We start from the raw sequence: 244,626 nt of genomic DNA, 5'->3' as shown, positions 1-244,626 counted from the left end.
CATACTGTAGCCTGGTCAGCTCCTTCTTGTTGAGACACGTAAACAGGCTATTGCAGTAGTCTAACCTCACCATAACAAAAGCATGGATAAGAGTTTCTAGCTCCTCCCGGGAGGCCATCTGTCGCAGCTTAGAACTATTCCAGAGTTGGTAAAACCAGTTTTGGATTAACTTCTTTGAGTGGTCGGCTAAGGACATCCCCTTGTCAAAAATAACTCAGAGGTTTCGCACTTTTGTCTTGGGTGGCGAGCTCAAATCGCCCAGGTAATGTTTGATGATGCCTGGGATGGCACTGTCGGGAGCAATAATAAGTGACTCCAATTTGTCCTTATTTAGTTGGAGCCACTGTTTTACCTGTGTCAGGCAGCTAAGTGGAGATTGAACTTTGTGGGCTTCAGAGATTTTAAAAGAACAGTACAAATGAATGTCATCTGCGAATAAGTGATAGGCCACATCTCCAAAACCGTTGAATTATTATGAGTTAGCTCAATGTGCAGTGTACGAGCTAGGTGTGTGTTGGTGTAGCGCTTTCATTAGCATTAGCGCTGGCGTCAAAGCTAGCCATTGTACGGTTATTTGAAATTCCTCACGGAGAAAAAAAAAAAAAGTGAAACCAGCCCAACTTGTGTATTTTTTATGTATTTCAGCTTGGCTTATTTGAACAAAAAACACGGCAGTTTTTGCAAAAATGTATATTATGGTAAAAATCTACACATCTAGGGTTCTTAAACTTGACCCCAAAAGACTCATTTAGTAGCGCCCTGTGGAAAGTTTGAAGAAAAAAAAAAAAAATGTATCCCCGGACAACAGTGTCACCAATCGGCACTATATAGGGATGACTTATCTATCATAACAGGACACATTAAAAAAAATCTCTAGGACCCTGCGTCCGAGTCCGTCATATTGGGTTGAAAGAATTGGTCTAAATGAGCTCTGATCATAGCTAAAACCCTAAAAAGTGTAGCTCCATTCATTTTTCCATAGACAAATCAATTACCAACCAGTTTTATGTGTACTTGAAGAGTTTTTGTAAAAAAAAAAAAATAAAAACCAACACACTTGTTTGTCCCCCACCCTGAAGACCGTGGGGAAATATTCGCAAGACTTAAGATGATAAACGCCGCCTTTTGATCTCGTCATGTGTGCGTGTGCGCGGCAGTCGATGATTAATGCATGATCCCCTTTCATGCACTTCCCCTCTTTCCTCAATGTGAAGCATCGCATTAATATGTGAGTGTTTATATGTTTATGCTCCCTCCGCGTCTCCTCACGGCCTTGAAATATGCTGGTAGAAAGAAAGAAAAAAAAAAGATCAATCCAATATCGGTAACGCTTACTGTGGGCGTACATCATCTGTTAGCAGGACATATAAAACCAAGCATTCCGTTAGTATTGGTCTCAAGGCATAAATATCCTTTTCAATTTTTCATACTTCTATAAAGAGGGAATATTAATTAGACTGAATGCTGACTTGCTAAGTTTGACTTCTAACTCGTGTCATTCTCTTAATCAGATCAAATCTCAAGGACAATTTTGACTGCTGTTGGAAATGTGCCAAGATCATGCTGTTTCAAACCAAAATGGCGACTTCCTGGGTCTGTCCAAGCACAGGTTTTAGAGACTTTTTTTTGTGGGGGTGAATTTTCCAAATGTTCTGCTACTAACCTGGAAATGGTTTGCTTTAAACCAAAAAGGCAGGCTTGCTGTGTCTTTTCAGGCAAACGACTTAATTGTGTGACTACTCGTGATCAACATGCTTTGATTTGATGTTGCTAAGTAACACTGACTTCAGGGGCTGAATTTTCAAACGACAGGTAGGCGCAACTCTCCTGGCAATGGCCAAAATTGCACTAAAATGACCAAAATGGCGGCTGACTTCCCGTGTCTCTCCATTCATGGCTTCGTGAGACTTTTTTTTTTTTTTTTTTTATTGTTTTTATACAGACATAGCTACCAATTTTCATGTCGCTAAGTGAGACTGGCTTCGGGAGCTGAACTTTAAAAGAATAACAGGGAGCTACCAATGTGGAATGGCAAAAAAAAAAAAAAAAAGAAAAGAAAAGAAAATGGCAGACCTCCTATTTGTTATTCAGTATTACTTCCTGGGACTTAACTGTGGATGTTTTCATGATAAGCATATCTATCACATCACATTTTGTGTTTTGTGAAACTGCCTTTGATGGCTGAATTTTCCAAAATTAGAGGGGACGCTGCCGTTCCGGTAATAGCCAAACTTCAAACCAAAATGTCCGACTTCCTGTGTATTTTCGTTCATGGCTTCTTAAGACTTTTTACGTGGGTCAGTAGACCAAATTTCATGTTGTGAAGTGAAACCGTCTTCGGGGCCTGGATTTTTTTTTCTTTTATGATAGGCATCTCTACCGAAGTTATAATGGTCAAGCTTAAAACTAAAATGGCCGACTTCCTGTGGGCATGCCTTTGTGAGAGTTTTTTGTGTCTCTACTAATTATAGACACATCTACTACATTTCATATCTCTTATTAAAACCGTTTCCGGGGGCTCTATTATTATTATTATTTCTTCAATTGCATGTATCACTACTGACGTTATCATCGATAAACTTCAAACCAAAATGGCCGACTCGTTGCGTCTTTTTCGGGCATGGCTTATTGAGACGTTTTTGTGGCTCAACTCATGACAGACCTTGCTATAAAATTTCCTGTTGCTAAATGAAACTGTCCAAATCTGCACCTCATCCATAACCATCACCTGCAGTAAAAACAGCAATGACACAGCTCACTGCTAATACCAGCACACGCTTACTGTAGTGCACTTTCTTTATGGCACCTCTCACACTTGGGAGGGATAAAAATCTATGAAGTGAAATGAGGATGGACGAGGAAGGTGAGAGTCACGGCTGCTCTAATCGACCCTGGCGGCAATCTATCGATCGCCATGGCAACGCCGGGTGACGGAGCGATAAGGAGCCATCACTCTGCCGTCTCTTCACTTCACCTGCCACCTTAGCCGCACTCCTCAGTCAGCAGAGGTGTTCAGTCACAAGCAAGAGATGGCCACCGGTGGCGTCATCAGGACTGAAATCACTCAATACTGTTGAGATGAGCAATGGCGCACCTATAGAATTTCAAAATTTCAACAGTGTTAAGTACGAGAAAACTAGTACTAGAAATGTTGAAGAGCTGACGCTCTTGTGCTGTGCTGATAAGGCAGGGGTAGGTAACCCTGGTCCTCGAGAGCCGCTGTCCCGCCTGTTTTCAATGTCTCCCTCCAACACAGCTGACTCGTTATTACCATTATCATCATCAGAAAGCTCTGTAGACGCCTGATAACGATCCAGTTCATCAAATCAGCTGTATTGGTGGAGGGAAACATGGAAGACAGGCAGGACAGTGGCTGTCAAGGACCAGGGTTCCCTACCCCTGTGATAACGTGTTAATGTCCAATGGCAGGTGTGAAGTTGGAATGGTTTGAATCGGTCAACAAATGTGGACGGAGGAGGTGAATATGTAAAATCTCTTCGTTTGTGAATTTTATTGTGAAAATTTGGAAATGTTAATGTCAAGTTTGGAGCCGAGCTACCTACTGTATCTTCTTACCAGCCTTGATCTACCCGTTCTACGTACCTAAACCAACTTCTACTTACCGACTAATCGGTACTAATCGACCAAAGACCAATTAATTTACTGTACCTACCTACTTTCTTACCAACCACGTCTGACCGATATCACCCTACCAACTGAAATACCAGCTCTGTGGTGAGTGAAATGACAAAATCACATGCCCACAAATTTGCCAATACGTTGGAATTTACAGTATTCGGAACTGGCTCGTGCCCATAAAGTGAACTCAACCCGGGAGAAGGAAAAAAACGACATCGCAAAAGAGCCGCAAGAGGTTCCAACCAACAATAAAGTTTACTGACCTATGGACAGCCAGCTAGCCACTGATGTTTCTCGTACGTCCTTTCTTGAAAGTGAGGGACGAAATTCTTCCCCGTTTTCGTAATAATTCTTAAAGTAGCACCACCATTTGAAATTATATTCTCGTTGGAGCATTCCTGGAGCAAGCCGGAGGACCGCGGAGCACGCTGGAGCCTTCTTGGGCATGAAATCTGGCGTTTTCCGGCCCTCGATCTGCAAGCCAAGAAAGCCAATAATATCAGATATGCTGCTTTTACTGCAAGCCTTCTTGCCATTCAAAAGGCGCACGTACAGAAACACCACCTCTCGGAACTGACGCAACTTGGTTTGAGGAGCTGTCTGCTTTCCGGTTTACAAAGCCGATCTTCCTCTCGCGAGACACCCGTTTATCGCTGTGGTTCATGCGTGCCAACTATCCGCTGTCGGCTTTCCACCTCTCCGCAAGGAAAACAGGACAAATTACACAGGAATTTAAGTAGCAGTAAGCAGTAAGGTATTGTGTAACAGATAATTATTTCAATGATTTTATTGAACGGCTTGGGCATGCACCGCATTAATAGCTTATTATGGCCGCTCGCCACTGCTTCCTACCTACCTACCACCCTACCAACTCACATGCCTAGTCAAGTCAAATCATATGAGTACACTAACCTCAATCTAAGTACCTACATCAACCTGTACCTATTTCCCTGCCTACCAAATGACAAGCTTACCCACTTACCTAACCACAGAAGAGTTCAAACCATGGTTATTTTAGTTGACTAAAACTAATGGAATTTTTTTTTTCTTAATCAGTTAATGAAATAAAATAAAAACGAAAATGCTTTTCAAAAAACGAGAACGAACTGAAACTACGTTTTATGTTTTAAAAAAGGAACTAAAACTAACTATAATTATAGCAAAAAGGTCCTTTGTTTTAGTCTTCGGTAATTAAATTAATGCATGAACCTTTGGGGATGATTTTAAATGTGATTTTAAGTACGGTAGATTTATTTTGATATTAACCGGAATAAGGACGTTTGAAAGTGTGTCACACAGAAGTGATGTCATCTAGCAACAGCCAATAGAAAAGTATCTTCAGATGACGTCGTTCCCATGGTGTTTTTTTAAATATTGCGCACAAGTAATACACATTTTAAAAAAAACAACCCAAACTAATACTGAAACTAACTAAAACTAAACTGAAACTAAGCATTTATTAAATAACTAAGGCAAATAAAAACAGAACCACCCAATTAAAACTAACTAAATTTAAAATACAAAACTCAAAACAAAATAAAAACTAAAATGAAAATTCCAAAACAATAATAACCCTGATTCAAGCACCACCTACCTACAGTACCTACTAACCAACAAACCTACCAAGACCAGCCTTTACCTACCTACCTTTTTACTACCTTATCTAATTAACTACCTTCTTAACCTACGTACCTAGACCATCCTCTCCCGACCATCCTAACTACCTGCCTGTGTTAAACATGGATCGGTAGACCGCGCCACTGTCGGGATCGAACTGGGACACATGTTTTCGAGTCGCTCTCACGCCGAGCTCTTCTTCCGTCAGCCAGATTGGCGTTCGGAGTGCATCTGCGTTGATGGGATCACGCCAGCTTTAATGCGCGGTTGAACACCGGGTAGAGCATCTGTGAGGCTGCGTAATGAAGGTGCGCGCACACGCACGCGCGTATGTAACTGTCCTACCAAAGAACAAGCCTCCAGGGGCGGGCTCGTGGGTAGTGAGATGAAATGGCGAGCAGATGTCGAAGACTGTAAACGTCGCCCGAGACCCCCAATCTAGGTCAGCAATGTAATCCAATGATACGTTCATTATCATTTTATGAGAATATTTCGGACAAAAACATCCATGGGTCATTATTAGACTGCGAGTAAGTTAGTGAGTGTGTGTCCCCGTGGCAAGGGCGCGCAATGTTAGGTGGCGCGGGATTGGCTGAACTACAGGAAATGGGCACGACCTCGATAATGACGACCTCGCCATCATAAAGACTTTAACGCCGATATTCTGTTTGCCATAAAAGTGTGTGTGTGTGTGTGTGGGTGTGTGTGTGTGTGTGTGTGTGTGTGTGTGTGTGTTTTTTAATAGGATGTGGTAACAGTTATCAAAAGGCAGCTTGATTTTTTTTTCTCAATGTCAAAATTTTTGTTAGTTCTTTATTCTCGTAACATTACCAACTTCATTCTTGTCAATTTTAAATATTTTGTAATTATGGCTTTTTATCAGAGTATTACAACTTTGTAAGGTCATAACTTTTCTACATTTTCCTCATTAAAACTTTTTTCCATAGGGATTTTTTTCCCCAATACAATTTGAATAATTTTTGTTGATACCACTTCTCATCGCATTACACATTTTTTTTCTTGGAGCTTTTTGTTTGTAACTTTTGTTGTTGTTGTTTTGGCCTTTTTCTCGCAACATTACAATTTTTTTGTAAGATTGCATTTTCTTTTCCTTGTAACATTACAATTTTTTCCATAAAGTTAACATTTTTACATGTTATGACTTCTCACATTCTGACTTTTTTCTTGTTACATTGCAACTGTTTTCTTTGTATCTTTTTTCGCGCAGCATTACATTGTTCTCGTAACAATACAGCTTTTCTAGTTACATTACAACTATTTTCTTGGAAGGTTATGCAAATTTTTGCGTATTACGAGTTTAATCTTGTCACATTTCTTTTTCCTCGTAATGCGAAACATTTTTTGTTATTACATTTTCTTGTCACATTTCGGCTTTTTCTCTTTTTTTTCTCACATAACTGTGAGTATCTCATTTTTTTTTCTCATGGCATTAACATTTTCTCATTTTTCCCCCCTCACATTTGTTCTCACAATGTTGCAATTTCTTCTCATGACGACTTTTTCTCACGGCATCGCAACTTGTTCTTGTTCTTTCATTTTTCTCACATTATGACTTTTTTTCCCCATAAGGTTAAAAAAAATGCAATATTGTTTCAATTTTTTTTCCTTAGGAAATTAGAAATGTACTCTCCTAACTTGATCACGACAGCGTAGTCAAACGCCGATCCTTGTGAGCCCTTTCCATTGAGACAAGTTATTTATTTGTGATTCATGGCACTAATCTGTTCCTGATGAGGATGGCTCACGCTCTGTCGCTGCGACCTGCCGTCTACCAGGCTGAGTTGTGACAATTCAATCTGTTCCGCGTCTTCCGGCATGAATTATAGATGAACCCCCCCCCCCCCCCCCCCCCCCCCCCCCCGAAGAGCTGAGAATGAGGTGCGGGATTTACGTTGATCGAGCAGCCCTTCACTTTATAACTCGTGTCAACGGGTTTGAGGCGTGGAATCGTAAAAAAAAACAAGGGGGAGAGTCGCCTGGTGGGCCCGCTCGTGATTGACGGGTTAGCGCGGGAAGCCATTAGCTGCAGTATGTAATCAACAGCCAATTAATGGTGCAACTGGTTCAACTAAACAATAGGGCACCAATAGAGGGCAGAATTTTCGCATGAATTAGTATTAATGCTAATGGCAAATTCACATTCAACCTTTGGCTTGCCCACATAAAATGACAGGCAAAAGCAATTCAATAATATTGTAGTGCAACAAAAACATTGTATTCGGCCTACCACATTTTATATTTTTGTTTTTCTTCCATAGAGAGAGATTGGTGTAGAATCCAAGCTGAATTGCCAAGAGCTTTGACTCGCCCAGTGTGCCTGCTCGTGATTGGCAGCTAAGTGCAGGGAATCCATTAGCCGCATCCATGACCCCACTGTGATCAACAATTAGGAAGCACCAGTCCACCAACACACAATGTCAGGTAAGTAAAGCTTATCGATTGGTGGAAAGGTATCTTCATGTATAATCTGCCCCAGTGCATCGAGGAAACATCTGCAGAGCTGCTGATTAATGGGAATCGAAATAACAACACAATTACTTTGAACACAAAGTGCCGTATTATGAACTACATGGTGGATAGTGGCAGATGAAAACTACAAAGAGATAAAAGTTACAAAGAGAATTTTTACTCGGGGCATGATTACACAGAAAATATTAGTTACTGTTTCGGACGGAAAGAAAAACTCAACTAGTGTGCGTTACCGCCACCTACGGGATTGGAGTAGAACAGTCTCCTCTTCATAGATCCAAGATCCCACTTGGAAAATATTTATTCACCTGTTAGTTTGTTATGGAACTTTCATCCATCCATCCATTTTCTTGACCGCTTATTCCTCACAAGGGTCGCGGGGGGTGCTGGCGCCTATCTCAGCTGGCTCTGGGCAGTAGGCGGGGGACACCCTGGACTGGTTGCCAGCCAATCGCAGGGCACACAGAGACGAACAACCATCCACGCGCACAATCACACCTAGGGACAATTCGGAGCACCCAATTAACCTGCCATGCATGTCTTTGGAATGTGGGGTTATGAATGTGGGGGAAAAAAGAAAAAAAAGGAATGTGCGGTTATGGAACTTTATTTAATAAATTCAGAAATAACATTAAATAACAACATCTTGTTTGAGTTATCAAACACTACAACATTAAAGTTGGTATTATAATTCATATTGCTATCATCTCGTGTTTTGCATCATTATCATCATCAAAACACCACCACCCTAAAGTGTTCAATTGCTAATTTAAAAGCTAATTAAGTGATAAATTTAGCATTTGTTACACTATTGTGGAATAAAGGCCGCCCACATCAGAGTCTGTGCACACGCTGACCCACCAACCACACAGCAGTCGACATTTTCAGACGGATGTGGACGTTTCTCCTCTTAGACCTCAAAGACTTTGCACGGGAACATTGTAATCTCTCCTCCTTGTTCAGCACTTTACAACTCATTTCATGCTCGGACGGCAAACCGGGGAAACAAGAGACGGGGGAGAAAAATGACAACGGCGGGCAAAGCAGAATGAAAACTATAAGAGTGCAGACACGCACAGGGAGAATACGAATGAAGCAGATCCCAGTTGCTCGGTTGTCGGAGACGCAGCTCCAAAGTGCTTGCCATTGATTTGCCGTTCCTTCCATTTCAAACACGGCAGTGTATTCGTCTATGCTCGCTGGCACAATCTATTGCCAACCAACCGTGCTGTAATTCGTCACACTTTTACCTTTCCACATTCTGTTTGCAATGCGACTTGCATTGATTTTTGTGTTTTTTTGCTGTTCAATGTTTTTTTCTTCCCCACTTGCCTACTAGCAACCACTTGTTGCATTTGTTAACTAAACTAAAATGACAGTGGCTTACACTTGGATTCATTTAAAACATTTTTATGACATTTTATGATTTTATGAAATCACAATATTTTTGTATTTGATTATCAACCCTTAATTTTGAATATACAGTACTTGTATATTTAAAGTTTAATTTTCTAATCTAAATATTGTTTTTACTTCATTATTTCATTATAAACACTTTAAACTTGTATTCACTCTAACCCTAGTCAATTATCAGAATGCATTGAAAGAGAACTTTACACTTGGATTACATTTTAAAAATATATATAGAACTATTCAAATTTTATTGAATTATTATCCCATAATATTTTACAATATTACTAAAGCTTTTGAAAAATGTAAATTAATTGTAGTCTGTGATCTGGGTGCCATTTAACAGCATTGTCCACTTGGATTAATATATATATATATATATATATATATATATATATATGATATTCAACATCAGAATTATTGTTCATTATTATATCATACATTTAAGAATATTGATTTATTCCATCATAAACCATTCGTTTGCTTGGTTATGTATTATTTACATTTTAAGGCTCACGGTCCGTAGGCTGCCCAAGCCCTGCCCTGAAACCTTTATGTCCAAAGTGCATTTGAACGCAACAGATGATGGGATTTTTTATTTTTTTTTCTCCAATTAATCTTTTAGTAGGCGTTATTTTATTATTTGTATTTTTTATACTAATGTTTTGACACCCCAAGTTTGATTTAAAATAAATAAATAAAAGTAAAAAAATAAAAAAAAGTTAATTAAAAAATAAATCCCCCTTCCCGCGTCTCCCCCTTCTTCACAGTCTTGGCTTCTTCCCGCCCTCTAGCGGCAGACAGCCGGCTCCCATTCGGCGTCACAGCTCCGGGCTGACGGGCTCCTTCCGCCCCGCTGTCAGAGAGTGGAACTTCCCTCCAGCCGGATAACGCCTAAACGAGCGTGGACTCCCGGGGGAGGCTCTCCTTGGTTCCCCCACCGCCGCTTCCTCCTACGCTTCCTTTTCCCCTCTCGGAGAGATGAGGCGGAGGGAGAAAAGGCTGTTGCAGTTCGCCGGGCTTCTCGTAGCGGCTTTCGTCTTCCTCCCCAACGTCGGCTTGTGGTCGTTATACCGGGACCGGGTGTTGGACAACCCGCCAGACGTGGCGTTGGCGGCGGCGGACGTACCGGGCGTCGGACCGCAGCTTCAGGTGAGGCGGAAGCAGCGCGGCCATGGCGTCGTCGTAACGCGGATGTATGTCGGTAAATAAACCAGCGCGAGAGTCTCCGGAGGACTTCCAGTGTTAGTTTTGCTTTCTGAAGTCGTGATTTTCGCTAACATTTAACACCCTCTTAGTGCGTGCGTGAGCGGAGAAGTCGTAGCGACGTTGGCCTTATGTTTATAGCCGTGTCAGCGTGGTCGGCGAGCGGCCCAAGCGACCAGGATGTGTCCTGGGGCCACGTAGCCACCGCGGAGCAAGTGAAGTTGATACAACGCGGACTTCAAGGAAGTTGCTGGTGGTGCGTTCACAGGTTGACAGTTCAACGTAGCATTGCCTTTGGTGTTAGCTTAGCATGGCATGACACTTTTGTGACCACTACCCCAACATTTCATCCCTTATAGGTCGCTTGCACATGTCGTCACTTCCGCCTCGGATTTCTCGTAGTCGCCATGCTGGGTGGCCTCCATTTACGTAGCGATTCGGTCTAACACGTATCTATCACGTTTGTTTTCTGCGTTTAAAATGGTACATTGTTGCTGCATCGTTGGCTGTTCGAACAAAGCCAAGGGGGAAAATGGTCGGTCTTTTTTCCGAATTCCGAAAATAATTAGGAACCAGGGCCTGGAGACAGAGGAGTGCGACTCCGGAGGGAAGTCGTTACTTTGGGCTCGTGTGTGCAGCCATCACTTTGTGAGCGGTAAGCTTGTTTACCTTTATTTAATGCATGAGGATTAATAACGTTTCGACCGCCCATATATGGGCAAGTTGCTTATGTTTTGGATTCATGAGCAAGCAAGTTCGGTAGTACAAGCTGGCTAGCGGACGTTAGCCGAAAGCTAACATCGAACATTTTCACCCAATTAGTTAAGTGTTTACTGCTGAAATTGGATTGATTAGTCTTGGGCTTTTAATGCCGATAACATGTTTTTTGGTGGCAAAATGTAAACTTAGAAAAAAAAGAGACAGAAGGGGCTGATGCAAGAAAACAGACCCCCGGGGGTGATGCAAGAAAACAGACCCCCGGTAGCCTACACATCATGCTAAAGAACTTATTCACGGCCACCCTACTGCGGCAAAATAACCAGTCTTTCCATATTTTATTTGTTTATATATTTGTTTATTTTAACAGGTCGCCCTGCGCCCGTTTTTCTGTCCAATCATCCCGACTGTGCTCCAACATTAAAGTTGGGTCCCAAGTTACAACATCCATGTCTCAGCCCAGTCGGTGCCAAGATATGAACGTGCACAGGAGAGACAAGCAAAGAAAAGACGACTCGAAGTGGCAGAGATTGTTGCAGTTATGCAGCCAGATGGCTCCAGTAACCTGTACCCTCAAGTACTGCTGACATCATTGACTCTGGTATGCCACTCAGAATTCATTACATGATATATTGTATGCATGAGTGAATGTATGTGTTTGTTTGTGTGTGTACACGCACCTTATATTTTAGAGACATTTGGAAGTGTTTATAGAAATAAGTATTTGCCTGTAGCAATGTTCATACATTAAAAAATGCAACCAAATGTGTAAATTTCTTTTACACTGACAAAAAAACTATACTACTTTACTATATTAAACCTATTACTGGTACCGTATTTTTGTGTGATTTTTTATTTATTTTTTTCTTTAGGGATCTCATGCCACACCGACTTGATTGCCAATGACATGATGGAAACGAAGGCGAGCATCAAAGCATTGGAGGAGGACAACATGCGACTGTTTGTTTGGCGCTAATAAAGGCAGCGATTATACAAATTCTATTGTTGGGTTTGTTTACAAAGCTATACATAATACAAATGACAGGATTTGACTCAATGTGCAATATGGTCCCTCTTAAAGTAATGGCATAAATCTCTATTATTTCTAAAAGCACAAAAAATGAAGTGAATAATGATTAGATGTAGTAATTTCAGGGTTAAAAATTGAACTGTTAATTAATGTAGTTTATTTTAGCACAGGTGCCTACCATCCTGAGATGACGGTATGATGTAATGTTGATGGGGTACGCAATGACTTTCATTATACTATGTACAGAGGAAAAAGTTGCTCTCTTTTAAATTTGTTTAATGTAAGACAAGTACCAGTACTGTGTTTCAGTTTTCCCAATAATCCTTGTTTCACACTTGTCACAAAACCACTGTCCTTTTGGCAGTCTAGATTGGCACACTTCAAGTGATATCATTTGATTTTACAATCTGCTGCAGCACAAAAAATTACTTTATTACGCATCTTTGAAGTACATGAGCAAGTGGTAGGTGACAGCGGCTGAGCAGGAACACTGGAAGTCCACTGCTGATCTAGAAAATGCTCTCCCGAGCAGTTCAGGTAAGGAGGGGATTTTGGGGGAAAAAAAACTCTGGCTTTTCCAGCTGGCCAAAACGAGCGATCTGGGTGGACTCGCTCAATCACACTTTGTCCACACCACAAAGTCGCAGAAGTCCCGTCCAGTTAAACTCATCTGTGCCTGAATCTGAAAATATTACAAACATTGTAATGAAAATATGAAACATAGAATTAAATAAGAAACTACAAAAAGTAAAGCCATACATACCTGGTAATACTATTGGTGTTGTCGTGACAAGTGATGGGAATTGTTGCCATCTGGCACCAGACAGAAATTGGGTGTTGTGACAGCCTCCTTAACCGTGAGATCATAAGAAAAGCTGTCAGTATGCTCAGTAGTTACCATGAACACGTTTTATTGTACTGGAAACTGAAACTAAAAATACGTCCTCTGAGAGTGGTTAACCTTAACCATTTAGAATAAGTTGATTAAGTAACATGTAACTAGTGAAAGGGTAGCATTAAATTTAATTAAGCCACGGGGAGGCTGTGTAGTTACTTTTTATTCTTATACGCTCTGCCATATTTGCCTGTTATAAAATTATTAGAAAAACCACATCAGGTAAAGCCAGCTGTGCATGTAAACACAATGATAACAGGAAGCCTGAGAACAAATCAACATTTTTGTGTGCAGAATTACCAACACCATGTGGTTTACTTACGTGCAACAGCAACCGTTTCTTCTGATGCGATGTTAAAGTTTACACTCTGTATCCACCCGCTTACAAAATAATTGTAAGCCTCCGGGGATTTGTTGGCGTGTTATGGAGCATGTTGTCAACACGAGGTAGGGAAAGATGTCCAGAGATGTCACATTTGGCCAGCAAGCTTTCTCCGTCAAAAAAAAAAATCACCCTTGGTCAGGACGTAATTAGGATCAATCCCGCCACACAGAGACACCTTCTGCCTGTATCGTTGTTTTTGATCTTCCGGTAAATCGTGAAAATACTGCGAAAATTACAACAGGTTGATAAGCTCTACCGTGTAACTCGCGAGTGTACCTTGTGAACCGGCGGACACCCAATATGGCGCCCGAAGGAAAAACTCCCATGATGCATTACGATGTGCAAGCGACCTATTGGGGGTTGTTGTCAGGATACCCCGTAGGGGCCCCAAGGGAATGACCCCCCCCCCCCCCCCCCCCCCCAACCCTCAAGCAAAACATAAAATAAAACCCAGGACAATGGATAAGGCATGATATTTTTCATTTAATTTTGTCATCCCTGACCACAACCCCAACATTTTCCTCTCGCTCACATGAGGACCCTCACATAGTGGGGGTGCTCGTTGTCATGGTGACCCCGCTTGGCCAAACTCTGGCGTCACTACAAATGCTGTTCAACAATGGCGGGATTCGTCCCACAAGCCTTGAAGTATCTTTATGCAAACGTAAAAACAAGGCTGGTATTACCCTGCAGGACCCAGTGCCCTATTCCGATTTAATGCTTATGCTGTATTTCACTACTTATTTTATACTACCAGGTAAGTCTCTTCAGACGTTTTTCTGTGCAGTTAGATTTATGGTGGGTGGGTCTGGGGTATATCCAGGTAAAACAAATGTTTAAGTAGAGAAACGTGACAGTTAAGTTAAAATTAATCCTCCCATGCATCCCTCTAAAACGAACCCTGGCGAGCCGACGCCGACAATAGTTGACAAAAGAAGTTCCTCTTATTCAAATGCGCCAAAACCTTCTGAATAGAGGCTTTCATGGAATGTGTGTGTGTGTGTGTGGGGGGGGGGGGGGGTAAGAGTGAGTTTTGTGGAGCGGCAGTGTTGCAGAGGCCTGACTGAGATGATTGTTGTCTTTTTGAGGGAATTCTTCATAAGAAAATGTCGATTAGCTGTTATTCCAGTGTGAAATATCTTCCCTTTGAACGGGAAGTTGAAGCTAATTTGCTGAGTTTGTGAGTCGCCGCGTTCTCTCATTCGTTGTGCGTCGCCTCCGGAGTTGACTTGTCTGGATTTTGATATCTCGCCTGACAAGCGACGTAATGAATGGGATTAACGGCGCAGAGAGCCTGTTACGTATTAGCAAACAGCGCGATAACAGCTGTCGAGCTCCAGAGTCATTTAATAAGTCAGTGATTGGGAAGATACAGTGCGTACACAAACGCGTCTATATAAGCGCTGACTCGCTATTCATCTGTCCGATCGAGTCGTTCAATCAATGACTTAACTCTTTGACTGCCACACATTATCCATAAAAACAACCCAGACAGTGCCAGCCGATTTCAAGCATTTTAACTTATCTTTCAAGGCAAACGGAATATTGTGTGCTTTTACTACAGAAACATGGTGGGTCCCAAATGAAAGATTGTGTTCCATTCTGTCATGAAAGGAAAAAAGTATGTTTCTACCTTATTTCGTTCTTTAGTAATCACCATTTGACAGTAGGTCATTTGAGTGACATTGAGCGAAAATTGAAAAGATAAGGAGAAAACAACCTTTTTGTGAAACAATGCATTTTCTCCACAACAGTAACTTTGACACGAATATATATATATTTTTTGTTTAGCGACGCTCTGTGAATTAGATTGAACATTACAAAGGCTTTGATCATTCACGTCATCCTTGAAAACTTTATATTTCATCAGATTCTGTCATGTTTAAAAGAGATACAATGCTGCCATCTGCTGGCCATAGTTATTGGGTGTTTTTCATTCCACAACACATTGACCAGGCAGCGCTGCACTTATATGTTGCACTGCCCATTGATTTAAAAAATAAAAACAAAAAAAGTAGTTGACGTTATTAGGCGTTATTGGCGGTCAAAGAGTTAAAGGAACTACTGTAATGATGTTTCCGTATGCAACGATGATTTGATTGGAATTGCCTTGCCTCTTGCGAGAATTCAAACAGGATGATGTCAAGTCTAGTCAAGTCATCTTTATTTATATAGCAGAAGGTAGTTACTGTTTGTCAGCAGGTTGCAACAAAAAATGCAGAACGACTAGAAGAGTCACAGAAAGGCTAAGAAGTGCATGGTCAGGTTTAGGTTTGAACTATTCTGGAAATGTTCAAAGTTGGAAAGTTTACATGGGAATTAGGGGGATCTTACTGGTAACCATGGCCCAGTCCGTGTCTTGGTTTTTGGGCCATGGCTCAACACGTGTTTGGTTTTGTGCATAAAGAAACTTTTTACTTTCTGAAAATTATTTCTTGTGTTTATGGTACGGTTGGTGTGCTTGGAAGCGCTCTCAATTGCAAAACTGAAAAAACCACAGTCCATAAGGGCATATTTCAGAAATCTATGAGAATTAACAAAGCAAAATAAAGGTTGGCTCTTATGGAGAACTTAATTGGGCAAATATGTTTCAGCATTATCTGGACTAAACCAACCAAATTTCATTTTTGCTTGAGTGTTAAACCTTTACATTAAATTACTTGCAAATTAATTCTTGGTTAATTTCCATAAACGCACTTGGAAAGGTTCCAATTTGGAGATTTTCCAAAGTGGAAATTCACTTCCCGGAAATTTATTGAAAATGCTCCCGCCGTTTGCAACCCTTGCAACTCTGATTCTATTTTTTGGGGCATGGCGGTTGCGAGGCCGCCGGCGGGTTGTCCAGAGCCGCATCATGCGATCGGGTCATCGCCCAGTCAGTGGAAGATAAAGTGCGCTCTTGAAAGGGAAGTTGGCAAAGATTCACGGCCCCGTCACAGCTAAATGAGAATCATGCGGTTTGCCTGTACACTGGAGGCTACTTTTACGAGCCGCACGTTGTTGGCAGAATTGCTGCACATTCATCACTGCGGGGACCTTGTGCGTTTCTGCCACACTTGGAGATAGATGTCCCCCTGGACAAGCGTGGTGGTCAGTTTTCCTGCTGCCCTCAGTCTCCTCTTGGATAAAATGAATCTCCTCCTTGTAGTGTCTTGTTCCAAAAGATGTCTTCAATGTCATCATGTAACATCGTCTCCTTTTGTACAGCAATATCCTTTTAGTTTTATTTGACTTGACTTCTATCCGAGGTTTGTCACACAAAATAAATCATATTGCGCCCACGTTTTGCCCTTCTCGTGATTTATAGCGGGGAATATTTTCGGGTCCCCGACATTGTAAGTGGGCGATCTCTACAGAAAACAAGCCTGAACCCAATGTGTCAGACTCTGATGCCCTTTGTGCGTTCGTCTGTCAGGGCCCGAGCGCTCCAGATTTTCTTTCCTTGGCTCTCCAACTGCAGTCGGAAGGTTTGACCTGCGAGATGCCTTGTTGTTTCCTCTCTCTCGGAATTCTGATATGCCACCACAAAGGTGAATTTTTAAAGTAACTCTGTTGTCTGTATTCTGCACTGTTGCGGAGAGGGGATATTTTTCCGGATCAAATTGTGGCCAACACCCCAAATTGAAACCTTTATTGTGGAGTTTGCCTTTGAGATGAGTCATCTCATATTAGAGGAGGTCAAACAATACAAAATCATGACCATAACACAGCACATAAAACATATCTCTCCCCACAGTCCACACACAGTTTCTGCCCTTCTAACCACTTGTTACACTAAATAAATGTAACTTCTTTTTTTTTTTAAATGCAAATTATTCCAACGCTGTAAATCCTTGTACTTCCGGCAAAAGTTCTTCATCTTCTATTTTAGAGAAGAAGAAGAATGCTAGTCATGACAACTGGCTTTGTGTTTACACAACAAGGAATTACTGTGCATTAACCCACCAGGAATGTTTTAAAATAAAAAGGAAAAACTACTATTAAGCAGACATACGAAGAAAACCGGTGAAATAGTGAAGTTATGATCACAAATAAAAACCCTGCGAAAGAGTGAAGCTGCAATAATCGAACCGAGAAGTAGCGAGGGACCACTGTACTGTAAAACACCCCCCCAAAAACTTTTCCTTAGATCTGTGCAGGGGTGCGAAAGATGAACTGCGATACAGTCAGCAAGATTCACTGTCTTCACAAGAAGCGACAACAAAACCTGAGTGAATTTTCTCCACCGGGCGGGGCGGACTTCGGCAATTAAATGAATCACATCAGCTCCCGGTTTTTAATCCTTTGAGGTGAAGAGCAATTAGAGAAAAGTCTCAGAGAAGGATTTAAACTATTAAGCACGGATTATGATAGTGGATGTGAGAGTTGGTTTTTCACATCACAGGGTTTACGCGTGAATGTCGCAAGTGAATGAGGTTGGAAATGGAGCAGAAACGACAGATTATCAATTTAAAACAAATAATTTAATCTGTGACAACTGGCGAACCAATTTAAGAAGGAAAAAAAAAAGAAAAAGACATCCTTTTTGGGTCCCAACCGCATATTTTGCCCTTTTCAAAATGCATGTTAGTATATCTGCCTCACACTTTTTTTGAGGTTCAGGGTTTGAAGCTGGTGCTGCCTTGTGCAAATGAGCCACTGCTCACCCCGCTCCTTCTTCTGATGGGCCAATGCCAAGTACAGATGTTATTGCGACTTGTTCTCAAGATTATTTTTTTTAAAAAACAACAACAAAAAACAAAAACAAAAAAACTCCATAAAGACAGTCCGAGTGCATTTTCCCTGGTTGTGGCAGCACTTCGTCACCAAGCCTCCTTGAGTTACACTTGTCAAACAGACTACTTAGACTCGTAGCTTTTGTCTTGTATGCTATTTTTGAAAATCTGAAGTTGGAAATGACATAAATCTACAATCCACACCCCCTTAGGAAGTTTCATTACATTTATATTAAATCCAAATGCTTCAGGAGGAAAAAAAGCAAGTGAAGTGGACACAAATAGGCAGCATAGAGCCCTGCGGGTTAAGTTTGCGAACCCCTTGCTCTTTTGTAGTAATTCCAAACCACACGACTAAACTCCTGGGGTTTTAATGCCAGTGCTTGCTTCATGTGCACACCGTCTGCAGTGCTCCTGTTTGAGATAAAGAAACCTAATTAAATTCCTGCTGGTAATCAAAACAACACTCATGGACTATAAATACTCTGCGGCATGTGTTTTCAGATTTCCACCTCTCTTTGTGAATAACACAAACGAAAATAAATCGTTGTCGCTCTGTGACCTTTTCCGCTAAGTTTTTTTTGTTTTTTGTTTTTTTGTTATCAGTCTCACAAGCTGACGGCATCAGCCGATGCTAATTAAAACGCAGAATTAATTGAAGTGACAGAAGTAATCGAATGCGCTAGTGGAGCTTTAAAGCCTGTTTCACACTGGCCATCTAAGCCGGCTTTTTCTCGGCTGTCTGTGTGTGTGTGTGTGTGTGGGTGTGTGTGTGTGTGTGTGTGTGTGTATAAGGTACCAATGCAGGACGGTGGTATTAAAATAGTGCTTATGGTGCTCCCAATGTAGACTGTGAAATTTAATACCTGTAACTTACATTCCTATTTTGTAATCATCATGCAAAAAAGTTTTAAAATGTATACAAATGTTTAAAGAAATCTATGGTCACTACTTTGTGGATTTACAGTGTGTTTCTAATAAACAAGGGACTTATAAGTTATTCTTTCCTTTTGTCATTTAAATAAAATAGTAAATGCTGGTGTAGTAGACGACACAGTTGTCGTACTATGAATTGGAGCATCCGTAATTCAAGGTACAACTGTATTTGTACTTCATTACGTCCAACCACTGGGAATGGGGCATCTGTGCTCTGCCTTGGCTGGAAGCCCAGGTGCATAGATTGCATCTTGAATTTGTTAAGCCTCGAGAAACCGGTGAGACGGAGAGCTTGAAAGTCATTTGCAAAGACAACTGGAGCTGCTTGCTGCAGACGTGTATCAGCATGAGAGTGTCAGGTTGCTGCTGGTGTTGGTGGTGGTGGTCCTGATAAAACACCTCAGGAGGGAAAGGCGAGCGCGAGCAGGTAAAAGAGGTGTTTGTTCACAGGCTGACCTTGTTGGAGAGCGTTTCCTTCCCCCGGGACCTGGCGCGCACAAGGCGGACGTTGACTCGCCGCCGGCGGATTGAGTGTGTGCAGAACCTGCTCAGTATGCTGGTCAGGCTTGTTGCGTTTGCGCTTTGGCCCACACCAGCCAAACGAAGGACAGGTGCAGCAAAGCAGGGCAGCCTGCGAGAAGTCAGGCTTTTAATTACAGCAGAACATGCTGCTTGTTTATTTGTTTCTCAACTTTTAATGTTCAGATGATTAAGATAATCCCCGATTGCTAGTTTAAGGCCTGCTCGCCGTGCTTAGCCTCTGGAAGAAATAGCTGGCTCCTGTAAGGATTCAGACAAATAAATTTTTGATTTTATAGCGATTCTATGTATGATTCACTATCCCTGAATGATCAGCTTTTTCTCACTGTGCACCTCTTGCGCCATGAACTGAAGAACATTGAAAATTCTAGCATGTGAACTGAGTAATCATCTGCTAGCACGCGTCAAAAGATGATCATGAATAGTGCAATATAGTAAAGTTTTTGTCTTCAAAATGAGCCTTTGATGAAACTGATCTCATTTGTTTAAAAGCATAAGCCCTAAAGTTTGTCATTTTGATTTTTTGTGTTATGTTTGATTTTTATTCATGTACATCATTTTGTTTCAGCTGCTTTTGTATTTGAAGTGCTCGACGAATAAAACTGAATTGTGTTGAGTCCTTGACAGCCCATAACTGATATAACCGACTCGTTGTCCAACTGTTTTGAGTCTTTGACAGCACACAATCTAAAAGTAATTCAGTAATCCATTAGGAATGTGCGTGGATTTGACTGGCCTGGTTGCATTTATCAGACAGGTGTGGCAACAGGAGCTGAAAAGCTTCTTTCTTTGTAAGCCGCAGTGCTGAACATTGGACTCATTATTATCTTACCCTGGATGTTTTCTGATAAAAGCGCCATTGGATGATTCATGAAACGTTCCCTGGGCGACCCCATCGAAAACCCATTTAACACTGAGGCAAAATATTTGCGATTTATCATTTGCCACCATTTGATCCCATATTTAGTTTCTTTCAAATGGTAAAATCGACTGTTAGTTTCTGTTTTTTGTTGTTGTTTTTTTCTGTTTTTTCTTTTGTTTTTTGTTTTTTTAGAAAATCTGCTCGACAAATCCCTAGCTAACGTATTACTTGTTTGGCAGCAGTAAAGGTCACAAGGTATAGCTGCCTTTGTGGATGTCTAATCAGCCGAAAATGATGGTAATGGAAAATGATCATGTGTGGCTTTCTAGAAAAGTTTGGACTTTTATCGTGATTGATTGTAGTGTACTGTAAGTTGGATCAGATTTTTAGCCTTTAAATATACTAATGTACGCTTTCAGTCTAATTTATAGACTCCAGTGTAACTGATGATGCCTTTTTAGAGGCTATTTTAGGCGTGCTAAAAGTCTACCATATACCGTATAAAAACAGTTTCTCTGAGGCATCACCCCCATAACAAATGATTGTACCTCAAAAATACAATAATAGATGAGTCGTGACCAAAGGTTGAAATTATCAACGCTGTTTTCCACTATACTATTTTCCTTGTAAAAACACACAAAAATGTCGTGTGTTTTTGGGGCGGGTTATTGGTGGGGTGTGGTGAGGAGGATGGAGGCATAGATGGATAATGGATGGCATTTCCATTCATTTCAATGTGGAAAGACGATTTGAGATATGTGTTTTAATTATGACCGTGGTCAGATCAAATTAAACGTACATCACTGTCGTTTGTCGGAATAAAATCCCTGGCATGTTTCCACGCCTCCTACGCTATATCACCGTTGGTCATTATGGTGGTAGTGTTTTTGAGATGGTACTTGGTATCAAAATTGTAAGCACCATCGCTTTCAGAGCAATAGTTTGAACCGAGGCCGTCGGTCTGGTATTTTTGGTCAAGGCAGTTTTGAAGATTGACGTGGCAGAAATTGCCGCATTTCTTGCTCTGCTAGACTGTGGCCTTCTCTTGCCGAGCTGCTCACAAGAGCAGCAGTGGATGCCATCATGGGTACTTACCAGGCTTTGATCATTACACGTCAACGCGCACACAAACGCATCTTCTCCTTCCCGCCGCCACACTTTCACTGGCATTCATTGGAGATGTAAAATAATGCAGGAAAACACAAGCTGTGTGGGTGAAGGTGAATGACACCAAGCTCAGAATGAATGCTAGCACAGCTGCAGGAATGGTGGGAACAATGTGTGAGGCATGCGGTTCAATATTGGCTCAGCGCAAGTGAGATTCTCGTCGCCTGTTGTTAGTATGCGTTTCATACCGTTCTATGAGCCAGAAGTGTTGATGCTCAAGAGAGATGCTGAAGGATTAGGAGAAATTGAAGTAATTGCATTCATACAAACCGTTCGGCGCCTACTGCCTAGCCATCAATCAATTGTGAAATTAAGCAACCAAGTAAATCTTCTGGTCTATGCCCATATCTGAAAATGTTTCTATGAGCGAGCCATTTTATATTTTGCCAAATTGTTCACGATTTAGAGCCTGTCTGTAGAACTATATTGGTACCTTGATTTAAGAGTTTTATTCATTCTGTGACCAAGCTTGTAACTTAAGCTTAACACTCCCACCCGACGTCAATGAAAACATTGAGAGCGAGTATACAGCTACACTTTTGTCTATTGGTCATAGTTTGAATTTAGTTTAACATGGGTAAGATATTCGAAGGCTGCAGAACAGTGGTCTGTGGCTCCTCATTTTTATCTTTAACCTGATTAGCCATGTTGGTTGCTTTGTTCTTCACAGGTGAACGGGTCTTTGCGATTCGTCACATGGCCCCTAGCTAATGTGTAAATTTGCAACAAGAGACTAAGCCAGGGAACAGATTTTCCCGTTTGTAACCATTATTTCAGGACCTCCTTTTGTTTCTCTCTTTTGTACATTATCCGGTCCCGTGGCCCAATTGTTGTTAACAAGCATTCAATTTAGCTGTTAAACCTCTTCCTGCTGCCGACTCTATTGATTTCTCTCTGCATTTGGAAGAATCACAATACCCCAGGATCGGTGTACTGGCTTAAGAAGCGCCACGAAACGATACTAGCAGGATTAGGACCATGGAGACAACTCATTTGCGGATCATTATGTAAGCCACATCTGTCCTCTGCTCTGCTCCATCCCCCCCGACCATCACCGCTCCCAGTTGGCCCATGCAAAGCCGGCAGCAATGCGAAGAGATAATGTCCTGCTTACAGGCAAGAAAGTCCGGGGACACTGAGAGGATGATGTTGGCTTTGTCGGAAACAGTAGAGCAGGTGACCAGTTATAGTTTCGACTCTGGATTGTTGGTGTCTACTAAAAGGGTTTGTTAGGTTTTCAACAAACCGTGGAATCACACATACCCCTCCAAATACTTTAAAACATTTTAACTAAGCATAGGCCAGTATTAGATCCTGACGATATAAGTCAGCAAAACTATTGCAGTGTCTGTTTTGCAAAGACATCTCCAATATGTATGAAATGTTTGAGAAACAAATTTTTCCGATTTAACTTGCTCCGCTAATTTACAATTATATTTTGCACAAAATCATTATGAAGTAATTGAGTAAATTTACTTACTTTCTCAGACGGTATCTACTGAAGCTTTGAGGCAGACATTTTGCAGCACCCTTTTGCCGTAATTAAATTATTTGCGTTATTCAATTAATCATTGAAGCCGTACTTGCAACCACTTCTATATTTCAATAAAGAACCTTTTATTCCACTGGGTCAATTGGAAATGCTTTGTTTTTGGCATTGACAGCTGCTAAGGTAAACACTGACTCACTGTTATTTGGCAGGATAGACACGCTACAAGGGGAGCAACATAAAAGTCTCCAAACTGCCTCTTTTGCTAGTACCGAGTACAATTCTCTGCAGGCTGAAAGCAGGGAGGCGGCCATCTGTCATGGCCTTTGTCCAGTATCCGTAGTAGCAGTAGAGTTGTGGATAATGACTTGTGTCGGGAGATGAGAGGCTGCGAGACGGCCCTGCAGGGATGCGCTTCCAGGGAGGTCCCGACGTCTCAATCTCTGCTTGGCCAACCTCGACGTGTAGAGCAAAGAGACCGTGGAAGTGGATCCCAGGGGGGGGGGGGCGGATGGTTCAAGCTTTTGGATTAGATCCACTGACAAAACTCCCGGCTGGCTTTTCTCAAATTGTCTCTCATAAAGAAGAAGCAAAGAAAGCACTCAACACCAGTAGATGTTTTCACAACTCTTTCCCAATGTTTTATTCATGACGTTTTCTCCCTTTGGCCTTCACCTCGGATTGTATACGACTCTTTTTGTTTTCTTTCTGCTCCTACTTGTCCCAGAGATCACAAATTCTCAGTATTTATCTTTTTGTAGTGGTGGTGGTTATTATTGTAACCTTCAATGGCACCAAAGTTATTGCGATGGAATCAAAATAGTGGGAGGCAGGTATTTGACCCGAGTTAAAGATGAATTTCCTTCCCCCTTTCACATTGCTCAACGGATTCAAACAATTCCAACTTGAAACTGTTGAGCTCACTGAGGAGCGTACTGATTTGGCAATATCCGTCTTTGAGTTCTGAACAAATGCCAGATCTGCTTTTACGAATCTGCGTAAAATACGGTAACAGCCTCTGACATCCAACCTAGTTGGAACTTGAGTTTATTATATGACAGATCCACTTCCAATTCTGCAGGATTTCTGTGTCAAAAGAGGCTTCTGATATGCAGGGGGAAGGTTTACGCCTATGCAACCTACCTGGCTGAAAGTCTTTAAAGAACATCAATGTCTTAAATTGTAATTACGGAGTTGCTTCTAGTTGGAACTCAAGCTTAGAAGGCACTGGAAAAAAATGTTTGTACAAGGCGGTTTGTTTACTTAGACACCAACCCAGCGGAAGCTCATGAAACTCTGGTAAACGATCGATGTCCTCGATTGGATTTGATGAAAGTCTGTCGTCTTTGCTTCGAGTTAGAGCTCCAGCTCAAAGGCACAGGTGAATTAAGCACCGGGTCTACAGGAAGCTTATACCACTTGTCAACCTACCTGGCTGAAGTTCTTGAAAATTAGTGGTCAAAGAACTTCCTTGCTTCTACTCAGGACTTGGGCTTTTGGAGGTGAACACTGACTCCCGCGGCCTATTTTTAGACCAAGCAGGTTGGCGGCTTTTGTTTCTGTGTGATGAGCCAGGACAAGAAGAGCAAATGGACATGTCTGTGGAGCGTTTGAAAGGTGGAGGACGAGGAACAGGCCGAACTGGAACGTGAAAGGCGGATAATTGCGTCTCTGCGGGTTTAGGCAGAACCGGAGGTCTCTCTCTTCTCACCTCCAGCGTCTGTCTGCGCTTGGCAGGAGGTCAAGGAAAGCGAGAGGTGAGGTAACGACCTCAGCGAAGATGGGTCGCGGAATGGCACCGTCCTCCATCAAATTACTTTTTTTACTACAAGTGGAAGTTTTCCTATGTCGCTAATTTTGACAAATTCCAGAGTATTACACATTTTCCTATTTAAGTGCTGTCTCACCACCCCAAATGTGATTGTTTAATTTGAGTAATTTACGAGGCTGTAGGCCCGGGGCAAACATTTCTCATAATGAATGTATGAGGGTGTCAGGCCGCTGGCAATAAAATGAATTTTTAGTGCGGGAAGAAACAAATGTATTGTATTTCTCCTCTCGCCGGCGCATTAGGTGATCATTCATGGATGACAGCGGTATTACCAGAGTATCCAACCTTGAAATATGAAGGACCACTCTGGAAACTTTTTGCGAGTCTAATCATGTCTAGTGGGGAAAAAAAAAAAAAAAAAAGTAGGGATTTGAACACAGAATTTAAAATGGGTGGATATATATCGCAGACGTATTTATACACGCACTACTACATTACCCTGAAGGTAGTCGTGAAGAAAGATGAAAAAGCCGGCATGTATCTTTGGCATGTATCGCTGTATAATGTCCCGCAACATCTGCTGACGGTCTGAACCTCCGGCGGTGGCACCAATCCCGTCCTGCGCGACTGAATTGCAAACATAATCTGCTGTCGGGCGGATTACCAGACGACCACAGCAGCATGGAAATGAGGTTAGGCAGCCATCGTTTCGGAGAGGCTTGTCCTAATCTGAAAATCCCTCCGCAGAGGTCAAACTGAGGAAATTCGACGACTTCTCACTGGATGATTGCAGTTTTTTTTTTTTTTTTTTTTTTTAAATACTGCCCCCTTTCCATCTGAATTGAATGTACATTTTTCAGCATATATCACGCCGTGACAAAATGCAGTTAGAAAAAGTTAGCAAAAGACCATGAATGTCCAAAGTTTGTCATATCCCAAATGATATAATTTCACACTTCATGAAGAAGAAATGGCTGGCATCTTGGTGCCAAAGGAAACAATATAAAGTGAGTTGAGGAGCTTCATTTATCGCAAACCATTTTGGACAAGCGGCAATGAATGACTTCAATTTTTTATTTTTTTTTATTCGTGTCAGGGTTCGGTCCACTTTATTCTGTAATTGCCAATGTCTTATTTTCTCCTAATTTCATTTTGAAGGAGATTCTGTACTAAATCGTGTGAGAACACACTTCTCTAACATAAATTAAAGATGCTCTCTGTTCCATATCAGCCAGCTCACAAGATTGCATTACCAAACCAAATCGTTATTACTGAGCGTTAAATCACACTTCCTTGACTCTTCTAATCGTCGTCATCGGGAAAATCTCCGCAGTGCTGTCAAGTCACTATGTTTTGAGGCAGACATTAGCACCCTATTAATATTCAAGGAGTGGCTCAGTAGGACGCGACGCACTGGGCTGTGTGACCGAACAGACCGCGACATGCGAAACCAGTGCCGCAAATTCCAAGCCGTGACACTTTTCTTCCAGGAGGAAGAAGCTAGCAGAGCACCTGGTGAAGCATCCCCCACTCCCTACACCCCCTTCTCCTCCGCCCCCGATGCCCAACATCGCCTCAACCCTGCCTCATTAAATTTAATGCTGCCTTTTAGCGAGCCATTTAACCGATGACAAAAGGCCATGTGTCAATCAGTGTTTGCGCAGGGATTCCATACCACGGCAGCTGCATCCGAATGGGATGAAAAGAACCAAGAAACTTTATAAATCAACCACCAAAATGTTAGCTTCTCTGTTTGTATTGTATAAATTGAATTTCAGTCAACCCAACTTCCCATTTTCACATCGATCCTTCACGCCAAGATTTTATAAGATGTTGCCAAAGTACTACTTTTATTGTTTTAGCCTGACCACAAAGATTGCCAATGTTTTGCTTTGTGCCTTTTGTTTTAGCAAAGATGAGTTAAGTTTTGAGCATGGTCAAAAATTTAACTCTTCCAAATGGTTATAATGGCATCTAGTAGGGATGCACGATAATCCTATTTTCAACTGATACCAATAAACCAACAATTTAGACGTGCCGATATCGATAACCGAAAAGTAAGTCGATAATTGTTTGCAAAATTAACTTGAATACAAATATGCTTTTGAGTCATACTATCAGTCTAACAAATACATTGAAACATTGTATAAACTTTGCACAATGTTTCAGTGTATGTAAACCACCATGAAGCTGAATTTTATTGATATGAGCCACAACCACAACAGATGGACCAACATGGCATGTCTATAATTATTGCTGGATTTCTTTATTATCTGGTTTATCTGTATGAAATCAAATTGCCGATAATTATCAGCAGATTTCTCTATGATCTGTTTTATCTTTGATGTCAAATTGGTCGATAATTGCCGATAATTATCGGCCACTGATAATATCGTGCATCCCTAGCATCTACCTCTTTACTGATTGCTCAAGCCGGTAGTTATAAGGTTAAACCAGCAGGTAACAGTTTCTTTCAAAGTGTACCAAGTCTAAAATAGACAACTTCCTCCCACTTGTGATGAAAGGAGCGCATGCTGTGATTCTGAGGCTTTTTTTTTTTTTTTTTTCCGCTTCTCACAATCATACCCTCCATCTGCTCTTCCAGATGATTCCGACTTTTTCCCACTTTGGTCCTCGCTTACTGTCCGTCTCGATTACCTTCCGCCGCCCACGTTCTCCAACAAAAACGTGTGCGCATTAGCTAAGAACTTTTTTTCTCCTTCCTTTCTCCTTGCCTTGTTTTCTCAAGGTTCTTACCGAGCGAGCTACAAAAGCCCCCAGAGGAACACGACGGGGTCGACGTGTGCTGAAATTTTAATCAGGAGTAAAAAAAAATGCAGCCAGCGCAAAAAATCCCGTCTTTTTTTTTATTTTTTTTTTATTTATTTTTTTTAATTCTTCAGTATACATTTGCACAGATGGACTCTCTTTGCTTGTCTCGTCCTTGTGTGTGACTCACCCAATGTGTCCACCTCTGACAAGAGTGGAAGCAAAGCCAAACTGAAATGAACTGAATGCTTTTCCTTGATTTCTATTTATTATATTTTTTTCCCTCTGCTTCTTGGTTTCATTGAGAGTAAGCAAGACGGCGCCGAATAATGGCTGACACGCTCTGCCCTCATGCTACCAACATTAACAAACAATTCATGCCTCTGTGTGTGCGTGTCATGGTGACCCAGACAGAGTTGTCACAGCGTGAAAGGGGTTGCAGAAAAAAAGTCCATCATTGAAAGACATTTTGGGGCTATTTGTTGGTCCGCGGAATGGGTTTGAATTTCACAATTCACAATACCATTCCTGAAGAAATAATACTTCAGCTTTCCTATACAGCATGGTAGTTGAGTGGTTGGAACATCTGCCTCGCATTTCTGAGGTTCCAGGTTGGAATTTCCACTATGACCTGTGTGGGTTTTCTCCAGGTTCTCCATCTTCCTCCCACATTTCCAAAACATGTTTCGTAAGTTAATTGGTGACTGTCTAGATTGTCCACAGTTATTAATGTGAAGGGAAATGTCTGTTAGTTCATAATATGGGGTCTGCGATTGGTGTGCAGCGAGTCGCCTATATTCAGTGGGATGGATGGGTATCGAGTCCTGAGGCACCCCTGCCCCCCAATATGGTTTATATTGTAATTGCCTATTGATGACAAAAGATGGCAGCAAGGGTTAAATTAAATCAACTCGCGTAAAATTGTTTCCTTGGCACCAAAGTAATACTGTTATTACTGGTTTCCTTTTAATATTAAGATTTTGTTCTTGTAAGATTACATCCTTCTTGTCGTAACTATTATTATTATTATTATTATTATTGTTATTATTATTATTATTATTATTAGTTTTATTTTTTTTTAGTTTTTGTCCCCTGGCTTGAAGTTGCATTTGTTTGCTCGGAATTTTGCAACTGTATTTTTAAAAATGGAATATTGTGACTTTATTCCTAGACAGTAGTGCTACTTTCCCATTTAGACGGATTTTTGCAGCATTTTGTGGTATCTTAGAGCACAAAAAAGAGGTTAGGTTTTCAGCAAATGGCATGAGAGGTTTCACAGTTTAAAAAAAAAATACAATAGATTAGTTACATTTATAAAAAGCAAACCATGGTTATGCAAGGAAATCACTGTACATTACGGATATACAGACATTAAATTGAAATTGGATGGCTTGGACCTGCGGCGTAAACCAAACTTAATGTACCAGCTGGAATAATTCTGCTCAATCATTTATGTTAAGACCGTTTAACAAAATGCTATCCAATGAAAAATGTGCCAATAAAAATGTAACTGTGTGTAATCCACCTCAAGATGTATGACAGTGACCTATTCCAACACGCAATAACACCCTCCAAATATTAGAGCATATGTGACACTCTAGTTTGTTATTCTGTGCCAGTTGGGTTAATAATTCATGCTAATTCATGCCTGCTGGTCGCGCCATTTGTATTTAAAGCGTGGGGATAATTGACACTTCCTGTCAACTAATTATTCCCGCACTGATGCTGTGTGATCCCGTACGTCACATTGCAGTACGGCGTATGCGTGTGCGAGTCGTTTAGCACGTCGAGGTGACGGCGCGGGCGCCCTTTTTGCATGTCGAGCGGCTTGGGTGCTATGTACACAGAAGGCCCCGCGTCGTCGCCGCATTGGTATTCACCTCGCGAGCTTCGCCGAGCGTGAAATAGGAGAGTACACTTTTCTGCGGGTAAACTCTCAGTGGAGCAGCGAGCAGGCTGCTGCTGCCGGGGAAAAAAAATAATAAATCCTGCCACGGATACCGTCAGGCAAGAAAAGCTTGTTGTATAACTGAAAGTTTTCCTTGCTGTGGCCAGAAAGAAAGTAATTTATCGTAGGCTTGTCTGTGTTTACAATAAGAATGTTAGTCTTGAGAGTTGTGCCGTGGATGTAGCTCAACTTCCCTTAGACTCAGAGCTTAGACTGAATCAATAGCGCTCCTGCTGGTTGTGTCCGAGTAGTGTTTCACATAGCCTCCAGTGCTTCTCAACATGATTTTAATCAAACAGATCTGTTTTACAATCAACTATTCCAACACTCGATGGTTTCAACTGATTCCTAATCACCATGCGTTTGGGTTACCTGGCAAATTTTAGCACTCTCACAAAATAAATCTGCATTTACGAACAATCCACACTCTCAGAATGAGTCCTTTGCACTTTTGGATGTATTCTGTTTGTTGCCATTAGCATATAAAGCTCACTGTTATTTTTATGTTCTTATAATTACCCAGTTTTGCTGATGTTACTTTTTCTACAAAATAATACATTTTTTTATTTATTTATTTTTTTTATTTTTTATTTTTTAACCTTTTCCAGGGTGTTAGACTGCGGAAGGACAATCAAGTGGGAAGAAGTGGTCTTCAGAGGAAAGACTGGCACGACTACGAAGCAATCAAAAGGGATGCATCCAGATCTGGTGGGTCGGCTGACACAAAACGTCTAGCCACTGTTTGCTCCCGTAATGTAATTTATACATTGACTGGGAAATCCCACTTTTCTTATCAGCCGACTGTGTTTGATTGTTCCAGGTAACGGTGAGCAGGGGAAGCCGTTCCCCCTGTCGGACGCTGACCGTGTGGACCAGGCCTACAGGGAGAACGGCTTCAACATTTACGTCAGTGACCGGATCTCCCTCAATCGCTCCATCCCCGACATCCGACATCCCAAGTGAGTCGTAGTTTACTCTTCAGCCAAACGTTAAACCCACTACTAGCTCTAAATACATTATCTAGCTTTGTAGGTCTAAGGTTCACCGGCTAGCTTTCTAGGTACAGTATCATTGTCACGAGCTACATTATATAGCTAACTCATTTAATAACATGGTAATGAGCTAAATTTAGTAACTAACTTGCTAGCTATATATAGCTGTAACTATTAACTATTTAACAGCTATAACTATAAACTATTTAACCATTTAACTAATAAGCTTTAAGTGATTTACATTATTCGTTAATTACATTTCTACCAGAATTGTCAACTAAAGTTATGAATACTCTTTCATTCTTGAAGCTGTTAGTTGGTTTTATAGGGTGTGAAATGTCCACTGGCCAAAAAACAAACAGTTTTCAGTGTTTTTAGTTGTGTAGGACATAACAGTCAGAATAAATTGACATTTTTTACAGGAAAAATAATAAATTCTCTGGCTTTATGTTTTGTTGAATGGACGTGTGTGAATGTGTATATATATTTGAGTGTATATTTTTATGAGTGTGGGGGCCACAGAGGAGCGACAGGACTGCAGGTTTTTCAATGGCAGCCAAGACTGCAGCAGCAGGTTATCTCAAAGATTGGCACTCCATCAACCGCAGCGGTTGGGGAGGTGGGGTGGGGTGAGGCGGGGGTAGGGGGGGTGATCTCCAGGTGTCTTGAGTGGGATTGAAAATATTGCCGCAGAGTCTCTTTTCAGAAACGTGTGTGCGCTTGTGTGGCCAGTGGTGAGTCCACAAAGATCTAACTATGTAACTGACTATTTTTCTATTTATCTATTGGTTGAACTACCCCACTAACTAACTAGTTAGTAGACTTGTCTCTATGTCCAACTAGTTAGTGAACTATCTCACTGGCTAACTTGTCAATTAACTAATCTGTCTATCTGGCTCACTCGCTAACTACTGTAATATAACTATCACCAACTGTCTGTCTTTCTATCTAGTGTTGCCAGATGACTGTGACTCGATTGGTCGAACTGTAGTGGGCTGATCTGTATGTATATCTAACTACAAATCAGCTCACTAACTAATGAGCTTATGTCTGTCTCGCTAATTAGTTATTGATTGTCACCAACTACTTATCATAATAGCTTTGCAATCGACTTTCATTATCACCTGTCTATATCGCTGCCTGTCTCTCTCCCTCTCACTATCTAAATTTGAGAATAAATCTCTCTTCATATAAATCTTTGCTGCTGTGTTTTCTGAGTATGACAGCAGAGTGAAAGGTGTCTAATGGGAAGGCGTCACAGACCTCCCACAGGCATTCCTTCCTTCCTTCCTCTTGTCCTCCCTCGTTGAGTGAAACGATGCGGGGGGACATTGACGTGGAAGTAGACAGACGAGGAACCCCCCCCCCCCCCGAGATAATTATCGTCTGGGCAGACTCGTCAGTGGCAGCGAGGGCCATTAGATGTCCTTATTATAACGCCGTTAAGCTTCCCAGGCGGGCGTGTCAAGATGTGACATTAAAATATATATTACTGGCAAGGAGCGCAGAATGATCGCTTAAAGATTTTTTTCCTTCAGTTACAAGTAAGGTGATGTTACACAAGTGAGTTACGAGGAATGAAAATTGCTGTCGCATGACTGACATGTGGATCTGGAACTACTATATTTTGCTGTCATTTTGTAGTAGTTACAAGTCTGGACCTGTCTAATTTCAATGTGGTATTTTTTGGACTAAGTCACTCCGGAGTTTACGATCCTCTCTAAAAGTTTTGGAACGACAAGGTCAGTTCCTTTTGTTTTTGTTGTATACTGAAGACAGTTGGGTTTTTTGTTTGAGCCCACCCACTTTTCAAGTGAGCAAAACTATTGGAACAGACATGATTAAATTGACTTAAAATCATGGTGAATAAACTTGCAAGACCTGCATCAAACCTACAAATGTTTTTCCAGGCCTTTGCTGGAGCCTCTTTCAGTTCTTATTTGTTTCTGGGGGTTTCTCCCTTCAGTCTGCTTTTAAGGGGGTAAAATACATGGTCTATTGGGTTAAGGGCTGGTGATTGTGTAATTGTCTTGTTGCATGATGAAGCTTCTCCCATTTTGTTTGGATGCATTTTTCTTTAAGTTGCCGGATAAAATGGTTTTGTCGACTTCAGGATTTATTCTGCTGCTACCGTCATGAGTTCCATCATCAATAAAGACTAGTTAGTGAGCGTGTTCCTGAAGTGGTCATGCAAGTCCAATCCATGACATCACCTCAACCATGTTTCACATATGAGCTTGTATGTTTTGGAGTGTTTCTTTCTCCATACTTTGATTTTTCCATGACTTTAATCTTGGTCTCAGGGGAGATGGAAAGGCTATAGCTTCTAACGCATTTATCCAACCAACCAATCAACCCATTTCTATTTAATGACTAGCTATCATACATGCAGTACAATTAACTCATTCACTCGCAGCCATTTTCACTGAAGCAACCCCCTTTGGCCCGGCTGTTTCACTGGAGTTTGACTGATTCCTTTAAGGCCCACAGAATATTTTATTTTTTTTAATTTTTTAATTTTTATTATTATTATTATTATTATTATTATTATTATTATTATTATTATTTTATTTTTTAATTTTTTTTTCTATCGTGTTTAACTGTTTTCTTTTAGTGTTTAAATGTTTTTATTTGGTAGTTATTAAATTTTAAGCTCCAGTGTTTTCTCATGGGGGAGCCTCCACAGTGAGAGGGATGCTTGGTCTTCATCCATCTCACTGTGGATGAACTCCTCCTGGGTGCCTTTCCTTACAGGGTACTTCTGTGCCCCGCCATGTTGTGGTTTTCATGTGTTTGTTGGGTTTTGGGTGTGTCTGTGGGTACGATCATGGGGATGGGGGGGCTTTTTCTTTCTTTTATTTTATTGTATTATGGATGTCCAGCACTTTGAGTTGCATTTTAAATGTATGAAAGGTGCTATATAAATAAAGTTGATTGATTGATTGATTGTGTTCTATTGCTATAAAAACATGGAACCTACCAAAAGAAAGATTAGAGTCTCTTCTTTCATCAGGGAAAAAAAAAATACGTATATCTGTTTCCGTTTTGCAGCAATTAGCATTAGAATATAACTTGTTTCCTCATTATTCACAAATCTTTTTAAAACTGTGGGGAAAAAACAGATTTGTTGTAATAACAGCCCTGGTTGATCTCTTGTACTCTGCTGCCACCTGCTGGCCGTTTTTCTAATAACTACCATTGCTTCACCCGTTCTCTGCAGTTCAGAGGCTGCATCAAAGCCTTCGGTGTGGTCTAGCATTAAAAAAAAAAAAACTTAAATGTATAAATGCGTCTTTGGGAGCATGGTCATATTAAAAATAGAAGAACATTTTGGGAGCAAATGTGTTAAAAACCGATTCCACAGGGCCTTACTTTAATTATGTTTCTCATGAGAACAGAGTGTAAATGTCTGTTTGTGTTTAGCTGTAAACGAAAGCTGTACAGCGAGAAGTTGCCCAGCACCAGCATCATCATCCCATTCCACAACGAGGGATGGTCGTCACTGCTGAGGACCGTCCACAGCGTCCTCAACCGCTCGCCTCCGCAGCTCATCGCCGAGATCATTCTGGTGGACGACTTCAGCGACAAAGGTAAATTCAGCAAATAAGAAAAGCAAACGCAGACAATGTGCTGTGACATTCTGAAACACTATCACGACAAGTGACCTACATTTACAACCTAAATTCTAACATTTGGTCAACTGGTGGTAGTAAGAAGTGGATTAAGTCGGCACTGAATGCCCAGGTACGAAATGCACGGCTTGCAACTGCGATGCGCTAAGGGAAGCGATTGCAATTAAATGTGCTCGTGCAGTGACATATGTTTCCGCCCACGTCAGCGAGGAATCACATCTTGCGATGTTTCTACCCGAATATGAAGGTTTTCAGTAGCGATTCTCTCGCTCGCCTTCTTCACTCGCCTGCCCTCCCTCCCGCTAGCTTCCTCGCCTACGCTCGCCTGTGACTCAGCGCAACGCACGCAAACACTGGACGTCTCCTGTCACCTGGAAGCATTTCAGACAAACTCACTCAGCTTTGTCGCTGATCATTTTGTCATGTTAGCAGCTAATGAGGAATCTCATTTCTGTTAGTAATCAGCCAGAAGTCATCAGTATGTCAGTAATAACAGACCTCAAGCTTAGAACAACATAAAACCCTAATAGTCATAACAGCCTTTTAAGCGGTGTGGCCGAGTCCACTTAGAATTTTTTAATTTTTTTTAAACCATGTTATATAAGGTATTTTTGAAAGTCTTACAAAAATGTTTTTATCCTGTCTCACAGGCAAACACTAGTTTTGAGATTTTCTAAAGGCAAATTCACCTGTTGGCAGATTTATTTATTTTTAACCTCTGTTATTTTTCCTTTTTAGTCCTCTATCATTTGCTGTTTTTTTATGCTTAAGCTAAAACACTGTGTAATAAGTAATGCTTTGATAGCTTCATCTGGTCAGGCCATAGGAATGTCTAATCAAAAAGTAGAGGTTTACTTTATCTTTTTGCTTTTTTCTGCAAGGCAAAATAATTTATTTTCATTCACTTTTACTAAGTACAGTATGCATATATTTTTTCATATTTAGATTTGACAATATAGTACTTTTTATATTAAAAATATGGTAATGAGAAAAAATGTTTTAGGTGGCTGGAATGGATTAATGGTAGGGGTGTTAAAAAAAAAATCGATTCGGCAATATATCGCGATACTACAGCACGCAATTCTCGAATCGATTCAATAGGCAGCCAAATCGATTTTTTAACATCCATTTTTGATGGAAAAATATTCAACAAAACGTCTTAACTTTCACACCTTAAGCATGGAAGAATGTTATATTAATGGAACATTAAGCCTTAATATTTTATTTCAATGCTGTTCAAACATGAAAAATGTTACAACCTGTTTGTTAAATACAGTGGCTCACAGTTATAAAACTGTTTCAGATCAATAAATAATGCATTTTCATATAAATCTTACAGTGTACATGTATAAGTTTACTGAATGGTATTTTCTAAATTTGAGTAAAAAAAAAAATCGCAACAATCGACTTGTAAATTCATATCGGGATTAATCGGTATTGAATCGTGACCTATGAATTGTGATACGGATCGAATCGTCAGGTACTAGGCAATTCACACCCCTAATTAATGGCATTCTTTTTTTTCCCATGTAAGTGTGTCCCTATTTTTTCAAGGCCCCCCCCCCCCCCCCCTCCGTCTTAAAAAACAAAAAACAATGCATTCATAATGGCCTTCAATTACACAGGACTGCTCAGTCCCTATTCCCTGGGGTTCTAACTGTGTTATATAATCCTATGTGTACTGTACACCGGCTTCAAGAAAACAACAACAACAACAAAAAACTGTGCCAATTGATTCCAAATTGCAGAATTTTCTCAGAATCTATGGTGGTGTGCAATTTGGCAGCTCCCCAAATTGTAGATGGTGTGTGAATTGACCTCAAGGCAGGAATGGCGAGTGAAGGCCATGTGGAGGGGGGGAAACAAGTTGGATACGGCTAGAAATAGAGCAGCAGGAGCGGAATTGGGCGTTGAGAACAGCGCGAACCGCTAATCCGCCTTTCGACGAGATGCAGCCCGGAGACGACGAGTTCGGCTCGCTCTTCATTATCGGCTAATTGAATTTTGTGGGCCCGTGCAGGGAGCCTGTTCAAGATTCGTTCAACCTGCAGGAGGTTGGGGGCGGACGTTGGCCTACCCCAGCATCCTTTCAAGGTGAGCTGAGCTAATGGGCTCGTCTCTCCGCGGATTCCTCTGCTCGCCATCTGTCCTGCGCAGAGATGGAGACCGGTCCAGGGCTGGAGTTGATGAATTCTGACCCCGGTGGCAGTTAGAAAGCCAAACTGTGAAAACAAACACATGGACCGTTAAAACGCTCACCTGCTGTTAAGTTAAGCTCGTATTTTAGGTGAATAAAGCAACCATTTTATGAGAATTGAGACATCGCTTTACAGGGATAACGGTGTGGTCTTGCCAACATTTTGTAAGAATAAAGGCTTGGATTATAAGAGAATAAAATCTTACTTAGATTTTCTGATTTAAAGAAAAAAAGCTATACAATTAGAAGAATAGTTATTTAATCAAGTCGTAAATTTATGAGAATAAAGCTACAACTTAATGTGAATAAAGTTAAAATTTTATGAGATTCATTTTTAAAGCTACAATTTCACATGAACAAATTGAGAATTTAATAAGTCAAACACCAATTTAATAAATCAAAAAACACCAGTTTAACAAGACCAATCTCTCACTGAGTTTCCCCGCCCATGACTTGGCAACCCAACATAACATCAAAACCAGAAGCTAAGCAGAGCTGCAATGTTGTTGGATTCACCAGCTTCTGATAACGGCACAAACCTATTATATAACATACCGTGAGCTAGTTTCTTTTTCCGATTTAAAAGATACTTTTCAATGCCAAGCTGCTGTTGCTGTATCTTGTTTTAGCAACTGGTTTTTTTTCTCTCTCTCTCCCCTCATTTTGCTTATAATTGATGTGTATTTTGGAAACGAGAGCTGCTCTCCGGGGACACTTCATTAGCACCTGTTAAGTGTCCAAGCTTGTTAGAGGAAAGATGAGGATGGGATGCTGGATTTGGGTAGATGGCAGCATTGGGTCTCTTTTGAATGAGCTCACCGTGTATCAAAACAATGCGAAAACTTGTGAATATGGCAGAACTTTGGAAATTCAACCCTTACTTGTGATTGAGTTAAAAAAAAAAAAAAAAAAAAAAAAAAAAAAAAAGAATCTTTCATTTGGTAGTTTTTGTGTTTGCATAACCATAAAAGACAAAATTATGTGAACCTCAAAAGATTAGTCACAATGCTCTAAATTGGCTGGCACCAAAGGTTCTCTTATTTTTTTATTTTTTTATTTTTTTATTTTTTTTATTTTTTATTTTTTTTGAAATGTCTGGCATTGAAAACACTTGTTTGTCACAGAAAAATTAAGTTTTAGCGTAGGTGGTGGTAAGGTCTTCTTGGAAATGTTGTTTCATGTTTTTTTTGTTTTTTTTAGCACTGCTAATTGTGGATGTAACTGGCAGTCATCCAGCATAATGCACGCCATCCTAATAACAAAAAAACAATTACAAACGCACGCTTTAACTATGACACAACGGGGGATGGGGAAAAAAACAGACAGCAATGAGCAACGAGATGACAAAACGTCCGACTAGGGGGTATTTTATTAGGATTTAATGGCGTTCCCTGTTGAGCGAAAAAGGGCGCTTTTGTCAAGCATGCCCACCGAATCAATCGGGGAAATATGAGGAAAGAAGATGGATGCCGATTACGAGTTGTTTTAATACTAAGCACATGCGTCTTGCTCATTTATATCTGCTTAAGTGCTAACTACCACCATAAGTTACATTAATGAAAGCAGACATTCCTATACCCACAGAACTTCCTTTTTGCACATTATTAAGCAATGTAAGGTGTTGAAAATAACTTGAACTAATCTATTAACTTGGTTAGAACTGTCTGAGGAGTGTTGTAAAACTTTGCTTCGCCCTCACTCTGCATCAGTCCGAATGTTTTTTTGTTTTTTTTAGGCAATAACAACAGGTGAAAATAGTTCGGTTAGATATTGAGTAAGCCAGTCCATTACTTGGCTGTTTTGTGCAATATTATGTATTATTTGATGATTTTTTTTTTCTTTTCTTTTTTTTCTTTTTTTTTTTTTTGGTCGGATTTTCAACATGTTTTGTTTGTTTTTTAAATCACAAAAAATTTATCAAAGGCTGTCCAAATAAATCAATTTCGCCTTTTAGCATAATTAAAATCAGCTTTTTCTTAATTTCAAGCTGCTGGCCCCCCCAACCTCCTCCTTTTCACTCACACATTGCAAACACGCTGGCCCTCTCGGCAATGACTCCCTCAAGGACTAATGCACCCTATGGGGCGGGGCTGTTAGTATAATTTTGCAGTGTTTGTCAGCCACACGACACGGAGGGAGGCAGGGGATGGGCGTGCTGTGATGTAGCGACAACGGCAACGTCAGCAGTGCCGTGTAAACAGTGACTAACAGTGACTCTGCTCTTGCCACAGTGAAGCCACTTGATTTTCTCCTTTTTCCTAATGCTGCACTTCAGTTTGCCTCTCAGTAGCCATAACGCACGCTCCTCCGGCCGGCTATATTGCATATTTTAAGTTTGAATTTTTTGTGGGGTTTTATAGCATACAGGCAAGGCCAAATTTATGGTTTATTAAATTTTTATAATTTAGTAATTACTATTCTAAGTCATTTCCTTTCTCTCGTCTATGGTTTAACATTTCTTGTTAGCTTAGAAGTTTGTTCCAATAAGTTTAAATGTGTATAAATCATGTAAAAGTGAAGATTTTTATTATGGTCTCTGCTGCGGATTTTCACCCTACATTTTTTACCTCGGCGTGGATGGCCGAAAAGATGCATCTGTTGATTTTTGATTGAATCAGATGACGTGTGGATGGCCAAATAGCTTTAGCCAGAGCCATGGGTAATATACCCTGAAATTGTCCTCTCCTTTCATCAGACTGCTGCTTTCATCATGTTACGTGGTGACTGCAGAGCACGTGTGCAGCATCTTTTCTCGTAGGCTCTTAAAGCTGTGTGTATTCCATGTGAAAGGGGGAAAGTATCAGGAGGAGGAGGAGGGGGAGAGATCTTAAAATTCCCTCCAGACTGGCTTATATCATCACAGACTCTCCCTCGGCATTTTTTTTCCTTTTTTTTTTAAATGATACTTGCAGAAAAGCAGCTTCAAAATGTTCCCCGCTTGGCAGCCTGCGATAAATAAATAAAGTGCAGTATGTGCGGCATATTTTGGAGGAATAAATTAGCAGCTTGGCTCTTTGGTGATGCGCCAGTAGGCCTTTGCGGGAAGTAATCCAGCAGGTTGACAAGGAAAAGTGCACCGCTGCTTTAATGGATTCCGCTGGAAATGGAGGCTAATTGAATCGCCCACTGAAAGGAATCGGCACCTCTGTTGTTAGTCCAACGAAAAGACGGTTTGGGGATCAATGTAGATTATGCAATAGCAAAAGATGCAACAGATTGAATATTTGAGGCCTATTGCTCAGCCATCCTCACTTAGTTTTTACTGGCCTTAGATTAACAATAATTTGACATGAAATTGGAGCATCATAACAGGATGCACAAAAAAAAAGCCTCAAAGAGGACCCATACCCCAAATTGAACACGAAGACGGCCATTTTGAGGAAAATTTTTGACAAACTCCTACATTGGAATTGGCCCAAATGAGTTCCAATCAACTTGAAAGTTGGAAAAAAATAACCCCTTAACACCATTTTACAGAAGCCTATTATAACAGGATGCAAGAGAAAATTTCAAGTCAAGTCCACCTGCACTACACAGACGGTGACGCTAAATTCCTCAGAGGTACTGCTGCTTTTGGTCCGTATCCATACGTTCCAGGAGACAACCAGAAAAACATGCAAAATAACACAGCATTTCATCTACAGTGGTGTCAAGCTGAATTCCTCGAGGGCCGCAGCCCTACAGGTTTTCGAGGCCTCCCATTTTCAACACAGCTGATTCATATTTAAGCTCATCAGAAAGCTCTGCAGGAGCCTGATAATTATCCTGATCCTTGAATCAGGTGCGTTGGAGTAGAGAAGCCTAGAAAACATGCAGTGCTCTGGCCCTCGAGGACCGGATCTCAACACGTGATCTAATACATAAATGAGCGTTTAAAATAGTCTACATACCTGACCCAAGTGGCTACGGTGTCCGAGACCTGGTCATGTCCCAAACACTACACTCTTAATAAAGACTAATGCGTTTCCTGACGTGGGCCCGCTCTCAATTAGCATGATTTACAGCTTTGCCGATTGTCTGGAAACCAGTGAAGCCATATCGCAATTTATTCCGGGCAAATTAACCATAAATAATTAGACGCTGTCACCTTTCCGTCGTGTTGTCCCCCGATGTTGTGAACCTGTAATGAAGCGCTTGCCGCTTCCTCCAACCTCGCTTGTCAGGGAGAAGGTTACACGAGATTCAGCCCGTGGATGCCTAATGTTGAGCCCAAATCGATTTCCTAATGGTTTGCCGCTAATGGGCTGACCTATGGCCGTGTTATGAAGGTGACGGCTGGCTTTTTTTCCACCTCGGGGTGGCATCAGCTCTCAGGAGTCATTGCATTTTTCCGGCAGACTCATTTGTTTGGAACATAGCATAACAAATGACACCATTATACCATGATATTGAGGGCATAACTTTCAGGCGTTGGGGGCTTATGTCAGGTAGAGAATCCCAAATAGGACCTTTTAGGATTAAGTAGCCAAGGCTTGTTTGTTCTTGCTTGGTGGTGCGCCTCTTTTGAGGTTTACATTTTCTTGTGAACCCAGAAAAGTCACAGGCCCAGAACTCTTCCTGTAAGATTATGGCCGTGGTTCTCAAGCTCGGTCTTCGAGTACCCCTATCCAGCCTGTTTTCCATGTCTTCCTCAGACAAACCAGGTGTTTCAAACGATCAGCTAATGAGCAAGCTCGGCATGAAGCCTGATAACGATCTTCAGCTGTGTTGGCTGAAGGAGACATGGAAAACAGGCTGGATAGGGGTACTCGAGGACCAGGGTTGAGAACCACTGGCGTACAGTAATAGTAGTAATCATCCCAAGTTTTTGGAAACGTCAGCCCCCGAAGCCAGTTTCACTTAGTATCATGAAATTTGGTAGGCATCTCAATCTTGAGCAGACACACAAATAAGTCTTGAAAACTACTGCCCAACCTCACAGGTCGTTCATGTTGTCTGGAGATCCTTCTGAGACGAACCAGTCCTAGAGATTTTGTCCGATAATGCATGGAAATGTTCCAATTTTGAACATTCTCAGACTTTTGCAATCTTAGCAATGACATCAAATTGTCGGCCTGCGGGATGTTATGTTGGCTATGTGGACACGCACGGTTTGGCACTCTCCTGTCTTTGCTGGATTCTGTGCAAAAGGCAAATAATAGTTGTGTTACTACTTTTTTACAATTTCTCTGAATCTCTGAAAAGCGGGATGTTTGGGGTCAGATTTTATGTGCTTTTTACAATGGATAAAGTGCGCTGCCATTGACGTCATCTAATTATCTGATTGGGTGATGCCTTTGTCTGATGGCCATTTCATTTTTTCAGATTTTATCGACCCCTATAAAATGTGCCACATTAAACTGATACGTATGGCTTTAGGGAAAAGATATAAGGTATTAAAAAGCTACTGAAGCGAAACTAAAAGATGGGTCAAGTGAGAGAAGGCTTGGAAGACGTCGCTGGAGGTTTTGTTAGTATTGGCTGGTCCCGCTGTCCGTGGGGATCAGCAACGCCTTCCCGAGAGACCCGCACTGCCAAGTGACATCAAAACAGACCAGCAGACGCAAAGAGGCAAGAGAGGCAAGGCAGCACAGAGCCAGTGCCCAGATAAAACAAGCCTGTGTGTCATTCTAGCAATGGTAGTTTATCCTTTAATGGTTTGAAAGCACCACTGCCTGTCCTCTACCCTGTCCTCTGATATTCAGAATCCAATTAGTAGATGTGTTGTGAGGGTGGGGGACGGGAGCCTGAGGAAGGGTGCCTTAAGTGACAGCGGGCCATTTGTAAGAACTGCTATCAAGGAGGAACACTGACTGGGGTAATATTTTATTAATGAGGGCTCGGAATCTGCAAATAACAACCGTCATTTTTAGGCCTCGCCTCGGAGAAAACAAAAATTGAGAAGTTTTGGGGAGTTTTGTAATAAAATCATGAACTCAGTTTGGCCTCGAGGTTTAAACAACAGTCAATTTTTGAAGTCTAATACACACAATAACGGCGTCACAGTAAATGACAACAATAGCATCACCGGTGGGTTTAGATTTTTAACTCTATGTGTACTGGGGAGGCAGTTGGTACAACCTGTGAGGGATGAATGTGGCGGGTAGAAAACAGGACAGGTGTAGTGTGTCTGGCAGTTGTAGAGCCTGTGAGGAAGGGTCACAGTGGGTTGCAAGTAGGACACGGTAGGACAGTACAGGACAGTTATAGTGCCAGGTCGTACTACAACCTTTGAGAAAGGAAAGCAACGGATTTCTCATAAGAGAGGATGGAACAGAACAAGGGTAGTGATCATGGCAGATCTCGGCCCTGTAAGAAAGGGAAGTGATCGTGGCCAGGACAGGACAGGGTTAATGAGGGTATAACAAGCCAGGCAGTTCTAGACTGTCTGAGTAAGTGACGCAACGGTTAACACATAGAACGGGACAACAGCATCAGTGACCCAGGCAGTTCTAGACTGTAAGTGACATGACAGTTAGCACATAGGACGGGACAGGACAGGATTAGTGACCAGGCAGTGCTATAACCTGCGAGGAAGGGACGTGACGAATAGCAAATAGGATGGGATAGGACAAGATTGGAATAGCAGAGCAGGAAGTTCTACACTCTGCAAAGAAAAGACACGGTTGCAAATAGAACAGGATATGTGGTAGGACGGGACAGGGGGTAGTGAGTCAGGCTACGCAGCGCCAAACACCCTTGTACAGTAATTCAGTGCAAATGAGAGGGCAGTCTTGATAGGTAGGTAACAATAATTAGAAAGTGGCCCCCTACCCAGCGACTAAATCCCACCGGCATGTGTCTGCGGAGACATGCTCATGAATCAATAGTTCGTAATGATCAATGAAGTGACTATTAAGAGATGCAAGGGAAGCCAACAGCAGACCTCGCAACCCCTCCTCCGCTGTACAGTGACTCTCTTTCGCCTCTCAAAATGCTTTTACGAGACGAGACGGACCCCAGCGAGCTTGTTCAGGGCCCTTGTAAATGCTCCCTTTATTAAATTAGCACTAAAAAAGACAGAGCGAGCGGGCAGTTTGTTTGTTTCGCCTCGCCAAAATGACAGTTACGGCGTGGAATGAATCACGACCTCCAGACGTGAAGATTTACAGTCCGCGGGGGAGGGGAGGGATTGATTTGCGTCAAGGCGACACGAGGGAGAAAAGTCTGGCGTTTAGAGGCCATTTGTTTCCTTGATTGATTCTTTTTGAGGGCCACAAAAAAAGATGTTCAAGGAAAATCTAGAATTCCCAGATGAGAGGTAAGACTTTGAACACTAGATACTTGGTTGCAAAGGGCTGGAAAATGTCTGAAATTTTTCCAGTAAATTTGGGCAATGTGAGCAAGGGAAAAAATATTTCTAGCCGTTTCCGTCCTGTAGTAATCAACAATAGAACTTACCTTGGTTGGACCAAAAACATTAGTTTCCCATCAAAAAACTTTTTTCTCGAATTTTGCATTTCTGAAAAGAAACGTATCAAACAGATTGTCGCTAATATTTTTGTGTTTTGTGACACCTCAAACTATAAAGCAACGAAAACAAGACTGAGCAAGGGCTTTTGATTGCAAAATGTATTGCTTAGTTTTAGTTTTCTGAAGCTGCTTGAAAAGGGACTCAAAAAGTCAATGTGATGACTGCCGAAGCGTTGACTTCCTGCAATACTCCCCTGTTAACCACGTAGCAGATACATTTCCGATAAAATGGACTCCTGCTGAATACTGAGCATTCCGAGCCTTGCTTCTGTGCCAGCGATGTTTATGCATGCATCCATTTTTTATTTTATTTTTTTTTATGTCTTACACTTGGATGCTTTTCAGTCTCCCTGTAGTCCAACGACAGCAGTAAAAAGTAAAAAATCAGCAGATTGCAGAAAAGTTTGCAAAAAGAAGTTTGTGGGTGAGTTATGATGTGGAAGGCCAAAAGCGGGATATTTTAAGTTTGGAGCAGGTGGTGCTGCCAGATGTCTTATTTAATGATGATAGTTAACTTTTTTATCTTTTGTAACAGAATAGTAAGGCGCTATTAAAGGTTTAATTCACCCGACTGATGCTGCTTTGAATACTTGGTGCTAAAATAATTTGCTTTTTTAGGGCTTTGGCAAACTGTTTTTATTAGGTAGGCATGTTCATTCTGGTGATATTTTTGTTTCATACTTTAGCAGTAATAGGCATAATAATGCCCCAAAAAAATGGCCGTGTTTTGACAGTTTGACACCTGGAGTTATGGACAAATTCAGCCCCAAAACCATTTTCACTTAGCAACCTGAAATTTAGTAAGCAATTGATGTCTATCTATTTGAAACTTTAACCCGACTTTGAAATCTGAGGTTGTTACATATTCTGACGGTTGAAAAATTTTAACCAAATTTTATCACTGATAAATTGTGACCCTACCTATAGCCCTTCTTTGTAAACCAAATCCTACTTTGAAAAACCAATTTTGAAACCCTAAACCTACTTTGAAACCTGAGGACACACAATCTGACTGATGACATTTTAAAATTAATTTTATATATACTATTTATAAATTGTGACCCTACTTTGAAATTCTAACTCTACTTTGAAACCCTACCTTCAAACCCAAGTTTGGAAGAAGCAATTCCCTAAAAGACACAGGCAACCCACCATTTTGGTTTGAAGTGGCAATTTTAAGGTTATTTGGCAATGCCAGGTTGGTAGTAGCCTGCCCACTGAGAGAAAGAAAAAATAAATAAATCAGCCCCTGAAGCCAGTTTTGCTTAGCAACATAACATTTGTTCGACAGGTCTATAATACGTTGACTGACAAAAAAAGGCTCAAGAGCCTATGCCCTAAAAACAACATGATGCCAGCCATTTTAGTTTATAAGTGGATGATTTATGCTCATTTTACAGGTTGGTAAGTGCCCCTCACATAAAAAAAAATAAAAAATAAATACATTTCGCTCCCCGAAACCAGTTTCACTGAGCAGTATAAAATTTATTTGGCAAACCCATCATGAATAGACTCCAAGAAAAGTCTCAATAACCCATGCTCTCAAAAGACTCAGGAGTCAGCCCCTTTTGACTTGAAGCAGCCGTTCTTCACTAACAGTCAATATTTCCCCCCCCCCCCCCCCCCCCCCACACACACACACACACAGAGCACCTCAAGGCACCTCTGGATGAGTACATGGTCCGCCTGCCCAAAGTCCGCATCCTGAGGAGCAAGAAGAGGGAGGGTCTGATCCGGACCCGGCTGCTGGGCGCCGCCGCCGCCAAGGGCGAGGTCATCACCTTTCTGGACTCGCACTGCGAGACCAACGTCAACTGGCTGCCTCCACTACTTGGTGAGGAGCTCTGAAAAATGCTCTGTCTTCCACTTAAGACAAATTGTAATAATGATGTGCTGAAAATCACAGTTTTGCGGTGAAACAAACCAAATCATGTGCACTGCTCCAAAGTAGAATACCACTGAAAAGTGTTTCGGTTTCAATTCAACTCGTAATTGTAACCGCGCTACCTGTGCTTTATAAGATCGCATCGCCCAGAACCGGAAGACCATCGTGTGCCCGATGATCGACGTGATCGACCACGACAACTTTGGCTACGAGACGCAAGCGGGCGACGCCATGCGCGGGGCCTTCGACTGGGAAATGTACTACAAGCGCATCCCCATCCCCGCCCGGCTGCAGAAGGACGACCCCAGCGAGCCCTTTGAGTGAGATGCGCTTACTTCCACATTCCGTTACCGTTGTAACAGTACGAGCATTCATTTGCCACTGCATTTCAAACCTTGTACCTTGAAACCTAGTTTCATCTTTGATACGACAACTATAAAACTTGTCAACTTCAAGCTGCCACCATCCTGCATCGGTATCTTACATGCAGCACAGAAAGCTTGCGGAAAAAGCAGTTTTAATTGGCTAGTGTGAAGGCTGCTGTTGAGGGATATTCGGCAGAAAATACACTAGGGCTGGGTATCGATTCTTATGTCCTCAATCAATTCGATTTCGATTCGCAGAAGTTCAGTTCGATTTGATTTTGATTTCTCCCCTCCCCCCCAATTTGATTCATTTCACTTTAGTTCAGTCCGATATTGGTTAATTATGGCACATCAATTATTTTTAAATGTCAAGGACATGATTAAAAGCTCCACAAATATTAAATTCCAAAGTAATTTTTGCGGAGGCAGTAATTGGTCAAATGATTTAGTTTATTAATGAAAGCAACACGTCTAATCACTAATCACTTAAACATTGACATCAGCAAGAATGCGATGAAAATATTTTCCTAATCTAATTTAATAATTGTAAGTATAAATTAAAGATTCTGAACAGTCTAAAAGTGCAACAAATCAGGTATTTCAAAAATGTAAGAAAATACTTATTAATTCTTGTAAACATTAAATTTCAAGAAAACAGTATGATATATATAAAAAAAAATGGCCCTTAAATTCTATTTTCTTAAGAATTTATGGAAAAAAATGAGATATATAAAATAATCGATTCATGGTTTTATGAATCGATATCAGGCTTGAAAAGGAAAATAGTTCCAGTATTAATTATTCAAGTTTTTTATTTTTAAATCCAGCTCTAAAATACACTATGGGCTACAGGAAAATATGAAGAAGGAAAAAAAAAAGTAGCTGCATAACGGTTAGAATAAATCCTAATTTCTTGGAATTAGTTGTCTCTTCTTGCCCGACGAGATGACCTTCATCAATGCAAATCCAATCGCAAAGATTTTCATTTTCATTGTGATTGACATTGACACAGCGGCGGTCCGAAAAAAAGAATCCATCAGGCTCCCACCTCAATGTCAAACGAGCAGAAATAGAAAGCATCAAGTCGGCCGTTCCTAATTAAATCTACACCCCGGGTTGGAATATTCACAGGCCATTGAGTTTTAAATCCCTTTCCCCCGCAAGTGTGATGACACTTGATACCAAGGAAGCATCCCGCTGAGAGAACTGACAATCGGTTCTTGGATATGTCAGATGCCATTGTCTTCCAGACGGGTCCGTCAAAATAACAGGCGGCAGCTAGCGCAAGACGCCAACGTAGCAGTCTGTCTTAAATCAATGAAAGCGATGTGACCGATCCATGTCAAACCCGAATGGTGTTTTTTTATTTTATTTTTTTTAAAATATGGTTTAGTTCTCCGGTGATGGCAGGAGGACTGTTCGCCATGGACAGGAAGTGGTTCTGGGAGCTGGGAGGCTATGACACGGGTCTGGAGATCTGGGGAGGAGAGCAGTACGAGATCTCATTTAAGGTAAAGAAAAAGTTTCCTGTTTCCATTTCTGAAGCAGACAGTTTGGCCGGAGCTACTTTTTTAAATAATTATTTTATTAATTAATCCTGTTTGTAAATATTGACGATGTAGCTGATTTTGCAACATTACGTGAGCAGCACCTTTAGGCAGCAGACTAGTTGGGGTCTAGGGCTGGACTGGCCATCTGGCATACAGGGCAGGTGCCCGGTGGGCCGGCCTCTTGGTGCTGATGCAGTGCTTTTTATTTTCCTACATTTTACCACAAGAGACTGGCCCACAATTTAGAAGGACAAGTCCATCTATTTTGAATATAGATAGCAAACTGAAACATTATCAATAAACAACAGTGACAGAATTACATGTTAGGCTGGGCCGGTGGGCCTTATAGTCAAAATGCCAGGACCGTTTTTTTGTTTTTGTTTTTTTTTCGTGCTAGTCTAGCCCTGGTTGGGCCTGAACTTCTGAAAAATCTATTGTACACGTATAGGGGTGGGTTGAAACGCTTCGGTTCTGATTCCTGAGAATCGATATCGTTACATACCGGTACAAATTTTGGATATTTTTGTCTGTGTGTGTGTGGGGGGGGGGGGGGGGGTGTATGGTACTAATAATAAAATAGGAATTTATTTAATACTAAAATCTCACATTTATGTTGAAGTATTTGTATAAATTTCAATAGACGCTTGGTGGTACTGACCCAAATCGGTCCATATCTTAAAAAAAAAAAAAAAAAAAAAAAAAAAAAAAAAAAGATACCGACTTTGGTATTTTGGGGACAACATATACAACAAAAATTACATTTATTTAGGAAATGAATTCAGGCCCAACTAGTTTTCTGCCTAAACACCTGCGCTATGAATGGAAACAGGAAGTAAAGTGGCGCAATATCCCTTTGAACGAACAACAAAGTTTAAAGTTTATCAAATCATCCAGCAATTAAATTTCTACTAGTTGGGCCTGAAATAATCGTGTCAACGCCACGTTACAACACCAGTTATGCATCTAAATATTGCACATTGAAAATCATCCCGCAACAAATTCAACCTCCGTTGTGACGTGTTTTCCAGTCAAAACTAAAGCAAGGCAGCCCGTCGAGGCGGGAAACAAGTCGGCCGCGGATGCTTGTAATGTGTAATAATGTCAAACATATTAAAGCTGATGGGGGGGAAAAAGGTTCCCCGCGAGTGTTCTCCATTCCGGTTTCACCTCTTGTTAGAGTCAAATCCAAGCGGCTTCGCATCAATCACGCTCACGGCGCCTTATTATTAGATGGAGCTTTTTGTTTGCCGTTTCAACGTGAATTATTCCCGTTTAAGCGGCGGCGACTCGGTCAGCATGCTAAGAAGCCGTCCCGCCCGCTCTTCCAGTCGTAATCGAATTGCGCTTTGAACGAGTGCCTTGCTTTTGTCGTCTCACTTAATCACACTCCCCCACCCCCCACGTCTAGCCCTCTCTCATCCACCCTTGAGGGAGGTTGATGCGACGGGACGGATGCTGCGGTGCAAGAGCAAATGTTGTTTGTCTGCACCGTACCGGTTTTGTTGCGATTATGAATTGAACTGTCAAATCGACTCTCATTTTGTACTGTCGCTTTATATGAAGCGGTTTGCGATGATAGGGACGGAGACCTGCCGTGAATAAACGGCTATTTGCCTGTACTGGAACCTTGACTTGGGTGCTATATGATTCAGACCTTCATGATACACGAAGAAGACAGTTGCAATTAAGTGACTCAGTGGAATAATATATTATTTTTCCGCTCAGGTATGGATGTGCGGCGGTCGCATGGAGGACATCCCGTGCTCCAGAGTGGGACACATCTACAGGAAGTATGTCCCCTACAAGGTGCCGGGAGGTGTCAGCCTGGCCAGGGTGAGTCTCCTCACTTTTATCCATATTAGGGATAGACCAATTATCAGCTTGGCTGATTATCGGCGCCGATATTCAGCATCTTGACGAATATCAGCATCGGCCATTTTGAAGAATCATACAGCCGATAATAGATCAATTTGATAAAGTAGTAATTTTTTCAATTTTCAGAGATGCTGCTGACTCTGAGCAGTCTCTGTTTGAAATGAAAACTAAGATAAGTATATTTTAATTGTTCAGAGAGAAATTTTGGAAAACTTTATTTACTGTAGAAAACAATAGGGGGAGCTATTTACTTAAGTTTCTATTTAACTTTTGAAGACATGCTACTGCCCCTGAGAGATTGAGGAACTTTTTTTTTTTAAAACAAAGTTTTCGATTGACTTTTTTTTTTTTCTTCTTTTTTTTTTTAACTCCAACATTTTACAAAACCTTGAAGTTGATTAACAAACATATGCTTAAAAATTCAAAAACATTTAAGAGGGGTTTGTATTTTTTCAAATTTCGATGCCAATATTTTCCCTTTTAGTGAAAATGAATATTGGCTCCAACTATCAGCTATCGGCGTCCTTGACTACGAATAATCGGTATCGGCCTTGAGAAAACCACATTGGTCTATCTCTAATCCTTATAACAAACTTTCAGTAGACACCAGATGGAAAATGGACTCAACAACAAAAACATTTAGCTTGCCCTTCCCTTTCTCTCTTTAATGTGTGCACACTCACAGTCAACATGGCACTCTTAACAGGCCACGCCAGTGCTAAGCCCTTGTCCATACCCGTTTACATCATGCTTAAAGGAAAAATACTTAAGTCTTCTTTCGCTGCGTGACGCGCGCACACTCATGACCAACTATGAGGGCGCTCTAAAGTGGCCATGCGAGCAGACCGGAGGGACGATGCACACACTTCTGATCTCAGATAATCCTGCATTTGTGAGGGTCAGGAGATCCACCTTGCCACATCCTGGAATCTAATCACCATGCCGGCCGATGGAAAGCATCGACAAGGGGTTGCTTCACCTCAAGTTGAGCTGCAGCCAATGAAGCATGCTATAGAGCCGCGTGCGTGCGTGAACCTTCCAAGGCTGTGGGATTTGTAATCATTCTCTCTTTATACCGCCAAGGCTGCCAGGGCATGCGTATGTCTGCTCATGCAACCTAGGCTGATTTTTCTTGTTTTTTGTATCCGAGAATCCTGTAGAGGAGGCCTCGGCTGGATGGTTTGATTTTCATTGCTGTGGAGTCAAGTCTTTGAGGCTGGCAATTGTCAGAGCTCAAAAAGACGTCTGTCAAAAGAGGATGGTGCTGCTTTTATCCCCCCGGCTTGTCTTGAGAAGTTGAGATGGTAGCCACGTTGTCAATTAGCACATCCCTTTGTGTGATATGATTTTATTGCATTTACACTTAGAATTTTATTTATTTATTTATTTGTGGTGTTAATTGTTTTTTTTTCATGAGTTTTAAATTTCTTTTGAAATTTTCTGATGTGATTTAAAAATTAACAGTTACAGTACTAATTTAATTTATTTAGATTTACATGTTTTTCTTAATTACTGTATTTTTTTTTATTGTGTGAATTAATTCCTGTTACGCAAATTAAATTTTTTTTACATTTTTTTTTTTAAGAATTATGGTGTATTTATTTATTTATTTATTGTGGTCTATTTTCATCCAAATTATACACTATTTAATAGTTTTTTTTTTTAATGAGTTTTAATTTTTATTTAATTTCTGATGTGATTTAATAATATGGTAACGATTTAATTTATTTAGATTTACATGTTTTTTTTCCCTTAATTACTGTTTTTTGTGCGATTTAATTCCTGTTACACTCAATTGAATGTTTTTTTTTTGTTTTTTTGTTTTTTAAATTACGTTTTATTTATTATAATTTTTAGATTTCCTGTGGTGTTGTTTTATCACCTTTACAGATTTTAAGCAAATTTAAAAGTTTTAGAATGAGACTTTATAAAAGCAGAATTCCATTTTAACAATTGTAATTTTAGAATTAGATTGTTAAAATAATTTTGAATGTATTTGTGGTGTAACTTTATCTCTTTTTTTTTTTTTTTTTTTTCTTTTTTTTTTTTTTTTTTACGCTTGAAATTTTAGTTTTGGAAGAATTGCAATATTTTATTTTTGGAATGTTTATTAGTATTTTTAGATTTTAAATAATAATAATTGGTGAACCCTGCTGTATTGTGTAATATGCATAACCATTTTGATCATTTAAAAACTGACTTCAAGTCTGACTAGTCTAGTGCCTCGACAGACTGCTGCCGATTAAGCTAATCAGGTAACAACAGCATTCCTCTCTTTCCAGAACCTGAAGCGCGTGGCCGAGGTGTGGATGGACGAGTACGCCGAGTACATCTACCAGCGGCGGCCCGAGTACCGCCACATGTCTGCGGGCGACGTGACGTCGCAGAAGGAGTTGCGGAGCCGCCTGGGATGCAAAAACTTCAAGTGGTTCATGAGCGAGGTGGCCTGGGATCTGCCCGAGCACTACCCGCCTGTGGAGCCCCCCGCCGCTGCCTGGGGCGAGGTAGGGTGGTCTTAACTCCACTCCGCTATACAGTGAAGGGTTTGGTGGTTTGATGTCGCCAGCAAACCGCCTTGTTAGCACCGTTTGATATGATGTGATGATGTCTTGTAACTATTGCGCCCCTTTGTCGTGTGTGTCATAGATACGAAACGAGGCAAGTGGCATGTGTATGGAGACAAAGCACTTTGTGTCAGGAAGTCCCATCCGCCTGGAAAACTGTGGAAAGGCGCGGGGTGAGGCCAGCTGGAGCCATGGGCAGGTGAGTGCAAATAAAAGCGTAAATCAATTACCAAATTTGAAAAGTTAAATGATTCATTGTTCCAAAATGGCAAAGCAGTGTCAGATACATGAAATAAAAGTTCATTAAAAAAAGTCATTTTACTTTTTTTTTTTTTTTAATAGTTGCCAAATACAAAGATGAGAAAAAAAGTTGAGTAAATTGTTCTTCCAAAATGAGTTTTCACTCTGAAAAATTATACAAAATATTAACTCATTTGCTCCCAAAAACTTATAAATATGTTCTATTTTAAATGTATTAAGTGTCCCAAAGACGTATTTATACCTTTTTTGTTGTTTTTTTTTTTTTGTTTTTTTTATGTTACAGCATACACAAGGTTTTCATGCAGCCTCTCAACTGCAGAGAACAGTTGAAAAAAATGGTAGTAATTGCAAAAACGGCAAGCAGGTGGCAGCAGAGTATAAGAGATCAACCAGGGCCATGATGAGTTCCCCACAATTCTAAGCAGATTTGTGAATAATGATGAAACGTAGCTAGCTATATTCTAATGCTAATTGCTGCAAAATGAAAACAAATAGAAATGTACTTTTTTTTTTTTTCCTGGTGAAAGAAGAGACTTTAATCTTTCTTTTAGTAGGTCCCGTCGTTTTATAGTAATAGAACACAATATTCCGTGGGCCGTGCAAAATCAGTCAAAATCCAGTAAAACAGCTGGGAGCGAAGGGGGTTGTTTCTGTGAAAAGAGCTGGGAGTGAATGAGTTAAGCTAGTATCTCCAACTTTACAATACATTGTCAAAAAAAAAGAAGTCAAAATTGAGTGATAGGTCAACAATTTGTTGCTCCAAAATCCCAACTTGTTAAGTAAACTTTGCAAAATGGTAATACGTCAAATAAGAAATGCATAAGTTCTGTGATGGACATGCTCAAATTACCCACTAACGCAAGTTTAATTACTTGGACAACTTGCATATTGCTTTGAGATAGGCACACTTGAATTGTTGATACGCTGTCCTGTTGTAGATGCAGTAAATTGTCCCCCAGGTAATTGTGTTTCTACTTCTAAACACACGCACACACTTTCAGCGTTATTAACTTGACACCCTCCCAGAGGAGTGTGTTTGTTTTGAGATGTGTAATCCCAGTTTATAGAAGGACCCTAATGGATTGCGCGTCTGCTTTTGTTTCCGCTGCCGAAACGCAGAACGCCTGAGCTTCTCTGACACTTTAATTGCTTCAAACCAGCGACGCATTGTTGTTTAATCGATGTCACAGCTCCCCGTCTCTGTTCAGCCAGGAATGCCGTTCGACGCAAATCACAGGAGGGACCTTTGGAAAGCTGTCTTTGTTGGGCTTTGTCCAAAAACTGTGGTCAACATCTTTGTAGGACAGGGATAGCCAACTTCAATGGTGGTGGAGGGTGGGTGTGCAGTTTTGCTATTTTAAATATATGGACAAAATACATTTTCTTCACTCATTGACTGGCAGCCATTTTCACTGAAGCAACCCCCTTCACTCCCAGCTGTTTTACTGGATTTTGACTGATTTTGCAATTCCCGCAGAGTATTGTTCTCTTGCTATAAAAACATGGAACCTTCCGAAAGAAAGATTAGTCTCTACTTTCATCAGGAAAAAAAAAAGTACATTTCTATTAGGGGTGTTCAAAAAAATCGATTCGGCAATATATCACGATACTACAGCACGCAATTCTCGAATCGAGTCAATAGGCAGCTGAATCGATTTTTTTTAATATCCATTTGTAATGGAAAAATATTCAACAAAACATCTAACTTTCACACCTTAAGCAGGAAAGAATGTTATATTAATGGAACATTTAGCCTTAATATTTGATTTCAATGCTGTTCAAACATGAAAAATGTTGTTAAACCTGTTTGTTAAATGCAGTGGCTCACAGTTATAAGACTGAAGTTTCAGATCAATAAATAATACATTTTCATACAAATCTTACAGTGTACATGTATAAGTTAACTGAATAGTATTTTCTAAATTTGAGTAAAAATATCGCAACAATCAACTTGTAAATTCGTATCGGGATTAATCGGTATCGAATCGTGACCTATGAATCGTTATATATATATATATATATATATATATATATATATATATATATATATATATATATATATATATATATATATATGGTGTATATGTATAGCTATAGCTTTTCATGGCAAATGTATAGATAATCATGTTTATCAGCGTATTTTTTATTTTTTTGGCCGCAAGTTACCCATCCGTCATGTAGTAGGTTGGCCAAAGTTAATGTAAAGTCGGAAAAAGTAGTCAACAGTAGTTTTGCTGATCGAAAATCAAAATCGAGTGGACGTGTCATAACAGGATGCCTGAAAAAGTCTCAAAGACTGACAACGGAAATTGAAGAAAGTCGTCCATTTCAGTTTGAAGCTGTCGTTTTTGGCAAATTCCACTGCTCGTGTCACCACCCTTACTTGCGGATTGTCAAGTCTATAAATCAACATCCCGCCGTATGATGACCATTGTTCATCCCTCACTGTTATCCTGCCCTCGCAGGTGTTCACGTTCGGTTGGCGCCAGGACATCCGCGTGGGCGACCCCATGCACACCAAGAAGGTGTGCTTTGATGCCGTCTCGCACAGCAGCCCCGTCACGCTGTACGACTGCCATGGCATGAAGGGAAACCAGCTCTGGCGCTACCGCCGGGTACGTACTGCTCTCCTTTCCTCACGAGGAATTGTTTACCAGCATGAAATCAGCGTTTGGTCGACGACGTTCTCTAAATCCTCCCTTGGTTGTGTGTGCATGTGAGCAGGATAAGAGCTTGTACCACCCGGTGAGCAACAGCTGCGTGGACGGCAACGCGACCGAGCGCCGTCTCTTTATGAACACATGCGACCCGTCGTCGCCCAGCCAGCGTTGGCTTTTCGAGAAGACCAACGCCACCGTGCTGGAGCGCTTCAACCGCCGTGCCGCCGATTGAAAGGCCACCCAGTACTGCCTGCTGCTGCTGTTTACTATCCGTCCTGGGGGTGGGCGCCGCTCTCGTGGGCCTCCCGTTTCCACGCCATGTTGGACGGATGCATTCCGACTCTATTTTTCCTCCTCCTCCTCCGCCTTATTTTTCCTGCCTTTTCGTCACCGCCGAGTTCCTTATCTCGTCCCGTGCTCATCCTTTCGCAACTCGCCACTTCTGACGATCCCCCCTCGGGGCAACGAGGAGTGGGCATCGCCAGGCAGAATGAACGCACTCCACCTTCACCCTTAACCCCTGTGCCGTCGCTTTCCTGCTTTTTTTTTCCCCCTTCAATTTCTTGACGCTCTCGATGTCACCGCTCGCTGGAAGGTCCCCCCGTCACAGGCGAATGAGCGTGGGGTCGCCCCGTCCCGCCCCGCTGGGCTTGTGAGTGGCAGGTGGGACGGGGTGACATGGGAGGGGGAGGGCTCCAGGGGGCGACTTTAATGCACTTGTGATAAACTTGAATGAAATCTCAGTGCCTTGTTGAACGTTTTAGGTTTGTGTGTGTGTGTGTGTGTGTGTGTGCGAGTGTGTGGTCAGAGTGCAACAGCAAAGCTGATTTGGCCGTGGGACAGTGAACGCACTGCTTCCCAAACTGAACCGAGTGAGTAAGAATGTTCCTTTCCAATCATGACGTGATGCCCTGCTTGATTTATGTCTCCTGGTGCAAAGTCTTTTTTTTTTTTTTTTTTTTTTTTTTTTTTTTTTTTTTTTTTTTTTTTTTTTTTTTTTTTTTTTTTTTTTTTTTAAGAGAAAAGTGAATTATTTCTTCTTCTTCTTCTTCTAGTCTTCTTCTTCTACTAGTCTTCTTCTTCTGGTCTTCTTCTTCTGGTCTTCTTCTTCTAGTCTTCTTCTTCTTCTTCTTCTTCTTCTAGTCTTCTTCTTCTTCTTCTAGTCTTATTCGTCTTCTTCTTTTTCTTCTTCTTTTTCTTCTTCTTCTTTTTCTGCTTCTTCTTCTTCTTCTTCTTCTTCTTCTTCTTCTTCCCCCTGTGTTTTTTGTCAAGATCTTTAAACATAAGTTTGAGAAACTTAATATGTCTTTTCTGGCCCAGTTTTCTCACTGACACATACATTGGTACAAAAAGTGTATTTCTAGGTTGGTTTTTGCATTTTGCACAATTTTGACCTTCCATGACCTACAAAATATTTTGTTCTGCAACCATAAAGCACTCAACATAGCAAAAAACGACAAAAGAGTAGGCTCTTCTATTTCACCTGAAACAAGAAATGTGTTTTTTCCTTTTCCCTTCTTTAGTAATCAGCTGTGAAACGTGCCGGTTTCACCAAAAGCACTGGCTTCTGACCATAAAACAAACGACAAACAAGCTAATACCAAAACAAACATTAATTCAACATTCAGTTTTGGGTGTGATAGACACAGTTTTGTGTCAGATGGTGAAACTTATATCTGTAGCTGATTTTTCCTAACTCAGATTTTGGGAGGTCATTTTGCGGACATCAAAATAAAATTTCACCAGAATATACACGCTTGCTAAAACTTTATATTTAGGCCACCCAAAAGGGCTTTTTTTTTTTTCTTCTCATAACTAATTTTGCCTGTTTTTATTTTTATCCGGGAAATTGCACCCTTAAAAAAATTATACAATGGCATCACCTAAAACACTTGGTAAAGTTAAGATGCAAATGTTTGGCCGCCTCAGTCATTAATTTCTTTGTTTTGGGTCCGTTAGTATGAAACCTCCCTTGTTAACGTGCAATCAAAATAATTCAGCAAAGGAATGAATGTCATTTGGTGTGTGTTTGTGTCATGTGACCAATCTGTGTGTAGCCAACTGTACATTTTGTACGGTGTGAATGACATCTTGATGATTTTCTACTGGTGTTGCAAAAAGTGATTTAAAAAAAAAAAAAAAAAAAGTTTATTTAGATATTTAACAAAGTGTACAATCAAGCTGGAATTGTATGATATTTTTGCTGAAATTGTAAAAAATAAAAGGTTTCTATCTTTGAATGAAAAACATCAATGTGTGTGTTGTTTTAAATGGGACTTTACGTCACATTTTATGTATTTTCACTGTTTCTGAAGCATTTGATCACGTGTCATTATTTATATAGACACACTATATAATATAGAAGCAAATATAATTGTTGTCAGATTTCTGAAAACCGCATTAATACTCAACGTTAGCACATTAGTGTTGCTAGCTGACGGCACCCAATATGTCAGCCTGATTTGAACGACATCGACCACCACCATCATCAATCTCATTAATTTGCTGTTTTTTGCCGGATTGCTTGCAGGCGGCGATGACGGAGCGCCATCTGGGCCGCGTTGTCGTCTCGCTAACTTGCCTTTCTAATTTCCTCCCCTTGTCACTTGTTATTAGCGCTTTGCTGTGACTTTAATCCCCTCGCGCCTCCCCGGTGGCGCTCAAACGCACTTTCCTCACCGAAAGGCACTAAATCCCGTAATCCCGTTCTCGGCGAATAGAAGTCGTCAGCGAGAAAGCTTTGGGGCGTCGGCAGGTTTTGAAGAACCGTCCAAATGTCACCAAGTTCTTTTCCACCTGGGCTACAAAAAGTGGGATGAAGTTATTTTTGTCAAATTATAATTATTTTCTCACATGATTAGCATTTTTTTTTTCTGGTATTTTTTTTCCCCCTCATTTTCTTGTAAAAAATCTATACATTTTTCTAATAGCAATTTATTCTGAAATTAGTTATCCTTTTTTATATTCAGGCTTTAATCTTCGAATAGATTATTTTTTTGGGTGGGGGGGGTAGTTCTGGTAATATTTTTCGTCTTGGAAAATGTGTTTTTTTCCTCAAGGTAGTACTCTATAGGTCAACATCAACAACAACCATTTCCAAGATGAATGCAGGCTTCTTCATCTGCAAAACCATCACAGAAAGTGAGCTTGTGAGATTGATAGAAGACTCGGACAGTAAGTAGAGCTTTGGTGAATGTTATTTAACATCGTTCGTGAAATCTGATAGATTGGTTTTCCAAACTCCGGTTTGTTTTATTTCAGGCAACCTAGATGAAACTGACCAGGATGCAACCTATCCAGAATAAGTCATCACTGCCATGTATATTAATTTTTGTTTGAACTTTTTTAGTTCTCTGATTGAACCAATAAAGTTCCCGTGGTCTTCACTCATTGCAGGACATGATGAGAAATGCACAGCCTGGACTTTAAAGTCCCTTATTGGCATGCAAACGTCCACACCCCCGTCGCCTCCCCTGCTCCGCCCGTTGACAGCTCAAACTTCATCTCCAAGCGGCAATGATGAATGCTCTTGTCATCGGACGAGAAGGATCCATGCCAAATGGCTGGAGACTTATCTCCGTCTCATTGAGACGGGCCCTCCATCACCAAAAATCTATTTTCCGTCAATGTTTCACAGAAGGGGGTACGCTTACAGAAAAGGAAATATTTTTCCGTTATCCAGAAGGAAGACGTTTTGTGAAGGCGCAGCAGATGTCAGCCCAGGGATTTGTCAATGTCAGCTTGTCGTCATGGGAACCATTTGAACTGCTTTGTGGATGCGTTGAGATGTCTGGTTCGTCGCCATTTTCAATTGTTTGTTTTGCTTAATTTGTTTGTTCTTTCTTCTGTCCGTTCGCTAGGTAGCTAGCTAGCTAATCAGAGAATTTGTTCCCTTCGTCACATGATGTAAAGGTTATCGTAACGTATGTTACATGTTTTTCTCACAGGGTGAAGCATTTTCTACACTTGTTGCTTCCCCTCTACACAAGAGGTCTCATTGCCTGGCGCAGTTCCTGTCCTGTGAAATTGTTCTGGTGCCCCCTGCTGGTGTGGAGTCAATATAACGTGCTTTGGCATTTGAAAATGCATCTTTTTGGACGATTTCTTTGGAACAGAGATAAACTGCTTATTAAGGTATTTTATTTGTTTTTCATACCTCATCCTCTGATAAACTAAACAAATGGTGAGTCTAGTTCTAGCGTTGGCTGAGCCTCGCTGAGGTGACGGAACTTTAATCCTGGCAGCTGAGCCATCGCCCTCGTTTAAAGTGATGGCATGTTTGGCTGGCTTGGCTACAGTACGAAAAGTCATTGGAGCATGTTTTTATTATTTTTTTATTTTTTCAATACATATCCATCTTCATGTACTAGTGTGCTCGTTGTCCACACTAGTAACACAATTAATTCAGTGCACTAGTGCAACGACTACAGCGAACTAGAAAAATGACTGTTTTACTGTAAAAAAAAAACAAAAAACATATATATATATATATATATATATATATATATATTAATCCACTTTGGTGTGAGGTTTCTGAGGCAAAACTACTAGTGGACACTTTGGAGCTACTAGTAAGGGACAGCTGGCTACTAGTTGGGCCCATGTTACTTGTGCAGAACAGCAGGTTTAATTGAGTACTTGTAAGCCAAAATAATGGTAACTGATAATACACAGTGGCATGAATTCTCTTACTGTACTAGTGTACTAGAAAGCTACTAAGATAACAAAGAAATGCTCTTCTATGCACACTCTTGTTTGGCTTCACTAGTAGGCACATGTTACTACTGAGGCAAAATTGCCATAATTGACAACCCTCTGCTGCTAGTACTGCTAGCTGACATGATAAAATTCTACTAACAAGTAGTACATAACTAGTAGTACTAGTAGTACACATGTCAACGAGCGCACAGGTTTGTCTCACTAGTAACATATAGTTTGTCCTACTAGTGTGCCAACATTGCTATTAGGGGTGTGAATTGCCGAGTACCTGACGATTCGATTCGTATCACGATTCACAGGTCACGATTCGATTCGATACCGATTAATCCCGATACGAATTTATAAGTCGATTGTTGCGATTTTTTTTCATTCAAATTTAGAAAATACTAATCAGTAAGCTTGTAGAGTGTAAGATTTATATGAAAATGTATTTATTTATCTGAAATTTCAGTCTTATAGAGGTTGTAATCTGTTTCATGTTTGAACAGCATTAAAATAAAATATTAAGGCTTAATGTTCCGTTCATATAACATTCTTCCATGCTCAAGGTGAAAAAAAAAAAAAAAAAAAAAAAAAGGCAATGATGATAAGACGTTGAATCGGTAAGACTACCGAATGAACAATTCTGAGCTCTTTTTAAAAAAATAAATTAAAAAAAATCGATTCAGCCGCCATTGAATCAATTCGAGAATTGCGCGATGTAGTATGGCGATATATTGCCGAATCGATTTTTTTTAACACCCCTAGTTGCTATACTGTGCAGAAATGGCATCCATTAGTGTAAATAAGCGTAAATAATTTAACTGGTACGACAGTGGTTCGAGTTGTGCACTGAATTGTCTTACTAGTAAGGACAATGTGTGTACTAGTGCATTCATGTGTGTATCAGGGATATTGAATAAGTGCTCCAAAGGCTTTGCATACTCCAGCTGCCTTCCTAAAGTGAAGTGAAACGATACAAATGATCTCCACGATTGTGCTTCACTTTCTTTGTCCACTACAAGCAAGCAAACAAGCAATCTCCCCTTCGTTCCTCATGAATTATGGGCTAGCACGTGGCGTTAGCGCGACGCTAATGTGGCCGTAAATCTATACAGCGGGAGGACGGCGGCGATAAAGAGATGAAGAGTAACGCCGTAACTTTTTAATTCCCCAGGATAATTCAGCCTGAGGCAACATTAAGATGCTGTTTTGATGGTGTTTTTCTTCTCCACGCAAAAAAAATCAAAATAATGAGCCACAGCTGGATTGTCTTGCAGCAAAACAGCATTTTTAGGGGAAACAAAGCAGGCGAGGATTTTTTGGGGTGGCGGGGGATGTTTTTTTAGGGGTGAGTTTTGGGTAACAGGAGTGCTTTATCATTGTTATTGCTTAAGGCAACATTTTTACTGAGAACAACAGCGAAGGAAGCCATCGTGATGCTACTGGGGATCGTTATTTGGAGGAAAAGTTCTCGCAAGCAAAGTCACTTAAAACTGCAAACGATGATGAAACGCATCCCATTTTCTTTAATGGTGAATCTTCCAAAACAATCAAATTTGGAGACCACCACCATTAGGCAGAATCGGAATGTAGTAGCATCCATCTGTCTAGTTCGTATACCTTCTTAAATTGCTGCTCATTTGGCCTTATATGGTAGGAGTTTGCACCTGAAATGGCTGCTTCCAATCAAAATGGCTGACTTCCTGTACAATTTCAACGTGTCCTGTTAGGATCGACATGTACGCCCAATTTTGTGTTAATCAGTGAAACTGATGTCGAAGGCTAACTTTCAAGCCTGTGAATTTGCCGCAAAATGCCGTGACATTGCTTTAATTAAGCATATTGACCTGTTTAATCAATTTTTTAAAAGAACACTTTTCCGTAACAACATATTCATTAGTGTGCAATTAAAAACAGATTTTTTTTTCTCAATTTAAAAAAAACAACAAAAAAACGACAAACATTTATGTATTTATTCATTTATTTATTTATTTTATCAATCACTTACATGACATTTTTTCCCCTGAATATATTGCCCTTGGAAAACTACAAAAAATATTCTTGTTATGGATTTTTACAAGTAGTTGCGTAGAAATGAATACCCACCATTGCATCTAACAGCACTAATAGAACTTTTTTTTTCCGCGCAATCTTTGCTTCTAACCAATAAAAACACTTACTTACATCATAGAATTTTTTGTGCATGTGTCATCCCTAGGGATTGCTGTGACATACCATAATGCATTAACAATGTCATAGTACATTTATTTCTTTTGACTTGACTTTCCCCCCCCCCCCCCCCCCCAAACTTTCCAGCATGCCTTAAAGCTCTTAGGCTACTTTCACGCCAACCTTGTTTAGCTCTGGCTGGGTTCAGCGACTGCATTATAAATTAAACACCTGCTGTGTGTCGCCGAATGTTGTGTGGCATGCAGGGGATGGCGCAAGCACACTGAGAGCTCTTTAAATACGTGACCCAGTTGTTGAAAGCACCTGGAGGGCCAGCGCTCCTTAAACGTAGCCCAACATGTGTCAGGCTGCTTGTACACAGTCCACGGGATACAGACCGTCAACTGAAGATGTGGCAATGTGTGAAAATTCTATCCCCCGACCTCCCGCCCAAGCTGGTTTGACTTAGTGCCATGAAATTTGGTTGACATAACTAAATCTCAAGAAGCCCTGCTGGAAAACACAGGAAGTATACAGTTTTAATTTAAACAAAAGCAGCCATTTTAAGATTGACCATTTTGAGGTTTGTAGCACCCCAGATTTGTTTTTAGAAGTTCAGCCCCAGAAGCCTTTTTCATTCAGTAACATGCAATTTGGTAGACATGTCTATCATGAGTGGACCCACAAAAAACTCGAAGGATTCTTGGCAAAAAACAAGGAAGTCTGTAACATTGGGGTCATTTTGGCCATTTCCAGGTTGGTCGCACCCCAGGATTTTTTGAAAATGTATCCCAAGAAGCCAGTTTCAATTAGTGACTTGAAATTTGGTCGGCATGTCCCCCTTTGTACACCGACAAGAACGTCTCAAGAAGTCATGTCTGAAAAGACACATGAAGTCTGCCATTTTAGGACCGTTTTGGAGCGAATGGATGAGGGGAGACGGACCCAAAGGCGGAGAAACAAGGCAGGGAGACATACAGGAAAGGGCAGTGTGAGGTACTTTATTAACAACAAAGAACCTTTTTAAGGGTCATTTTGGTTTTCTTTTTTTTTTTTTTTTTTTTTTCTTTTTTTTTTTTTTTTTTTTTTTTTTTTAAATAGTCTATCAAAGACAAACTTGTCCCAGGGATTTTGTCCAATAGTTCCTAAATTTGCTGCATGTAAACTACACAGTTGGAAAATTCTACACTGCTAAACATTTGAGTTTTTTTGTAATTGCACGTGGGCGACGCAAGCTTGATGACTTCCCCATAAAATGGAATCCAACTGATAATTACTATTTCCTTGCTACGATATGGGATGAGGCTTTTGGACTGCCTCTGGATTTCCCACAGTGCGTTTCTCTCTTTCCCATTTTCTCTGGCTTTCTGCAAGCACCTTTGCAGCTGCCGTTCTGATCGTTACGATCACAGAGGACGACACAATCACTGTTATTATCTTCAACACATTTGCCTCCTCACACTGCTGGATCGCTAACAAGAGCCGGTGATTGGCAGCTAGATGAATCCGGCGCAATAACAAGTAGGAAACCATTTCCCCCCCCTTTCCCTCCATCTGAAATAACTCAAGAGTTTATTTTCGACTCTTCTTTAAATGAGATCCCGAGGAAGCACCTGGCACTCGCGGGGGTTGGAGGGAGGGTTGGTTTTGCAGTGATGCTAATTGGGCCTTTTCTTCGGTGCTCCGTCATCCAGTGTGAGATGATCAAGGTGTCAATTAGAGCAGATGCGAGGAAACGCGGCTTAATGACAACAGCGCTTTTCAAGCGAGAACAGACGTGCCAAAGCATCGAGCTTCTGACGACTAAGAACAGCGGGGGGGTTAGCATCACAGTTAAGAAAGTTTATCAAAGCTATTGTTGCATATGTTAGCCAAGTCTCGGTACGACTTAGCGATGGTAGGTTAGGTTTAACAAAGTACAAATACTTTTACTGCACTTCAGTAAAAAAAATAAAAATAAAATAGGTATCTGTGTTTTACTTTAGTATTTAAATGTCTGAGATTTTTTTTACTTTACAATTGAAAACAGATGTGCTTGACAAAAAACAAACTATAGTCTACTAAGGAGAATAGCTAATTTTGCTTTTTGTGTGTGTGTGTGTGTGTTACACCGTTAGCTAAGCTATGGGAACACATTGTTTTGATAGCAGATAAATTTGGCAAGTATACCAAGGCAAAACACAGTCAAATTTAGTCATATTTGTAGGTAGAACTAGCCATGTAGAATTTGGTAGACGTGCATTTCTTCCACCAGTAAATGTCTTACTTTTTACAATCCTACATAGAACCAATAACTACAACTACGTCAGGTATTTGTAGATATTGGTATGTTGGTAGGAGTGGTAGGAGGAGGGTATCTATAGATTGAAGTTAGTGTTGGTATCAGTAAAATATGATTATGGTGATGAGAAAATAGTGTAGGTACTTGCTAGAGTAGTTGCAGGTAGGTAGCTTCAGAAGTTGTACGTCGGGTAATTGAATGTCATGGCTTCAAGTAGTCGGGACGTTGGAGGTTTGGGATGGCTAGAGGTTTTAGCTAAGGCAGTCAAAGGTATAAGAAGAAGTTGCAGGTTGGTTAGGTAAGTAAAGGAAGAAATTGTTGGTTGGTTGGTATAGGCAAAAGTCTACAGTATAGGGTAGTTGTAGGTATGTAGGGGATGGTGGAGACAGTCGTGGTCAGGTCTTGTACACATTTTAAGGCACACAAAGGTAGATAAAGCAATTGTGTTAATATAGTGATCCAAGACATTGTTGAGTGTCATTTTGCCACTTGTTGTCTTTTCTTTCTTCTCTTCAAGCCTGTAAACAGTCAAATAATCTGCATGTGTGGCGCATTCACCCGACTTCCCTTCTGCCGCATCTTCCCATCCAAAGAAATCCTATTAATATCCATTAAAGTTGCCAAAGTCACCTTGCTTTGAGGCAGAGACAGATCGAAGGAGATGAATCAAATGCAGAGACGATCGCTGCAAAAGGGAAGGTAGAGCGAGAGTAGCTCGGGGCGGCTCTCGGCACAACAATGATGAACTACAGTAGCTGTTTGAACCCCAGACCCGCAATAATCTCTTTAGCCGCGTGACTGGGTAGCGCTCCCTTCATCATCATCTTCTTTTTCTTCTTCAGTTCCTTCTTCTTCTTTGCACTGATCTCCTATCAGCGTGCATATCACTAGATGGTGTTATCGTCAAATCTCCACCGGTTGCTTTTATTATCTGGCTGACCTTTCACTGACGTTTCAATCTCCGCAAGAGAGTTTTCTTCCTCTCTCCTAATAATAATCAGCTGTCAGTTTCACTGTGGTGCGCCGTTGCCATGGAGACTTCATCACTTGATGTGTCTTGTTTTACGGCAGACACACACACATTGATCCATACATATGTTATTGCATCGCACCTCCAAAGCCAGTTTGATCAAACGGACAGTATGTGTGTGTAGTTTGTTGTACAATCAAAGGTGTACGCAAGTGTAATTTAATGGTGGAGAGTCAAAGCGAGTTGGTCGTTTAATGGAGTCAGACGTTCAAGTCACTCGCTGTCGCCATTGGCGATCTGTGATAGGTGGAGGATGATGTAGTTGTTGGAGGCGTAGGTGGGTTAGTGGGTAAAGAAGGGTTAGGCAGGTCGGTGGGTTGATGTAATGGTTGGTACAGGACAGGTTGATAAGGTAGTTTGCGAGGTAGGCATTTTGGTAAATTGATTGAGAGACTGGTGTAGGTAGATAGCTAGGCAAGTAGGTAGTTGGGGTTGGTAGGTTGGTAGGCAGGTTTCGTTAAGTTTGTGCTTAACTAGATAGTTGGTAGATCTGCAGATTGGTAAATTGGTAGAGGTTGAGGTTAATGAAGGTAGGTCGTTTGTATTTAGGAAGGTTGGTGGATGGTTGCAATTAAATTAGGTATGAAGGTAGGTAGGCAAGTTTATCTCAAGGTAGGTTGGTGGATAAATATTGGCATTGGTATTTAGGTAAGTGTATGTAGTGGTGAATGTCGGTAGGTAACTATTTTGGTCAGCAAGTAGATATGTGGATAGTTAGGCAGCGGTCGATGTGGTAGTTTGGTTGGTAGACTCATTGGTAGTGAAGTAGAGCGGTACAGTATGTATTTAGTTATGCAAATGTATTCGGTCGAGCTTGCTATGTTGTTTATTGAAGCTTTATTAATGACAAATAGTCACAATTATGTTGTGTTAAAAAGTACAACTGAAGTCCAACTTTTGTTTGTGGACCTTCAGCCCCTCACCTCAGTTCATTTTCAAATTATTGCTGTGCAAACCATCCATACGGCTTTACTGGAGTGTGGTGATCGGTAGCACGCGGCCACCCACGGTGCCAGAGTTGCGGCCAAAACAAACAAGCCGAGAGAGCCAGCCAGCGCGTTCAACACTCATCACACACTTTCTTTACAAACTCGATTCAACTTCTCAGCGACTCAAGAGGTCAGCTGAGGTTATTGTGCTGCTTTCGAGAGAATGCGGCAGCGAGCTAATCATTTGATCAGTGAGAGCCTCCGGCCGCACTTTAACATCACAGCTTTCCATAAACGCAAACAAAAACAAGATTTAATAGAGTGGCCAACACAGCGCTTCTCGTTTGTTATCCAATTAGATCAGCACTTCACTATATTACAGTTACACACATCAGAAGAGAAGTAAGTTTTACGACCTTGGTCTAGGTAAGTACTACGGCATTGCTATTATTAAATAGGTAGTAAATGGGTAGGTGCTGGCATAGGTACATAGGTAGGTCGATATACTAACGTTTAATCAAAGTCAAATCTTTTCAGGCCAATCATCAAGTCACAAATGTCTTACAGGCAAGAGCCTATTTAGCAAGAATTAGCATCCAAAGCTAGCCGCTAACGTCACTCTTCTTCCACGGGTGTTCATCTACAAGCCCAATTAGCCAGAAGGCTACGGATTCCCTCCTGAGGTGTGACATATTTCCTCTGAGCTTACTGCGGCTAATTTGTCCTGTTCACATTTTTGCCAATCCTGTTCAGTCGCGCTCGGCCGAGCCCGCGCCAGGAAATGCTATAGCGATCCATGGAGGCTAATAGGCGGCACCAGGGAGGAGCAGGAGGATCCATAAAATCAATAATAGATGAAAGAAGGTAAGAAGGTGTGCTGTCCAGCTAACGTCAATGAGCTAATGGAACATGACTGCTTTTATTGCGCAGGCCTAGTGCAGTCACTTAACGTGGACTGTTCGCCAGTAATTCACAGGTCATTCACAGCTATGAACCGATTACATTTTTAATAAATGAGAGCAAATTTGCCCATATGTGCCTAAAGATTGACAGATGACCAGTCCAGGGTGCCCTCTCACCAAAGCTCAGTCAAGGTAAGCGCTAGCTCGCCTGCGACCCTGAAAATGACATTTTATTTTTTTTTGCTTAAAAACAAGATGCTGGCTGCCAGACGGCCATCGCAGGAGGGCGAGCCGGCGTCCTAATGAGGCGGAAAAAGCAGCAGAGGTCTCTTGGAGTGACCCTCACGGAAGGACGCTTGGAGCTGGGGCCCATCTGGTCGCCATCAGTCAGACTTACAGACCCTCACCTGGGATGATCCTTCCACCTGCGCACGCTCACAAGTAGGCTTCCACCTGCCCTCAATTCTCAGTTAATTCCCATTATGGAAACTTTTCAGTTTTAAATATTTTCAAAATGTCCCGTGATAACTTCCTTTGGAAATGTACGGTAAATTTCCCGCAAGATTTACGGGTATCCTTGCACACACTTGAAGTCCAACTCACAAGAACATGTAAAAAAAAGCAAAATGCTTGTTGACGAGCTTCCGTAAGGATGCTTGGCACTTTTTTGGGGGGGGGGGATTTAGATGTCACGGCAGCTCAGAGCTGTCGTCCAACCAGGAGGATTATTATGGAATCGACGACAAGCAAAATGTCCGCCGGCAGTCTGATTCACGCGTCCGCACGCTCCGGCTTAAAGGATGTTGTCGACTTTTAATGTGGAGATTAGACATATCACAGTAAGTGTGAAAACAACAAAAGTTCCTCACGTGTTAAATCCTAGATGAACTGAGGGCTTATTGTTTTCCTTTTCATGAATATACCGCGTAAGATTTTCAACTCATCGATTGTCCTACAGCAAAGGTAGAACCCTACTGTAACGGTTTAGGTAACTAGGTAGTGGTGAATGTCGGGAGGTAACTTTATCTTGGTCAGCAAGTAGATGGGTAAGTCAGTAGCTAGCTAGAGGTTGAAGTACAGGGATTGTGTTAGGTAGGTAAGGTATGTGAATAGTTAGGCAGAGGTAGATGTGGTAGTTGAGTTGGTAGACCCTTGGTAGTGAAGTAGAGCGGTACAGTATGTACTTAGTTATGCAAATGTATTCGGTCGAGCTTGCAATGTTGTTAACTGAAGCTTTACTAATGACAAATAATCACAAATATGTTGTGTTAAAAAGTCCAAATGAAGTACATCTGTAGATTGCATGTTCCTTTTCATTAATATACCATGTAAGATTTTCAACTAATCTTCCCTTGTGCTTTTTGATCAAATCAAAAACCAGACAGAGTTTATAATGACATCTGTTACAAGATGGGAAGATGGCCTCAAAGCTTGCGTGTTAGTTTTCACTTGCACAAATATTCCTCAAACTTTCAGGCTTTTTGTCTGCTTTAACAAACAGTGGATGAATTTAATAAAAATATTTATTTAAAAAATAGTAATCATTTTTATAATAATTGTTTTGACAAGCAGTGACTAAAAACTTAATCAGTTATGATGAAACACTAATGAAATACATAATTATGACGAAACAATTAATTCAATACGTTAATTAGAATTGTTTTTGACAAGCATCTCAACTAAATAAATTATAACTCCAATTTACCAAACTTAAATTTATTTCAACAACCAGAATTGAATAATATTGAAGAAAAGTGTGGTATCGAACATCCCTAAATCTGTTAAATGAAGTTCTGACAGTAAAGAAAACAAAAAAAAATCTGTTACATTAACTAATGCAGTAAATTAAATGGGGGGCACGGGGGGGCACATTAGAAAAAAAAATCAAATTTATATCATATTGAAAAATAGTCACTAACTAACCTATAAATGCCAAATTGGTACAAAATCGACTACAGTGTAAAACCAATCAAATTGACTTGTGTTGTACTTGGGCTATTTTTTCATACGCAGGCCATTATACCATTGCTAAAGCAAATAAGTAAAAATTATGACTTTTTGTATAATGCTGTACTAAACCTCAGCCTTTGAGCCAGCAAAGGCCGACTTCCTGGAGTGGCCTCTCCTCCCGACTTTGAAAAACAGTCATTAAACGCCTCCATAATGAGCCGGGCCAGTGTTAATGGGCGGAATCAACATTCCCACTCGTTTTGTCTGCCTCAGCGGCCTCCAGGGCCCGAGGCTGCCACTGGCCGTGGCTTTCCATTAGCGCGCGTCGCACTGGTCGTTTCCATGCAAAATACTCGTTTTATCCTCCAGGGTTCAGTCTGGACAGAATGTTGCTTTCAAACTGCAAACAGTCAATTGAGTGTTTTTCGTTAATATGCCTCGTGAGAGTTTGAACTAATCATTTGTCCGACATTGACGCAAAACTCCTGCTGTTTGTGGCTGACTTCTGGCACATAGTGGCTGAGGAAACTTGGATCGAATCAATCATGTTACTTTGCAATAACATACCACGTGAGAGTTTTAACTATTTGTTTGCAAACATTACAGTGGAAACTCTCCGATTATGGATCTGCTATAAGGTGGTTGAGGAAGTTAGGATCACATTTGTGAATTGTGTTTGTCTACATTCATATACCATGTTAGATTTCCAGCTAATATTCCACAAAATGTTCACCATGATTGCCTGGTCAAAGCAAGAATTTTACAGATTTTTATTTTATTTATTTGTTTTGGTAACAGTCGGCACAAGGTGACTTAATTAGTAAACTGGGATCAAATCTGTCAATTATGTGTGATCTGTTTTGTTAATTTTATCAAAGAAAATGGGGGCACTGTTTGGCGACCTGTCAGGCTTCTCCGTTCTGTCTCCCTCTGTTGGTCATTGTTTTTTTGTTTTGTTTTTTTATGCCTCCATATTAATATACAAAATTTTAAATCAACCTATTATGCATTCCTTTTCATTAATATACCACGTGAGATTTTCAAGTAATAGATTATCCACCATCAATACAAGAAAGGTGAGAATAAAAATACATCTTTTCTCCTCCAGGATTGAGCAAGTGCTGAATGTCTAACCAACAACGAGCCGTTAGCATCGTAGCGTTGGGTGCTTCAGTGCTGTCGCCGTGCAGTGGTCTTAGACACGATAGTGCCCTGAAGTGCAGCTACTGTAAAGACGGTCTGTCAAGCAGGGGGACCTCCGTGTCATGGCAAATGTGTCTGTGGCCCCTAAAGGCCTGCAGACTGCTATTGTTGTCAGCCAGATGTTTACATCCAGTTTGGGTACTAGTGGCTACAGTGGGAATGTTGTGTAAGCATTAAAAAAAAATTCTCTTCAAGAAGTGGGCGAAATTAAATTAACCCTTAGAAAATGTCCTCATAAGGGAGGACAGAGGAAGCGTCCTTATATGGAAATAATGTCATAAGGAAATGTCCTTATAAGGAAATTTGGCCATACAGTAAGTGGACGCTTGGGTTTTTACCAAAATGTCATCATCAGGAAACTACATTTAAAAATTAAATGGCAACAAGGAATTTGAAGTATCCTTAAATAGACATTTTGGTCACGAGAACGTGGACTTGTCCCTATAAGGAATTTTTGGTTAATTAGGAAGTGTCCTTATAAGGACAGTTTGACAGCAGGAAAGTGGATGTGTCCTTATAAGAAAATTTTGGTAAAAAAAAGGAAGTGTCCTTCTAAGGACAGCTTGACAACAGGAAAGTGGGAGTGTCCTTATAAGGACATCTATCTAACTGCAAACTACTGTTTTTCAGAAATCTGCCTCAATACAGAAGCATGAATACTTCAGATGAAGTAAATTGTCTTCTGCTAATAGGTGATATCAGATATTAGTGACACATTTCTAGGCCCTTTGGCTAAAATGGACACAAAGCGCTACCACTTAGCCGTGACTGACATCGTCACGACAATACGGTGTCGATATATTTCCGGCGGGACGTGACAGCTGTTTAAAAAAGGAAACGTTCTGTTGTCACTCTCCGCCGGCTGTCAGCAATAACGGCACTGACGCAGACGTCTTCCTTAAGCGCAGACAATTTCACACACGAGAGATTTACATGTCGACAATTTATCGCAGGTCTCTGAGGTGTAAAGGAATACAAAAAAAGAGAATGGCTGTCAGCATAAAGAGGGGCGGAATCGTGTGTGTGTTGGGGGGGGGGAGGGGGGGGGGGGGGGGGGGGATATTAGCCAGAAATAGAAATTCTGTCTCCCGATTCGGTGAAACAGGCGAGGTAATTCCTCCGCCCCAAATTTAGCTCGGCGGAAAAGTCGCTTGATATGCAAATGGGGCGATGAATGTTTCATGGCGACTTGGCGAGGTAGCGAGTGCGTGCGAAGCAAAGCCCAACACAGCATCAAATATACATCACAACTTGTGTTTTTTTTGTTTGTTTTTTATGTTACACATCGTCTGCGACTTAATGAGGAATTGCGCGTCTTCTCTGTGCTCTAACGAGTGCGACCTCTACATTGAGGTCGTCGTCGTCGGTGGTGTTTCACTGCGTTGTACAGACTAGACAGTAGTAGTCGTGCATGAATAATTCACCGCTTCTTCTGACAAATGAAGCACTTTTGTGTGTGCCACAAAAGTCATTCAGAGGAGTAACAGTGCGCAGTGGCATTGGGAGAAAAATATGTATTGTAACACTATATAAAACAAATTGAGTTTTGTAATGTTATTTCGTGTAAAGTATGGCATTAGCATGAAGTTATGTAGAACAACGTAATGTAGTAAATTATGTATAGCAACATTATAATATAGCGTAACATTGTGTTGCACACAGTTGTGTAGCCCAACGCTATGGAACAAAATTTTACATAGCGTAATCTTATGTAGAACAACATGTCATGTATTATTATATACAGCAATGTATTATAGCTCAATTCAGAGAGTAACATTACAGCAACATTATGTAGCTCAATCTATGTAGCATAATGATATGTAGCATAACGCTGTGTAGGTAACGTTATGTAGCATAACCTAATGTAGCGTAATGTTATGTAGAGCAATATGATGTCATGTATTACAGAAATGTATTATGGCTTAACTTATAGAGTAACATGTAGAGCAACAATATGTAGCTAAAACTATGTAGCATAACGCTGTATAGTGTAACGTAGCATAATGTTACGTAGCATAATGGTATGTAGCAAAACAATGCAGCATAATGATAAGTAATGTCATGTTATGTAGTGTAGCTAGCATAATGTAGCATAGCATGATGTTATGCAACGAACCGTAGCATTGTGTAGTCTAATACAGTATATGGGGGTTAGTGTGAGGGTTTCAATTCCAGGCCAAGTTAGGGTTTTTAAATGCGGTTTTCAATTCAGCTTTTTGCAGACTGTCTAGCCAAGTCTCAGGTTTCAAGTTTTAAAAAATAAATTTGCCGAGGTAAAAAGAAGTAAACCATAAAATACAACGAAACGGTTGTATGGACATCATGCATGATGGAACATTTTTGCTTTCTCTGAGTTTCTTCACTCAGCTACATCAAGTTGCATGTGTTTATTTGAGAGAAGGCCTTCACATGTCGTGATGGAAGCATCAGTTTTGGGTGAGGCATTTATTTAAGTGTAAGATTTATTTATGCACTTAAAACCCAACTCCAAGTACATTTGTGATACTTGAGCATTCCGTCTGCACTGGTGAAATAAATGAGATTTTTATTTTGAAATCAAACTTGTCACTATCGATCGGCTTGAAGCTGGCTAACCGGAATGTTCCTCCCCCCTCAGCGACGGCGTGGCGAGCATCCCGCCTCATGTTCCGCTCGTTTGGACTAAACGCCATCCATCATACTTCGAAGAACATATTAGCTTATGGTTTTTGTGCTGGCGGATGAATTATTCAACGAGCTCTTGGTTATCTGGCCTGGACGCCGGCGAAGACGACGGCTTCTTTTTCTCTCACAATCACTCAAAGCGCTCGCTTTAATCCAATTGTGGTTTCTCGGAGAGTTCCATCTGGTGGCATTAAGCGCAAAGACAACTGTACTTGTCCGCCGTGATTGTTTTCCAAGGGCCTTCAAAGTCTGCAGTGTCATAACAACGCAACGTTTGCATTAGAGAGTCAACTTGGTTTTGTGTCATCTTAAGTAGTGTTGGATAACAAAGCATAGTGGAAGATGTCACTAACTTAAGGTATGACTGCAAATACAAGACTTGAGTGTGGAATTACACAACAAATTTAAAGGCATGGTCTTCCGTTTTCACTCAGGACAATGCACTATATAAATACAGGATGTCTACCCATGAACTCCTTCTCAGTCTACACCTCTGGGCTTCTGTTAATATGTGGTGATGATTTTTTTTTTCTTTAACCCCACCCCCCTACAGAGTCTGTATTTTGCCATTTTGTGTTTGTTTTGTCAACAGCGGGACGTTTCTGTGGACAGACAGTTGTTTCCCCCTCCAGCCAATCGGTGGTGGCGGGGGGCGTGTCACTCGCTGTCGCCAGACGGGGCCAGGCAAATTTTTCGGCTGCATGACGTCACTCCCGCGGCAACTTCACAGCACGCACTGATTTTTTAAATTTATTTTCCACTTACTCACTCACATAAGCATGAGTGAGTGACTAGCGCTACACGGTAAAGTAATGGCTGTGAACCTTGTTGGAGGTGAACCTTGCATCAGTTGGACACCAAAAAAAAAAAAAAATAACAGTTCAAAGAGTAAAAACATTAAAACATGAATTTCACACAAAAAACAAAAATATATGTCAGTGAATATTTATTGCCAGTGTGCCTTTTACGCAAAAATAAGGTATTTAATGAAGGTAGCTCAACAAAACTTTGCAAAACATAACATAGCGCTACGTAACTGAGCAAAGCGTAACATACCGCGACGTAACAATGTAGCATCGCACAACGTAACAGTACAACGATTGGATTGGATTGGATTAGTTTGGTAACAGTACAATGTAATGTAACAAACCATAACGGTGCAACATAACGCAGAAAAACACAAAAAAAAGTCACATAACTTAGTGTAACATCGTAATGTCGGAACTTTCTGTACCGCAACATATCGTAATGCAATGTAACGTAAGACAGTGCAACTCAACTCACTGAAATGTAACCCAATGTCGTACAATAAAAATGAAATGTAATGTCAACAAGCTTAGCGTTCTATTTCATGTGAGGATAGAGGCGTAAGGTGCACAGCAGTGAAACAAAGAAAGAAACACGGCGCAGGAGCTTCCCGCGAGGCCCATTTGCAATCCTCTCAGTCTCCTGCCGGTCGCTGCGATGTTAAATCAGCGTGCTGTGAAATGTCATTAAAAATGGCCGTAATGGGCTTGACGACAAACGGATTTCCAGAGAAGGTCCTATTCTCCTCTCCGTGCCGGTCGCTTTCACCCTTTGGGGATTTATTTTTTCCAGCTGGTACTGAATACACACACACACACACACACACACACACACAACGGGGGAAAAAAAAAAAAAAGAGAGAGAGAGAAGAGCTCACAGGGTAAATAGTTACCGAGGCAGCAATAAAATAAATTAGGGATCTTCTCAGGGCTTTTGCAGCCTCACTGCAGCACCGCAGATAGCAAAGCAGCTTGAGATGAACCCGAGGAAGGAAGAACATGAATGCATTACTAAAGGTGTTACTTTTTCTTTGGCTTTTTGTATGCGTTTTTGTCACAGAAAGCTTCCGGTGGTGACAAAATGTGTAAAATAATGGGGCCCAACTTAACGTACCATAGTGTTGCGCAGCGGAACATTATGTGTAACATACTTTGCCGTAATAATATAGCACAGTGTTACATAATGTGATGTAATATATGACGTTGTGTAGCATAAGATTATGTATCGTAATGTTATGTAGAATTACAATATGTAGCATTAGTTTATGTACATTATGTCCCATAACGTTGTAGCATAAGGTTATATAGCTAGCATGATGTTATGTAGCATTGTTATGTAGCTTAAGGTACTGTAAGGTTATGTAGCATTACATTACGTTATGTATCGTAACACTATGGAGTGTGGCGTTATATAGCTACCGTAAGGTTAGGTAGCATTATATTATGTAGTATTACGTTATGTAGCTTGTAGCGTAACAATGTAGCATACTGTGATGTAGCATAGCAAAAAAATTGTGCTGCATTATGTAGCATAACAATGTTTTTGGTATTATATCTGTTGAACGGCAATAATTCAAATGGCCATATGTCTTGGCATTACCTCAAAAAAACAACTTCTAAGCATCCAATCGAATTATTCTGATCCCATTCTTGATAGGAATGTTAAAATGTTGCTACCAACATAGTCTTAATAAAGATTTTATGAGTATGCCGCCAGTTTCGGATCAATTCAAATTACATCCAATGAGGCAAAAATGTTGACTGGCAATTATTCAAGGGGGAAAAAACAACAACAAATAGGTACGCTTTTGCGATGCGCAGACAGACAGCAGATGTAAACGATTTGGACAACGTCACAAGCAATTATGCCCCTCTGCTCTGTCGTCCCTGCAGGCAGGTGCTTCCGTCCGTGACATGCTTCCACGTTTGCTGTCCCCTGCTCTGATAATTCAATCCCTCCTTTTTGATTCATTTTTCTAATACAATTTGCATGAAATCATAATGTAACTTCACTATCAGCACCGCTACTGCTGACATGATTACGATTGCTTCTAGGAAATTTCCCTCTGAAATAAAATCACAGGCTATCTGAGCACTAGCGAGTGGCTACTTCCATGAGCAGAAGCTATATTTTGTAACAAATGTCTTCTACCGTAATATGTTATACTTTAAATTTGTTTCTCTTGAGTAATGCTGTGTAACATAGAGAAAATGAACATGACGGCTATAGCTTTGTGTAACAAAGCTAAACATGACCTAGCATAACATAAGAAGTGAAGCAATCTACTATCATCCTTTTCAAATAAAATAGGATTAATGTAATTTAACAGAATGTAATGTTCCATAACACATTGTAATGTAACTACATGTAGCGTAGCGGAATGTAGCATAACATCAAAACTCAGTGTCCCTCTGTCAAATGTTTAAAATGCTAGCTATCAAAATTGTTTGTAGTATAGCATTATGTAGCATAGCATTACGTAGAATAACGTTATGGGAAGTAACAAAATGTAGCGTAATGTCATGTAGCATATGTTAGCAGTAGGGGTGTCACGATTCGCCAACTCCACGATTCGATTTAAATTTCGATTTTTGGGGTCACGATTCGATTTTTTTTTCGATTTTTTTTTTTTTTTTTTTTTTTCCGCTCCCCCACTTTATAACACAGAGGCATATGCTTCTGTAGGCTAAGGCTAGTCTATGATCATTGGTTCTATTCATTGTACAGTAAATCTTATTTCAAAAGATCGGCTACATATAGGTGATGCAATTTCCATATTATTTTTGTGTAAATTTATGTAATATATGATAATTGACATTAGGCAGGAATGATCAAATTCAAAGAATTTATTTACAATATAAAGTTAACCGTCTTGTTCTTACTGAAGTGTAAAATAAAAAATAAAAAAACAAAAACAAAAAGTCACAGTGGGTGCCTGCCATCTATTGACTGTTTTTGGTTACAACAGTGTGCTGTGCGTTCCTCTTAAAATAATGTGCAATGTGCAACAACAACAAAAAATATATTGTATCCAAAGTCATGGAACAAATACAGCCTGAACAAACTATATCCCAACATTTACAGTTGCTGGGCATACTGTAGCGTGGTTCAAGTACACTAATTAAATGTTTGAATCCAGCGTTTTCCAAGGCTGCAGGTCTGCTGCTATAAATAGACCTATGGATCTGGCGTTTCGCGCGAGCTGAAGTGTGTGGAAGTTTCACTGTAAATGAGGATGTAATAGTTGGTTGGACCGTTGTTTTCCCACTTCTAGTTGAATTTGATAAAGCTAAATCTTTGTGATGCCTGCGTAAATGTCCCGTCATGTTTGTCGTGTTTCCCGTTGTTACGGCTGGCGGCTCGGGCCCGCCGCCGGCTCCGCTCCCCTAGTATGTATGTGTGTGTTTGTGTCGGCTGGTGCCCGTATAATGGTACTTCAGTTTGAATGCGCCAGCGCGACACTCTGATTGGAGGACTGTGCCAGCGCGACACTCCGATTGGACGACTGTGCCAGCGCGACACTCCGATTGGACGACTGTGCCAGCGCGACGCTATTGTGTATCCGTGTATTATACCCCTATTGGTTATTGTTGTTTCTCCTCCGTTCTGTCAGTTCTGTCAAATGCGGTTATTATTTGTTCACCTTCCACTTTCACTCCCTTGTCAAACCCCTGCCTGAAATTTCAATTAAAACTACTCAGATGTTAAAGTCGACCCGTGTTTATCTACTCTATATTTTCTGTTATTGTGTTACTTCCCTTCCCCTTGACGAGCCGGGCGTAACACCGTGGCCGAGTACAGTACGCGCACATAGCATATCTTGCAACTGTGGTCTTTTTATCGACAACGTGAACGTTGTCGACATAACTCACCGGGAACGCAAAATGTTTCCAAACTGGTGACGAGAGAAGCGGGAGCGGCTTGAAGCACCATTGCTGTGTCTGTCCGCGCTTGCCATCATGACTGCAGGAGAAGTCAGCTAACAAGTGCCGTTAGCTAGTAGCTGAATGGCTGCGTCTCATTTGCTTTCCTGGGAGGTGGCGGTGGCGGCGGTGGCGGCGGGCGCGGGGGGGGGGGGGGGCATCGAATCGTGTGTCCTCTCTTCTATTTCGATGCTCGAAATCGTGACGTAATTTCGATCGATTTCGATAAAAAATCGAAATCGTGACACCCTTAGTTAGCAGTGTAATGTGATATAGCATAGTTTATTTTAGCATAGCGGAATGTATCATAACATAACTAAACATTTTATAGCGTAGCGCAGCATAACATCAAAACTCAGTGCTCCACTGTCAAATGTTGAAAATGCTAGCTATCAAAATTGTATGTAGTATAACATTATGTAGCGGAGCATTATGTAGAGTAACGTTATGGAAAGTAACAAAATGTAGCGTAATGTCATGTAACATATGTTAGCAGTGTAATGTGATATAGCATAGTGTATTTTAGCATATCGTGATGTAGCATAACATGATGTAGCATAACGCTATGTAGCAACTCCAATTAGTTACTACGTAACGTGACACATTTTACACGTAGGTGTCAAATCAAGTCTTGACAAATTGCGGCTATTCACCCGCTGTCATCCCATGATGAGCTACTGTAAGTGTGTGAGTCTGTGTGTGTGCGTGAGTGTACGTCTGTGAGAGAGACAGACAGACAAGGCCTGAAAGATAATTGCCCTCCGCGGATGCCCTCCGAGCAAGCGACAAAGACAAAGGGACGGGAATAAATGGAAACAGATTACAGAATTCAAAATGAAGGCAGCGCGGAGGAATGGCGCTACGTTTCATTAACCGCTATTAGGAAAAAAAAAAAAAAAAAACGTCAAATATTCTCCAGGTCAGGGCCACCGGAGACCCGCTCAGACATTCCTTTCGGGCCCTTGGGTCCTTTTTAAATTCAAACGCGGGCGCTCGCAGGTGTCACGGCAGGCGCCAAAGGCGAGGCAGGGGGAAGGCTTACGGGGATTCCGGGTGATAATGTCGGGAAACGAGGGAGGAGAAACCACAGCCGAGGTCGGGAGAGCGCTTGACTGGCAGCTCAGGTGTCCTCTGAGACTCGGATATGCTAATTTACATAGCAGCGGTAGCAAGTTTTGAGCTTTTTTGATCCATAATGGCCACCGAATTTCTCACTTGTAGGTAACAACACTAGTTGATGGACAATATCAGCCTGAGTGCTCTGTAGTTTGTCACCTTCATGATCAAGCTAGCGCTACCGTTACATCTGACCAATGTTTTCGGGTCTCGGCTCAGAAGGACGACCTTGCGGCGGCGAAGGAGGAAAATCGATCAGGGCCGGGAAAAAGAGAAAGTGGCCAGAAGGCAATATGTGACACCGCCAACCTCCAGATGTTTCTTCCCGGAGGTTACGGCAGCAGATTTATGAGCCCCGTCGCTGGCCTCCGTACATACTTCACACGGATGAATGCGCTAACGAGGACTGACGCTTTTACGATTGCCTTCCTTATTCTGCAGGTTTTGTGGCAGGATAAGAAGGTGAGGAGAACATGGAGATGCGTTCGAGAAAAATGGGAAATCGGACGCATCCTCTTTGGAGGAGTGCGAGGTACACAAAAACTAACTAGCGTCAACCGAGTGTTACATTTCCGCACCAAAAAAACAATAATAATAATAGTGACATCCAATTGCAAACTGTTCTAGTCAATGGCCAATCTAACAAAAAGTACGTGACCATTGTGAAATATGCTCTAGTCATTGGCCACTTTTTTTTTTTTTTTTTAAGTAGGGATTAATTGGATACAATCAACATGGGAAAGATTCTAGTCATTGACCAATCTGAACAACAGAACAGTCATTGGCTACTCTAAAACAGTACTGATAGCTTTAATATGACCAATGTGGAAACATTATAGTCATTGGCCTCTCTTAAAAAAGGTAGAAATGTATTATATAAGCTCGATGTGTGGAATGTTCTTCAGTCATTCTAAAGAAAAATAGTGGTTAATTGGATATGACCAATGAACATTAGACAGTCTTTTGCTACTCTAAAATTTTAAAAATGAGTAATGTAATATGACCAATGTGGCAGCATTGATGCAAAGGCCACTCATTTAAAAAAAAGAAAAAGAAAAAAAAAGTAAGAAACGGGATGGAAAAGTAGTGATTGATTGGATATGTCCATTGCAGGAAACATTCTCGTCATTGACCACTTTAAAAACCAATACAAAAAAAATGAGACAGTCATTGGCTAATCTAAAATAGTAGTGACAAATTTAATATGACCATGTGGCGATATTTGGCATTGGCAACTTTAAAACTAAAAAAAGTAGTGATGAATTGGATATGCCCATTGCGGGAAACATTCTAGTCTTTGACTACTTTAAAAACCAATACAAAAACATGAGATGGTCATTGGCGACTCTAAAACAATAGTGACAAATTGAATATGACCATGTGGCAATATTCTACACATTGGCCACTTTAAAAATGAAAAAAAGTAGTGATGAATTGGATATAACCAACACAGGAAAATTGTAGTCATTGACTCATTTGCCACTCTGTAGACCACTACCAAAAAAATGTCATTGGCCACTCTAAAATAATAGTCATTTATTTTATTTGACCATTGCCGAATTTGTTCTAATCACTGGTCACTCTAAAATAGCTGTGCTTAATTGTATGTGACCATTTTGGAAAACGACTGGCTAATTTGTGTTGATCGTCATTGCAATTATCGATTTCCCAGCTTTTTGAAGGCAACTCTGAGACAATGTGTGCTCTTCATGTCCGTTTGACGGGGCTTGTGGTTGGTAATCTAGGTCAGTAAGTACTGAAGGACGAAGCACTCCAAGCCAACTCTGGACTTGCTTCTGGCCCAGTGGACGTTCATTACTCTCCATTGTCCAGAATGGACAGGAAAAGCCTTGCAAGTGCATTTCCGTTCCATTTGACGCGGTGAAAAATGATGATGGAGGTTCGGCGGACTTGAAAAGACGTAACGTGTCCAAGCTCGTGTTGGGTCATTGATCACCAATGACTAACTGCTATCACAGAGCGGCCAAAATCAATCGCTCATTTCGCCTTTCGACCGGACACATTGACCGATGGAGACCCCCCCATCACCCAACCCACTCAAATGAAGACAATAAAGACACCTTTCATCTGATGAACGATTTCAACCTTCGACGTAGCAAACCCGTCGGCCCCTTTACACCGCACGTGACGCTTTTCGTTTCCACGCTACACAAGTAAATATTGCAATTCATCTTTATATCCATCACTTTATGCTTCCATTGTCTTTTTTTATTTTTTTTTATGGCCGTCATTTATTGCACAGGAGGCTTCATGCGCTCGACTTTAAATACATTGTCACGCCTGTCCAACTAGTAGCGACACAGATAAATCCCCATAAACACCCGACAATATTACACGACTATAAAGCTGATTGATTCTTGATTCACATCGCAGTGCTCACATTTGACCAGCAGATGGTAATAAAACGCACACTTGGGCCTCAGGGGGCTCCCGTGCTTGATTTTTGTTGGATGGAGCTTGGAACGTGACATCATATTGATCACGAGATGGGATTAAAGATTTAATGGAATAATACAGAAGGAAATTTTATTGTCACTATCACAGGAAAAAAAAATAATCAGTGTAGTAAGTAAATATGTAAATGTTTTACTTAATCAATAGGAATTGAATACTGTTTTTCATTGCTTCTCCATTTTGGACTTGGTGAAGATATTTTATTTAATCTCTCTGTCTATTAACCTATCTGGCCAATTAATAAAAATATTCAACAGTCGTTGGTCCCTCTACAAAAATGGCTAGTTTGTTGTATATGACCAATGCAGAAAACGTCTTAGTTATTGGTAACTGTTAAAGTAGGGATTAAATATGTCTGACCAATTGATGAAAATGTTCTATTCAGTCATTGGCCACTCTAAAGTATAGTTGTTAATTGTTGCAAGAAACACATTTCCACATTTGCCTTCTATGTGTGGAGATGAAATGATTTTTTTCTTCTTCCTGGTCTACAAATGACTAACGGGTATTTTATTGCAATTGACTTTCACACTTTCATCATTTAACCTCCAGAAAAATCTCATTTTGCATTCCGCCGCGTTTCTTTTGACTGTTTGTAGTGCACAAAGCAGCAGCTCCATTTGCGCTTAGTGCGTTTCGAGGGCCACGTTGTCACCCGGACAATGAAGGCAAAAACAAAAAAAAAGCTGCATTTTGAAAACATCCTGCAGAAAGAGGATCCAATCCAGAGGCAGGAAGTCCGGCTTGTTATGTCACTGATTTAACGGCATCATAAATTCGCACTTCCCTAAATATTTATTCCCTCGGGGGGCTTTGACGGCAGTTATATTCCCGGCGCTTTCACATTAACGTCAGCCTGAGATTTAAGGTCGCCCTTAAGATGAACCCACATTCAACCCTTTCTGTTTATATGAATACCAACGAAGAAGAGAAAATGATTCATGACTCTTTTTCTCCCCCCCAAGACTTTCTGGTGACTTTTAGGATCCATATCTTGGAGCATTATGTGTTTTTAATATTGGGGTGTAAACTGGGTCAAGTGGCACATCACCACATAAAAACACCACTGCCATCTAGTGTTGTGGTGGTTAAATGACATTAAGTTACTCAACCAGAGCAGTAAGTTTGTGTTAATCAGTGGAACTGACGGGCTGATTTTTTTTTTTTTTTTATCCAACACGACATGTTTACAAACGCTCTAATTTTTGTAAGCCCCATGGAGAGTTACAAAAAACTATCCTCAAAACCGGTTAATTACCAACCAAATAATACGAAATTTGGGGGACATGTCTCTCATGACAGGACACTTGAAAAACTCTCAAGCAAGACATGTCAACAGGGAGGATGACAAAGTCTGCCCGAAATGGAGCAGGAAGTCAGCCATTTTGGTTTACAAACCTCCATTTCTGGTAAATTCCAGCACATGTACTTTGACAAACTACAATTTGGAAATTCACCTAAACTGGAAGCAAGTATACTAGACAGATGGGCGACTACCAAGGTTCGATGACGATCAACAATGTTACTTCTAACGTTTCCTGTTCAAAATCCATCCACTAAACCCTCTTCAAGCCTTGAAGCACCATCATGATGTAAACTCTTAGGAGGTATGTCCACAATCATAAAAAGCACCTAGAAAATTCGACCAAAAAGTTACTTCACATCTACTGTCAATCCATCCTAACAGCATTTCTTTTTGACAGTCTCATCACATCTTTAAGCTCCATTACAACTTTTATTGGCCTCATCAAGACAATAATCCAATTTGCTTTGCTGCTGTGTTACTTTTGTTTTAATGGTGTCCTCTGCTTGAACCTTCCACATCCTCTGAGCGTGAATTGGTACCAAGCACCAGACAAATTATAACAAGCAAAAGAGAATCATTAAGTGTTGTAATAAAGATGGCTTTGCATAATAAGCAGGGGTTTAAAACTGGCTATATTTTACTTCTATCTAGTACTTGGTTTTTAGTTTTTTGTTTGTTTGTTAGTTTGTTTTTTTAAATATATCAAGTGCTTGGTTTTTAGTTGTTTTTTTAATTGTCAAAATGAAGTCAAGTGAATGTAACAAAGCAATCACTTGAAAATGCTTAAAACTTTTTTTTCTTTTTTCTTTTTTTACGTTGAGCGTCCCTATTTTATTTAGTAGACTCTGGCGCCCCCTGTGTGGTTAATGATGGACTCACAACATGGTGATGTCAACAGACAGAAAGCATGCGTCTAACGCAATGTATATCTTTATTAAATGATATTAATAAATGCACGCAATTGTTTAAGAACAATCGAGGGGGTCGAATAGTAAATGGACTTTAATCAGAGTGATCGGCGTAGCTGAGTTAATCTCACTTAACATATATTGTTTAATAGTTTCTCTATAAATTTTCATGACGCGTTCAGGCACCATAAGCGATTAACCTTGCATGTTTATGCATCTAACGGGTCGAAAACTGGCTCGAAATTGGTCAAATGTGGAGTTGAATGTCACTCGCGCTTCCCACAACGAAACCTTTACGAGCCGTGTGGAAAACACCGGAGTAATGCACGGGGAGGTGCCGAGCTGAGACCGACGGTCCTCATAGCCAATCACATTGCGGCATTTCCTCGCTAAGTCCGCCTTCATCTAAAAACTGACCAATCGTGGCGAGGGATGGAAACTTCCGTTACTGACACTCAAGCGCGTCCATTGTAAAAACGCGATTGTTGCGATTTAAAGATCATATTTATTTTAAACCACGAAAAAAGTCGTTGCTACCGTCGAGTTTTATCTTTCGCCAGCCCGCAGTCGGTCGCGATTGCTGTCATACGCGAAACGTGGACTCTCTTCGGAATATCCAGTCCCAACCTTGCGCCTCTGCTAACTAGCCGGAGCTAGCACACGATCGGCCGGCCACGGTTGGCTTGGAATGGCGACAGACTGGAACATGTTTTCCACATGCTTCGGAAAAATTCGGCTTTGAAACGCCACATTTTTTGGAAACACCATCCTAAACCCGACTAGCTCATCGGACGAGCACATTCGAAAGGGATTTAGCGGTGTCTGTTGAATTGTTTTGATCGCGAACCTCCCCACAAGGAGTGGTTCCCTGCAGGATGAATGGCTTCAGTACCGAGGAGGACAGCCACGACGGGCCGCCCGCGCCGCCCCTCTACGGCCAGAGCTGCTGCCTGATCGAGGACGGCGAGCGTTGCGGCCGCTCCGCCGGCAACGCCTCCTTCAGCAAGCGGATCCAGAAGAGCATTTCGCAGAAGAAGCTCAAGCTGGACATCGACAAGAGCGTGAGTGACATTGAACAAGAGAGAGTGGGGGGCAAGAAACAACACGGGTGCGTTCTGTGGCTTCTCCACGAGACGACAACTGGATGTTAGCCGGTTGATTCACAGCGTATGCTAAGCTACTTCGGAAATTCTTAGGATACTTAGCTTTATGGTTGGAGTTATGTTTGTGTACTTTTTTTTTTAATTTAAGCGAGCTTAGTTGGTCTTTGTTTGTATCGAAAAGTTGTTTTTTTTTGTGTGCTTTGTCGCTGTCTGGCGTCGTAACGAGCCTGTGTAGACAGCTGTGCTAACGTTAGCCGCTTTAGCTTTTCCAAGTCTACTTTGTCCAACTATCTGGCGAGGATATTTTGTGGGAATATACCACTGAAACTGTAATTGAGCGATCACCAACCACTGGGATACTTTGGAAAGGGCCGCGGTGGGCTGTACAGTTGAAAGAATAAAAAAAAAAAAAACTTACTGTAGTTCCGGTTTAATAATTAGTCCGATAAAAATATATATTTTATTTTGAAAAATGACCGGATTATCTCTGTTACAACGGTCTGACGGACTCTTGACTAATATCTATATGGTAATTATCTCGGTCACGTGTGGCTGATACTACATACTACACGCAACAAAATTAGTTTTTTTTTTTTTTTTTTTTTTTTTTTAAAGCTCTTCTCACTAATTTATGTTCCATCTAGTTTTATTGTTCATTGTCTATATGACCAACTTTACTACTCGTAGAATGTTGTAGTCTTTTTAGAGCCTGAATACACAAACAAAACATAGAAGTCTGTTTACACAAGTTTGTTTTTCACTTTAAATGACTACAAACTGAGTCATTTTTGGTTTGTTTTTAAAATGGCAGCAGTGTTTTGCCATCCAAATATGGATAGATTTCAGGAGCCTTTGCACAAAATCTGTTTTTGTAACACACAACAATGTTGTGACAAGACTGTTTGAAACTCATAAACACAAACTTGTAGACAAGTTGTTTTTAAGTTAGTCTCAGAAACGTGTAATGAAATATTCCGTTCAATGCTTTCAAGACCTGCCAACTTTTCAAAAACATGTCCTCCATCACGAGCCTTGTTGACAAAATGGCGCGCATGCACACCATGAAGGTCACGAGAGGACCGGTTGAAAGGAACATTCCAGTGGGCACCAGCGACCTCATGGAAAGTTCACATGCATCTGTCATGTGGATTTCCTTCTTGGTGAGCTTGTTAGTTAAATCCTCAACAAGACACGTGTAGATGTTTTTTTTGTTTTTTGTTTTTTTTTTAAAGCGCTGATACACTCCAGATACCCACTGGGATTAATGTGCGGATTAGTCAGCAGAGAAAGTTTCTGTTACACAGCTGCTCGGCAATGTTTCACCACTGTAAACTTGACCTCTTTTTTTTTCTTTTTTTTTTTGTAGGTACGCCACTTGTACATTTGTGACTTCCACAAGAACTTCATCCAGAGCGTGCGCAACAAGAGGAAGAGGAAGACGAGCGACGACGGCGGCGAGTCCCCGGATCATGACGTGGAGGTGCCAGAGGTAAAATCTTCACCTTGCGAGGCTCGTTACTTGAGTCAAATCAATTCACGCCGTACTGTGAGGGTGTGAATACTTTGGACGTCTTCCCAGGTGGACCTGTTCCAGCTGCAGGTGAACACGTTGCGGCGCTACAAGCGACACTACAAGCTGCAGACCAGGCCCGGCCTCAACAAGGCCCAGCTGGCCGAGGTGAGCGCAGAAAATTCACCAGCGCAAATTTCGCCGGCATGCTACTGGGCAAGCGCAAATATGTGTGACAAAGAGTGTATTTTTCCGTGTCGTCATTGACTTTGCCGTACGCGGTGTCGATGCTCCCGCTCGGCCGTAATTGCTCACCGAGCGATTGTTGGACTAATTTGCCGCATTGGCAGGTGCAAACGTCCTGTATAGCAGCCAAGCGGCAGGAGATGAATGGCAGCGGCCAACAAGTTGAACGTTTCCCCAGACTCGGCAGGGTCTGGGGATGTGGTTTTAACGAGCCACGCACGTCATTAATAACGCGCCGGCCGACAACAGCCCACAGCTGTGCCAGTGTCCCCCATAGCGCTTAGCCACACTGAGCTTTGTTTACGTTTTGTTTTTTAAAGCGAAGCTTTGTCCGCTAAGCTTGGGGCGGTTCCTCTTACGTTCGCAAGCAAATGTCAGAAATGTTTCTCAAGCAGCATCTTTAACTCATTCACTGGCAGCCATTTTCACAGAAGCAACCCCTTTTCACTCCTGGCTGTTTTACTGGAATTTCTATTGCTATAAAAAAAAAAAAAAAAAAAAAACATGAAACCTACCAAAAGAAAGATTATAGTCTTTTCTTTCATCAGGAAAAAAAAAGTATATTCTATCTGTTTCTGTTTTGCAGCAATTAGTATTGGATTAAAGCAAAGTTTCATCATTATTCACATGTTTAAAACAGTGTGGAAAAGAGCTTTTTGCCACATGGCCCTGGTTGATCTCTTATATTCTGCTGCCACCTGCTGGCCGTTTTTGTAATCATTACCATTGCTTCAAGCATTCTCTTCAGTACAGAGGCTGCATCAAAGCCTTCTGTACGCTCTAGCATAAAAAAATGTATAAATCCGTCTTTGGTAGCGTGGTAATATTTGAAAGAACGTATTTATACGGTTTTGGGAGCAAATGATTTTTTTTAAAAAAAATTTGTCCACTGGCCTACAACCGATAAAGATTAGTCACTGATGAGCAGCAATTGGACCCCTTTCACACTGCTGCTGTAGACAAAGTGGACCGGGGAGTTTTCCGGACAAGTGGCAGTAAAACAGGCCAAAATCCAGGGCCCGGTTGTTCAAAACTCTAACTTTAACCAGCTGTTAACTTTCTGTTAAAGTGAACACACCTAAGGACCGCCTCTAGCTTTTTAACCGTGTGGTTAACTCTGTGTTTGTGGCTAATGCTGCCTTCATGATGCCCACTGAGTGCAAGAAAAAGAGAGTCTATCGAGGGCTTGACTTTGACATTAGTGATTATTCTGATGACAAGTTAAGAACACGTTACCTCTTAGCAGTAATAAAATTCCAAGTCTCATGCTGAGTCAAAAGAAAGAATAAAAATGTGTTGTTTTTTTTAAACAAGTTCTAAAAATGGACAGAGAGAAAACAAAAATAAATTTTGATGAATTAAAAATAAATAAATAATGTCACAAAACTCCTAAATCACTTCAACCTTTTGGTTGTGTAACATTTTCTTTGTCAGCAGAAAACTTCCGGCTTCTTTTTTTTTTTCCGGCGAGTGCCAGGGGTCATTTGGATAGTATCCATTGCTTTCGCGGACCCGGAAGTAAAAAGAGGAATTGTGGGATATATTGGTGCTCACCGGTGACGTAAACCACACGGTTAACTTTGACGGTGCCGTTAACAAACGGCGTGACTAACTATGTTTTGAACAATGCATATTTAGCGGCCGGTTAGTTAACGGCGGGTTAAGAATTTAACCGGCGGTTAGGGGTTAAACAGTAGTTAAAATAACCGAGAATTGAACAACCGGGCCCAGATTAGTTGCATACTCTGTGTAGTTTAATCAAATGTGAAAAATTAGAAAATGTGAGTTTTATCACCTGAGGAAAAATTTTGAATTTTTGTGACTTTTCCCTGTTGGAACACCTAAACAAAAGCCGGCATTTTTCCGTCTTTCTGCTGTGCCGACGTACCGTACTAAATTTGAGTTGGGGAGGTCATTAGAGGGTCAACGTCAACCCATCAAGTTTTTGGCATTTGAAGGGTGTGACGTTTCCCTGCCACCACGACTGGAAGTGATTAATTAGGTAACTGAACGTGAGTAATCAATTATTTTCCAGGCTGTCTGTGTGAAAGGGGCAATATTTTTGTCGACAAGGGAGCGTGCTTGTGACTGTCGAATGCTTGTCGTGTGCGTCCGCAGACGGTGAGCCGTCACTTCAGGAACATTCCGGTGAACGAGAAGGAAACGCTGACCTACTTTATTTACATGGTGAAGAGCAGCAAGAGCCGCTTGGACCAGAAGGGCGACGGTGGCAGCAAACCGCTCGACTAAAAACAAAACATGTAAGCAACAAACGTGACGAGACATCACGGAACAACCAAAAACTGGATCTTCCCACAACCGCTTCGTTGAGGATTTATTTTTTATTTTTTCCAAACACAGTCGCAACCGTCCATGAACGATCGAGTTGTTCCCTGTCCCAAACGTTTGCGACTTGTCGACTGTTACTGCGTCTGACGGGACGAATGAGGGAAAACCTGATGGGAAAAGACTCACTCTCCCGCCAACAGAAATGAAATTTGACCTTGTCAGGAAAGCCAACATCATGTACTTAAAAAACAAAAAAGACTGGTTTGGACCTTCAGGACCTGGACTGGACTGCTGACATTTTGCATGTGGTCTTTTTTTTTTTTTTTTTTTTTTTTTTTTTCCCCCCACCAAGATGCAGGCAGAAATTTAAAGTGCTAATTGTCAGCACTGACACGCTAAAAGCTCTTGGCCCGGTGTTTAACCCTCTTCTCATTTTGCAGGTCAAATTGACCCGTTTTAAAATAAAAGTATTAAGTGCGCTGGCTTAATGTGTGTGAACAACTACAGTATGATTGGAAAATTTGAGCAATACAACTAATTATTAGCTATAAGCCATCCTTATTGGGATTTTTTTTTTTATTCATTTCTGACAGTTTTTTGTGGTAACGGGTCAAATTGACCCTTGAACCTTCAAAACAAACAGGAAGGTTACATAAAAGCCTGTATAGAATTTCTTAGTGTTAATTGTTGTTACTAACAGGCTAAAAAGTCTTGGCCCAGTCTTTAACTGTATGTTGCGGGTCGATTTGATCCATTTTAAAATGTCAGGATTTTGTTTTGCTTTTATCTAGTAAGTGTAGTGGATCCATTCCATGATTTGTTTTTATTTTCCCATTGCTGACCGATTTTGTCTAATGGGTCGAATTAACCCAGCAACATCTTGTTCCTGAGAAATGTTGATAGCAGAGGGTTTTAAAAGCACTGTACAGAAAGGGTTCATCCATTTGTGAGCACTAACTTGCTAAACTTGTCTTTGCCCAATGTGTAACCTATATGTTGCGGGTCAAATTGACCCATTTTAAAATGTCTGGGTTGTTTTGTTTTTGATTTTTTTTTTAAATCTAGTAAGTGGAATGTATTCAATACATATTGTGCCACTCCCCCACCCCTGCTGACACATCTTGGCTAACGGCTCAAATTGACGCAGGAACATAGCAGGAAGGTTTTAAAAGCCTTGTACAGAAAGGGTTAACCCTCCTGTTATGGGTCAAATTGACCCATTGTACATGTCTTTGTTTTGTTTTGTTTTATTTTTAACTTGTACGTTTATTGGGTTAAGTACATGTTTTGGGGAAATTGTTTCCCTGTTTCTGATACATTTTGGATAATGGGTCAGATTGACCCGGGATCACTTTTAATGTTTTTTTTTTGTTTGTTTGTTTTGTTTTGTTTTTTAATTAAAAACGGAACAAATTGTTGACAATGAAACGTGAAAAGCTCCAGCCAGTGTTTGAATACTTTCTGCCCTCTAAATCCCAATGACCATTTCTGTCAGCAGAGGGCGCTACTAGCCTATGAGATGTATTTTTCCTTTATTTTGTGTATGCATTCAATTCCAACAATGGATGGATGGGTGAAATTGACCCAGGGAACAGGATTGCTCGTCCTGAGAAACCAACGTTAACAGGAGGTTAAATACACCCGTTTGTCAGCAGAGGGCGCCACGAATGTCATCAAATGAAATTGGTAGCTAGCTGAAGCTAGCTCTTTCTTTCTTTGTTTTTTTTTTCTGCAACGGCAAAACTTCAGCGGCCAGTCCTTTGTTACGCTAAATCCAACACTTGGGTGTTTTTCATCGCATTGATCCTTGTACACGCTTGATGGCTTTTATTTGGGATTGGGTTTTTTTTTTTTTCGTTTTTTTTTTCTTGCCCACGTTTTCAGTTTTGCTGGTAGCTTTTGTTCGCATCGCGTAGAAGGTCAGGGGTTAACCAGCTGGTCCTCGAGAGCCACTAATCCTTGCTTTTGCGATATCTACCTCCCTCCACCAACACACGTGATTCGATTAACAGGTTCGTTATTGGGCTTCTAGAGAGCTTGCTGAATTTGAGTCAGCTGTGCTGGAGGAGGGAGACCTACAGGCCAGTTACTCTCAAGGACCACATCAGTCTTTATTCACACGTAGGCGACAACGGCCGCATTAACCTATTATCTTCGTATTAGGAATGACACTTGTATTTAAATATGGCTGATTATTGCTCCTCCTAATGAAATGAAATAAATGTACAGGTCTATGTGTGAGTGAGTACGTTTACTTGATGTACCTTTTTATTGTTCAGAAATGAACTTGTGAACTCCAGCAGTTCCTAAAGCACGCCACTAGGTGACAGTATTGATCGGCAAACAATTCTTGTCACGTCATTTGTCGGATTCTCAGGAGACGGTAAGTTGTTTTACTTCAATTCAGTTTTACAGCAAACACACTTCACTAGCAGTAACCACTGGATGGCAGCCATCAGTATTGTTCTGCAAACACGGTGGTGAATGTTTACAGATTTAAAAAAATATACATCAACAATAAGCACCATTAAGAGCACTTTAAAAAAAAAAAAAAAAAACGAAGCCAACCGAAAAATTAACTTAAATCCAACAATCGGCAAGGTTATTTTCTAAAGTAATGTCATAATGTAACGATTTGTTGAGCCAAAAATGGATGGATGGGTCAAATGAAATACGTCACAAAATGGCGGGGCGTCATAAAATTTCAATTTATTATATAGCTTCACGTCTAATGTACATTTCCATCCACATTTTGCACAAATAAACACTTGAAATCGTTGCTTTTCTTGTCGTTTGCGAGTGTGTCAAGCTGCGTTGAAAGTGAACAACATTCGAGTGTGTCGATTCAAGCGGACAGTGAGCACGTTGAGGTAGATTCTTATTACATAAAAACAATACCAAAAAAAAAAAAAAGTCAACATATTTACGTCTTTTGCCTGAGTATGGCGTCACACTTCGTGGAAATTACCACAAATGTCACGTATCTTCCTTTAGATTTTTTGTTTACCAATATGAAATGACTTCCATTCGCTCTCACAATGACCAACAGTAGACCAAAAAATAAAATGTGCCAATGCAAACACCAAACACAAAAGTAAATTAAAAGATAATCAACTATATCCTCAAATAAAATTGAAAAAGAAAAAGACAGTACACGTGTTGCAATTTCAAAACTTGCCATCAAATGAAAGAATAATTTAAATGTCTTTCTTTCTTTCTTTTCCCCCCAAAACATAATTTAAAAGTTTTTTTCGTGTGATGTTTGCACAACAAGACGGAGGGATAAATACAATATTCCACATTTCTTCAACAAACGGCAGGAGATAATATGAGCATGTCCTTCTCCTTTATTAGACGGATGATGCGTTCACGTACAGCCTTACAAGTGGTTTGGGGGGGGTGCTCGTCGAGGGGATTCTTTTGGGGAGGGGGTGTCATTGGTTGAGCTCCAGAGCCCAAACCTGCTGCGGCCATCCGGTCCGACCCTTCACCTTCTTCTCGGTACCGAACGAGTCCTGCTGTGGCGGACCTTCATGCTGTACCAACCACACAAAAAAAAAAAAAGAAAAAAAAAAAGAAATTGAAAAATGTATTCTGCGTATATGGTTTTGTTTCCACATTGGAAATATGCAATAAGACTTCAAATGTTACTTAAAAAAAAAATCATACAGTATAGCTTTAGAAATACTCATTTTGACTATATGCTATTTTCACACGTGACTTTTAATATGAACTAAAATATCGAACTTTAAGTATTCTATGTGTCGTTTTAAAATAAACATGCCGTAGAAATGGAAAGATTTATACGCACTGATTACATCGCGTTATCTACATTCGTTCTTGACCAAAACCTTTTGAAATATTACCATTTCAAATATTTAGAATTTCCAGAACGTCAACAAAATACATTAGAAGAATCGCTGTATTTTGCACGTGCATTATTAACGATACGATTACAAAGGTAAAACTCATTTAAAGCTAACATCAATTAAAAAACTGCAGAATATGCATTAAATGTAATTATTTTCCCCAGAATGGAGCATGTGAACCAGTTTGTCCAAGTCTATTTTTTTTTTTTTTTTTTTAAATGAAAGTATCATTTCCAAATCTGCTGAGTTTAAAGAAAGCCCTCTCTCAAAAAGCTGAAAATAATCGTAATTAAATAAAATAAAGTTTCTCACAACTGTTTTCCTCACTGCAGGCGCATGTAGACGTCCAGCTGGCAAATTTCTCATTTTCAGATCCCGGATTTAAAAAAAAAATTTTTTTCCTTTGGAATATCCAATGTTGAACTACATTTTTTATTTTTTTTTAAAGACCAGACTCCCAAGAATAAAGCATCGCCAATATAAACCAACACTCACAATATAAAGAAAAGCTGACATCAATTTGATTAAAGTCCAAATTTAGGTTCTCTTTTTTCCACATACCAGATTTTTAATTACCAGACTGCATTAGATATTTGTTGACAACTTACGTTTAAAGGCTGCTAATGACAGAATATCAAAATGGATTTACTTGCCATAAACTTGATTTAAACCTTACACTTTGATCTCACGTTTATCTTTTCATATTACAATTAGTTCCTTTAAAATTCACGGTTTTCAAATAAATGTTTTAGACTCCCATTTAAAAATGAGCCAATTTAACGTAAATCACAATAAAATAAAGTCTAAATATTCGCTAATTTTTTTCCGAATGGGCCATGTAACATTGACATTTTCTTTATCAGACTATATTGTCGAGTATAATTTTTAAATACCTGACTCCCATTTATAATCAGCTAATTTAAACGCAAACTTCTATTCAAAACATCTCCGTTTATAGAATATCAATTGCTACAAGTTACATTTTATATTTGTAACGACCATTTCTTTTTCTTTTTTGGGGTTTAAAGATACTAAATAAAAACAATAATAAAATAAAAGTCCTGTAGTCGAAGTTAGCAGATTTAAAGCCAACCTACCTTAAAAACTTTCTAATTTCTAATATACATTCTGTGGCGCGCATGCAAAAGGTCCGAACTTAACACTTCACTTTTGGTATGTGAAGTGATTTTTTTTTTTTTTTTTAGTTCCCTTTAAAAACTCGTCAATTTAATGCAAACCTCTGTAAAAAAAATAATAATAATACGGACTCTGGAATGCAATATACGTGCTGCTGTTTCCATTAGAATGTAAACTTCCAAACTTGTTTTCCTTTTTAGATCCCAAATTAAAAACGTGTTTTGACTCCTGTTCAAAATTGTCGGATGAAAAGCAAAGTGAAAGCAGCTAATTTACCGAAATTGTAATGTTACGTGCTTGCAATTATCGTCCACATGCACTCACCATCTCCCTTTTCCTTTTCAGATCCCGATTGTCGAATGTCTTAATTTCGGCCTTGAAGCCTTCCGTCTCTCCGGCGTCCTTGGCCAGCACGTCCATCAGGTAGGCGATGTAACTCGTGGCCAGTCGCAGCGTCTTGATTTTGGACAGTTTGGTGTCGGCGGGCACGTTGGGGATGCACTCGCGCAGCTCGGCGAACGCCGTGTTGATGCTCTCCGTCCGCCGGCGCTCCTTCTTGGGCCCCGACGCCCGCCGTTTGGCCATGCCGCCCTGCAGGCCCTCCAGGCGGGCGTGCTCGTGCTGCTGCGAGGCGGCGGCGGCGGCCGGCGTCAGCTCCGCGCCGGCCGCGTAGGGCGCCTGGATCTGGAAGTCCGGAGGCACCTCGCCGTGGTTGAGCACCCAACTCTGGAAGTAGGGCGGCGCGTCCTGGTGGCAGCGCTGCACGAACGGGAAGGCTTCGTGCATGAGGTGGTGGTGGTGGTGGTGGTGATGGTGCTGATAGCCGCCGATCAGGTTCATCCTGGCCCGGCTGCCGCTGCTGCTCCTCTCGGTTGGCGTCTCGCTTCTTCTCGCCCTCTTCCGCCAGTCATTCACCGCTCGGGGATTTTCCCAACATGGCGCATTTTAAATCAAATTTAAAAAATACTCAAAACAACAGATATAATTCCACAAAAGTTCCACTTTTGACATTGGTGAGGCTCCACCGGTTGACGGAAGAAATTTGACCCGGGCGAAGGTGCGAGGCCTGCCAGGTGTTTATAAGGAGAGCGCGTGTCGGAGGCGGCCAATGGGGTGGAGAGTTGAGGAGGGAGTGGGAGGAGTTAGTTTGTCCTTCCGTGCCGCTTCGGTGAAGACGTCATCGTCGTCTGGTTTTGATGATGAAAATGTATTTCGGACCTTCGATGATTGATTTGCCCACAACACTTTTTTTTTTTTTCCACCAAAGGTCAGCAACCTTTTTGAAAGTTAAAGAGCTACTTCTCGGGAACTTGGCTACCAGTTTGATAAACACGTCGGAAATCTTACATTTGATCACATATACCCAATATTATTTTATTATTACAAATCAATTATATCCACTTATATGTGAACAAGCTAATTTAGTGTTTGTCACAATATCTAAATTTTTATAAATCTATGCACTGTTTACATTTTCAAAATTACAACTAATATTGAGAAAATCACAATGTCCAATCACTGGTAAGCTATTTTTAGAACAGGGCTGCACCTGGCACCACGTCGGTGACCCAATGAGCAATACACAAAAAAATAAAATAAAATACCCTCACCAAGTACCAGCTTCATGACCAAAACCAAGGACGTCATCTTAAGATGCTATAATATTGTACGCGTTGAACATTAAAACTTCACTTAAATATGTATTATAAAATAAATGTATTACAAATAACCGTCAATAAAAAAAGTGACAACAAACAGTTGTTAAATGATTACATGCAGCAACTGTACATAACAATTGTACTGTAAAAAAGGAAACGCTAAATAACTTTTCGGATGTTTAATTCAGTGATTCTTTTGTGTACCACTAGAGGGAGCCAATTTACCACGAGTGGTAAAACTACACTTTGAGAATTGTTCAACTGCACCCAAAATGTACATTCATCAAATGTTTGTGATTGTCCTCGATTTTGTTTCCTGTTACACATTTTTATTTCATAACCTTAAATGTTTAGTATTTATTACATTACTTTGCATTGTTTTTACTAATTTTGATCACACTATCACGAGCGATAAGTGATCTATTTATTATTTTTAGACACCATTTCTAGGCTAAATGCTGAATTTATATAATGTTTTTCCCATTATCATCTTAACGAGTTAATATGGATTCAGGTGATTTGGGAGGTTGAGTTTGCGCATGCGCATTGTCTGCTGCTGCTTATCGTCTTTTCTGTCCGTCGCGGAGAAAAGCAAAAAGCAACACGATCGCATTACATGGCGTGACCTTGACGATTTTCAAACCATTTAGGGCCGCGTCTTATCTAAATACAATCATAAATCACACGGGTGGAGGTGGGGTGTTCTTTTCTCTGTCTTTTTTTGTTTTCGTGCATATTCCATAAAAGCTGCACGCTCGCGCTTCCTTACTGTGTTTACACAGCGCCACTTTTAAATAATCATCTGTCACCACTTGATGGCCAGCTTCTCAGCAACTCTTCTTCTTCTTTTTTTTCTTCTTCAGCTATCATCATCATCACCTGCAGCCAGATGAGGCATTTCAAGAACAATTTAACAACTTCATGTTGCTCAGGAAAGTAGTAAAACATGCCTTTCAAATCGGTGCATACAAATATGTTATTTATTTATTATTATTATTATTATTATTTATTTGTCTGGCAACCAGTTCAGGGTGTACCCCCGCCTACTGCCTGAAGCCAGCTGGGGTAGGCTCCAGCACCCCCCACGACCCTTGTGAAGAATAAGCGGTTAAGAAAATGAAAGCATGGATGGATTATTAATTTTACAATAGAATATTTATTGGGTCCATATTTAATTTGTCACTTATTCGTGTTATTCTATTTTTAAATAACAAATTATTAATACATTTAAAACATTTAATATATATATATATATATATATATATATATATATATATATATATATATATATATATATATAAATGCAATCATAATTATATGTAAATCTTTCAAAAAAATCAATGGAGCCTACATATAAAATAATGCATGAGATGTATTATGAATTAATAAAATAAAGTAACATACAAAAACAAATTATAGCTAATAACTAATATTAATCAAATGTATAAAAAAAACAGTAAGGTAACATATGACTATGATAATCCAAATGGTTCAAGAATAGCTTCGTTTTTGGGTTTTTTTAGGCTTTTTCAGCAAAATTGCTTTAATGAAAAGGGTTTACAAATAATAAAAAAAACATGCATTACAAAAAATATATTAATAAAAGTAAAATAAGGTCAAAAGTTTAAAGTTAAAAAAAAAAGTTTAAAATACCATAACATTTTCATTCCACTTAACAATTGTGTCCCACTTGGTGTTGATGCTTCATAAAAACAAATAAAATAAAATAACAACAGTTTTATATCTTTGTTTAAAGCCTGAAATGTGGCAAAAGGTCAAAAAGTTCAAGGGGGGATAATACTTATGCAAGTAACTGTAGTATATAAGACACCCACATTTGTATGATTTATTTCATTTGATGAAAGTGTGATTTCAAAACATTTCATGCTGGTGATATCACAAAAACATTTCAGCATCATATTTTTTTCGGCTCAGAAAAAAAAGGCGAATATTTGGTTAATGGTGTGAGTAAAGTGTGTGCGCATGCATGTGTGTGCTGCTGTGAGCTGAACACTTTGATCTCCTCCAGTGTTGCTTTCACTTTAACGCACCGTTAACGTAACAACTCACTCCAGTACCACCACCTCAATAAATACGCTCAAGATGGTTTTCTTTCTTTTCTTTTTTTAATTTCCCGATTAGTGTAAGTTCACAAAAGGAACAAAAAAAAACCGAAGCCTTTCTTCAATCCAAGGCCGCAAAGCTCCACAGGTTATTTTTGTCATTGGTTTTTCTTTTTTATGTCAATAATTTGTCCATAATCGCTTGCTAATGAAGTTAGCGCAACCTTTCTAGTGCCGCGTCTGCTTGCTATTTTGGCTAAATTTGATGATGTTGTGCTTTTTATGACTGGTAAAATGTCTGCAAAATCAGTCACTCGTAAGTGTTAGTGCTCATGCTAGCGTACTTGCTAGCCTTGCGTTCGCTGTGTGAAAACATCTGCATTTAGCACAGTTTAGTCTTTGAAAAATTAGGATCAATTTTGTATGAAAATAAATGCATTTTTTGAACGTCCTCACTGTGACATACAAACATGTATTTGCAGGCCACCGAGCCCTGCTGGGAAAAGTGAAAAGCAAGTAATTGAAAAAGGGTTACAATTGCCAATAGATACCACGAGATGGCGTCAAAGCACTCCTTTTCTTTAAACGAAGCGCCACAGCGTACCTCAACGTAGTTCCAGAAAAATCAAGATACCACAAGATGGCATCAAAGCACTTCTTTTATCTAAATGAAGCTCACTAATACTGCCCAACAAAAATGTTGCAAGTTTGAGATATTGTATCTGGAACAGAAATAAAATTTATTTCTATTCCTAATCTATTTTTCTGATTCTTTTTTTTTTTAACATATCCAAAAATGAGGAGAAATGCTCTTGAAAAAAATATTACATACAGAAATACATATATATAGATTTTTTTTTACATAAAAAATAACAAAGAGCACATTTGTCACTGCATGCCTTTTGTTTGACATGCAAAGATAAACATGCATTTCAAAATTTTCAGATTTGGAATCTGAAACAGATTAAAAATATTTTACTTGTTTTTTTTCTCCAAATCACACAATTTTGAGATGAATTTTTATTTAAATGTAATTACATAAAAAATATTTTGCTCAGAAAAACAAATTTGTCACGTAAATGTTTATTTTGACACTACGCGTATTTAAACATCTTGCGAATTTTATGATTTTTTATCTAAAACAGAAAATTTAAAAAAATATATTTTTCTGACTGCATTTTTCTTAATTGGAATATTTTGACAACTAAGATTTTGCCTTGGAAGCCAATTTTTTATTTTATTTTTTTCATATTTTTGGCAATGGGTCGGGCTCGCTGTTTCTCCGCCGCTGTCAGTCTGAAGAAATCCATGCGGCCTCCAGAAAGCAAACCTGACACTGTTGATTAAGACGTCCACTACGCAGACATGAAATCCAAACCTCCACCGCCAAAAGCATCTCGCCATTTTCCCCGAACGGCTTCTCGCAATCTTTTATTCTCCATCCCATTACGTCACGACATTTCCCGGAAGAAAAAAAAAAAACGCTTCTCTTGATCTTCTTTTGGATTTGATATCAGACAGCTGAGGTTCTGAAAGAGGTGAGTGGAGCACCACCCTCCGCCACCCCCCCCCTTTTTTTTTTTTCGCTGCATCGCCATTCGCCACGGGAAAACGACCTAAATAAGCCGCTAGCAGCCATCTTGGCCGTGTTATAAATTCTCTGCATAATTGTTTGTGTCGTCGCGTCGACTTTTCAAAAGACGCCGCTTCGGTGTGCTTACACTCAACTTTACATCTCCAAACAAACAAACAAAAAAATCGCCCCTTGATTCAAAGTGTGCTACAGTACGGCACGCTAGGCTAATTCAATCCAACGGCTTTAAATTAGACATGGCGGCGGCTAGCTCACCGTTCTGGGGATAAAACGACGGTCACGTCATGGCGGCGGTCTCCCTCAGAGGTTAGAACGTTGCCATCATATTAGTTAAGGCGGGCGAGTGGGTTTGGTGGAGACGAGCGGTGGCGCCGTTTTGACAGTCTCGGCGGGCGAGTCACCCACCCTGCAGGGGGAAAAAAAACGGGCTATGCTAGCTTCAAACGTTTGCAGACTCACAAATGTTTGTAGTGGGCTGTTTTCTACTTCGTGTGTAATAATGTGATTCTAAAAAAATGTATGAGTATGAATGATACTAGTCACGTTAAATCAAAATGTTGTAGAATGCTTCACTGCTTAACGCGACCAAAAATTGACAGTTTTGTTAGTTAGCAGGCAACTTCCTGCCGGTTTGTAGACAATCGTGTTAAAAATCTGTGGGCAGGTTGCATTTTGTTTTTGGGGTGAACTGCTCCATTTTGTGTCATTGGCAAAAACCTGAAATGTAAAACTTTGAATAACTCCAAAGTATGTAGATTCTATTTGGAAATTAGTCTTGTTTTTTTGTTGTTGTTTTTTTGTGTGTAGTGAAGAAAGACGCAGTCACATGCTTTTTATTGGACATAGAACATGTTTGTTTAGCTTTTTCTTTAATCACAAAGAAAATGTATTTTCATTGTTTGCAAATTTAAAAAAAAAAAAAAAGTACAAAAAAATGCAGGTTATACATGCTTTTTTTTGCCATTACCATGTCTTGAATTTCAGTCGTTGGCTTGCTAGCATATCAGGACAGTCAGTTTTGAAATTAAGAGAAAAAAAAAAGGAAAAGTCAAGTTGCCTCAAATCCATCTTTTTTGCTTGCACTGAAAAGAAAGAAACATCACCTTTTTTTTTAAATTCAGCATTTTTACCATTATTGTGATAGAAATTTCAAAATGACAAAAAATCCAAAATATATTTATTCATTTATTTTTTTGTATTTTGAACAGAAAAGAAAGCACAGAATTTGTCGACCCAAGCCTCTTATTGACCATGGACATGATTGACGGCTTCTCAAGGCGTCCTCAAGAGAAACTTGGCGCTTTGTGAACTGCTGCTCATCTGGCAGCTTTAGCGGGCCGTTTACTTTTACTGCAGCCACTCCACTCCACTCCTGGCTAGCTCGCACCCTCCCTCCCCAGCCAACCCAACTGATGCTGCATGTCTAACACTGGCGCGAATCATCTCTTCTTACGCGTGCGTATATTTGTACATATCTATATTTCATCCCGCAGGCCGTTGATAAGGACTTTTCTCTGATCCTGCAGGACCCGACCGCTGTAATTCTGCCCGTCCGCAGCCAATAAAGATAAGAGGCGGACGTCTGGAATGCCGCAGGAAGGTGACACTGAAGAAATGGAGAAAAGACGCATCGTGACACCTGGCCTGTAAGTAAGGTTTTTTTTTTTAAGCTTTATTTGTGGTCATTAGCTGGAATGTCAAACTTGACGTTACTGCTATTTTTCTCACTGTTCGATTTTAACTCCAAAATGACTTGCAAATGAATTACTCGAGTAATTCAATTTCTGTATTATTTGTTTTTTTTCCCCATTTTACTTGTTCAATTTTCTTCTTTAGGTGGCAAATTAGTGCAGGGTGACTCAACAGCGCCTCTGCAGGTTGCAGTCAAGTAGTGCGCTGCATTTGGCCTCAAAAAATGGTTCCAATATAAAATAAAAAGGAAGTAGATAATTGCCAGTTTGTAACAATGTATTGAATATTTTCATCTAAAAAGCAAAACAAAAAAAGTTTGATTCCATAAACAACAAAATACAATTTCTTTGTTTTGTTTTGATTTATAAAAACTCAAAAATTGGATGTATATAAAAGTTACATACCATTGCGGAAAAAAGAAAATCATATGGAATATTTAATTTATATTGTGTACTGTAAACATTCGCCTAAATTTAAAACTGCCAAAATTTTGCTTGCCTCCATAAAAGTTCATGAATTAAAAAAAAAAAGTACACAATCAATCTAAAAATTACCCAAATGTTTTTCCATTAAAAAAAAATCTAATTTCTTTGTTCACTTGAAATTTAAGAACTAAGTTTTGACATATAGCGAAGCCATTTCAAATACTATGATAAAAAATGGAAATCATTTAAGGTTAAACAAAAGTTTGACTTGAAAAAAAATCAATAAACTCTCAAAAATCCGAGACTTGCAAGTAGTTTTGCACTTCATTGTAACATCCACGTGTTCAATATTTACATTTGAATACCTTACTCATGCACATCTTTAATTCGATACAGTCCGCTATTGTTTATATTTTCTACTACTAAGAAGTATTATTATTATTATTATTATTATTATTATTGTGACTACACAACTGAATGATTTTTAGAAAATCATCTTGAAGAACAGAAAAAAGAACACATGGAATTTTTGATGCGTTGCTTGTGGGTCCTCGCGTAGAACATCTTGCGTGCCCGCGGTACGGCGGGCGGACCACCGGGCGGGCCAGGGCTCTAATGATTTCACAGCAGCGGCTTTAACAGGGGGTGGCTGCTCTGTGTCAGACGAGCCCGCGAGGATTGCAGCCAGGCTGACAGTCAAAACAGCAACGTTAAGGCTTGACCCCGAGCAAGCCTCCAGGTGGAGACGCGTCAGGGACCCCGCCACATCCCTAAAAGCATTTTTGCCTTTCTGCACGTGTGCTCACAAATGTTGCTATTAGGGCACGGCGGGGGAAAGGCCCTCTTGAAATTGCTTTGTCGCCTTTTTGAGGGCTTTCCCATATTCAAAACTCAATTTTTTTTGTCTTTTTGGCCATTTTTACGTCGGCCTGACCCTAATCTTAACCCTAACCATAACCCACAGCATCTTTTGTGTAAATTCAGCCCCCAGACACAGTTTCACTGAGCACCATGAAATTTGGTAGACTTGTCAATCATTAGTAGACCCACAAAAAAGTCTCTCAAGAAGCGGATTTTCCATAAATGTACAGGAAGGTGGGACATTTTGGCCATTTCAAGGTCAGTACTGTATTGGAATTTAGATTATTATTATTTTTTTTTTAATTTATTTTAAAATCAGCCACCAAAGCCAGTTACAATTACCAAAATGGAATTTGGCGTCTTGCTTGAGCAGACCCACAAAAAATTCTCAAGAAGTCATACCTGGAAAAGACACAAGAATCCTGCAATTGTTGGGCCTTTTTTGGGTGACTTCCAGGTTGGCAGCACCATGGAATCTTGACTTGTCTATCATTAGTAGAATCCCAAAAATGTCCCAGGAACTCTTGCACAAAACGATACAAGAAGCCTCCCAAAAAAAAAGAAAAGTCACACGAAGCCTGCAATTTTTGGGCCTTTTTGGTCATTTCCAAATTGGCAGTGCCATGAAATCTTCTTTGAAATGTCAGTCCCCTAAGCCAGTTTCACTGAGCCACATGAAATTTGGTGGTTTTGTCTCCAAATTTGTCTCCAAAGAACCCATGCACAAAAAGATACAGGACGCCTACCATTTGTGGGTCACCCTGGCCACTTCCAGGTCAGTAATGCCCCAGAATTTTTAGGGGGAACAAAATCAACCCCCTAAAGTGGGTTTGACTTTGTACAACAAGTACTTTTAGTTGAAGTGTGTATCTTCGGGTAAGACCCACAAAAAGTCTCAAAAAGCCATGGCTAAAGCACATTAATTTTTGTGTTGAAGCGGACCTATTCGGGTCATTATGGCCGTTTTCAAGTCAGAAGGATGGTCAAAAAGCTCTGTTCAAGGTTTAAAAAAACATTTTTTGGATGAAATCCAGAAATGTAAATGTAAAAAAACAAAAAACAAAATGAAGCTAAGAATTCCTTGACGTTCTTCATGCACAGAAGAACTCCTCCAAAGGTTCCATCGGGGTTTTGAGGTTCAGGTTACGTTCAGGATGCATTTCACTTGAAATGGTTTCAGGTGCAGGGATTTACTTTTATAGTTGTCTTGGGTTATCTTATGTTACGCTTTGCTTTTGTCTCCACTCAAACCTAAGTAACAAAGTGAAAGTATTCTTGGAATTTAGCATGATGTAATTTAATGTACTAGCTGCCAGACTTGCCATAAAGATTTGCTATTGTCGGGGGAAAAAATGTGATATTACTTTTTGGGCATGCAATAAGCTCTAAACTGTGGATAAAATGGGATCTTTAGTGTACTTTGCCTCATTATTCTTCCGTTCACCGCAACAGCAAAATAAACCAAAGAGGTCGTTGGCCGTGTACAAGTCGGATGCCGCCCTTCCTAAAGACTATTTATCCAATCAGGAAGAAATGCAGCAACACTCTGGAGGTCATTGTGCTTTGGCCCAACATAATGGCCCCTAATGGTGGCGGCGGCTAGTTAAAGTGGTCCCGCTTGTTCATTCATTCTCTCCACACGTCGCCAGCCAGCCTCATTAAAGCCACCAATGGGTCACAGATGTGCCATCAGGCCATTAGTTTTACCTGCAAGGTGATTTTTATTTTTTTTTGGTTGTGGAACATTAGTTTGAGGTCTTTTGTTTGGCCACACAAGCTAACAATTATTGCTTGGTTAGCTTACTCTTGATAATGATATGTTGCAAATAGGGTGGCCAGGCGTCCTGAATTCGACAGGACAGTCCTAATTTTCAGTTATGTGTTCTGCGCAACCCTAAGTAGGACGCTGGTTTATCCTTTTTAAAGAAAATGAGCTGAGGTTGAGTTTGTGACCCAACATTTCCTCGCCGTCTTATTTGACGGCAGCGAAAAGGCAGCACTAGCCAAAAAAAAAAAAAAAAATGCCAAAACGCCGGGCATCTTTTAATATGGAATGGACGAAAGAGCACAATTTCCTGGCCAAAAGCAGTCGAGACTCGTTTCACGGATTCTGCACGCTTTTCCGGTGTGATATGGACGTGAGCAGTCAGGGCAAAGCAGTCATAGAAGGTCACACGGGGACGGAAAAGCATAAAAGCAAGAGGCGAGCAGCAGGTGCGTCATTATTGAAGACTAAACCGTGCAAAACTTTATTGTTGATGAAAATAAACTACGAGTCTGATGTACAGTGTTCCCTTGTTTTCCGCTGGGGTTAGGTTCCGAAAGATACCTGCAATAAATGAAATCCGCGTAATAGTTAGTGTTATGTTTTACATTTATTTAGGCTCTAAAACCCTTCACCACACAGTTTATACATTTTTAGAATTGAGGCATTTACATTTTCTCACATTTCTCTCATTTAAACATTCTCAATGTTCAAACCTTCATAAATTAATAGGTCCATTACTGTAAAAAAAAAAAAAAAAAATGCATGCAAAATTGCACTACAAAAAAATCCGCGAAACAGCAAGACTGTGAAAACTGTTACAATGAGGGAACATTAATTTTTCAAAATATGTCTTTTTTTTTTTTTCTTTTTTTTTTTTTCTTTTTTGGACCTTATGGAAGTGGCCACCCTACTTGCAAATGTCAAGTTTTTGGTGCTACCTACTACCTAGTTTCAAAAATAATACCATGATCCAAAACGCAGCTCACTAGTCTTCATCTCAAGGCTCGAAATAAGCGTTTTGCGAGCCAAAAGTAGCATTTTGTGCCTCATCAAAACACATTGAATAGCAAAACTGAATATAACAAAATTTTTATGTTCTTCCAATACTGTAATTGAATCGCCGAGACAGTCCCAGAAAGCTTTGCTGGGTTGGTCAAGGCAACCTTAGTGCTATTTACACCGTACCAGCTACAGTAGCTAGCTTCGGTTGGCTACTTTTTTAAGCTAGCTTCACTTGGCTACTTTTTTCTCTTGAATCACTTGTAATGATATGTTGCAAATGTCTGTTTTTTGGTGCTACCTACTCGAATAAGCTGAAGGTTTGTTAGTTTAAAAAATACCATGGTTTAAAACGCAGCGCACTAGTCCTCATCTCAAGGCTCGAAATAAGCGTTTTGCGAGCCAAGACCTAGCATTTTGCACCTCATCAAAACACATTGAATACCAAAAGTGAAAATAGCAAACTTAAAGTTCTTCCGATAATTGAACCGCCCAAAAAGCTTCGCAGGGTTGGTCGAGGCGACCTCAGTGCTATTTACGCCGTACCAGCTACAGTGGCTAACAAGTAGCTGGCTTTAGTTAGCTACATTATTAAGTAACTAGCTTCGATTGGCTACTCGTCCAACTAAACACGCTGCAGACTCGCTCCTGAATCAGTAATCATTACCTGCATGGTGGTGAATCTGACGAGAGACTACAGGGAGAGACGAGGAAGTCATGCTAAATGCTAAGCTAACCTAAGATTGACACATAGCCGTTTATTGCTGTAATTAACTGCTTGGCTGCTGAAGTACACTTTTCACAGAAGTCTGCCTGGAACTGTGTTAAAATGAAGAACATCCAACATTGAACAGCAAAATAAAATGAAAAAATCCTGCCCTGTTAACGTCTCCTGACTGATTCCCCGCTTTGTGTCCCAGCTTGAGTTGGAACTCGGCCCTCCCTATCTATCAGCGTCTAAAAATAGCCTGGCAGCGACGGTGATAGCGTCCGATCGGCCCCCGCGGAATGCCGATTGGATGCTTATCACGGCCAGCGCCGCCTCTGATTGGATACTTATCGCGGCCATGGTTGGCGCAATGACCTTTGTGGTATCAGCCCAAAGATGCCGTCGCTGGCGTGTGAAGCAGCCGCCCAGCCCGCATGTTGTTTTCGCACCTTCTGCTGTTTTTAACTTTGGCTCACACATGAGCGGAAACATGCAGAAAGGAAGATTTAGCTTAGCGGTAGCAGTCGCTGTGCAGACTGTGCAGTACTATGAAAATCACAAATCTCACAATTGACTGAGTTTATTTGGTTTGTTTCAAGTCATAGCATCTTATCTTGCTCAACTACTTTGTTTATTCATTAAAAAAAAAAAAAAAGCCTTTGCCAAGTAGCAAAGCTGTCGCGCGTTTTCCGAGCAGATGTAATCGTAGAGCGTGGGAAGAAACGTAGCACTGATAAGCTTGTATATAAATTAGCATGGATTTCTAGGTTAAAATACTTGTAAAGATAAGAGCGACTCCTTTAAATTACACCTGAGATCGGACGCGGCGGAGTTTTGCCATTCCGCCGCCGTCCACATAAATCTGAGGCGAGTGCTTTGTGGCTGCGCAGGTCACTCATTCATGTGAGAAAGCAGAGATGAGAGGCTGGGGGTCAATCTGGGCTAAGCCCCGCTGGTGCCAGCGGACTCACTGGAAAAAAAAAAAATGAAAAAAACTCCACCCCCCATCTCCATAGCAATGACATCATCAAACGTCGTCCACGAGGATGACTTGGTGTCGGGGTATGTTGTCGTGTCTGGCTCGGAAACAAATGGACTGTTGTGGAGTGTTTGCGAAATGCAGCTAAAAGAAAGCAGGTGGAAGAACGCTACAGAAGCAGCAATGAATGTGGAAATTACACTTCAGGAGTAAACACTCCAATAAGTAGATGGAAATGGCAGCTTTACAGTACATAAGTATAAGCCGATATGAATCAGCATATGTTAACACTATATGCTGCACATACGAAAAATGCTAGCTTGTTTTTCTAACCCTCTCGCTCGGCAAATGTGGATTTTGAGCATATTGGGTTACTTTTCACCCAGATTATTGTGACTCAGCATTTTGGGTTGAAGATTAGGTTCGGCCGGGTTGAAGGGCAGACGCCAGTCGCCATTTTTGACGGGGTTTTTTATTTTTTATTTTTTATTTTATTTTAACAACATCATCCTGTTAACCTTTAATTCATCGTAAGTCCTATGCGTATAGTTTTTATAAATTTCACACAACATGCTGGGTCAAATCAACTCAATACATTGGGTATAAATAACCCAGCTCAGTCCCTTTTGGACACAGCGCTGGGTTACTTTTGACCCAACAGTTTTAAAACACTTGGGTAAAAAAAAACAATAACAATTTGGGTCGAAAAGGGGACTCTCCAAACTTAACACGAAATGAATAATGAACAACCCAAAAAATTTGGGATGTTTTGTACAAAACCTTAAAAGATTGGCTTGTTTATTAACACCCCCAAACATTGGGTTGTTCTGTACTCAACACCCCCCACAAAATTGGGTTGTTTTCTGCGTTATTCATTTGACCCAACTTTTTGAGTCAAATATTATAACCCAAAAAGTTGGTTAAATTGATAACGTTGTTAGTCCCATTACCCTTTCCAGAACTGCTGATTGATGACTAATATTGCTGCCTTTTAATCACATTCATATCTGCTGTTATGGTATTGATTACTTTTGTAAGGTGGCCATTCACACCTGCATATAGTGCATACTTGTACGCACACTTTTAAAATCGTTGGGTCAAAAAGGGACTGACTTAAATTTTTGGTTTATTTATTTATCCCAAAAAGTTGGGTTTGTACAAAGCAATAAAAAAAAAATGTTGCTTGGTACAAAACAACCCAAAAAGTAGCTAGTCGGTCCCTTTTTGACCTCAATTGTGTTATATTTGACCCAATTGTGTTATATTTGACCCAATGCGGCTGTTCTCTCGGAATAGAGTTGACGAAAAACGTGCGTGTGTGCGCGAAGGCTTCTGGGAGCGGGTCGGAGGCGCGATGCGGCTACCCCGCGCACCATTTTCTCATTCCGCCGGCTTTTGCGTGTCTACTTCGCTGGGCCGTTTGTCCGCTGAGGAAAAACAGACGCCTCCTGTTGTTGCCGCCCTTCCTCCTCCTCCTCCTCCTCCTCTTTTCTTTCTACCACCCCCCCTCCACTTTTTGCCCCTTGGGATTTATTTTTATGGCAGGCCTTCTTATAACACATGACCTCAGTTGTGCATTAGATGCCATGTCAAGAAAGAAAAGCCACTTTTTCGCATCACATTTTCACACAAGGTGCAAATCTGAGCATATGAATTATGAATCCACCCCCACCCCCCCTCCCCTCCCCCTCGTGGAGCCATGCGGACACACAAGGCTGCGGAGTGTCGGTGCGATGCAGCATGACAAGCGGTAATTTTGGCATTTTGGCACGCGAGGGAGTCGCGCTGGTGCTTCCTGTCGCCAAGTCCAATGAATGAAAGCCCGACTCCCAATAACCGGAAAAGGCGCATTCCTTCCGTCCGTGACACGCACCTGAATGACGTCAGTTGGGAGGAGGCAAAAAAAAAATGTAGTAAATCATCCGCAAGCTTCACACAAAATGACGTTCTCACGGAAGATATGCGGGACATGTTAAACAGTGAAAACATACAATTAAAATCAAAATTACGATAGTTGAGTTGAACTAATAGTTGTTTTATTTTGAATAAAATATATTTTTTTAATTCATTAAAAAAACAACACAGCTTTTTTTGGTGTGATTTTTGTCTTCCATATAAATTTTAATCACAGACATATTTGAAATGGTAATCATGTTCTCAACCCATAAACACACTAAAACCGTCTAGATGACGAGAAAAAAAAAATTCATAACTCAGCAGAAATGACATAGAGCACTGTTGACAGTTGAGCTGGACCAATCAAATTTTATGATGTTTGATGAACTGTTTTCTTGAAAACGGAACAAAAAGCTCCCAAAGAAATGCTTGGTTCTTCAAAAGTTCCTAAATTGTCGTCCAATTCCGGCAAGATCCATCAAACATTAAAGCAAACAGTTTTAGGAGCCTTTAAATGATTAAAAGGAGATTATGGGCTTAGGCGGAACATTGTACGTCTTGATCTGATTATCGGCGCGATTATTACAAGAAGCATCCGTGTGACATCATCACGAGGGCTTTGTTTGATATGTCAACGTTTAGCGCACGTCCTTTATCAACATCAAAAATCCATCGGCTAAATTTGAGCGGCGACATCGAACTTGTGCTTCAAGTGTCCGCTTTCATCCACAATCTTTTTTTTTTTTTTTTTTGGTTGACATTTGAGCGATGGTCTGGTTTCAAGCGAGCCGCAAAGCAAGATAAATGGACGTTCACGCACAAACCACATCCCTTACTCGTCCACACTAATGTTGCCTTTCAAGTCACATTTGCCAACACGTCAAAAACAAACTTATTTCAACATCAATATAAAAGGGAGGGGAAAAAAAATAGCACAAAATATTACATTTGCGTACCAGACCTCATTCTCTTACTGGGGAGAAAGTACAAACTTTAAATAAATTATATTATATATTTATAAGAAAGTTATATTCATAAGAAAAAAAATAAGACATAAAATCAACATACAATACAGTATATACACACAAATTGGTATAAAAACTACAAATAAAGCTATGTTTTCCATTGATTATTTAATAAATGAAAAAATGATATAATCCCATGAAATTCATTATAATGAATACATAAAAAAAATAAATCATATATGGCGTGAGGTAACGTGAAGGCGAGCCAGCTGACGTTCCTCAGCTCCCTCGCGAGGGTCGTACATTATCCAACTTGTAATCCATTTTGGGCTTTTTTTAAAATACACAATTACCACGCCCATACCCCCTCTAGTCCTCCACACCATGTGGGAAGGTAACCCCCCCCCTCCCCACGAACTCCCCCAAAACAACCCAGGCCCGTAGAGCACCTTGTTTTTGTTTTACGGCATAATCCGTCTTGTCCGTCTCGCTGGCGAATCCCATTTTTACGGCTTGCTTATACATTCCTGCAGCACATGGTTTACATACCGGGGCGGCGATGGCGGGGGGGTGGTTAGTCCTAAATCAGCTGGCAGCTCGGAGCAGCTGGGTTAAGGTAGGAAACTTGTCATCGGGCAGACTCCCCCCTGCCCTACCTGCGATAAACGACGCCCCGCATTTGTAGATCACAACATTCGGGGTTGACCCCGGCGGACGGATTACATCACGGCCGCGGAAATTCAATTTTGACTCCTGTCGCTATCAGGCGCGGTGATGGCTGCGTTACCCCCCATCCACCACCATTTCCCACAGGTACCTATTCATAATACCCACCCATGGGTACACCGTACACGTCCATCCTCATTGCCCATTTAATGTTCCCATCCTTGGGTATTGGTCCGAGGCAAAGCCTGTAAATGTAGTACTTTTTGGATTTGTCGCTTAACTGCTGACCTCCACCCTTGTACCCATTCATTTAATGTTCCCATCTTTTGAGGGGTCCCGAAAGTGGTGGGACTGGGTCTAATGAGCAGGGGCAGTTGTCGGTGACCCCCCCCATCGACCGGCCGCCGCCCTTCAGGGTGGGTCCGGCGTCAATTTAAAAGCGGTCTGTGTTCCAGGTGAGGGCCTGCCACACAAATCCTCTGTTACCTCCTGTGCCTTTAAAAGCGTCTTTCAGTCATGTTAACAGCTCATAAATGGCCGCCCACGGCATCAGCCCCCCCGAAATAAGAGCAGGCCGTCAGCTTTTAGACCAATCAGACCTGTAGATTTCTTGTCGGAATAGTGACGGCTTCAAAAGCGATAAGGCGAGCTGCTGGATAAAGCGGACACTCATTAAATCCAAAGAGTTCCAAAAGTCAGTGAAATGAAATGAAAACATGCCAGAGGACGAATACAATGCTAAGCTTCGTAGCCAAAAATCCCCCAGAATCGTGTAAAAGTGAATCCAAGCTAGGAAGTTGATAAGCTGATAAATGATAGGACAAGCACTATTTTATTTTCAATCAATCTTGTTAAGTGAAGTTTTTGATTTTTGAGTTATGACAGAATCCCCCATCACAAAATAAAAATTGGTACAGTTCCCCATTTTCCCAAATCAGGAAGTAGCTTTTGGCTAGTAAATGCTGCAACATTTTTTTTTTTCTGCAACTTTTATTGAAAGAGTTTTTTCACAATGTTACGAGGAAATCATTTATGTCCCTGCCAGGATAAAAAAAAAAAGTGCCATCATCTTGCACCATTCTGTTAACCAGGTTGTAGCCAGCTAGATAACAAACTGAAATGCAGCATTTAGCAATATTTTTTTCTTCTGGCAATCATATAGCATAATCTTTCATCTTTTTTTTTGCTTTTGTGTTACAGGTATGTTTAAAAATGAAGTCTTTAACTTTTGTTAGTGGAATTTAAGTGTATGAGCAAACCAAAATTTATTAAAAAACATTTCTGTTTAAAATGCCTCAGAATCACAAACAGTATAGTCCTGTCTTGCGTCATTCTTGGTGATAGTAGGACGTTGCTTTAAGCTAACAACTAGCTAGCGTGCTTTCTTTATGTAAAAAAAAATGGTACAGTCCTGTCTAGGGGTGTGAATTGCCTCGTACCTGACGATTCGATTCGTATCACGATTCACAGGTCACGATTCGATTCGATACCGATTAATCCCGATACGAATTTATAAGTCGATTGTTGCGATTTTTTTTCATTCAAATTTAGAAAATACTAATCAGTAAGCTTGTAGAGTGTAAGATTTATATGAAAATGTATTATTTATTTATCTGAAATTTCAGTCTTATAGAGGTTGTAATCTGTTTCATGTTTAAACAGCATTAAAATAAAATATTAAGGCTTAATGTTCCGTTCATATAACATTCTTCCATGCTTAAGGTGTGAATCCTAAAAAAATAAAATAAAATAAAATAAAAAAATTAAAAAAAAATCGATTTTGCCTATTATTGAATCGATTCGAGAATCGCGCGATGTAGTATCGCGATATATCGCCGAATCGATTTTTTTTTTAACACCCCTAGTCCTGTCATAGTACATCATCCTGCGCTAATCAGGAACTCAGCTAAATGGATACTAGCATGGACATAAGAATGAAACAAATGTTTAAGAAATAGCCACGTTGTTAGCATTTTTCCCAAACAACATCACACTTTTGTGAGAGGATGTTATTTTTTGTTTTCCTTGGCATCATGATGGAACCATTTCATTTCCGCCGTCCCCTCAATAAGAATTGTTACTCTCCCTTCTTACGTCGTCATCCTCTCACAACCAGGAAGTAGCCTTTAGCCAATTACTACAAATACTGTCATTTTCTATCATTGAAAAAAAAAAAAAAATGATAGGCCAACAGATAGCTAGCCGGACGCTACTGACCGGTTGTGCAACTGACACAAACATTTCAAAAATTTCACCTTGGTGTGTGTAGTGCCTTTTGCGTTCAAGCTAGCCTGTTAGCATTTTCGCCAGCTCTTTCTCAGCAAAAGCGCTTTCCTCAGCATTTTTCAAGAGCTACCTCTTGTATATCACTTGGCTGTGTTTATGTTGCCATTCAAGTATTCTGCACTCCTTTTTTTTTTCTAGCAGCTGTTGCTCGGTTGACGTCAGGAAGGAGAAAAATGGTCAAAATCCGACATCCTCCCTGGGGGAGTGCCGGCCCGGCAGAAGAAGATTTTTTTGAGCATGCGGAAGAAGCGGCGGCAAGGTGAGTTTGTCCTTCTTGAAACGTCTCACGAGCAAAAAGGATGTTAGCTCATTAAAAAAGGGGGAGCCCATAAATCTGTCCCCCGCATTCACTAGCGCCGCTTCACATCTGGACGCGAGCTTCTCTTCTTCTTCTGCGAGGGATTTATGGGCCACGTCACTATTCGCCGCTGGTACCGCCGCCTCTCGCGTTCGGGACCTCCGCCAAGGCCTTAATACCCTCTCCCCACCACCGCCACCTTAATCCAGATTCTCGTGTGAACATGTGCTCCGCCTGGTTACCGAGTTGTGATGTCACAATACATTTGCAGGCTGAACATGGAGTACCCACAACATGTTTTGAGATTTGGGTTATTAAATGTCGTGTTTCACATGCTAATTTATTTCCATTACTTCCTGCGGGAGCTTTTCTTTCTTACTGTAAATCCAAACAAATGGACACCAAATGTTGGACCATACAATGTAGCAGCATCTTCAGTCTTTGATTTCCCAGTCAGACGTGACATCAGCAGCGTTAAAACCCGTCCCGAAATCCTCCTTGACAAGCGGCAGTTTGTCTTGCGTCCGCGTTTTCAGCGTGTTGTCGCCCCTCGCCTCTCCCACAGTCCGAGGAGGCCGATAGACAAGCGCAAGGCCGGCGTCGTGATGGTTGGGACATACTCGGAATCAACGCTTTACAATGCGTGTAGGCACGAGCAATACACGGTAGCAGACGCTTCCAATTAGAATCGCACCCATATCAGGCAGCTTTTTGCCCTTTTGCCAAAACAAACAGTGGAGACATCGCCACACCCTTAAATGCGTCCTATTATTGCTAAGTTTGAACATTTTAAACATAAAGAATTGGTAAAAAGTAAAGGACGGGAGCTCAAAGGGACATCTTTCGGGATGAATGATCAATTCCCAAGAGAGATAAACGAGCGGCGAAAAGTACTGTTTCCTATCATGAAACAAAATAGACAGGAGGGTAAACGGACTTCGATGGTCGTTGATAAATTATATATCGACGGCCAGCTATTCCGAAACCCAACCTCGACCCCTTGGCTGTTCTAACTGACAATTGGTAGAGCCGAGCATTGTGTGATTATTTGACATAGGTATATGTATATGTATGTGTATGTATATGTGTATATATGTATATATATGTATATGTATATGTATGTATATGTATGGATAATGGGTTACGAAATAGAATATGAATTTATATTATGCATAGGCTATATAGTAATAATAATAATAATAATAATAATAATAATATAGAAATATATTCTTAAAAAAAATAAATTAATAATAATAATAATAATCTCGCTTAGGTCACCATTTACTGGTGTATTGTTATGTTGAATCCCCCACAGATTTCCTTCACACTCACTTCCCCCCACGTTTCTTCACTATTATACTTATCTACTTGCTATCTCTCTCTTTATATAAATTATATAAATTGCCTAATTACTCTTTTGCTATCCTACAATATGTTAATATTAATAAGCAGCTTATATAGATGTATACATAAGACTGAGTCTATATTGCTTGTATGCAGAAATTAGTTCTGGTCTCCTGGAATGTGTGTGGCGCTCGCTCCCAGGCAAAAAGAATAAAAATTTTAGACCATCTCTCAAAATTTAAGGCAGATATTTGTCTCCTACAAGAAACCCACTTACAAAAATCAGAAGAAAAATTATTTATAGATAAAAATTTTAGTCAAGTTTACTCTGCCTCCTATAATAGTAGACAAAGAGGTGTCTCTATACTTATACATAAGAATTTATTCTTTACTCTAAATAATATAGTAACAGATTTAGAGGGCCGATATATTATTATCCAGGTAACTATATTTAATAAAGTATATACAATTGGTAATTTATATGCCCCAAATAATGATGACCCTGATTTTTTCCATGAATTTTTCTCTCGGTTACTCGATTTAGCAACAAATTCTACTATTATTATTGGAGGTGATTTTAACACGGTCTTGAACCCGTTAATAGATCGTTCTAATAATACGATATATACAAGGCGATTACGATCCGCTAAAGTAATAGATGAATATATGGAGGATTTTGGCCTCAGCGATGGCTGGAGACTTCAAAACCCAACTAAGAAGGAATTTACTTTCTTCTCTGCTGTGCACCGATCATTCTCAAGAATTGATTTTTTCCTTACAAATAATTCTATTGTTGATAAAACTGCTATAAAAATACATTCTATAATTATAAGTGATCATGCACCAGTCTCCCTCACTCTACAAATTGACTCTACCTTTAAACCTCCCCCGATATGGCGTTTTAACATCTCATTACTGAAAGACGTAGAGTTTGATAAAATTATTAGAAGGGAGTGGGCAGATTTTTTGGAAATAAATGACTCTCCAAATATATCTCCATCTCTTCTCTGGGAAGCAGGGAAAGCGGTAATTAGAGGGAAAATTATATCATATTCAACTTATAAAAAGAAAAAATTCAAAATAGAAAAAAATTAGAAAAATACCTGGAAGATAAAATTAAACAACTAACGGATGAATATGTATTCAACCCAAATAATCAAATATGGATAGAACTACAGAATATAAAAATACAGTTAGATAACATGTTATCTAAAAAGACAGAGTTTATAATACAACAGTTGAGATATAATAATTTTGAACATAATAATAAATCAGGTAAATTCCTGGCAAATCAACTTCAACGGAATCGGGAAAAATCTCTTATAACGGCTATTAAAGATATAAATGGTGAATGCACACAATCACCAGAAGAAATTAACCATATTTTTTATAACTATTATCGAAATCTATACACAGAAATTAATAGACCTAACCCTGAATATATTGAGGAATTCCTAAACAGCTTAAATATACCTCAGTTATCTATTGAACATAAAGATATTCTCGATACCCCGCTTACTATAGATGAGTTGTATCGTGCTTTAGACAGTATGCCTAATGGCAGAGCACCTGGTCCAGACGGCTTTCCGGCTATATTTTTTAAACATTTCTGGTTAATGTTTGCTCCATTATTTCTAAGAGTAGTAACTGAAATTAAAAGTAAAGGTGATATACGTCAAGATATGAATATAGCAGCAATTAAACTTTTATTAAAGCCAGAAAAAGACCCTACCCTCCCGTCAAGTTACCGACCGATATCACTAATTAATACCGATATTAAAATTATCGCTAAGGCCTTGGCATCTCGATTAGAGACGGTAATCTCGACAATTATTCATAGTGATCAAACAGGTTTTATTAAAGGTCGTCATTCTACTAATAATATTAGGAGACTCTTTAACTTGATTAGTATGTCACAGCGGTATGATAAAAAGGCAGTTGTTATTTCGCTGGATGCAGAAAAAGCATTCGATAAAGTTAACTGGTCCTTCCTCTTTGCTGTCTTAAATAAATTCGGCTTCGGGGAGTCATTCATTCAATGGGTCTCAATATTATATGATTCTCCTAAAGCTACAGTTACTACTAATGGGATTACATCACAGAGTTTTACTTTACAAAGGGGAACAAGACAAGGGTGCCCAATTTCTCCTTTATTATTTGCTATATTTATTGAGCCGCTTGCATTAGCTATACGTCAGGATAGACGGATCCAAGGAATCCACTCCGGGACAATAGAACATAAAATTAATCTATATGCCGATGATATATTACTCTATTTAGAAGAACCTGCTATCTCGCTAGGGGAAGCATTTAAATTAATAACTAAATTCTCTCACTTATCAGATTACTCTATTAACTGGACAAAATCAACATTATTACCTATTACAGAAAATTCATGGAATCCTACAAGTCAGGATCCACACTACTCCTTTCCTACAGGTAATTTAAAATACTTAGGTGTTAAAATTTCACCTAAGTTAACTGAATTAACTTCTTTAAATTTTTCACCATTATTGGATAGTATCCGTAGTGACCTGGAGCGCTGGAATAATCTTCCGATCTCTTTAATAGGACGGATAGCTACTATAAAAATGAAAGTTTTACCAAAGATTAATTATTTATTTTCAATGATTCCATTTAAACCTACGTCTAACTGGTTCCAATCGCTGGACTCTGCTATCATAAAATTCTATTGGAATAAAAAAAAAGCCAAAATTAGTCTATCTACTCTTCAGGAAAGTAAATCTAAAGGAGGTTTAGAGGCACCAAACTTTATGTACTATTATCTAGCTAATCAACTACAATATCTTGTGCTATGGACACAACCCAACAGAGATACTAACTGTTGGTTGGAATTGGAGCAGAAGGATTGTAATAATCTTAGACTGTCAGATTTACTCTTTATTACAAAATCAATAAGACGACATAATTGTTTTAAAAACCCAATGATAGCCGCCACCCTGACTGCCTGGTGGAAGGCATTAGAAATTACAAACTCCCAATTGGCGCCCTGTGGGCTCTCTCCCATTTGGCATAACCCCGACTTTCAACTTAATAATCAGTCGTTCCATTTAAGCCTATGGGAGCAGAAAGGAATTACACACCTTCATCATCTTTTCTCAGATAATAAGTTTATATCGTATACAAACTTGGTCCAGAAATATGAAATAAAAAAGGGAAATTTCTTACATTATCTGCAAGTTAAAAATATGGTTAAGAAACAAATCCCAACACTTCAGGATACGCTCCAACTGCCTGTCTTAGCTAAAGATATTATAAAGCTTTCTCCAACAACAATAAAGAAAATATCAAAAATATATAAGTTATTTTTATACACAAATAAAACGTATTTACCGACTTTAAAATGGGAAAAAGACTTGTCTATAGTTCCGGAACCAGACTTTTGGACCCAAATCTGTGAAAATGTATTTAAAATGACCAAACAGACAAATTTGCAACTTATCCAATATAAGATACTTCATAGAACATATATTACACAATATATGATGAAAAAAATGGGACTCTCTGACTCCGACATTTGTCTCCAGTGCTCACAAAACACTGCCGATACTTATCTTCATGCTTTATGGTCATGTACTCCAGTGCTGCATTTCTGGACTAAAATCTTGGGAAAGCTCGCTGATATATTAAACTGTAGGCTTCCTTTATCTCCAAGACTGTGTTTACTAGGTGACTTAACAATAACTGAGCTACCATGTAAACAATCTCAATCTATATTTATAGCCCTTACTATTGCTAAAAAAATAATCCTTGTCAATTGGAAAAATAAACAATCTCTAAATATCGACCACTGGTTAAACTTACTAATAAATTATATCTCAATGGAAAAAATCTCTGCCTTAAATAAAAATCAAGTATCAAGATTTAAACAAATATGGTCTATGTACATAGAATATTTTAATCTCAATTTGGCAACTTAATCCTGCCAAGATTCTGCCTGTTAACGAGAGCCACCACATCGTTACAACTTCTGTTTTCGCTGCTCCTGTATTTGGTATTTTCTATCTGATTGTTTTTATTTTTATATAGTCAGGAACCTAGTTGCTGCTAGTGGGCTCGAGCATACCACACTATACGACACTATACTCAATAACTCCTTAAGATCTATTTCTAGTGGGCACTAAGCATCAACACTTGGTGTTACTGCATGCTAATTAGTCAATTTTCTTGACGCCGTCCCCTGTGGTCGGGCGGGGGTGGTTCTACCCCCCCCCCCCCCCCGGTAGCCCTGCTGCGCTGGCTGTCCGCCCATTGTGGTGCCGGGTGGATGAGGTGGGGGGCGGCAGGGGGTGGGGGTGCTGGGGGGCGGGCGTGCCGCCTACACCCGCCGGGTTGGGTGAGGCCCCGCTGGTCGCTCCTCTTACTCACTTCACTAGCTTGCACTATACACTTTGTAAATATACACATAGGGCACACAACACATTTCTTGGTGGGGTGGGGAAGGGTGGAAACACCGTCTTCACCCTTCGACTCCCCTCCAATTTTAATGCACCTCACGTCCAAGGGGAGGGGTGAGTTGGGGCGGGGAGCCATCAGAGGGGATGGACTGCAGTGCCTGGCAGCGCTGTGGTCCCCCCCATTTGTGTCCCTGCCCCACCACTTTGTCCCTCCATTCCCTTTTTTAATGCACCACACATATACATATTCATTTTTTGGGGGGGGATACGGGTGTGTCGGAGTAGGGGAAATTTTTTCCCTCTGCTCCGACTCACCTGCTCCCAATTTTAATGCACCACACGCACACACTTGTATATACACTGGGTGGGGCCACATTCACGGTGTAAGGGTAGAGCTCGCCAGTCGGCGAGCTGGCGGACTCAGTAACAGGGTTAGGTGTCACTTGTACTCTGGCGTGACGACCGGGGCCTCTCCCCACCGGGCTCGGTGTTCTGGTGTTCCGCCTTCTCCCCTGGTGCTTCCTCCTCTGCTTCCCCCCTCCCGCCGCTGTGCAAATCTCGCGCGGCTGGAGGTGGGGTGTGCACATCCTCCCTCTCTGCGCTGCTGCCCGGTGCCGGTTTCCGGGGGGGGGTGGGGGGTTCTCGCGGGGGGCCGGGTTCGCGGGGGGGGGTGGCGGCCGTCGGGGGGGGGCGGCTTGTTTGGGGGGGGGGGTGGAGGTATGGGTGGGTGGGGGGTTGGGTGCTGGGGGTCGGGGTGTGTTCGGGGGTTTGGGGGTCGGGGGTGGTGGGGCCTGGGTCGTGGTGGATGGCGGGTTTGGGTGGGGTGCGGGGGGGTCGTGGGGGGATGGGGGCTGGGGACCGGTGGGGCGCTGTGGGGGCCCGCTGGGCCTCGTTCTGCGGCCTTGGGCTCGGGGGTGTGGGCCGGGGCTGGGGCGGGGGTGTTCCGGGTGTCTGGGTCGGCTCGCCGACCGGTGTCCGCTCGGGTGGCTTGGGGGTGGCCTTGGTGCTGCCGCGGCCTGGGGATTCCTGGGGGGGGGGTGCTCGCTTTGCTGGACCGCGGTTGACGGCTTCTTTCTTTGGTGGTGGTCCTTATGCATGCCAGATCCGTCGCACCAGCATCTACTGAAACTCAACAGTAGTACCCTCTCCCTCCCACAGCCCCTTGAATCAGTTGGTGCTGGTGTCTGTGGTTCTCACTTTGCTTTATCTATCCTTCCCTCCTTCCTCTCTTTAGTTTTTCCTCTGGTCACTTGAGATCTTAATTTATTAGAAGTATGAGGTTTCTGGGGTTGGCATAAGACTCCGGTTTTGTAACCACGCAGGAGGGGTCTTGTTGGTGCTGGACTTCACTTTGATGGATTGGATGTACTGGCTTCTATTGATCTCACTCTGCCTTATCGATCCTTCCCTCCTTCCTCTCTTTAGTTTTTCCTCTGGGCTCTTGAGATCTCGCTAAATTTGCTGGAATTTAGAGGCTTCCGGGGTTGGCGTAAGACTTTGATTTTGTAATCATGGGGAAGGCAGGAAGTGTTTGGTCGGTGCTGGATGTCACTTTGATTTACCTTTCTTTTCTCTTTATTTCTTTTTTTTTCTGACCTTTTCTCTGGTCTCCTGACCATTTAAATCTCACGACTCTGGCAAGATTCTGAAGTACCTGGTTAAGGCGAAGGGTAATGGGATATTTATAAGGTTTTAGGTGAATGAATGAGTATAAATTTATACGTATTTGCACGCACGCACACGCACGCACGCAAACGCACGCAAACGCACACACGCAAACGCACGCACGCACGCAAACGCACGCACGCAAACGCACGCAAACGCACGCACACATACACACACAAAAAAAAAAAAAAAAAAAAAAAGAGCAATGATGACAAGACGTTGAATCGGTAAGACTACCGAATGAACAATTCTGAGCTCTTCAAAGAAAAAAGAAAAAAAAAAAAAAAAAAAAAAAAAATGCGTTGCAGATACTTGGATTTGCAAAGCAAATCTTGGTGTTCGCAATTTACAACAGTCAGCCCATGGTAACAAGGTTAAAATTAAGTCAGCACTAATCCTTTTCCGCTTTGTTTTTGTCGATATTGATACTCGTACCTAATGGAAGCTGCACAGGCAAGTGTAGATGAGTCCAATCGTAATCAGCGCTCCTTACTACAGTCTTTCTACAGCTAATCAGTGGAATTCTACTTATCTGAAGGTGCCTGAACAACGCACAGATCAGAATAAAAATTTTGAAAATTATTTCAAGATTTGGAAATATGTGTTTGTTTTGTTTTTTGGTGGCTTTTATAGATGGTTTTATTTGTGCAAAAAAAAAAATAATTTATATAAAAAAAATGTAATGTCGGGCATACAAATACATATATAAGCCTTGGAGGTCTCTTATTTGCTATTTTTCTAAAATGTGATTTTTGCGTGCAGCTGTCTCTCCCGCCAGGAGTAGTTAGTGTGGCGTAGAGCAGACGCGCGCTTCACAAAGGAAGCTTTTGCTTTAATGTTATCACGATGCTGGCGGCTAATGAAGATAATGCGACTCGGCCGCATCACAGGGACACTTTTATTACGTTTCAGGGGCCGTCCATCCTCATCTTGACGGATCGCTCTGTTTTTTTATTTTATTTTATTTATTTTTTTATGGTGGTCGACGTGGAGTCTGGCGACAATGACGCGGCCGCATCTGTTTTGCCCCGGGCAGGCAGTCAGAGGCTCGTTAGCGACATTAGCCTCGTCTAAGTGTGTGCTTATTGTACGTATCTATTATTGCTATGGTAACACTGAATCAGCCATTTTATACTCTTTGTGGGGTGTGTGAAAGGGGAAGTCAGCCTTAAACATTTCTTGACAATATGTTATGTGACCTCACTAGTCTAAACATGACATGCTGAGGAATATTACGTGAGTTAAGAAGCAAAAATGACCAATCACAGCTCATCTGTTTTCTGAAGCTGAGCTGTGATTGGTTGTTACCTGAGACCTGAGCAACTGTGATGTCATCTTCAGTCGACAGCAAGTGGCGAAATGGCCGCCCCCTGAGATGGATAAAAACGACTGGATTTTGCTACTTAACTCAAATTCCACGAATGCAGTATTAATCAAAATACCAAATATAGACCAGTGGGGCTGCATAGAAGATATGTAAAAAATAATAATAATAATCATTGGGGTTTACTTCCACTTTTTTTGCTTCAATGCTAACAGATAACAATGTTAGTTTGACTCCCCAAATAATACAAATCTCCGCTGATCCAACAGGAATATAGACTTCTAAAATGGATATTTAGGTGTTACCATGGTAACAGTAAAATACATGACAGTTTTTTTTGTTTAATAAAATTGCACATGCAAATGTGAACGGTGGCGATAGAGAGTATGCGGCGCTTGTAAAAACATTGTCGCACACGAAGATAATAAATGTTTATTCCTCAACATCATGTTTTAAAACAAACTCATTTTACTACTGCTAGCGTTGAGTTAGCATTAGCATCACTTCAGATGCTTGTAAAACTGTCACCCTCACGCTAAAATTGTCAGTGTTTATTTGAAGATGTGAAGTTATAACAAGAGTGAGTTTTACTGCAAGACAGATGGAGCAATCGCTGGTGTTAGCTTTAGCAAGTCTTCAGACTTGTCAGGTTGATTTCCAACGCATTGAATGTTACTTACTCATTCACTGCCAGTCATTATAGAAAATTTTTACATTTCCAATAATCACGTGATATTACATTCAATAATTATATATAAACCGAATCTACCAAATAACAGAATAGACTCCCTACTTTTTGTCCCGTCCCGTTCTTTTATAATTGACAGCAGAAAAATGTAGGTTTGCCAAAATACAGCCATTTCTCCCATGGACTCTGAAACTGTGTTTATTTCCTATAAAATGGGGCAATGATGTCATCTACCGGTGGTTGGGCATCAGTAAAGTTGTTTCCAAGTTTGATATTTACAGTGGAGCATGCTCAGATTCGCCCCCATTTAGCACCGCTCTAAAAAATACAATTGACAAGTATACTTGTCAAAGGCAGTGAATGAGTTAAGTTGGATTTTATGAAACAAAGTTGCAAATATTTTTTTGAATTCTTCTACACATTGTTAATAGTATTGGATTATTTAAATATTTGTTATAGACTTTTTTTTTTTTTTTATTTCTTTTCTCATAGATTTATAGTTTAGTTGTAGTATTTATTTTATTCCTTTTAAAAATTGTATTTATTTTTTAAATGGAATTTGACTTGGTTTTGATCAAATTTGGGTCGGGTAACTTTTTTATTTTTAATGACATTTTTTGGGCATTCACAATATTTGTGTTGAAATTATTTCTATGTATTTTATATGATAGAAATAAGGGAGTTCCATTTTTTGTTGAATAGAGGGATTTACATTACATTCTTACTGTTGTATACATAATTTTATGATACTTGCATTGTATTCTTAAGTATTTGAATTTATTTTATTGTGCTTTTCAAACAAATTTTATGGAGTTTTTGTTTGTTTTGTTTTTAATACCCTCATTTAAAGGCCGTATAAGTAACAGCGCCACGCCTGACGGCGTGAAAGTGTGTCGTGTGTTTAACGCTCGCTGGAGCGTGTTAGGCAGCTTCCAAACATCGGACCATAAACTTTTTTTTTTCTTCTTCTTGTTTTTATCTGAAACATTCCGACTCTTTGGCTTGTTTATTTGAAAGTGTTGTAAAAGAAAAAGCTCCAACCTGATCTGGCGTCCTAACCCCTCGCAAGCCCAAATCTAAATGGGGGGCTTTGATGTGTCACTTGTTATTGTTTGTATCAGTGCTTATCACTCCCCCGAGCCCCAAAAAACCCTTAAATGCACCTCAATCTCATCCCTGCGTCATTATGCTATGACTAGATTGTCTTGCTCTTGATTTGGCAATTGTACCCCAAACTTTCCCCCACATCCTCTCCTCTATCCATCCATTCGTCTGTCCGTCCGTCCATTCATCCAGAGTGCCCCCTCCCTCCATGCCTGCGTCCCCCCCACATGATAAGGATGATGGATGGGGCAGAACTGTGGCTCCAGCCAAGAAGCCCGGCAGCTTCCTCGCAGCTGAGAGATACACTGAAGGGAGGTGGGGTGGGGGTCGCTATTTATTTGGTGGTGGTGGTGGTGGGGGGGGGGGGGGGGGGGGGGGTTAATGTATCGCCAAGTGTGGGACAAATGTATGATTGAAAACTATATATATATATATATATATATATATATATATATATATATATATATATATATATATAATTTTTTTTTCCCCATCAATATACCATATAGTGTTTTAACTAATTGGACTGTTCTGGATTTGAAAAAAAGTTGAGCATTCAAAATTGAGGGATTCTTTCACAAACCACTAGAGGGCCCCCTGGTAGTACACTTTGATGATGGCTTGCCTTATCTGGTTCCTTCTCTTTCGACTTCCTGTCTTGATTTTGATTTTGTCTCATCGGCCGCTGGTTAGCGTCAACTTTCAGCGGTCGGCATGTAACCTCGCGGTCACGCAAGTCCGTTAATGATTTGTTTGTGTTCTGTGGAGGAACATTTTTGATGACCTAATTTTCTGAAGTTTGGACGTTTTGTTTTGATTATGAAAGGGACAAGATAGCATTTCCCATGCACCCACTTTTGCTATTTTGGGATTCAAGATGGTCAACAGACTAATGAGAATTTTCATAAGATATTCAAGTGCCGTTTTGTTTGTTTTGCTGCACTTTTTATTGGTTAGCAGAATAACAAAAAAACATGAATGAACCCATTTTTTTGTCAAAAGAAATCCATGTTGGCTTTACTTCTATAATAATTCAGACAGTATAAAGCCTTTTCCGCTTCTTTGTTGCTGTTGGCGTAATTCACACTCAAAAGTTCTACACAACTGACCCTCTTGTAAAACCTACTAGAACAACTGAACTGTATTTGTGGTTAATCAGAGGCACTGCAAATTGTGGCAGTTGTGTGCTGACTCCCATTTAACACAAGTTTGAATGTGATTGATTCATTCGGAACATAACCACATCCCCATATATAGGGTGTGCACACTTGTGCAAAACAATATTTCAGTTGTTTAGTTTTATTTCCCAACTCAAAACGATTTTCAACTGAGTTGTACAGTAGAGCTATCACATTGCTTTAAGTTATGTTTATTTTTTTACAACTCAAAAACCTGGCATTTAAACAGGGGTGTGTAGACTTTGTATATGTGCTTGGGTGATGCAGGTGTACTTAATGAAACGTCCAATAGGGAGATGTGTTTTGAAAGGCGCGTGTGTGTGTGTGTCTGCAGGCTTTTATTTGCCAGAAGGTGCGTGTCGGCGTGATGATTGAAGCGTGTTTACGGCGGGCGGCTTAAACATTTACGTTTGCGCGCCCAAGGTGAAAAACGCGCCAACCTCTGGACGGCTTCACCACGTTTACGAGGAACCGTCGGCACGTGACCACCATTCCCGCTCACACACACAAAAAAAAAAAAAAACGCAACAGCCCGGACATTTCTGCCTTCACTCTAATTAATGTACTTTCAGCATTTATTTTGGGTTCAAGCTTTACAAAAAGACAATGTTTCACATATTACACTTTTATTTTTCATTGAAAAAACTAATTAAATAAATATTTTTTTCTCTGTAAATTACCTTTTTGTGAAGATGACTTTCTTTTTTGTCAGGAAAAAACTGTCCCCCTAAAAAATAAGGATAAAAGTAACTTTTTTTTTTCTCTAAAAGTATCACACTTTACTTTTCTCAGATAACTTGACTTAAAAAAAATAAAAAAAAAAATAAAAAATGTGGGCGGAGCTTCTCTAAAAATGACACATTTGTCTTTTTCCTAAAAAAAAATACTTTTTTTCTTAAAAAAATAATTATTTTTAAAATGTGTTTTTCTATCAAAAATATACTTTTCAAAATTTGACATTTTCTCTGAAAAAAAAAAATCAATAAAAATATGAAATTTCTCTCCAAGGAAAAAATAGTCTCAAATGTTTGACATTTTCCAAGCAAAATATCTCCAAAAGTGAGGATAAATGGTATGGATAATGGATGGATAAATGCAACCTATTTATACATAAGCTAAATTTTTGAATGGATATAGTTGTGTGTCATTTGCTTAACAACAAATTTTCTAATCTTAATTCTGAATGTTGAAATTGTCTGAAATGGGAGCACGTAAATGGAGAAGAGTGGCGGACCTAGAGCGGCGCCCTGCGGGACGCCATCCCCAACAAAAACACTATTGTCCATCTTTTTTTTATTTTTTTTTATTTTTTTTTTTTATTTTATTTTATTTATTTATTTATTTATTTTTTTGTCCATGTACCTCGACCACTTTTGCTCCTCACTTGTCTTGGTGCCTTCCTCATCCTCACTTTCATCATTATTGGCAAACAAGGAGGAACAAAAGAATTTGTGGAGATGACGTCATCATGTCACTTCCTTTAAACTTTGTCATCTTTGACTTGCACCAAATGCAGTCATGTGACATGATTGAGCCAATCTGATTTCAACCTTTTGTTCAGGCGCCAGTTGTGTCATTTGCAGCCTTTACTGCGGCAAGTGATGCGATTACCCTCCAAAAACGTGTGTGCGCATGTGTGTGTGCGTGCTTGAAGAGTGACAGACATGACAGCCTGGCTCGGGCTTATCTCATTGCAGGGGTGACGTTAGCAATCAAGAAGGGGGTGGGTGTGCGCGCATTGCATTCGTCCTCTCTCAAAATCCTCTCTTTACAGTTAATGTTTATGAATACTAATAACGTACTTTGTGTATCAGTGTATTTAAAAAAAAAAGTCAAATGTAAAACTAGAAATAAAAGCCTTATCTAAATTGTGTATCTGCTTGCATAAACTTTAATATAATTAAATAATGGAAATAATGTTTGACTTGTGATGACAAACGTTAACCTTGAAATACAAACATTTAATTTCCTCGACGGAGGTTAACGTGATCCCTCTTCCCACTTCAGGCCGACAACGTGAGTCCGAGTGGATGTGGGAAAAGGCGAAGAAGACGTTGAGGAGGTGACTCGCGATGAGCACATGACAAGACGAGCAGACCAGACAAGAAAAGTCCAAAAACGAAAAGTCGTGGGGGAAAAAAAAAGATGAGGCGACGAGAGTGATGAGGTGAGCGTGAACACACATGAAACTTCAACATTATTAACGTCACAAACACTGGGCCGACATTTTTACATTCTAGTTGGAATCTTACAAGGAAAAGGATGGATTTTTTTTTTTTTTAAGAACTGAATCCTAGCAAAATTACATTAAAGAAAAGTGTTTTAAGAACTGAATCAAAAAAAAATAAATCATTTTTAAGTCAGAATGCCTAAAGATTTTGGGGTTTTTTCCCCATACAAAAAATCAAAATGAAAAAAAAAATGCGAAAAATTAATTCCAGGGAAAAAAATTGACTTAAATTAAAAAAACAAACAAACATTTATTTCTAATGAAAATTGTAATTTTAGAAAATTGAGTTTTCAGAGGATTTTTTTTTTCCCAGGGGAAAAAATATCCAAATTCTTACAGGAAAGTTTATGGAAAGACATTAAACTTACAGCTTTTTGTAAAAGAAATAGTCTGAATCTAACTTGTCAGAATGCTACAAGATACAAAAAAAAAAAAAAAAAATGAAAAAAATGCAAAAAATAAATTCCTGGGAAACAAAATTGACTTAAAAAAAATATATATATATATATTTCTAATAAAAATCGTAAATTTTGAAAATTTTGTTTTCTGGGTAAAATTCTTATTTTTTTTCCCCCCAAGGGAAGTATGTAAAGACATTAAATTTACAACTGTTTGTAGAAGAAAATTAGATCGGTATGGTTTGAAAGAAGAAAAAAAAAAAGAGAAAATTCTGAATCAGAAGACAAAAAATAAATTCAAATTTGAACATTCACAGCCGTATATTTTTTATCCTCTGCGAAAAACGACATTTTACAGCAGCTTTGTTGCTATGATACTCTTCTTCTGTTTCAACATCAAATCTGTGTAGTATGACTGTATATATGACACTTCCCCCTGCTGGTCAAGGTGTGCACTCCAGAAGGAGCACATTCACAACGCACATTCGGTTTTATTTTCTTCCTGTTGTTTTTTTTTAAGATAAAATCCGAGTCAGAGATGAAAAACACGATACAACATTTGTTTGAAGTAAATAGTTAATTTCAGCAACATTGGTTGGATAAAAATGAAATGTTTGGATTGAACTTCTAAAAAGTTGGAGTCAACTTCATGAAGATGACGACAACTTTAAATGTGTGTCAGAGGAAAAAATAGAAAAGTAGAAGATGAGCCTGAGCCACTTCTTGTTGTTTATTTCATTTTCTCTTCACGTCCCAGATGAATGAAGTTGTAATCATACTGTACATGTAAGTCATCTTACTTTTTAAGAAAACAAAACACAAAAAAATACACAATCTTCCAAGGAAAAAGTCCAAATATTAAAAATGAAAAAGTCATCTGAGTAAGTGCTCTTTTTCAAGCTGTATTTATGTGGAACAAACTAATTGGTTAGTAATAACCTAATAAATGATCAAATGGAGACATACTGAAAGCATATGTGTGTTATTATTGGACGTCATCCAAATGTATTGCTGGCATGTCATTTTGTGACTCGACGTCCATTTTGTACGGCAGTGCTGGTATGTGGTTGAGCCCCCTCCGCCCCCCCTTAACGGCCATTAGGGTCCCCCCGCTGAGCGAGTGAGATAAGGAGGGAATTGAAAAAGTGGCAGAAAGAAGAGAGAGAGGCAGACCTCGTCTTCTCCTCCGCTATCTATCTTCTTCTTCTCTCTTTTTTTTTTTTTTTTCCTGGTCTCTTTGAGCTTGATTAGCCTGCGTGCTTAAGAGGCTCGTTATCAAGCTCCCAGGCCAGGAAACTTCTTCTTCGTCTTCTTCTGACTGATCACACACACACAGTGCATGTGTGCGTGCGTCTTCTTGACTGATGTGGAGTCATGATGCCAGAATGCGGTCAACCGATCGCTCGTGTTGGCCGACCTGAGGGACTCCAACATGTCTGCCGGCCGCTTGGCGGACGTTCTAATGACGATGTGTTTTTTTTTTTTTTCCTCACTCACATCAAATATAACAACATTTTTAGGAACCCAAAAACGATTGTTGAAGTGGGAACTTGGAATAGTTGGAGGGAGATAAAGCAGTGAGCAAAAAAATGCCATTAGCGCTAATGCTAAACAAAGATGAGAATTTGGGAATTTCCAAGAAACGTAACAATTCACAAAAGTGTTGCTAGTCAGTAGATGTCGTTATTTGGAGGCAAAATTTCATTTCATTATCTCTAATAACTTTGCTTTGGAATTTAACCATGCAAACTTTTTTTGAGCCCACCCCCAAAAAGAATCGGAAATGAGAATTGTTTGGAACCAGAATTGGAACTGGAATTGTTCAAACCGAAACAATGCCTAACCCCAGACCTAGCCGAGTTAGCATGTAGTTGGTTAGCCTCGCCTATTTTATGGCTAATCCCAAAATGTCTTTATAAAAAAAATAAAAAATAAAAAAAAAAAGCCACAGAAATAGTTATTGGAGGCTGGATCTTCATCTGGATGTGAGAAGGTCGTGGACATTTGTCAGGTGGGTTGGGGGCCATGAGGTTTGGGGGTGTAAACATTCCCAGCCGTCCCGCTGATGCATCTGTCCGCCTCGCTTTTTGTTTACGGCCTCAAGAATGTTAAGGGTACACGTTAGCCTTCGCTGCTGCTTCATGTGTGCAAATGTGCAACCCAAAAGTGGCCTGCTAGCTAGAAAGAGTTTTTTTTTTTGGGGGGGGGGGGGGGGGGGGGGGTCCAATGGGATGCAGATCTGGTGAATTTTGCTGGCTGTTTAGTCTAGCAATCACCATGGTGACAAGGAGTCTAGCTTTAAGGGTTCGGGGGCCAATGGGGGTGTGGGTCAGGGTGGTTAGAGGCGCTACGGGTCAGCCAGGATTAAACGCCATCTTTCAAACCAAATGGAGGCACGCACACTCAGAAGATTTTCCGGAAAAAAAAGTCGTTATCATTTCAGACAAAAACAACAACAACAAAAAAAGTCCAAAAAAACACTTTGAAAAGTCGAGTTAAGAATGTATTTTTGAAAGAGAGCATTTTTGGATTTCGGGAGATTTTTTATTTTTTTTATTTTTTTTTTCTTTATTTTTTTTTCCTTAACTTTACTGTTTTTTTTGTTTTGTTTTGTTTTCTCGAAATAAGTTGGAAAAACATCTTAATTTTCAAGAAAGTGATTTGTATTTGAGACAAAAATATCTTGTATGTCAAGAAAAACATTTTAAAAGTGCAGGGAATAAAGTTTTTATTTTTATTTTATTAAGTGATATTGGCTTGATCATTGATCATATTGGCTTTTAATTGTAAACTTTTTAAGTAAAAAAAAAAAAAAAAAAGTGAATTTCTTTCCTAATAGAAGTGGGAATTTTCAGATTAAAAAAAAACTTCAAAACAGCTTTTAATATTTCATGAAAGAAACCATTTTAGAAGAGTTCATAATTTTTGCAAAAAATATGATTTTATTTTGTTTTGTTTTAATTTTTTTAGGGATTTTTTTCTTTTCTTTTCCTGAAAGTTGTAGTTTTTGGAGAAATAATAAAAAATTAAAATTCTATTATTTGAGAAAAAAGTGATTTGTACTGAAGAAAAAAAAAATACAATTACAACAATAAAGTACAATTTGCTAACAATAACATTATTACATTAAAACATTCATAAAAATCTATTTTATTTTATTTTAATTTTTTATTTATTTTTATTTTTTTGGTGTGTCAGTGATGAGTCATGAAAAGCATTTACCACTGCAGTACTAGCGAACCAACACACATACTCGCCCACGTGCACAATGTAAGTGCATGTAATGGGGTGAAGGTTGCGCGGAGCAGCCCAAATGTCCCTGCAATAAAAGTGTGATGTCAGAGTTTGTGTCGCACAGGGATAGAAAGACAAGCGTACTCACACACATACACGTACACATCACGTGCGCACGCACACTGGGCCTGGGCCGGTCTGGACAGTTTAAGTCGTTGCTGACAGTGAAAGGTAATTCCTGCTGCTTCATCCTGGGCAAAACACACATCCATCGTGAGCTGTCTGCACGCACCCTCACTTTCACGCCACTGCCTTCCTTTTTTTTGTTTTTTTTACAGAGACATACTATATATATTAGTGTTTTGTATTCATGTCACACACAATGAGAGGTCAAAAGGTCAGAATAAAGATCAAAACTAACAGCGATTAAAAGCACTCAGTATTGTTGCGTTAATCTTTGTTTTTGTTTTTTCCCCATGAAAAGTGGTCGCGATTGCGAAGGAGTCGAATGCGCGCCGGCTGAAGAAGTCGCACAACAAGAGTTATAGATCGTCGTCAGCCTTTCAATGAACCTCGAGATGCACTTAAGAGCTTGTTTGCGGCGCTCATATATCACCACGTTAACAACGCCAACGGAGAACATGTCCCCCCCCCCCCCTCGTCGCACGCTGACCCCCTGTGGTCGACAACGGCATCATCATAAGGCTCCACTCAAATCACTCAATTGGACAAAAACAAAAAAGTGACATGGGATTCAAGAATGGATTTTCAAAATGATGCAAATTCACATATTAGGATAACTTAAAGCAAGAATTTTAAAAATACAAATAGTATAAATATAACAAGAAAAAAAAGTGCTTGGAGAAAGTCAAGATTATTTTTCACACAATGAGGCATATTTTTCAAGGAAATTTTAAAAAAAATAAATAAATCTTCATGCAGAAAGTGACAGTTCCTCAAGAGCAATGTTTTGTATTCCAACAAATAAAACAATATTGGGGTGATTAAAAATCACAATTTTAAAAGTTTTTTTTTTTTTTTTTTTTTTCTCTGACATTTTTGCAGTAATATTTTTGGTCCTTCATTTACAAATGTACTAAACTGACTAAACTCCAATTGTACATACTTTTCCAATGATAGTTTAAAAAAAAAATCTTTTGTAAATTACAACTGATCTTGTACAAGTAAAACTTTTTTCAAATTGATTTTTTGGTCTTACATTTTCACTTAAGTCTCATAAAATTTTCCTTGTAAAATTTACAACTCAATTCTTAAAACAGCTTTGTGTCATAGCATCATTTTAGTCTGTAATATCACACGTAATAGATAATTTTTTCTTTTATCTTGTAAAATAAGAAAAAAAATGTATTGGTAAAAACAGTTTTATGCAATTAACTATTTTTCTTGTAATATTAAACTTTAGTCTTGCAAAATTTTACTTTTTTTGGGATGGCTTAAACGTACAAACCTCACAATTACGTTTTTCTCTCATAACATGACTTTGTAACTTTACTTTTTACTCCGTTTCTACTTATTTCTCAAGACGTTGCGTTACTCATAAAAATTCAAATATTTCTTGTAAAATGAAATAAAAACATTTCTTAAAATTTCACTTCAAGCCGTGTAAAATTAAAATCCCAACTTTTGATCCACATTCTATTTCTTTTCCCGCTTTTGCTAACGAAATAGCATTTTCTCGAATTTCATTTATTTGCGACTGTTGCCTGTCAAATTCGTCAAGGGGGCGGAGCTTGTACCGTGATTGGCAATCTCGTTCTGATTGAAACGGACGGTGAGATCAGCGGGGGTCCGATAATTCTTGGCCCGCGTGCCCCTTTGCCCTCGACCCTCGCACTCCCCTACACGCACACACATGCACGCGCGCGCGCAGCTATCAGATGCTCCCTGCTGCCGTTGTTTTCAGAGGTCAGAGTTGTTTGTTTGCCCGGAGACCCGCGGTGTGATAGTCGGACTACGCCTGAGCGCCCCACGCATATCCCCCCCAACACACACACACACCATCACCTCATCTTAATCTGAGTGTTATCAGCCCTCTCCCACCCCCCAAACTCAGAACTTGTCTTTTTAAAAAGGAACACTTCCCCCAGGAAATGACAGAGACTCCATCGCAGATAGACAGCGTCTCTATCTGTCATGGCGGAAGACTGGGGTCACACTATCAGGGGGGGGCTTGTCACTCAGGTGGGCTTCATAGGCCTCAGGTTCAAATCCATCCACTGACCCTGATTCTCACAAGTGTGCCACACAAGCTCCCCCTAGTGGTACGGGAAAGAATCACTGCTTAAGTACACTTCAGTTGTATTTAACTTTTAGGTTTGAGCAGTCCAGCAGATGGCGCCTTGCTGCTGAGTTTTGCTGTCAGGTGAATTCTGCAGGGTGACAAGTAACCAATCAGAGATAAGAGATTCAGTTCTGAGTTAGAACTAGTAATTCTCAAATGTGGTTATGTGAAAGTATAACTTTGCTCTCAAAGATAAAAAATAAAAAAAATCTAAACTTTGTTTTTCCAACCCACTTAGAAATAGTTTTTCCAAGTCAAAGTGCAACTTTAAACTCACAATTATTACTTTTTTTCTCTTCCTATTACAGCATTAGTAGTGTAAAAATATTTGTCCCCATAAAATCACAAACTAAATTTTTTTCCTTTTCTTGCTGTAGTACAACTTTATTTGTGAAATTTTATTATTTTCATATTAGGTTTCTTACAAAAATGTTTCAAGTAAAATTATTTACTTACACAATTACATTAATATCACAAAAACACGTAACTTTTTTAAGTATGTCAAAATTAACTAACATTATAGCTTTACATGCAAAATTCTAATCAAGATTATTTTGTTCAGCATTCTAATCACGTTACTTCACTCATCAAGTTAGTGGAAAGAGTGAAACGATACACAAAATGCAGTTAAATGCAAGACGAAACTTTAAAACAAATGTATTTGCATTTTAAAATAAATGATAAATCTTTTCAAATTAAATTTACCAGCTGCAAACAGAATAAATATGCTATTATTTTGTCTCCATCTCTGGCGTAGCTCAGTGAACCACTTAACCATGTGTCGCCCCCTGGTGGTTGGCTGACTACAGTTTAAGTAAGAAAGTGTGCAATTAATTACACATTTGGAATGTAAAAATCGCCAACAGTTCCGTTAATTTAATCGCGGCTACCGAAGTGGTGATCACGATTCAATTTTGCTGAATTGCGTAGCTTGAGTTGTAAGTTCAGTAACTTTTCCAAACAGGATCATAGCCAGAGTTGAGTGGTGGGGTATCCAGGTTAGGGGGCACAACCACCTGATTAAGTAACATGGAGGAAATGAGACAAGCACAGGGTCTATTTTCTCCAAGAATGGGAGTGGATGAAATGGGGGGGGGGATTGTAGGTGTGTGTGTGGAAGTCACAGATATTAAATCAGTTCTTGTGGGCCTTTCAAGGAGGCCCAACAGAAGCCGTGTCCCCCCCACCAACACAACAAAGAGGGCAGCCAGCAATGAACATTCCTGCCATGCTTTACGAGCTCGCCCGGACACGCCCCCTTCACTCGCACCCCATTAACGTGGGCCCGCATTCGTCCCGGCAAACCGTAACTGTCGTTGTAATCCCATTAAAACAACAACCACACATGTGGGCTAATGCGATTGATTAGAAGCGGCTTTAAAATGACGTCGAGCTTGTTAGCGTTTGGCTAACGACTGTCACTTGCTCGCTTTTACAAATCGGATCCAGGAGAAGGTGGCAAAGAATACAAAAAATTAACCAGTTAATGGTTTGTTCATAATGCATGGTTTCATTTTTTTGCCACATGAAATTGATTTTTTGGAAACAGGAACATTATTGCATTATTGTGTAATCGTTCAAACTATTCAAACCATTACTTTATAACTAGTTAACTAAATTATTTTATCATTGGATGTTTTGTTGGTTTTATATTTTCCTCCTGATCACCTTGATTGTGAAGTGAGACTGCAAGTGGACAAGTCAAATTGATTTTAATGTGATACATGAAGCATTTTTTTTTTTACATATGGGGGAAAAAAATGTTTGAATCAAAACAACAAAAAATCAGCAAAAGCGAGCATGCTTGCTTTTTATATATTATTTATATTGTGCAATTATACAATGGTCAAGATAAATATTGAGAAGAAACATAAACATGAAAGTATCCATCAATCATTTTGGTCATATAATTGAATGAAAAAAAAAAAATACATAATCAAATAATTTCCAGAGATTAATTCATGAAAATCTATTTTCAAAAATAACTCATGCCATCAGTCATTACAGTACTTGCATGAAGATGTTAGTAGTCGGGTGTGATGTCATTCATTCATTCATTTATGCATTCATTCAGGGAACAATTTGCTCAACGAAACTAGAATGGATTTTGTCCTGTAGTACCGTTACGACCCACAGGGGGGTGACGGTGAGTGACAGTGTAAGCAGACCTGAAATAGAAATCAGTGAATGGTAATGGCTCAATCTGCAACCTTTCGCTGTGTTGGGAATGAATTAGTGAGCTGGTCACTAGAAAAGCAATATACCCCATAATGCATTGCACCCATACAGAAAAAAAGATTTTAATCTCTAATAGTCTTTGTTGTTGTAAAATGTAGATTTGGTATGTTGTAATTACACCACAGTAACGACGTGATTAATGATAGGAAAACTATTTTTCATTTGACTGACGAATCAACTATATGAAAAATGCAGACATTGTGGTACCTTGATTTATGAGCGTAATTCTTTCCGTGGACAAGCTTGTAACAAAATCATATAGTGGACCCCTGAGAAAAAGGAAATATTTGAAATCTAAAAAATGTTTGCTTTCCAAATCAATATTCCCCATTGAAATGAATTGAAACGCCATTCATCTGTTTCAAAGGAAGAAAAATACAAATATATGGTGACATGCATCAGCAGGAAAGTCAGGAACATGCGCCGGATTGTGCGCACAAACGTGTAAAAAAAACGTAGCGGGCGTTGTCAGGCCATGGTCTTGGTGTGTTTGTTCACCAGCACGATTTCGATGGCACGCTCCTTCATCTCGCGCGCCATCTGACACCAAACGCACGCCGTGCAGAAGGTGGCGCACACGCAGTCGTTGAACATGGAGCCCTGCGTGGGAAAAAGTAACATTTGAGATTTAAAAAAAAAAAATGTTTGAAGCTGTCATTTTCTTACCCGTATGCCGTAGAGCTGCCGCATGGACACCCTGGTGGACATGGTGACGGGAGGGACGAAGGGGCTGAGCAGGACGTCCACCAGGGGAAGGCAGAGGCACTCGCCGTACTTCTTGGCCGTCATGCAGGCGAAGCAAGGTAAGCACCAGAAGGCGCAGCAGCCTTTCAACCGGCAACATACACACGCACGACATTTCAGAAAGAGACGCACGTGGCAGCAAGCAAAACAAGCGTCTCCTTTTTCACGACTTGTTTAGCCGGCGGCTACAGCAAGTATGGTGTGTTTGGATGTAAATAAACGCGAGCTCCTTTTCATCGAATCGGGCTCGCTTCACTTTGAATTTGGAACGTGTTGTGTTCTTGTATTCCATTAAGCAAGTTTTGCTTTCGTTTGGCAAGATAGCTAGTTGGGCTGGATTACAATCCACCTATCAGTCAACTCAAATCTATATTTAGAGAGCGCTGTTTTCTTAAGATGGAACTCGAGGGCAAGCACATACAATGGAAACCGCAAAAGTCCCGAAATTCAACCCTGTGGAATCGCTGATCTGAATATATATGACTGGATAGCCGATATGCCAAGACCGTGAGGCCGCCATATTGCTACTCCCAAGAAAGGTTTCTCGGCATACGATCTTATACATTTACAGTTTGGAAATTGGAGAACATTTGAGACAGTACTTAGTAGAAACAGCATGATTTATATTTTAAATTTACAACTTGCCTTAAATACATGCATAAAGATGCTTAATGATGTTTATCGGAGGAAACTTGTATATTCTTAGAGAATTATAACTAATTCAACAAAAGATGCCTCTGCCAAATCTAACATTGGGGCCTAAGGAACTAAGCAATACAAGAAAAAGTGGGTCTTTATTTTTTTTTTCTTTATTTGTAAAAAAAAAAAAAAAAAAAAGTTACCACCCCGGCAAAAAAAAAACGACCCTGCCTCCGACCTTAACTGCCTACGAGCTCTATATGTCAAATCTGTACATGTACCGTATAGTTTATACAGAAGTCTGCTCGCGAGGTGGGAGGAGCAAGATGGCCGCCCTGTGACTTCAATGGCTTGCACGGGCGTGTATGGGCTATCCAGTCATATATTCCACTATGTGGAACACCATACATTCTGTTAAACATGTGACATATCGAGAAGAGAAAAAAAAAAAGAAGACATTTGGGGTTTAGCAGGGGTGCAAATGTCGCCAAGCGTGCATCTTACACATGGGGATGTCGTCGCAGCAGTCGCAGATGCCGCTGCCCCACTCGTTGGAATCTTGGTGAACCATGACGGGCTGCGGCTGCTTGAAGACCATCTTGGACGACATCTTGGCTCCTGGACGGACGACACCGAACACAAATGGCTTGCGTCATTTTGATATTTTGCTTTGGATTATTTGCAGCCCTGTGAATGGATAATTGCATCCACTTTTTGGGTGTGTGCGGCTTGAAATGAAAGCAGCTTTTGAATCACAGAATCAAGGGCACTATTTTTTTTTTTAGCAGATACCGTATTTCCTGTAAGAAGGAGATAATATATCTATATGTCGGATTGGAAGCTATTTTTATTTTTTTTTTAAAGATGAAAAATTGACAATCAAAAGGTCATATTTTAACATGAAGTTGGAAATTTGTGATGAAAAATTGTCATTTTTCAATAAAAACTTCACTAAAATGAAAGTTATTCCAGGAAAATAAAAAATCTAATTTTAATTTTACACATTTGGCAATCAGAAGGTCACATAACATTAAGCTGGAAATTTACAGGTGAAAGTAATCTTTAAAAAAAATAAAAAGAAAATAAAATAAAAATGAGAAAAGGTTATTCAAGGGAGGAAAAAAAAAAATTTAAGCTAAAAAATTTTATTTAAAATTTTCATGTCATGAGCAAGTTTGTAAACTGCCAAATGAAAGTCTTATTTTTCAAAAAATATATATGTCAAGAACAGTCATATTTTTTTAGGAAAAAAACATTTTTCATTTAAAAAAAAAAAAAATAAAAATACAAGAATTTTACAAGGAAGCAATCCTTTGTCCAATTTTTCAGTGACCTTTTAAAGATAATACAAAGCTCCCTCACAAACAAGATGGATGTTACCTTTTTAAAACAGTGCTCTATTACCATACACAAAATACAAAAAAAGAGACAGTATGAAATCGTGCATAATAATCAAAAAAGAGTTTTACCGTGTGTGATACCTGAATGTGTGACGCCCTGGGGAAGGAAAACGTACGTCTTGTCAGAACACGGGAGGCTCCAGAAATAAAAACCTGAGAGGAGCGACCGGACCGACCTGCTGGGCCTGTTGTGGTCCAGCTTGACAACACACACATGTATTTTCACAAGGAAGGTCTGATATCATCGCCATCAGGGGAAGGCAGGTAGGGTGGGGAAGCGGGTGTGGTGGGTTACGCGAGGGCATGCATGGGGGGGGTCCCACCTGGATGGAAAAGTATTGTCCCCAGTGGCATAGCAACATTCCCCAGGGGCCCCAAGCAAGAAGGGATTGGTAGCCCCTGCGGCTATATATAAATATAGAAAAGTGTTTGGGCTCCAATCCTGCTGTGTGCTATGTCCGGGTGTCCACACAAGGCAAACCTCACCCGAACGTCAGAAAAGGTTCCTTCAATTGTCCTTCTGCAATAAAACTCAACTCTATTGCTTCACGGGTACTAGAGGATGGAAGATTGGCAGGATTTGAATGGATTTTTAATTGTAAATTCAATAAAATTGTATTCAATCCTAATGCACGAATGAGTCATTTTTGACAAACAGAATCCTTTTTATTGTTTTAAGCCTATCCAGTTTGAAACTGGATGGCTCTTTCGTAGTCTGAACAGTTATAAAGCACAAGAAAAGTGATTTTTGTGAGATAGATTAAAACCACATTCTGGAGGTAATTTCTTTCATATTGCATTTGGACAGGATGTCTCAGACTGAAGAGTTTCAAACAGATTACTTTTTGACTGTCCATGAAATCCCTCTACAGCATGGTCACTGGATTAGTCCGCACTTTAGCAATTATATAAAAGGTCTGCATGTAAAAAAAAAAAAATGTCAGCACTAAAATTCACCTCCCTGAAAAACTCAGTGATTTAGTGCGTTTTATGACAATGGAATTGGGATTTTTAATTGTTTACTATTTTGCTTCTGTATGCCATTTTCTGGCTGTAGTCTAGATTCCAATTTGTCAAAATTGTTGGAGGAAGATACCCGGGGGAAAAAACGGTGGTGACCTAGTTTGTGCAAACGCTTAATTTAAAATGTTTAAAGTTTAAACTGTAAATTCTGGATGTACCGTTCGACACACAATGACACAAACTTGCCCTCTAGTTCGTTATTCGCTACAGCGTTTATTATTATTTTTAGCTAGTTGGCTCTCGACTCAGCTGTGACCCGGAAGTTAAACGCCGGCCGGAAAGGAAATTAGGGAATTGTTTGGCTTGGCCATTGCTTGGCGTTTTGTTTGCTTCGACCACACATGGTCAAAGTTACGTGATGAGCTATTTATTTATATAATTTACGTGCACACAGACTCCTCAATAAAGGAATATGGTCTCCACGTCGGCTGCTCTCCATCCGCCTGCACGTCAGTTGAAGAAAAGTGGCGACGTGTTGCGAAAAGGTAACTCGTGCTCAACTTTTCCACGTTTTCACTGCATGGTCCTCTAAAAGTGTGTGTGTGTGTGTGTATATATATATATATATATATATATATATATATATATATATATATATAGTTTAAAAATAACAATCGTCTTTACCATTCATGGTCTCTGTTTCCAAACGGGTCACCGTTGTAGAGTGACGTCACATTGTAGTCCGTCGGTAACGCCGTACACACTTCCTGGTTTGAAGTCGGTAAAGTCCGACTTCCGACTATCCTCGTGCTGCATTCGAAGATGGTCGGAAGTCGGACACTTCCGACTTCAAACCAGGAAGTGTGTACGGCAACGCCTCCTTGAACGAGGAAATTCCACTTGCTAAATCGAGAAAAAAAAAGGACCCCGACATCACTGACGGATTACAATGTGACGTCACTCAAAATGGCAGAACACAATTTACTCGAGTATAAAACTAGATAGCTTTCTCCATTCACAAATATTCGACATAACTCCACGTAATACAACGCACGTGACAGTATGCCGCTATCTCCCTGCTTGAAATTATACCGAACTGTATGGAATGCTCATGAAATAAGATAAAAACAATAAATCAAGTAAAATTGCGAGCAGAGAAGTTTGCTGGGGGTCAAAAAGAGTTTTGAGGACCAAAATAAAAAACTTTACCGCCATCCACCATTTTGGTTGTTTACTTTCGCCTCGAACGCTTTCAGGTCGGAACTGGGGGATGGAGAAAAAAAAAAAAAACTCTGATAAATACTTCAAGTTCCGACCATCCTCGAATGCAGCATCAGTTCCAGAGGGCGGGGCATCAGCGGTTGGCGAAGGCGGGTCTTGTGCGGGTGATGGGTGTGAGAAAGGTGGAGTCAGCAGAGTGGAGTGAGGGGGTGGGGGCGTGGCTTAATTTGGAGCACACTGACCTGCTTGCTGACTGCATGTATCACTTGCATTCTTTGAAAAATCATCAACGGACAGAATGTCATCAAAACATCAATAATATGATATTTATCAAGTAGTGACTCGAATATTTAAGTTTATTTCACTTGTTTGAAAAACCAAGTGTTTTATGCAAATTGACACCTACAATATGCAAATGAGCATGACTGACTGCTTCCGTTTGTGTTTTCTTGACATGATGGAGGCCGTTTTAGGACATGGATGGGTCTGCGCTACACAATGTAACTGGAAATCTGCTTTTAAGACAGGTACGTGTACTTTTTTTAATCCAAGGTTGTCGTGCTGTGCTTGAGGAGGCGTGTCCGATGTCACTTAGCCATTTGTCAGTGCACTTTGGCTTCTGCTGGATGGACTGAGATACACACCAGAACAACATTCAATGGTTCTCAACATGTGCTTTTTTTTTTTAAATCACATAGGTGTGGCCCAAATTATTGAAAAATAAATTATTGAAAAAATATAAACAGCTTACAAACCAAACAATTTTTTTCAAATGTCTTTTTTAAAAATCTATTAGTTTGATGTTACGTTGCCTACGTATTAAAATAAATACTATTTGTACAAAAACAAATCTTAAATAAAAGCACATGTGGAGAAGCATTAAATGATGTACTTGTTTGGTTCCACGTGTGGCATTGTTGATGATTTGGCTTTGGCCTATAGCAATGATGTCCAAACTACGGCCCGCCGTCCATTTTTTAGTGGCCCGCAGCATATGCTAAAAATGGCATTTGACTCAGTTCAAATAAATTAACAAAAACAAAAATGTTTAGAGATGGTCGAAGAAAGAAGGGAGGGTGTCGAAAAACAGGTGCCATTAAAGGTTATTTTAGTTAACTAAAACTAACGAAATAACTAAAACTAAAATTCAAAAAACAATTTCATTAACAAAATAAAATAAAAATGAAAATGCTTTTTAAAAAACAAAAATTAACTGAAACTACATTTTATTTTTACAAAACTAACTAAAACTAACTATAATTATAGCAAACGTCCTTCGTTTTAGTCTTTGGTAATTAATTTAATGCATAACTAATTAAATAATAAATATATTAAATAATAAAAAATAAATAAAAACTAACTAAAATAAAAAATTCCAAAACTATAATAACCCTACTGCCATATTACATCTAAATTGGTTTATATACTGTAGCATTTTTTTTAAATATGCAAAAGCAAAAATAAATTATTTGTACAATTTTTAGGACTAAACACAATTTCTCTTCATAACATTGTGTGGCCCTTGCGTCCTTCTGATTTTCTGTATGTGGCGCTCAAATGAAAAAGTTTGGACACCCCTGGCCTATAGCGAGATGGGTCAGGCAGTTGGTTTTTGGTTGCACAGCTTGTGCTCATGTAGCGAATGACTTTGCAATATGGCCAAATTGTTCGGGTGTTGTCTTGACTCATGTATCCAGGTTATGATAGTAGATGTCAGTAGATAGCCCTCAAGTGTCTAAATGTTAGGTACACTCTGTCTGATTTCTTGACTATGTGGACATCGTCTATTGACAGATGTCACGAGTTGGCAGTCGAACCTCTTCATGTTGTTCCATGTGCTCTGTTAAATTCAACATGCTATGAAGGGATTTGTGATACTTCAAATGCATGTAGAAAGTTTTTTTTTTTTAATTGCTAAAAAAAAAAAAAAAAATGTGCTTTTACTGATGATTCCACATGCTAACCTTTTTTAACTGAGGCATTTTAATGACAATTTGGCATCATTACTTTTCTGTCGTTTTTGTTGTTGAGCTAGGTAGCATTGGACTTAGCTGCAAGCCTGAAGTGTTGAGTAATTTGATGTGAATGAATTTTGTTTTTCCCCGCCAGGATGGAGGAGGCGAGGCATTGGACGAAGATTCAGCCGACAGACTCGACTTGAGGACATGTGGACGGGTCTGTGCTCCATTGACAGCGATCTGCTCAAGGACAGGTAAGTGCGCTATTTGAAGGCAAATGTTGTGCATTTCAGCTATGTGATGTCACTAGTAACTAAGCCATTTCTCATTTCCTTAAAACACATCTTGGGCACTTGTCCAGAAGCATTGAATGATGTTCTCTGTTGATGTTTGTCTTTTTGTCCAACGGAGAGATGGCTTGCTTGTGCTCATGTGACATCACACACACGTTGTCGTGCTGCTGCTTCCATGTCAACCCGTGTTTGGAACGCGATTCCAATGATTGCTTTGTCCAAAAAAAAAAAAAAAAAAAGTGCTTGTCTGAAGTCAAATATATTTTCCAACTGGAACGAGTGTCTCAGTGTTTTATTTCAATGTGAGTTTTCCAATTGTGACAATTTGTCGGTGTCATGCGTTAAGGTACTTTTTATTCTCCGGGCCTCGAATGGATTGCAAGCGGATTGTTCAGGTTATCCTTGAAGACTTTCTCGGTTCATTCTTGTGGCCAGATGGCAGAATTTTGAGCATGAATAGAGGACCAGAGGCCAAAACATCTTCAAGAACAACCTGAACATTCTACTTGCAATCTATTCAAGGCCAGAAAACTATTTTCTTGATACAATTAAGCTTCAACATGCAAATTAATTGACAAAGCTCCACCCACTACAGGAAAAAAATAATAATTGGACTTAATTTGCATAACTGACCACTCCCCCTAAGAATTGACCTATCAGCTGTCTGTATGCAAAATAATTTGCATAACCACACCCACTTTCCCACACCAGACAGGGCATATTGCCTAATTTGCATAGCCACACCCACTTATGCAAATCAATAAGCAGAGTAATTTGCATAAATCCCACCCACCCACCGAGCCAACCAATCAGATTCTGGCACTTAATACAGTACCCACCAATCAGATTGCTTCTTTCTCAGAAATTTGCATAACTCCACCTACCCTCCAACTTGGCCACACCCCTTCATTCACAAGCTACATTTTATGAAACATTTCAAGAGATTTGTTAGAAATTCAGGAAAGATGCAATTTGTCAACTTTTTTTTTTTTTTTTTTTTTTGCAAAGTACATGTTAAAATAGCAAAAAAAAAAATTGAAGTTGGCTGACTTGGTTGCTTTCTGCTTGTCACCAGGTGGAGTGGAGATCATGCAGACCGACAAAAGATAAAATCTGTCAATTTTATTTTGCAGAGTACAAGTTGGAATGGCGCACTTTTTTTTTTAATTAAAGGGATACTTGAGTCATTTTCAGCAGTAAAATGTCTAATTAATGTGGCATCTTTATTATTTTTCATGTACAATTAATACCTTTTAAAGAGTAATATTTCTACTCTGTCTGCATCACCTGTGCTGAGGAAGTAGGCAACGACCAATCATGGCTGTTTACTGACCAAACTCAGAAAACAGGTGAGCCATGATTGGCAGTTAGCTACTTCCTCAGCTCAGGTAATGTCATCAGTCGACAGCAAGTAGAAAGAAACACTTTAAAAGTATTAATTGTACGTGAAAAATAATGAAGTTACCACATTAATTATAGACAAAATAGTAACTTTTTCTGCTGAAAATGGCTCAATGAGTCAAGTACCACTTTAAAGGGGGGGGGGGGGGGGGACCAAGACAACCTTGAAGTTGAATGACTTGATTGCCATCTGCTTGTCGTCACCAGGTGAAGTGAGCCAGCGGGAGCATCGGACAGACCTAAAGACAAAACATCAGTGAGTCAAGTCAACTTGTTGAGGAGCAAATGTTTGAAATGTGACGGAAGCCAACAACCAGCACAGAAGGGGATCCGACAACTTGTGGGATTTGGTCCAAAAAAAAAAACAAAAAAAAAAAACACATGGCTGCATTGCCATGAAGCCTGCCATGTTGCTGTGGCACAACAGCAACATCGACAACATTCAAACCTTACCATCAATTGTGGCGACTTCAAGCTGATGGCCTCAATGCGGCACCAAGAAGTGTGGACTCTAAAACGATAAAGAAAAGCAAATTTTTGACACGAGATGAAACTTACCATTGCAGAAGAGGACCTGCAAGACATTTGTGGGATTGTCAGTGACAACACGGCTGCATTCACAGGAAGCTGACCATCAAGAAAACATTCACGTGACATTGAAAGAAGCATACGAGAACCAGGCCAGCTTCTACTTCACTTTATTTAACGTGTCAACAAGCCAAAAAATAAAAAAAAATCCAACAGCAATGAAGACTATGTACACGTTTGTCTTTTTTCCTCCCCACAGGTGCAGGATCTTGCTGGCAGGGCAATTTCTCCATGACGACCAATTCAAGACTTATGCCCTTCACTGGAAGTTTATCTTCGGGCCCAGTGATGCTTTGGCACCACCTAGTGGACAAAAGCAGAAGAAAAAAACGTGTCAGTACAAAAAAACAAAAAAAAAACAACAAAAAAAACCATTTTGAGAGGGTCCCGAGTAAAGTGCAGTTCAAACAGATTTGGGGGGGGGGGGGGGTTACAAAAAGAGGTGTACAAATATGTTTATGAAATGTTCACGTCAGCCATTTTGTTTTTCAGCATGCTCAAACCCAGTGACGGCCAATCTTACTCAATTCTTGTTCCTCAGGCAGCTCTGGTTGCCGTTTTTACCTGCACACATACATACAAAAGCCGGATGTCAAGAATGGTCAGTTTAAGTCACCTGGCATGTCCTTACCCTTCTTCAGTCATCTTCACCATGTGCTGAAACATTAAAACATATCACATTTTAACGTGTATGAGTGTTTGTGTCTCACCAGTGACGATCAGGGCTCATCTGGACACCACGCGTGTCAATAGCCTGCGGCAAGCAGCTGGGCTGGAAAAACACGGTGACATAATTACAAAGCTAGAGTCGAAACATGAAAGCATTTAGTCAGTGTAGATCCCAAAAAAAATTAAGAGTTGATTCTCATTGAAGTTGTTAACGTGCAAACGCTGGCAACCTACCTTCTGCCAAATGGTGCTCTTATTCAAAATCTTCCGTTTCCAAGTACCGTTTTAGGAGTTTAATAACTACAAGCATGAACAAATAAGTAATTTACTTACCGCGAGCGTTTATTGCTAGACATGTCAAATAAATGAGTGTAATTTTTTAGTATGCGGTTGACATAAGTTGACCGCCATCGAGCAACTATTTTAGCTAGCATGCTAGCACAAGGCATTTGCCATTTGCACGCTGAAAAGGTGAACGTGAAAACTTTGCACATGTTCACTCGTAGTTGTAACTTTTCACTGAAAAGTTACAACTACGAGTGTAAAAAGAATGTTTAAACAAACCTCTTGTCGAGATGAGTGGAGAACAGCAGGTGGGGGATGTCGACGTGATGCTGTCAGCCTGGTAAAGAAAAGAAAGATCGCTCGCTCAATTAGTCACAGCTTAAATAGGTTTTCGGTAACAACGTAATCACGATTTTTTTTCAAAAGCTTTATTTAACCAAGACAACAATAAAAATAAAAAATAAAAGTCAACTGCATTTTGACATAAAATACTGATCAATTCAGCACGCCGGTTGACGCGGGGCTCGAACGCAGCTCGTCTGCACCGGAGACCGTGTTGTTAACCATTGTCCCAAACTCGCTTGTGACGTTTGGTCCATGTGGGCGTAATTATGCAATAGAGTGGAAAATGGCGGCCAATACAACTAACTACTCATTCGATTAATAGAACCGAAAATCCATACGTCTTCAAATCTGAGATAGTCGAATGGTATACGACATTGCCTTCGGTTTACTTGTTCTTGGGTTCCAGCCTCGTTTTCTGCAACCTTTACATTTCGTCCTTAAGTATGTTAGTTGGAGGCTGCGAGGCTCGAACCCAGATCACTTGAACTGGAGGCAAAGTTTTATACCATTCATCCATCATGGATAAAGGTGTTCGAAGTTTTATCTTCTGTATTTGTAAGGTTTCCACGTGACTATACGAATCCAATAAATGTCACTAGATCCAGTTTTGCTTTCGGATAGACTGGCCGAGTGGTTTGTTACAGCAAAGATTTCGGTTTCAACAGACTGGCCAAACCCGGGTTCGATTACAGGTCGTTCTTTTTATGGGATTATTTCTCAAATAATTGAAAAAGGGGGCGAGGATCGCACCCGATACCACCACTGCGGGAGGCGTTAATTTATTCCATCGGCCATCTGTTCACTGTTGCTTTTGACAAAAATTAATGAAGGTGATGTGTAGGCTTCAGGTAATACCGCCGCATCCCAAACTTGGGAGTCACAACTATGTAATCTACTGAAGTACGACTCCAACGAGTGTTTTATAACCAGCTCACAATAAAAGTCCATCCTATTCCCACCCTGAATGTAGTTACTCCACTCATCCACAGGAGGGCAGTATTGCATCGTATTTCAGTTGCTTCTCCGTTTTCCTCTCAAGTTAAACGTTCACCACGAGTTTGATTGACCACTCACACGGATTCTCAACGGAGGACAATTTTCCCCACAACTTTTGAACCCAATGGCCTCGAGCAGTGTTTTTCAACCCTGGTCCTCGGGCACAGCCCGTCTTCCATGTTGCCATATTACAAAGCAGGTGAGGATCGTTATCACAGGCTTCTCCAGAGCTTGCTGATGAGCTGTCAGTGGAATGACATGCGTTGGAAAAAAATGTTGGTCGACACAAACCACAGCACAACTGGATAGATTAAATATGTTTTATTTGCATACAAGCGAGATCAGAACAAGTGCATGAAGTGAACACAGAACACTTGAAAAGAAAAAAAAAAGTTAAGGAGACATTTTGTCTGCTTTCAAAGAACAAATCAGTCTTGCTCATCAGCAATTGAAACTGGCTCTCAAACTAGGGTCCACAAACTGTCACTTTTTATTTTTCTTAGGCTTTTTTTTTTTTTTATTTTTTTTTTACGACCATGTATAGTAAGGCGTTTTTTTTAACGACCATTTATAGTAATGCGTTTTTTTGTTTTTTTTTAAACGACCATGTATAGGAAGGCGATTTTTTTTCCTTTTAAAAAGACCATTTATAGTAAGCCGTTTTCTTTTTAAGACCATTTATAGTAATGCGTTTTTAAGGCGTCTTTTTTTTTCCTTTTAAAAAGACCATTTATAGAAAGGTGTTTTTTTTTTTTTTTTTTTTTAACGACCATGTATAGTAAGGCATTTTTTTTTTTAAACGACCATGTATAGTAAGCCGTTTTTTTTGTTTGTTTTTTAAACGACCATGTATAGTAAGCCGTTTTTTTTTGTTTTTTTTTAATGACCATGTATAGTAAGGATTTTTTTTTTTAAACGACCGTGTATAGTAAGCCGTTTTTTGTTTGTTTTTTTAACGACCATGTATAGTAAGCCGTTTTTTTTTTTTTTTAATGACCATGTATAGTAAGGATTTTTTTTTTAAACGACCGTGTATAGTAAGCCGTTTTTTGTTTGTTTTTTTAACGACCATGTATAGTAAGCCGTTTTTTTTTTTTTTAACGACCATGTATAGTAAGACGTTTTATTTATTTTTTTAAACGACCATGTATAGTAAGGCGTTTTTGTTTTTTTTAACGACCATGTATAGTAAGCCGTTTTTTGTTTTTTTTTAATGACCATGTATAGTAAGGATTTTTTTTTTAAACGACCATGTATAGTAAGGCGTTTTTTTTTGTTTTTTTTTAAACGACCATGTATAGTAAGCCGTTTCTTTTTTGTTTTTTTAATGACCATGTATAGTAAGGATTTTTTCTTTAAACGACCATGTATAGTAAGGCGTTTTTTTGTTTTTTGTTTTTTAACGACCATGTATAGTAAGGCGTTTTTTTTTTAACGACCATGTATAGTAAGGCGTTTTTTTTTTCCTTTTAAAAAGACCATTTATAGTAAGGCGTTTTTTTGTTTTTTTTTAAAAGACCATTAATAATAATGTTGTTGTTTTTTTGATGACCATGTATAGTCAGGCGTTTTTTTTTTTATGACCATATATAGTAAGGTGTTTTGTTTTTTTTAAAGACCATTAATAATAATGTTTTTTTTTTTTTGATGACCATGTATAGTCAGGCGTTTTTTTTTTTAAACGACCACGTAAAGCATTTTTGTTTTTTTTTAACGACCAGCGTTTTTTTTTTTTTAACGACCATGTATAGTAAGGCGTTTTATTTTTTTTTTAAACGACCATTTTATAGTAAGGCGATTTTTTTTCCTTTTAAAAAGACCATTTATAGTAATGCGTTTTTTTTTTAATGACCATGTATAGTAAGGTGTTTGTTTTTTTTAAACAACCATGTGTAGTAAGGCGTGTTTTTTTTTTCCTTCTAAAAAAAAAAATCCTTACTATACATGGTCGTTAAAAAAAAACAAAAAAAAAAACGCATGACTATACATGGTCGTTAAAAAAAAACAAAAAAAAAACGCCTTACTATACATGGTCGTTGAAAAAAAAACAAAAAAAAACGCCTTACTATACATGGTCGTTAAAAAAACAAAAAACAAAACGCATTACTATAGATGGTCTTTTTAATAGGAAAAAAAAAAAGAAACACCTTACTATACATGGTCGTTAAAAAAAAAAAAAACGCCTTACTATACATAGTCGTTTAAAAAAAAAAAAAAAACGGCTTACTATACATAGTCGTTTAAAAAAAAAAAATCCTTACTATACATGGTCATTAAAAAAAACCCAAAAAAAACCGCCTTACTATAAATGGTCTTTTTAAAAGGAAAAAAAAACACCTTAATATACATGGTCGTTTAAAAAAAAGAAAAAAGGCTTATGGTCGTTAAAAAAACAAAAAAACAAAAACGCCTTACTATAAATGGTCTTTTTAATAGGAAAAAAACAAAAGAAACACCTTACTATACATGGTAATTAAAAAACACACATTACTATAAATGGTCTTTTTAAAAAAACGCCTTACTATACATGGTCGTAAAAAAAAAAAAAACGGCTTACTATACATGGTCGTTGAAAAAACAAAAAAAATAAACGCCTTACTATACATGGTCGTTTAAAAAAAAAAAATCCTTACTATACATGGTCATTAAAAAAAAACAAAAAAAACCCGCCTTACTATAAATGGTCTTTTTAAAAGGAAAAAAAAACACCTTAATATACATGGTCGTTTAAAAAAAAGAAAAAAGGCTTATGGTCGTTAAAAAAAAAACAAAAACAAAAACGCCTTACTATAAATGGTCTTTTTAAAAGGAAAAAAAAAAACGCCTTACTATACATGGTCGTTTAAAAAAAAAAACGGCTTACTATACATGGTCGTTAAAAAAAAAAAAAAAAACGGCTTACTATACATGGTCGTTTAAAAAAAAAAAAATGCCTTACTATACATGGTCGTTAAAAAAAACAAAAAACGCCTTCCTATACATGGTCCTTTAAAAAAAAAAAACGGCTTACTATACATGGTCGTTTAAAAAAAAAATCCTTACTATACATGGTCATTAAAAAAAAACAAAAAACGGCTTACTATACATGGTCGTTTAAAAAAAAAAAAGAAAAAAGAAAAAAAACGCCTTACTATACATGGTAATTAAAAAAAAAACACATTACTATAAATGGTCTTTAAAAAAAACGCCTTACTATACATAGTCGTTAAAAAAAAAAAACGGCTTACTATACATGGTCGTTAAAAAAAAACAAAAAAAACCCGCCTTACTATAAATGGTCTTTTTAAAAGGAAAAAAAAACAAAACACCTTACTATACATGGTCGTTTAAAAAAACAAACAAACGCATGACTATACATGGTCGTTAAAAAAAAACAAAAAAAAAACGCCTTACTATAAATGGTCTTTTAAAAGGAAAAAAAAAAACGCCTTACTATACATGGTCCTTTTTAAAAAAAAAACCCGGCTTACTATACATGGTAATTAAAAAAAAAAAAAAAACGGCTTACTATACATGGTCGTTAAAAAAAACAAATCCTTACTATACATGGTCATTAAAAAAAAAAAAGAAAAAGGAAAAAAACACCTTACTATACATGGTCGTTTAAAAAAACAAACAAACGCATGGCTATACATGGTCGTTAAAAAAAAACAAAAAAAAAACGCCTTACTATAAATGGTCTTTTAAAAGGAAAAAAAAAAACGCCTTACTATACATGGTCCTTTTTAAAAAAAAAACCCGGCTTACTATACATGGTAATTAAAAAAAAAAAAAAAACGGCTTACTATACATGGTCGTTAAAAAAAACAAATCCTTACTATACATGGTCATTAAAAAAAAAAAAGAAAAAGGAAAAAAACGCCTTACTATACATGGTAATTAAAAAAAAACACATTACTATAAATGGTCTTTAAAAAAAACGCCTTACTATACATAGTCGTTAAAAAAAACAAAAACGGCTTACTATACATGGTCGTTTAAAAAAAAAAAATCCTTACTATACATGGTCGTTTAAAAAAAAAAAAACGGCTTACTATACATGGTCGTTAAAAAAAAGAAAGAAAAAAAAACGCCTTACTATACATGGTCGTTAAAAAAAAACAAAAAAAAACCGCCTTACTATAAATGGTCTTTTTAAAAGGAAAAAAAAACAAAACACCTTACTATACATGGTCGTTTAAAAAAACAAACAAACGCATGACTATACATGGTCGTTAAAAAAAAACAAAAAAAAAACGCCTTACTATAAATGGTCTTTTTAAAAGGAAAAAAAAAAACGCCTTACTATACATGGTCCTTTTTAAAAAAAAAAAACGGCTTACTATACATGGTAATTGTCACGCCGCCACCAGAGTGGCGGTTCATGCTTTTGTTTTACAGTCATGTTCCTGTTTTATTTTGATAGTCCTGACTCTACTCTCACCCCAGGTCACTTACCCTTCCTGCAGCTCAATGATTACCGGTCCGCGCCCATGATCAGCACCACCTGTTTCCAATCAACCCGGACAATAAAAGCCACCTTCATTCACCAGTTAGTGGCCGAAGTGTCACATCTCAGTGCATGGAAGAGTCCTCACAGCCATCGTACCACAGTCCTTGTTTCTTGCCTTGCCTTGCCTTGCCTTGCCTTGCCTTGCCTTGCCTTGCCTTGCCTTGCCTTGCCTTGCCTTGCCTTGCCTTGCCTTGCCTTGCCTTGCCTTGCCTTGCCTTGCCTTGCCTTGCGCCCTTAGTTTGCCCCTTGTTTTCCTCCCTAGTGGAGCGCTTTCTGTTGTCCCTGTTTTTGAGTGCCCTTTTGGTATCTCCAGTTTGGAGCTCTTTTTGTTCAGCCTTTTTTCCCCTCTTTAAGAGGCGATTTGAGTTTCCAGTCATTAAAGCTGGAGCCTTGTTGGCCAACTTTATACCTGCGTCTGAGTCCTACCTCCTCTTGGAGTGTCAGTAATAAAAAAAAAACACACATTACTATAAATGGTCTTTTAAAAAAAAACGCCTTACTATACATGGTCGTTAAAAAAACAAAAAAAAAAACGTCTTACTATACATGGTCATCAAAAAAAAAAAAACATTATAAATGGTCTTTAAAAAAAACCGCCTTACTATACATGGTCGTTAAAAATACATGGTAAAAAAAAAAACCACATTACTATAAATGGTCTTTAAAAAAAACGCCTTACTATACATGGTCGTTTAAAAAAAAAAAAAAAACGGCTTACTATACATGGTCGTTTAAAAAAAAAAATCCTTACTATACATGGTCATTAAAAAAAAAAAAAAAACGGCTTACTATACATGGTCGTTAAAAAAAAACCCGCATTACTATACATGGTCATTAAAAAAAAAAAAAAACGGCTTACTATACATGGTCGTTTAAAAAAAAAAAAACCGCCTTACTATACATGGTCGTTAAAAATACATGGTAATTGAAAAAAAAACCACATTACTATAAATGGCCTTTAAAAAAAATGCCTTACTATACATGGTCGTTAAAAAAAACAAAAAACGCCTTCCTATACATGGTCGTTTAAAAAAAAAAAAAAACGGCTTACTATACATGGTCGTTTAAAAAAAAAAATCCTTACTATACATGGTCATTAAAAAAAACAAAAAAACGGCTTACTATACATGGTCGTTAAAAAAAAAAAAGAAAAAAGAAAAAAAAAACGCCTTACTATACATGGTCGTTTAAAAAAAAAATCCTTACTATACATGGGCATTAAAAAAAAAAAAAAACGGCTTACTATACATGGCCGTATAAAAAAAAAAAGAAAAAAGAAAAAAAAACGCCTTACTCTACATGGTCGTTTAAAAAAAACAAAAAAAAACCCGCCTTACTATAAATCGTCTTTTTAAAAGGAAAAAAAAAAAACGCCTTACTATACATGGTCGTTTAAAAAAAAAAATCCTTACTATACATGGTCATTAAAAAAAAAAAAAAAACGGCTTACTATACATGGTCGTTTAAAAAAAAAACGGCTTACTATACATGGTCGTTAAAAAAAAAAAATCCTTACTATATATGGTCATTAAAAAAAAAAAAAAACGGCTTACTATACATGGTTGTCGAAAAAACAAAAAAAAATTAAACGCCTTACTATACATAGTCGTTAAAAAAAAAAAAAACGGCTTACTATACATGGTCGTTTAAAAAAAAAAAACGCCTTACTATACATGGTCGTTAAAAATACATGGTAATTGAAAAAAAAAAACATTACTATAAATGGTCTTTAAAAAAAACGCCTTACTATACATGGTCGTTAAAAAAAAAAAAAAAAAAACGTCTTACTATACATGGTCGTTGAAAAAACAAAAAAAATAAACACCTTACTATACATGGTCGTTTAAAAAAAAAAAAAAACGGCTTACTATACATGGTCGTTAAAAAAAAAAAAAAAACGGCTTACTATACATGGTCGTTTAAAAAAAAAAGCCTTACTATACATGGTCGTTAAAAAAAAAACAAAAAAAACCCGCCTTACTATAAATGGTCTTTTTAAAAGGGAAAAAACCCCCGCCTTACTATACATGGTCGTTTAAAAAAAAACACGGCTTACTATACATGGTCGTTAAAAAAAAAAAAAAAAAAGGCTTACTATACATGGTCGTTTAAAAAAAAAATGCCTTACTATACATGGTCGTTAAAAAAAAATGCCTTACTATACATGGTCGCTAAAAAAAACAAAAAAAACCCGCCTTACTATAAATGGTCTTTTTAAAAGAAAAAAAAAAAAGCCTTACTATACATGGTCCTTTAAAAAAAAAAAAAAACGGCTTACTATACATGGTAATTAAAAAACCCCACATATTACTATAAATGGTCTTTTAAAAAAAACGCCTTATGGTAATTAAAAAAAAACACATATTACTATAAATGGTCTTTTAAAAAAAACGCCTTACTATACATGGTCGTTAAAAAAACAAAAAAAAAACGTCTTACAATACATGGTTGTTTAAAAAAAAAAAAAACGCCTTACTATACATGGTCATCAAAAAAAAACAACATTATTATAAATGGTCTTTTAAAAAAAAACGCCTTACTATACATGGTCGTTAAAAAAAAAAAAAAAAAAAAAAAACGCCTTACTATAAATGGTCTTTTTAAAAGGAAAAAAACCCTACCTTACTATAATGGTCGTTTAAAAAAAAAAAACGGCTTACTATACATGGTCGTTTAAAAAAAAAAATCCTTACTATACATGGTCATTAAAAAAAAAAAAAAAACGGCTTACTATACATGGTTGTCGAAAAAACAAAAAAAAATTAAACGCCTTACTATACATGGTCGTTTAAAAAAAATAATACGGCTTACTATACATGGTCGTTTAAAAAAAAAATCCTTACTATACATGGTCGTTTAAAAAAAAAAAAAGAAAAATGAAAAAAAACGCCTTACTATACATGGTAATTTAAAAAAAACACATTACTATAAATGGTCTTTAAAAAAAACGCCTTACTATACATGGTCGTTTAAAAAAAAAAAAAGAAAAAGGAAAAAAAACGCCTTACTATACATGGTAATTTAAAAAAAACACATTACTATAAATGGTCTTTAAAAAAAACGCCTTACTATACATGGTCGTTTAAAAAAAAAAAACGGCTTACTATACATGGTCGTTTAAAAAAAAAAACGGCTTACTATACATGGTCGTTAAAAAAAAAAAAACGGCTTACTATACATAGTCGTTTAAAAAAAAAAATATCCTTACTATACATGGTCATTACAAAAAAAAAAAAAAAACGGCCTACTATACATGGTCGTTAAAAAAAAAAAAAAAACGGCTTACTATACATGGTCGTTTAAAAAAAAAAAAAGCCTTACTATACATGGTCGTTAAAAAAAAAACAAACAAAAAAACGCCTTACTATAAATGGTCTTTTTAAAAGGAAAAAAAACCCCGCCTTACTATACATGGTCGTTTAAAAAAAAAATGCCTTACTATACATGGTCGTTAAAAAAAAAATGCCTTACTATACATGGTCGTTAAAAAAAAACAAAAAAAACCCGCCTTACTATAAATGGTCTTTTTAAAAGGAAAAAAAAACACCTTAATATACATGGTCGTTTAAAAAAAAGAAAAAAGGCTTGTGGTCGTTAAAAAAAAACAAAAACAAAAACGCCTTACTATAAATGGTCTTTTTAAAAGAAAAGAAAAAACGCCTTACTATACATGGTCCTTTTTAAAAAAAACGGCTTACTATACATGGTCATCAAAAAAAAAAAAACATTATCATAAATGGTCTTTAAAAAAAAAAAACGCCTTACTATACATGGTCGTTAAAAAAACAAAAACAAAAAAAAACGCCTTACTATAAATGGTCGTTTAAAAAAAAAAAAAACGCCTTACTATACATGGTCGTTAAAAATACATGGTAATTGAAAAAAAAACACATTACTATAAATGGCCTTTAAAAAAAATGGCTTACTATACATGGTCGTTAAAAAAAACAAAAAACGCCTTCCTATACATGGTCGTTTAAAAAAAAAAAAAACGGCTTACTATACATGGTCGTTTAAAATAAAAAATCCTTACTATACATGGTCATTAAAAAAAACAAAAAAACGGCTTACTATACATGGTCGTTAAAAAAAAAAAAGAAAAAAGAAAAAAAAACGCCTTACTATACATGGTCGTTTAAAAAAAAAATCCTTACTATACATGGGCATTAAAAAAAAAAAAAAAACGGCTTACTATACATGGCCGTTTAAAAAAAAAAAGAAAAAAGAAAAAAAACCGCCTTACTCTACATGGTCGTTTAAAAAAAAACAAAAAAAACCCGCCTTACTATAAATCGTCTTTTTAAAAGGAAAAAAAAAAAAACGCCTTACTATACATGGTCGTTTAAAAAAAAAAATCCTTACTATATATGGTCATTAAAAAAAAAAAAAAAACGGCTTACTATACATGGTTGTCGAAAAAACAAAAAAAAATTAAACGCCTTACTATACATGGTCGTTTAAAAAAAATAATACGGCTTACGATACATGGTCGTTTAAAAAAAAAAACGGCTTACTATACATGGTCGTTTAAAAAAAAAAATCCTTACTATACATGGTCATTAAAAAAAAAAAAAAAACGGCTTACTATGCATGGTCGTTTAAAAAAAAAAAAAGAAAAATGAAAAAAAACGCCTTACTATACATGGTAATTAAAAAAAAACACATTACTATAAATGGTCTTTAAAAAAAACGCCTTACTATACATGGTCGTTTAAAAAAAAAAAACGGCTTACTATACATGGTCGTTAAAAAAAAAAAAAAAAACGTCTTACTATACATGGTCGTTGAAAAAACAAAAAAAATAAACACCTTACTATACATGGTCGTTTAAAAAAAAAAAAAAACGGCTTACTATACATGGTCATTTAAAAAAAAAAGCCTTACTATACATGGTCGTTAAAAAAAAAACAAAAAAAACCCGCCTTACTATAAATGGTCTTTTTAAAAGGGAAAAAACCCCCGCCTTACTATACATGGTCGTTTAAAAAAAAAACACGGCTTACTATACATGGTCGTTAAAAAAAAAAAAAAAAAAGGCTTACTATACATGGTCGTTTAAAAAAAAAATGCCTTACTATACATGGTCGTTAAAAAAAAATGCCTTACTATACATGGTCGCTAAAAAAAACAAAAAAAACCCGCCTTACTATAAATGGTCTTTTTAAAAGAAAAAAAAAAAAGCCTTACTATACATGGTCCTTTAAAAAAAAAAAAAAACGGCTTACTATACATGGTAATTAAAAAACCCCACATATTACTATAAATGGTCTTTTAAAAAAAACGCCTTATGGTAATTAAAAAAAAACACATATTACTATAAATGGTCTTTTAAAAAAAACGCCTTACTATACATGGTCGTTAAAAAAACAAAAAAAAAACGTCTTACAATACATGGTTGTTTAAAAAAAAAAAAAACGCCTTACTATACATGGTCATCAAAAAAAAACAACATTATTATAAATGGTCTTTTAAAAAAAAACGCCTTACTATACATGGTCGTTAAAAAAAAAAAAAAAAAAAAAAACGCCTTACTATAAATGGTCTTTTTAAAAGGAAAAAAAACCCTACCTTACTATAATGGTCGTTTAAAAAAAAAAAACGGCTTACTATACATGGTCGTTTAAAAAAAAAAATCCTTACTATACATGGTCATTAAAAAAAAAAAAAAAACGGCTTACTATACATGGTTGTCGAAAAAACAAAAAAAAATTAAACGCCTTACTATACATGGTCGTTTAAAAAAAATAATACGGCTTACGATACATGGTCGTTTAAAAAAAAACAAAAAAAAACCGCCTTACTATAAATGGTCTTTTTAAAAGGAAAAAAAACCCCGCCTTACTATACATGGTCGTTTAAAAAAAAACACGGCTTACTATACATGGTCGTTAAAAAAAAAAATGCCTTACTATACATGGTCGTTTAAAAAAAAAACACGGCTTACTATACATGGTCGTTAAAAAAAAAAAAAAAAAGGCTTACTATACATGGTCGTTTAAAAAAAAACACGGCTTACTATACATGGTCGTTAAAAAAAAAAAAAAAAAGGCTTACTATACATGGTCGTTTAAAAAAAAACACGGCTTACTATACATGGTCGTTAAAAAAAAAAAAAAAAAGGCTTACTATACATGGTCGTTTAAAAAAAAACACGGCTTACTATACATGGTCGTTAAAAAAAAAAAAAAAAAAAGGCTTACTATACATGGTCGTTTAAAAAAAAAATGCCTTACTATACATGGTCGCTAAAAAAAACAAAAAAAACCCGCCTTACTATAAATGGTCTTTTTAAAAGGAAAAAAAAAACGCCTTACTATACATGGTCCTTTTAAAAAAAAAAAAACGGCTTACTATACATGGTAATTAAAAAAAAACACATATTACTATAAATGGTCTTTTAAAAAAAACGCCTTACTATACATGGTCGTTAAAAAAACAAAAAAAAAACGTCTTACTATACATGGTTGTTTAAAAAAAAAAAAACGCCTTACTATACATGGTCATCAAAAAAAAAAAACATTATTATAAATGGTCTTTTAAAAAAAAACGCCTTACTATACATGGTCGTTAAAAAAAAAAAAAAAAAAAAAACGCCTTACTATAAATGGTCTTTTTAAAAGGAAAAAAAAACCCACCTTACTATAATGGTCGTTTAAAAAAAAAAACGGCTTACTATACATTAGTGATGTGCTTCTCGGGTCGAATCCCTGAAGCGTGTGCCGAGTAATGCAGATGAGTGGTTCATGAACGGCGTGTCAATGCGTGTGTTGATGACGTACGTGGTGACGTTTGAAGCCCCACGAAGCAGGTGTACCACGTGACTGATTCAAGAAATGATTCGCTAGGTTTGAGTGTAGTTCGAAATAAAAGCGGCAAAGAAACGCTATGGATTCCCCTTCACTTTTTGTGTTTTCGGGTCCCTTATTGCGCTACTTTTTTTGCTTTTGGCATTCGATTTGACGAGCCTCTTTTTGCGATGGAACCAGCAAGAAAGAGATTTTCCCTTGTTTAGGAGCACTTTGAGCAGATCTCACCTCAGAAGGTAATGCACTGCAATTACGGTACTATTTTAACAGATTCCAATAATAAAATAAAATAAAATGTGACAACACATAAAATTCACATTTTTCTGTTCACAGTTGAAAGTCCCCTTCAGTACTGGGAATCACAGAAATATACGCGTCCAATTCTATACAAACTTGCTATCTCATATCGATGCACCCCTGCTTCATCAGTACCATGTGAAAGAGTTTTTTCCCAAAGCAGCTGAAATTCTCTGCAAAAAAAAGAAACCGCCTGAGTCCAAAAACTTCGGAAAAAATAGTTTTTAAATAAAAATGAATAAGCACTTTATTTTACCTCCTTATTTCACATTTTCACTTGTTGCATAAGCACAAACATAGACAAAGTAACACAGAACAATTCATGTTAAAACACTCTTCAAATATATATTCTTTTGTATTTAGAGCATGATTTACACCCCACCATTTTATTGCATGCACCAAGCATGTTATACATTTTTCTGTCCACATGATGGCGTAGTCGAGGAAATGAATCTTGGTCTTGAAGCCCCTACGTGTGTGTGAAGCATTTCACTGCAGGGCTTCACTGCTTTACGGGGCTTCATTTTGCCATCACTACTATACATGGTCGTTTAAAAAAAAAAATCCTTACTATACATGATCATTAAAAAAAAAAAAAAAAACGGCTTACTATACATGGTTGTCGAAAAAACAAAAAAAAATTAAACGCCTTACTATACATGGTCGTTTAAAAAAAATAATACGGCTTACGATACATGGTCGTTTAAAAAAAAAAACGGCTTACTATACATGGTCGTTTAAAAAAAAAAATCCTTACTATACATGGTCATTAAAAAAAAAAAAAAAACGGCTTACTATACATGGTCGTTTAAAAAAAAAAAAAGAAAAATGAAAAAAAACGCCTTACTATACATGGTAATTTAAAAAAAACACATTACTATAAATGGTCTTTAAAAAAAACGCCTTACTATACATGGTCGTTTAAAAAAAAAAAAAGAAAAAGGAAAAAAAACGCCTTACTATACATGGTAATTTAAAAAAAACACATTACTATAAATGGTCTTTAAAAAAAACGCCTTACTATACATGGTCGTTTAAAAAAAAAAAACGGCTTACTATACATGGTCGTTTAAAAAAAAAAACGGCTTACTATACATGGTCGTTAAAAAAAAAAAAACGGCTTACTATACATAGTCGTTTAAAAAAAAAAATATCCTTACTATACATGGTCATTACAAAAAAAAAAAAAAAACGGCCTACTATACATGGTCGTTAAAAAAAAAAAAAAAACGGCTTACTATACATGGTCGTTTAAAAAAAAAAAAGCCTTACTATACATGGTCGTTAAAAAAAAAACAAAAAAAACCCCGCCTTACTATAAATGGTCTTTTTAAAAGGAAAAAAAAACCCGCCTTACTATACATGGTCGTTTAAAAAAAAACACGGCTTACTATACATGGTCGTTTAAAAAAAAAAAAAAAACGGCTTACTATACATGGTCGTTTAAAAAAAAAAAAAGCCTTACTATACATGGTCGTTAAAAAAAAAACAAAAAAAAAACCGCCTTACTATAAATGGTCTTTTTAAAAGGAAAAAAAAACCCGCCTTACTATACATGGTCGTTTAAAAAAAAAATGCCTTACTATACATGGTCGTTAAAAAAAACAAAAAAAACCCGCCTTACTATAAATGGTCTTTTTAAAAGGAAAAAAAAACACCTTAATATACATGGTCGTTTAAAAAAAAGAAAAAAGGCTTGTGGTCGTTAAAAAAAAACAAAAACAAAAACGCCTTACTATAAATGGTCTTTTTAAAAGAAAAGAAAAAACGCCTTACTATACATGGTCCTTTTTAAAAAAAACGGCTTACTATACATGGTCATCAAAAAAAAAAAAACATTATCATAAATGGTCTTTAAAAAAAAAAAACGCCTTACTATACATGGTCGTTAAAAAAACAAAAACAAAAAAAAACGCCTTACTATAAATGGTCGTTTAAAAAAAAAAAAAACGCCTTACTATACATGGTCGTTAAAAATACATGGTAATTGAAAAAAAAACACATTACTATAAATGGCCTTTAAAAAAAATGGCTTACTATACATGGTCGTTAAAAAAAAAAAAAAACGCCTTCCTATACATGGTCGTTTAAAAAAAAAAAAAACGGCTTACTATACATGGTCGTTTAAAAAAAAAAATCCTTACTATACATGGTCATTAAAAAAAACAAAAAAACGGCTTACTATACATGGTCGTTAAAAAAAAAAAAGAAAAAAGAAAAAAAAAACGCCTTACTATACATGGTCGTTTAAAAAAAAAATCCTTACTATACATGGGCATTAAAAAAAAAAAAAAAACGGCTTACTATACATGGCCGTTTAAAAAAAAAAAGAAAAAAGAAAAAAAACCGCCTTACTCTACATGGTCGTTTAAAAAAAAACAAAAAAAACCCGCCTTACTATAAATCGTCTTTTTAAAAGGAAAAAAAAAAAAACGCCTTACTATACATGGTCGTTTAAAAAAAAAAATCCTTACTATATATGGTCATTAAAAAAAAAAAAAAAACGGCTTACTATACATGGTTGTCGAAAAAACAAAAAAAAATTAAACGCCTTACTATACATGGTCGTTTAAAAAAAATAATACGGCTTACGATACATGGTCGTTTAAAAAAAAAAACGGCTTACTATACATGGTCGTTTAAAAAAAAAAATCCTTACTATACATGGTCATTAAAAAAAAAAAAAAACGGCTTACTATGCATGGTCGTTTAAAAAAAAAAAAAGAAAAATGAAAAAAAACGCCTTACTATACATGGTAATTAAAAAAAAACACATTACTATAAATGGTCTTTAAAAAAAACGCCTTACTATACATGGTCGTTTAAAAAAAAAAAACGGCTTACTATACATGGTCGTTAAAAAAAACAAAAAAAAAACGGCTTACTATACATGGTCGTTTAAAAAAAAAAACGGCTTACTATACATGGTCGTTTAAAAAAAAAAATCCTTACTATACATGGTCATTAAAAAAAAAAAAAAACGGCTTACTATGCATGGTCGTTTAAAAAAAAAAAAAGAAAAATGAAAAAAAACGCCTTACTATACATGGTAATTAAAAAAAAACACATTACTATAAATGGTCTTTAAAAAAAACGCCTTACTATACATGGTCGTTAAAAAAAATGCCTTACTATACATGGTCGTTAAAAAAAACAAAAAACGCCTTCCTATACATGGTCGTTTAAAAAAAAAAAAAAACGGCTTACTATACATGGTCGTTTAAAAAAAAAAATCCTTACTATACATGGTCATTAAAAAAAACAAAAAAACGGCTTACTATACATGGTCGTTAAAAAAAAAAAAGAAAAAAGAAAAAAAACCGCCTTACTCTACATGGTCGTTTAAAAAAAAACAAAAAAAACCCGCCTTACTATAAATCGTCTTTTTAAAAGGAAAAAAAAAAACGGCTTACTATACATGGTCGTTTAAAAAAAAAAACGGCTTACTATACATGGTCGTTTAAAAAAAAAAAAATCCTTACTATATATGGTCATTAAAAAAAAAAAAAAACGGCTTACTATACATGGTTGTCGAAAAAACAAAAAAAAATTAAACGCCTTACTATACATGGTCGTTTAAAAAAAATAATACGGCTTACGATACATGGTCGTTTAAAAAAAAAAACGGCTTACTATACATGGTCGTTTAAAAAAAAAAATCCTTACTATACATGGTCATTAAAAAAAAAAAAAAACGGCTTACTATGCATGGTCGTTTAAAAAAAAAAAAAGAAAAATGAAAAAAAACGCCTTACTATACATGGTAATTAAAAAAAAACACATTACTATAAATGGTCTTTAAAAAAAACGCCTTACTATACATAGTCGTTGAAAAAACAAAAAAAATAAACACCTTACTATACATGGTCGTTTAAAAAAAAAAACGGCTTACTATACATGGTCGTTTAAAAAAAAAAACGGCTTACTATACATGGTCGTTTAAAAAAAAAAACGGCTTACTATACATGGTCGTTTAAAAAAAAAAAATCCTTACTATACATGGTCATTACAAAAAAACAAAAAACGGCCTACTATACATGGTCGTTTAAAAAAAACAACGGCTTACTATACATGGTCGTTTAAAAAAAAAAATCCTTACTATACATGGTCCTTTTTAAAAAAAACAAAAAACAAAAACGCCTTACTATAAATGGTCTTTTTAAAAGAAAAAAAAAACGCCTTACTATACATGGTCCTTTTTAAAAAAAACGGCTTACTATACATGGTCATCAAAAAAAAAAAACATTATCATAAATGGTCTTTAAAAAAAAAAAACGCCTTACTATACATGGTCGTTAAAAAAACAAAAACAAAAAAAAACGCCTTACTATAAATGGTCTTTTTAAAAGGAAAAAAAACCCCGCCTTACTATACATGGTCGTTTAAAAAAAAACCCGGCTTACTATACATGGTCGTTAAAAAAAACACAAAAAAACGGCTTACTATACATGGTCGTTTAAAAAAAAAAAAAACGCCTTACTATACATGGTCGTTAAAAAAAATGCCTTACTATACATGGTCGTTAAAAAAAACAAAAAACGCCTTCCTATACATGGTCGTTTAAAAAAAAAAAAAACGGCTTACTATACATGGTCGTTTAAAAAAAAACAAAAAAAACCCGCCTTACTATAAATCGTCTTTTTAAAAGGAAAAAAAAAAAACGCCTTACTATACATGGTCGTTTAAAAAAAAAAAATCCTTACTATACATGGTCATTAAAAAAAAAAAAAAAACGGCTTACTATACATGGTCGTTTAAAAAAAAAAACGGCTTACTATACATGGTCGTTAAAAAAAAAAAATCCTTACTATATATGGTCATAAAAAAAAAAAAAAAAAACGGCTTACTATACATGGTTGTCGAAAAAACAAAAAAAAATTAAACGCCTTACTATACATGGTCGTTTAAAAAAAATAATACGGCTTACGATACATGGTCGTTTAAAAAAAAAAACGGCTTACTATACATGGTCGTTTAAAAAAAAAAATCCTTACTATACATGGTCATTTAAAAAAAAAAAAAACGGCTTACTATACATGGTCGTTTAAAAAAAAAAAAAGAAAAATGAAAAAAAACGCCTTACTATACATGGTAATTAAAAAAAAACACATTACTATAAATGGTCTTTAAAAAAAACGCCTTACTATACATAGTCGTTGAAAAAACAAAAAAAATAAACACCTTACTATACATGGTCGTTAAAAAAAAAAAACGGCTTACTATACATGGTCGTTTAAAAAAAAAAAACGGCTTACTATACATGGTCGTAAAAAAAAAAAAAAACGGCTTACGATACATGGTCGTTAAAAAAAAAAAACCCGCCTTACTATAAATGGTCTTTTTAAAAGGAAAAAAACCCCCGCCTTACTATACATGGTCGTTTAAAAAAAAAAGCCTTACTATACATGGTCGTTAAAAAAAAAAAAAAAAAAAACCCGCCTTACTATAAATGGTCTTTTTAAAAGGAAAAAAACCCCCGCCTTACTATACATGGTCGTTTAAAAAAAAACACGGCTTACTATACATGGTCGTTAAAAAAAAAAATGCCTTACTATACATGGTCGTTAAAAAAAAATGCCTTACTATACATGGTCGCTAAAAAAACCAAAAAAAAACCCGCCTTACTATAAATGGTCTTTTTAAAAGGAAAAAAAAAACGCCTTACTATACATGGTCCTTTTAAAAAAAAAAAAAACGCCTTACTATACATGGTCCTTTTAAAAAAAAAAAAACGGCTTACTATACATGGTAATTAAAAAAAAACACATATTACTATAAATGGTCTTTTAAAAAAAACGCCTTACTATACATGGTAATTAAAAAAAAACACATATTACTATAAATGGTCTTTTAAAAAAAACGCCTTACTATACATGGTCGTTAAAAAAACAAAAAAAAAACGTCTTACTATACATGGTTGTTTAAAAAAAAAAAAACGCCTTACTATACATGGTCATCAAAAAAAAAATCCTTACTATACATGCACATTAAAAAAAAACAAAAAACGGCTTACTATACATGGCCGTTTTAAAAAAAAAAAGAAAAAAGAAAAAAAACCGCCTTACTCTACATGGTCGTTTAAAAAAAAACAAAAAAAACCCGCCTTACTATAAATCGTCTTTTTAAAAGGAAAAAAAAAAAACGCCTTACTATACATGGTCGTTTAAAAAAAAAAATCCTTACTATACATGGTCATTAAAAAAAACAAAAAAACGGCTTACTATACATGGTCGTTTAAAAAAAAAAACGGCTTACTATACATGGTCGTTTAAAAAAAAAAAAATCCTTACTATATATGGTCATTAAAAAAAAAAAAAAAACGGCTTACTATACATGGTTGTCGAAAAAACAAAAAAAAATTAAACGCCTTACTATACATGGTCGTTTAAAAAAAATAATACGGCTTACGATACATGGTCGTTTAAAAAAAAACCGGCTTACTATACATGGTCGTTTAAAAAAAAAAATCCTTACTATACATGGTCATTTAAAAAAAAAAAAAAAACGGCTTACTATACATGGTCGTTTAAAAAAAAAAAAGCCTTTCTATACATGGTCGTTAAAAAAAAACCAAAAAAAAACCGCCTTACTATAAATGGTCTTTTTAAAAGGAAAAAAAAAAAACGCCTTACTATACATGGTCGTTAAAAAAAAATGCCTTACTATACATGGTCGTTAAAAAAAACAAAAAAAATCCGCCTTACTATAAATGGTCTTTTTAAAAGGAAAAAAAAAACGCCTTACTATACATAGTCGTTAAAAAAAAAAAAAAACGGCTTACTATACATGGTCGTTTAAAAAAAATAAAAAATAAACGCCTTACTATACATGGTCGTTTAAAAAAAAAAGCCTTACTATACATGGTCGTTTAAAAAAAAAAAAAACGGCTTACTATACATGGTCGTTTAAAAAAATAAATAAATAAACGCCTTACTATACATGGTCATTGAAAAAACAAAAAAAATAAACGCCTTACTATACATGGTCGTTTAAAAAAAAAATGACTTACTATATATGGTCGTTAAAAAAAAAAACAAAAAAAAACGCCTTACTATAAATGGTCTTTTTAAAAGGAAAAAAAACCCACCTTACTATAATGGTCGTTTAAAAAAAAAAACGGCTTACTATACATGGTCGTTTAAAAAAACAAAAAACGGCTTACTATACATGGTCGTAAAAAAAAAAAAAAATGCCTTACTATACATGGTCGTTTAAAAAAAAAAATCCTTACTATACATGGTCGTTAAAAAAAACAAAAAAACCCCGCCTTACTATAAATGGTCTTTTTAAAAGGAAAAAAAAAACGCCTTACTATACATGGTCCTTTAAAAAAAAAAAAACGGCTTACTATACATGGTAATTAAAAAAAAACACATATTACTATAAATGGTCTTTTAAAAAAAACGCCTTACTATACATGGTAATTAAAAAAACACACATATTACTATAAATGGTCTTTTAAAAAAAACGCCTTACTATACATGGTCGTTAAAAAAACAAAAAAAAAAACGTCTTACTATACATGGTTGTTTAAAAAAAAAAAAAAAAACGCCTTACTATACATGGTCATCAAAAAAAAAAACATTATTATAAATGGTCTTTAAAAAAAAAACGCCTTACTATACATGGTCGTTAAAAAAAAAAAAAAAAAAAAAAAAACGCCTTACTATAAATGGTCTTTTTAAAAGGAAAAAAAAAACGCCTTACTATACATGGTAATTTAAAAAAAACACACATTACTATAAATGGTCTTTTTAAAAAAACGCCTTACTATACATGGTCGTTAAAAAAACAAAAAAAAAAACGTCTTACTATACATGGTTGTTTAAAAAAAAAAAAAAAACGCCTTACTATACATGGTCATCAAAAAAAAAAACATTATTATAAATGGTCTTTAAAAAAAAAACGCCTTACTATACATGGTCGTTAAAAAAAAAAAAAAAAAAAAAAAAAACGCCTTACTATAAATGGTCTTTTTAAAAGGAAAAAAAAACCCACCTTACTATATGGTCGTTAAAAAAAAAAACAAACGCCTTACTATAAATGGTCGTTAAAAATACATGGTAATTAAAAAAAACACACATTACTATAAATGGTCTTTAAAAAAAACGCCTTACTATACATGGTCGTTTAAAAAAAAAAACAGCTTACTATACATGGTCGTTGAAAAAACAAAAAAAATAAACGCCTTACTATACATGGTCATTAAAAAAAAAAAAAAAAACGGCTTACTATACATGGTCGTTTAAAAAGAAAAAAGAAAAAGGAAAAAAAACGCCTTACTATACATGGTAATTAAAAAAAACACATTACTATAAATGGTCTTTAAAAAAAACGCCTTACTATACATAGTCGTTAAAAAAAACAAAAAACGGCTTACTATACATGGTCGTTTAAAAAACAAAAAAAATAAACGCCTTACTATACATGGTCGTTTAAAAAAAAAATGGCTTACTATACATGTCGTTTAAAAAAAAAAATCCTTACTATACATGGTCGTTTAAAAAAAAAAAAGAAAAACGAAAAAAAACGCCTTACTATACATGGTAATTACAAAAAAACACATTACTATAAATGGTCTTTAAAAAAAAACGGCTTACTATACATGGTCGTTTAAAAAAAAAAGAAAAATGAAAAAAAAACGCCTTACTCTAGATGGTCGTTTAAAAAAAAAAAAGCCTTACTATACATGGTCGTTAAAAAAAAACCCAAAAAAACCCCGCCTTACTATAAATGGTCTTTTTAAAAGGAAAAAAAAAAAACGCCTTACTATACATGGTCGTTTAAAAAAAAAATAAAACGCCTGACTATACATGGTAATTTAAAAAAAACACACATTACTATAAATGGTCTTTTATAAAAAAAAACGCCTTACTATACATCGTCGTTAAAAAAACCAAAAAAAACCGTCTTACTATACATGGTCGTTTAAAAAAAAAAAAAAAACGCCTTACTATACATGGTCATCAAAAAAAAAAAACCATTATTATAAATGGTCTTTAAAAAAAAACCGCCTTACTATACATGGTCGTAAAAAAAAAAAAAAAAAAAAAAAAAAAAGTATGTATAGTAAGGTTTTTTTTTTTTTTTAACGACCATGTATAGTCAGGCGTTTTTTTTTAAAGACCATTTATAGTAATGTGTTTTGTTTTTTTAATTACCATGTATAGTAAGGCATTTTTTTTTAAACGACCATTTATAGTAAGGCGTTTTTTTTTTCCTATTAAAAAGACCATTTATAGTAATGTGTTTTTTTGTTTTTTTTTTAACGACCATGTATAGTAAGGCGTTTTTTTGTTTTTTTAAAGGACCATTTATAGTAAGGCGTTTTTTTTTCCTGTTAAAAAGACCATTTATAGTAATGCGTTTTTTTTTTTTTTTTACGACCATGTATAGTAAGGCGTTTTTTTTTTCCTTTTAAAAAGACCATTTATAGTAAGGCGTTTTTTTGTTTGTTTTGTTTTTAACGACCATGTATAGTAAGGCGTTTTTTTTTTTCCTTTTAAAAAGACCATTTATAGTAAGGCGTTTTTTTTTTTTTTTTTTTTTTAACGACCATGTATAGTAAGCCGGTTTTTTTTTTTTTAAAGACCATTTATAGTAATGTGTGTGTGTTTTTTTTAATTACCATGTATAGTAAGGCGTTGTTTTTTTTTAAACGACCATTTATAGTAAGGCGTTTTTTTTTTCCTGTTAAAAAGACCATTTATAGTAATGAGTTGTTGTTTTTTTTAACGAACATGTATAGTAAGGCGTTTTATATTTTTTCCTTTTAAAAAGACCATTTATAGTAAGGCGTTTTTTTGGGGGGGGGTTTTTAACGACCATAAGGCGGGTTTTTTTTTAAAGACCATTTATAATAATGCGTTTGTTTGTTTTTAAATGACCGTGTATAGGTTTCTTTTTAAGACCAGTTATAGTCATGCGTTTGTTTGTTTTTTAAACGACCATTTATATTAAGGCGTTTTTGTTTTTTGTTTTCTTTAAATGACCATATATAGTAAGGCGTTTTGTTTTTTTAAACAACCATGTATAGTAAGGTGGTGTTGTTTTTTGTTGTTGTTTTTTTTAAGACCATTTATAGTAATGCGTTTATTTTTTTAAACTACCATGTATAGTAAGCCTTACTATGCAAGGTCGTTTTTTGTTTTTTTTGTTTTTTTTTAACATCTTACTATACATGGTCGTTTTTTTTTTTTTTTTTTTTTTTTTTTAAATAAAAAAAAAAAGCCTTACTATACAAGGTCGTTTTTTTTAATTAAAAAAAACCTATACATGGTCGTAAAAAAAAAAAAAAAAAAAATACACCTTACTATTCAAGGACGCTTTTTTTTTTAAACGCATTATTTACATGGTCGTTTAAAAAACACAAAACGCCTTACTAACAACTGTTTTTTGTTTGTTTGTTTTTTAAATAAACACTTACTATATATACATGGTTGTTTAAAAAAAAAAACTGAAATTATTCACTGTAAGTGCCTAACCTGAAAAATGACGTCTGCGTCCATCCCATAAGCGAATGGACTGTAACCTCTCGGTCCATGTCGCTCATTTGTTTGCTTTCTGGCCACCGCGGGTCAGTGGGTTCATCCGCCAGGTGACTTTTGGCCGGTTCACACCGGACCGCGTGGATCCTCATGTGGGTTGAAGGTCACTGGAACAGGTTCCGACATGTACAGTTTTCCATCTGAAACACAAGAACCAATAACGACACCTCTACGGTGGATTCCGTACCAATGATGACAAATTACATCAGGAGAAATTGCGTAATAGCAATCATTCATTTGAGCAATCATATTCCGATTATGTATTATGTTAATACATAATTAAAACTGCTTCCTCATAAATAACCCAATTGGGGTCAAGGATGGACCGACTCCCTACTAATACAACTTGCTGGAGTTTTTGTACAAAAGAGAAAAACATGCTTTAGATTAAAAATGAATCAAACGGCAAAAGGAACTCTTATTGTTAAAAAAAAAAAATGCACAAAATGGTTAATCTATAAATGTGTCGAGTGTGTGTCTGGAGAGAGAGGAAGAGGGCTGGTGGGAGGAGTCAAAAGATGAGTGAAGTAGCAAACCTTTCCAGTACAGAAGAAGAGACGTGCATCTCCCACTCATCCATTAGGTCCAAAATTTGTTACTCTCAATATTCTCTCTCTCTCTCTCTCTTTTTAAATGTACGTTGCTTCCAACTTGCCTTTTGTTTACAGGCGAAGGCACAAAATGGAGGCCAGCGCTGACACAGAGAGCAGCCGAACCTCCACCATGAGGGTGGGATTCCCCCGTGTACCCCCCGAGGACGACGAGGGGGCGACCGACCCTTTCCTGATGGCGGCCCGGCTTCTGCGCGGAATGTACCACGAGGACCTGCGCGGGGGGGTGGACAGACAAGTCAAAGAGGACAAACTGCATCACCACAGAGGCACGTGCGCATCTGTGAGAACGGCACGAAGGCAGTCCAAAACGTTCCAGACGCCCCGACTGGCGCCCATCGCCGAGATGTACACGTGTTAGGTTTTGCTCATTAAAAATTGTGTCATGCTTAAGTTGTGCGTTGTGAAGGATTTTATTCCAATTTTCTGTCATGTTAAAAATAATGTTGTTACCTATCATTTACAACCAGGCTGCATATGTTTCAAATATTTTTTTCATTATTACCTTATTACTTTCAATTCCCACATCCAAATTCTGGTCGTCAGCTATGTAATCTACTCAAATCCGAAACCAACGATTGTTTTCCTGCTCACGAACAAGTCAATCCTATTCTCACCCTGAATGTAGTTACTCCAGTCATCCACAGGAGGGCAGTATTTCATCGTATCTCAGTTGCTTCACCTTAAAACTTCACCACATTGAATGACCACCCACACGGACTCTCGACGATTCTTCTTGTTTTTGTTCAACTATATTTCATTGGCCTCTTTAATGATACGCGTCTTATAACGTAACGCTTATTCTTTTATCACATTATTGAACATTTGCAAACGAGGCGCAACCCAGACATACTAACCTGAAACGTCACCCTTCGAGTGCGCCATCTGCTGGGGACATGTGGTACTGCACCCAAGCCACTAATTTCTATGTGGAGAACTTCTTTTTTCCCCATAACTTTTGAACCCAATGGCCAAGAGCAGTGTTTCTCAACCCTGGTCCTCGGGGCACACGATCCAGCCTGTTTCCATATTCCAAAGCAGGTGAGGATCGTTATCAGGCTTCTCCAGAGCTTGCTCATGAGCTGTCACTGGAATGACATGCGTTGGGAAAAGTGTTGGTCAACACAAACCACAGCACATCTGGATAGATTCAATATTTTTTTATTTGCACAAAACCGAGATCAGAAAAAGTCCATGAGGTGAACACAGACCATTTGAAGAAGGAAAAAAAACAAAAAAACCTTAAGACGCCATTTTGTCTGCCTTCAAAGGACAAATCTGTCTTGTGATTCATCAGTGCTCATCAGCAAGTGAGTTTTCAAAGTTAGGAAAGGTGTTTTTTTTTCACCCTGTCAACATAAAACTGGTTCTCAAACAAGGGTCCACAAACTCAGTTTTTATTTTTTCTGAGAACAAAAAGTGTATTGTTATTATAGAAAACGTCCCGATCATTCACCCCATTTGAAACTCTAACGTGGGTTTACAACAACAAATAAAAAAAAATAAAATAAAAAAAAGCAGCAAAAGTGTGAAGAAAATGAACAAATCAGTCTATCACCATCCTGATTTTTTTCATATGCACAATTACATAATACTGTACAACATAAGACTAAGACATTCAAACAAACTTTATTTTAATCTGCAGAAATCATCACAAAGAAACACAATGAAAACATTTCATATCATATCAGTTCATTTTTGTTTGCCAATTTCGTCCATTTTTTTTTTTAAAGTAGGGATGTTCGATACCACTTTCTTCAGACCAAGACCAGTACGACGGTCTATTGAAGAGTTGAATACTTGCACTTAGTGATCACTAAGTACGAGTATTACTAGTAGTCACCGATACCCATACCAAGTACGAGTACTTGTGATACATAAAATACCATTTAAAAAAAACAAAAAAAAACAATGACAATGACAGTTTTTCTTAATAAAATAATGGCAATTTAATTTAGTTTCTGGTATCAGGTGCTGTCGTGAGTACTTTGAAATCATGCCATGTATCAACCCGATACCAATAACACAAAGATAACAACGGCGGCAGCGGAATCACGTCGGCATACCTGCAGTCTCCACCACCTGCCACCGGATGTCGCTAAGAAGCTGGTAGTCCAGCTTGCGGTAGTCGTCGGGGCGAAGCCGGCGTTGCCGCCACACCTCCTCGTAGAGGCTGCGAACGACCGGAGGCGGCGGGGAGAATCCGGCGTCGGCGGCCAGCGTGGCGAGGTACTCCCACTGGTCCTTGTCCATCACCAGCAGGTGGCGCCGCGCCACACCACCGTCCGCCTTCTTCTGCAGCACGCGCCGCGCCTCCGCCGCCATCTCGGCTCGGGACGGCAGCGCCAGTGAGCCGGACAGCGCGGCCAGCGCGAACTGGATCTGCCGGGGAGGACGCAACGTTACGCGTTATTCTTACACAACAACTAGTGATGACTATTCCGCCGTTGGCCCCGCCCCCTGGTCACCTGGCAATGAAAGTACGGGAAGGGGCAGATGAGCTTGCAGAGCCCGACGAAGACGAGCGAGGGGAATGCGGGCGGCATCATGAAGCGGTACAACGGCGCCACCAGCTGCTCGTCCAGCTCCAAGCCCAGCCGCCCGCCGTCCAGGAAAGGGAAGCTGAACTTGTAGCCCGTGCAAAAGAGCAAGACGTCGGCAGCGCGCGTCGAACCGTCCTGTGAACGGCACACGCTGCGTTTAAAGAGTGGACCTAGACCGAGATAGTGCCAAAAAATGGCAGCTAAAAATCCCTGTGTAGCGATTGAACAGCATGAACAGTCGTGTGTTTTTGAAACTAGTATACTGCTGGCTCATATTACTGATGAGCCTGATATGGTTTGTTTGTGTTTCATAATTCAATTAGCAAAAATCACTTGCATATATAATATGGGTTCAGGATTGTGGACATGCTACTCCATCTCATTCCATCATTTACAAACATATTTACAACTATTTTAAATAGGCAATTAACATTTTTTGATTCGAAGAAATAGTTTAGTAAATTACAATTCCAGAAAGTCCCCAAGATACGAGCACAAAACATTCCGAGGCTGTCGAGACAAGTGAAATTTCTTTTTAAAATTACACTTTAATACAGTAAATTAAAATAAATAAATTAAAAATAAATTAAAATAAAAAAACTGCTAAAAAATACCATGAATAAAATTTTTATTCTATACACATATATAGTATGAATAAATTAAATTGGAAAAAAAATTGCTTCAAAAAGTTATTACCTTCATAAGTTGAGACATGATAAAATTCATTTTAAAATTACACCTTACTAAATTAAAAACAAACAAACATCAAATTCCAATATATACACACACACACAATTATATATATATATATATATATATATATATATATATATATATATATATATATATATATATAATTCTTTATAGTATACATAAATTTAATTTGAAATTTTATTGAAAATGAAATGTCATTTCATGAACATTTGTGACATTCATAGACACAGCAGTTGTTCATATTTACAAACGTTTGTAACACATGTTCATAACTTGAGGACCATCCATACGTTCATTAAAAAATGTCATTTAAAATGAGCATGAATTATTTTATAAGCGACATCATTTTTTCAAAATTATTAAGTTATTGACATTATCTCTTGATAATTTCTTTGTTTATTTTAAGGTATTGTGCATTGCACTGGCATTCTTTTTAATCTTATTTAATATTTGTTTTTAATAAACTCAAATTGCATTAGTTAAAAATAATAGAACCAATTAATGGACATTAATTATTTAATTCAATTGAATTATTTGTTGCATCACTGTAGCTGTTTTTTGCTACAGTTGGTTAGTCAAATATTGTTAGTAATTTCTCATTTTTTCATTTATTTTCATTTCATTAAATTTCATGAAACATTTTCAAATGAGCATGAATTATTTTATTTGTTTCAAATAAATCATTTGACATGTTTTAATTCCAGAGCCTTTTTTCCTTTGTTTTTCTTCTTTTTTTTTTTTTTTTTTTTTTTTTTTTTTAAACTTCATCTCCAAATGATTGGGTGCGTGTATCAGTTAAACATCAACCGTGGCTCTTCAGCAAAGAACTTTGAACTCCCCCCACCACCTGTGCTAGATGTTGTTGCTGCTTCATTTAACAAACTTTTTTTCTCACCTCAAAGCAAATTCTGCCATCATCCTGGACGGCCACTAGCGGGCTCGACTGGCGGATCTCAGTCGGAAAACAAGCCAAAGGGGGACCGCGGTGACTCAGCGTCACCTGCAGAGGGAGACAAACGGCAATAGAAATTATTGCACAACCAAGCTTATATGCCAAATCAATGTTGACCATTGAAAGGAACTGATATGCCATCAATCTGTTCCAGCGAATCCACATTTTATTTTCTAAATCGTCACGTTTTTACCTCGGCGCCCACTTTGACCAACTCCAAGGAGATGTCTATGCCGGACGCTTTGGCTCCCAGGACCACCACCGAGCGAGATGAGAAAGGTTCTGCGCTCCTGTACGAGTGACTGTGGAGAACTTCTCCTATGTGAAGCCAGTCAAATGAAGTCTTTTGACGTTAGCGGCGTCGACTAACACATGCAAGTTAGCGACTTTACCTTTGAAGTTCTCCATCCCGGGCACGTTGGGGATGTTGGGTTCCGAGTAATGCCTGCCAAGCAAACGGCAACGTGAGCGACAATTGCAGACGGCGGACAGCTAACGTCTCTTGTTAGCATCTCCGATTAGCGTTATTTATCAGCATCTCTTGTTAGCTTTTAGCATCTCAGCTAGCATTTCATCTCACCCCGAACACACGAAGACCGCGTCGAAAATGTCGGTGGTCCGGCATCCCGAGGTGTCGCACGCCGTCACCTCCCAGGTGATTTGGGTCCGCTTGTCGTCATCCTCCGTTGTCACGACGACAGGCCTCACCTCCTCCACTGTGCTGCGGAACTGACACACAGTCAATGATACCAGATGTAAAACTACTGCAACTAGAACAGCATCAGATCCAGACAAGAACCACATCAAATATCAAAAACTGAGACCAAGACTAGATGTAGATTTCGCAATCATCAAATGTCTGCGCTGCTGGTGACCTTACCCTGATGTGGGAGCGGATGTTGTAGTGGCGACAGTAGTCCTCCAGGTAGCGCTGCACATCCTGATGCGACAGGAAGCTGCTGAGCCGCTGGTCAAACGGGAAGTCCGGGAACATCATCACCTCTTTGGGAAGGTTGGTCCTGTGCGCCGAAGAACAGGATTGCAGTCACGGGATCAACGTTTTCATCCTATAGTCTTACGTCTACCTACTGTAATCACAGTCATTAATATGACTTATAACTGCAATCCCCTCACCTGAGGTTTTTGTACATGCTGCATCTGACGTCTGGTCCAACCTGCTCCTGGTAGTACCAAGTTCCGCCCACGTTGGCGCCGAGCTCAAAGACGACTGGCGGGGCAAACCGGTCCGGTCTGGACAACACGTGTCGGGCCGCGCAGAGTCCCGCCGCCCCCGCGCCGACCACCGCCACACGCAGCAATGTTGCCGCCATGGCAACCACACCTGTAATTACTCAACAAGATTGATTGCTAAACAAACACCCCTCATAGCTAAGGTTCTCGAGAAAAGCGATATTTGTCCAAAAAATGACTGTCTGTAATCCAATTGTGATTCCACTGTAATTCCTCAATTTTCCCCCATTTCACTGGAGCCGGATGGAGAGCCTGCAGCTCACTTGTAATGTCCATAACTGTGTCAAACCATAACGAGCGCAGTCCCTGTTCTTGTACCATAACTACTAGACCACAACCAGATTTTGCACCAAAAATTGAACCAGTTATAGATCTAAAACCAGAACTAAAAAGAACAATATGAAAACCAGAACAATGTCTGAATTACAACAGTATCTGATCTAAAACAATAACTACAATTGGACTTATAAAAGCACTATATCAAGTCAAGACAAAAAATACAATAAAAATACGTAAAAGAGCAAACAAATAAATAAATAAAACTAAAAAAAATCGGCCGAGTGACTGACGAATCGTATCTCGGAAAACTCGTAAATTGGCGCACTCGTCGTAAACCTAGTCTGCTGTTGTAACGGAATTGTTGACATTAAAAACTTCTCATGGGTATAAAAAAAACAAAAACAAACAAACAAACAAACAAACAAAATCCGATCATGTAAACATTGCCTCGTGACTTTATTGCAGCTAAAAAAACCACAAAAAAAAACCAATTGCAGCTGTTCGAATGATCAGAAAGCAGCGACACGAGCACAAATAGAGGTTCCGAATCCAATTTTACACTAACATTCAAGTAATTATTTTGTTTTACGAGTAAACTCAAGTACTGTACCTGTGTCCTCCCACAACAGACGTCAAAGAAAACGCTAACGTTGGCCTTTTTTCTTCCACATTTGCGACTTTTGCACAGGAAGTCCAACAAGTAAAAACATACCTTACCAGACTTCCGGTCATGTGGCTTCAAACTAAAAGTATCCCGTTCCGGTTTTTATGGCGTACACGTTTTTGAAAATGGAAAACGCAGCAATAAAATGCGCATTACGATAGACACAGAACGCAACTGTCATGAATAATCTTACTTCTTAACATTATCAGAATTGAATGCTGGAAACACTGACTGTTGGCAAATATATGCTAACGCTACAGCATGCACTCTGATTACCTTTTGGCTTTTCCGCGCAAAAACAAATAAATAAATAAATAAATATATAAATAAATAAAACTACTCGGTGTGTAATTATTTTGTTAATTAGCCTCAATGTTTGGCTAACATGCAGTAAGGATCGCTCCAAACTTTTCAGAAATAAATATAATACTGGTGCCTTTGGTTGTTTATTGACCAGAGACTCTGAAATATTAGATCAAATCCAAATTAGTTTCCAAAATTTTCAGATCTGACAAGGAACTCCATAAAAGGACAACAAATGTGCATTATGTACTATGTTGATGTTTCTTGAACACACTTTACATCAAATCAATTTTCACCATTGAAATGAATTAAAATGTTGTGAATCAAGAAAAACACAGTATTATATAAAAACAGTATAGTAGTAGTATTTCGTGTACTGGATGTGTGCCTTTCAGGAGTGTGGCTTGGTCGTAATTCGTAAATAACAAAGAGCTGGCAGGCAATTTAGTCTGTGTTTGAGAGTGTCTGCATGAGCTGTGGTCTATAGCAGCTCCTGTTGTCAATTTAATTTGGATTTGGGTAATTGCTCCATTTACTCCATCCAAACCAAATTATTACTTGCAACACAGAGACAAAATAAAAAAGTGACTGTTTGCGCCCTGTCAAATAAATCAAGGACAAAAAGAATTGACAAAAACGTTGCAACCATTTATTTTTTCTACATTATTTTTAACGGCAAGAAAAAAATAAATAAATCAGGTTGGCAGCGGTCATTTAGAGGCTGCGTTGACATGTTGCGTCGGCGGCTGTTGCTGGGGCGGCGGCTGCTCGGCGAGCGCTTGCTGCAGCCGCGTTCGCTTCCTGGAGTAGTGCTGCCAGTGCAGCAGCTGCTGCTCGTCGATGAACTTGGCGCACTGCGCGTTCACCAGCTCCTTGCGGAAGTGCTCGTACTGCAGCAGCTCCAGCATGTGCAGGCAGTGCGGGTACCTGGCGCAAGTTAGACATCGTGACATCATATAATGATTAAATCTCAACTTTGATTACCATGGCGATGTAATTTTTTTTAAATGAAATATTAGGTGTATGTCAAATGTCTCTTATGCAGCTTGAATAAACGAATCCAGTGAATAAATCAATATTCCATCAATGTGACAAGACTTTCTCAGCACTTTGGTGGTCTTACTTGAGAAACTTGGCGTAGTCGGGCTCTTTCCAGTACAGTAAATACTTCAGGTAGTTGATGAAAGGTCTCTCCCTCAAGAAGCCCCTCTGAGCCAGGACTGCCCACACATACACACATGCAATCATATGCTGTGTGTAGTCAGTTGTGAGTGTTGCTGTGAGGTGTAATAATATAAAGGCACAAACTCACAGTTGAGATAGTTCGGGTTGGCCAAACATTGGATGAACTCCAACTCGGACTGGAAACGGTTCCGAGCTTGCTCCTCTGCACGCATGGACACACAAAGAAAAGCATTCAAATTTCATCTTTAGTTCTAATTCACTTTTAAGATTGATACATAAGGTTGTTTTGAAACATTTAATTAGGTATAATTTTATTTACTGTTTATGCGCAATGCATTTGGATTGAATCATTACTTGGGTAGGGGGCATGCAGTATAACACCATTTATGATGTTAAATACATTTATTTATTTATTTTCCCCTCTAGTCACAATTCTTTTATATTTTGTTTGCAGTCATACAACTTTTTAGTCTCGATAATTTTTGTATTATTTCACTTTTTTTCCCCTCGTAATAGTATGACTTTATTTACGTACCTTAAAGCTTTTCACATATTTTTTTTCTTACAATCTCTACTTCGTTTTTGTTAGATTTGGGACCACGACAAATCAAACAAAATTGACTTGTAATGACGTTTAATGATAACAACGCCAAGAATGTACATACGAAGGGAGAAGAACGAAATTGTATTTTTCTTATTTGTCGTGTAAACGTCTGGCCTACTGATTGTAGGCACGATCGAAGCTCGGAGAAACATCCAAGCTGGCAAACCTGTTTCCATGACTGCTTCAAGTTGTAAAGTGAAGAGAACACAGTCGATCCTTTCGTCTGCCAAGCAAAGTAAACGAGAAAAAGACAAAACGCGTCGAAAAGCGTGCTGCTTTATGTTGTTCAGCCGCAAGAAAACCCAGCCATGTTGTTTGCCGGAAATGAACGAAAGTGACGTGGATTTTACGACGGTACGTCAATTTACGGCGATGGAATCGTTTCTGAAAAAGTCACGCTAGATATTTTATAACACAACTTTGATGCCGTGATATTTTACTCTCTTTTGAGATTTGCTTCCCCAGATATGACTACACATTTATTTATAATTTAGTTTTCTTTTCACATGATTATCTAAATTATCGATTTAATTGTATTTTGTCATTACTACACAATATTAGGCCTATTTTGTTCATTTTCATTGTATTTAACTACATTTCTCCCCACATACGACATTTTGCACATTATGTTCTCCATACATTTTATTTTATATTTTCATTTCATTTATTTAATATTGCCCGTGACCCCCGTGAGCATAAGCGGTTCAGATAATAGATGGATTGATGAATTATATATTATATTTGCCCACATTTTCATCTTGCCACTTTCAAATCTATTCATAAGGTTTAAAATCTTGAACGTGGACGTCAAAGGATGATGGATTAAAAGCAGCCACTGTTTTGTGTGAAATGTTTATTTAAAGGTCATAAAAGTGTTAGGATGTTAAATATGTACAAATAATGTACACCAGTGACAAAAGTTGCATTTACAGTTACATTATCAGATAAACAACATTAACAAAAAACTATAACTTCAAAAGTTGAGTTTAAAGGAAAAAACATTAACATTAATATGTTAAATACAACCCTAATATTACATGAAATATGTTCTTTATATTCTCTTGTAAATAAATGAAAATGATAGATTCTTAGCAATCATTTGTATCAAAACAAACATTTCCAACATGTCAGTTGAGTAAAAACTTTGCTGACATATTCAGCAGCGTTCTGAGTCAACAATCAGTCAAATGTACGACAGGAAGCAATTTTTCAAAAATAAAATAATACCATAAAAAACAGCAGACAAGGAGCTAAAGGGGTGGAGCTAAATGGGCGTGGTGGCGTTGGCCCACTCAGGGAAGGAGTCCAGAGAGAACAAGACGCGGCCCCAGGTGTTGATGGCCATGCTGATGCACGCGATGCCGATGATGTTCATCACCACGCCAGTTTTTGCCTGCAGGGAGCACACAGTAGCAGCATTGCTTACTAACATATGCTAACAATTAGCATGTGGCTAATGAAATTTGTTTACAGTATGTTAGCCACAGTGCTTACAATTTTGCATGTGACTTAAGTTTCTAACTTTACTAGCTCTGGCTAAAGGTCTGTAACTAACATTTAGCATATAGCTAAAGTTATAGGTTTTGTGGCCTTTTTAAAAATGAGGCTAACAATTAGCATGTGGCTAAATGTATTATCGGTTTAATATGAGCCTGTAAGTAGTAACTAGTTATTAATATGACTACAACATAATATGTTATGATGCATTTGGTTGCCCTGCATGTTTATCTTAGCGTGGTGTAGCATTAGCGCCGCAGACTCGCCATGTCGGCTACTTTGAGGTAGCCTGAGGAGAAGACGATGGCGTTGGGGGGTGTGGCCACGGGCAGCATGAATGCGAATGAGGCGCTCAGGGTGCACGGGATCATCACGTACAAAGGATTCACGCTGATGGACTGAGACTGCGCGCACATGTCACACAACAACAAAGGAAGAAGAAAGAACTATGAATAACGGTTACCATATATGTTTTTCATCAAAACAAAAAGCAGCGACAGAAAGTTCCCCCAAGGAAGTTCTAGTCCCAAAAGAATGGCCTAGTCCCAAGTAAAGGTTCTAGTACCCAAAGAAGATTCAAGTGGTTACCATGGAGGCCAAGATTGGCAAGAGGAGCGTTGCCGTAGCGACGTTGCTGGCACACTCTGTGAAGGTGGCAGTGAGGAGGCACAGGACTACGGTGATGGCCCACGGCGGGATGGAATGAAGCGGCGTCATCTGGGAGCCCAACCAGCGTGACAGACCCGATTCCTAACCGATGCACACAAATATAATCAATATCTATTTTCAAATCACAGTATACTGATTTTATATATACTTCACTAAAAATCCTTAGGTAGAGATTAGGTAAGTGCTTTCAAAATCATTAACTCATTTGCAATCACTATAAATGGATAAGCTATATTTGCTAGCCACCATCACCACTTCCTGTCCAAGTCACTTGGCGCTCACCTCACTGCCTTTGGCCAATGCGAAGCCTCCGCCCAGCAGCAGCACGATGTTCCAGGGAATTTTGGCTTGCGCCACCTTCCACGTCAACAGTGGAGGGGAGGGGCCTCGGGACACCTGTGCATCTGATTGGACCAAAACAAAACCTTTTCACTTGATAATAATAATAATAGAATAAATAAGCTGTTTTTTTTGTTTTTTTACGAGAATAGTCATAAGAAAAACTGATATTTTTGACACTTTTTTTAAAACACATTTTTTAGAAGCTTTCAGAATTCAGAAGACAAATTTTCATGAAAAAAAGATATTTTTGACATAATCATGATCCTATGATAAAAAAAAGTGTACTTGATTGAGAAAAATATACTTTTTTTTATTATTTTTTTTTTTAGAAAAGATTTACTTGTGCAAGTCATAATCTTTACGAAGAGTGTTTGGGGGGGGGGGGAAGTGGTGTGGTTTTTTTTTTAAGAATAAATGTATTTTCTTATTAAAAGTTGCATATTTTTGAGAAGAAATCTGGAACCTTTTGAGAAAAGACTTTTTTTTTTTTTAGTAAATTTGTAATATTTTTCTGAAAAGAGTTGGATGTTTATGAGGTAATATTTTAGGATATAAATGTAAGCTTACTAGAGAAATGTTTTTGATAGGAAATAATCTGGATATTTTTGAGGGGGGAAAAAAAAAAGTCTTTTTTTTTTTTTTTTTACGAAAAAAAATATATATTTTGAAGGGGGGAAAACAAATTTCATGTGCATATTGGTGCATTTTTTTGTAGAAAAGCTGTATAGTTCTGAGGAAAAAGTTCAATTTTTTTCAAAAGTATTTTTTTTAAGATTAAAGGGTCTAACACCAACATGATAACATTTGGCATTTTTCCTTATTAAATTTCAACTACATCCTCATAAAATCGCAACTTTTTCTCCCCTAAAAATAAAAAAAGGACATAAAGCAAATATTAATGTGCGTGCGTGTCACTGACCCGGGTCCGAGTCGTGTCTCCAGCAGCGTAGATATTTGGGTGGCTGGGACGGTAGGACGAACAATAAGAGCGCCACCATGAGGGAGACGGTGGCGTCCGTGACGAACCTGCACAGATGTCATGAATTTGCCATAGAAGTGGAGGTGCGCCTTTAAAACGAATGGAGATGATATTAATCTGTTCCAGCGTCCTAACAACAACAAAACATTTTTGTAATGTGTTTTTAGCAAGAAAAAAAACCCCATACAGTAATATTTTCATGAAAGAGAATGTAAAGGCTTGCCTTGTCTCCCGACAAGCTAACCAAATAAACAGACTTATAAACCCTTTCACTTGTAAATAGTCTATTAGATGTATGAGGTTTAAAAAAAAAAAAGGTGGTACTGATCATATTATCAAATTTTGCTTTTAAAGTTTTTGTCCATTGTGTAAACAAACTGGAATTGGAATGTTTCCGAAAATAAAAATTGTCCCCGTCCGCGGTGTTCTCGTGACACGAACGCTGTTGTTGTTTTTGGCCATGCGACACGGAGGTCATGTTCACTTCCTGTCGCAGCACAGCGCAAATATTGAAACGAAACGCACGAAAACACACACGCGCTCTTTGGTGTTTACGGCAAAGTGCAGGTAAAAGGTCACCTGACGGCGTTATTATGTAACTTGGCAGCGACTTCATGAATGAACATGAATGGCGTCCACGTATGTCCCCTTTCAAGGTTTGATTGACAGATAGGACTGCGCCCATATGAGGCTGAGGTAATCAGATACCTGGAAGGAGATACAGCGGTCCCATGTGATATGAGAGTCCTTACTTTAAGACTTTTGCAAGTTACAAGCCGTCATTATGCAGATCTTAATTACTTATTTATTTTTGCTTTGACTTGGGAGCAAAAGACAGAATTAATGAATCATTCAATCAATAACTATTGTGGACATCAAAAAGTCAGATTATATATATATATATATAGATAGATAGATAGATAGATAGATAGATATAACACTTCTAGCGATTATTTTAACTCAAACTGTGAAAGTCTTCTTCGTTTGTGTCTGTATAACGGTCGCATACTGCCCCCTGTGGCCAAGTTAAGACGCGCACACACGCACACACCACAAGGAGCAGCAGTGAATTAATTATCATTCACAAACAGTTGAATACATTCTATTTAAATATATTATTACCATAAGTTTTTACAAACCATACTATAGTGTAGAGTATTCTTTAGTTTTTATTTATTTATTTATTTTTTATGGGGGAGCAGGAAAATATCACTGGCATTGCCATTCTTATCGATATACAACTAACCAAATGAGCCAAGGTCACATTAATGAACGATGAAGAGGAGGAATTGCGGGCCGACTCACTCTGCGTCGGCGTTGAAGGTCCGCGAGGCCCAGCCGTCCACGAAGCGCGGCTCCCGCGTGAACCACAGTGCCACCATGAGGAGGAAGAGCGCCAGCACGCTGGTCTCGCCGTAGGTCATGTGACCCAGGCGCCGGTGCTCCTCTGCGATGGCGTCGCGCGCCGCTCGCTCCTTCGCCGCCTGCCCCGCCCCGCATGGCCACGCCCCCCGCAGGCTGACAAATGGTACAAAAGCACAGATGGAGTATACATACAGATCGGTAGGGAGTACGTAGTACGAATGTAGTACTTAGTTGTTGTGTTTTTTGTTTTATTTTATACCACAGAGGAGGCATGCATTAAAATAGTTTATAAATAGGGTGAGTGAACTTTTTACGTATCTTGAGGTCGGCCTTCTAAGCAGACATAGTTAGAATGTAGTGCATTCAGGTCTGACCTGGGACCTATGAAGACTTGCTGCAGTAGAATCCAGGCCATCGTGAGCATCATCATCATGGTGGGGAAGGCGAAGGCGAACCAGGACGCCGAGTTGATGACGCCGCCGCTCTGTGGGAACAGCCTGCGGGACGTGGCACTTTCACAATAAGAGCACTGCCAGCGCACCTTAGCTCGTGTCGCCGGGCCTCGCACTCACTGGCTCATCTGGCCCAGCAGAACCAGGTTGGGTCCGGTTCCGGTGAGCGTGGCGATGCCGCCGATGCTGGCCGCGTAGCACACGCTCAGCAGCAGGCCTTTGCTCAAACGCTTCCTCTCCTCGTCCAAGCCGTCGGCCTCCTCCACCTCCAATGCGCAAACCACGCTCGATGAGTTCGCTGAGGGCACAGGTGGTAAAAGTATTCACAGCCTGTAGTACTAGTGGCTAGTTTCTAGTAGCCACACGCGGGCCTGGTGTGTCCGCCCACTACTCCACAGCCTCGCTACATGCTCCAGACGTAGAGCCACTACTTTAGAGATATACTTTAGAGAAAGTGAATCATTTAAATTATGTTCTAGCACGCGAGATAACGGACAAGTGAGCTAATGGCTGGATCAGTACATACTTCACATAACAGAGCCACTTAAGGGAAAATTAACTGTTTATTACATTCACCATGCTGCAAGCTCACGAGCTACCAAGCTAATGAGCTAACAAGTTAGCAAGACCGCAGCGGGGTTGTCCAGACCAGTACCACAGCTCCTCTCTCAGTGTTATTGTGTGTGTTGGCTATGCTTGAGCTATAAAGCTAACGAGCTAGCTAAACGCGACAGGGTTGTCCAATACATCAGCACCTCACTCTCACTGAGATCACTATATTCATATGTCTGTTATCTCTCTGTGTTGTTATATGTGTGTGTCACCACATAAGAGAGACACTTGGGGGGAAAGTTAACCACTTATGTTCAGGAGGCCGCCAGCTAGTGAGTTAGCAAGCTAACAAGCTAATGTCAGGGGCATTTTCTTCTGTGCTTTGTTCAATATTGTTGTGTGTGGGTCCCCATAAAACAGAGACACTCCAAGTTAACTGTTTATTATGTTTGCTAGCATTAACCATTTATTACGTTCAGGAGGCCGCCAGCTAGTGAGCTAGCAAGCTAACAAGCTACTATCAGGGCCATTTACAACCGCGCTTTGTTCATTTTTGTTGTGTGTGGGTCCCCATATAACAAAGACACTTAATTGTTTTATGTTCTCTAGCCTGCAAGCTAATGAGCTTTTTTTTTTGTCACTTTACAGGTTTTTTAAAACAAAGTTAAGACATGACTAAATGAAGCGCCTCCCTCCAGCAAAATGCCACCAGATGGCGCAAAAGCAAATTTGCAAATGACAAACTGTGAATATTCGGAGATTCACAAAATCACAAATCAGCCTGAATTTGCTCTCTGACCTTTAGGCGGAGACGGAGGTTTGTCCTGTGGTGGTGGTTTGAGTGTTGACATCGTCACATCCTCGCAGGTTGTTTTCGGAACTCCGTCGTCTCCCGTCCTTTCTCCACACTCTCCTGCAGGAGAGAACTTCTATCAAAGAACAAATTCCTGTTTCATAGTTCATGTTCTTGCCTGGCACTCCTGACAGCTGTAGCGATGCCCAACGTGCCCGTGAACCCCCAATCAACGAGTGGATGTCTCACCTGTCCTTGCGGGAACATCCGCTTCAGGCAACTGGACGACAAAAGCACTCTGCTTTTCGGAGGCATCGTCGCGCGTCTTCAGGCGTCCTTCCTCGGCGTCGTCATGGCGATGCAGCTGTTCCAGCACGGCGTGCACGATAGGGACCATCATGGCGGCCGTGGCTGTGTTGCTGATCCACATGGACAGGAAGGCCGTCACGCCCATGAAGCCCAGCATCAGCCTGTCACGGGACACATCTGTGGATCTATTTGTCTGGGAAGTGTCCTTACACCTCTTGGCTCACTCTGCAGGTGTCATGCTGCATTACGTCGCCTCAAGACTGAAAGCTTGGAAAAAGGTTTTTTTTTTTTTTTTTTTTTTTTTTTTTTCCTTTGCCACTCCCAGTTGAAGTTTTTTGTCAACATAGAACAAAGAGAATGAAACCTTGTCCAGAAAGTAGCTAGCTATGGAGGACCAAAGCTGCCAATATTCAAAATAAATAAATGACTAAATAAATAAATAAATGACTAAAACTGAAAATAAAAATGAATATAAAAAATATATTTAGAAAATTATATCCAAAAAATAAATATAAATGGAAATAAATCCATTTTTATTTTCACTTTTCGTCATTTATTTATTAATTTAGTCATTTATTAATTTTGTCATTTATTTATGTATTTATTTAGTAATTTATGTATTTATTTAGTCATTTATTTATCTATTTATTATATATAGTCATTTATTTATTTAGTCATTTATTTAATTTGAATTTTGGCAGTTTTGGGCCGTACTGCCAAGTCGAAATGTTATTCAAAAGAGGGGGCGGTCCTAAGCGTGTCTTGGGTTGGACTCCGCCATTGCAAACCATCGTCTGCTCTCACTTCTTGTCTAGCAACTCAAGTCGCAAGTTGAGGTGAGAGTGGACACGATAGTCGTCCATTGCTGGAGCTCTCCATTGCAAGCCGGCGAGACTTCCTTGTTCGCCGAGATGCTCACTCGACCAATGACAGGCAGTTTGCAACGGCAGAGTCCAACCCAAGACACGCTTAGGACCGCCCCCCTCATTTGAATAACATTTCGACTAGGCAGAACGGGCCAAAACTGCCCAAATTAAAAATAAATAAATGACTAAATAAATGACTATTCTCCCTGTGCCCGCGTGGGTCTTCTCCGGGTACTCCGGTCTCCTCCCACATTCCAAAGACATGCACGGCAGGTTAATTGGGCGCTCCGAAAATTGTCCCTAGGTGTTCTTGTGCGTGTGGGTGGTTGTTCGTCTCTGTGTGCCCTGCGATTGGCTGGCAACCAGTCCAGGGTGTCCCCTGCCTACTGCCCAGAGCCAGCTGAGATAGGCGCCAGCACCCCCCGCGACCCTTGTGAGGAATAAGCGGTCAAGAAAATGGATGGATGGATGGATAAATGACTAAATAAATAAATGACTAAATAAATAAATAAAAGTGAAAATAAAAACAGATTTATTTCCATTTATATTTAGTTTTTTATATCATTTTCGAATTATATTTTTTATATTCATTTTTATTTATTTAGTCATTTATTTTGAATTTGGCAGTTTTGGTCCTCTATGCTAACAAGCTCCCTAACGAGTAAACGAGCACACGGGGAGCTAGCTAGGGAGCTCGCTAGCTAGCACCTGGGGCTAAAGCCAAACTGTGGCAGGGTTTTTACTTTCTGGACCTGGATTTGCCATCTGTTTAAAACCTAACTCCACACAACTTTACCTTTGTAATATCTGTTAGCTTAATGCTAACACGCGCCATAGACATGCCAAGGAATAAGCATCCCTTTAAGCATCAAATATTTGAACTTAAGATACTGTGAAGAATGTACTCACAGCGCGGGCCTGACGCCAACCACGAGTAGAACTTTGAGTGCGATGCGTTTGTGGAGGTTCCAGTGCTCCACGGCCACCGCCACCATCAACCCGCCCATGAACAACATGTTGCTGTCTCGCAGGTACTGCATGCACACCTGCATGGAGAGACGCTTCAGTAGTTGTTCCACACATTTATCCAGTGGTCCATATTTCGCGCTCTGCTAATGTTTTTGTGTGCGCGCGTTTACATCTTTAGACTGCATGATGCCGAGCACAGGAAACAAGATGGTCGGCAGCAGCGCCGTGACGGCCAGCGGGAGAACCTCCGTACACCAGTAGAGCGCCATCAGCAGGATAACGTACGCGCACGCCGCCTCCTACATTCACACACAGATTAGACAGGTAAAGTTTCATCATATAATATACAATAGAAGGAGTACATCATGTAGCTAGATGTCACAAGATCGGAAATCGTCCAGATGTAGTGCGTTGAGATGGACGGGAGGGTATCAGGTGTTTGGTGCTGTGTCAACATATGAAGAAGGAAAAAAAATTGTTTGGATGGAAAGCGTGACACTTGTTGTTTTAAACGCCAACAGAGATGGTTCTCCCTCTTTTTTGGTCTTTTGTTTTTATTCTGTGATCACGTTTGAAAAACGACTCAAACAGAACAAGTCGTACGGTGCAGTAAAGAGTCCAAATCAAATATGATGTAAATTGGACAAAGTTACTTGCATGCCACTTATTTATCCATGACTTCTAATTTCAAATTCAATTTTCTTGAACAAAATATAAACGATTGGTCTGTTTGGGATTAGATAGTCCTTTTTTTTTTCTGCTCTCCCCACCTCCTCTCATGCAGAAAAGATCAAGTTAATCAGAAATGTAGTCAAGATGAACAATTCTTATAGTGTTGAAAGGAAAGAATCAAATTCAGCTGTATGTAACTTTTTAGTAGAGTGCTGCCTTGAGATATGGGTTGTTACATATAATGTAAAAAAACAAAACAAAGTGACAGTAATTAGCCGTACTTCAAAGAGGTTATAAGAATATATGACTGTGTGACTGTCCTGTTATCTGTCTATGTGTGTTACTGCACCACTTGTGTTCCAGTAACGCTTCCCAGAAATGACATTTGTGATGAAGATGAGGATAAGATTCAGGTGAGAATGAACATGAGGATGAAGATGAAAATCAAGACGAAGAGAAAGATGAGGGTGAAGATGAGGACTAGGATGAAGACCATGAGGATAAAGATGAGGTGAGGATGAAGATGGAAAGAGGATGAAGATGGGGATGAAGATGAGGATGAATATAAAGATGAGGATGAAGTTGGGAACGAGGATGAAGACAAAGATATAGAAGAGGATGGAGATAAAGATGATGAGGAGGATGAAGGTGAGGATGAAGATGAGGAGGAGCGTGAGAAAGCAGAAGACTGCCGGCAGGCCGCCAGTACCCGCTGAGCGCAAACACACCACTTTGGTTTCCTTTGTACCTACACGTGCGTGCACGCACGCGCGCACACGTGCGCCCACACACGTGCACAAGGCGGGGCTGCCATGTTGTCGTGCATGTGGGGAGGGGAAGGCCAACATTGAGGAATGGGAAGGTCGCTGAACTTGGACCCGATGTGCTTGCTCGTCAATCAGTGACAGCCGCAACGTGGCCAGAAAAAGTTCCCAAAAATGAAAGATTTCAGTGAATAATCACATTGAGAAAGCAAGAATGCATGATTACGTCGAGTTTGGAAAAATAAAAATAAGTATGAACATAACTTGTTTAACGTACAGGACTTGTAAGTGTCATGGCGAGTTTTCATACAACTCAAAGATAAAATCATAGAAAAAAGATGAAATAAAAATAACGCATTTACAAATGAAAACAACAAACACATTTGAATGAAAACGTTAAATTAGTACAACATATTTTGAAACGAAACAAAAGTATGAAAAACTTGTAAAAATTAAAATCAAAACCGTTTCAGACACATTGATATGAAAATTTTAATTATTATAAGGTGTGAAATAAACGCAACACATTCAGAAATTAACATTTAAAGTTGATAAACATCTTTAAAAATGAAAATTATCCATAATTAAAATAAGAAAAAATAAAACAAGATACAACACTAAATACTGTAAATGAAACATTTAGTTAATATGTGTTAGGAATCGAAAATAACATTAAGCAATTGTAAATAAATGTTAAACAGCAGCAGGGAAATCAAGACACAATATTAAATGAAAATGATTAAAACATGTTTAAAATGAAACAAAAAATAATAAACGTCATAAATGAAAATATCAAATTATTAAAATGTTTAAAAAAAAGGACTAATAAAACGGTGCTAAATAAAAAAAAAATATTCATAGAACACATTTTAAGACGTAATGGAGCTAAAAAGAAATAATAGCCTCAAGTATGTTTTGAACTAAACGGAAGTCGGAGAGGTCGCCGGTGGGCAGCCGGGTCTCACCTTGGTACTGAGGGCGAGCGGCAGCAGGACCAGTGGACCGAAGGCCAGGATCAAGACGCTCCTCAGACGCCACACGGCGCGAAACATTCGGACCCGCAGGGGAAGGACCGCCATCGATGATGATGATGATGACGATGATGATGATGATGATAATGATGAAGATGATGGCCACAGCGAAGGACCGGACGACAGAGTCCGGCTTCAAACTCCTCTCTGTCTTCGACACGCTCGCCATTCACTCTAAATAAGAACCGCACTCACACACACGCGCACGCGCACACACATTCGCGCACACGCAAAGTAAAGAGAAAGGAGAGTTGAGCTAGTGGGGATTAGAAGTGATGATGATTGACAGGATTGACACGAAACGACTGATGAGCGGATGAATTGACGAATGAAGGATCATTGAGTGATCGACAATTTGAGGAATGGTGAATGAATGGAAGGATGGGTGAGAATGGTGACTGAATAAATGATGAATGAATGATCCGTTAATGTGTGAAGGAATATATATAATATATAGGTGAATGAATGAACAATAGTAACTAAATAAACTATGATCAGTGATTGAATGAGTGAACAAATGTGATAAATGATTGGGTGATGATTAAATGAGTGCATAAACGATTAATGACAGAATGAATGATGCCATATCAATATTGAGCACCTGAATAAATAATGACAGCTGAATGAAGTGTGACAGAATGAATGATGGCTGAATGAAGAAATTTGAATAAATGATGATGAATGAATGGACGAAGGAATGATAAATGAAGAAATGAATGACCTGCTTTGAACACGGCTCACATTGAGTAGGGATAGCGAAGTTGATATTAGTCTGCTGACATCTAGCGGCCACTCTTGGTACTGTCTAGACAGTCCAGCGGTTCCTTGAGATTTGAATATCTTCCTCGACGCGAAGACACGTTTGCATCATGTATGTTGTAACGTGTATATGACTGCACGGTACAATTATGTTAACATACGCCCATATGTGAACACATGCATCATGTCACGTGAATTTACGTCCACGTTTCCCATGACGTGTGCGAATGCACATTACAGCTGTTTCCATGATGTGTGTAAAAAAAGTGAATGGACTGTATAATGTTAGTGGAACGTTTGAACAAATGAGCCTGAGCAGAAGCAAGAGCGGCCAATTCCAAGTTGCGGGTTGGTGTCGGCTGCGCGTCCCCCGCTCGATCGGGAGCGAGCCGGTAACGTGCGCGCGCCCGCTTTCACGCGCGGCGACGTGGAGCGAGAGAGCAACGCTGCTGTGAGGTGAGTGCGTGTCAATCACTTCTTCCTTTTTACTTCCAAGTCTTAGCACTTTTTTTTTTTTTTTTTGTGCTCAACGCGCTACCTGACCAACTTGGGCACAACCCACACCCGAAAATTGCCAAACACTCGAACTAAGTGTACACTTTTTGATCGTTTCTCGCGTTGACGCACTTGGGGGACTTATTTTGGGGGGGCGGTAGCGTGACGTCACCAGCGGATGGACCATTTGACCGTCGCGTAGAGGTGGCAAATGTACTCACAATCTGTAGGCTAGTGATGCCAAAAAAGAAAAGAAAAGAAAAAAAGACTCTGGAAACATGTAGAAGTTTTGATTTAACTCCTGCACTTGATTAAAATGAAAAAGGGGACAAAAAGTACTAAGTTGTTGCCTTCTGCACAAAAAGCAGCAACATGCACCATACGCTACCACCAGTATTGGAAATGTATAAGTACAACATATACAGTAAAAATTGATGTTTACTGTGCAAAGAAGTAGAAAGTACAGGTCAAATGTAATGGAGTGAGAGTATACCGAGAGTGATAACGGTACCAGAGAAATCAGTCACAGAGTGTACTTGGCTACCTCTCACCACTGTGCGTGTGCTAGCAACCTGCACTTTGACCCTTTTGGCAACATTCTGGTGATCACGTCATATGGCGCGAGGGGCACACAAACATGTTTTTAATTTGAGCTTTTACTTTGAAATATCCCACTTTTGTTCCCAGCCGTGTGTGCGTCAAGGTTGTTGTCGATAACAGAAAAACAGAACTGAAGAAAAAAAATAACTAGAAAATAAATTTAAATCAGAGTGATGTAAAATGAATGTAAAGAAAAAAAAACCTCATATCCTGCTCTAAAACTTGAATCAAAACAAGATAAAAACTCATAGAAAGCACCAATATATTGTAACCTTGCTGTGTGTGTTTCAGGATGAAGCAGACAACCCCCCTCCTGCTTTTGGGCCTGGTGGTCTTGGTTGTCGTTCAGGTATCGTCTACATGGTGAATTGATGTGATGATAAAATCATTTCATGATACATATTAGATGACACCCCCCCAAAAAATATCAGAGCTATGTTGGGAATCTTTTGCATAATTACAACATACCAGATCAATGTCAGCTAGTGATGTCCTCATGACATCTTCAGGTGTCTTCCAGGGTGCCTTTAGGATGGTTCTTGGCGTGTCTCCACGTTGTCTTTAGGATGGGTCTTGTTGGCTCTTAGGATCGTCGTTAGGAAATCTCTGGGGTGTCTCCAGGGTGCATTCATGGTGGATATTCGGTTGTCTCAAGGGTATTTTTAGGCTTAGGGTCTTGTTGTGTCTTTAGGATGGGGTTTCTAGATGTTGGGTCTTGGGGTGTCTCAAGGATATCTTAAGAGTGGTTCTTATGGTGTCTCTGGTGTGCCTGTAGAATGGTTTTAACAGTTTCTTTAGGGTGGATCTTTGGGTTTCTCCAAGGTGGGTCTTACGTTGTATTAAAATCTTTAGGTGGTCTAAACGGTGATGATTGGTGTTTCTCCAGGTTGTCAGAGTGTTTCTTCTGTTCGGGTCTGAGGGTGGTTCTCAGGGAACATCTGGGGCATCTGTGGGGTGGTCCGTATTGGGTGAGTCTTAGGGTGATTTCATTACGTCTTCAAGGTAGGTATCAGGGTTAGTACAGTTTGGTTTGAGCGTATCTCCAATGTGTCTACACGGTATCTTTGAAGTGGGTCTTGGAAAGTCTCAAGGGTATCTCTAGAGTAGGAGTGGGCAAACTAGTTCCTCAAGGGCCAGAGTCCTGCAAGTTTTGGCTCTTTCCCTTCTCCAACACAGCAGATATAAGATCAGCTCGTCCAATCCTGTTGATTGGAATCAGCTGCATTGGAGCATGGAAACATCCAAAACCTGCAGGACTCCAGCCCTTGAGGACTTAGTTTGCCCCCCACTGTTCTACAGTCTGCCTATTTGAACTCATTACTTTCAAGATGAATTATGGGATACATAGAAGATACTTTATAGGGGATAGCCTATACTTGGTAGTGGTACACATTAAGAGAAGTTTCAGGTTTTCAGGAATCCAGGTCCAGAAAGTAAAAACGCTGAAACAGTTTAGCTTTAGCCACAAGTGCTTCAACTCAACAGTTGAAGATGAGGTTGTTTATCTGCGAGTTGAGTCGAAGCACCAATTTGAGGCAGGATTTTTATTTCCTGGATCTGGATTCCCCAACCCTAAACAACACTACAAGATTGACAACTCACTAGTGCATGCGTGTCAAGATCCGGTCCTCGAAGGCCTGACTCCTGCATGTTTTTGACGTTTCTCCACCTGATTCAATGATCAGGATCATTATCAGGCTCCTGCAAAGCTTGCTGATGAGCTTAAATATGAATCAGCGTGTTGAACGTGGGAAACCTCAAAAACATGCAGGACTCAGGTCCTCGAAGACCGGACTTTGACACTACTACACTAGTGTATAGGGCACTATAGGGAAAACACAACTTATATTATGTAAGTGGTCGCCTGTGTGCGTTGATGAGGGTGTGTCCCTTTATGATGCAGGCACAGACGGTGGACGAGCCGGCGGGCAGCGAAGACGAACAAGAGGAACATGTGGAGCTCTTCACTACGCCTGCCACCAAGATGGCCGCTGCCACCTCAGACTTTGGCTACAACCTTTTCCGCGCGCTGGCAACCCAACAGGACAACACCAATGTCTTTCTCGCTCCAATCAGCGTCTCTGCAGTCCTCTCCCAGCTGGCCATGGGTGAGCACATAGGACTCGAAAAATATCAAACCAATACAGTGTTTCTAGACTACCTTTATGGCATGTTTTGCCACGTTGGCTCTGAGGGTGTCATTAAGGTGGGTCTTAGGTCTTTCCAGGGTCTCTATAAATTGTTTTTAGGTTGGGCCTGCCCTTATGTGGTCTCCAGGATGTTGTTAGGGTGTTTTGTGGGTGTCTTTATGCTGTATTTGGGGTGGCTTTTGGGTTGTATCCACGGTATCTTTAGAGTGGGTCTTATGGTGTCTCTTGGGTATCCTTACATTAGGTCTTAAGGTGTCTCCAGGTTGGTCTTTGGGTGTTTTTTTTTTTTTTTTAAATTAAGAGTAGGTCTTAAATGTCTTCAGGTTGTTTCAAGTGTAGGCATCTTCAGGCTACAATGAGGGTGGGTGTCTCCAGGTTATCTTTGGACATCTTCATGGTGCCTCCTAGGTGTCCTTATGTTGGGTATTAAGGTGTCTCCAGCTTGCCCTTAGGGTGTTTTTATAGTGGGTCTTAGATTGTGTTCATGGTGTTGTAAGAATATATTCAGGCTGCATTGAGGGTGGGTGTCTCCAGGATATCGTTGGACATCTTCAGGGTGTCCCTTGGCTGTATTTAGGATGGGTATTAAGTGGCTCCAGAATGTCTGTAGGATATCTTCAGTGTGTTTCTAGGCTTCATTTTGGGTGACCACCCAGCAAACTGGGCTAATGCTGTTGGTTCTACAGGCGCTTCTGAGCGTGCCCAGGAGCAACTGTTCCGGGCCTTGAGGTACCACACCCTGCAGGACCCTCAGCTCCACAACACTCTGAGGGACCTCTTGGCCTCCATCAAGTCAGGCAACAAAGGACTGAGCACCGCAGCCCGCATCTATCTGGCCAGACGTCAGTCCTCTCAACCTGATCCAAATGTGCTTGTCTTGACACCACATTTCCCATGATGCAACATGACCTTTTCTCTCAGGTCTGCGCCTCAAGCAAGAATTCTTCACATCTGTAGAGCAGCAATATGGCATTCGACCCAAAGCCCTGCAGGGCGTAAGCAAAGACACCAAGGACATCAACGAGTGGGTTGCCACTGAGACCGGCAACAAGGTGCAGCGCCTCCTTGCCAAACCCCTGCCCAGAAACCCTGGCGTCAATGCTGTGGCCGGTGCCTACTTTAAAGGTAAGGTTAGCGATAACAACAAGAATTACAACAAAGCTAATTACAACAGGGCTAAAAACAACTATTTCACCAAACAGGGAAGTGGGTGACAGCGTTCCAACCACAGTCATTGCAGAACTTCCAGCAGGAGGGAAAAGCACCCGTCCGGGTTCCCATGATGCAACAGGAGAACTACCCCATCAAGATAGGCGTGGACTCTGACCTGAGCTGCACGGTAAGTGGGTAGGGCATTCCCCATCTAACTGAGTGATGACACGGAGGCCACGCCCACCAACCTCAGTGTGTTGTCTTCCTGTTCTAGATCGCGCAGATCCTCCTGCAGAACCAGGTGAGCATGTTCGTGTTCCTGCCTCAGGAGGTCACATCCAACCTGACCGCGCTGGAGGAAACGCTAACCGCAGAGTTTGTGCATGACCTGGGCAGCACGTTACATGCCACACACGTCACCCTCACCATGCCTGTTCTCAAGTTCAGCTACGCCACAGATCTCATGACGCTGCTCCCTGACCTGGGTGAGTCTTTGGCTACATTCTGGGTGGAACTTGGGATATCTTCAGGGGTTCTTTCGGGTCTTTTTCAAGGGTGCTCTTAGTGTGGGTCTCAGGCTATCTTTTGGCTGCATTTAAGGTGGGTCTTAGGGTGTCTCAAGGCAGCATTTACAGTTGATCGTAGTGTGTCTTTAGGATGCATCTATACTCAATTTTGGGTGTAAGGGTGTCTTTAATGTGGAGCTTACTGTAGGTTTTCTCCAGTTTCTTGGAGTGTCTCTTTGCTGCATTGAGAAAGGTCTTGGGGTGGGTGTCGGGGTTTCATTAGGCTGCGTTTAGTGTTGGTCTTAGGATGACCCCAAAAGGGACAGGGTGTATGTTAACTAAGTCTCAAGAGGCTGCAATTAGGGGTAAGTTTTTGGGTGTCTCGAGGCTGCATTGAGTGTGTCTCAGGGGAGTTAGGTGGGATCTCACAGTGTCACACGGATTTATGTAGGGTTTGTCTTAAGGTTGTCTTCAGTGTGCATCATAGGGAATTTTTCAAATATTACTAAGAATTTAGAATTGGTCCAAGGGTGTCCCCAGGGGGTATTTGGGGTCGGTCTTCCAAGTGGATCTTTGGACGCCTCTATGGGGAGCCTCCAAGGTGTATTTAGGATGGGTCTAAAGGGTGAGCTTTTTTTCCCCAACCTCTTTGGTTCTTGAAATGTTTGGGTAAATGAGACGCTCGTGTATCGATGATCAAAAACAAAATATTAACTATGACATTTTACATCTCACCCTAAATTGTCTTCACTATTGGCCCCTCCCCCTCATCCCCATAGGGCTCACTGATTGGCTAGCCGACCAGGACTTGGAGAAGATCGCGGCACAGCCCGCCAAGCTGGTCACCATCAATCACAAGGTCGTCATGGAGACGGCAGCTGAGGGCGACCAGTCGGCGCCCGCCTCCTCCACCACCGGTCATCTGGCCTACCGCATGGACCGACCCTTCCTCTTCCTCATTCGTGATGAAGCTTCGGGGGCCCTGCTCTTCATTGGCAGAGTGATTAATCCCAAGGGCCTGACCATCTAAGACTCACACGCATACACACACTCTTAGCAGGTCCTAGGAGGGCAATGAGGATGAAAAGTGATTTTTTTTTTTTGCCAAAAGATTTATTTTTTTTTTTAATCACTAACGTCGTCACTTGTGGTACATTTGTGTGACGTTACAAAATAAACATGACAATGAAGAAAAAAAAACAAGTGTATTCCTGTCAGAGGACTTTTATACTCAACTTATTCAAACATTTGAATGCAACAAGAAAAACAACTTGAAAACACATTCACAGTACACACACACACACACACACACACACAAAATGAACTCTCCACATGTGGATCATATCACACATTTCATGTTTGCCTCCTGAATGAATTTGCATTTGTGTGTGGGTGCGTGTGTGTGTGTGTGTGTGTGCTTGCGTGCGTGCGCCATGTGGTTTTGATTTGAGCGTCACATTCCTGTGGTTAGACCAGTGTTGGGAGGAAAAAATGAAGAAAAGAAAATGCTTCCTCTCTTTTTGATTCAACAAAAAACTAAACAAAATCACATATAAAGAATGAAAAAAACAAAAAACAAAAAACATTTTCCTTCACAGACACACGCACCCAAATATATACAAAAACACACACCCAGAAACATACTCACATTCATAAAGACACATACACATGGACAGAAAATTCCACACACCTGCCAGCCATGTGCCCATATGCACGCTGCTTGCAAGAGGTTCGCAAGATGGCGTCATGGAGGCTGCATTGCGTTAGCGCGTAGCTTTCAGCGTGACAGGAAGTAGGCCAGTCCACATGTTGAGTGAGTTTCCCCCGGTGGACGTCAGCGGAACTGCGCCTGCTCGCATGTTACAAAAACCGTCTGGCCTATGTTTCGCCTTTGAAGCATTTGAAGCATTTATTTAATGTAGTTAATCTCAGTTTTAAGGTCCATGTACTAGTACACACTTTGTCTGCACTAGTATTCAATTCAACGCACTAGTAGTGCCTCTTTGCCTTACTGGTACTATTAGTACATGCACCTTAAAGTGGACATGAAGAATATTGAATAAATGCTCCAAGGCTTTTCATAGGGCCTTGCGCAGCCACCTCAGGTGTGCCCTGAGTTGACTTCCTCTTCCTTATTGCGCTCGTTCACCAGCTCGTAGACGCTCTGGTTGGCCGCATCGGGGCCCACAGGCCCCGCCTTCCTCCTGTGCAGGACCAGCGCCGTCAAGAAGAAGCAGAGCAGACCCCCGCACATGAACACCCCCTGGACGCCCAAAAACCTGCACAGACATACAAAGTCCGTTTTCCAAGCATACATAAACCACGGACTATGAAAAGCGGCTGAAGCCACAGGGCAGCCATCTTACGTTGCCAAGGTTACTGACAATTTCTGTTATATTTTGACTGAAAACACCGTTGCTTTATGCTCGGATCCCTGTATGGGGTCATGAGAATGGAAACACTCGATGTTCTATACAGCCCCACTAGTCTAAACACGGCATTCTGATTATGATTGCAATTGAGGAATACGAGTTAAGCAGCAAAATCCACCTGTTTATATCCATTTTAGGGATGGCCATTTTGTCACACTTGCTGTTGACTGAAAATTACATCACCGTTGCTCAGGTAACAATCAACCACGGTTCAGCCTCAGAAAAAAAGGTGAACTGGTCGTTACCCGAGCAACAGTGATTTTTAGTCAACAGCAAGTAACAGCACAAGGCAAAATGGCCGCCCCCTGAGAAGGATAACAGGTGGGTTTTGCTTCTTTATTCATATTCCACACACCAAAGATTCACCAGAATGCTGTGTTTGGACTAGTGGGGGCACATACAACAAATTGTCAAGAATATTTTGGGATTGACTTAAATTGAAATAGATTCGGCTGTTTTTTTGTTTTTTTGTTTTTGTTTTTTACAATATTTTAAAAAGGTAATTCCGAAGCTGTAATTTTAATACCGTGATACCATAGTTTTGCTCCTGGTTATTATACTGTCAGAATCAAACATCAAACTATGCCTAGCAATACACAACAGGATTTTCGCCAGAGACAGAAAATATCGCGAAAACAGAGAAATCTATACATTCAAAGTCGACGGGCCAAGTGAGTGGCAACATAAGATGGCCGGCCGCCAATGGCTGCACTTGATGATGGTGAGGAAAAGGCAATGTTATTCCTTTCAAATTAAAATCCGTGACATAAACACACAATAACATGAAAAAAAATGAAAAAATGTAGATGGAATTTTTTTTTTTTTTTTTTTTAAGGACTGTTGGGTCAAAAGTAACCGAATTAAGGATAAAAAACAAATGAATCGATCCACTTTATGGGTCAATTTGACACAACTTTCTGGGTTGTTTTATACAAAATGACCCAAATCCAAGTAAAGATTCAGAAAAATATTTATGAGTTGTTTTACACAGACTCATTTCTTGATCGGCCCATTTTTGACCCTTAGTTGGCTTATTTTTGACCGAACGGTTTTTAGAGTGTACATTAACTAAGCAAACATTTACCAAAAACAAGAAGCTGAAAGACAACATTGACAACATGTGCTACATGCTATGCCTTTCTCAAAAAGAGACTGGCCTGTGCCTGAAGCGGTCCAAGTCGTAATAGAGACAGGAGGTCTGCTTGCCGCACTTCCTGTCCCACAGGACGCACGTGGAGTCGATGACGGAGCCGTACACGACTGGGCAGGGCATGAAGGCTGCGCACGCCGAAACAAAAGCATGGACGCATCACAATGCGAATCGCTTCCTGCCTGCTCACGTGACCGCCGTAACGTCATCCAACTCACCCAGAACCCTGAAAAGCATGTATTGGATTCCCACTGCCAGTGACTTGTCCCGCGCGGTTACTGTCCTGTACACACACACACACATACACGTAAGTGGCCATATTGGCGGTAAAACTTTGCCGGAGGTTGTGGACCCTTCTTGCCTGAGGATGAGGACGAAAGACGGCGTCTGGCATAAGGACGCGGTGAGACAGGTGGCGGCCATCAGGACCACGAAGGGCAACAGGAGGTGGCCGCACCCGCTGCCGCATGTTCTGGGCGCGGCCCAGCCGCCGGCCCCACCCACACAACGACACTCTGTAAAGTTCTGCGCCGAAAGACATTTGAGAGCTCCTTCATGACGTCGATAATGAGGCGCCGGCGAAAATATTCCTTACCACGACTTTATTGGCGATGTCCGTTTCCATGGCGACGCAGCCAGCGCGACACGGGGACGTGAACTCGATGCCGTCCGAGCCGCACACCGGATGGAAAGATTCCTGGACGCACAGGCATGTCGAGCTGCATTGCGCCGCTGCGCGTCTGACGCACGCACGCACACAAAAAATTAAAACACATTGTTGGATTTTAGTGTTGGTTTTCTGGTTTGGTTCTTTTATTGTTGTTGCACTGTTGGTTCTGTTGTTTATTTTCATTTGAGTTGCATTCGTTATTGTACCAATTTCATAATTGGTCCTCGTTTTGGTTGTGGTGCTGGTTTTTGTTTTGGATCTTGGTTCTTGTTTTGGTGTTGGTTCTGTTTCTGGTTGTAGGGTTACTTGTTTTGGTATTGGTTAGGGCTGGACAGATTATCAGCCAGGCCAATTATCAGCGTCAATATTCACCATTTTGAGAAATATTGGCAATGGCCTTCTAAAATAATAAAATTAAATTTGAGGACTGATTAGGGTTCGGAAAACTTTGCTGCAAAGTTGTAAATTAAGTGGTGGTTTGGCATTACCGAATTTTCAATTCTATTATTGGGCGGCTCATTTACACAAACTTGGCTTTTGGTTAAATGCCCCTGACTTCGCATGGTGTAAACTGGAACTTTCAGCATGTAAGGGTTCTTCTCTATATGCTCTAATACAGGGGTGTCAAACTCATGTTAGCTCAGGGGCCGCATGGAGGAAAATATATTACCAAGTGGGCCACATCGGTAAAATAACGGTATATAACTTAAAAACAATTGCTGTCAATTATACGCAGATTTTCGCTATTTGTGAGCCAGCCCTAAATCACGGCGCTCAGCTGTAATCATATTGTTCCAAAAAAAATAATACAAATGCAAATGGTACGGAGTCCTGGATGTGTTAAATCTACCTGTTTTGCATATATATTGTTCCCAGAATGCATTGCGTGGCGCAGTTAATGGCATTATAAGGACGCTAATCCTTGTCATATCTATTTGCGTTACCAGTAATTTAATATGTGTCATATTTAACACGTTTGTCGGTCTATGATAATAATAATAATAATAATAATAATAATAATTAAACAAACCGTAACTTTAAGTTGTGTGTAAAGGACTACTTGTGAAGTTACAAATTTTAGAGATTTTGTAGTGCTGTCAAACGATTAAAATTTTCAATCTGATTAATCACACTTTTTAATTTTGATTAATCACGATTAATCAGCTAAATTACTTGCGTAATATTAAATACAAAATACCGTAATATTTTGACATTAATGCATTTTATTATCTGAATGTCATTTGCAAACATTGATTAAATGCATGCGTGTATTGCTCAAAACATAGCATCATATCAATTGGGTGCAATTCATCAGTTATATTGCAAAGAACATGCTAAATACTGACGAAAACTTGGTAACAGCATCACATCAACTGGGTTCAATTCAGGAATTATTAATTAAGTAAATGCGAATTACTTTTGTTTTTTCTAAAGTCCCATTGAAGTGTTTTTTTTTTTTTTTAAAGTGAAATTTACCACCGAGCACACCGACTGGAGTCATCTCGCGGGCCAGATGAAACCCCTTCGTGGGCCTGATCCGGCCCGCGGGCCTTATGTTTGACACCCCTGCTCTAATATATTCCTCTTTAACTATAGGGCCTTCATTGTATACAGACAACGAAGTGGTTCTTAATACTCTAATATTTGGTATCAGTTTAGGCGGCGCTTTGAATTTATAGAAGCTTCTTCATCTGGTCCACTATACAAGTGAAAGTGAAATTAGTGAAAGTGACTGTTGGTTCCAAATATCAGCTATCCATCCATCTCTTTGACTAATACTACTACTAATAATAACAACAACAATAATATTAATAATAACAACAACAACAACAACAACAACAAATAAATAAATAAATATTATTATCGGTATCAGGCCTGAAAAAAACATATTGGTATATTTCGAGTATCGGTTCTTCTTTTGGTTCTGTTTTTGGTTGTATGATTGATTTTGATGTTTATGTTTGGTTTGAGGTGCGGATATTGTTACCGAGGCGGGAAGATCCCATCAATCTTTTGCGTGGGGCAGCCCATGAAGATCAGAGGAAAAGCGAAGCAAAGACTGAGCAAGATGGCGGCCGTGCAGAGCCTGCTGGCGCCAGCGACGCCGAGAGTCCAGCGCCGCATCAGGACTCCGCCCAACACGGTTCCCAACACGGCCAGAGGGATGCTCACGCCACCTTGGAGGAAGAGCCAGAAGGAATTGAAACACATTAGTAGATGTGCATAGATGTATAATTCATCAAAATTTGTTGTAAGTTGGTCTAAATGTCATATTTGTGTTGTGAAATTCAGATTCACAGACATACACGTCGCTAAGAGGGCACATGCAAACAGACAGACAGTGACGCACGCGTACACGCTCGCATATAGACCCTTTCATGGCCTACGTCACGATGACGTCACAGTGTTTACTGGAGGCAAAAACAATTTGCCGCTGGAGGCAACGGAAGTGCAGCTAGAAGTAAACAACGCTGGTTGTCTGTAGAAAATGTCTTGTTGTGTTTTTGGTTGCCAGAACCGTAAAAGCACCAACAAAAACTTCAAATTCTATCGCATCCCAGCCTCTGCCAGTCAAGTAATCGCAGACGGTTGTGGTTAAACGCGATTAGGCGGAAGGACTGGACTGAGGCTATCATCAACAATGCTCGTGTTTGCAGCGCACACTTCATATCATGTAAGATTTAACAATCAGATTCAGCCTGGGCAATGATATGGACTAGACTTAGTTGTGATTGAAATTACTTAAGTTAGTCATTATTTGTGGGATTCTTTTTACATGCACGGACTTACAAAAAGTCTGTGTTTACTGCTACATGCGCGAATGCTAACCGCTAGCTAACCAAACGCCCCACAATGGTTCCGATTTCCTGTAAAATTTTTGTAGAAGAGGCCCATGCCACGTATACCCTCGTTTTCTGTCCCTATCGTTGACTTGGCAGCACTTGCGACCGCATGACACAAAAGTCCTCGCTGAAGTTATATTCTAAATTCTGAACATGTCCATTCAAGACGTAGTTGTAGACATCTAATGATTTATAGGCCTTCATATTATCTTTAGTATAAACTAGGGGTGTGAATTGCCTAGTACCTGACGATTCGATTCGTATCACGATTCACAGGTCACGATTCGATTCGATACCGATTAATCCCGATACGAATTTATAAGTCGATTGTTGCGATTTTTTTTCATTCAAATTTAAAAAATACTAATCAGTAAACTTGTAGAGTGTAAGATTTATATGAAAATGTATTATTTATTTATCTGAAATTTCAGTCTTATAGAGGTTGTAATCTGTTTCATGTTTGAACAGCATTAAAATAAAAATATTAAGGCTTAATGTTCCGTTCATATAACATTCTTCCATGCTCAAGGTGTGAATCCTAACCCGAAGTCAGACGTTTTGTTGAATATTCTTCCATTAAAAATGGAAGTTTAAAAATCGATGCACACACACAAAAAAAAAGAAAAAAAAAAAGGCAATGATGATAAGACGTTGAATCGGTAAGACTACCGAATGAACAATTCTGAGCTCTTGTAGATGTAGTATCGCGATATATTGCCGAATCGATTTTTTTTTAACACCCCTAGTATAAACGCTCAGTTTTTCTATAAGATAGATTTAAATGTCCGGCCATTGCACGGTGGGTAGTCCTGTTAAATCATCTATCCAGTGCGTGAGTGCGTAGTGGTCAGTAAATATCGGCCCATCAGTCAGAGTTAACTTTTTAAAGTAACATTCACAGTCGTGGGGAGTCAGTTTACTCTCATATTAACTCAAATGGTCATTTTCCGCGTCCATTCCGACGTGAACTTTCTGTGAAAATATGCTGATTGCTGTTAGAACCACACGCCACTGAGGTGTTTTTGCCTCCAGCTAAGCCCCGCCCTTTAAACTGCATCACATTGTTTACAAACTCTGAAGGGGTCTATTAACACATACATCAACGCACACAAACAGAAACATTGTCAGCACCGATCATCACGTTGGAGAAGTCTGCGGTCTGGCTGAACTGCTTCTCGATGAACTTGGCCATGAAGGTGGCGAGGCCGGCTACCATGGCGGCCAGGTTGATCTGCGCCAGGACCACCAACAGGTAGACGGGACTGCGCAGGGTCCGACACAACATGCTGGGAAAGCCTAAAGGAGACGCACAAAACACACACACGTGCGCCGGGGGGCCACGTCTAGACCAGACGAAACTGACACCGATGGGAAGCGGGACAGGAAGCAGACACTGACTTTTAAGGAAGTGAAGAATGCCAACTTCCTGGAAAACATCCAGCTGGCGTTTTTCATCCACTTCCGACTCATCCTGCGCAAACACAAAAACATGACTTCGCGAAGGTCGCGCAAATCTAAGTTGCAGGACCACATCATGAAGGTCACGTGACACGATATAAGGTGCCACGCGAGCCGTGTCCACCTGACCTCCGGCGGCATGCTCCTGGGGAAGAAGAAGTACGGCAGTGCGGCCACGAAGAGAAGGCAAGACGCCACCAGGAAGCCCAGCCACCAGGCACCCACCCAGCGCAGGTCACCGCGATCCAGCTGCACTTCATCTGATACATTGACAAATAGTAGACTTAGACTTGACTTTATAGTATAGTAGAGTACTAGAGTATTAGTACAGTGTAGTATAGAAAGGCAAATAAAAAAACTAGAATGGATGTACAAGTATTTAGAGAGATGCATATTAAATTGTTGAGTTGTATTGTATATGTATATACACTCAGATTGGTCAAATCTACCAAAAAAATTGTTATATTCGACCAATCTAGCTGGTAGTTATGTGTCCGACAGATCCTTTGGTTAAAACAACCACTCTAGCCTCCTGACTACCAGCAATTCAAATTTGTCCTCTGTAGTGGACCTTTTTAAACCTGAATATCTCCCACCCAGTGCATACGATTGAATTAACTCCTTTTGTGCTCTATAGAGGACATTCAGCTTTCCAATGATACCAAATTGTAGGGGTGGGGCTTTGCTACCTTTTGTTGCATCATCAAAGAAAATGGCTTCCCTCGGTGCAAGCACTTTTTAGGGAAGAGGAAAAGTAAGTATATAACACTTTTTGTTGAACAAATTTAGGCTTTAAATGTTGGTAGCATGTTTTCTATAAGACTCTTAAGAACACAAGGTATTGTTTGAATTATTTTAACTGTATTTGAGCCTAGCATTTAAGTAAGAAAAAAAAATGTCTTCTGTAGTGGACACATCATAGCTTAAAAATAAAAACTTTTTTTTTTTTTTCTCCTCAAAAACTTCTTTTGCAGTATTCCAGTTACTTCACGAAGATTGGGAATATCAAAATAAACATGATTGGACAATATTTTTTTCCTGGTAGTCAGGAGGTTAAAGTGGTATGTGTTTTCAACTAATAAATATTAGTGATTGGGCCAACCGATACAATTGAGATTTGTTAATCTGTGTTTGAGGCCAAAAAGTAGTACCACTGATTGCCCTACCCACCTAAGCGGGGCGAAATTCGTTCACATCTGACCCATCCACTGAGGGGGCAATGAGCAACCCCCCATTTCCAACCCTTAATGCTGAGTGTCAAGCAGGGAGGCAAATGGGTCCCATTTTCATAGTCTTTGGTTTCCCGGTATTGGTATTTTTTTTATAATGTCTGTATTGATGTATGCACAGCTTTACTGGTAGATGTACAGTATGCATTAGTGAATGTGTAGATGTATAGATACTGTACATACTGTAGGTTAACAGACAGATAGATGTACTTTATGTATAGGTGTATTCAATTTGTCAACTGCTTTATTCTCATGACTATTTACATTGTAGATTCTTTCTGAAGGCATCAAGATTAAGAATGAACACACGTGGACTTATGTACTTAAAAAAAAAAGATGAAATAACTGAAAACATGTTTTAGATTCTACATTCTTGCTTCAAATTAGCCACACTTTGCTCTGATGACTGCTTTGCACACTCTTGGCATTCTCACCTCTGGGAACTCCGGCAATACTGTTGAAAACCGTTTCCGGTGACTAATCTTGAAGCTCATTGAGGGATTGCCAAAAAAAATCTTCAGAGCAATGCGTGGCTATTTTGAAAAAACTAGAATATAAAATATGTTCAATTATTTCACTATTTTAAGGACATAACTCCACGTGTTCATTCATAGTTTAGATGCCTTCAGTGAGAAGTTAGTCATGAAAATAAAGAAAATGCATTATATGTGAAGGTGCGTCCAAACTTTTGGCCTGTCCTGGATATAAAAAAGTGCAGACCTGCAGACATCTTGTCAAAGTCGACGTAGAATCGCAGAAGGAAGGCACCGCTAAGGAAGCCAAAGGCGGGACCAATGGCGGTGACGGCCAATAGGATGCCTGACACAAACATGTCATCATGAATGTCACATGAACACAAGGCGATTAAGGCGAGATGACGGCGGCGAACCAAGGTAGAGTGGCGAGTTCCTATTGCTAGCGTGGTCGTCGATGTAGGAGATGCCGAAAGGCTGCATGGGCACGGAGGCCACGCCCAGCAGCAACTGAGCAAAAAGTAGCAGAGGGTAGATGCCCTCGTGGGCGGAGCTTCCCTGCTCACCGCAGCTCCGATTGGACAACGGCGCGGTGGCGTTGGCGACGAGAAAGCTTGCCGCACGGCACAGGCTGGAGCTGTTCCAGGTGGCTGCCGGGAACCATAAGTATCTGTACTCGAGTACTTAAGTCCGGAACGCTAGCGGTGGAGAGCAGGTTTTGGACTCACCATCGTTGCGGCCACCGTTCGGCAACTGCCGGTCACTGTTGCGATACGGCCCGCTCAAGAAGTGCGGCAACGCCATGAGCAGCGAGGCTAAACACGCCAACAGAGCGCCAAAGCCGATGATGCGAGGGCGGTGAACACGACTCCCCAGGAAGCTGACGAACACAATCAGCAGCGTGTTGCCCACCTGGAAGACACGTAAGGACATACATACTGGCATATGGTATAATTGTATATTTGTCCATATGTTTGTGAGAAGAAAACCAAAATGGTGGCGCTGACCTCATTAAAGGCGGCCAGCAGCCCCGACTTCTGACTGGAGAGACCGTAGCGCCGCTCGATGGTGGAGATGGAGCTCTTCATGTAGCCCGACACCAGGAGCTGCGAGAGCTGTAGCATGCTTTGGCATGCCACGAAAAACTGCGCACCAAAAAAACACCAGCGCACGTTTAGTTCACACGCCAAAAAGGTACGAGGGTCCGATCAACTAGTGGTGCGCAAAGATCAACACCTAATTGGCTGAATGTCTCTCTGATGATAAGACACAAAAATGTCGTCACGAGTTTCAGGTGGACTTTTCTATCGCAATTTCATGCATGAAAAAGTCTCAAGTCTTGTGAGCAAAATTGAACAGGAAGTCGGCCATTTTGGATTGAATCAACCTTTTTGGTGTTTGCAACTTAAAAAGAATTAGCGCCGGTTTTCAATTTCACTTAACATGAAAAAGAGATGCTTGTCCTTTGTTTTGTTTTATTCATTTTTCCCTTTCTGACACATTATTACAGGTTACATCGATCACATCATTTGACATGCGAAAGAAAGGCTGACAGGTAGAAGCCACATGAAAAAGTCTCAAGGATGGCACCCATTTTGATTTGAAGTGATCTTTTTTTTTTTCCTTTAAAAATTAAAGGGATTAAACATTGGGGGTGGTAGCTGGAGGGTTTGGACACCACTTTCCCAGATGAACACAAGTTTGGTCTGCATTAGGAGTGGGAATCTTTGACTCTCTCACGATTCGATCAAATTCGATTCTGATTTTTGGGTCCGCGATTTGATTCAATCGATTTTCGATTCAAAATGATTTTATTGACAATGATTTCTGATTCGATTAATAGATGAGCAAAGAATTGTCATGATCTACTCCAGTCTGACACCGCTAATGCTAATTAGCGCACTTCTTGCAGCAATTTTATCACTCAAAAGAACGGCTATTCATACAAAACGCTTCAGGAATGTACACAGAGAAGCGTCTTAACATTACTCACCGGCATAGGCTCTTCCTACGCTGCAAAAAAACAACTTTTATTGGCATAGCTTGATCGTGACGTTTTACGTCTACTCTCTAATGTGGTTTCTTTTTAATTGTGTATCAGAATGCACGGAACCACACTGCCCCTAAGTGGCCAAATCGGGTATAACATGAACAGCGTTCCCAGTAAAGGCACACACAAACAAGGACAGGACAGTATGAAATAATTAAAATAAAATAGATTCTGAATCGTACTAAATGAGAATCGCTATTCTTATGAGAATCTATTTTTTCTATCATAACAGGATGCACAAAAAGAAAAAAAAAATCTCATGGAACTACGCATGTAATTGAACAGGAGGTCAGCCATTTTGTTTAGAAAATGATTTTGAGGATTTTCACAAAAAATAAATAAATAAATAAGGTTTTCATAAAAGGATGTGTTTATTTGATAAATGTTACTCTTATGGTTATTGTTACCTTGACGCTGCAGAAGATGCTCCTGCTCCTCACTTTCGCCTCCATGACGAATGGGACAGGACGACGAGGCTGAGGAGCACAAAAAGGAGGAGTGATGTCAAACCATGTCTACGCATCACATGACCTTCATACTTTACAAGCATGCTTGCTGGAACACCAAGAAGACATATTAGAGAGGCGGGAAGGAAGCAGCCTATCACTGGTGGAATGTTAACATGCACACTGTTGCTCCACCTTGTCTAAAAGTAAGAGTAAGTAATTGCTGTTGTTTGCTTTGCAGTATAGGGAGTGTTGGGCTCTTTAATAGCACTGTGGCGCACACCAAAGTGAAAGTGGCACAAACATTTGCAGCACCTTCATCATTATCACAGTCACGTGACTGCAAGAGTGAACGAGGTGGAGAAAGTTGCAGAAAAGATTCGATAAAATCAGAGACTCACTGAAGGCGAGGATGATGGTAGTGGTGATGAAGAGGAGCAGCTTGTTCCCGTAAAGACGAAGGGGAAGACGAGGACGTCTGAGTGGGAGGAGTCCAATGGAATATGAACCTTGGAGCCAGAGAGGGAGGGAGGTCGGGAGAGACAGGAAGTGGACGAGTGAGCACATGTCAAATGTTAACAAAGACAAGTCAGCAAGCAACAAGCAGAAGCTCATCAGCTGGAATGTGTCCCTGGAGAGGAACCAGCAGGCTCATGACTATTGGTCACCAGCAGGAAGCGCTAGCGCTCCTTTCGGTTTTATGACAGGCCATTAATGAAACACGTAATGTGATGGTCACAGGTCACATATGAAATAATAAAGACAGGCTTGTCAACTTTTCACTAAAACTTGGAGGCAGACTTTGTTGGCAGAGGTCGCCATTTTGCAAGATTTGTCCGGTCCGTTATTTGTGAATGTCACGCCCCTGGCCTGGGCACCCCTCCGTCATCGTCAGTTCGTCTTTTTTTTTTTCCAAGCCAAACCAAACTAATTGACGGACAGTCAGTCACTCCCAACGGAATTCCCATCTCTACTATTCAATAATCTAGCAAATGCAGCATTAGACCGTCACTGTATTCAGTATAGTTGAACTAAACAGAACTCACATGAAACACATCATTAAACTACTTATACTAGCCAAAACAAGTAGCTAGCATAAACTAACATCCCACAACATACATACTACATAGTGCACACACACACAAAAAAAAAACACCTGACACGGACATTCTAAGTTATTAAACTCACCTTTTGGCATCAACACACAATGAGAAACGTGTGGTAATACAGGGCAGCCAAATCTGTAACTGGGAGTTTGCATGCACGTTTTCTACTGCACAACACAATTGCTACAACGTGTGACTAAAAATAGAAACAATTAGCACTGTAAGCTCAAAGTGGAAAACCAAATAGGCAACTATGCGTCAAAATACAGCAGTAACTGAGAATTACATGACTAGTGTGTAATTGAATATGTTCCCAAGAGAACAGGTACTCACTTCAGGTACATGTACGCACAACGCTTTGGGAAAAATTAGCCTCTCGCACACAACCGGTGTCCTGTCTTGTAGCGTGAAGGAAAAAACAAACAGCAAGCAGCGCGCGTGCACGAGGGAAGCGGGGTGGAGCGCGCGAGTAACAGGAGCCTGAACTGACAGTTGCAACGTCCAATCAGAGCGCAGAAACAAACGCGCCTTTTTAATATTGACAACCTTTTTTTTTTTTTTAATGGATAATTTCGAACATCCGGGCATTTCTGATATTCCCGTAATGCAACGCAACGCAATACAAATGCAATTCCTTTATGGGGTGAGGACTCCTAATTGTATTGCTTTTGCCTGTGACTATAGCATACAAACCGTGCAGATTATAATAGGCAAACGTCATTGAATCACATTTTGAAATCAGAAAAATCCTTGTAAATCAAATCACAACGATCCAAAGGCCAATGCTTTTCAATAAGCGCAGAGCATCATTTCGCCAGGTAAGACCGCCATATTGACTTATGTAAAAGCTTAGAATTGTCCATTCATTGGTACTTTTTCTTTGCATTAAAAAATGACGAGGGGAAAGAAATATGCGAATTCACGCTCAAATAGGTGAGTGTTGACAGCGCTGATAAAGGTCACATGACCATGATGCACATAAACCTAACATCATGAAGCCACATGGGTTTCCCAGGCAGAGGAGCGAACCCGCACCAACCGGCACCAAGGGCAAGTGACGGTTCCGCTCCTCCACCTGGAGCCCACAACTGTGATATGATAAAGGTCACAAACACACAAATGTGACATCATCAAGGTGCCAACTGAAACATGCCATGGTCACATTAACACATAAACATGAAGCTCACATCCACACAAATGTGACATGTAGGTCACATGACTACACAAACATGATCATGTTAACATTAGATGATGAAATACAAGTGATCCCACATAACTCGATGGAGATCCGCTCACCTGTGAGGCCACGTTTTTTTTTTTCTGGTAGAAGAAGCCTGGCTGGGCGTTGATGAGTTCTTGGTAGACCAACTTGAAGCTTGTAATCTTGCAGGGACAGCCAGGACACTTATGGTGTTGCATTAGCATTAGCATTGGTGCTAGCGCAACAGTTTCATTGTGTTATTTTACTGTTTATTTTGGAAGTGTGATAAGAAGAAAAATTCAAAAGTCCAAATGTAAACATTAGTAAGTGTAGCGGTAACCATGGAGGTTTACAACTGAGAACGACTGCATGACACCTAACACTTTGATTCTTCTGTCAATCTTTCTTTGATTGATCGGTAAGAGAATAATAAGAAGCAATCAGGAAGTTGGGCGACATGTTTTTTAATGTCATGTGACTTGTTGATACATTTGACAGTGATCAACAAAACACCACACACACGGTGCGCGCATCAGACGGCCTTGCCCAGAATAAGGACGCTCATGATGAAGACCATGATGAAGAAGAGCCACATGAAAAAGCGGTCCATGACCTTGGCCAGCTTCCTCCATTCTCCCACGCGCAGCTGCGCAGCACGTTGGTCCTGGTAGGCGTTGGCGATGTACTCCACATTTCTGCACAGTCCTTGGTGATGATGGCACGCGCACGCCTCCTTCCGGTTCTCCGCGCTGCCGCCTCCTGACTGCTCGCCGCCTGCGGGATCTCCGCCCTCCTCCAGGGCAACAAAGGCGTCATCCTTCCTCTTGTCGGGCCGCCGCGCCTCTCCGTTGCATTTGTTCCCGTCGGATTCCGGCTGCTTGCAGGAAGTCGGCCCGCTCAGGCGCTCGTCCGCCGCCTCGTACACGAAACAAACTCGGGCCAGATATTTGAGGATGAAGCGTTCCGCCCAGGCCGGCACGGGGCGTCCCTCGGGGCCGCAGTGGTGGATGTTCATGATAAAAATGGTGAGCGCCGTTGACGCCGTTACCATCGTCATAGTGGCGATGTAGTACTTTCCTGCCCGTTGATACACAACAAACATTATTATTTTAGGCCACTATGGGGCGTCCAAAAACACAAAAGGATTTTTTGCACTTTATGAAACATGGTGAGAGGGTGAACTATGTTGAAAGAAGGGGAGGAGCCTCACTTAGTCAAGCCATTACCTTGTCTAAAACAAAATAAGTGCTGTGAAAATTAAAAGCTGCCATCTTGTGGTATCTATATAGACAATTGCAAACTCTTTTGGAAACACAGCAGGCGGACTCGCCAGTCAACGTGGACTCACCGATGAGCGGGACGCTCTCGGAGGGCGGCATGCTCTCGGCCACCAGCAGCTGGAAGACAGTGAGGGCCAGTAGGACGGTGACCCCCAGTGAGACCTTCTCTCCGGAGTCAGCCGGCAGGTAGAAGCCAAGCGGGGCCAGAAAGGAGATCATCATGCAGGGAAGGAGCAGGTTGAAGATGTAGAAGGAGGACCTCCGCTTCAGGTGGAGGGTAAAGGTGATGTCCGGGTACGGATCTGAGCAGCACCCGTAAAGGATCACGTTTTTCTTGGCAGGCATGCCCAGGATCTGCCAGAAAAACAGTCATGTGGAGCTTCTCAGTCATCCATGTTGTGGATGTTGAATGGAGGCCAATTCACTCTTCAGAACTGAAGAAAAAATTTACTTTTTCTTGGTTGTTGATAATGTTTTACCCATAATCGAAAAGGCATCTTCAGTTTTGACTCCCTTAGACCTGAAGAACTCTTTTATATTTTCTTGGTTGTTGAACACTTCTTGCTTTTAATCTAAAAGTTTTCTTCATTTCTGAGTTTCACAGAACTGAGTTCCTCAGAACTTGTTCAGTTCCAAGGAACTTCGAAACCGAAGGACCATTATTGTACCTTGGTGTTTTACCTTAACTCATTCAGTGCCACTGACGGCAATAAACGTCAAAAATCTCTCAAGTTCCTCAGACTTGAAAAATACTTCTCGATTGTTGAAGGCCTATCAGCCTCAATCCAAAAAGCCTCTTAAATTCTGAATAATTTCAGAGCTGAAGACGCCTTTTGGATCTTACTGGTTGTTGAAAACATTTCACGTTTAATCTAAGGACAGTCCATTTCAGCTTTTGCATCAGAAATATTGAAGACAAAGAGGGTACTTAAGCTCAACAAGCTCCTCATTAATTTTCACAACTAAGGCTCACCTCCCATTCCACGTTGGGGATGAAGTCCGCCAGGTCGGCGCTGTCCAAGGCGTTGAACAAGTCCATCTGGTTGCCGTTGTGAGTCCAGGATCCGAAAGTGAGGTGACACTGCTGCATGTCGAAGGGGAAGAAGGCCACATCCACCGAGCATGAGCTCTTGGTGATGGCCGGCTGGTCCCACATCACCTGACCGTCGTGTCTCAGGACCACGTTGGTCTCCATGGAGCTGGAGAACTCGTCATCGGCGCTGCGGTAGAGATGGAGGGCTCAAAAGGTGAGATGCTATCGTTTTCAGTCCCCAGACGACTGCAACACTGCAACAAATAATAAAACCTACCTGTTGTACAGGACGATGTCAGGCCGCCACACGTAGCTACTAGGAATACGGATGGTGTCCAGCCCGTCGTAGTCGTCCTTCTTCCAGGCCAGGAAAGCGTCCATCCACACCTGCCGCACCCACAGGTAGGTAGTCAGGATCTGGTTCCTCTCATCCTGGAGAACCACGCACACACACACACACACGGGCATTAGTCTGAAGTGACCCCTCATCAACGGGGAGCATCGAGCGAGCGTCTTGCGATTACCATGTCGATGATCTGCGACAGCGTGACCTGCAACGTCACATTGATGACGTGGTCCGTGTCTGCCACCGGCCGCAGGGCGTTGGTGTAGTTGGCCAACAAGTCGCTCAGCAGCTTGTGAGCGTAGCGGCCGTGTGCTGATTGACACACTGCACAGTCACAGGAAGTGATGTTACAAAGGTAAAAACTTCCATGAGCTATATTGAGCCCTATAGCCAGCATGAACCTTGGGTCGAGAACTTTCTCTTGGGCCCAAACCTCTCGGGTTTTAAAACTTTTCTTGAGACTAGTATCAACTTGCATGACTAGAATCTTCTCTCAGAACTTTCTTGGGACTAGAAAGAACCTTTAAAACTGTTGGGATTAGTGTAAGCGTCAAAAGGAAGGTCGTGGAATGATGACGGAAGAGCGAGGCGACGAGGGGAGGAGAAAAGGAGTTTTGGAGGGAGTTGTGAAATAAACGGAGCAACTCCGGACTGCCCCGTTTATTTCACAACTCCCTCCAAAACTCCTTTTCTCCTCCCCTCGTCGCCTCGCTCTTCCGTCATCATTCCACGACCTTCCTTTTGACGCTTACATTAGTACCAACACTTGGGACGAGTACCTTCTCTCAGGACTACAGCCTTCTCGCTTGGGACTAGAAATTCTCTTGAGACTAGAAACTTTACTCAAGTTGAAAGCCTTCTCTTGGGACTAGTACCAACCCTTAAGACTTGGACCTACTTCAGGGAGTTGGAATTCAAACCTTCTTTCAGGACTAGAGCCTTTTCTCTTGGGACTAGAAATTCCCTTGAGACTAGAACCTTCACTCGAGCTTAAAACCTTATATTTTCTCTCAGGACTACTACAACGTTCTCTCAAGACGACAGTCTTCTCTCTTGGGACTACAAATTCTATTAAGACTAGAAACATCTGTTAAATTTAAAACCTTGGGACTAGTGCCAACTCTCAGGACTCATACCGACTCTTTGGAGTCACAACTCGAACCTTCTCTCAAGATTAGAGCCTTTTCTGTTTGGATTAAAAAATATATATCTTGAGGCTAGAACTTTTAATCAAGTGTAAAACCTTGTCTTGGGACTAGCACATTCTCAGGACTAGAGTCTTCCACTTGGTACTAGAAATTCTCTTGAGACTAGAACCATCTTTCAAGTTTAAAACCTTCCTTTGGGACTAGTTCCAACTCTCAGAAGTTGGACCTACTCTTGGGAGTCAGAAATCGAACCTTCTCTCAGGACTAGAGACTTTTTGCTTGGTAGATCATCGCTTGAGACAAAACCATTACTGGAGTTTAAAACTTCCTCATGGGACTAGTACCAACTCTCAGGACTACAACCTCTCAGGACTAGAGTCTTCTCTCTTGGGACTACAACCCCCTGAGTTTTTTTTTTTTTTTTAACTTACCTGACCAATATAATAAGTGAGGAATGCATAATAAACATTTCTAATCATCATCTTTGTTTTCTACCACATCCAATATGGCAGACGCACGGCCATGTCATGTTTCAAAATATAAGATACAGAGGAGGTAATCTACAGTATGCGTGTTTGTCTATTTAAATACTGTATGTGTTCGTGTTGGACCGTCAAGTGGTTTGCTCATCAATCATTTGATCAGCTGTGTGTTGCATGTGCAAGTGTGTGTGCGTGAGTGATATTATCATGTGGAGATGTTGACTGGGCTGTGTTTTTTTGCACATACAAGGCAGCGTGCTTATTTCAAGGACCTTCAGATAAAATATGACAAGTGACTCCCGGTCGTTAGCGCCTCATGTACAAAAATGGGCATGAGGTGGACCACGCGCAAGAAAACCCAAAATAATCTACCAGACATCTACAGTACTTCCTTTTTACTAATATCTACAAATGACAGTAGAACATCGTGATGGACCAAAAGAAGATACTAAATCTACATTCGCTTGAATGTCATTTCATCTTGTTGTTTGCTCATAATTAAAAGAAATTGGACGATAGTTAGTGAGCAGTTCATTAGCATTTGCTGATGTCTCTAGGCAGGTAGACAACACAACAACATCCTTGAGGAACATCTCTGTGGTGTTCATCAAGACCAGAAGAGTTGAAGATATAAAAACAAAATACATTAAGAAGTAAGGAAGCTGTTTATAATAAAAGCAGTCTGTCTTACCAGGAAGAAAAAGGAGAAGAAACACAACATAGCAGCCGCATACCATCTTCATTTTCATCCTTATTTTCTTCCTCTTACACCCCACTGAGAGGACGAGTGCTGCTGTACTGTGAGAGAGAATGAATCGCTGATGTACGAGGAGGATGCGTTCTCCTCCTCCTCCTCCTCCCGCCAAAGGCGAGAAGGTCCAGTGTGAACTTAAGGAAAGACTACGTGAATAAATCAGCCAGTATTATTTTGCGATAAGACGCATCTGAAGCTGTTTGAACCTTCAACGTGACACGTGACGCTGCGCCTGACCCCTGGCCTCCGATGCTCTGCAACAAAAGAGAACACAATACAGCACAATAGGAGATGATACACAGCAAGACAGAACACAAGGAACCCCAACGGGAGCATAGTAAAGTTTTAATCTGGATTCAAAAGCATTTACACTCGGGGCTGACTTCACTTCTGTTATGCCATTTGCGTGCGGCATAACAGCTAAATGCTGCTTCACCGTGTTTACTTTGCGCTCAGGGCTCCACTAATTGAGCCAAATCTGCAGATCCCAGAGCCCTACTGGATGTATATTCAATCAGAATTTCCTGAATGCATTCAGGACTCAAACTATTCCGTGGTTTAGAGACCAGCAAGAATTTTCAAATCTATTCCACTGCTGACCGAGAGCCAGTGTCGATGAAGAATTTTACCATCATATGTTCTGATCTCTCTTCTCAGCATTCTGAAAGAGCTGCAGCCGCTTGGTGCTCTTGAGGGAGTCCAGTCAGAAGACGGATAGTACATTTATAGTACATTACACAAGAAAAACACAATGGATCACAAAGTCAACGAAACTATACCCACAATATACATGAAACTCAGAAGTACATGCGAACAATCTGCATGTAGTTTATAAGCGAAGAAGGCGTACGGCGGTCTTCAAACCTCAGCGGTCCCCTGCGCGAGGTGACCTTCATCAAGGGGTCATCCTCCTTCAAATTAATCCTAAATAGTAAACTTTGAAAAGTGGAGATTAAGGGATTAACGTTAAATGGATTGACACGCTGGGGACAAAAGAAAAATGCCTCTTACTTTTCCACCTGCTTACTTTTTTCCCCCGGTTTTAATCATCTAGAGCAGCAATTTAGAAAGTGTGGTATGGATGCTGGCTCCCTCTAGTGGCAGAATCACTGCCCGAGTACAGTTCAGTTATACAGTATTTAACTTTGAAGTTCAAGATGTTTGCGTTCAATCTGTAAATTGCGTGCTTTTAAATGTTTGTGTTTTATGTTTTCTTTTAGTTTTTATGGTGCAATACATTTTAATTAACCTTCTGCATTCTTCACGTTTTCATCATGTGCTTCAATTCCTTCAATCTAAAAAAAAATAAAAACCAACATCGTCTCGTCTACATCTACTCTTCCTTTTTATTCATCATTTCGCAACTGTCTGGACAAAGCAGCAAAAAGACATATTTAGCGAACTCTGGTGGACAAGCATTGCAAGTCCATGTCAAAAGAAACACATATATACATTTGTCTTTTTTATTTTTTAAGAGGTGTGTCATAAAAGTAGCAATGTTCAACCTCATTGCTCCAGAACAAACTTGAAGGTGAATCAAGATTTATTGAGGGGGGGATGCTATGTATGTTAAGTCTCAAAAAGCAGCGAGTCATGGAGGATACAATGATTATGAACACATTTAAAGTAGCCAGAAAAAAAAAAAAAAAGACATTGTGTTTGCTCAATCTAATTTCAATCCTTTTTTTTTAATATATAAAAAACATTTTTTTCCTCAGAAAATAAAGACACAATTTGGATGTCCAAATAAACAATAAAATGAATGAGAAGAATACAATACTATATACTATACATCACCACGGTCACCTTCTGTATCTTTCCTGCCCTACTCGTGTTCTATCCTCGTCTCCTTGTCGTCTGTCGTCATCTCCTCGTCGTCTGTCGTCATCTCCTCGTCGTCTGTCGTCATCTCCTCGTCGTCTGTCCTCGTCTCCTCGTCGTCTGTCCTCGTCTTCTCGTCGTCTGTCCTCGTCTTGTCGTCTGTCGTCATCTCCTCGTCGCCTGTCCTCGTCTCCTCGACGTCTGTCGTCATCTCCTCGTCGTCTGTCGTCATCTCCTCGTCGTCTGTCATCGTCTCCTCGTCGTCTGTCGTCGTCTCCTCGTCGTCTGTCGTCGTCTCCTCGTCGTCTGTCCTCGTCTTCTCGTCGTCTGTCCTCGTCTCCTCGTCGTCTGTCCTTGTCTCCTTGTCGTCCGTCCTCGTCTTCTCGTCGTCTGTCCTCATCTCCTCGTCTTCTCTCTGCTTCTCCTCTTCTTCTTTCCATGTCTCCTTTAATTCTCTCATCATCTCTCCTTCTCTCCTCATCTACTCTTCTTCTCTCCTCATCTCCTCGTCTCCCCTCTACTCTCCCTCTGTCCTCCTTAACTGGCGCCCTCCTCTGGTCATACTTGTCATAGGACACATCCTCCTTCTCCTCCTTCACTCTAATGGCAGCAGTAGGAGGAGGAGGAGAAGCAGAAGACGATGAGGTCGACGGTCGCCTCTCTTTCTTCTTCTTTTTCTTTTTCTCCTTCTTCTCTTTCTTCTTCTTCTCTTTCTTATCTGCAGGAAAAGGAAGTAGAATGGATTACGAGCACGTGAAATCACACACGCATATGTGCATAAAGCGGATGTGACCTCACCTTTCTTGCTCTTCTTCAGGGGGATGACGTCTTCCTCGGCCGACGATGGGGAGAGGCAGGGTGAGGCGGGCGGCACCTGGTTGACGGAGGGAGCGCATCCTTCCTCCCTCAAGCGCCGTGTCACGTCATCTATGTCTTCGTGGTCCTTGGGGGGGCGATAGTCGCGAACGTGGTCCACGCGGATGGTGCGACCTTTGATCTGACATGGGACAACAAAGCAGGATTGGCCTCTACTCGATTTGATGCATTCAGTTTAGTGATAGAATGACTTGTAAATTGTATTCATTCTGTGACCCAATTTGTACATCAATAAATGAGTATATACTAAAAAAAAACAAAGTGCTTGCTAAAAATTGTGTTTTTGAGGCTGTCAGTCTTGCAAAGTTTGAATCGAGGCAACTATCCTATTCTTCTTTGTTGAATTTATGGTATATTCTCATTTTCAAAAACGACTTGGGGCAATTACGCTATTAAGCTAATGATTTACTTTCTCTATGACAAAAATAGTATTCTTGTGAAACTACGGCCCTGCCCAAATGCTAACGCTGGTGTCACCTTGATGCCGTTGAAGTTGTCCACCGCCAAGATAGTGCTCCTCTGGTCCTCGTAGCACAAGAAACAGAAGCCTTTCGACTTGCCTGTCTTCTTATCACGCACCAGATTGATGTTGACGATCTCGCCATACCTGACGGGTCAAAAACAGCCAAAGTAAGTGCGAGTGTAGCATCTAAAAGCAATATTACAAGACTGCAAGTCACGTACTGTGAGAAGACGCAGATGATGTCACCTTCGCTCAGCTCGTATGGAAAACCTCCTGCAGGGAAAAGAAGACAGTGAGCCCAAGGTGTTGCTGAATTTCATCTGACTTCATTATCATCATCATCATTTTGCTCATCTTACCTATGAATACCCAGGCGCTGTCCTTGTACTCGCTATGCCATGAAGCCTTCTCGTTAATCCCGAGGTTAGCTTCGCGCTCATTGAGCTCGTTGATCAGCTTCACTTTGGTCAGCGGACTGAGACACACGCGCATCCAAATCAATCACAACAACCACAGACAAACATACAAAAAATACCCTAAGGGTTCTTGTCAATTGTGTGCAAATCGCTTCTTATTTTTTATAGCTGTGTTTATAGACATAACATTGAATAATTTCAGAATTCACACAACAATGTGTGAGCGACACTAGCAAAACTCACAAACTAGTTATTTGATGATTTGTCATCAGCTCGTGTATCCTTTTGACTTTTAACGACGAGGCCATTTATAAGTTGTCTTCTGTCTACCATATTCGTAGTCTCGTTAGCTGTTAGCACGGGCTAGCCAGTTAATAAGAAATACCGGCGAACAATAAAACGTGACAACAAAACAGTCAGCACTCTCGACCCACTCATAGAACGTTATTTAGTATAATAAATATGCATTGCATATCATATCGTATGGAAATTAATAAATGGTAAAATAAAAATAATAAAAATGAACTCACTTCATTGTGAAAATGGTTGGAATTCTCTAGGACGAAAAAAAAGAGATTACTTCCGGGTTAAGGGTCACGCGACACATCTCTACTGCCGCCTGCTGATTGTAGGTGTTTACTGTTACTAATACTACCGATTACGTTTTTCCATTCTATCGTCTAGAGACGTTCAAGTAAGTGTTAATTAAAACATAGATGTAGAAATATATAGTTAATTTTATGCTAACTTCATATTTCAATAAATTCGGTTAAAAAACAAAAATAAATAAAAACAGTGAGAGGTCCGCCGTATCCTTAGGTGGTGCTGTGCGACGTCTAGACTTCCGTTAACCGGTTTGTCAACAATAACAGCTTCGAAGCTACGTTTAGCATTCAAAATCCACTACATTTTACCCTTTTGGAAGTGCATACTCACCTTCGTAATTGATTGTTTTTTAATCGAATGTTGCTCGAGTTATTAATTAAACGTTTATATTGTGACTGTTGGCGCTTCGTTTAAAAGAATAATCACAAGTGAGCTTCCAATGGCATGAAATAATGCATTGATTTACATTAGATTATTATTTTTTTGACAAGCCTGCAGTCGGTAAGTGAAGCCGGCATGGAGACAAAAACGAACATAAATATCACACTTGTGCTCAAATGTTAATTTTTATGAGTGTGTTTCTTCAGCATCAGGATGATCTCGCAGGTCTTCATCTTGTCCTCCAAAGGCGACCGCCTCGTCTTCAAAGACTGTATCCTTCCAGGGGACGAAACTATCTGAACTACTGAGAAATTACTTTTTGGTAATTTGGTTGTAGAACTAGGGGATTTATATGGCAATTGTTACCCCTTTTGGATACTTGCTTTTGGACTTTGTAGTTGTAACCTCAACTGAGGTACTGTCATCGTCTTGGATCTTGGTCATTGCCCTAGGTTGACTAAAACAAAATCAAACTGGGATTAGAAGAAAAAATAGTGTACTCAGTCCACTGTCCAAAACAACCGCCTCATTGGCTTGCATGCAGATTCTATGTTACCCAAGCCAAAGCACTATTTTTATCGATTTCTAAAAGTGACTTTCTGTTGCCGGGTTAATGGGCGCGGCCATGTTGCATTGCTGACTTCATTTCGGACTATTGAGTGATCACTTCATTTCTGATGGTAACTTAAGAATGGAGTTAAGCCCACTCTGGATCTCAGTAGATGATAATGTGAAAAATATACTTTTTAATTTTTGTGCTGACTTGACTCCGCCCTCACGCCACAGTCCGAGGAGACATCGGGAGTGACGCCGTCGGTCTTTTTTATGACAAAGTGACGGCTCTGACTGGAGACCAGCCTCCCGTTGTCATGGTAACCTGCAGTGTGTGCGTGCCTGTCTGTACATGAGTTGCACTTGTCTTGAAGTCTTTCCTGTTTAACGTTGAGGCGTGTGCCCACACAGACGCACAAAAACATCCACTTTGTGCACGTGTGGCAGGGAGGACTGTACCTGGTTGCCACCACCACCGCAGCCGACTCCTCCCCCTTCGCTATCATCGACTTCCTCAACAGGTGCCGTGCATCATCATGGCAACCGGTGGCGCGCGTGTGCAGAAAGTGATGGTGTGTGTGCGTACGTGTTGGCAGGTTGGCTGCGCTCATCAAAGATTACTGCGGTGATCTGTCGGAGAAGACTGTGCAGATGAACTTTGCGCTCATTTACGAACTTCTGGATGAGATGCTGGTAGGTCATATTTTCATGTGTATATATAGATTTATAAAGAACTGTATATGCTCATATACTAATGTTTCTATATTTTTATTTATATTTTTATGCCAGTACTGAGACTAATATTTAATGCAAACAAACATGTTTGTAAAGCAAGCTGGTGTACGTGCAGGATTATGGCTACGTGCAGTCCACGTCATGTGACGTCCTGAAGAATTTCATCCAGACGGAGGCGCTGTCATCGCGACCCTTCAGCCTGTTGGACCTCGCCAACGTGGGGCTGGTGCGTGGACGTCGCTGCTAACACGTACGTCAAGCTCGCCAACGTTGCCACCCATTTGACAGCCTCCCGTGTCTTCGTTGTTCTTGTGCCGTCGCAGTTTGGAGCCGACACGCAACAGAGCAAAGTGGCGCCCAGTTCTGCTGCCACTAGGCCTTTGCAGGTACTGCGTCACGCAACCTCCAATCTTGGAAGTGGCAAGATTTGATTTTAAGACTGTCTATCCCGTGTGTGTCTAGGGAGGCAAAAGCGAGATCTTTGTGGACGTCATAGAGAGGATGTCCGTAGTCATGAGCGCCAACGTGAGTGCGACTGACAGTGTGGTGGAGGCAGGGCCTGAATGTGTGCGCTTTTTCCAGGGTGTGCTGATGAAGGCAGAGGTGGAGGGCGAGGTCAAGGTCAAGTGCTTTCTGCCCAGCTGTTCAGGTGAGAGGAACGGTGGATGACGCCTCTGGACAGAATAGCAAAAACATTTTTTGTGATCGAAAGGTGAAAACATGATAAAAATGTATTTTTGGGCTTGTGCCGCCACATATTTAAAAAAAATCAAAACATATGCATCCAAGGCATTTTCTCACAGATATGTAGAAAATACTACTATCCTAGCCTTTAGTTATATACTAAAGTTGTATACCTTTTGTGTCTGCTTTGGAAAATGTATTATTTCCAGAAAAAGACATATTTTATCAAAAAACATTTTTTTTCATATTTCTGAAAAAAGTTGATATTTTGGGGAAAAAAAATTATATTTTTGAACTCTTCTAATTGAAAAAAGTTACACTTTTAATTTTTTTTATTTTATGATGAAAAAAACTTGTAAATTAAAAAAAAATCCAAATTAATCTATAATTGTTTTGAGAATATTGAATACTTTTCACAAGTTTTATTTTTCTGAAAAAAAAGTTCTTTATTTAAAAAAAAAAAAAAAAAAAAGTCCTAACTCTATAAATGTTGTATAAATAGTTTTTAATTTGTACTGGATATTTTCCAAATATACATATATTGTTTTTAGTAAAAGTTGTGTATTTAAAAAAAAAAAAAAAGTCAAATATTTTCAAGAAAAAGTTTTAAAAAACCGTTTAAAATAATAATAATTTATTTATGTATTTATTTATTTTTTAAAGAAGAAAGTAGGCAGCATTAGGTTTCCTTTTCAGCCAATACTTATGTTTGACATCAAAATCCCCCCTGTAGGTGAGTTTATGATTAGACTTAGACTTAGACTTGACTTTATTGATCCCTTTGGGATGGCTCCCTCTTCAGCAATAAGAACAGATAATAAAATAAAAAATAATTCAATTAATCAATCAATAAGTTTATTACACCATTTAATTAATACTAATAATACTAATAATAATAATAATAAAATAAAAATTAGCGATGTATAAATCGACGAGAGTTGGGGGGGGGGGGGGGGATTTCTCCGCTGCACTTTCCCGAATGTCCAGCGGGGTTCCCTAACGCCATGCTGTTCTGTGGCAGAGATTCGCATCGGCCTCAACGAGGACTTCAGCGTTGGCAGCTCACATCACACAGGTCAGCTTGCCCGCCGCCCCTCAAAATAAAAGCGTTTGAGTGGAACAAAAAGGACGTGCGCTGAGGGCATTTTCCGGGCCAGGCTATGGCACGGCGGTCCGCGTGGACGAGTGCAGCTTCCACCCGGCGGTCCGATTGGACGACTTTGAGGCTCACCGCATCCTGCGACTCAGCCCCAGCCAGGGGGAGGTAAGGCCCACGCCCACATGTGATTGGCTGCTCTTGCGTAACGAGGGCGGTCCTCAACATGTGGACCTCTGACCCCTTCTGAAGCAAAGCATCATGCAGTACCGACTGGCTGACCATCTGCCCTTAGCACCGCCCTTCCGACTCTTTCCTGCCATTGAGAAGGACAACGCAGGAAGGTAACCAACTTACAAGTAACTCCAAGGAACTCAAGTTACTAAAAATAATTTGAGCTTGCAATGAATCCACAAATCTTTATTGTATTACATGACCTGACCATCATTTTATTTTATTTTTTTCCTTGAATGTATACACTTCTTAAATTTGGTCAAGGGAAGCTCTTGCCTGTTTTTGTCGTTATGCAGTTTGCATTGTTTGTTCTTTGCTAAAAATGAATAAAACATAAGTTAAAAAAAAGTAACTTGAACTAAGTCACTTTAGCTAACTCATTAACTCTAAACTCTGTTAAGTAACTCTTAAGTCATTCGTAATCCCGAGTAACTTTAAAGGGATACTTTATTTATTTCGCCATTTTTGGCAGTCAAACATTAATATTCTAGTCTATAATTAATTTGATACTTTCATTATTTTTCACGTACAATTAGTGTACCTTTCAAAACACATTTTGCAACTTGCTGTCGACTGAAAATGACATTACAAGGGCTCAGGTAACCAATCACAGCTCAGCTTGTGAGTGTCACATGCCCAAACCTAGAAAACAGGTGAGCTGTGATTGGTTACCTGAGCCCTTGTGATGTCATTTTCAGTCGACGGCAAGTTGCAAAATGTGTTTTGAAAGGTACACTAATTGTACGTGAAAAATAATGAAAGTATCAAATTAATTAATTATAGACAAAATATTAGCCGCTGATGGTGACTTCCTGTTGTTTGTCTCGCAGGCTGCTGATGTTCTTCAAGCTACGCTGCGACCTGCCTCCTAAAAGGTCATTTCCTCTCAGACATACACACGCAGGCACACAAATACAAACACAAGCTATTACACAGACCTGTACACACAAACATATGCACACGAACGAACCCAGATGCACAGATAAAGACACCAACACCTACACACTAACACACGACGTGCACATGCACACAGTCCCAGATGCTAGTTGTGATGACATGATTGCGTTGTGTGCGTGCAGCGCGGCTGTCAACGTGAGCGCCAGCATTCGCGTGCCCAAAGGTTGCATCAGGTAAGCAAATTTGCTCCTATTTGAATCAGTCCAAACATTTGAAAATGCAGCATTTGATTGACAGCTGCTTTGGTTGCCAACGGAGCAAAAATTGAACGCTAAGCCGCTCGTTAGTGATATCACAAACATGCGTCGTTTCCATGGAAACGGCAGCTGAGAAGATAGTGAGCTTTTTTTTTTTCTTTTTTAAATTCATTTCTTGCCTCTCAGTATGTCGCAAGAACTCAGCAGTCCCGATCAGAGCGCCGAGCTGCAGGCGCACAACCGAGCTGTCGTCTGGAGCATTCCACGCTTCACCGGCGGAACGCAACTCTCCGCCGTCTTCAAGGTACGCAAAAGCGATCTTCAAATATGCGGAGAGCTTAAGGTACCATTTATTGAAAGGGACGGACAGTCAAACACGCAAATACAAAATGACAACACTCGCAAGGAGCCGCGTCACATTTGCTTATTTCCTTTTTTTTAAATTTTTTATTTATTTATTTATTTATTTTTTTAAATAAAATGATTTTTTCTGTTTTTTTGGGAGGGTTGCGGGGATTTTTTATTTATTTTTTTTAATTTCCTTTGAACAAAATTCACAAAAACATTTCCGGATTTTTCTTTGTGGGAGGTGAATTTATTTTTCACAGCAATATAACTGACGTTATCGTTTTACCTCAGCTGGACATTCCCGCCCTAAGCTCCGCCTCCATGATGGAGGTGGGTCCGGTGGGTTTGACCTTCGAGCTGCCTAAGGTCACGGCCAGCGGCCTCCACGTACGCTTCCTGCGCCTGGCGCCCATGCAGCACCGCGGCCCCGCCCAACGCTGGGTGCGCTACGTCACGCACTCGGACTCCTACGCTATCCGCATCTGAGGTGGCGGAAATGCTTTCTTTTGAGTGAATGATTCGCTGTCAAAGATGATATTGTGAACAAATGACGTCATCATGTGGTGATGAGATGATGTCTTTACAATGAATATTGATGTTTAATGTCATTTTTTTTATTTAAATTTATTTGTATATATATATATATATATATATATATATATATATATATAGTTCATGACTTGTCTGTTTACTATTAAAATTCAATTATCAAATGTCAGATTAAAACAAAATAGGATGCAAATTGCAATACACAATGCTACACTCCATTTCCTTCATGACACTACTCTGGTACACACTACAGTTTTTGCTATACACACTGCTAAGGAATTAACAGCAGAAGACATGACAAATCAATTACTTTACTACACATTATAAGCAATATATAACACTACATTGCAAACACTAGACACTACAATACACACTCTTTATTACACGACTAAACTAAACTACAGCATATATTCATTTCCACACTGCTATGCAACATTAAGCACTACTTTCACTTTCACTACCACACATAAACCATACGGTTTTACAGCAGGTTTTAAGGGCTACTTGTCAAAGTTTTTGTGAGGGGGATGGAACGGATTAATTACGTTTCAATTAATTTCAATCGCGAAAGTAAGGATGATTTGAGTGTGTTGGCCCCACTGCTTGACACACTCCACGCTACCGCATGCAAACTCGTCGTGTTGACGTCGTGAGCGCGCGTGCGCCGCGTTTTTGACGCAACGTGATCATCTGCAGCCGCAGCACGCACGCAGGCGTAGGAGCCTGCACGCGCGCACACACACACCGGGGGCAAGTGAGCGAGGGAAACAGCAGTCCTTGCGGAAGTGGCAGCAAGCTGAGGCGGCGCTAAATGAAATTAGCATACCCGCTTAGCGGTTCGCCGAGGCGAATGGAAGGCTGAGCGCGGCCCGCTGGGTTACAAAACAACAACAAAACAAAAACCAAAAAAAATCGTCTCGAGCTAAACGACGCAGGCGACCGACTCCGGGCTCGTCTCTTCCGGTCCTTCTTGACGTCCGCCAGCTGCGGAGATGGGTGACAAGGCGGGTACGAGGTGAGCGAGTCGGCTAGCATCTGTGGGCTAGTTAGCATCACGCTGTTGGCCGGAGCAGCTGTTCGTCAAACCGCAGCGGCAATCCGCGTGTGTTGTTCGTGCCTATTTTGACTTTTAAAAAGCGATCGTTTGCTGGTGGATTATTGTGAGGGATTCGGTGGGCTTGCTGTTCCGCAGCACAGCGAACGCAGCAGGGTGGGGTAAGCTAGCGGGCTAGCTGGTAGCCCCAGCTGTGTCTCCGCTGCACTTGGATAAAAAAAATCGTGATTGTTTTCTGTGTTTTGATTGCATTTCTGATTAAATCTGTTCATTTTAAAGTAGAACGTTCCAAGTGTTGTTAGATATAAACAGACGATGCGTTTTTTTGAGCACCGCATTGGAAGCAAATTCCCTAGGTGGATGTTGAACAACATCTGTCATTTTGCGCGAGGTCAAATAAAGCGAAACGGAAATTAATATAACCTCTGCCTGCTCGCTTGCTTGCTTGCTTATTTGTTCTGTTTGCGTGCGTGTGTATTTTCACGTCAAAAAATGGGCCACGTTGGAACATTATGTGCTGAAAAATGCCCGTTTTTTGGCGTGCAGCTTGACGGTGATCGTATTTTATAATGACACTTGAAACGGTGGAGAAATACCCAGCGGCATGTTTGCTCTTTTCATGTTTGTTTTTAAATCTCATTGGAATAAATTCACGTGCTTCACCCGCTGTTCAGTTTACGCAGTTTGCGCGTGCGTCTGTAACAGGTGAATTGCTGCACCTCTTGCTAGTAATCATTTATTACATTAAAAATATTAATAATTGAAGTTAAAGACATTTAAATGAGAAAATGCGGAGAATAAGTTGTAAAATAAAATTTGCTAAATCGTGTTTTGACACTTCTGCTTTGACAGGCCGCTACTTCCTGTTTGCTGTGAGAGAGGAAATAATTGGTCGTTGTGACAACACTGATGCATTGGCTCCACCCCCTAACAAATCCCCAAAAGTAGAAAAGTGACTTCCCATTTAACCAAAAATCTTTCATGTTGTTGGCTAACAGGAAGAAGTCAGCTGACTGACATCTCCTCGTCTTATGTTGCTACTTCCTGTTCCAGTCTTCCTGTTAAATGACCATACACATTGATTCTTCTTCTTCCTCTTCTTTTAGAGTCTTCAAGAAATCCAGTCCAAACTGTAAGGTGAGTCCAAATTGAATACAGGGTTGTAGAACCTGTAGAACAGGGCAGCCTTTCCCAAACGTGGTTTCAAAAACCACGAGATAAGTCTGTAGAAAGGAATTAGAGGGTTTGAGAAACTCAATAGCGTCTTCCAGAAGGGGACTAGTAAGTTCCAGAAATCAAAGGTTCAGGTTGTAGGATTGTCAAAAGTCTGTAGAAGGTGACTGGGTGTTGTAGAAAAATGTAGGTGACTTGGTCTTGAAGGTGATGAGAAGGTTGTGTTAAAGGTTCTACAAATTAAGTTGTTAGATGAATAGTAGCACTATAAGATCACTAGAGGATTCTAGAATGGGAATCCATCATGATTCTGGCAGTTTCTCGATGTTCTTTAGGCGACTGGAAAGTATTTAAGAGGTGATTTGAATATTCTATAATGTGATTGTGTCTGGTGTGGGCAGGTGACAGTCTATCTGGGTAAGCGGGACTTTGTGGACCACTTGGACCACGTGGATCCAGTAGGTGAGTCACATGACCCGTCACGTGATCCGCCTTGTGCTCAGGTCCATCGCTTGTCACCACCGTTGTCGTCATTTTGTCTCCCTGTGAGCAGATGGTGTCATCCTAGTGGATCCGGAGTACCTGAAGGACAGGAAAGGTAGGACACCATTATTTTTTATTCTTCTTTTTTTTTTTTTTCAATTTCATCTATTCATTTTTCAATCAATACATACAGTAATTAAATGATCACGGTTGAGTGCTCATGCTTCTTCCCGCGCGTAGTCTTCGTCACGCTGACGTGCGCGTTCCGTTATGGCCGTGAAGACTTGGACGTGTTGGGTCTGTCTTTCCGCAAGGACCTGTACATCTCAACTTTCCAGGTAGCCACCAACGCTGGCGGCGGACACGTTCATGTGATGGCACACACGTTCATGTGATGGCACTTCCTGTTTCAGGCCTTCCCGCCGGTCCCCGAAGAGCGCAAAGCCAACAGTCGACTGCAGGAGCGGCTCCTCAAGAAGTTGGGGCAGCACGCGCACCCTTTCTACTTCACTGTGAGTACGACGACACGTGCGGGTGGTTGGTTTGGTGACATGATGATGTCAGTGACAAGCTGGGACATGTTGTGTTTTTGTGTATGTGTGTGTGTGTGTGGTAGATCCCTCAGAACCTTCCGTGCTCTGTCACGCTCCAGCCCGGACCTGAAGACACCGGCAAGGTAAACTTGACATGGTCGAAGTTCACTTAAAGGCATAGTTCGGCTTTTTTGACATGAATCTCAATTTCATCCTCACCTCCAGTGTGTGCGATCAGCGCTGACTTACCCCTGACAGCGTTCTGTGACATGAGTTCTGGTCCGGTGTTGGACAAGAGGAAAATAGTCCAGCAAGCTGGCTGGTGTCACAGAAATAAAGCGTTTTTCTTCTAAAAACAATTTGTGTTCAAAAGAGTGATACATTTGCATCATTAAACTCCTTTTCTGAAAAAGGCCAGACGCCATTACCGCCAGGCACTGCTTTTCTGTTCGTTCGTATCACTGCGCGGCGCCTTGTAGACAGTTGATAGACGTGCAGCAGACAGCTGATAGTCGCGCCTTCCGCCGTTGAAAAGACAAACAACTTGTAGATTAGTGCGCGTCTATCAGCTGCATGCGGGGCGCCGCGCAGTGATACGAATGAACAGAAAAGCAGTGCCTGGCGGTAATGGCGTCTGACTTTTTTCAGAAAAGGAGTTTAATGATGCAAATGTATCACTCTTTTGAACACAAATTGTTTTTAGAAGAAAAACGCTTTATTTCCGTGACCCCAGCCAGCTTGCTGGACTATTTTCCTCTCGTCCAACACCGGACCAGAACTCGTGTCACAGAACGCTGTCAGGGGTAAGTCAGTGCTGATCGCACACACTGGAGGTGAGGATGAAATAGAGATTCATGTCAAAAAAGCCCAACTATCCCTCTAATTTGGGCAAAAGGCAAACTTGGTGACATCACAAGTGGGCGGGACATTGGATCGTTTCCTGTGCGGTAGATGAGGACAATTTAAGAGCAATAAATTGCTCGTGTTGTCAAATATGATCAGTGAGCTGAAGTCGGCGTGGCTTGTGTGTGTGTGCGCGTGCGCAGGCGTGCGGCGTGGACTTTGAAATCCGAGCTTTCTGTGCCAAGAACATGGAGGAAAAGATCCACAAGAGGTGACTGTTGAACTCCTTCACTCACTCGCACACCTCACCGTACTCCTCTCACTCCTTTCACTCTACTCACTCACTTATTCTCTCTCACTGACATGCTTATTTTATTCTCTGACTCTTTGCTTCAGTCTTTTCTTTCATTCTCATTCACTCATCTAATTTACTCCACTCTCTTATGTACTCACTGTCTTTTTTAGTTACTCTCTCTTCACCCTCACTCATATTCTTTTGCTGTCACTCCATCATTCACTTATTCCAAGTGACTCAGTTCTGACCTTAATTTTCTGTTACTCTCTCACTCTTCTTCATGTTCCTACATCACGCTACTGCATTTTTTCTTCATTCTTCTTCTTCGACCCGCTCACTTAAGACACTCACTCCTCTTATTTTCTGATCATCTCACTGAATCATTCTCTCTCTGTTGTGCACTACCACCTTAACTTTTATTCACTCTCAAGTAGGGGTGGGCGATATGACGATATTAGATCGTTAAGTGTTGACGATCGCATAAAGCTGAAAGATCGACAAGATCATCTGTAGGGCACGTTTTATACAATTCAAGCTTGGTTTATGCATCCGTGTGGCCTTTTTTATTTTTATATTTTTTTCCCCCTCCACTCACGCACTCAGAAACACGAACACAAACTTACTTCACTCCTCTAGTCAGAGTAAAGAGTAAATAAACGAGCGAGAGAGTGAATAGGAGCGACTTGAAAAATAGGGAGAAAGAGTGAATAGGAGTGACTTGAAAAATAGGGAGAAAGAGTGAATAGGAGTGACTTGAAAAATAGGGAGAAAGAGTGAATAGGAGTGACTTGAAAAATAGGGAGAAAGAGTGAATAGGAGTGACTTGAAAAATAGGGAGAAAGAGTGAATAGGAGTGACTTGAAAAATAGGGAGAAAGAGTGAATAGGAGTGACTTGAAAAATAGGAAGAAAGAGTGAATAGGAGTGACTTGAAAAATAGGGAGAAAGAGTGAATAGGAGTGACTTGAAAAATAGGGAGAAAGAGTGAATAGGAGTGACTTGAAAAATAGGGAGAAAGAGTGAATAGGAGTGACTTGAAAAATAGGGAGAACGAGTGAATAGGAGTGACTTGAAAAATAGGGAGAACGAGTGAATAGGAGTGACTTGAAAAATAGGGAGAAAGAGTGAATAGGAGTGACTTGAAAAATAGGGAGAAAGAGTGACTTCTCTTATTCTCACTCACTCAATCACTCCTGTTCACTCTTTCTCACTCTTTTCAAGTCACTCTTATTCACTCTTTCTCACTATTTTTCATGTCACTCATATTCACTCTTTCTCACTATTTTTCATGTCACTCATATTCACTCTTTCTCACTCGTTTATTTACTCTCACTCACTCACTCACTCACATTCACTCTTGTATCCACTCTTATTCACCCTCTCACTCTTTTATTCAATTACTCATGTAGTCAGTCTCTCACTCACTTGTCTATGCTCTCTGTCACTCACACTGTCGCTCTCAATTTAAGTCACTGTTTTATACACTCTACCATTCTTTTATTCACTCCCGCTCACACACAACCTCGGTCACTCATGTATGCACTACCTCACTCTTAACTCCACCTCCTCTCACTCACTCATTCCTCACTTACTTGTCTCTGACTGACTGACTCTCACATTCCGCGTGTGCAGGAACTCTGTGCGTCTGGTGATCCGCAAGGTGCAGTATGCTCCGGAGAAGGCGGGGCCTCAGCCCATGGTGGAGACCACTCGCAGCTTCCTGATGTCAGACAGGTCGCTGCACTTGGAAGCATCGCTGGACAAGGAGGTACACATGCGCACGTGAGGCGAGGTAGCGCATATGAAGTGATGTGTGTGGTTGTGCGTGTGTGTCTATCAGCTGTACTACCACGGCGAGCCCATCAGCGTCAACGTGCACGTGACCAACAACTCCACCAAGACCGTCAAGAGGGTCAAAATCTCAGGTCAGTCTACCATGCTTTTTGAGAATCTATTTTTATTTTTTTTTTCATGAGAAAAAGTGTGAGAGAGCCGCTGGGGATGCCATGCATATTAAATTGAACACAGATTATTTGAAAATGTTTGTTTTTGATTAAACACAGACATAATCAGTCTGCTTTCATGGAAGACTACAGGAATCACAGAATATTTGCTGCTGAGAGGCTGAAATTCGATTTGAAGTTCAGCAAGCTCGCTTAAGTTATTAATTATCTCAATAGTTGCTGATTTAATGCCCATCAAGTTTCTTGACACCAATTCATTCGTTTTGCCAGCGCTTTGGTGCCACCTTGCGGCATTTCAGAAAGATGAGTTATATGTGGGTTACATACTGTAACTGTTACCATTTTTTCTGTGGAAGTTGATATACGTTAATGCTGAGGGGGGGAAAAAAAAAAAAGTAGCTAAACGGAAAATCTGAATCTGTATCGCCCAGTTCGATCTTGACCCCGTGTGTGCGATTGTGTCCTTGTCCCCACAGTGCGTCAGTATGCCGACATCTGTTTGTTCAGCACGGCGCAGTACAAATGTCCCGTGGCGCAGCTGGAGGCCGAGTAAGTACACGTGTGCGGAAAATGACAAGCTCAAATTTGAATACATGGATACACGTGTTTGCCTTACAAGCAAGGAAGGAACTGAACTTGTACCTCAAGGCCCCAAGATAAAAAATAAAAACACTCACAAGGAACTGCTATAGGCCACAACTCACGGCCAAACGCTCACGGACAGGCTGATCGGCCAATCAAATTCTATTACATTTTTATACAATAGTTTATTTTTATTTATTTTTTTATAATCACTTTGATTGACAGGCGTGTTGTCCCTGTGTGTCAGTGACCAGGTGTCGTCGAGCTCCACCTTCTGCAAAGTGTACACGCTGACGCCTACCCTGGATAAGAACCGCGAGAAACGAGGCCTGGCACTGGACGGGAAGCTCAAACACGAAGACACCAACCTGGCCTCCTCCACCATGTAACGTGCACATCCTGCACACGCACGTGCGCTCCTGCGCGTCAACTGATGTTAATGTGTGTGTTTCAGCGTCAAGGATGTGACCAATAAAGAGGTGTTGGGCATCCTGGTGTCCTACAGGGTCAAAGTCAAGCTGGTGGTCTCACGCGGAGGGTAGTGTATCATGGGATGGGGTGGGGGGAGCGAGATTGAGAAGGGGAGGGAATAGGGTGAGAGGGAGGGGGAGAGCGTAGGGGGGAGTGTGGAGGGAGAAGGGAAGAGAGAAGGGGGAACGAGAGAGAAGGGGGAGAGGAAGAGAGATAAGGGAGAGAGAGAGAGAAAGGGGAAAGAGAAGGGGAGACACAGAAGGGTGTGAGAATGGGGGAGGGATGGAGAAGGGGAAGAGAAGAGAGGAGGAGGAGGAGGGGAGGGAGAGAGAAGGTAGGAGGGAGAAGGGGAGAGAGGGAGAAGGGGGAAATGGTTAGATGGAAATGGATAGAGGGAGAGGCAAGAGAAAGGGGGAGAGAGTAGTTAGGAGGGGGAAAGGGACAAGGGGAAAGAGATGGAAAGGGGGGATAGAGGGAGAAGGAGAGAGAGAGGAGGGTGAGGAAAAGGGGGAGAGAAGGAGTCAGAGAGGGAGAAGGGGGAGAGACAAGGGAAAGAAAATGGGGAAAGAAGGGTGAGGGAGAAGGGGGTGACACAGAAGAGGGAGGGAGAAAGGGGAAAGAGAAAGAAGGGAGAGAAAGGAAGACAGAGAGAAAGAAAATGGGGGAAAGAAGGGTGAGGGGGAAGGGGGTGAGACAGAAGGGGAGAGGGAGGGCAGGGAGGGGGGGAGAGAGAGGATGGGGAGGGAGGAGGAGGAGGGGAAAGAGAGGGAGAGAGAGGGAGGTGTGTAAAGGGAGTGGTCATCAGTGACTCCTTCCTGTCTGTAACAGTGACGTGTCCGTGGAGCTGCCATTCATCCTCATGCACCCGAAACCGGCCGATCCTCCCGCGTCACGCCCACAGTCAGGTGAGTGCGCGGGCGTAACCTCGCCTTGCCAAAGGGTGCCTTGCGTGCTACTGCTAACCTGTATGTTTGCGCACACCAGCCGTGCCAGAGTCTGACCCGCCCATCGATACCAACCTGATCGAGTTCGACACCAAGTGAGTAGCTCTTGGAAATGTCGTCCGCGTGCGCGTGTAACGTCCGTGGCCATAAAGTTGAATCTCCTCAGCAGCGTCTCCCAGGACGACGACTTCGTCTTCGAGGACTTCGCCCGTCTGCGCCTCAAAGGCGTGGTGGACGACAAAGACGAGGACTGCTAGGAGCGAGCCGCCAAGCCCATGCGCCTCAACACTCAAACACACACACACGCACACACACGCACACACATATATATATATATATATATATATGCACACGCACGTTAACATTCCCCGGCGAAAGGACGGATGCCGCCAAATTTGGGCGTCGCTTCAGTGATCCGCCACGCCGCCAACGCCGCCATCTTCTCTGCGTTTTGTTTTAATTGAAGGATCTTCATAATGGCTTCTCATCGTAGTATTGCCAAGTTTCTTTGCATCCGATAGCAAAAACTATTTTTCGCATATCTTACAGTTTTGGCAAACTACACGAGTTGACCACAAGGTTTTTTTTATTGACCTTCCAATCAATTACGGTTGACTATTTCTTTGCTGTTTACCAAAAATAAAAAAAGTAACATCAATTAAAAACCTGCATTGGCTGTCAAGTGATGGTTTTAGCTAACCTCAACCAAAAACTGTAAGGTCAATTCTCAATGAAAGTACAGTAGTTTGCCAAAATAGGTTTTCATTGATATTACACTTCAATAGTTACAGCAAACAAATATTTTAATGAACTTCCCATTTCGTGCCAATGAAAAACTTTGTTTGCTGTAATATTCAAAGCCTGCTTGAAGGATGTAAACAAAAAAAGGAAGCTACTTAGCTTTTATTTTGAAATCCTTTTGAATGTTTAGCGTTGTTTCCTGTGGCGATGATGATGGCGTCTTGTACAGAATTGTTAATTTTCAAAGGGTGTTGATACCCATAAAGGGGGGGCGTTGCCCGCCGTCCATGTCACTTGTAACATTCCCGCGCCGCCTTTCACTATAATTTGAGCGGCCGGCGGTGTTCACCGCCTCACTTCCTGTCTTGGCCTTTTTTTTTTTCTTTTTTTTTTTTTAAATGTCACAAAAATACATTTCTTTTATTTAGAAAGGTTAAAGTGCCATGATCTTATTCAGCCAGTAAGAAGTGTTTTCTGTGGCATCAGTTGCATCCTGGTGGGGGGGGGACACTTCAGCTTTTTTTTTTTTTTTTTTTTTTTTTTTTTTTTTTTTTTTGTGGCATCGTTTGCTTTCAATCTTTTGGCTCCATGCAGTGGTTGGCCATGCCCCCAAAGGGAAAGAGGCGGAGCATGTTCTTTGCAGTGCCGTGATTGGTCGTCGTGGTTGTTTTAGTAGTGCATGTGCGCTAAGTTTCTTGCGACGCGCGTGATGTGTCAAAACGTGTGCGCTAATTTCTTTGCCACACACAGGAAGTGACTTTAATGCTTGGTCATAATCATTCACTTTTTTTTTTTTTTTTTATTTGAAATTGTTTTTAGGATTAAAGGTGAAAAACAAACACACCCGAGGTGGTCATTGTGTCATCAATGCACAAAGTTTGAAAGTTTGTATGGGGGCGGCAGTGTCACATGGTGTCGTAATCGTCGTCATCCTGGTGTTTCCTCTTGAGTGACTCGCTGCCGCCAGCACTCTGACCCGCCATGTTAGTGGTGATGAGGATGTTCTTGGAGCCAATCAGAGACGAATTGATGAGCACGCTGGAGGTGGCGGGCGTGCTCAGCGTTGCTGTGAGGGAAAAGAAAAGGCGATTGGTTCGTCCGGAACACCGATCAACACTTGCCATCTTACCGCTTTTAGTGCCGCCGCTCTGCGAGGGAGGCGGGATCTGCACGGCGAACCTCTGACCCGTCAGCGACACCGGCGCTCCCACCTTAGTGCCTCCCACCGACTGAACAGATGTGTTTCCTGCAAAGATGACGCGGGGAGTGTGGTCCGTGAGTACTAGCCCCGCCCTCCCAAACAAATGCCCAACCATGAATATGCAAAATTACTATTGACGAGCCTCAACAGAAGGTGATTTGTTCTGTTGAGTAATTTTACTACCAAATTCAGTTTATTTATGTAATATGGATTCGTAATTGCGTACATCTTAGATGCTACACATTCAAACAGCACTCCAAAATGGCTAACCCGCTATACAGGGGATGCGGGGACTGACCAAGCGTGGGTGTGGCCGGTCTGCTGGAGATGCCGCTGACGCTGAGGCGTGGTGCTGATATCCTGCCGGCCGACATCACCTTCTTGGGGAGAAACTTGAGGCGGTAGTTGGGGGCGGTCAGGCAATAGCGGTCTGGGGGCAGGCGGGGGCCCGTGTACGGTTTGATGAGGGGCAGCGGCGTCTGGTTCTTCTGTCTGGCCACCTCCAACAGGAACTGACGGATATGCAAAATGCTCTGTCACCTCACCGAGGCTTCAAAACACACCCAGTGTTTTCTTACATCTCTGGGGGGCGGTGACGTGAACGACTGGTCCATGCGGCACTGAATGGCCAGTTTGATGTCATCGGCGTCCACGCTGGACTTCTTGGCGTGCGTGGCGTAGATCTTGGCGTCCTCAATGATACTCGTCACGTATCCTGAGAAGAACAGGAAGGGTGATGAAGGCTTGACGGAAGCATGTCTGACAATAGGGCGCTCACATAACTTACTGTAAGTGAACTCCAACATCTGGTTGATGACGCGGGGCTCATACTCAGTAACCCCCATGTCTTTCAGGATCTGGATCATCACCTGGAGTGTAAAAAAAAAATAAAAATTTGAGACGGATCCGTACTCTATTATACTGCATATTAAGTTTAAACATTATTACACAGTGAATACGTGAACGTACCACGCTATTGGTATACAAAACTAAAATAAATGAATGGGGAGTAAATTACTGTTGGACAAAGACGATAATTGGAGTAACATCGATAGAGGAAATGCCGGCGGTAACTGAATGAATTTGACTTGTGTCTCGAACTAAATATAACTTTACTCTCTAAACATTCAATCAAGCAATGAGAATATTGTATTTAACCGACCAGTTAGCAGTGGCTAAGCTAACGAGACCGTATCAACGGGCATGCTAGCAGGCTAGTCATGCCTGAGCCAACCAGCAAGCTACGCCGCATAAACGTTACATCTGGACAACTTTAGGTGGTGAAACGCCGCTATATGAACGCGAACAGACACTTATAAAGCAAAAAGTTACCTGAGCATCTTTGGGGATACTTTTAGGAGCAGACATTTTGGACTACCTCACTGCGACACCGCCTCCGCCGGCTTCTTCTACGCTCCGGTTTCATGCACAAATGTGCGTATAGGTCGCTTGCACATCGTAATGCATCATGGGAGTTTTTCCTTCGGGCGCCATATTGGGTGTCCGCCGGTTCACAAGGTACACTCGCGAGTTACACGGTAGAGCTTATCAACCTGATGTAATTTTCGCAGTATTTTCACGATTTACCGGAAGATCAAAAACAACGATAAAGGCAGAAGGTGTCTCTGTGTGGCGGGATTGATCCTAATTACGTCCTGACCAAGGGTGATTTTTTTTTTTGATGGAGAAAGCTTGCTGGCCAAATGTGACATCTCTGGACATCTTTCACTACCTCGTGTTGACAACATGCTCCATAACACGCCAACAAATCCCTGGAGGCTTACAATTATTTTGTAAGCGGGTGGATACAGAGTGTAAACTTTAACATCGCATCAGAAGAAACGGTTGCTGTTGCACGTAAGTAAACCACATGGTGTTGGTAATTCTGCACACAAAAATGTTGATTTGTTCTCAGGCTTCCTGTTATCATTGTGTTTACATGCACAGCTGGGTTTACCTGATGTGGTTTTTCTAATAATTTTATAACAGGCAAATATGGCAGAGCGTATAAGAATAAAAAGTAACTATGCACAGCCTCCCCGTGGCTTAATTAAATTTAATGCTACCCTTTCACTAGTTACATGTTACTCAATCAACTTATTCTAAATGGTTAAGGTTAACCACTCTCAGAGGACGTATTTTTAGTTTCAGTTTCCAGTACAATAAAACGTGTTCATGGTAACTACTGAGCATACTGACAGCTTTTCTTATGATCTCACGGATAAGGAGGCTGTCACAACACCCAATTTCTGTCTGGTGCCGGATGGCAACAATTCCCATCACTTGTCACGACAACACCAATATTATTACCAGGTATGTATGGCTTTACTTTTTGTAGTTTATTTAATGCTAGGTTTCATATTTTCATTACAATGTTTGTAATATTTTCAGATTCAGGCACAGATGAGTTTAACTGGACGGACTTCTGCGGCTTTGTGGTGTGGACAAAGTGTGATTGAGCGAGTCCACCCAGATCGCTCGTTTTGGCCAGTTGGAAAAGCCAGAGTTTTTTTTTCCCCAAAGTCCCCTCCTTACCTGAACTGCTCGGGAGAGCATTTACTAGATCAGCAGTGGACTTCCAGTGTTCCTGCTCAGCCGCTGTCACCTACCACTTGCTCATGTACTTCAAAGATGCGGAATAAAGTAGTTTTTTGTGCTGCAGCAGATTGTAAAATCAAATGATATCACTTGAAGTGTGCCAATCTAGACTGCCAAAAGGACAGTAGTTTTGTGACAAGTGTGAAACAAGGATTATTGGGAAAACTGTAACACAGTACTGGTACTTGTCTTACATTAAACAAATTTAAAAGAGAGCAACTTTTTCCTCTGTACATAGCATAATGACAGTCATTGCGTACCCCATCAACATTACATCATACCGTCATCTCAGGATGGTAGGCACCTGTGCTAAAATAAACTACATTAATTAACAGTTCAATTTTATCCCTGAAATTGCTACATCTAATCATTATTCACTTCATTTTTTTGTGCTTTTAGAAATAATAAAGATTTATGCCATTACTTTAAGAGGGACCATATTGCACATTGAGTCAAATCCTGTCATTTGTATTATGTACAGCTTTGTAAACAAACCCAACAATAGAATTTGTATAATCGCTGCCTTTATTAGCTCCAAACAAACAGTCGCATGTTGTCCTCCTCCAATGCTTTGATGCTCGCCTTCGTTTCCATCATGTCATTGGCAATCAAGTCGGTGTGGCATGAGATCCCTAAAGAAATAATAATAAAAAAAGATCACAAAAAAATACGGTACCAGTAATAGGTTTAATATAGTACAGTAGTATAGTTTTTTTGTCAGTGTAAAAGAAATGTACACATTTTGTTGCATTTTTTAATGTATGAACATTGCTACAGGCAAATACTTATTTCTATAAACACTTCCAAATGTCTCTAAAATATAAGGTGCATGTACACACACAAACAAACACATACATTCACTCATGCATACAATATATCATGTAATGAATTCTGAGTGGCATACCAGAGTCAATGATGTCAGCAGTACTTGAGGGTACAGGTTACTGGAGCCATCTGGCTGCATAACTGCAACAATCTCTGCCACTTCAAGTCGCCTTTTCTTTGCTTGTCTCTCCTGTGCACGTTCATATCTTGGCACCGACTGGGCTGAGACATAGATGTAACTTGGGACCCAACTTTAATGTTGGAGCTCAGTCGGGATGATTGGACAGAAAAACGGGCGCAGGGCGACCTGTTAAAATAAACAAATATATAAACAAATAAAATATGGAAAGACTGGTTATTTTGCCGCAGTAGGGTGGCCGTGAATAAGTTCTTTAGCATGATGTGTAGGCTACCGAATAAGTTCTTTAGCATGATGTGTAGGCTACCGGGGGTCTGTTTACTTGCATCACCCCCTTCTGTCTCTTTTTTCCAAGTTTACATTTTGCCACCAAAAAACATGTTATCGGCATTAAGAGCCCAAGACTAATCAATCCAATTTCAGCAGTAAACACTTTGCACTGGCACTACTTGGGTGAAAATGTTCGATGTTAGCTTTCGGCTAACGTCCGCTAGCCAGCTTGTACTACCGAACTTGCTTGCTCATGAATCCAAAACATAAGCAACTTGCCCATATATGGGCGGTCGCAACGTTATTAATCCTCATGCATTAAATAAAGGTAAACAAGCTTACCGCTCACAAAGTGATGGCTGCACACACGAGCCCAAAGTAACGACTTCCCTCCGGAGTCCGCACTCCTCTGTCTCCAGGCCCTGGTTCCTAATTATTTTCGGAATTCGGCAGAAAGGCCGACCATTTTCCCCCTGGGCTTTGTTCGAACAGCCAACGATGCAGCAACAATGTACCATTTTAAACGCAGAAAACAAACGTGATAGATACGTGTTAGACCGAATCGCTACGTAAATGGAGGCCACCCAGCATGGCGACTACGAGAAATCCGAGGCGGAAGTGACGACACGTGCAAGCGACCTATTCTTTTTTTCTCTCTCTTTCGGGGACGCCCCCTGGCGTACCGGAAATACAACAAGCGTTCGCTCACAAAAGTCACTCTTGATTCAATGACGGCGTGATTAATTAGCGGTTTCTTAGCGTCCTAAATGAGTTCGGGATAGCGTTGTGTTGGTGTTAGTCTAGACTTCAATGTCAACGACGATACGTCTTAAAGGCAAGTCAATTTCGCCATCACGCCACGACGGGGCGACCTTCAAAGTAAAAGTGTACCAAGGGTATTTGCGTTGCTGTCAATGTAGTACTTTATTTGAGAAACTTTATTTTGAAGTTAGGCTTAGCGTGTTACGTTGAATATTTTTCAGCTTCCTTGACATGTCAGAATGATATCGACCGTGAATGCGCACTCCCCACCAAGAATCCGCGGATTAAGTCAAGTCAAGTCATCTTTATTTATATAGCGCTTTAGTATTCAATTAATATTTCAAATTTAATTTAGCTGATTTTTGATGGAATCTTTAAACAATATTTATGACAATGTATTGCATATATTTATTTTGTAACATTTAAAGGTTAAAGTATCACTGTTTGTCACACCCACTTAAGTGGGGCGAAATTCGTTCTCCGCATTTGACCCATCCCCATATTGTCACAGGGTTCCTGTGACAATTTATACCCGACGCTTCCAACACTCTTCTTGGGAAATGGTGAACTACGATATGTCATATTTACTGCACTTGCTGAAAATGATCATATGAATACGCAGAAAAAGTGACGTGATGGCTCGGGTTCACCTTTTGAAAATGGGATGCTGGTATATATTCTCACATGGCGGTTTCGTCCATTTTCTTCCGCCTACCCGGGTCATAGGCCGCTATTATTATTATTATTATTATTATTATTATTAATAATAATAACAATAATAATAATAATACAGTATAATTAATCCATTTCCTAATCATAACATTGTTATTAGAATTGATGCATTTTTCCCCTTTCCCTATTGCAGGGATGTGGAGTTAAGCAGGAAGCCGTCTGAGCCGGATGCAGTCGCCATGGCAACACACGCACACATCATCCTCGAGTGTCTACTTCCAGAGGACATCAGGAATTCCAAAAACATAATAATAATAATAATAATAATAATTCACCTCTTTGTTGCCATCTCTCCTCCAGTCTGCTCATCTCATCCACCATTGGTCCATTCCATCCCCGCCCATCCCCCCTCAGGCCAATCAGCTGCTTGGCTTCCTTTCTACGACACATTTAAGTCACTCACTCACTCACACACACACACGCTGACTGCCAGCACACACTCCTAAACACGTCTGTTCTCTTTTTGGCGCCCTGGGAATGCGGTGGTGGTGTTGGACGGGCGGGTGTCGCCCCCCGCGGAGGAGGAGGAGAGACCGCCGCTTCTGAGACGTGTGTCCGGAAGTCCTTCGTTTGCCCGTGAGTCTTCCGTCCGCCCTTCATGCGTGCACGAGTGATGCTGCGGGGAACCTGCCATGACATCACCTCCCCCGATGAGGAAGTGGGCTGATTGTGTTTTGATCCTAATGTGCCAATGTAGGCGTAAAATGGCTGTCATGCCTGGTGGAGTGTCCCAAAGGGAAACCTCAGACTCCTGGTGTGATTCGTTCTTGGGGGGAGGAAGTGGAGAGTGGAATTCCCAGCTGGCATGGAAGGAATGTGGAGCAGCATGGAGGAGGAGGGATACATGGTAGAGTCTTGATGAAATGTCATCACGTTGTCTTTTTTTCGTCGAATTTGAGACTTGTTGTGATTGTTGTTAAAAGTGCTGGATGAATAAAGTTGAGATTTGGTTTTGAGGGAGCTAACTAAGCAAGATTTCGTTGCTTACTATACGGGAGCAAGTTTTGGCCAAAATGAAAGCAAGATTAAAGACGACGTCTTCAAAATTATTTAATTCTCGTTGGCAGTTCCATGCTTCCGTAATCGAACATTAAGTCGATAAAGTTATGATTGTGACTGGCCTACATAGAGTTACCTATACCTCAAATCTCATCAGATTATCCAATTGACTGGTAGTGTCACACCAAGTTTAATCTGGATCTGATCCGGATTCTACATTTGCAGTGTAAACATAAGGAAAATCACAAATTCAAACATTTGTCACATTCATATTATATTGTCATATGTTTGTGCTGCATCTCAATAGACATACATTATGTCCTGCTTATATTTACACTCTGAATCCACACTGAAATAAAAGCTAGTGTGATGTAAACTCCACGCCGCCATCATTATTTCACAGGCGACACGTGAAAATCTGCGATGCCTTCACTGACCGTCATTGTCCATGCGCACAATGACTAATAAATCCACCCTCTTGGAAATAAACACATACTTGAACCGACTATTACGCAATGCGCACGTGATTCCTGTGCGTTACTCGTAATTGTTGCACTGCAAGGGGGACGTGCTCAGGAGAGAGAGGAGGAGGTGGTGGCTGATTTGGGAGTGGGACGTGTGTGTGGAGGGGGGTGTCGTGGTCAGACGCCGCAGGGTTGAGCTGCCCATCCTGAAATAATTTGTTCCTTTAAATATCCCGGCGGTGCGGCAGCTAACCGGAGCGTGACGTCATGAAGATGAAGATTTCCGGTGCTAACGTGCAGCCGCGTGTTATGTAACGCTACACACACTTGTAAGGAACTGGAGAAGCTGCCAAATCGCAAACGTCACATTATTAAGATTCACGATTCAAGTTTGTCTTGGAAGGGCAGCTGGAAATGGCCATAAATAAGCCTAAATTGGCCACTTTAATTAAACCAAAATGGTTGACTTCTGGTGTGTTTTCAGGCACGTATTCAGCCTTCTTTTTGTGGGTCTACTCATGATAGACGCGCCTACCAAATTTCATGCTGCTAACTGTAACTGGCTTCAGCTGCTATTTTTTTTTTTTTTTTTTTTAATGTTTGCTCAAGCTCTGACCTTGTGTTAACTCACTTGTGGACTCTAAAATATCTGGTTTGAATCATAATAGCAGACTTCTTGTGTATATTCGGCCATGGTTTCTTGAGACTTTTTTTGTACGTCTTCTTACTACGGATGTGGCTACAACATTTCATGTTGCTAACCGAAACTGGTTTCAGGGGCTGAATTTTTAACATGTTAGCTCAAGCTCCGACCTTGCGTGTTAACCGTAAGCGTCTGCTTTGAACAAAAATGGCAGATTTCCTCTGTATTTTCGGGCACGGCTCCTTCAGACTTTTTTTTTTGTGTGGATGTAGTCATGAATGTCATGCCTACCAAATTTCATTTTTCTAAACAAAACAGGCTGCTTGGGCTGATTTTTATTTTTATTTTTCCAAATGTTTGCTCAATCTTCGACCTGGTGGAATTAACTTAGTTGTTGACCCTAAAATGGCTGTTTCAAACCAAAATGCCAGACTTCCTGTGTACTTTCGGGTATCTCCTCTTGAGATATTTTTTGTCCCAAAAATGATTAAAATCAAATCTCAAATGTTTCTCAATTTAGCATTGTCATGCTAATATGCAGTCTGTGCGTTCTCTGCTTATGCGCTATTTGGTCACAGCAGCCCTTTTTGATGTAAGCTGGCGGCGTTAAACGGCGTTAGCACGCTTCAACCTTTGAGGGGGATGCAAAGTGAAGTTTTCTATATATAGACATGCAAGTTTTTCCTGGGAGAGCGGAGGTTTGCCGAGCTTGCTAACCAGCTTGGTTTCTGTGTGCGTGTGAGATGTTTGGCGCGAGTTGTGCGCCAACTTTTGTTATACGTACCTAATAAAGTAAACGGTATGTAGCAGAATGCGAGCCAAGCTCGACACGCTGCTTGTTTAGTTGTCGATGGCTTGTAAGCAGATTACATTTGACGTTGGTATCATCGTTTGTCAGCAATCATGTGAAAACTACATGGAATCATCCTCTTAGCCGATGATGATGATGATGATGATGATGATGACGGGATTTGAGGAAGGTGCGCGTGGGCTGGGATGATGCTGGCAGACTCAGATCAATCCGCATAGATTAAAGGGAAAGCTCCCTCTTTTTTTTTTGACTGGCTTGCTTTTTGACACCTGCTTTGTTGATGTGGATCTTGGTGTTTTTTTTGTTGTTTTTTTTTACTTCTCGATTTTCCTTTTTACCTTTTTGACATAGTTTGTAACTTGTTTGTGACCTACTTTTTTATGTGATAGTTCTTTTGTGACTTTTTTAGTACTTGACCAGATTTTCTTGTTTTATTTTTTTTACAGTACTGTACCTTTTCTTTTTCTTTTCTTTTTTTAACTTATGAACGTTTTAACATTGAGAGTGTTCAGTGTGATAGAATAAAATTGCTTCTATGAGAAAAGTGTATAGCCTTAAAACATTTATAATAAATGTAAAAAAAAATAAAGCTGACTGCTTTGCTGATTTCACTTATTGCAGATAATATTTTGGAACGTAACCACGACGATAAACGAGGAAACAATTCCACTTTACACTTCCTCCTCTACACTTCTGACAATTTCTGGTCTATGGGTGGAGGAGTGGAACCGTCACTTGCCTTCAGTGCTGATTGGCGTGGGTTCGCTCCCCGCCTGGGAGACCATGTTTGTTTGTGTGAGTGAGTGGGAGAAAAATAACCCCGAAAAACCTGACAATTCCCACTTCCCTGCGTCATCTCTTCCCAGCTGAGAGTTAAACTTCCTCAGGCCGCCCAGCACAAATTGTTGGTCTGTGATGCAATCATGCAACCTCCCCGGCTCCTCACTCCCCTTCCTCGCTTCCCGGCCAATCAGAGTGCTTGACAAGAGGAGGGGCTTCCAGTGTGTGCAGTCTGTGTGTGTGTGTGTCTGTGTGCTGTAAGGGGGGGTGAGAGAGTGGTCCGGAGGGGAGGGAGTTGTGAGCGTGCGAGTGAGCGAAAAGGCCGGGATGCGTGCTCATGTTTTGTTATACTGAGTCGGCGATAAACTTCCAAGGATGACGCACTTCACACAGCTCACCGTAGGTACATGTGTGTGTGTTGTGTGTGTCAGTTCATGAGAGATGCAGCTGTTTACTGTCTTGACTTCAGTATTATGAAGTCATCTGATTTTCGGCATCTGGGCAGCAAAACAGGAAGCAGGAAGTAGTAGGATTCCATTTCCTGCTGTCAGTTGTGTGTGTGTGTGTGTGTGTGTGTGTGTGTGTACATAATCTGTGTGGCTCATGGCAAATGTTTCGAATAGTTTGATTCTCAAATGGTACATTTGTGTAAATTGTGATTTTAGGATGTTTTGGACTAGAAAATGTGGAAAGCTTCTAAGTGGGATTGTTCCAATTTTCCAGTGGTATTGAATGCTCCGTAATCTTATTACGTCCTCCATGTTTGTGAGGTCAAAAGTATTACGAGTGCAATTTGGTCATGTGATGACTTGACATACTTATCACATAGCTTAGCATAGCTTAGTTTAGCATAAGATAATGTAGCATAGCAGATCTTCGCTTAGCATAGCCTCACATTTTGATTAGTGTGATTGTTTTGGTGTTTTGAAATTTGTCCCTCCAAGCAAACTTATTTTAGTGAGCGTCCTGGTCTGGCTGCTGTTGCAACTAAATTTAGACCAAATGTTGTTACACTGTTAGCATGTGTTTGTATGTCAACAGACGAGCGTTTTGACTGATTCCTGATTTGGTTCTTGATTTGATTTTGGCAGGTCATCACCTGGTATTGGGACT

General features: G+C 39.9%; 15 protein-coding genes and 3 long non-coding RNA genes across 31 annotated transcripts; 7 read left to right on the top strand and 11 right to left on the bottom strand.

The window, feature by feature from the left end:
• Positions 1–9,926: 9,926 nt before the first annotated feature.
• Positions 9,927–55,984, top strand: galnt10 (UDP-N-acetyl-alpha-D-galactosamine:polypeptide N-acetylgalactosaminyltransferase 10 (GalNAc-T10)). Its single transcript, XM_077504112.1, has 12 exons — positions 9,927–10,308; positions 30,195–30,294; positions 30,407–30,545; positions 34,002–34,168; positions 45,508–45,693; positions 45,881–46,064; positions 47,503–47,620; positions 49,385–49,492; positions 51,817–52,038; positions 52,181–52,297; positions 54,825–54,974; positions 55,084–55,984. Exons 1-12 carry the CDS (start codon positions 10,138–10,140, stop codon positions 55,249–55,251), a joined length of 1,830 nt encoding a protein of 609 aa, XP_077360238.1. The 5' UTR covers positions 9,927–10,137; the 3' UTR covers positions 55,252–55,984.
• LOC144005793 (uncharacterized) lies at positions 12,552–13,656 on the bottom strand. Its single transcript, XR_013279656.1, has 3 exons — positions 13,327–13,656; positions 12,873–12,959; positions 12,552–12,791 (listed from the first exon to the last, which is right to left on the bottom strand). It is a non-coding gene; the product is annotated as an uncharacterized LOC144005793 (long non-coding RNA).
• A 27,556-nt stretch (positions 55,985–83,540) lies between the features above and the next one.
• sap30l (sap30-like) lies at positions 83,541–90,765 on the top strand. Of its 2 annotated transcripts, XM_077505522.1 has the most exons (5): positions 83,541–84,444; positions 85,853–85,975; positions 86,066–86,164; positions 88,361–88,503; positions 88,604–90,765. In XM_077505522.1, exons 1-4 carry the CDS (start codon positions 84,259–84,261, stop codon positions 88,490–88,492), a joined length of 540 nt encoding a protein of 179 aa, XP_077361648.1. In that variant the 5' UTR covers positions 83,541–84,258; the 3' UTR covers positions 88,493–88,503; positions 88,604–90,765. The 2 variants fall into 2 exon arrangements, with proteins under 2 accessions (XP_077361648.1, XP_077361647.1); XM_077505521.1 differs by having other exon boundaries at positions 83,543–84,444; positions 88,361–90,765.
• Positions 90,766–91,215: 450 nt separating this feature from the next.
• On the bottom strand, positions 91,216–95,380 carry LOC144006187 (heart- and neural crest derivatives-expressed protein 1-like). The gene is made up of 2 exons (XM_077504909.1): positions 93,862–95,380; positions 91,216–92,067 (listed from the first exon to the last, which is right to left on the bottom strand). Exons 1-2 carry the CDS (start codon positions 94,375–94,377, stop codon positions 91,966–91,968), a joined length of 618 nt encoding a protein of 205 aa, XP_077361035.1. The 5' UTR covers positions 94,378–95,380; the 3' UTR covers positions 91,216–91,965.
• Positions 95,381–98,629: 3,249 nt separating this feature from the next.
• LOC144006189 (uncharacterized) lies at positions 98,630–144,068 on the top strand. 7 transcript variants are annotated; one of them, XR_013279751.1, is made up of 10 exons: positions 98,630–98,796; positions 100,061–100,307; positions 100,379–100,498; positions 112,237–112,357; positions 126,125–126,284; positions 135,199–135,322; positions 138,720–138,810; positions 139,950–140,013; positions 141,596–141,698; positions 143,346–144,068. It is a non-coding gene; the product is annotated as an uncharacterized LOC144006189 (long non-coding RNA). The 7 variants fall into 7 exon arrangements; XR_013279750.1 differs by lacking the exon at positions 98,630–98,796 and adding an exon at positions 98,829–99,158 and having other exon boundaries at positions 112,240–112,357; XR_013279754.1 differs by lacking the exon at positions 98,630–98,796 and adding an exon at positions 98,829–99,158 and having other exon boundaries at positions 139,960–140,013.
• LOC144006188 (cornifelin homolog B-like) lies at positions 133,977–137,527 on the bottom strand. 2 transcript variants are annotated; one of them, XM_077504910.1, is made up of 4 exons: positions 137,372–137,527; positions 136,407–136,520; positions 135,186–135,346; positions 133,977–135,119 (listed from the first exon to the last, which is right to left on the bottom strand). In XM_077504910.1, the coding sequence occupies exons 2-4, from the start codon at positions 136,510–136,512 to the stop codon at positions 134,988–134,990; spliced, it is 399 nt and encodes a 132-aa protein (XP_077361036.1). In that variant the 5' UTR covers positions 136,513–136,520; positions 137,372–137,527; the 3' UTR covers positions 133,977–134,987. The 2 variants fall into 2 exon arrangements, with proteins under 2 accessions (XP_077361036.1, XP_077361037.1); XM_077504911.1 differs by having other exon boundaries at positions 137,384–137,469.
• On the bottom strand, positions 143,821–145,143 carry LOC144006190 (uncharacterized). The gene is made up of 4 exons (XR_013279755.1): positions 144,960–145,143; positions 144,437–144,498; positions 144,250–144,290; positions 143,821–144,029 (listed from the first exon to the last, which is right to left on the bottom strand). It is a non-coding gene; the product is annotated as an uncharacterized LOC144006190 (long non-coding RNA).
• A 22,968-nt stretch (positions 145,144–168,111) lies between these two features.
• Positions 168,112–175,260, bottom strand: LOC144006586 (uncharacterized). 2 transcript variants are annotated; one of them, XM_077505504.1, is made up of 12 exons: positions 175,124–175,260; positions 174,118–174,325; positions 173,864–174,002; positions 173,564–173,712; positions 173,376–173,428; positions 173,177–173,301; positions 172,927–173,031; positions 171,243–171,452; positions 170,841–171,156; positions 169,632–169,862; positions 168,819–168,988; positions 168,112–168,303 (listed from the first exon to the last, which is right to left on the bottom strand). In XM_077505504.1, the coding sequence occupies exons 2-10, from the start codon at positions 174,312–174,314 to the stop codon at positions 169,762–169,764; spliced, it is 1,395 nt and encodes a 464-aa protein (XP_077361630.1). In that variant the 5' UTR covers positions 174,315–174,325; positions 175,124–175,260; the 3' UTR covers positions 168,112–168,303; positions 168,819–168,988; positions 169,632–169,761. The 2 variants fall into 2 exon arrangements, with proteins under 2 accessions (XP_077361630.1, XP_077361631.1); XM_077505505.1 differs by lacking the exons at positions 168,112–168,303; positions 168,819–168,988; positions 169,632–169,862 and having other exon boundaries at positions 169,920–171,156.
• Positions 168,677–169,167, top strand: LOC144006589 (uncharacterized). Its single transcript, XM_077505507.1, has 2 exons — positions 168,677–168,746; positions 168,832–169,167. The coding sequence occupies exons 1-2, from the start codon at positions 168,682–168,684 to the stop codon at positions 169,133–169,135; spliced, it is 369 nt and encodes a 122-aa protein (XP_077361633.1). The 5' UTR covers positions 168,677–168,681; the 3' UTR covers positions 169,136–169,167.
• An 847-nt stretch (positions 175,261–176,107) lies between the features above and the next one.
• On the bottom strand, positions 176,108–177,625 carry med31 (mediator complex subunit 31). Its single transcript, XM_077505506.1, has 4 exons — positions 177,436–177,625; positions 176,793–176,867; positions 176,604–176,700; positions 176,108–176,407 (listed from the first exon to the last, which is right to left on the bottom strand). The coding sequence occupies exons 1-4, from the start codon at positions 177,443–177,445 to the stop codon at positions 176,191–176,193; spliced, it is 399 nt and encodes a 132-aa protein (XP_077361632.1). The 5' UTR covers positions 177,446–177,625; the 3' UTR covers positions 176,108–176,190.
• Positions 177,626–178,124: 499 nt separating this feature from the next.
• Positions 178,125–189,796, bottom strand: LOC144006133 (Na(+)/citrate cotransporter-like). Its single transcript, XM_077504832.1, has 13 exons — positions 188,464–189,796; positions 186,233–186,361; positions 186,003–186,139; positions 184,168–184,388; positions 183,925–184,038; positions 182,694–182,871; positions 182,496–182,618; positions 182,062–182,274; positions 180,697–180,803; positions 179,718–179,839; positions 179,355–179,516; positions 179,033–179,170; positions 178,125–178,662 (listed from the first exon to the last, which is right to left on the bottom strand). The coding sequence occupies exons 1-13, from the start codon at positions 188,575–188,577 to the stop codon at positions 178,534–178,536; spliced, it is 1,887 nt and encodes a 628-aa protein (XP_077360958.1). The 5' UTR covers positions 188,578–189,796; the 3' UTR covers positions 178,125–178,533.
• serpinf1 (serpin peptidase inhibitor, clade F (alpha-2 antiplasmin, pigment epithelium derived factor), member 1) lies at positions 189,605–195,383 on the top strand. Its single transcript, XM_077504833.1, has 8 exons — positions 189,605–189,744; positions 190,675–190,732; positions 192,287–192,491; positions 193,220–193,375; positions 193,455–193,658; positions 193,736–193,872; positions 193,960–194,170; positions 194,971–195,383. The coding sequence occupies exons 2-8, from the start codon at positions 190,676–190,678 to the stop codon at positions 195,219–195,221; spliced, it is 1,221 nt and encodes a 406-aa protein (XP_077360959.1). The 5' UTR covers positions 189,605–189,744; position 190,675; the 3' UTR covers positions 195,222–195,383.
• slco2b1 (solute carrier organic anion transporter family, member 2B1) lies at positions 195,291–208,571 on the bottom strand. 2 transcript variants are annotated; one of them, XM_077504830.1, is made up of 16 exons: positions 208,382–208,571; positions 207,344–207,451; positions 206,904–206,972; positions 205,454–205,591; positions 205,175–205,358; positions 204,863–205,096; positions 204,694–204,792; positions 202,874–203,004; positions 202,685–202,757; positions 202,418–202,582; positions 200,431–200,620; positions 198,369–198,513; positions 198,135–198,298; positions 197,992–198,056; positions 197,781–197,901; positions 195,291–196,470 (listed from the first exon to the last, which is right to left on the bottom strand). In XM_077504830.1, exons 3-16 carry the CDS (start codon positions 206,946–206,948, stop codon positions 196,293–196,295), a joined length of 1,932 nt encoding a protein of 643 aa, XP_077360956.1. In that variant the 5' UTR covers positions 206,949–206,972; positions 207,344–207,451; positions 208,382–208,571; the 3' UTR covers positions 195,291–196,292. The 2 variants fall into 2 exon arrangements, with proteins under 2 accessions (XP_077360956.1, XP_077360957.1); XM_077504831.1 differs by lacking the exons at positions 206,904–206,972; positions 207,344–207,451; positions 208,382–208,571 and adding an exon at positions 206,440–206,530.
• Positions 208,572–209,697: 1,126 nt separating this feature from the next.
• Positions 209,698–214,370, bottom strand: LOC144006224 (neuronal acetylcholine receptor subunit alpha-10-like). Its single transcript, XM_077504969.1, has 6 exons — positions 214,230–214,370; positions 212,087–212,232; positions 211,840–211,994; positions 211,503–211,749; positions 210,598–210,883; positions 209,698–210,326 (listed from the first exon to the last, which is right to left on the bottom strand). The coding sequence occupies exons 1-6, from the start codon at positions 214,285–214,287 to the stop codon at positions 209,782–209,784; spliced, it is 1,437 nt and encodes a 478-aa protein (XP_077361095.1). The 5' UTR covers positions 214,288–214,370; the 3' UTR covers positions 209,698–209,781.
• Positions 214,371–215,615: 1,245 nt separating this feature from the next.
• Positions 215,616–218,499, bottom strand: rbmx2 (RNA binding motif protein X-linked 2). The gene is made up of 6 exons (XM_077505732.1): positions 218,399–218,499; positions 217,812–217,927; positions 217,674–217,725; positions 217,467–217,596; positions 216,912–217,110; positions 215,616–216,831 (listed from the first exon to the last, which is right to left on the bottom strand). Exons 1-6 carry the CDS (start codon positions 218,401–218,403, stop codon positions 216,095–216,097), a joined length of 1,239 nt encoding a protein of 412 aa, XP_077361858.1. The 5' UTR covers positions 218,404–218,499; the 3' UTR covers positions 215,616–216,094.
• Positions 218,500–218,508: 9 nt separating this feature from the next.
• On the top strand, positions 218,509–224,357 carry ap4m1 (adaptor related protein complex 4 subunit mu 1). The gene is made up of 16 exons (XM_077505731.1): positions 218,509–218,975; positions 219,062–219,126; positions 219,642–219,727; positions 219,819–219,928; positions 220,004–220,100; positions 220,258–220,368; positions 220,466–220,528; positions 220,605–220,667; positions 220,725–220,791; positions 221,848–221,901; positions 221,984–222,090; positions 222,175–222,266; positions 222,987–223,031; positions 223,236–223,286; positions 223,497–223,614; positions 223,950–224,357. Exons 2-16 carry the CDS (start codon positions 219,069–219,071, stop codon positions 224,142–224,144), a joined length of 1,317 nt encoding a protein of 438 aa, XP_077361857.1. The 5' UTR covers positions 218,509–218,975; positions 219,062–219,068; the 3' UTR covers positions 224,145–224,357.
• Positions 224,358–224,807: 450 nt separating this feature from the next.
• On the top strand, positions 224,808–234,132 carry LOC144006730 (arrestin red cell). 2 transcript variants are annotated; one of them, XM_077505734.1, is made up of 16 exons: positions 224,808–225,222; positions 226,368–226,398; positions 226,836–226,896; positions 226,988–227,032; positions 227,158–227,255; positions 227,331–227,429; positions 227,534–227,593; positions 228,497–228,564; positions 230,220–230,355; positions 230,428–230,512; positions 231,028–231,100; positions 231,381–231,518; positions 231,588–231,671; positions 232,433–232,509; positions 232,589–232,643; positions 232,718–234,132. In XM_077505734.1, the coding sequence occupies exons 1-16, from the start codon at positions 225,200–225,202 to the stop codon at positions 232,803–232,805; spliced, it is 1,221 nt and encodes a 406-aa protein (XP_077361860.1). In that variant the 5' UTR covers positions 224,808–225,199; the 3' UTR covers positions 232,806–234,132. The 2 variants fall into 2 exon arrangements, with proteins under 2 accessions (XP_077361860.1, XP_077361859.1); XM_077505733.1 differs by having other exon boundaries at positions 224,811–225,222; positions 232,715–234,132.
• taf9 (TAF9 RNA polymerase II, TATA box binding protein (TBP)-associated factor) lies at positions 234,069–240,324 on the bottom strand. 3 transcript variants are annotated; one of them, XM_077505742.1, is made up of 6 exons: positions 240,092–240,324; positions 235,278–235,359; positions 235,069–235,205; positions 234,789–235,002; positions 234,419–234,535; positions 234,069–234,355 (listed from the first exon to the last, which is right to left on the bottom strand). In XM_077505742.1, the coding sequence occupies exons 2-6, from the start codon at positions 235,354–235,356 to the stop codon at positions 234,195–234,197; spliced, it is 708 nt and encodes a 235-aa protein (XP_077361868.1). In that variant the 5' UTR covers positions 235,357–235,359; positions 240,092–240,324; the 3' UTR covers positions 234,069–234,194. The 3 variants fall into 3 exon arrangements, with proteins under 3 accessions (XP_077361868.1, XP_077361867.1, XP_077361869.1); XM_077505741.1 differs by lacking the exon at positions 240,092–240,324 and adding an exon at positions 235,823–235,987; XM_077505743.1 differs by lacking the exon at positions 240,092–240,324 and adding an exon at positions 235,460–235,793.
• Positions 240,325–244,626: the final 4,302 nt, after the last annotated feature.

Source organism: Festucalex cinctus, chromosome 18, assembly GCF_051991245.1.
Source record: "Festucalex cinctus isolate MCC-2025b chromosome 18, RoL_Fcin_1.0, whole genome shotgun sequence".
Taxonomy (NCBI): Eukaryota; Metazoa; Chordata; class Actinopteri; order Syngnathiformes; family Syngnathidae; genus Festucalex; species Festucalex cinctus.
This window is presented reverse-complemented; position numbering and strand designations above follow the sequence as displayed.

Bases quoted from the DNA above. Each gene is read 5' to 3' on its own strand.
- galnt10 (XM_077504112.1), top strand. From the start codon at position 10,138: ATGAGGCGGAGGGAGAAAAGGCTGTTGCAGTTCGCCGGGCTTCTCGTA. The intron at 49,493-51,816 runs GTGAGTCTCCTC...CTCTCTTTCCAG, and splicing joins GAGGTGTCAGCCTGGCCAGG to AACCTGAAGCGCGTGGCCGA. The intron at 52,298-54,824 runs GTGAGTGCAAAT...CTGCCCTCGCAG, and splicing joins CCAGCTGGAGCCATGGGCAG to GTGTTCACGTTCGGTTGGCG.
- sap30l (XM_077505522.1), top strand. From the start codon at position 84,259: ATGAATGGCTTCAGTACCGAGGAGGACAGCCACGACGGGCCGCCCGCG. The intron at 85,976-86,065 runs GTAAAATCTTCA...ACGTCTTCCCAG, and splicing joins ATGACGTGGAGGTGCCAGAG to GTGGACCTGTTCCAGCTGCA. The intron at 86,165-88,360 runs GTGAGCGCAGAA...GTGCGTCCGCAG, and splicing joins ACAAGGCCCAGCTGGCCGAG to ACGGTGAGCCGTCACTTCAG.
- LOC144006187 (XM_077504909.1), bottom strand. From the start codon at position 94,377: ATGAACCTGATCGGCGGCTATCAGCACCATCACCACCACCACCACCAC. The intron at 92,068-93,861 runs GTGAGTGCATGT...TGGTTGGTACAG, and splicing joins TGAAAAGGAAAAGGGAGATG to CATGAAGGTCCGCCACAGCA.
- LOC144006188 (XM_077504910.1), bottom strand. From the start codon at position 136,512: ATGTCGTCCAAGATGGTCTTCAAGCAGCCGCAGCCCGTCATGGTTCAC. The intron at 135,347-136,406 runs GTAAGATGCACG...GCCGGTTGAAAG, and splicing joins CTGCGACGACATCCCCATGT to GCTGCTGCGCCTTCTGGTGC. The intron at 135,120-135,185 runs GTAAGAAAATGA...TTTCCCACGCAG, and splicing joins GGCAGCTCTACGGCATACGG to GGCTCCATGTTCAACGACTG.
- LOC144006589 (XM_077505507.1), top strand. From the start codon at position 168,682: ATGAGTGAAGTAGCAAACCTTTCCAGTACAGAAGAAGAGACGTGCATC. The intron at 168,747-168,831 runs GTCCAAAATTTG...TTTTGTTTACAG, and splicing joins ATCTCCCACTCATCCATTAG to GCGAAGGCACAAAATGGAGG.
- LOC144006586 (XM_077505504.1), bottom strand. From the start codon at position 174,314: ATGGCGGCAACATTGCTGCGTGTGGCGGTGGTCGGCGCGGGGGCGGCG. The intron at 173,429-173,563 runs GTGAGATGAAAT...TTTGCTTGGCAG, and splicing joins GCGGTCTTCGTGTGTTCGGG to GCATTACTCGGAACCCAACA. The intron at 173,032-173,176 runs GTAAAAACGTGA...CTCCCTCTGCAG, and splicing joins TGGTCAAAGTGGGCGCCGAG to GTGACGCTGAGTCACCGCGG.
- med31 (XM_077505506.1), bottom strand. The intron at 176,701-176,792 runs GTGAGTTTGTGC...ATGTGTGGGCAG, and splicing joins CAACCCGAACTATCTCAACT to TCCTGGCTCAGAGGGGCTTC. The intron at 176,408-176,603 runs GTAAGACCACCA...AACTTGCGCCAG, and splicing joins GACTACGCCAAGTTTCTCAA to GTACCCGCACTGCCTGCACA.
- LOC144006133 (XM_077504832.1), bottom strand. From the start codon at position 188,577: ATGGCGGTCCTTCCCCTGCGGGTCCGAATGTTTCGCGCCGTGTGGCGT. The intron at 182,872-183,924 runs GTCAGAGAGCAA...CTGTGCCCTCAG, and splicing joins ACCTCCGTCTCCGCCTAAAG to CGAACTCATCGAGCGTGGTT. The intron at 179,840-180,696 runs GTCAGTGACACG...TGGTCCAATCAG, and splicing joins GAGACACGACTCGGACCCGG to ATGCACAGGTGTCCCGAGGC.
- serpinf1 (XM_077504833.1), top strand. From the start codon at position 190,676: ATGAAGCAGACAACCCCCCTCCTGCTTTTGGGCCTGGTGGTCTTGGTT. The intron at 193,873-193,959 runs GTAAGTGGGTAG...TTCCTGTTCTAG, and splicing joins ACTCTGACCTGAGCTGCACG to ATCGCGCAGATCCTCCTGCA. The intron at 194,171-194,970 runs GTGAGTCTTTGG...TCATCCCCATAG, and splicing joins GACGCTGCTCCCTGACCTGG to GGCTCACTGATTGGCTAGCC.
- slco2b1 (XM_077504830.1), bottom strand. From the start codon at position 206,948: ATGGAGGCGAAAGTGAGGAGCAGGAGCATCTTCTGCAGCGTCAAG. The intron at 205,359-205,453 runs GTCAGCGCCACC...CGTGTCTTCCAG, and splicing joins TGCTGGCCGCCTTTAATGAG to GTGGGCAACACGCTGCTGAT. The intron at 198,514-200,430 runs GTAACAATATCC...TGCGTGCGTCAG, and splicing joins GATGGGATCTTCCCGCCTCG to ACGCGCAGCGGCGCAATGCA.
- LOC144006224 (XM_077504969.1), bottom strand. From the start codon at position 214,287: ATGAAAATGAAGATGGTATGCGGCTGCTATGTTGTGTTTCTTCTCCTT. The intron at 211,995-212,086 runs GTAATCGCAAGA...GTGGTTCTCCAG, and splicing joins TGTCGCAGATCATCGACATG to GATGAGAGGAACCAGATCCT. The intron at 210,884-211,502 runs GTGAGCCTTAGT...TTTTTCTGGCAG, and splicing joins TCCCCAACGTGGAATGGGAG to ATCCTGGGCATGCCTGCCAA.
- rbmx2 (XM_077505732.1), bottom strand. The intron at 217,726-217,811 runs GTAAGATGAGCA...TTTTCCCTGCAG, and splicing joins CAGCGCCTGGGTATTCATAG to GAGGTTTTCCATACGAGCTG. The intron at 216,832-216,911 runs GTGAGGTCACAT...CTTTTCCTGCAG, and splicing joins CCTGAAGAAGAGCAAGAAAG to ATAAGAAAGAGAAGAAGAAG.
- ap4m1 (XM_077505731.1), top strand. From the start codon at position 219,069: ATGATCTCGCAGGTCTTCATCTTGTCCTCCAAAGGCGACCGCCTCGTC. The intron at 220,369-220,465 runs GTGCGTGGACGT...GTGCCGTCGCAG, and splicing joins ACCTCGCCAACGTGGGGCTG to TTTGGAGCCGACACGCAACA. The intron at 222,267-222,986 runs GTAACCAACTTA...TTTGTCTCGCAG, and splicing joins GAGAAGGACAACGCAGGAAG to GCTGCTGATGTTCTTCAAGC.
- LOC144006730 (XM_077505733.1), top strand. From the start codon at position 225,200: ATGGGTGACAAGGCGGGTACGAG. The intron at 231,101-231,380 runs GTAAGTACACGT...CCTGTGTGTCAG, and splicing joins GTGGCGCAGCTGGAGGCCGA to TGACCAGGTGTCGTCGAGCT. The intron at 231,672-232,432 runs GTAGTGTATCAT...TGTCTGTAACAG, and splicing joins CTGGTGGTCTCACGCGGAGG to TGACGTGTCCGTGGAGCTGC.
- taf9 (XM_077505741.1), bottom strand. From the start codon at position 235,858: ATGTCTGCTCCTAAAAGTATCCCCAAAGATGCTCAG. The intron at 235,206-235,277 runs GTAAGTTATGTG...TGTTCTTCTCAG, and splicing joins GATGTTGGAGTTCACTTACA to GATACGTGACGAGTATCATT. The intron at 234,536-234,788 runs GTCAGTCCCCGC...TCATCTTTGCAG, and splicing joins ACCGGCCACACCCACGCTTG to GAAACACATCTGTTCAGTCG.